This window comes from Hippocampus zosterae, chromosome 1 (assembly GCF_025434085.1).
Source record: "Hippocampus zosterae strain Florida chromosome 1, ASM2543408v3, whole genome shotgun sequence".
Lineage (NCBI taxonomy): Eukaryota > Metazoa > Chordata > Actinopteri > Syngnathiformes > Syngnathidae > Hippocampus > Hippocampus zosterae.
Window position 1 is genome coordinate 20,860,705 of NC_067451.1, and position 244,296 is coordinate 21,105,000.

General features: G+C 43.0%; 11 protein-coding genes, 2 long non-coding RNA genes and 1 pseudogene across 58 annotated transcripts; 2 read left to right on the forward strand and 12 right to left on the reverse strand.

Moving 5' to 3' along the window:
• Positions 1 to 7,521: 7,521 nt before the first annotated feature.
• On the reverse strand, positions 7,522 to 145,565 carry LOC127610195 (protocadherin alpha-C2-like). 39 transcript variants are annotated; one of them, XM_052080125.1, is made up of 7 exons: positions 62,810 to 64,097; positions 57,881 to 58,320; positions 49,573 to 50,174; positions 41,692 to 41,902; positions 15,072 to 15,136; positions 13,063 to 13,148; positions 7,522 to 8,043 (listed from the first exon to the last, which is right to left on the reverse strand). In XM_052080125.1, exons 1-7 carry the CDS (start codon positions 63,948 to 63,950, stop codon positions 7,739 to 7,741), a joined length of 2,850 nt encoding a protein of 949 aa, XP_051936085.1. In that variant the 5' UTR covers positions 63,951 to 64,097; the 3' UTR covers positions 7,522 to 7,738. The 39 variants fall into 39 exon arrangements, with proteins under 39 accessions (XP_051936085.1, XP_051936037.1, XP_051936064.1 ...); XM_052080077.1 differs by lacking the exon at positions 49,573 to 50,174 and adding an exon at positions 53,000 to 53,432 and having other exon boundaries at positions 41,692 to 41,735; positions 57,545 to 58,320; XM_052080104.1 differs by lacking the exons at positions 41,692 to 41,902; positions 49,573 to 50,174 and adding exons at positions 45,581 to 45,624; positions 53,000 to 53,432 and having other exon boundaries at positions 57,545 to 58,320.
• On the forward strand, positions 33,973 to 42,409 carry LOC127611186 (uncharacterized). The gene is made up of 3 exons (XR_007965269.1): positions 33,973 to 34,111; positions 38,329 to 38,418; positions 42,259 to 42,409. It is a non-coding gene; the product is annotated as an uncharacterized LOC127611186 (long non-coding RNA).
• Positions 57,253 to 65,719, forward strand: LOC127611155 (uncharacterized). The gene is made up of 3 exons (XR_007965246.1): positions 57,253 to 57,401; positions 61,888 to 62,030; positions 65,572 to 65,719. It is a non-coding gene; the product is annotated as an uncharacterized LOC127611155 (long non-coding RNA).
• Positions 91,155 to 114,566, reverse strand: LOC127610395 (protocadherin alpha-8-like). The gene is made up of 2 exons (XM_052080543.1): positions 111,538 to 114,566; positions 91,155 to 92,247 (listed from the first exon to the last, which is right to left on the reverse strand). The coding sequence occupies exons 1-2, from the start codon at positions 113,911 to 113,913 to the stop codon at positions 92,167 to 92,169; spliced, it is 2,457 nt and encodes an 818-aa protein (XP_051936503.1). The 5' UTR covers positions 113,914 to 114,566; the 3' UTR covers positions 91,155 to 92,166.
• LOC127610375 (protocadherin alpha-8-like) lies at positions 106,165 to 129,208 on the reverse strand. Of its 3 annotated transcripts, XM_052080498.1 has the most exons (3): positions 127,187 to 129,208; positions 119,265 to 119,960; positions 106,165 to 107,867 (listed from the first exon to the last, which is right to left on the reverse strand). In XM_052080498.1, the coding sequence occupies exons 1-3, from the start codon at positions 128,843 to 128,845 to the stop codon at positions 107,841 to 107,843; spliced, it is 2,382 nt and encodes a 793-aa protein (XP_051936458.1). In that variant the 5' UTR covers positions 128,846 to 129,208; the 3' UTR covers positions 106,165 to 107,840. The 3 variants fall into 3 exon arrangements, with proteins under 3 accessions (XP_051936458.1, XP_051936469.1, XP_051936448.1); XM_052080509.1 differs by lacking the exon at positions 127,187 to 129,208 and having other exon boundaries at positions 106,182 to 107,867; positions 119,265 to 122,459; XM_052080488.1 differs by lacking the exons at positions 106,165 to 107,867; positions 119,265 to 119,960; positions 127,187 to 129,208 and adding exons at positions 114,800 to 116,185; positions 119,961 to 122,462.
• LOC127610364 (protocadherin beta-15-like) lies at positions 122,468 to 125,210 on the reverse strand (annotated as a pseudogene).
• On the reverse strand, positions 130,385 to 132,906 carry LOC127610446 (protocadherin alpha-8-like). The gene has a single exon (XM_052080626.1). The coding sequence runs from the start codon at positions 132,752 to 132,754 to the stop codon at positions 130,400 to 130,402; it is 2,355 nt and encodes a 784-aa protein (XP_051936586.1). The 5' UTR covers positions 132,755 to 132,906; the 3' UTR covers positions 130,385 to 130,399.
• On the reverse strand, positions 133,445 to 149,513 carry LOC127610372 (protocadherin beta-14-like). Its single transcript, XM_052080474.1, has 2 exons — positions 147,737 to 149,513; positions 133,445 to 135,095 (listed from the first exon to the last, which is right to left on the reverse strand). Exons 1-2 carry the CDS (start codon positions 149,393 to 149,395, stop codon positions 134,187 to 134,189), a joined length of 2,568 nt encoding a protein of 855 aa, XP_051936434.1. The 5' UTR covers positions 149,396 to 149,513; the 3' UTR covers positions 133,445 to 134,186.
• Positions 149,514 to 152,614: 3,101 nt separating this feature from the next.
• On the reverse strand, positions 152,615 to 160,109 carry LOC127610451 (protocadherin alpha-C2-like). The gene is made up of 3 exons (XM_052080638.1): positions 157,723 to 160,109; positions 156,738 to 156,774; positions 152,615 to 154,404 (listed from the first exon to the last, which is right to left on the reverse strand). The coding sequence occupies exons 1-2, from the start codon at positions 160,051 to 160,053 to the stop codon at positions 156,763 to 156,765; spliced, it is 2,343 nt and encodes a 780-aa protein (XP_051936598.1). The 5' UTR covers positions 160,054 to 160,109; the 3' UTR covers positions 152,615 to 154,404; positions 156,738 to 156,762.
• LOC127610383 (protocadherin alpha-C2-like) lies at positions 156,781 to 175,105 on the reverse strand. Of its 2 annotated transcripts, XM_052080531.1 has the most exons (3): positions 173,104 to 175,105; positions 162,419 to 162,784; positions 156,781 to 157,722 (listed from the first exon to the last, which is right to left on the reverse strand). In XM_052080531.1, exons 1-3 carry the CDS (start codon positions 175,030 to 175,032, stop codon positions 157,675 to 157,677), a joined length of 2,343 nt encoding a protein of 780 aa, XP_051936491.1. In that variant the 5' UTR covers positions 175,033 to 175,105; the 3' UTR covers positions 156,781 to 157,674. The 2 variants fall into 2 exon arrangements, with proteins under 2 accessions (XP_051936491.1, XP_051936483.1); XM_052080523.1 differs by lacking the exon at positions 173,104 to 175,105 and having other exon boundaries at positions 162,419 to 166,935.
• Positions 167,213 to 173,097, reverse strand: LOC127610404 (protocadherin alpha-C2-like). Its single transcript, XM_052080555.1, has one exon. It carries the CDS (start codon positions 169,640 to 169,642, stop codon positions 167,213 to 167,215), a length of 2,430 nt encoding a protein of 809 aa, XP_051936515.1. The 5' UTR covers positions 169,643 to 173,097.
• Positions 175,106 to 175,583: 478 nt separating the features above from the next.
• Positions 175,584 to 178,962, reverse strand: LOC127610438 (protocadherin alpha-C2-like). Its single transcript, XM_052080613.1, has one exon. It carries the CDS (start codon positions 177,993 to 177,995, stop codon positions 175,584 to 175,586), a length of 2,412 nt encoding a protein of 803 aa, XP_051936573.1. The 5' UTR covers positions 177,996 to 178,962.
• A 631-nt stretch (positions 178,963 to 179,593) lies between these two features.
• On the reverse strand, positions 179,594 to 182,143 carry pcdhb (protocadherin b). The gene has a single exon (XM_052080600.1). It carries the CDS (start codon positions 182,003 to 182,005, stop codon positions 179,594 to 179,596), a length of 2,412 nt encoding a protein of 803 aa, XP_051936560.1. The 5' UTR covers positions 182,006 to 182,143.
• A 6,185-nt stretch (positions 182,144 to 188,328) lies between these two features.
• On the reverse strand, positions 188,329 to 196,263 carry si:ch73-233f7.1 (uncharacterized protein LOC100537710 homolog). 5 transcript variants are annotated; one of them, XM_052080026.1, is made up of 5 exons: positions 193,669 to 196,263; positions 193,477 to 193,578; positions 189,822 to 189,880; positions 189,577 to 189,725; positions 188,329 to 189,162 (listed from the first exon to the last, which is right to left on the reverse strand). In XM_052080026.1, the coding sequence occupies exons 1-5, from the start codon at positions 195,988 to 195,990 to the stop codon at positions 188,846 to 188,848; spliced, it is 2,949 nt and encodes a 982-aa protein (XP_051935986.1). In that variant the 5' UTR covers positions 195,991 to 196,263; the 3' UTR covers positions 188,329 to 188,845. The 5 variants fall into 5 exon arrangements, with proteins under 5 accessions (XP_051935986.1, XP_051935967.1, XP_051935957.1 ...); XM_052080007.1 differs by having other exon boundaries at positions 193,477 to 196,263; XM_052079997.1 differs by having other exon boundaries at positions 189,598 to 189,725; positions 193,450 to 196,263.
• Positions 196,264 to 244,296: the final 48,033 nt, after the last annotated feature.

Sequence of the window (244,296 nt, forward strand, 5' to 3'; positions counted from 1 at the left end):
TCCTTAAGGTGATTCAACGCATGTAAAATGATGTCGTGATTTTGTTTAGAATTTAGTTTTGTTGTCTCATGTGCCTTTTTGTTTTCATTGTTCGATTTTGTTCCCACCTGTTCTTGTCATCCGGGTTCCTTGTGTTCACCAACCAACTCGCTCAACCCTTAGCGTCTCGTCTAGGTGATCCTTTTCGTTTCGTCGGTTTGCTTGTATTTCGTTCCCTGCTGTTCGTCTCGGTCGGATTGCTGTTGCTGTCACGTTGTTTTGTTTTACCGTCATGTTTTTGTTTGTTTGTTTGTTACTTTGGTTAATTGGGGTTTTTCAAGACTTCCAATTTTTTATTTTTAATTAATAAAAATCTAATCTTATCATACATTGACATTCATATGGATAGATAAACAGTAAGTCCTACGATACAAAAAATCCTAATTGTAACTTTTAATTAATTATTAAAAAACAAATCATTAGTCGTACATTTGTATATTATCTGTTTTCGAAACGAAACTAACAGTACACTATTCAGGTTAAAGCATACATTGACATTCACATGATTTGATATCATGGTTAGTGAATTGCAAAGTGTATGGCTCCACTGTAATATTGTATTGAATGGTACAGAAATGTGAATTTGTAATTTTGATGAAGTTCACACAAATTAGTTTTTAAAAGGTATAATTACGACTCATGATGCATTTACCATTCAGGTTTCAAAAGGAACAATTTCGGTACAATGGGACCATGAGATAGGCATTCGAACACAAGAATCTTCTACAAGCTGTCCTTTGATGAACATTTCTCATTATTGATTTTCTTTTTAGGACCAGCATCGTGAATAAAACGTGGACTGTGTCATTCATCTCTCATATCTTGTTTAAACAGAGATATGACCAAAACATGCATGACTTCACTTCGCCATTTGTTCGAGAAAAAAATTACCCAAAACAACCCAATATTTTGGGCCAAATTGGGTCAAAAATGTGTAATTAGTAAGACCTTTCATTTTACTAATACATGTAAAAAATTTAAAAACAACAGTGATTTTTTTGGTTTGCCTTTTTCCCATGGCATGTGTATGCAGTTACTGGATCCATAAAGTCAAATAAAATGTGTAATTTATCAGAATATATTGAAAATAATTTGGGAATTTGTGGTCATAAAAAACAACAACAACCCAAAAAAAACATGTTACTCGGAGTCTTTAATTCGCCGACGCAGTTTTATCTACAGTGCTTATTTCTGGTAACCTTTGGTCATGTTATGTTGCTACAATGACACCTGAGTCTGTCGAACGATTGCCCGGGCTGTGTGAACCAAAAGGCAAGGTCCTCCGTCCATCCGGGCAATACGCCAAGGTTTTCGTGTCTAGTCCAGCAGTCCCTCGCTGTGACTGTTTGAGGCGCTGCTGATTCCACTGAATATGAGTAGCGCACAGTGTGCAGTATTCCAGAGGATAAGCAGGAAGAGGAGGAGTTAGTCCGGCCATGAGTTATTCTCCAACTGTGTGTGTGTGTGTGTTTTAAATAGGACGCTTTTAAATTATTATTTTAATTAAGAAAACCAACACTTTCTCTCTATTTGTGGGGTAATTCAGCTGGACTATTTGTTTTTTCCCCCTTTTCTGCTTCTTGTCCCCATTTACAATCACGTTAATTTGATGTACTGTGATATTTTGCCCAGTAGATGGCGACTTCTACTCACGGCCCCTCCAAATGGGGACCTGTAACTTTCCGTTTACCCTCACCACCTGCCTTGTGCATAAGGAGGTCGATGGTTACAGATAAGCGTTCTGAAATCTATCTTGATCTTTAATTTACTCGGTGTGGTTTAGGACAGTGACGCATGTTTTGTACAATATACCCTGGACGACACCCAGAGCAGCTTTCAAATGACATGCACCTTTGACCTCGACATCATCATGCAGTGTGCAGAGAGTATAGTTGTAGAATTAGGTCACCTATTTCCAGTTAAGTGGTGATTGCCTGAAATCAATTATTACACAATTGTGAGCGTGTGCCTTTTGTATTTAATGACCAGTTCCCTAACGTCTCATTGTGTCACAGCTTATTAAAAGGAAAGGAAATGAAATATTGACTCCATATATTTTATTCATGCATCCCGATAATACTGGTGTGCATATACAGAATAGTTAAATGTGATGAATAAGCCTAGACCTGGCATTTGTGAAGTTAAAAAGGTTATGACAGATTGCAATGATTTTTCATACCACACAATTTTAATGTGACTCGTGTGTTTTGACTGTTTGACGTGAATATGTTCTTTTCTCACAAGCCAGTAATAGGCTACTTCAACGCTGCATCTTCATCCTGGCTGGTCCATACTTTGTCTCCCACAGCAGCAGGATGATGCGTCAATGAGTCATTGCAGATGATGTCAGCCTCACTTTATGTACTATAGATCAAACAGATGCACTTATTTTAAACCACACCTCCCTACCACTACATGCAGTTTATATATTACATTTTTCAAAAAAACTACTTCAAATTAAAATCTGCACTTATTGATGTTACTATGAATTGCATACGTTCTCTGCTTTAGGAGTTATCATGTACTGTACATATATAATGTTTTGGCCGTATACTGTGTGTGTGTGTGTGTGTGTGTGTGTGTGTGTGTGTGTGTGTGTGTGTGTGTGTGTGTGCGCGTGTGTGTGTGTGTACACTTTGTATTGTGATGCGTGGGGAAACAAAGAAGATATTTTCAGCGGTTCTGCCAAAATATGCAATCACATTCATTACAAATTCCAAACACTGTAAGCTAATTATGTGCCAAGAGTTTCACTATTTATGTATTTGTCTGTCGTTCACTGTAATTGGTCAAATTTAGAAAACGTTTTTTTAGGGCTTTTTTTCCCCCCTGATTGCTCAGAGTGGTAAGTTTGTGAGTTTGCATGTTCTCGTCGTGCCTGTGTGGGTTTTCTCTATGTCCTCCCGCATTCCAAAAACATGCAAGGTTAACGGGGCACTCTAAATTATTCCGAGTTGTGAGTGTGAGCGCGAATGGTTGTTTGTCTATGTGTGCCCTGCAATTGCCTGGCAGAAGAAGAACATAAACTCAGTGGCACATGGAAACAGGCATGTATTTAACATTGCTAACAAAAAACAGATACATTACACATTTTCATGATAGCTATTGTTATCTGGATTCAAATGGCTTCACATGATATGCCGCTTATTTATTTGTTACAGCAGGTTACTGTTTTATACGTGAAAGGGTCAAGTACCACAATTCAACAGCACATCATCTACCTTGTTTATGTTTATTATGATTATTTGATATTGTGCTTCTTACATGCCGCCATCAATACCGGCCAATTAACATTCTGTCATTCTCATTGTGTCGTTTATGACATTTTTCAAGAGTCCCCACTACATCTAAGAGCTGTAGGAATTATAATATCATATAATATTAATATATATATATTTATTTTTATAATGTTATTCATGTTACAAAAATCTGCCTGAAAGATTTATCAAAACAAATGTCATTGATGAATAATTACTTTTTTGCTTAATTTTTAAACATTTTTTCCCCCACCCATGACTGATAAGTCTGACTTGAAATGCAAATGCTCTGCCTTCTGAAACAGTCGACACCAGGGGGGCCCAAACATTTTTGACCAAAGATCTACTTTTCGATCAAATATAACATCCCGCGATCGACTCGTTACCGCACACGCTCAAACTTACACACATATGCCCTAATGAGCAACAGCAATGACGGCCGGCAAAATGAAATAAACAACAAATAAAGTAGACACAGAAGCAACTCACGCTTACCTTAGTAGAGACCCGATGCGGAGGCATGGGACGCACTTTCGCAGAGTGTTCACGATCCTATCTCAAGTGTACCGTTTCAAAATGCTTCTCCCAGCATTCCAGATTCCCATTCTTCGCCAGTGGCCTCGGTGAATTGTACATGACACAAACTGTGACTAAGAATAATAATAACAATAATAGATATAGCGCTAATAGATATAGATATAACAGCTGTGATCGCAAGGTGCAATCCAAAACTGCTCACCTCCAACAATTTCCGGTGATGCAGGTCACGCGCCACCGTAGGTAAAATGTGACCTGCTTTTTAATGTAATTTTAAAAATACTTTTTGTGAAAGTTAAACTGATGGGATTCGATGGGTGCGGTGTGCACTAACACAAAAATATGATATGATAATATATAAATGGGCAGCCATGGTCTGCACGATTCACAATTCAGGTGGTATCCTGAATAAGAAGGGAATAACAGGACTGATTGTTTAATTTTGGCCAACATGGCAGATCTTTCCCTTTCATTTTACAGCAGACATATCCTCTGGGATCCAATAAATCTATCGAGCCACTCTGTGTAATCGTTTCTTGTACAACTGGAAGCTTCCATTCACAAGGGACTGTTGGCACCATGTGCAACCGAGACATTTCGACAAAGGACAAATGCAGCAAGCAGGTCAATTATCTTGCACCTCTTACCTCCTCAAGAAATGTGTCTACTGTATGTGGACATCAATTGGTTTTACATTTCGGAGTCCAAACTGATATTGTTTTGAAGCAATCAATAATGTAGCATACATTATTTACTGAGGAAAAAAAACGTTTGGGTATGAATGTGCCAGTCTGTCTGAAATCATATTTTTTTTTCTGGATAAGATATCCTTTAAAATGAATGAATAAAAGTGTTCTTTTAATTTAGCAATGAAAACCATAATCAACTTCAACTCTATTATTTAAATTTGTGAGACAAGTTGACTGGAAGACATTGGCAGAAGCTGCATGAGGCTGGTTGTTTTCCACTTGCATTTTGATCCAGTGCTCAGTGGGCACATGAATTGAGTTTTCAGAGAATTTTGTGCCTCAAATCAAACTATAAAATAATCAGATTTCAAATTTAATTCCTTGAGATCTGAGAAGTGTGATGGGGGGGGGGGGGGGGGGAAATTATAGCACTGTGTGTTCTCTTCTCTCCGCTGCATGCTCAAGTCATCGAGCAATATCGCATCTTCCTAAAGACAATGACTTCAATTTCATTTTTAAGAAAGAAAACTTTATTTGTGAATCATAAACAAAACACATTACCACTGTTTCCATTAAGGTAAAATAAAAGGCAGAATGGGAATGGAAGTAAATGAAATTCACAATTTCACTGTCACATTGATGAGCAGGTGTACCCCTCCAAACAATTAAAAAAAAATGATTTGAAACAGATCTTAGCTGGTCCTTTTTCGGACTATGCATTGCCATCAAAGTTCACCATCATACACAGGGGAAAAAATGACAGCATGAAACTCACTAAATACAAGCATACACTACAGGTACATATATTTATCCCCCATTTTTTGTGCATTTTTTGGTGTATTTTTTTGCAAGAATGAAAGGGAAGTGATAACTCATCATAGGCTCATACATATTTCACTTACAACATTACAGTGTTAGTTAGTGTTAGACCAACATGTCAAAGCTGGACAGTTTTTTTTTTGTTTTTTTTTTTTGCTTGTTTTCAAAAGCACAAATAAAAATTTTGGGGAAAATGCAATAAAAACATATGTAGTCACACTATAAGCATTACAAATATTGAAAGAGGTTTTAGTGGAAGCCATAACACATCTGCAGAGTGCGACAATTGTAATACGTAGATGTGTGGCAGAGACAAGAGAAGTACATACAAATATTTCCTGTGTGAGTAATGATGAGGAAAAAGTAAATAAAGCCCAAAAAAAATAAAATCGTTGCTATCTATTTATATATATATATTTCTCTATATAGTAAGTGTTTCCGTAGAGCAGTACATGCAGCAGCCACTTAATGGAGTGACATCATACTGAGTCGCAAAACTTGGGGGGTGGATCATGAGTTACAGGCAGGGGAGGGGGACCAACAGAAGCATAGACGCATGTTTCAGCCTCATACTCATTACTTCATGAGAGGATTGGTGGGATTTAGCTGTTAACAGGGAAGCCCCGGATGCCATTTTCCCAAAATTTTAAGAGGCTCAATTATTAGTGTCGAGACAATCAATCAAACGCTACATTTACAGCATACATATAAGATAGTATGCGACTCCATGATCAGAAACAATCAATTTACTTGCAAACTTGAAGGGGGGAGGGCCAGCCCAAGGCACCCGCCTCCTCGCTTCCTTTCCGGTCCTTTGCCCCTGCGACTTGTCTCCATCCCACCTCATCCTGTCTCACAACAGCAGCGACAAACAGGAAGTGAACAGCATAGTGTAGTATTAACATGATAAAAGCACTGAACCGTTGTGCACTTTGAGAGACAAGATTTCAAGGTGTACGCCAGCCACCCCGCTTCCCCCTGACGGGCCACATCCGCATTACTCCATGCTGTTGTCAGCACACCACAATGTTCAGAGCAGGCCATTTTCCCAGGATGGGTCCCGAGCAGGGTGTGAGGGGCCATGTCTGAGGGGGCGGACATGCAAGAATCGCAGGAGGATGGGAAGGTGGGTGAGTGGGTGTGGTCTCTACATAAAATGGCAAAAAACATGTACTGTGAATCTCTTTAGAGAATTAAGGAAAGTAGGTTTACTTCATCTTGACGTGAAGAGGCAGTGAGTGGGGTTGGGGAGTTAGTTTGTGGTAGCATGGTTGGTGGTGGGGGGGGGGGGGGAGCACAAGCAGGTGAGAAGTGGAAAAGGTATCAGGTAAGGACTGGTTGCTACCAAACATTCAAAGCAGAATTCAAAGCTTTCGCTGCAGCATGGGGACATAAGAAGGGGTGTTATCAAATTCTCAAGCTTCTATGAATAATATTCTGCTTGTTTGCTTCAGAGTCCACCGATTGATAGGTGGACTCTTCCCCCCGGTGATCTTCAGGAGAGTGTGAGGTGTCTTCCCCATCTCTCCAACTTGGCTGCGCTCGTTGCCTTGGGCTTCCAGCTGGAGCAGCAGCACTCATGGTCCATTAAAAGCAGTAAGCAAATTCTTAGTGATCGCACGAGGATGCTCTTTCCATCCTGAGAGTTGATAGCCCACAGGTGACTGAAAGCTTGCTGTGGCTACTTTTCAGCACATGATTTTTCCCGTCCGTGGTCTTTTTTTTTTGTTCAGCTTTTTCTCAAGCGCTGTCAGTGTCCACACGGCAAAGTGTGTGTTAGCATGATTGTGTGAGCATGCATGCGTGTGGATTCTTTGAGATCACAGGAAAACACTGTTGGCAGGAAGGACTCTGCAGCAGTTTTGTTGTGACTGTTAGCCTTTCTTTCGGTGACTCTCCCCTGTGCTATTTACAAGTTGTTTGTCTATATGTTGCGTGTACGTGTTCTATACTGTATGTGTATGCCCAGCCCCAGATTCCATACATCTGACTTCTTTTTCTTGGCTGGCAGAGAGCTTGTACAAAGTATTTGTCCTCTCTCGCTTAGAATGATTCGTCATCGTTGAGAAAGGGGGTAATACAGAGGTGCCAACATGCCCAATGGATTAAAGGAGGGGAGGGAAAACAATTAGGATGAGGATAAAGACTGGTCCTGTGTTTTTTTTTTTTTTTGGGGGGGCGGGGGCCGGGTCGCACATGGTTATTGACTCGGGGTGTATAGGCACATGGGGGCATGGATGAAAATCAATCTTTTATTTATCAAGGCAAGATCACTAATTTACTTCAGCAGGTGACTGAAGGTAAAGGCCAGGTTAAAAACAAACCCAGTGGACTTTGGTTGGGACCTCTGTTTTAACAACACCCTTTTTTTTCTTTGCCAATTTTCACTTTGCTTCTTTACTCGTCATCATCTTTCCCTTTATCCTTTTTGTCCTTCTTGTCCTTCTTCTTCTTTTTCTTCTTCTTGGCCTCCTCCTTCTTTCCGAAGGTGATAAAGTCACTCTTATCGTCGTCTCCTCCCTGGTTCTGTCTAATAGAAATGATGGCGGGGGAGCCAGGGATGATGAACGCCTCTGGGGGAACCTCGCCGGCCTTCAGGTGCTGCGGGGGTGCACCGGGACCCCCGGGGCCATAGCGAAAGTGCCAGCTGTTGCTGTCAACTCCGGCACCCATTGGGGGCGACACCTCTCCCCCTTCAGCATCTGTAAAGAGAAAAAAAAAGCACAAATGTTACTTCTTTCTGGTGGTGCAAAGAGTTGAACCAAAATTCCAAATCAGGATACGTCCGTTTTTATGCTGCAGTCACAACGAACGCAAGTTGAGCATTTCTGGCGGTAGATTTCCATATGCAGTCAATGCCGTTTGCAAGGTCAGGTGAGAATGCGTGTCGGACAGCATGGACGAAGAGAAAAATGAGCTTCTTTGCCAATTTTGCTGGTATTTGCAAATGTGAATTTGAAGCGGAATTGCGTCGCTCAAAGACCATCGGCATTGAGAATGTACTTGCTTTGCTACGCCACACGCAGCAGCAGCACAGACAAACGCGGATATACGGGTGCTACTCAGCCAGCTTCCAATAAGGAGCCAAAAAGGAGCAGGAGAATGGGGAGCGAGGAACTTTGCGTTCTGTATCTGGTGAGTGTATGGACTTGATTACTAACGCTGCTGAACTGTCAGCCAAGATAGCATTTAGCAGCCAAAGTAACACAACCATCAGTCACCAGATTGACTAGCAATGTTCAAACTTTCTTTTTCTTCCCGTTGGAAGAGAAGGATGAGCCTTTCCTCTTCTCCACCGAAGCAACCCAATGCAGTTAACCCGTGTGATGCGATATTTCGTGTTTGGTCTGAACCCGGCATTACAATTGAGCTCAGCTGCGTTGTCCATGATTACAGATTCGTCTGTCTTCTGTGATGGAGTGCATGATGACTCAAATGTGTTTCTTTCTGCTGTCACATTTGTTCTCTCACATAAATCAGGTCTTCTTACTGGGCAAAGGATTCTAAATCTAAATCCGTTCATCACATGACATGTCCCACCCGGCATACAATCCTAATCTGTAAATGGCACGCAAAGCCACTCAAGTCGAAAAGACAACTGAGGACTCTGAAACACTTGTTTTGCAAGAAGATAAATGACTATTATTTACTTATCATGAAAAGGAAGACAGATACTGACACCAAATATCAAAATGGAAAAAAAAGACACCAAAATGGACTCGTCCCTCAAGGTTATGCTTTGACTGGATTTAGATACCTGACGGATTTTGAGAATTTGTCGAGACATCATGATCATTTTCATCATTGCCTCAGGGAAGAAAATACATCAATCAATCGGAGGTCGACCAGCGTCCCAGGACGGATTATGTCCTGTGCTGTGACATCAGACCTGCTTCATTCAAAACTAATCCTGACACAGCCTTTGCAGCTTTGATAACTGCTGCGGAGCAAAACTCTCTCTTTGCTCCCCTCCAGTCCCTGATAGCCATCCTTTCACACCATGCAGCTGCTCTGACCTTTCATGCAGTCTACCGTGAAAACACAGTCGTTGCTCCCCAGTACCGACAAAAGTCTTAATCTATCTCATCAATGTTGATTGTCAGTGTCATTGGGTGGTGTTAACACTGTTCTTCCATCAGTGATGTGCACATTGCAGATGAGGGTCCGCTGTTCTCTGCGCAAAAAGTGATCACACTGACATTGCTGTCTGCAAATGCCCCTCATTCTTCACATGAATATAGCAGAACTGTGCAGGAGAACATCTCTGCGACATCCACTGCCACCCAAGATTTTTACAATCACTTAGATCAGCCAAGCTCTATTTGGCCAAGTCTGGTTAATAATTTCCCCTTGTCTGACTGCCGGACAGAAAGCACAGCGCTGTGTTACATAAACTGAGGAGGAGGAAGAAGAACGAGGAAGACAAAGCAGAATGTTGATATGCAGATATGAAACATGATGCACGAGAAAAGGAAAGGACCAGATCAGTTTTCATCAATCCATTCTTATTTTGCTGAACTGCAGTGGCTTGTGACTGCGTGACGGAATAATAACGAGTGACCACACCCTTTTTCAAAATGGTGCCTCTGCATAATGTTTATTTATAGATAATTTTATCTGTATTGTTTATGCATAAATTCCTTCATATGAATTCATCCTAAAAATAATAATTGACCATAAAGTTTGAACACGTCCACATGGTTAAGAGTGTGTACCACTATGGGTTTCACTTGTGGTAGGCATCTTGATTGAATTCTTTCACAGTTCATGTCTCTAATCAGAAATACGGCATATGGCCGGTTACAACTTTATTCCATTTTTTTAACCTAATCTTCACCTTTTAATGTACTTCTGCAACTGAAAACAGCCTTTAGGTTGTACAATTTGGAATTTCACAGACACTGTCTGGAACAATAATCCTCTAAAGATGCACAACACATTAGCGTTCGAACCTTAGCGATACACGACGATACATGACGTCAGACAAATATCTCATTTGATTGCAACCCTGATTCCAAAAGAAGGAGCAAGTTGGGCAAGATTGTGGATTGTATCTTTATCATTATTATTTTGTTTTTACATATTAGTATTAATGGTGATTATTTTATGTTTACACATGTACACATGTATTACATAAAACATTGCCAAATGTTTGATGATTGCAACAATTTCCACACGTTTCAATGGGAGAAAGCTTTCCAAATTTGAACAGATTGTGTTCATTTTTATATATATACTGTATATATATTTTTTTTTGGGGGGGGTATGCGTGTGTGAAGGATAATCATGAAAGAATCGAACATGCATCCAGTTTTGCAGAATATCTCCTTCCAAGTGAATGTAGGTCACTATCCTGCTCTCTTCCTCTCTTTGCATTTCATACCTGCAGTTCTTTCTCTCGGCAACGTACCCATTCTTCCTCTTCTTCCTCTAAGTGCATTTCACCTCTCTTTGTCCTTCCATCCTCTTTCAGTATCCTTCAGCCAACACCATATGTTCACACCTCCCTTCATCTGACAGCCCCCACCCCCTTCTCATCGATAACTGGGGCCCAAGAATTGTTGCCGTGGCAACAACATCCTCCAGTAAAACAGTGGGACATCGGTAGGAGTCATGGTGACAGTGGCTGATCGAGAATAATGCTGCAAGCTCTGACTAACCCCCCACTTTCTTTCACCGTCTGTCCTCCACTCGCTCGGCAACAGTCGCCGCATTCAACTTCCTGTTTCCATCAGCCGTCTATTCGTCAATCTCATCTCAGACCTCAAAGTGAATGCCGATTCACCACATTTTGTTTAAATAGATGTTCATTTTCTCGCTGCCTTGCTCCCTTATTCCTTGTTTCTCCTGCGGAGGGTTGCGCAGGTTTTTTTTTTTTTTTTAATCCATGTTGCCCCTAGTTATCAGAAAGAGATAGAGAGTCACCACAACCCTGATTCTATTAATGTGGGTCTGTTAAGATGGGCGTCGGCTGAGCTCCATCTGTCACAGTAGGCGCAGGTCACGACGGAGGCTGCCCAAGCCCCCAGACGCATACAACATACCGGTACTATAAACACAAAACACACACGACAGGGTGGTATCATCAACGGACTAATGAACATCAACAAGTAAATCTTCATGTGATTGATCAGCAAGGAAGATTTAAGGGATTCATGGTTTTCGCATCATCACATACACAGATTCAAGTATACCGCTGGTCTCCACCTGAGGGCTGCCTCTTGCCTGACAAACAAGACAACTTAGTTATAAAAAGCTATGCCTATGACTCATGCTGATGTGGCAGGCCACTTTAAATCAATATATCATTATCTCTCCTACCTGCGATACATTCAAGACTAATCTTTCTTCATACAATATTACAATTATATTTCGATATTTTTTGTCCTCAAACAAGGCTATGCAAGGTCTGCTTTACAAATCTTCTGATATCCCCAGCCTGAACTTTTGTTCATCCAACTGTAAGCATATTTGACCTGACGGTAAAGTGGCTTTCAGGTAAAATTGACGTCACTAATCGGGTTAACTGTGATTTAAAAAGCAAACAAACAAATAAACAAACAAACAAACAAAAAACAGACAGTCTAAAGGAAAATCTAGGTGAATGTATGCACAATGTGTCATTCCAAAATAGTGTAGTAGGAATTACAGTATGCATATATGTGCAAGGGAAGGTCGTGGGCAGCTTCATTTTCCAACATTGCCTCTTCCACAGCACATAAGTACAAGCCCATCACGTAATGACCATCGTAAGTCGATAAGCATTGCATTATCAAAATTGGCAGACATGTTACGCTGGAAACTAAAGGTTGCCCTACAACAACACTATATTTGACCATCATTTCGAAACAGTTAGGATTTTCAAGTGTGGCAGAAAATACCCCGATTTTGCTAATTACCGGTGTCGGTCAAGTTACTCAGAAAATAAAACCAACCAAAAAAGGTAAAATAGAACAATATTACTGTCCTCAAATTACAGTCCATCTGCCTTTCTTTCGCCAAACAATATACAACGCAAAAGTGCCAAGACAACAGATTACAAATATGAAGGACAATTGTCTTGATAAGCCTACTTACATTTTTTAGGCCCTTTGACTTTGTGTTGTCTAGAGCAGGGGTCACTAAGGTAGTACCCGGTACCGGGAGGCACCAGGTAGCCCCCAAGGACCATATGAGAAGCCCGCAGGCCTGTCTAGAAATAGGTTTGCAGAAATGGGACATTGTGGTGTTCTAGGAATGTTGTTGAAGTGACCCGTTGAGAATGTAAACTGTGGCAGAGAGCTATAGAATGTGTAGATGCTATATGAAGTGTCGCATATCGATATGCATATGTCAACTAATTATCGTGAGAAATTATTAACAAGATTAGTCTTCACAAACATGAAAATTTGATTTGGGTTTGTGTTCAGATTTATTTTATCGCAGATTTTATCTAAGGTGTTTTCTCTTTATTTAGATCACGTGTCGATCGCGATACATATTGATCTTGAATTACCGCCAAGCCCTACACTATATTGAACATACAATATTCATCATCACACCACAACGCTTCCAATGTCTCATGTGGCAGGGACAAGTTGATGTGCGTGAGCCTGCTGTCAAAATACATGTATACGGCCTTACAAGGAACATAGGCAGAATGTTCTTACATAGATTAAAAATCTAGACAATCTTTGCTTCTGCTAACGCTGATGAGGGGAGGATGAGTGACAGACTCTTACCAGCAGCGCTTGATGCTGTGGGCCAGTTCTGGACCAGAACTCCTTGGGCTCCCTGCATCACTGAGGACTCCTCCATGTGTACTGAGCTACGACAAACATACAAATAAACATGTTCAATAAGTCATTAGACAAATGATACAACATAGTAAATGAACATTCACGGAACACTTTACCACAAACTGGCCTTTAAAAAAAAATCATTTTAATTAACATTACAAGGGACAAAATTAGGTGGGGAAACGAACCCGTCGCAAATTTAAAACAATGCTCCAGGATTTTATTTTTTTGCTGAGATGACCCATTCATTTGGTGTGCACAGTCGGAATGACAATCAAGCCACCTGAAGCAACTCCTGTTCGTGCACTGCATGACAATATAATGGTGAGAAGGTCAATTAAAAAATCAAACTTGCATAAAAAAGCATACATGAACAACCAAGCCTTGGTAGACTTTTATTTTGAAATTGTTCCCGGCAGCATGTGGCAGCGTGGTCTTAACTCGTCTTCCCAACTGTAGTCGGGATCACTTTATTTTGAGTCACAAACTGTGACTACAATTTTGACACAATATCATTCTGAATCCTTTTTAATCACTATTTAAGGATGCGTTTCAATCACTATTTAAGGATACAAAAAAAACCTCAAATTAATAACACATATTTTACCGATAATCCCTAATCATGAGTTGTAAATTTTGCAAAAGTATACCAGCATCGTACTAATCAGTCACTTCAAAGTCAACTATAAGCTTTGACTCATCAATGATTATCTCACAAGCTTTATAATGACAAAAAAAAGCAAAAACGTATTTTACCAGAGTAGAAAACTATTTCTAATCTAAATTCATTATTTCATATCTAAATAAGCACAGGAAAATGCTTGTTCTTTGTAAATATGCAGGGGATAAAACGCATGGGATTAGATGAAATAGGTCAGTACCATCATGCGGCAATTGAGGTTATCCAAAATCTCAGTGTGACAAAGTCATTAAAATACATCATAGATATGGAATATAGTCATCCGATTTACACAAGCAAATCCTATCTGTAATTATGAGGCGATCTGCTTTATATTAACGACACTTACCGTACGTGAACTTTCTGGTCATAATCTGACCTGATAATTACAGTCCGCTCACAGAAATAAAAAGTGTAAAAACGGGGTTGTGGAGACAACACGGAGCATTTGCAAAAGGCGCTCATTTATGGAAACTGAGTTTCATTTGGTTGAGTCCGTACGGTTTCACAACAACTTCATAGTTTTAATTGGTAATGTGACAGTGGAATCAATCAAGCCATGTCACACCTTTGATTCAGACTATCTATCTCTCATTACAATAAACGTACATTTATATACCCAGATATGTAAATGTTATAACCTATCGTTAAAACATTTCACTGTTTCAACAATGATATAAACATTTTACAACCAGGATGTCGACTATAGAGTGTGCACTCACTTTGCTTGTAGTAACTACAAAACTATTCCAAAGAAGCTCAACTTTAATGCTAAAGTGCGCTATTTGGCGAAAATGAAAGAACTGATAGGGTCAACCTATATACTGTATCACAGACCCCACCGGTGGACTCATCTGCCACCTGAATGTCGAGTTGTCTTTCATTTCTTACTTACTCTTGAAAATATAACAGAGAAATTACTCAAGGTATTCATCAAATAATTGTGCTTGAAAATTTAAAAATGAAACTTGTAGGATGATTGATTACAATGCTGCCGGAATGTTAACTCGTCAAAACGGGAGACGAATGCAGGCAGTTAGCGGGATATTTTGAACAGGGTTATAAATATAAAAATGCAAAATTGTCATGACAAATAAGAATCTGAATAAGTGTGTTGATGGTGAAAGATTCAATTATTTTGTAAGTGGCATGCAAGCCCGGTGGCTACAAAAGAGACCAAGTCTGTTGAAACAAGGTTTCCACAAAAACAATCATTCACGATGATGGAAAAAAAAAAAACCCAACAAAATTAAGGACACCAAATGGTGCTTACCTCTGCATGACACCACCTGCTCTCAGGGAAGCTGAATATCTCCAGTCAGAATGTGGCGCCTTAGGCTGCAAAGAGAGTGAGAGGAATTGAGTCTTAAGTACAGAAGAAACCTAATACCCCCACATTAATAAGTCATGACGGAAGTCAAAACTGCCACTGCACCCCCGTTGTTGGAAAGGAATGAGTGGTGAGCTTTGGAGGGCGCATTCAATTTCGTCTCCTTTATGAACGCCCTTCAAAATTCATTACAAGACAATGGTCACATAAGATGAGCAGAAAGTACAGTGTGTACCGCTTTTTCATTTTCCACTAGCTCAACATATTTACCATCATTACTCTGCATCCAGATGCTAGATGGTGCAACGCTGTAAAATGAGTGTCATGTTTCTGATTATATTGGCCTTCCTTCATAACATTCCATGTTTTTTTCAATTCTCCTTAGTATTTTACCCCTTTGTGTATAACCTTCGCTGTGCAGGTCATCTTTCACAGGAACACAGTCGAGCAAGCTAGGCAATTCACTGCTGTTAAAACAACAATGAAAGCAAAGACAAATGCAACTGTTATCTTCATCCTCTTCTTATTAATAAGATCTGTAGTAATATATACCGGTAAATCATAAACTAAGATAACAGTGTGTTCAGAAGGGTGTAGAAAAAAGTGGCTACACCAAAATGAAATGCCTTTTTGTCTAAAAGAGTCAAAGTCATCCGATTGAGGACACACAGTCCTGACCATGGATTTTGGGCCCATATGAAAATAACTTCTCCTACTTGTCCAGTAGTGCAGAGACAACCCAATTTCAAACATAAAAGATATGCACTTGCTACTCTGGTGCATTTGCCATAACATTGACTCATTTGGATAAAAGTTATTGCATTTACAGTTACAGAAAAAAAAGCCATGAAAAAGAAGAAAACAGCAGTAGTAAATACACGTACACTATCTGAAAAAGACAAACATGAAACGTGATACCAAATTGTTCCCAAAAAAAAGGATGAAACAGTTTTACTAAATGTTTGTCCTGTTGCAGCATGGACATAGCCGACGGGAGGCTGGTCTGCCGAGCTCTGCAGTGTGTTGGGAGTATTTTGTAAGAACACACACACACACACACACACACACACACAAGATATGTGCATTCCTTGAATAACACCACTGATCAAATCTATGAGGGGATGTAAAAGAGTTCCAAGCAGGTTTCGTGTCTCAGCTATTCATTTCCAAATCTGAGTGGAATATTGATTCTTTGTTTGGCATTCAAACCTTATACTGCCCTTTTTCTTTAATCTTCCCTCTCCGGTGAATGAACACTTCTCGCATGGATACAAGGCTCACACCTCTGCCATCAACAGCGCGTCCAATCAAATTCCCCCCCACCGCCTTAGCTGCCTGGAGCCAGCCAATCTGCTTTCAGCACCTATTGCTATCGGTTAATAACAGAGCTAGAGGAAACTTGACCGGCATTTAATGAGGAGCGATTGATAACCCCTATTTATTCTATTTGTCATCCTTTTGTGTTTTAAACAGACCTTACAAGAGGCTTGTTGGCTGGTATGTGGGTGGAACCGTCTCCAAACACACTGCTGCAGGCTGCACTATTCCCCACAACATAGAAATTACCACTGAATTCCCTTTGGAGGAACACATTTGAGCACAGCGGCACACAGCCCAGAGCAAACTGATGATGCTATTTGTGTGGGGTCAAAAGCTCAAATTGCTGCTTGTGCGTCAGTGCGGTGAGAATAAGTAATAAAGTAATTCCAGGTTGAGATCGAAAGGCAAGTATACCCAATGAGATGTATTTCTGCACACAGGCACTCAAACTTATCACACCCTGAAACATCATAAATAATTCAGGCAAAGTCAAAGAAAGTTGTCAACTTGGAATCCGAAATGCAAATTTCTACCCACAGAAATAAGGGCGCACAACTCAGAGACCACATGTCAATTTGCTATTTATTACTCATGCTAATATTATAATGTAGACATGAGGCAAAAAAAAGTTCAGAAATTTTGAAGTTTTTCAGTTTGCCAATGTAATTTGGAAAATAGACAAGAAAGTGCAAAAACCCAGTATGAGCAGAAGACACACTATATTACCAGAAAATTGTGAATTGAAATAACATTGCCTTGCCATGATCTCAAAACGTAAGCGAAGGTCATAAGGTTATAAGTCAGATAAGTCATAAGTGTACTTCTGTTCACATTGTAATACTGGTTGAAAAAAGAAATCATTCATGTTTGGTATATTAAGATATTTTGTGATGTTTTCTTTAATCAATGTATTGCTTCTCAGTGAAAAAACTGCTTTGAGATGATTGCATGACTTGGTGATTTGCTTGCCTAAGCAATTCCAGAGATGGACTCTGGAGCCTGCCTTGACGACTTCATAGTCTGCTTTGTTTGAATTGTCAAAACTTGATTGAGATCAATGCCACTTGATTACACAACAAACATTCTGGCGTAGGGAGGGATGAGAATGGCCTCTCACCTCTCCCGATGCACACACTTTAGAGGATAAAAGGAGGGGAGCGATGCTCCTCAGCAGAGTCCGCTATGGGTTTTCGTACAAACGCCTAGCTCGTATTGAAGCTCACTCTGCTGAGGGTGTTGGCTCTCCACCCTACTGGCACACGGTAAGAGTTCTTTAGCTTCATACAACTTGTTTGAACTGTGTTATCATTTCTGTGTGGGACCAATAAAGTGCCTATTGTTGGTAGCCAGAAGTGTCTTGTCGTTATTTCTGAGTGCCTATCTCCGACGATCCTTTATAAAACTTGATATTCATTCAAATTGAGTATCAGAAGTGTTTCAAAACAATATTCTACAAACAGATGAGTAAAAACATTTTTTTTGCCTTATCTATTCATGACATGTACAACGATATACGGCAAACACAATTTTGTATCCTTTAAAAAATTAAAGTTTCACTTTTGCCTAAGGACGACAATTTCCCGTTACATGCATGGCAGAAAATCCATCCTCATTGCTCCAAATGCTGACTACAACTCTACCGTAAAGTGTATTGAAGCAATTTAGATCTGCACCATGACGTTTCCTGTTTTGCTTTGAGACACAATAAAACACGCAGGTCAGAACAAGCACACACCTGAATGGCAGTCGCATCTGGCATACTGAGACGGCGAACAATTATCTGGCTGTGTCCGCTGTGGCTGGTGACATAGCCCGAGCCCCAGGTGCCACTGTGGGGTCGTCCCGTGTTGTAGAACATAAACGTGTCACTTCCAGAAGTCGCTGTCAGGCACGTTTTATAACAGTATGTTTTGGTGACCGACCCATTGGCCCGCACTTCAATGTAATGCGGTTCGACTTTAAGATCTCGGCGCAGGGCCACATTGGCACTTGGCTGGCTTCCACCTGATGCGGGTCGTCCTGCGACTCCACCGGCAGCTGCGGTGCTGCTAGCCTCAGGCAGTCTCTTCTTGGACACACAGCAAGGGGAGCAGGAGCCAGGCTGGGTGCAGTAGGCATGGCAACGCACGATGGCCAGCACGCAGACAGTGACCAAGAACACAAAGGTGGTGGCACACAGGGCGATGATGAGGTAGATCGTGACATGGGAAAACATCAAGGGGCTTTCGGGCCTGATGATACGCTTTGGGTCAGGGGTCAATTTAGGCATGAGCTCCATCACATGCACGTGGACAGTTGCGGTGGATGAGAGCGGAGGCAGGCCATTATCACGCACCAGAACAGTCAGCGCAAAGGACGTCGAGTTCTCCTCAATGACGCGCCTCGTGGTGCGGATCTCACCAGTATGCTCGTGTACCTTGAAGAGGTCAAACTCCATGTCGGGCGGCTGAAAGGTATACAGCAGCCAAGCGTTCTGCCCTGCGTCCCCATCCCACGCCACCACCTTTGTTACCAATATTCCGGGCTCAGCATTTTTCAGTAATGTCTCTGTGGTATGGCTCCCGTTGGCAGGTGGGTACACTATCCTTGGCTCGTGGTCGTTCTGATCCATAATATAAACATACACCGTGGCCACGCGGCTTAGCGGGGGCATGCCCTTGTCCTGGGCTTTCACCTGAAAGTGAAACTGTCTCAGCTTTTCAAAGTCAAAAGCTCGCAGGGCGTAGGCTTCACCTGTGTGGGTTTTGATGCCGACGTAGCTCGTCACAGGGATGCCGTGATTGTTGTCATTGAGGATGGTATAGGTGATGCGTGCATTTTCTGCTGTGTCTGCATCTGTGGCTTTGACGGTACACAGCGGCGAACCAACCGCATTGTTTTCGCTGATGTAAACAGTATATGAGGTCTGCTCGAATCGAGGAGGGTTGTCGTTTATGTCGGCAACATCGACTTTAAAGGTCAACTGTGACGACAGAGGGGGAGTTCCTCCATCTATGGCACGTATGGTGATGTTGTAGAATGAGACGGTTTCACGATCCAGGAATGCAGAGGTGACGACAGTATGGTGGGCGCGGAAGGATTTGATTTTGAAGGGTGTCCGAGGCATCAGCTCCAGCATGACTTGCTTATTAGGTCCCGAATCTCGGTCGTTAACGCTGATCATAGCAACGACGGTGTCTGCACGGGCGTCCTCACGTAGAGGAATTGAGAGAGATGACAGGACAATTTCAGGGACGTTGTCATTAACGTCTAAAACGTCGACCACTACTTTACAGTGCACTGCCACGGCGGCAGGGCCCTTGTCCATCGCCTGAATGTAGATTTCATATGAGTTCATCTCCTCATAGTCTATATTGCTCTTCACTGTTATCCTCCCTGAGTCTGGATCCATGGAAAACATCTGTCTGACCCGTTCAGGAGTGTAACTGCTGAATGAGTAAAAAACCTCCCCATTGGAGCCCTCGTCGAGGTCTGTGGCATTTAACTGAATCACAAGGGTACCTTTTGGGGAGTTTTCAGACACTTTTACTTTGTACACCGAGCTGTCAAAAGCAGGCACGTTGTCATTTGCGTCAAGAATGCGTACGTTGATTTTGGCTGTGCCGCTTCTCTGCGGGGTGCCTCCATCCACTGCTGTCAGGATGAGCCGATCAGATGGCATCTGTTCCCGGTCAAAGGGCTTTTTCAGAATAAGCTCAATGTGCTTGTCATTAGAGAAGGGCTTAACAGAGTCTAGAGTTAGATGCTGGTTGGGGCTGAGGCGGTACTGCTTGACCGAATTGGAGCCATCATCTGGATCTTGAGCGGCCTCGATGTGGAACTTTGATCCAGTCAGAGCAGATTCTGACACTTCTAGCAGATACTCCAAATGTGGGAAGCTCGGTGCGTTATCGTTAACGTCCAGAATGTCCACCTCGACCTTGTGCACTTCCACAGGGTGGTCCAAAATCACCTCAAGGCTGAGTATACAGGTGCCATCGACTTTACACAGGCTCTCTCGGTCTATACGGTCACTCACCACCAACTTCCCACTTTTGTGATTAACGTTGAAATATCTCCGTCCACTTTCAGGCGTCACACGAATGCGACGGGTGATAAGTTTCCTTAGGTCCACACTCAAATCATGGGCAATATCACCCACCTGTGCGCCGTTCTCCAGTTCCTCCGGAATGGAGTAGTGAATCTGCCCCCTCGTACAGCCACCATATATCAAAATAATTACACATAATCCGTAACGTGCTGTTGCTGCCATCGCAGGGAGGCACTATGTGCATCCAAAAATTTTAAATAAAGAAATCTGTCTTTGTAAAATCAGATGCGTATCTTCCGCCAAGCTGAGAGCAAGAAAATGGTCTGCATGACTACGTGCAGAACGCCACCTGCTACCTCGCTGGTGCCCATTCCGCTTTCTTTTCTCCCTGCGTGTCCATGTTTGCGTTGTTGTGGATGAAAATGTTTGCCCTCCGAGCAAGACTGATTTCTCTCCTCCTCCCGCTCTTCCCTGTGCTGTGGTGTTGATGTGTGGGCAAAGGGAGGGAGGGGGCTCGCTCAAACGATGCAGCTTTCATTTTAGCTCTGATAAAATTATCTAATGAAGAATAAATACACCTAATCGTCGAAAGAGTTCATTTTTACTGACATATCGATCACTCAAGGTCATCCGGGAGCAGCCAATTTCCATCTGCAGCTGATTATTGTGAAATGCATCCGACAAAAATCTTTTCCGTCTCTTTTTTTTTTTTTTTTTTGTCAGCGCCACCGCCCTTTCCAATGCATGCACCGAGAAAAACAATTTATGAGCAAGTCAAGCGACCAGTCTTCTGCTGTTATTCAAGCACACCATAACAATCTTTATTTATAACCGAGAGGAGCACGTTATGAAAACTGGAAAGGTAAGCAAAACAGCAGGCATAAAGGTTAAAAAAATAGAAGGATACATTCTGGGTGATAACGAATTAAACAACTATATGATCTGTTCCTCCAACCCAAATTCCATGCTTTCTATCCTGTATAGTTTTCCTAACTACCAATTTGCTGGCACATGACCGAAATAAGAAAAGTGGACATCATTTCAAATAATTGGGAGATCAGGTTCATATCTGTCAACATCCAGGTGTCCCAAATGAAAATATATTATGTCCAAATTTAACAGAAAGTAACCGACCCCCGCACACTGGCCACAACATCAAGCGCATGCCACACAAGCGATACAGACAGAAAATCTGATAACAATGTGGCTATTTCATGGTTGTAGTTTGCAGAGAGTGCAGTGCATGTTGCTGAACTGCACTGGATAAAACCAAGATGTGTTCCTAATATTTTGAGCCAACCGTTGGGATAGATGATAGAGGTTTCAATCACCTATTTATACAATAGTGGTGTTGTACACTTGTGAAAACTATTTGTACATATTCAGTGGATCATTTGATTTTCGAGTTCTTACTCTGAATATCCACGTGCCTTCGCACTCAGACCACAGGGCATAACCTGTATGTACTGTGCATTCTCCTTTACTGATGTAGTGCCACTTTCTCCCACATACATGCAGACTGCCCACAGCAATAATAACACCCATCACTGGCGGGAATATGTAAGGGAGAAGACAGTGACTCACTCGCAGGCTGCATGTGGACGAGTGGATATAGTCCACAAGAAGGAAGAAGAGGAGGCGGAGGAGTAGGTGGAGGTTGTGGAAATGTGATGCTGCAGAAGCGCTAGAAAATGTTTGGAGAAGGCATGCAAATAACATGCTTAACAAGTGTGTTATGCCGCTTTGACCTAATTAACTGGTTTGTGATATTGCTCATCATTAACACTTGAAAACAACCAAGTATAGATGTTGTAGCTCTAGTTAGGAACACAGGATTCCCGCAAAACTAATAAAACATACACACAAAAAAAAAGAAAAAACACCCACAGATTTGCTCTCTGTATACATGCCACTGTGCATCAGCCGTAAAAGTGTTCAACAGTCTCCGATGGCTTTGCACGGACACTCAGTCACGCCATCAGTGACATTTAGCAGATTTTCCCAGTGGGCCGTGTACAACTGCTTGTTGGCACTGACACATACAAAAATACAGGAAAAAAGGTTTATCTCCCACACAAAGCTGGATTTATGCACATTATTTGCCACCTTTCTTCCCATCCCGTTTCTATCTCGCTTTGGGGTGACTTTTCCATCATCATTCTGAGATGGCGTCCGAGTCGGCAGCCTTCGGCAAGTGCTCTTCAAGAGCCTTGCTTTTTTGTTCTTTTTTGCTGTTTTTGTCTTTTGTTTTGTCACATGTTGTTTGTTGTTTCATTGTGTGGACCTGATATGGACTGTTTTCAGCGCTTTTTGGCCACGACATTCGTCAAAGGAGCAGTATCTGTGCTTGGTGGTTGCGCCTTCTCGGCAGCACGCCTGTACTAGCACAGATTTTGATTGGGAGGAATGTCGGCGCCATTGACTGTCGGTGCTGGACAGACCTGGGGCGCTTGTGTTTTTTGCGCCAGTAATGGGCAGCATTTTTCACAACCCCGATTTGTTCAGTGGCTATGTCAGCGCTGTTGGACAGTTGCCGTTGGTGCGGCTGGATGGATGGCCGCTGAAGTTGAGGATGAGGAGAGAGGAGCGTTGGCGAAGAGCGCCGATGCGTATTTGGAACCGTGAGTCGCCGCTTGGAATTGAAATGGATTTCCATGGGACAGGAGAAGTGAACCAAGTGATCTCTTTTTTCGTCAATGGATGCTACAGCTTCTTGACTTTGAAACTTAGCTTGTAGCCGACGTGTGCACATTTTGAGCATGACGTCTGTGATCCACTGGTTAAAGGACACTTTGATTCTCACCTCTTTCATCTCAAACTGCTTCAAACAACAAAGCGTGTGACGGAAAAGTGGTTAGGACTCCACGACTGTCCATGTTTTATGTTATGTGTTGTGTTTATTATTTTACTTTGTTTTTACTTTTATGTTTAATATTGTATTGTATTGTATCCATTGCACGTAATTATTACATCTGCCCCATCTTTAATTGAACGCCACAGAGCGGCAGTTTGTTTTACATCTGGGTGATGCATATCAAGTTAACATGTTTCTTCAAATGACAGCTGCCTGATACGCATCAACAACCATGGAGCTTGCACAGGCTAATTGTTATCCCTTGTAAAATGTATCTCATCCAAAGCAACCTACAAGAACTCTCCTCTTAAATCACATTCAGTCAAGTAGGAAACACAAGATTCAGCCTTTGCCAAACACACAAAAACATTGATTAAAAACAAAAGCAAAAACAACATTAAGATACAAAGGCCTCAATTTTCATAATTAAAATAGAACGGATCTTTCACTCTGTAATAATGTGAACATCCCCGATTTCCCATTTCATAAATGATGCAAAAAGGTCCATGTATTAAGAACGTTTTCATTCCTCAAGACCCAACTTCATTAATACTGCAAGCGGCCATTATAAAAACCATTCATATCATCTCTTCTGGCATAAGGAGTTCATTCATTTTTAGTGCCCCAATACATTATCTGCACAGAAACAGGTCAGTTTGCAATTAGGACACAAACTTCCTCACATGAAAGCATCATATGTTATACAATATACATACACCAATTGAAAACACTACATTTTGGGGCTCCTGAAAGTTGGGGACTTAAAATCATCATCACTTCTCTGCCCTGCCCATCAATATGCACCCTAATAATGGTGTTGCAATAAAAACCCACCACCCCAATAAACACACAGACACACTTTTATGAACTGGACTTTCCAAAGGTCTGCATATGACTCAGTAACTTTCTACCTATCCTTATTTCAACAAAATTTGGATTAATGGCGGTCTAAGAGTTCAACATGTAATATATTACTTGAAAAAGTTGAAATGCTCGCAAACACAGTATTCCCCCCTCAAATTTCTCTCTTGGTTTTGTGTCAGCAATGTGTCTTTGACAACAATATATAAATGTAAAAGCCAAACACCTGACATGATATCTTTTTGCTGCAACTTTCATTGCTTATACCCCAGGGCACACCTTACCAATCCGATGTGCTCCAATACAAGAGCTGCGGCAACAATTCAGCATTTCAACAAACCAATCTTGTATGATTGTCACATTTCGTCCATTTTCTATACTACTTATTCTACTTGGCACCATGGCGAAGTGGAGCATAATCCAGTTGACTCTGGGTGAATGGCAGACTACACTGGACTGGTCACCGGTCAGTTGTAGGGCACATATAAAAGACATGCGACCATTGTCACTAGATGTATAGGGTTAAAGTATACTATACATACTATACTGTACGTACTTAAAAAGGTATCTGTATCCAGATGATTTTAATTGTGTAAAACCACCTGACAAAATCAAATTGAGTAAATTCAACATCCCCTTTTTTTAAGTGTAGTTGCAGACGTGAGGAACTGCAGCATCATACTGAGAGGTGCTTCTAATATTTTGCCAACATATTTCATTTGAAGAAATTCTGCAGTGGAGTTGAATTTTAATTAGCAAAAATGAAACACTGTGCTTTGCAAAAACTCTACACGACTGGATTTTCACTTTTGTATAGGGAACATGACATGCATCATATGTATTTTTACCTAATGCACAAAATAATATTGGATTCAACATATAAAAGAAACAAAAAAAACAAAAAACAAAAACGAATGTACATCTGGAGAAAGTATATTGTATCACACAAAGCTATAATCCTTTTCCGTTGCCCACGTCATTTTGTGTGGTCAAAGTCTCAGGTTCAGCAAAGGTTCAGAACACAATGAAAGTGGTCCCTCTGTTGGAACAAATTAGTACCACAAGTGATGGACACGTGATTGGCACACCACTCCTAATCCGCTGGGGGTTTTTTTTCCATTAAACCAAAGCTCTCTAAAGCATAATCCCTGCTATGACTCGGAGGGAGTTGGAGCCAGAGAACCAGAACTCACAGAGTACATCAAGGGCAGTGATTTTCAACTGTCAATGCAAGCTGGATGGCATGAAGATGAGGGATATTTGCTGGATAAGCAACAACACAGAATGCCAAAAGTATCTGATCTCAGAGTTCACACAGCCTATCCCACATTACGCTCACACCGGCAAAAACAATAAACTAGTGATGTAAGCAATATGAGTTGTGTCACACAAAGTATAAGTACACGCACTTACATTTTAAGAACGAACTCATGGATACCAGGTATTGTTACTTGATACATCTAGCAATTGTGACCATATATTTTTTTTTTTCATAATCAAATATTTTCAGAAACATGAACTTTTCTTGAACATGGAATATGTTTCAAACACTTTTCAGATTAACCACTTGTCATTACTGACATTTCAACATGCAATTACATTACATTACCTTGCCACACATTTCACTTAAATCTAGTCTGTAACACAAGGCATCTGAGGTATGTGATGTCTCGATCTGAATACTCTGGGTACTATGAGAACCTTGACAGGACACCCAAAATAACGTAGAGGCTGGTGGATATTCAAGTACGATTCCGAATGCTATGTTAACTGTATGTGAACTCCACAATAAGGTGAGCAAAAAGCCATGCACGATGCTTCTTGAAGTAACTACAAGCTATACAGTAAAACTGTGACAGGACAACAGAAGTGAATCTTAAATCAGAGCAATAACTTACTTATCCGTGTTCGCCTTAAAATATCTCCACACAGCAGAATCTTATTCCACCTGCCTGGATGGCACACTGTATGTAAGACTGGTACAGTACTATCAGTGTTTTTGTATCCATCCATTCTCTGAACCGCTTATCCTGACTAGGGTCGCATATGTGTGGAACATTTTTTCCAACTATGGAGTATAAGTACAGACGTACAGTATCGGCACTGATATCAGTACTGGTATCCGTATCAATCCATGACTGAGTTAAGCTCAACATATGCATAGCATTACAGAATTCTTTATGAACGATAAAGTAACGAGCGCCTTGCATCATTTTGCCGTGATTGCAAATTTTAACATTTTCAAATATGAGTCCCATGTTAATCCCTTTACACAGGTGGACACGGTGAGAAAAAACATTTCTCCGGTCGTGTTTGTTTGTCCTCATCCCTTGTGGACATTGCTTTCAAAAATAAAGGGCATGAGAGAGAGAGAGAAATAAAAGGAGCCCAAATTCCTCCTTCTGGTGTTAAACAGCGCCTTCCTTTCGATTCAGCCTTGCATAAATCAAACGGATGATGAACAAAGCTATCAGGAAAAGCAGGCAGGCTTTGGACATTTCCCTCTTTGGATGCCTTGGCTCTTTATCCTCGCCATATGAGACGAGGATGGAAGCTAAGGTTGTGAGCTAATCTAATGACAAAAACAACATGCCGATGACACTCCCAAGAGGGAAGGGAGGAATGTAAGGAGGACAGGCTGGGGGAAATGGTCGAGACAAACAAGTGGTGTGATACATTATTTTCTTTGGCTGTGACCAATTGGAAGATTTTTCAGCTACAAGGCAACTATTTAATGTGTTTTTCCCATTTTGTCCTCAAAAGCGAGTTTTCTTATAACAGAATCAAGCTTTCACTGCTGTTTTTTCCCTATACTAAATACTAAATTTTTCCTTCTGCATTCACATTCTCCATTTCATTGTTCTTGTGTTTTGGCATTTCTGCTCATGATGAAAATACACTCTACTGTATCTTTACAATGTCAGCCTGTTTTAATTTGAGCTCATATCTACTGCACATGCTCAAAAAGGATGCCCGGGTGGCGGTGGGGCCATCCAGGCAGCTCCTAGGAAACTGAGGAGTACATCATTTCATTCAGGCTAAGAGCAGTCGCCATGGTAACCACAGACAGCAGCTTCTGCCTCGCTTGCACAAAGGACACGCCCTTGCGAGGGAAGAACAACAGGAAGTGTTTCACGTAGGAGATGACAGACAAAGGGATCACGAATGGGCACTATTTCATCTTCCAGAACCAGATTACCCCCTCTAAAAGTGACACATATCAAATCAACATCATGCTTTTTGTCCGTGAGTAAAATTACTGCAGGGAGTACAAGTGAAAGAGCCACCGTGAGCCACTTTGAGACTCATGTAGAATAATGTATTTCCCAATAAATAATTCACTACATTCTGCAGCACTGAGAGGGCTTGAGAGCTTCCGTGAGACACACATTGACATCCTCCTCTTTCGGACATCAGCATTTCCATACAACGCCCGCACGTCAACTAACTATTATTTAGATGCATTGGAGGGCCAAGCATGACAAAAACACATCATGTTCGGATGGCTAACATATTCAAAAAAGCCTCTGCTCATTTGCCTCAGCCGCACAAGCCACACACTCGCCCTGCAATGAGTGACATTAGGTGCTGTGTGCCCCGCCCTGCCCAGGCGCGGAGTAGAAGGCTGAGCCGAATTGATAGCATGGTCGGTGCTGAAGCTGCAGTAGCAGCAGCAGGGAGCGGAAAATTACCTCCCCCTCCCCCCGGCCTTCTCCACTCATATTCACAGAGAGCTGGGAGTGCAGAACAGGCACTGAAGCACTTTTATGCAGGGAGAGAGCTTCAGGCATTGTTTATGGAAGCACAGCATAGGGAGGACAGATTGGAAGGGAAAAAGGAACAAAGAAGCCCACTGCAGGCTCATGGAGCAAGCAGCCATCTTTAAATCACAGGATGACCCACTTGTCCACACACACGATGCCTTCGCTGCGTGTAAGCACACAAAGCCTCTGTCAAATCTCCCTCACACTAAAGCAAGGGCGCTTCGACAGTCACATCAAACTACACTTGTTTGTGCTGGACCACTCCCTGAAATGAGGTCACGTCGTCTGAGTGACTCACAGCATCACAGATATGCCATGTCACAGTGCTGAGCTGAAATTTGCTGTCATTATTCTACGACTTCATGACAACGATCATTTTCAGTGCATAGAAATAGAGACAAGAAACATCTTGAATTATGTTGTCTGTGCTTTGTGAATGCACCAGTGCTGCCTATGCAGTGTACACGTTGGGAATGCTAATGAATATATATTAGATCATGTTTGCAACACTCCGGGGCTGATAGCACACATGTCTGCGGCGATGGACATTAATTCCCTGTTAGTTCCCTCAGCTGCTTTCCTCCTCGGAAACTGGCAGTGAAGGAGGAGGGGGGGGGGGGGAAGCGTAGCGTGCACTAGGAGGGGAGCAGAAGAAGCTAGATTTACCGGAATAATATCTGCATGGTGAGAATCAGGAGGAATAGGGACACGACCGGCTGGAGTGAGGAAATAAAGGTCAATTTCATTAATGATATAAACTTCTAGATCTAATTGCACAACCTAATTTTGGTGCAGCTTGCTGTTCAATGCACATGTTTGTGTTAGCCATTGTGGAGTCAAAAACAAGCCACAGAACACAAAAATAAGATCCAGTGTAATGTTCATTCATACTGCATATACTGTCGGTCGGGATGCAGACAAAAACATCAGTGGCAAACGCTATGAGAAAATATGTGCTTGTGCAAGAGCGCACTCACTGTGTATCATTAATGGTAAAGACATTTGACAAATAATATTGTTAGTCATTGGCCAACACAATATCGAAAAACATAACAGCATTATTAAAATATGTATTGGAGAGATGGCCCCAAAAAATATTTGAAAAAAAAAACGTGTGAATAATGACGATGTTGATCGGACTGGGTCGCCCTGAAATAATGATGGAATGGTGATTGACAAACTGACGTGCCCACCACTGCTCTTATGATGTAACACACTCAGTATGACTTGCACAATGTTTCCCAACCAAGGGTACGCGTATCCCTAGGAATGCGTGAGCCCATTACAAGAGGGTACACCGACACACTTGAGAACTTATTTCCAAGGTACAACGCGTTTCCCCGGGGAGACACGATCCAGCGGAACATCCATGCCAAAATCACAACAGCCGATCATTTATGCCGCACCGATGTTGTCTCTCAATTTTCATCCTGCTCATACTTCATAAATAACCTTTTCCACTGAGCTATGACTAGTGATCAGCTCATCAGCAAGCTCTGCACAGGCTTGATAACAGCCCTGATCATTTGAATCAGGTGTGTTGCAGCAGGGCGAGATGGCAAACAAATCGGAAAGCGGCTCTCGCGGACCGGAGTTTGAAATCCCTGGTTTACAGTGTTCAAAAACATACCAACTATACAATTACAAACATTTTTGAATGTAATTTATGTTTTTCCTTTTAACGCAACACCCAAATGTTGTGGCTTTCATGAAGGGCAGCTACTTTTGCAATTTTATTTTAGTTCACACTGGCTAACCATATTTCTCTGGTGGGTAACTTCGTGTAGGGAAGCTACATTTAATGTGGACTGATATGTTTTTTTTTGCTGTTGAATTTACTCCATTTTATTTTGTCAAGTGGTTGCACGAAATAAAATCACCAGTATCCAGATAAATGTTTTGAAGTACCGTACATTGCAAAACATGTTTTGAAATCCAGATGATTTGATTTCGTGCAGCCACTTGATTATGAAAATACAGTAAATTCAATGCACATGTTTTTTCAGTGTAGAAACTTGTTGCTCAATTGATATCCCAACAATGGCAAAACAGAAACATTTTGAACTGCACATCAGCTCGTCCACTAAGGTGTGAGCCTGCTCTTTGTCAGGACCATGGACAGCGCATCTGTTTCCTCTAAACATACACCAATCAAAAACAGGACTCAAGAAGAGTATTACAGATTTCAGGACATGAAAACTCACCTTCTCAGAATTAGGTAGAGTTTGAGTCCTGGTAAAGGTGTCACCTCCATTAATACTGATCAGTTCTGCTTCTACAGGCGGAAAGGGCCCAGGGAAAACCACTACGTCACTCTTGAGTGTGTCTGAGCTGAAGCACACGTCATACTGCTGAGTCGCTTTGGAGTAAGACCAGCTCCCGTCAGGGTGGGTGGTGATCATCGGGGCACTGTATCTATCGAAGTGTCCATCTGTCTGTCTGTGGCATTTGAAGGCGACTAAAGTGATGAGGCTGAGCAGAAAGATGAGCGACACGGCCACAACGGCGATGAGCAGATACAAGTGCAAGGCGGAGAAGCTCTCCTCCTTGCTGGGAGCATGTCTGAACGGAGTGTGGATGTCAGCTGTGCTTTCGAGCACCACCACGTCAATCGACACAGTCGCTGACAGGGAGGCTTCTCCGTGATCACAGACCGACACCACCAAGGGGTGACTCTTCAGGTCATTGTCACTCATTTGCCTCTTGGTCCGAATCTCCCCAGTGCTGGTTCCGATCCGGAAGAGGTTGTTGTTGCCTTTGGGCTCAGACAGGTGATAGGAGAGCAGCGCATTGTAGCCGGAGTCTGCATCCACTGCCCTGATCTTTGCCACAAAGTATCCCGCTTCGGCAGAATAGGGGATGCTCTCACTGTTCACTGAGCCATGCTCGGAATAGGGAGTCAAAATGGCGGGACTATTGTCATTCTCATCCAGGATAAACACATTGACAGTCACGTTACTGCTGAGCGGAGGAACACCAGAGTCTGTGGCCTGAACTTTGAACTGAAACGTTTTTAACTTTTCGTAGTCAAAAGACTGCAAAGCCACTACATCTCCACTCTCTGAGTTGATGTCAATAATTGATCTGACTATGACATCTTTGCGATTATTACCATGAATAACTGAGAAGGATATTTTTGCATTTTCACCCACATCCGGATCATCTGCATTGATGGTATAAATAATTGCACCAGGTGGACTGTTTTCCTTCACAAAAACATGAATTACAGGTTCTCTAAATTGGGGCGCATTGTCATTGATGTCAGAAACATGCAAAATTATTACAGTTGTACCGGACAGCGAAGGAACACCTTCATCAGACGCAATAATTGTAATATTATACTTAGAAACCTGCTCTCTGTCCAGAGCATCTTCTACAACCAAAGAAAAGTGGTTTTTGTATGTGTTTTTGATTTTAAACGGGACGTGCTCAATTATTCGAACATTTACAACGCCATTTTTATCTGTGTCATTGTCTTTTACTGTAAAGAGTCCCACCATTGTGCCGAGTGGCGCATCCTCCCTCACTGCGTCGACTAATGATGTCACTGATATAACGGGTGGGTTATCGTTAATGTCAATGATTTCAACTAGTATTTTACAATATGATGCTCTTGAATTCAAGCCTTTGTCTTTTGCTTGCACTCTCATTTCAACAGCATTGCCCTTTTCATGATCCAAGTCACCTTTTACCGTAATTTCCCCTGTGACTGAATTTATAGCAAATTTGTCAATATCATCACCATCGTGATCTATAAAAGAATACACTATTTCTCCATTAAGGCCTTCATCTAAATCATGAGCGTGCACTGATAGAACACTTGTACCAGGGAGAGCATTTTCAGTCACGGTGGCTTTGTACAACGCGTTGTCGAATATTGGAATATTGTCATTAACATCCTGTACAACAATTGTGACTTGTAACGTCCCCGATTTCGCAGGTTTTCCTCCATCCAGAGCTGTTAATTTGAGCTTGATAACAGACTGTTTCTCGCGATCCAGAGCTTTTTGCAACACTAATTCAGCAGACATGGATTGCTCACCGGCATTCTGTACATCCAAGGAGAAATGCTCATTTTGGCTTAATTTATAGCTTTTTACTGAATTACTGCCTACATCTGCGTCTAATGCTTTTGGTAATGCAAATCGTTCTCCAGCAAAGGCAAACTCAGACACATTGAGAAGTATCTCAGGTAGTCGGAAAGACGGGGCGTTGTCGTTTATGTCCACAATTTTGACCTCAAAACGATAGAGATTCAGAGGCGCGTTTGATATGCTTTCCACTTCCAAAGAGCACTTTACTCGGCGGTAGCACAGCTCCTCTCGGTCTATTCTGTCCTTTACAACTAGTATTCCCGTTTTAGCGATGACTTCTAAATACCTGGCATTTGCTCCTGTTATTTGCAAACCTCCCAATTCCAAATCTTGGTCATCGAGGTGCAAATCCTTTGCTAAATTCCCCACAGTGGTTCCAGGATTTGATTCTTCCGTCACCGTATAAACGATCTGTGCAGATGCCACACTCCATAGGTGAAACCAAGGCAAGGAAAAATATATGCAAAGACGAAAAATGTGGTCCATATTCATTATTTTCCTGGCTTGCTAGACAGCGGCCCCCGAAATATTAAACTGCATCGGTAACATTTCAACATCTCGGAGTCGGGACACGCAATGAGGACTCAAACAACGAACAAAGAATCACTCAATGAAAAGAAATGGGAGGCGCGTTTTTAAAGAGTTTAACATCTTTGGGCCGAGGGGGACATCGTGTGGTCAAATATGATACATTCATTCAAACGAAAATGGCAGGAAGAAATATGTGAATGAAAGGTTAGACATTCATCATTCAATTAGAACTCGAGAAACGTGGTTAATTACCACACCTCTATACTAAGGAAGTTATTCGCATAATTATATTTTAGTTGCTGACCAAGGCCACCGAAGAGCTCTACCTAAGTAACATGTTGATTCCTTCGCTAAACTGTGTATTTTCTTGTCCATGTTTTTCGAGCCAAAGGGTCCATTTTACATTGTAAAAATTTAATCACACACCAAACAACAATGCCACAAAAACGATGACCAATAAAATAATGACCTAGTCTGAGTTTACTCACAATCTGACTAGCTCAGAGTGAAATCTGGGCCTATTTCACCGATCACAAAGCCGATACCGTCAGGAATGACTGACTGTGTAAGTAGCAACAAAGGCTTATTGTACCTTGTCATATAAAGAAAGATCATCTAAAAATGTTCTGCCTGACACTATATGTTGCTGACAGAGATGGATAAACAAGTACAGTGTGTGTGCGATTAGTCAATGGTTCTCTGACAAGTTAAATCAAATTGAGTAATTTTTCATGGGATCTCCTGAGGACCCCTCATGGGAGATTCATGTGCCATGGCGCCCTGGTTGGGAATCACTGTTCTACTCGGAAACACAATTTATTATTTCACCAATGTCTAAAAAAAATAATCCAAGAAAATGTTTGACTTTACACACTTCCAAAGGAAATGGGAATGACATGAACTGGTTTGTTTATGAACAGCTGTTGCGAAAGCGCTATATAAATCAGGATGTATTGTATTGTATACAAACGCTCTAACATTATAGACAACACAAATCTAAATATGATATGATATCTTGGCTAGACCTGTGAGGTTTGTGCCATCTACATTACCTTCTCAGTGTTCGGTAAAGTCTGAGTCCTGGTAAAGGTGTCTCCTCCATTAATACTGATCAGTTCTGCTTCTACAGGCGAAAAGGGCCCAGGGAAAACCACTACGTCACTCTTGAGTGTGTCTGAGCTGAAGCACACGTCGTACTGCTGAGTCGCTTTGGAGTAAGACCAGCTCCCGTCAGGGTGGGTGGTGATCATCGGGGCGCTGTACCTGTCGAAGGGTCCGTCTGTCTGTCTGTTGCATTTGAAGGCGACTAAACTGATGAGGCTGAGCAGAAAGATGAGCGACACGGCCACAACGGCGATGAGCAGATACAAGTGCAAAGCGGAGAAGGTCTCCTCCTTGCTGGGCGCATGTCTGAACGGAGTGTGGATGTCAGCTGTGCTTTCGAGCACCACCACGTCAATCGACACAGTCGCTGACAGGGAGGCTTCTCCATTGTCACAGACCGACACCACCAAGGGGTGACTTTTCAGGTCATTGTCACTCATTCGCCTCTTGGTCCGAATCTCCCCGGTGCTGGTTCCGATCCGGAAGAGGTTGTTGTTGCCTTTGGGCTCAGACAGGTGATAGGAGAGCAGCGCATTGTATCCGGAGTCTGCATCCACTGCCCTGATCTTTGCCACAAAGTATCCCGCTTCGGCAGAATAGGGGATGCTCTCACTGTTCACGGAGCCGTGCTCGGAATAGGGAGCCAAAATGGCGGGACTATTGTCATTCTCATCCAGGATAAAAACGTTTACGGAGACATTGCTGCTGAGCGGAGGAACACCAGAGTCTGTGGCCTGAACTTGAAACTGAAACGTCTTTAACTTCTCATAGTCAAAAGACTGCAAAGCCACTACATCTCCACTGTCGGAGTTAATGTTCATCACTGATGTTATTGGAATATTCGTGGAAACACTGTCAATCAGATGATACCCGACTTTCGCATTCTGCTCTACATCAGGGTCCGAAGCAGTTAAGGTGAACAGAGTTGCCCCTGTTTCACTATTCTCTTTTACGTAAATATTAATCACTGATTGCAGAAATACAGGTGCATTGTCATTCACATCAGAAATTTGAATTGGAATAATTGCAGTGCTTGAGAGAGGCGGCGTGCCCTCATCTGCTGCTACCACAGGGATATTGAATTGAGGAATATATTCTCTGTCAAGAGGTCCTTCAACTGTCAGTGAATAATAATTTTTATAGTTCATCTTGAGTTTGAAAGGCACCACGCCAGCAAGCTTCACACTGGTTTGCCCATTTTTACCACCATCTTTATCACTGACAGTCACCAAAGCAACCACTGTACCTGCCTCAGCATCCTCCTTTACTGGACTCATTAGAGAGGTGACAGTGATTTCAGGAATATTGTCGTTAACATCCACTACCTCCACCAAAACCTTTCCGTGCACACTGCGAGACGGGGAGCCCTTGTCCCGAGCTAGTACTCTTATGTCAAACGCTTTGTTTTCCTCATAGTCTACCTTTCCTGCCACAGTTATTTCACCAGTATCGGGGTTAATAGCAAACAATGTTCTTGGATTGAAATTATCCCGAACAATCAATGAATAGGTAATCTCGCCGTTTAGTCCCTCATCTAAGTCTGTAGCCTGAACTGTCACTACGGAGGTTAAAAACTGGGCGTTTTCAGTCACGCGAGACTTGTACAGAGGCTGATCAAATACAGGAACATTATCATTTGTGTCGATGACGTTTACTGCTATTTCTAAAGTCCCCGAGCGGGGAGGCTTTCCTCCGTCGAGAGCAGTTAAAGTGAGGTGGATGACGGACTGCTTCTCCCTGTCTAAAGCTTTCTGCAACACCAGCTCGGCAGACTCAATGTGTGCGTCCAGTGAAAAATATTCATTGGGGCTCAGCTTGTAGCTCTTCACCGAGTTAGTGCCAGTATCAGCGTCATTTGCCACGGGCAGTAGATATCTCTCACCCGGAAATGACGATTCTGAAATGTTGAAAATCTTCTCCTTTTCGCGAAAAGCCGGTGCGTTGTCGTTGATGTCGCTGATTTGAATTTCAATGCGATGAACACGCATCGGGTGGCTCAATATGGCTTCAATATTTATTGAGCATTTGGCGGTATTGGGACAAAGTTGTTCGCGGTCGATCCTGTCGCAAACGTACAAAGCACCGAATTTTAAATCCACGTCGAAATACTTGTTAGACGTCCCAGACATGACTCTTAAATCCCGTGTTTCCAAATCCTGGACATTAATTTGTAATTCCTTGGCGAGATTCCCCACGACCGATCCTTTGTCAACCTCCTCGGAGACAGAAAATGAGACTTGCGCCACGCCGCCGTCGTACAAACAAAGAAAAAGGACCAGATGTATCCAAATCATACTCGACCGCCCACAATGTCCACTCATTGCAGCGACTAAATAAAATAAATCATTTCGGAGCATGCCCATTGCCCACACTTGCAACGAGGAGACGCCCCGCACAAGATGCTTCGTGGGCTGGTGCGTATTTCCCGACAAAGCACAACGAACGGCTGACGCTTCGCCGGAAGAACAGGAGGGGGTGTCAATAGGGATGGTGGATGGAGCACGGGTGGGGGGGTGGGCGGTTAGGCGGCACAACTTTGGTGTCAAGCGACACCAACTGATGTTACGATGCTATTGCTAAATATGCGCTACACCCGCTGAATGGGCAGTATATATTAGTGATGTGGTTTAAATAACAAAAAGGCACCGACTCAAGCGCAGAGATACACAATTCTGCAAAACCTAAGTCGATTGTAAATCTATCCGACAACACAACAAAACTGCTCGACAGGGGGTAAAGAATCTCAATTAAAGCTACTAAAAATAATAATAATAAAGTGTTGCTTACAGCAAACGAACAACCCATCAAGTGCGCCAAAACACGATTCAGCACAACGGATAGATTCCTCAGAATCACCAAGTTCCGGATTCAACGCAATTCATGGTCCAATAATCTTATTTAAAACACCCATTACAAATATTAAACATACATTGCCAGACCTGGCATACATTAATTCGATGTATATGCCAGCAAGTATTGTCTTAATACAGCAACAATCAATGGCAAAACAACTAAAAATAACAGTTTAATAAGTAATAAGGTAGATACTGTAAATCTCTAAAATCTGCAAGACCCTGAATTAAACTCATATCAATTCCATTATTCTCCATGTAAAAATGTAAATAATATACTGTATATACTAAATTTGATCCTGTAGTATTTATGAGACATAAAGGGCATGTTCTTTCCTCAGCATAATTTTTTCAAGGCACACCGACAACATACAAATTCTAAGATTTTTAGGTGCAACAGTTTGTTCGGATTAGTCACAGTAGGATTATACTGTGTACAAAATAATACAAAGAAAAATAACTGTGACTTCAATCTTAGCATATTTTTTTAAAAATGCATTTTCAGTACTTTCAACACAATGTAGATGACCAAGAACTGCCCAAAAAATATGGCATCAGTTTATATCAACGCGAATCATTCTGATCAGTCACTAAAATGACAGATTGGATTTAAGATGTCTACACTCGCGGCCCGGTAGTCCAGTGGTTAGCACGTCGGCTTCACAGTGCAGAGGTACCGGGTTCAATTCCTGCTCCGGCCTCCCTGTGTGGAGTTTGCATGTTCTCCCCGGGCCTGCGTGGGTTTTCTCCGGGTGCTCCGGTTTCCTCCCACATTCCAAAAATATGCATGGCAGGCTGATTGAACACTCTAAATTGTCCCTAGGTGTGAGTGTGAGCGTGGATGGTTGTTCGTCTATGTGTGCCCTGCGATTGGCTGGCAACCGATTCAGGGTGTCCCCCGCCTACTGCCCGGAGACAGCTGGGATAGGCTCCAGCACCCCCCGCGACCCTAGTGAGGATCAAGCGGTACGGAAGATGAATGAATGAATGTCTACACTCACCTTTTGAAATACATATTTTTGTGAGGTAAAAAAAAATGAGAGCAAAGACAAGTAATTTAAAATATTTTCCAACCATCAATGTGAACTTAAGATGCACAATTCAACTGGAAAAAAAGCATCCTTTTGAGAAGGTAAGTCAAAAAAGGGGTCTGAGCTACAGTGTTTGCACAACTGTACACACCCGCTTCAAATTGAGAGTGTGGTCCATATTTAATGGCAATTGCTGTCACAAAGTTTTTATTTTGATGATATACTGTATGCACAAATTATAAAGATGCATTAAAAATGTGGAATTATAAAAGTTCACCCTACCTTGTCAGTGTTAGGTAAAGTCTGAGTCCTAGAAAAGGTGTCTCCTCCATTAAGACTGATCAGTTCTGCTTCTACAGGCGGAAAAGGCCCAGGGAAAACCACTACGTCACTCTTGAGTGTGTCTGAGCTGAAGCACACGTCGTACTGCTGAGTCGCTTTGGAGTAAGACCAGCTCCCGTCAGGGTGGGTGGTGATCATCGGGGCGCTGTATCTATCGAAGTGTCCATCTGTCTGTCTGTGGCATTTGAAGGCGACTAAAGTGATGAGGCTGAGCAGAAAGATGAGTGACACGGCCACAACGGCGATGAGTAGATACAAGTGCAAGGCGGAGAAGCTCTCCTCCTTGCTGGGAGCATGTCTGAACGGAGTGTGGATGTCAGCTGTGCTTTCGAGCACCACCACGTCAATCGACACAGTCGCTGACAGGGAGGCTTCTCCGTGATCACAGACCGACACCACCAAGGGGTGACTTTTCAGGTCATTGTCGCTCATTCGCCTCTTGGTCCGAATCTCCCCGGTGCTGGTTCCGATCCGGAAGAGGTTGTTGTTGCCTTTGGGCTCAGACAGGTGATAGGAGAGCAGTGCATTGTAGCCGGAGTCTGCATCCACTGCCCTGATCTTTGCTACAAAGTATCCCACTTCGGCAGAATAGGGGATGCTCTCACTGTTCACTGAGCCATGCTCGGAATAGGGAGCCAAAATGGCGGGACTATTGTCATTCTCATCCAGGATAAAAACGTTTACGGAGACATTGCTGCTGAGCGGAGGAACACCAGAGTCTGTGGCCTGAACTTGAAACTGAAACGTCTTTAACTTCTCATAGTCAAAAGACTGCAAAGCCACTACATCTCCACTGTCGGGGTTAATGTTCATCACTGATGCTATTGGAATACCATTTGCATCTCCCAATAATGCATACATCACTCTTGCATTGTCAATCAGATCCGAGTCTATTGCGGTTATTCTGTGAATACTGGCTCCAACAGGATTGTTTTCTTTCACATAAATATTAATAATAGGTTCAGTGAAACGTGGTGCGTTGTCATTAACATCAGCCACCTGAATGGCAATGATGCTAATGCTAGAAAGAGGAGGGCTGCCCTCATCATTTGCGACAACAGTGACACTGTAAAATGAGTATTCCTCCCTGTCAAGTGGAGCATCCACAACTAGAGAGTAATAGTTTTTATAATTAGATTTGAGCATAAAAGGTGCAGAGCCACTTAGTTTACATTGGGTGTTGCCGTTTTTTCCTTCGTCTTTATCAGTCACCGTCACTAAGGCCACCACGCTTCCAATCTCAGCGTCTTCTTTGACGGGGTTGATGAGTGATGTCACCACAATTTCTGGAGCATTGTCATTCACGTCGAGGACTTCTACAAGTAGCTTTGCATTTGCTCTCCGAGGCAACAAACCTTTATCAGTAGCCTGAACATGAATGTCATACGCACCTTGCGCCTCGTGGTCCAAATGGCCTTTTACAACGATCTCGCCCGTGTCTGCATTTATTAAAAATACATCTGCGGGGTCAAAATTCGCACGTTTAACAAAAGAAAATCGTATCCTCCCATTGTCCCCTTCATCCAAATCTGTAGCACTTAACTGAACAACTAAAGACCCAGGTGGCGCATTCTCTTTCACACGAGCCTTGTACAGCGCTTGACTAAAAGAAGGTGTGTTATCATTAACATCCAACACATTTACATGTAACAATAACGTGCCAGTTTTGGGAGGGTTTCCTCCATCTACGGCTGTCAATGTTAATTTGATCGTTGCTTGTTTTTCTCTATCTAAAGCTTTTAAAAGCACCAACTCGGCGGATACACTTTGCTCTCCACCACCCTGCACAGCTAGAGAAAAATATTCATTTGTGCTCAGCTTGTAAGTCTTGATCGTGTTTACTCCAGTATCAGCGTCAAGCGCGAGTGGAAGTAAGAAATGCTCGCCTGTGGGAGATGTCTCAGACACGTTAATTGAATGCGACTCCTCCACAAAGCGAGGTGCGTTGTCGTTTAAATCATCGATCACCACCTCAATTCGATGCAGCGCCATCGGGTTTCTCAGTATGGCCTCTAAGTTGAGAGTGCATTTGATTGCCTTTGGACACAGCTCCTCGCGGTCTACTCTCTCGGCGACATAAAGCTCCCCCGTTCGAAAATTGGCCTTGAAATATTCCTTACTGTCAGCGGATACGACATTTAAATCCCGAGTTTGCAGGTCCTTCGCGTTGACATTTAAATCCTTCGCAAGGTTGCCCACCACGGTTCCTTTGTCCACCTCTTCGGTTATAGAATAGGAAATCTGAGCAGCGCAGCAGTGCCATAAAACGGCACTGAAGAAGCATCGGAGACCTGACTGTTGCCGTCCAATACCCATTGCTATTTCCACTGATTCCCACCTAAAAAATGGCGTGTTTCATCCACAAAACAACGCGCGGTCGTCCATAATTTCACCCGATATCCTCCTCCGCCGAATATGGAAGTCTTTAGGGCGACGCACACAATGCGATCAGTCTGGTGACGTTACACCGACCCGCGGAGACAAGCGGTTCATACAAAGTGGTGGTCTAAGGCGACCTCAAGCGTTCGAAATTGGTATATACATTGCCGTAAAAAGAGGGGATGTACTGTACACGTACTATTGGCGGGTATGAATTTTCCACAGTATGAAATACTAAGTATCCATTTGCATTCATATCCGTTAAACTGTGCCCGAAACAAAACAAGAGTAATGTTACTTGCTATTTAGAGTTAATTCGTTGCAAAGAAAGAAATGTGATGTTGGAACAGTGAAATAAAAACAGGATGCATTTCAAAAGCAAACCTCTAATAGGCCTAGAGCAGTAGTTCTTGAAAATGCAGATTAATCAGCAGTGTAATCATGCAGGCTAATTTATCAAGATAAACTCAGACAAGCTAGTTTAAATCAGACTAACTTACACCCGTATTCTTTTCTGGCAATGGACACATTGACCTGTACAATATATGATGTGTGAGTAAAACTAAAGAGAATTGAGCTCTTCCAATTCATGAATTTCAAGTTAAAATGGTGAAAATAGATAGATAAGGTAAATAAAATGTTGATTTGAGGAAGGCAAATTCAGAACAAAGTTACTGGTATCCAGCTCCTTGAAGTTCATTTTAATGCTGCAAACTCAAAATGTATGTTTATTATAAGATCAAGTCAATTCCTTTTTTAAGCAACTATGCATATTCTTTGAGAGTAAATTCAATATATTATATTTGACAGTGTGCTGGTCCTAATTGTGGCAAAGCTGTGGATCGGGCATTGTTTTGATGTTTAACACAATAAAACAGAAACATTAATTACATCAGTAACTCAGATAAACACTTTTATACACTTTAGAGCATGTGATACAGTACTGATTTGGGGATCAGTGATGTGGTTTTGAGTGGAAATCATGAACCTTCTGCATTGAGCAATGAAACAACGTTCAGCACCAAGGACAGAGCAAATGGACTAATTTCCATGGTACTGTACTTTATCTTGAGGCCTGTAACCTATCCCAACACGAATTTGGTGTAAAAGGCAGATTAAAATGTGTAATCCACCCTTTGACTGGTCACCAGTCAATCGTGGGATGAAAATCGACCCTGAAGCACCTGAATGGACAGCAGCTATTTGAACCACTACAACTATGGCCAAAAACAGGGCCCTTTTGGTCTCTTGAAACCAGGAATCATCCAAACTGCCATAAACAGTTTTCAAACACGAAATGCCGAGGTAGTTTTGGAGTCATTGCTGATTATTAATCATTCATTCAATTTAAACATGACTGAGTGCAGCTATTTTAAAAAATCATACGAACTGTCAGCCTACCTTCTCAGAATTAGGTAGAGTTTGAGTCCTGGTAAAGGTGTCTCCTCCATTAATACTGATCAGTTCTGCTTCGACAGGTGGAAAGGGCCCAGGGAAAACCACTACGTCACTCTTGAGTGTGTCTGAGCTGAAGCACACGTCGTACTGCTGAGTCGCTTTGGAGTACGACCAGCTCCCGTCAGGGTGGGTGGTGATCATCGGGGCGCTGTACCTGTCGAAGGGTCCGTCTGTCTGTCTGTGACATTTGAAGGCGACTAAAGTGATGAGGCTGAGCAGAAAGATGAGCGACACGGCCACAACGGCGATGAGCAGATACAAGTGCAAGGCGGAGAAGCTCTCCTCCTTGCTGGGAGCATGTCTGAACGGAGTGTGGATGTCAGCTGTGCTTTCGAGCACCACCACGTCAATCGACACAGTCGCTGACAGGGAGGCTTCTCCGTGATCACAGACCGACACCACCAAGGGGTGACTCTTCAGGTCATTGTCACTCATTCGCCTCTTGGTCCGAATCTCCCCGGTGCTGGTTCCGATCCGGAAGAGGTTGTTGTTGTCTTTGGGCTCAGACAGGTGATAGGAGAGCAGCGCATTGTAGCCGGAGTCTGCATCCACTGCCCTGATCTTTGCCACAAAGTATCCCGCTTCGGCAGAATAGGGGATGCTCTCACTGTTCACGGAGCCGTGCTCGGAATAGGGAGCCAAAACGGTGGGACTGTTGTCATTCTCATCCAGGATAAAAACATTGACGGTCACGTTGCTGCTAAGCGGAGGAACACCAGAGTCTGTGGCCTGAACTTTGAACTGAAACGTTTTTAACTTTTCGTAGTCAAAAGATTGCAAACTGACAATGTCTCCACTATCTGAGTTGATACTAAAAAATGATGACATTGAAACAGTCCTTGAATAGTTATCTAACAATGTGTATGAAATTTTCGCATTTGTGTCCAAATCAGGATCATTTGCATTGACAGAACAAAGAGAATATCCAGTTGGACTATTTTCTTTGATATACACATTAATAACAGGTTCCATGAAACGAGGTGCATTATCATTCACATCTGAAACATGAACAACAATGATCCTTTTAGTTGACAGAGGCGGACTTCCTTCATCTGTGGCTATAATGGAGACATTGTAAATAGATGTGTTTTCTCTGTCTAGTGCTCCATCAACTACCAATGAATAATCATTTTTGTAGTTAGATTTCAGCTTAAATGGAACAGATCCAACTACCTTACAACTGGTTACACCGTTATTCCCACTATCCTTGTCATTTACTGTAACCAAAGCAACAACTGTCCCCAGTTCTGCGTTTTCTTTTACTGGCGTCATCAATGACGTCACCGTTATTTCAGGGGCGTTGTCATTCACATCAATTATCTCTATGAGCAATTTAGCATGTCCAATCCGAGGAACAGGACCCTGATCCATCGCTTGAATTCTTACTTCATACGCAGGAGTCTCTTCATAATCCAAACTACCTTTCAAGGTGATTTTCCCCGTTTCTGCATTTAGATTAAAAACACTTGACGGATCGTTGTTGCCTCGTTTAATTAATGAATACACAATCTTACTGTTTATTCCTTCGTCCAAATCAGTTGAATTCAATTTAATCACAAGTGAGCCCTGCGCGGCATCTTCGCTCAGACGCACTTTGTAAAGCGACTTGCTAAACGTGGGAACGTTGTCGTTGACATCGAGCACATTTACGCGTATTTGCAACGAGCCAGATTTAGGAGGTTTACCTCCGTCGACAGCGGTGAGCGTGAGTGTGATGAGAGTTTGTTTCTCTCGATCTAAAGACTTTTGTAGCACCAATTCTGCAGATACGCCGTGGTCTCCCCCGCTCTGCACATCCAGTGTAAAATGTTCATTGTTGCTCAATTTGTAGCTCCTCACCGAATTACTGCCAAAGTCTGCGTCCACGGCCACTGGGAGGAAATACCGCTCTCCTGGTGAAGCTGATTCAAAAATGTCCAAAGCGTACACACTTTCTATAAAAGCAGGTGAATTGTCATTCATGTCCAAAATAGTGATATCAACGCGATGCGCCGTCATTGGACTGTTTAACACAGCTTGTATCCGAAGAGAACATTTCGCCGTATTCGGACAAAGCTCCTCCCTGTCTATTCTTTCCTTTACAAATAAGTTACCGCTCTGCAAATTGACGTTGAAATACTCTTTGCTGTAGCTGGAAACCACACGCAGACCTCTGGTGTCCATCTCGTGCAGGTTGAGGTTTAAATCCTTGGCGATGTTGCCCACCACGAAGCCTTTGTTCGCCTCCTCGGTAATGGAGTAGGACAATTGCGAAGCGGACGAGCCGAAAATACAAAGCAGCAAAGCAAAGTAAATCCAGAAATCGTGTCTTTGTTGATGCATCCTCATCGCCAACGAAGGAAAATGTACAATCAGCCGTCGATTATTTATCCACACGGAGATCACTGAATCGAATGCAGCATTACTATTGCGATGTTGCCGTGCATTCTGCGCATGGACTATCGGCGGATGACGATAGCTTTTTCCTCGAGCGGGGCGGAGTAGAATTATTGAGGAGCCGTCGAATCAACATATCCATATTTACGGTCTCCTGCGACCTCGTGTGGCGAATTTAAGGTATAGGTCTATCATGACTGTCACTGCACAAGCAAAAGACCGATCAACAAAAGAACCTTTTTATTTCGGCCTGGCCCCGAATACCGCTGGAAAACGTTGATTCATATCTTCCACTTAAAATGTATGACAACATTTTCAGAAAATATCAATCAATAGTAGTAATACTAATTTCGACCTACACTGTACATTACATAGTTGCTGGCATAACACAAACAAAAGAGGAAACTCGATATCAACTGTATTATTCATAATACTACAATATTTCATAATGACAATTATAATTCAGAATATTAAGTCACCGATGGTGTGAATGTTCACTCATTTGACCTCCAGACAGGTAGTGCGCAGTGATCACTCCCTGATAGTGTAATAAATGTGACTGACTGTGAATGGTTGTCGAATTCTATTTGTACTATGTGATTGACCATCCTTCAGTCTAAGGGGTTGTACAAAGGCTTGGTAAAGCTTTACCACGAAAGCCAGGATAGGTGCCAGCTCAGGCGCCAGCTCCTATCAGCTCTGAACCACACAAGCAGTATACAGAATGGATGGATGGATAATCAATCTGATCATCAATATGAGGCACCCACAAAAGTGCATCGACATCAAGTCCAGCACCACGGAAAGCGGTATTTGGAGTTGCTTTTGTCACCACTACATGTATAATGAGTGGTTATGTGATGTCAAAAGTGGAAGTTCAGCATGCAGACATGACCATCGATAGCCAGTAGGGAACACACAAGACCTTCATCTTAAAAGTGCACAACCTCGACTTCTTGCAGCACTTCACAAAAAAATGGTTCAGATAGATTATTTCAGTAGACTGCATACATCTACTAAAAAAATCTAGCTAAATTGTAGATTACTCACCATCTATGCAATCTTTACATCTACTTTCAGAATGTACTGTACTGTATCTAAATCCAGATTATGCATTCGAGCAACCACTTGACACAATAAAATTGAGTAAATTCATCACACCATCTTTTTCAATGTACAGTGCAGAATAAAGTGCAATCTACATCAGCAAACATAATGATCACTCCATGTATGAGTGATTTTCATTATTTGCACATAGTGTGCTTTCCATTCAAACAATTATTCATTTGTAGTTCTTACAGACATGTTTGAGTTTAACCTGCAAGATTTATTAATGCATGAAGGAAGGTTAACATGAAAAAAATGTATGTGTATATATTTTTTTCGGCTACACATTGCTTTCTATTGAAAGCCCTTCCATGGTCAAACTAAAGAACAAAACAAATTGTCAGCCTACCTTCTCAGAGGTGGGTAAAGTTTGAGTCTTGGTAAAGGTGTCTCCTCCATTAATACTGATCAGTTCTGCTTCTACAGGCGGAAAAGGCCCAGGGAAAACTACTACATCACTCTTGAGTGTGTCTGAACTGAAGCACACGTCATACTGCTGAGTCGCTTTGGAGTACGACCAGCTCCCGTCAGGGTGGGTGGTGATCATCGGGGCGCTGTACCTGTCGAAGGGTCGGTCTGTCTGTCTGTGGCATTTGAAGGCTACTAATGTGATGAGGCTGAGCAGAAAGATGAGCGACACGGCCACAACGGCGATGAGCAGATACAAGTGCAAGGCGGAGAAGCTCTCCTCCTTGCTGGGCGCATGTCTGAACGGAGTGTGGATGTCAGCTGTGCTTTCAAGCACCACCACATCAATCGACACAGTCGCTGACAGGGAGGCTTCTCCGTGATCACAGACCGACACCACCAAGGGGTGACTTTTCAGGTCATTGTCGCTCATTCGCCTCTTGGTCCGAATCTCCCCGGTGCTGGTTCCGATCCGGAAGAGGTTGTTGTTGCCTTTGGGCTCAGACAGGTGATAGGAGAGCAGCGCATTGTAGCCAGAGTCTGCATCCACTGCCCTGATCTTTGCCACAAAGTATCCCGCTTCGGCAGAATAGGGGATGCTCTCACTGTTCACTGAGCCATGCTCGGAATAGGGAGTCAAAACGGTCGGACTATTGTCATTCTCATCCAGGATAAACACATTGACAGTCACGTTACTGCTGAGCGGAGGAACACCAGAGTCTGTGGCCTGAACTTTGAACTGAAACGTTTTTAACTTTTCGTAGTCAAAAGATTGCAAACTGACAATGTCTCCACTCTCTTGGTTGATGTTAATAAGTGATGAAATTAGAATATTCCTTGGATAACTATCTAACAATGTGTATGACACTTTAGCATTCACATCCAAATCAGGATCAACTGCCTTTATGGAATAAATAGAATATCCAGTTGGAGTATTTTCTTTGACATACACATTAATAACAGGTTCTATAAAATGAGGTGCGTTATCATTAACATCGGAAACATGAATAGTAATTATTCTTCTCGTCGACAGAGGCGGACTTCCTTCATCTGTGGCTATAACGGAGACATTGTAAATAGATGTGTTTTCTCTGTCTAGTGCTCCATCAACTACTAATGAATAATCGTTTTTGTAGTTAGACTTGAGCTTAAAGGGAACAGATCCAACTACCTTACAATTGGTTACACCATTATTTCCACCATCCTTGTCACTTATTGTTACGAACGCAACAATTGTCCCCAATTCTGCATTTTCCTTGACTGGTGTCATTAGTGAAGTAACCATTATTTCAGGGGCGTTGTCGTTCACATCAATTACCTCGATGAGCAGTTTTGCATTTGTGCTCCGAGGAGAAAGGCCTTGATCAGTTGCTTGAATCCTTACTTCATAGGCAGGAGTCTCTTCATAATTTAAAGTACTTTTCAATGTGATTTCTCCCGTTTCTACGTTGAGATTAAAATCATTTGATGGATCATTGTTGCCTCGTTTATTTAAAGAATACACAATCTTACCGTTTATTCCTTCGTCCAAATCAGTTGCATTTAATTTGATCACAAATGAGCCCTGCGCGGTGTTTTCACTCACGCGCACTTTATAAAGCGACTTACTAAAAACAGGTGTGTTATCGTTCGCATCCACGACCACTACTTTAATATGTAACATGCCCGATCTGGTAGGTTTTCCTCCATCTAAAGCAGTAAGAGTAAGTTCATGAATCGGCTCTTTCTCTCGATCTAAAGCTTTGTGCAGCACCAGCTCTGCAGACACGCCGTGTTCTCCGCCACTTTGTACATCCAGAGTAAAATGTTCATTTGGACTTAATATATACGTTTTTACTGAATTGCTTCCTGTATCTGAATCGACTGCTTCTGGGAGAAAATATTTTTCTCCCGGTCCCAGGGATTCAGATATTTTTAAGATGTGTAATTCTTCCTCAAATTTCGGTGAATTGTCGTTCATATCCAAAACATTAACGTCAATGCGGTGCACACTCATCGGGTTGCTCAGCACTGCCTGCATTCTCACAAAGCACTGCGCCGCGCTGGGACAAAGCTCCTCCCGGTCTATTCTGTCGTTAACAAAGAGGCTCCCCGTCCGAAGATCTACCGCAATATATTTCTGACTGTAACTGGAAACAATACGTAGGTCTCTGCTGTGCAATTCTTGCAAATTGAGGTTCAAATCCTTGGCGATATTCCCCACCACTGTGCCTTTGTTCATCTCCTCGGAAATGGAGTAAGAGAATTGTGAAGCAGATTCGTCACAAAAGAAAAGCAAGGCAACGATATAAATCCAAAAATGCTCCTCGGCCCCCATCGTTGTACAAAAAAAAACTGCAATCCAGCTAGTAATGGAAATCCCCCTTTTGCATATCCGACACCAACATAAACCTTCGGCGGTACCAACACTTCTCGCCAACACGCAGCCCGAGTGACTGTCAAAACGGCAGCCAGGGACAATTTTACATCGCCGGAGAGAGGGGCGGTTATGTATTATCATATTTGTGGTCTTAGTGCGACATCGTGTGGTCAATAACTGTTAAAACATTAAAACGTGTCACCATTTTCAACGACCAGTAATGTCCTTTTCAAAACATTCTACACCTCAAATACATGTGTATCATGTTGTTTGGGTTCATGGCGAAAGACCCAGATTTGCAAAATATTGCTATTTAGATAGAACAATGCACTGTGACCAATGTTGTACGATTTGGATTTATTAAATTAAAATACCTTGTAATGTTATGAAGATTGTTAAAATTGTAATATTTAATCATGTAAGTTGCTGATAGTGTAAGTGTATACGCCGTGTGCGAGCAGCATGGGATTGGTGCCCACTCAGTGACGGTGTGAATGTGGGTGTGAATGGTCGTTTGTCTTGAGATGTGCCCTGTGACTAACTGGCGATAAGTTCAGGGTGCAGTCCGCTTTCTGGTCGAAATCAGATGAATTAGGTGCCAGAAACTCCCTTCAAGATAAATGGTGTTGAAAATGGATGGATGGATGGATGGATCTATATATCTACATACAGTGGAAAATCTACTGTCTATCTAGTAACCGTCAGTGTTTAGAGATGATCATTTGTAAACACAACGGTGAACATTGTATTCATTGGGACGTTGAAACATATATTTCTCAAGCTTTAGAAAGACGTGTTTGCTCTTCTTGTTCCATAGAAAGTGTCACACCTCCAGCCTTGGAACAAACAATACATCCATCTGCCCATTCACACAAGGCAGCCATGTGAACAACTACAAATAGCTCATACAAAAAAAAATCACCCACTACAACTAACATATAAAAAAATACATAAAAATATAATAACAATACTGATTATCATGGGCAAGAGTTCCCTTCAATTTTGAAAGAATCCGCTGGACTTCATATTTCGAGCAAGTTGGTGAGTGGATGAAAAATTAATGTTTTTCTATTTAAAAAGATGATATTTGTTGTCTGTGGTACTAGTTTGCAATACCATGCCAGATTTACATAATGACAAAAGAAATGTTGAAAGAATCACAAAACTTAAATCGACCTACATGTTCTCTGAGACATGAACAAAATGTGCCGTGTGCCTCTTGAGTATTCAGTAAAATCTGAAAAAGTGTAAAAAAAAAAGGCATTTAAACAGGGGTGTATTGACTTTTTTATACAAACTGCTTAAATACACAGTATGAGTACATTATAATTTTAGAATCTACAGTTTTAAATGTTCATCCTACCTTCTCAGAATTAGGAAGTGTCTGAGTCCTGGTAAAGGTGTCTCCTCCATTAATACTGATCAGTTCTGCTTCTACAGGCGGGAAAGGCCCAGGGAAAACCACTACGTCACTCTTGAGTGTGTCTGAGCTGAAGCACACGTCGTACTGCTGAGTCGCTTTGGAGTAAGACCAGCTCCCGTCAGGGTGGGTGGTGATCATCGGGGCGCTGTACCTGTCGAAGGGTCCGTCTGTCTGTCTGTGGCATTTGAAGGCTACTAAAGTGATGAGGCTGAGCAGAAAGATGAGCGACACGGCCACAACGGCGATGAGCAGATACAAGTGCAGGGCGGAGAAACTCTCCTCCTTGCTGGGCGCATGTCTGAACGGAGTGTGGATGTCAGCTGTGCTTTCGAGCACCACCACGTCAATCGACACAGTCGCTGACAGGGAGGCTTCTCCGTGATCACAGACCGACACCACCAAGGGGTGACTTTTCAGGTCATTGTCGCTCATTCGCCTCTTGGTCCGAATCTCCCCGGTGCTGGTTCCGATCCGGAAGAGGTTGTTGTTGCCTTTGGGCTCAGACAGGTGATAGGAGAGCAGCGCATTGTAGCCAGAGTCTGCATCCACTGCCCTGATCTTTGCCACAAAGTATCCCGCTTCGGCAGAATAGGGGATGCTCTCACTGTTCACGGAGCCGTGCTCGGAATAGGGAGCCAAAATGGCGGGACTGTTGTCATTCTCATCCAGGATAAAAACGTTTACAGTGACGTTGCTGCTGAGCGGAGGAACACCAGAGTCCGTGGCCTGAGCTTTGAACTGAAACGTCTTTAACTTCTCGTAGTCAAAAGACTGCAAACTGACTATATGACCACTTTCTGAGTTAATGTTTATCACTGAAGCTGTGTGTGTTGTTTTAAAATGACTGTCTATCAAGTGATAAGATGCTTTTCCATTTTCAAGTAAATCAGCATCTGTAGTCATCAAAGTGTGAATAGTTGTTCCAACTGGACTATTCTCCTTCACATACACATTAATTACAGGCTCCATGAATTGAGGTGGATTGTCATTGACATCAGAAACTTCAATCGTGATGACGTATGTCATGGACTGAGATGGAGTTCCTTCATCGGTAGCTGTAAGTGTTACAAGATATTGGGAGGTGGCCTCTCTATCAAGTGGCCCGTCAACCAACAATGAGTAGTAATTTTTATAATTGAACTTCAATATGAATGGCACAGATCCAACAATTTTACACTCCGTTTGTCCATTTTTACCCCCGTCCTTATCAGTGACCATCACCATGGCAACGGCAGTGCCGACCTCAGCACCCTCTTTCACGGGACTCATGAGAGATGACACAGTGATCTCCGGTGCATTGTCATTCACGTCAATGACTTCCACTAAAACTTTGCTGTGCGCCAAGCGAGGAGGAACGCCTTTGTCCCGCACTTGAACACGAATCTCATACGCTTGAGTTACCTCATAATCAATATCACCTTTAACGGTGATTTCTCCTGTATTTTCATTCAGTGCAAACACGTCATCAGGGTTAAAACGCCCCGTCTCAGCAAAAGAATACGTGAGCTGCCCATTAACGCCATCGTCTAAATCAGTAGCAGACAGTCTTAACAACGCGGTGCCAATATCTGCATTTTCAACAACTTGGACCTTGTAAAGCGATTTGCTAAACAAGGGCGAATTGTCGTTGACATCAAGGACATTTATTTTTATTTGTGTGGTCCCTGATTTGGTAGGTCTTCCTCCATCGACTGCAATAAGCGTGAGGTCAACGACATCCTGCGTTTCTCTATCTAAAGCTTTCTGTAGTAATAATTCGGCAGAGACGCTGTCCCCGTTGTTTTGCACGTCTAAAACAAAGTATTGATTCGGGTGTAATTTGTAAGTCTTCACTGAGTTTGCGCCTACGTCTGCGTCATGTGCTCGTGGAAGCGGGTGTTTTTCCCCGAGAAAATAATTTTCAGACATGTCTATTGTCATGATGTCTTGATTAAAAACCGGAGCGTTGTCATTAATATCATTAATAACAACCTCAATTTGGTGGAGCCTGCGAGGGTTACTTAACGCAGCTTCTAAATTTAAAGAACATTTCACCACATTCGGACACAGCTCCTCTCTGTCTATTCTCTCGCTAACATACAATATTCCTGATTCCAAATTCACGTCAAAATGCTGCTTTTTCGTCGCGGAGTTTATCCGCAGACCCGTGGACAGGAGTTGTTGCACACTGAGGTTTAAATCCTTTGCGAGATTTCCCACCGCGGTCCCTTTGTCTACCTCCTCCGAGATGGAATAGGATATTTGAGCAGTCGTCCAGCCGCACAGACAAAGCAGAGAGAAAAACAGCCCCCCAATGGTAACCCATTGGTCCCGAGAAGCCATTCCCGCTCAAATTGACATCAATCCCGTTTTGCCTTTGGTATATCCACAGGGAACGGAAAAATATATATAAAAAAAGCACAAATGTATATCCGTGCATGTAGCTTTTGCCGCTCACGTTCCCCGAGTGTGACTCGTTGCAACTGTGTTGATTCGACGATGAACACTCCCCATTTGTGACGTTTTTCTTCCAGCCTTTGTGCGCACCAGGCGCATTTTTAGCACGGTCTTGTGCGTCACCTTGCGACGGTTGTGGTGAAATGCAGCTTAAAGTCAAAAGAAGATTTAAACGTGTTTTTCATTTGCATACGATTTAAGGAATTGGAAGACTAGCTTTGTACTGTAAAATGTCGCATAATATTGGATAGCAGAGTTTTATGTATTGTCTCTATTCTGAAATGCATCTCTCATGGACAGGACTCGAGTATCATGCGCTTCAGTACCACGGAGAGCGACCCAACTTTTTATTTTTTAAAGCGGAGTTTTTTTTCGAGCAAAACATATGCTCAGACATCAGCACTTCGTTCTCGACGATATTATAACCAGTTGATGTGAATTGCAATTTCACAAACGAGTATCACCGAAAATGCATCCTACTGTCATATGTTATATTGTAGGTGTCCAAACGCAAATCGAAGCTTGTTAACAGTGAAACTATAAATAAATGAACCAGTTGAACATATCATTCATGTCATCTTAACCTATACTGGATTCGTACTGGGTACAAGTATTTAACATTTATATAAATACATTTAGAGCTCCCCAAAATGTCACGCATCCTTATATCCGTGAACTCTTGCAGGCCCCTGGTATCCTTCAACCCACACTTCCTGCTCAACAACGAGTAAGAATCTTGATGATCTAAAACGTTTCAACTTCCAAACTCCATCCCACACAAGATCTGGAACATTGCATGTCTGCCTTCAAAACACCTCTTTTTTAAATGAAAAAAAGTCTTTAAAGTACATTACAATATAGCAACTGAACAAACATTGGTCATGGAAATGTTTCCAAGTAATATGCATTATTCTCTTCAGCATTTCTTATGGTACCATATTTCGTATATTTTGATTTTATTTTATTGTTTTTAAAAGGCCCCACTAATTAATTGGTATTGTACTGTACACGTGACAAAACACAGCTACAATATTTGACTTGATTACTGTGTGACTATCCATGTTACAATGACGATTTGATATCATGAAAATTTCTTACCTTGTCAGTGTTAGGTAAAGTTTGAGTCCTGGTAAAGGTGTCACCTCCATTAATACTGATCAGTTCTGCTTCTACAGGCGGAAAGGGCCCAGGGAAAACCACTACGTCACTCTTGAGTGTGTCTGAGCTGAAGCACACGTCGTACTGCTGAGTCGCTTTGGAGTAAGACCAGCTCCCGTCAGGGTGGGTGGTGATCATCGGGGCGCTGTACCTGTCGAAGGGTCCGTCTGTCTGTCTGTGGCATTTGAAGGCGACTAAACTGATGAGGCTGAGCAGAAAGATGAGCGACACGGCCACAACAGCGATGAGCAAATACAAGTGCAAGGCGGAGAAGCTCTCCTCCTTGCTGGGCGGATGTCTGAACGGAGTGTGGTTGTCAGCTGTGCTTTCAAGCACCACCACATCAATCGACACAGTCGCTGACAGGGAGGCTTCTCCGTGATCACAGACCGACACCACCAAGGGGTGACTTTTCAGGTCATTGTCGCTCATTCGCCTCTTGGTCCGAATCTCCCCGGTGCTGGTTCCGATCCGGAAGAGGTTGTTGTTGCCTTTGGGCTCAGACAGGTGATAGGAGAGCAGCGCATTGTAGCCGGAGTCTGCATCCACTGCCCTGATCTTTGCCACAAAGTATCCCGCTTCGGCAGAATAGGGGATGCTCTCACTGTTCACGGAGCCATGCTCGGAATAGGGAGCCAAAATGGCGGGACTGTTGTCATTCTCATCCAGAATAAAAACGTTTACAGTGACGTTGCTGCTGAGCGGAGGAACACCAGAGTCTGTGGCCTGAACTTGAAACTGAAACATTTTTACCCTCTCATAGTCAAAAGACTGAAGAGCAACGATATCTCCGCTTTCCGAGTTAATATTCACTGTAGTGAGTAGCATTGAGTCCATGCTACTTTTCAAAAATGAGTACGTCACATGCCCATTTTGTTCAATGTCATCATCCAGTGCAGTCACTCTATGTATTACTGCTCCTGGTGGACTATTTTCTTTGATATAAACATTAATGAGGGGCTCTGAGAAGTGAGGCGTGTTGTCATTAACATCTGAGATGCGCACATTAACAATACTGGTGCTGGACAGAGGTGGAATGCCTTCATCGGTTGCAATAATGCTGATATTGTAAACAGGTATGGTCTCCCTGTCGAGAGGACCATCAACAACCAAAGAATAATAATTCTTATAATTTGACTCAAGTTTAAAAGGCACATCATTATTAATTTTGCAGTGGACCAAACCATTTTTACCTCCATCTTGGTCCAGCACAGAGACAAGTGCAATGGCAGTGCCCATCGTTGCATCTTCTTTCAGTGTGGTGAATAAAGATGTAAATGAAATTTCAGGGGCATTGTCATTGATGTCTAAAACCTCAATCAATAACTTGGTGTGCGAAGTTCTTGCCCCATCACTAGCTTGTACTCTAACCTCAAAATTGCCCCTCTCTTCAAAATCTAAATTCTGTATGTTGGTAACAGTCCCACTTGTTTTGTCTATAGCAAACAAATCACTCTGCTTCCCTCGACCCACTTCACTGAAAGAATAGAAAACGAGTCCGTTTTCACCTGCATCTAAATCAGTAGCATTTAATGTTATTATTGGGGTGCCAATGCTAATGTTCTCATGGACACTTGCTTTGTACAGACTTTGACTAAAAACAGGAGCATTATCATTAATGTCCAGTACATTCACAACAATAATCATTGTGCCTGATTTCGGTGGTGTTCCTCCATCTACTGCAGTCAATGTGAGTGTGATCACAGCTTGTTTTTCTCGGTCCAAAAGCTTTTTAAGCACCAATTCCGGCGTCACATTTTCTCCTTTGGGTGACTCAAGAGAGAAATGTTCATTTGGACCGAGCTTGTATGAATGTATTGCATTTTTGCCAACGTCTGCGTCATGAGCTGCGCGCAGAGGAAACTTTGTGCGCAGCTCTGTGTTTTCTGTAATATTTAACACTTGTGATTTACTCAAGAATGATGGATAATTGTCGTTTACATCCAAGACAATAATTTCAAAATGGTACAGTTTTAATGGATTGCTAATGACGGCTTCTACACTGAGTGAACATTTTGCTTCACCTTGGCACAGTTCCTCTCGATCAATTCTTTCTTTCACATAGAGGACACCAGTCTTCAGGTTTACCTCAAAGTATTTCCTCTTGCTTCCCGCAACGATCTGAAACATGCGAGACTCCAAATCCCGCAGGTTTAGGTTTAAATCATTCGCAATATTTCCCACAAAGGTCCCAACATTCACCTCCTCCGCCACCGAGTAAGAGAGCTGGCCACACACGGATTCCCAGTAACACTCCAGCAGCAAGAAGAACAAATGCATCCGCACAGAGGTCCACTTGCTCGATGGACACATCTTTCCATGCATGCGAATACGGCATAAAGGTAGAAACTGTGCAAAAAATACTCTCCGCTTGCTATGAAGGAAAATTTTGAACAAACCGATTTAATTCTTCCGTACAACCATCTCCGTCGCATTAGTCTCTTCCACCTACTGAGAGTCTTTGTTCGAATGACGAAAAGCATCACGTACATTTGGGAGGAGCCCCGCGCACGCGGATGACGGGGCTTCAATGTCATGGTCCATTGTGCTCTCTAGTGGACGTTTGTTTGAACTACAACTAAAATCACAACACAGCTCCAAATATATCGCCAAAAGTACGTCTATTGCATAAACTATTAAATGAATAAATAAATAAATAACGTTTTAAAACAGAACCGTTTGACTGCAGAAAATGATGTGATTTTCATAAATGTCACTTTAACAGTTCTATACCTGATAGAATATTGTTAACATGACATCACTGATGTCATGATTTAGAACTGATATATAAATCGCTGAGATAATATCACTTTCTTCAAGATAAACAAACAATAAATGCTAGCATGTTTCCACAAGAATATTCCCTCAAACCACCCTGTCCACCACCATGTATCTGTCGAGTCGGTAACGTTATAAATTATACATTTGAATGGACCTTCTGATTGAATGTATTCATATATGATTCTGACAAAACGCAGATTCAAAAACTCTCATGAAATGTATTCAGAACCACACATACCGCATCTCACAAGAGCAGACTCTCAGAAGCGATTACAGAAGAAAACCTGAGCACTATAATATTACATCGCCTGTATTTAAATAAGTGCGAACTCTGACATGGGACAGTGATAATGGATAAAATCAACCCCCTTTGCTCATGTTCAACACATTTGATTGCCAACATCTCTATATTGTTAAATTTATCTTCTGAGGGAGACACAATATATACGTACAGCATACAGAAAGTAAATCCATTATTGTTCTTTGCTTGAGACGTCAATTTCATTTTAAAACAAGGGACTCTTACGGAAGTGTGGAGCTGCCAATGTGGAGGAAAAATATTGGGACGAGCAAAAATATTCAAACATACTTGCGAGTACGTATACGTTCGAATGTACTCGCAAATATACGTTCATCCATTTTCAGGCAAAATATGACAAACGTAGCGTTTTCCTATAATGCCACAAGGTATTGATGTGAGCATGGTCGAGTAAAAAAACAATTAATTTTACCAGTACATTAAAAAAATAAAAAGTAAATACTGTTTATTCCTATGTCTATGATTTTATTATGTCTGTAGTAAATTATTTACCTTCAGCGTTTTTGTTTTTTTTCCCATCATGCCACGCACTATTGACTTCTGCTTGCGCAAACCCTGTGGCATCATGGGAAAAAAACTCACTTAAAACGTTTCTAATCATATCAATTCCAAAATGGTCGAAAATTAAGCAAGTCAACATTGTTTATTCTTAATTGTATGGTTTTACTATGGCTGCAATGCAGGATATACATTGAGCATTTATCCCATAATGTATGCGCAAGACAATACCCCATAATGGCATTATGGTAAAATGCTATGCTTGTAGCATTAAGCCCACAAGTAAGTTTGAACGTATTTACAAGTGCGTTTGAATGTACTGTACTTGTACGCTAAAGACAAAGAGACCAAAACTTAAAGTGGGTCATATTTCTTGAGCTATTGTCTTCTTAGTGCATAATATAGCGACATCCAACACCGCAGTTCAGAAGTTACAAAGATATGAGAAACCTACCTTCTCAGAGTTAGGAAGGGTCTGAGTCCTGGTAAAGGTGTCGCCTCCATTAATACTGATCAGTTCTGCTTCTACAGGCGGAAAAGGCCCAGGGAAAAACACTACGTCACTCTTGAGTGTGTCTGAGCTGAAGCACACGTCGTACTGCTGAGTCGCTTTGGAGTAAGACCAGCTCCCGTCAGGGTGGGTGGTGATCATCGGGGCGCTGTATCTATCGAAGTGTCCGTCTGTCTGTCTGTGGCATTTGAAGGCGACTAAAGTGATGAGGCTGAGCAGAAAGATGAGCGACACGGCCACAACGGCGATGAGCAGATACAAGTGCAAGGCGGAGAAGGTCTCCTCCTTGCTGGGCGCATGTCTGAACGGAGTGTGGATGTCAGCTGTGCTTTCGAGCACCACCACGTCAATCGACACAGTCGCTGACAGGGAGGCTTCTCCGTGATCACAGACCGACACCACCAAGGGGTGACTCTTGAGGTCATTGTCACTCATTCGCCTCTTGGTCCGAATCTCCCCGGTGCTGGTTCCGATCCGGAAGAGGTTGTTGTTGCCTTTGGGCTCAGACAGGTGATAGGAGAGCAGCGCATTGTAGCCAGAGTCTGCATCCACTGCCCTGATCTTTGCTACAAAGTATCCCGCTTCGGCAGAATAGGGGATGCTCTCACTGTTCACTGAGCCATGCTCGGAATAGGGAGCCAAAATGGCGGGACTATTGTCATTCTCATCCAGGATAAAAACGTTTACGGAGACATTGCTGCTGAGCGGAGGAACACCAGAGTCTGTGGCCTGAACTTGAAACTGAAACATTTTTACCCTCTCATAGTCAAAAGACTGAAGAGCAACGATATCTCCGCTTTCCGAGTTAATATTCACTGTAGTGAGTAGCATTGAGTCCATGCTACTTTTCAAAAATGAGTACGTCACATGCCCATTTTGTTCAATGTCATCATCCAGTGCAGTCACTCTATGTATTACTGCTCCTGGTGGACTATTTTCTTTGATATAAACATTAACGAGGGGCTCTGAGAAGTGAGGCTTGTTGTCATTAACATCTGAGATGCGCACATTAACAATACTGGTGCTGGACAAAGGTGGAATGCCTTCATCGGTTGCAGTGATGCTGATATTGTACATTGGGGTGCTCTCTCTGTCAAGAGGACCACCAACAACCAAAGAATAGGAGTTCTTATAATTCGGTTCAAGTTGGAAAGGCACATTACTATTTATTGTACAGTGCACCAAGCCATTTTTACCTCCGTCTTTGTCCAACACGGAGACAATCGCAATAGCAGTGCCAATGGTTGCATCTTCTTTCACTGTATTCAATAATGCTGTCACTGAAATTTCAGGCTCATTGTCATTGACATCCAAAACTTCAATCAACAATTTGGCATGAGAGGTTAAGGGAGAAGCCCCTCCATCACTGGCTCGTATTCGGAGTTCAAATGCAGTTGCTTTTTCAAAGTCAATGTTTTCCTTATTTGTTACTGTTCCTGTTTTTTCATCAATCGAGAACATATTTGTTTGTTTCTGTCTTCCTCCAGTATTGAAAGAATAGAACACTTGTCCATTTTGTCCCGCATCTAAATCAGTCGCATTTAAGGTTATTATTGATGTGCCAATCTCGATATTCTCATACACGCTCGCTTTATAGAGCGTTTGACTGAACACAGGGGCATTGTCGTTGTTATCTAGCACATTCACAACAATCGTCATTGTGCCCGATTTCGCTGGTGTTCCTCCATCAATAGCAGTCAATGTGAGTGTGATCACAGCCTGTTCTTCTCGGTCTAAAAGCCTCTGAAGCACTAATTCTGGGGTCGCACTTTCACCTCTTTGTACCTCAAGAGAGAAGTGTTCATTTTGGCTGAGCTTGTATGAATTTACAGTGTTTTTACCAACGTCTGCATCATGAGCTGGGTGGAGAGGAAATTTTGATCCTACTGCTGTTGTCTCACTTATGTTCAGTTCCTCTTTATGACTAGAAAATAATGGGTAATTGTCATTGACATCGAGTATTATTATTTCTACCCGGTACAATTTCAATGGATTATTAATGACTGCCTCTACATTGAGTGAACATTTGGCTTCATCTCCACACAGTTCCTCTCGATCTATTCTCTCATTCACATAGAGGACACCAGTCTTCAGGTTTACCTCAAAGTATTTTCTCTTGTTTCCCGCAACGATCTGAAACATGCGGGACTCCAAATCCTGCACGTTTAGGCTCAAATCCTTCGCAATATTTCCCACAACGGTCCCAACATTCACCTCCTCCGCTACCGAATAAGAGAGCTGGCCGCACACGGCTTCCCAGTAACACTCCAGCAGCAGGAAGAGCAAATATATCCGCCCAGGGCTCCATCTGCTCAACGTGCGCATCATTCCATACATTTACATAAAGCAGAAGGTAAAAATGGTGCAAAAACTGTCAGCTTCTCCACCCGATAAGAAGAATAAATGTGAACAAACTGCAAATTCTTTTGGGAAACGATCCCTGTCGCATCGGCCCATATCACTGTCTGAGTTTCTTTGTTCTATTGACGAAATCATCAGGCACATTTGGGAGGAGCCCAGCCCTGTGACGGAGTGAGCTCAAATGCCACGGTCCACGGTGTCCTCTAGTGGACATTTCGGAGAACTACAATCAATGTCACTCAGCATGAAGACCGGTATCAATTAAGTGCAGAACAAATATTTAACATTTCATAAAAACGGAAAGTACACCGTTTTTAAAAAAAATATGATTTTCAATCATGTCCGTTGTATCCAGATACAAACAATGTCATGATCCAGAAACAACCAGATAAGTCGCTGACATGTTCTCTTTAAAACAAACAATAACAATAGCAGTCGTTTTCCACAGTAACCTCCACGCCCACTACATCTGTGATGGAGGTGTAACGCTACAATAATGAAAGCAAACGAAGATATGACATGTGAATGGACACATTCGAGAAGCCGTTAATCATTTCAATCATATTACGTTAAGACAACTCGTTCATTCAGTACGGCCGAAAAAATTGTCCAGGACCACGGACAGCGTCTTAAAAAACACGACATCAGAACTCATTATAAGAAAAATAACAACCCAACAAAAAACTTGACTACGATCCAGGGTATGTAAACACGTGAAGTAAAATTGCAGCTCAAATGCCCCTGCCTCTATTACTGAACATCTCACTATTCTATTTACAATGTCACTGTAACACAACAAACATATATCTTACAGTATATTGAAAGTAAACTACGCCACTCTTTTTCAAAGCATGGGACACCTTTATAAAAAAAAGTATGAAATTCTATGAAACTATCATTAACACGTCATAAGTGGAAGTTCCAGCAAGTTAAGTCCGATGGTTGCATCAAATCAAGCTTCTGAAATTGTTTTTGCACACAAAACAATTAGCATAAAATTAGCAACACTTCATAACAACATTTTCTCCTCTTGAAGTTATTATATGGATGTGTAGTTCAATGGAGACTACAGCTTCGTGTCTGCTTTCAAAACTTAGCTTGTAGCAGACGTGTGCACATTTTCAGCATGACGTCTCTGATCCACTGGTGAAAGGACACTCTGATCCTCTCCTCTTTCATCTATAGATGCTGAACAATAACTGAACAACGTGTATGCAGAAAATTGGTGAAGATTGCACGACTGTCTGTGTCCTATGTGTTGTGTTGTGTTATTTTTGGTATTTTGACTTCAAAATGGCGCAGCGAGAGTGGCAGCCTTTCCAGCAGTTCCTATATTTTATTGTTCTACTTCTTCCTTTCATAACTTTGCTGCTGTGAATTTGGAATTTCTCCATTGCGAGACTAATAAAGGTTTTCTTATCTTATCTTAGAGCTATCTCAACAGTATATTTGAGTGAACGTACTTCTGAAGCTTTAATCTATATATACAGTATATATATATATATATATATATATATATATATATATATATATATATATATATATATATATATATATATATAGGTCTCGCAATGTTGGACAGCAGTGATAGTGATTCGGTAAAAAGGAATAAATAAATAACATCTGGAGATGACTATGTGTGTGACGTTTTACATTTTAACAAGTACAAACATTTTAAGAAAGAGCGACACCCCTTTTGGTTGTTGACAGATTCAAATGTTAAATCCTCATCATTACTCTTCCCATGTCAATGTTACATAACACAAATGTACAACAAAACATAATTAAACCACTTCTTTGTTCTTCCTCACCACAGACAATGTTGCAGAAAGGCCAATGTGTTGTTTTCACTACAAATATGTAGCAGTCACAGGTGCGAGTGATAGTAAACCAGCTTGACTAAAAACAAGTAAATACTTACAAGTTAAGGTGTTTTTACTGCTAATACGTACATTTCGAAACGGCATTTTGTGCTTCATAGTAGTCGTGCTATTGGCTACATTCAAATGCCTAAAACATCAACATCATCTGGTCAGACAAAAAAAAACCCCAAAGAATTTAATCCTACCTTCTCAGTAGTGGGTAAAGTTTGAGTCCTGGTAAAGGTGTCTCCTCCATTAATACTGATCAGTTCTGCTTCTACAGGCGGAAAAGGCCCAGGGAAAACCACTACGTCACTCTTGAGTGTGTCTGAGCTGAAGCACACGTCGTACTGCTGAGTCGCTTTGGAGTAAGACCAGCTCCCGTCAGGGTGGGTGGTGATCATTGGGGCGCTGTATCTATCGAAGGGTCCGTCTGTCTGTCTGTGGCATTTGAAGGCGACTAAAGTGATGAGGCTGAGCAGAAAGATGAGCGACACGGCCACAACAGCGATGAGCAAATACAAGTGCAAGGCGGAGAAGCTCTCCTCCTTGCTGGGCGGATGTCTGAACGGAGTGTGGTTGTCAGCTGTGCTTTCAAGCACCACCACATCAATCGACACAGTCGCTGACAGGGAGGCTTCTCCGTGATCACAGACCGACACCACCAAGGGGTGACTTTTCAGGTCATTGTCGCTCATTCGCCTCTTGGTCCGAATCTCCCCGGTGCTGGTTCCGATCCGGAAGAGGTTGTTGTTGCCTTTGGGCTCAGACAGGTGATAGGAGAGCAGCGCATTGTAGCCGGAGTCTGCATCCACTGCCCTGATCTTTGCCACAAAGTATCCCGCTTCGGCAGAATAGGGGATGCTCTCACTGTTCACTGAGCCGTGCTCGGAATAGGGAGCCAAAACGGTGGGACTGTTGTCATTCTCATCCAGGATAAAAATGTTTACGGTGACGTTGCTGCTGAGCGGAGGAACACCAGAGTCTGTGGCCTGAACTTTGAACTGAAACGTTTTTAACTTCTCATAGTCAAAAGATTGCAAACTCATGATGTCTCCACTCTCTGAGTTGATATTTATCATTGTACTGACTGGCAGTGAGTCTGTACTACTTTGTAAAAAAGAGTACGTCACATGCCCATTTTGTTCAATGTCATCATCCAGTGCAGTCACTCTATGTATTACTGCTCCTGGTGGACTATTTTCTTTGATATAAACATTAACGAGGGGCTCTGAGAAGTGAGGCTTGTTGTCATTAACATCTGAGATGCGCACATTAACAATACTGGTGCTGGACAAAGGTGGAATGCCTTCATCGGTTGCAGTGATGCTGATATTGTACATTGAGATGTTCTCTCTGTCAAGAGGACCACCAACAACCAAAGAATAGGAGTTCTTATAATTCGGTTCAAGTTGGAAAGGCACATTACTATTTATTGTACAGTGCACCAAGCCATTTTTACCTCCGTCTTTGTCCAACACGGAGACAATCGCAATAGCTGTGCCAATGGTTGCATCTTCTTTCACTGTATTCAATAATGCTGTCACTGAAATTTCAGGCTCATTGTCATTGACATCCAAAACTTCAATCAACAATTTGGCATGAGAGGTTAAAGGAGAAACCCCTCCATCACTGGCTCGTATTCGGAGCTCAAATGCATTTGTTTGTTCAAAATCGATAATTTTCCTGTTTGTTACGATTCCAATTTTTTCATCAATGGAGAACACATTTGTTTCTTCCTCTCTACCTCCTGCATTGAAAGAATAGAACACCTTTCCATTTTGTCCTGCATCTAAATCAGTCGCATTTAAGGTTATTATTGATGTGCCAATCTCGATATTCTCATACACGCTCGCTTTATAGAGCGTTTGACTGAACACAGGGGCATTGTCGTTGTTATCTAGTACATTGACAACAATCGTCATTGTACTTGATTTCGGTGGTGTTCCTCCATCAATAGCAGTCAATGTGAGTGTGATCACAGCCTGTTCTTCTCGGTCTAAAAGCCTCTGAAGCACTAATTCTGGAGTCACACTTTCTCCTTGTTGTCGTTCAAGTGAAAAGTGTTCATTTTGGCTGAGCTTGTATGAATTTACAGTGTTTTTACCAACGTCTGCATCATGAGCTGGGTGGAGAGGAAATTTTGATCCTACTGCTGTTGTCTCACTTATGTTCAGTTCCTCTTTGTGGCGAGAAAATAATGGGTAATTGTCATTTACGTCTAATATTGTAATTTCAATTCGGTACAATTTCAATGGATTATTAATCACAGCTTCTACACCGAGTGAACACTTGCCTTGGTTTCTGCAGAGTTCTTCTCGATCTATTCTCTCATTCACATACAAAACGCCACTGTGTAGGTTTACCTCAAAGTATTTCCTTTTGTTTCCCACAACGATCTGAAACATGCGGGACTCCAAATCTTGCACGTTAAGGTTTAAATCCTTCGCAATATTTCCCACAACGGTCCCAACATTCACCTCCTCCGCCACAGAGTAAGAGAGTTGGCCGCACACGGCTTCCCAATAATACTCCAGCAGCATGAAGAGCAAATACGTCCGCACAGAGCTGCATCTGATCGACGCACGCATCATTCCATCCATGCGCTTTCGGCATAAAGGTAGAAATGTGGCAAAAACGTACTTGCTATGAAAGTATAATCGAAAAATTGAATTAATTCTTCCGAGTAACACCCCTGTTGTGACAGTCTCTTTCACCGTCTCAGCTTCTTTGTTCCAATGACGAATAACAGCACATATTTGGGAGGAGCCCGGCGCCGCAGATGAGGATTCATTCGTGTCATGGTCCACTGGGCCCTCTAGTGGAGGGTTGTATAAATTACAACCAGTATCACACAATATTGATGCAAATTTGATCGCTCACAGTCGCCACTAAACCCATGACATAAAACTATAAAATCTTATTTTAAAAATGCAGTTTGACTCCAGGGTGTGGTATGTTATCTTCATACATGTCACCTTAATCTGGAAATATACCTCAACTGAATGGTTGACATATCAATGCCGTAACGATTCAGAACCAACCGGTTCGTTGCTCGTATATTACTTTTTTCAGGATGAACAAAAATTACAGATTTTTTTTCACAAGAATATCCCCACAACCCCCTCCAACTCCACTGTAACTGTGATTCAGTGAATAGTGAAGGTTACAAATTATAAATTCAAATTGAATGGATATATTCCTGAATTACTATTTAATTCTGACAAAATGCTAATTTCATATACAACCATGTGTTCATCACTATGGACAATGCATCTCACAATACTGAGAACAGCTGTTGCAAAACAAACATACACTGTAACATTTTCACCTGTATTTCAGTAAGTGCAAATCTGTGACGTGTTGTTGGATCAAATGAAACCCACTCTAGTGCTCAACAGACTCTCCTTTTCACTTTTCAATGCCTGAACGTCACTATATTGTTACTTTTACTTTAACTTATCACCGATGCACAAATTACAGCATGCTGAAAGTAAACCACCATACACCTTTTTTGAGACATTCTTTCATAACAACTATATGAACTCAAAATATGAAACTTTTCGGACATTACAATTGCTTTTTGTTACAATCCCTCTAGATTTCAATGACTGTATCATTATACTACAGGTGTATTTACTCCTGACAAGATGCTTATGAAAGACCATCATAACTTGATCGTTTCTGCATGAGTGCATAATATAGCAACATACAACCAAGCAGTCTGAAAAGGAATGCATAGCCTACCTTCTCAGAGTTAGGAAGGGTCTGAGTCCTGGTAAAAGTGTCGCCTCCATTAATACTGATCAGTTCTGCTTCCACAGGCGGAAAGGGCCCAGGGAAAACCACCACGTCACTCTTGAGTGTGTCTGAGCTGAAGCACACGTCGTACTGCTGAGTCGCTTTGGAGTAAGACCAGCTCCCGTCAGGGTGGGTGGTGATCATCGGGGCGCTGTACCTGTCGAAGGGTCCGTCTGTCTGTCTGTGGCATTTGAAGGCTACTAAAGTGATGAGGCTGAGCAGAAAGATGAGCGACACGGCCACAACGGCGATGAGCAGATACAAGTGCAAGGCGGAGAAGGTCTCCTCCTTGCTGGGCGCATGTCTGAACGGAGTGTGGATGTCAGCTGTGCTTTCAAGCACCACCACATCAATCGACACAGTCGCTGACAGGGAGGCTTCTCCATTGTCACAGACCGACACCACCAAGGGGTGACTTTTCAGGTCATTGTCACTCATTCGCCTCTTGGTCCGAATCTCCCCGGTGCTGGTTCCGATCCGGAAGAGGTTGTTGTTGCCTTTGGGCTCAGACAGGTGATAGGAGAGCAGTGCATTGTATCCAGAGTCTGCATCCACTGCCCTGATCTTTGCCACAAAGTATCCCGCTTCGGCAGAATAGGGGATGCTCTCACTGTTCACTGAGCCGTGCTCGGAATAGGGAGCCAAAACGGTGGGACTGTTGTCATTCTCATCCAGGATAAAAATGTTTACGGTGACGTTGCTGCTGAGCGGAGGAACACCAGAGTCTGTGGCCTGAACTTGAAACTGAAACGTCTTTAACTTCTCATAGTCAAAAGATTGCAAACTCATGATGTCTCCACTCTCTGAGTTGATATTTATCATCGTAGTTAGCGGCATGGCATAAGTGCTGCTTTGCACAAGTGAGTATGTCACTTTTCTATTTTCATCAGCGTCAAAATCTACTGCAGTCACTCCATGAATTATTGCTCCTGTTTGACTATTTTCCTTGATGTAAACATTAACGAGGGGTTCTGAGAAGTGAGGCGCATTGTCATTTACATCAGAAATGTGAACATAAACTACACTGGTGCTGGAAAGAGGTGGAATTCCCTTATCTTTGGCAACGATGGTAATGTTGTAGAGCGGCACGCTCTCTCTGTCTAGCGGTTCATCAACAAGCAGAGAATAATAGTTTTTGTAATTTTCTTCGAGTTTAAATGGAACTTCATTTTGAATTTGTACAGTCACATGACCGTTTTCACCACCGTCTTTATCAAAAAGCGACACCAGCGCGACTGCAGTGCCCACGGCGGCATCCTCTGGCATGGCATTGTGCAGTGATGTCACCGTGACCTCCGGAGCGTTGTCATTAACATCCAAAACCTCAACCAGCACTTTGCAATGAGCAGACATAGGGGGGGTGCCTTGATCAGTAGCCTCCACCCTTATCTCGTATGCTCTTTTTTCCTCATAATCAATGTGACCTTTCACCTTCACTACACCTGTTTGAGCTTCAATTTCAAAGACATCCAGCACATGATCTTGATCTTTGCTTCTTAACGAATACAAAATCTCGCTGTTCGACCCCTCATCAGCGTCAGTTGCATTCAATGTCATGATTTGCGTGCCTAATGCTGCATTTTCTATCAGTGTTGTCTTGTACAGAGATTCACTAAATGTCGGGATATTGTCATTGATGTCTAAAACGTTTATTACAAGTTGAGAGGTTCCTGATTTTGGTGGGCTCCCCCCATCTACAGCAGTCAGTGTCATGGTGATGAGAGGCTGCTTCTCTCGATCCAAAGCTTTCTTCAGCACCAGCTCAGCAGACACGCCGCCGCCTGCTTTATGCACCGCTATTGAAAAATGCTCATTTGGACTTAATCTATATGTGCTGATGCTGTTTTTACCAACATCTGCATCACTGGCTTCAGACAATGCAAATTTCACGCCAGGCAATGTGCTCTCTGCGATATATAAATTCTGCATCTTCGTGGTGAACAAAGGGGCATTATCATTCACATCTAAAATGTCAACATCTACACGATACAGTTTTAAAGGGTTGGTAATTACAGCCTCCACACTGATGGAGCATTTCACTTCTTCTGAACAGAGCTGCTCTCGGTCTATTCTTTCATTTACATAAAGAGCTCCAGTCTTTAGATTTACCTCAAGGAATTTCTTCTTTGTGGTGGCAACAATCTGAAACAAACGAGATTCTAGGTCGTGCACGTTTAAATGTACATCCTTGGCGATGTTTCCAACGAGAGTGCCGGGGTTTAACTCCTCCGAGATGGAATAAGAAAGCTGTCCAGACGCTGTTTCCCAATAACACTCCAGTAGAACAAGCCCCAAATAGATCCCAAAGCAGCTCCATCTGCAAGGCATGCTTATTTCCAATATGAGCAAAGCATGAATTAAGAATAATTCCTTATTTTAGCCTGAGCTCTGTCTTCGTTCTTCCGTCCGCTGTCTCTTTTTAACAAAGACTGAATAGATCTCCACAGCATCTGAAAACGGGAGGGGCCTCAATGCATGGAAGCGGAGGCTCTTCCTCTCATAGATAAAGAGCGACGCTCAGTGGTCAAAGTGGTTAGGTGCAGGGACGAGTGAATCCTTCATGACGCTCTCAAGCAGCCATTATGAAAAAAAAAAACCACCAAGGATGGGAACATAATATCCTTTCAGTGAATGAGAAACCTTGAGGGATTTTAGCGTTTTTTTTCCCCTGACACCCAAATAATGCACACGATATTCGCTTGTTTCTATAATACACTACTAAAATCTATATTTTTTCCCTCAGAAGACCTTCATTAGTCTTCTGCTCTCTGGTTATTCTTTTTTTTAATTTAATTTATTTTTAACTTGATGGAATGAATTATTTCAACTGATTGAGGATAGGCTCTGATTCTCCCGGTGCTGTAGAGTGTGTTTTGGTACTCCTCCTGCACAATTGTCATCAATTTGTATGAACATCCCTGTTTGCTAATCCCAGGATTAATCCTTCATAAACTCCCGTCCTATTTTCCCCCATGTGGAAAACATGATTTTATTTGGACAAAATATTCATAATCATCACACACTGATCCGCAGTCATCACTGAGCAGCAATATGCATCAATGTCGAACTATGACTGTTATGCGAGAATTTACACATGACAAGAGTCAAAGCATGTTCAAGCGAAGCACCTTTCATGGATATTTTTGACAAAAAGTTTCTTTTCTCATTACTTGATGACTCACATGACTGTCAGGTTTCCCAAAGCCAGCACAGAATCCTGGATTATCTTCCTCATAAAATCTACATCACACATATTAATATTACTCAGTACATAAAAGCCAGAATTTTTAAAAGCGCATAGCTTATCACAGTTTGGCCCTGACCTAATGACCTTTTTTACTGTTGATTCTCGTTCAAATCTGTCCTGCTTTCCAAGAATTTATAAAGCACCCTATAATTGCTTCTCGGCCTAAACTGGATTCATGCGTTTTTTTCAAAAATGTCCGCCCGCAACTGTCATACTGAATCCAACTTGACAGCAAAGTTGTGGCTTTTATTGCAACATGTAGAAAGAAACGCTTCAAACACGTCTTGTGAACTACATTTAGCAGTCCGAGGGAGCCTTCTCCTCTAATCGGAAATAGTTCTAATGCAGAAACTTAAAAAAAAAAATTGCTTTGCTTTTTAAATTTCAATCACCAAGTAATGTCGATATGTTCATCAATGAAGTCACCCTCCCTGAGGAATTAATCATTTACACAAACAAATAAACGTTTTAAAAGCTACACACATTTTCCTCTCCTAAGAGTCATTTCTTTGTATTTAGATGAAGATGAAGTAGTAGGTGTATCTTAGAGGGAGAGCAGAGTTCAAGGTAAGAGGTTGAGGGCAGTGGGAGCGTGGTATATTTTCAGTGTGCTTCTTTAAATTATGAAAGAGTGTGTGCCGCATATAGAAAAGCTGCTGCCCATCGCCTTAGCATGCATGGCGACCCAATATGCGTACGTGCAAGCTTGTGAGTAACCTGTTACAAGGTTGCATACTCTGTGTGAGTGGGGGAGTAGAGGTGCCATCTGAGCATGATTCTAGGAGAGCCAGCACTCCCCCTCCCTCCTTTCTTCACTCCCCTTTATATCTCCATAGTAACATCATCCCCAGCACAGACATGATGCATGTTTGCACACAGATATACATGAGCAAGAGCCCATGGGTATGTTTTATGAAATACACAGGAGTTTTTGACCCACTTCTGAAATATTCATCAACTTACCTTGATGGAGACCGCTTTCGTTGAATGAATCAAACCAAATCAGGCCTCAAGTACACACACACACGTACACCAAAGCAAACAAAGCATCCTCTGGTGTGAACTAGTCTGCCAACAGTCACATCTGGATTGTTCATGCCTCGCTAATAGTGCACTGCTACAACATATTCACGATGACAATTCAGCTGCAGCAGCTTCCTCTCCTTTACGACCCCCCACCACACCCCCACACCACTCAGAAGAAAGCCTGACCTTTTCAATCAGCCCCTGCACACCCCACAGTGCCCTTGCTGGGCCAAGGCTCTGAAGACCACCCCCACTGCCTCCCAGTAAGCTGCACACTTGCACCATGAGATGCAACACTCACAATATATCATGTTCTGCCAAACATCTCATGTACATGTCTTTACCCTCCATCTTATTTTATTTTTTACATTCTTAAAAAAATAACTGAGTTGCTGATGGTGTAGTGGTACATTTGCTTAACTTGCCTGCGGACAGCGTGGGATCGGTTCCCACTCACGTGACGGTGTGGATGTGGCTGTAAATGGTTGTTTGGCTCTTTTTGTGCCCTGTGACTGGCTGGCGACTAGTTCAGGTAGTCTGCCTTCCACTCAAAGTCAACTGGGACTGGCTCCAGTAACCCCCGGCGACCCTCTTCAGGATAAGCGGTGTTGAAAATGGATGGAAGGATGGAATAAGTAGCTGTGAGGTGCCTGAAAATGCTTGAGAATTGTATTGTTTTAACATGAACTGCTCGGGCCACCGCCAATTGCACACATGCATTAATGGCACAAGAAATAAATCGAGAGCAAAGGTGAATACTTACAAATGCATATTCATAATCAGAATCATAGGCATCATTAAGTGTGACATCATTCCAAAGAAAAGTTTAAACATCAATCTGGCTCCTGAAATAGCTTTGGAGCTTTGACAATCATATTTATGAGTGTGTGTGAGTGAGAAAAACAGATGGAGAGAGGCAGGGAGAGATAGAGAGAGAGAGCTAGAGAGATAGAAAGAGAGAGAGAGAGAGAGCACGGTATACAATATTTAACATTCTATTTAGAGGTGGATGTTGAGCAGCAGCACACATTACTCAATGGCTAGCCCCTCTGCATATAAAGAACTACACATGTTAAAATATAAAATATCACAAAGAAGAGGGAAGAAATCAATTTTAAATCATTTATTTCCACATCTGCACTCCCTCCATTGGTTGGAAAAGTAGGACAGGGAAGCATCCAGCAAAAACATGAGCTAGGACAGGGCAATATGGAGCATGCTTCCACCCCACGCATACACACCGCTGAAATAGACACACAACCACATTGTTCATTCATTTGGAAAGCAATGGTGCAATCCCCCCCAAATTACTTAATTAGTTACTCTACTGTAAAACAACAGGCAGGAAGAGCAGAAGGCGATTGTTGATGGTGACGTGTTCTTGGCAGCATGTGTCATGAGAGGAGACTTTTCTTACTCTCACTTTGTAGGCTTCAAATTGTCCTTGCTCCGTGTTAAAGACAAGCATGTATCTGTTGTGACGCTTTGGCAACATTGTAGGTGCTGACACAAAATAAAGATATGAATGTGGCTTGAGTGACACCGTACAAGAGAGAAATGTGATGTACGCATGTGCAGGGGATGTATTCATTTGGTGCCCTTCTTCAACGTTCCAAAGTAGCAAACCATATGCGACAAGTTTTACGCTGATGGATTCACTTTGCAACAACATACACATTCATCACATCTGCCCAAAAAGCCAGACATACAATATAAACAGGAGAGTAAAAGAGAAAAACATCATCCAATTGGCTAGCTTCGGACAGCCTCCCGATTGGTTCATCATTGCACCTAGCGACAAAAGCGGCGTCCGACAGATCTGTTTCCACTGGGAGCAGCCGTAATTGATTCACTAGCTCCTCTCTTGTAACCATGGCAACAGAGATGCAAGCCTCCATCTGTGCCACTCCCTACTTCCTGCCCCTCCTCTGCCCTTTTCTTTGTGAGGAAACGGGCACAGAATATGTTGTCAACTACAAATAATTGCATATTTTTCCAACAGCGTACATAACAACATGTTTTATTTACTGCTGATACATCCATTGAATATCTTCTGCCCACCTTTTATATGCTTCATGCACCCACACAAAGAATGAGAGATGCAGGCAGAACTAAACCATTTTTCTGGGATTAGGAATAAATCTGGCTCTATAGTCAATCATGGATAACCTAGATTTGACAATCAAATGGTTCATCAGAAGAAGAGGGTGTGGACCAACCAGTTATGAGTGGGGGGAAATGGGACGACTATCCACGGATCAATACAGACACATGAACTCAATAGTGAAATCGGTGAATACACCACCACTTTCGGAGTGCAGTGACCAGCTAAATAATTGACTGTATTGACGTACTGAGGACATTATGTTCTGCTTTTTTGCCACAAGAGGGCGCGTACCCCCCTTTCTCTCCTTTCCTCACGCTCAGACTGGGCTATCCGATAGATTTGCATTCTCACACTCAGAGGACGAAGTGTATGTGGCACAGCCACTCCCGCAGCCTTGATAACTGATTCCCATTGACTGTGTTTTCAGGAAATGAAAACGCTGGGAAGGGGACTACATTAAACAAAGCTTGCAAACATTATCCTGTGTAAGAAATCAAAGAAGCGAAGATGGAGCGATGCACTGGAGCATGAGAACAAAATGTCTCATTCATAGAGGATTTCATAAAGGCAAATGCTGCACAGTTAAGGGTTTATTTTTTCAGATTGATGTTTTTATTTATTTCCTGTATTTCTTCCGCATTACACACTTGATGCACAACGTATTTATTTTCTATACTATCACACATGTATAAGCACTGTGTCATGTCTATTTTTATTTCTTATTAGTCATGCGGAACCGAATGTTCGCCCACCAGCACGGCATGCAGGTGAAGCGCAATGGAGGAGCAGACCTGCTGCATGTGCTCAGGCTTGGCCCAGTTCCTTTAAAAAATATATTGAGGGAGTGAGACTTTGAATAATAGAGGAGAGTGCTGGCCTGTCGAGACCCTGATGTTGGAAGTGCAGGCTGGAATGTTGGGGTTTTTTTGGTGAGGTTGCTCCACTTTCCACCAGAAAACGACTACCGTATTGTGATGAGTATTTCATTCATTCTCATGAACTGTCAGGTCAACTAGCACTATAAAGCGTCCTATCTCAATAGCACCAAAACGTAAATAGCTACAAGGACAGCAGATTCCCATGAGTGCATGCAGCACAGTATTTGCATGTGTAATGAAGAATTACTTGCGTCTACAGGGTAATGTACCCAGTTGCCAATTTATTAGCGACAAATAAAAGGAATTACCGATAAAACCATCCACAAGAAGATAGAATTAAACACAATACAACAACCACAAAATTGTCTGAGTGACACATTTGTTTCACTTTCTGCTGTCTTCTTTAAGCTACTCTTTGTGGCATCATTAAGATGATTCCACGTAATCGCATTAGAGGAGTATCAGGAGAATTAATACTTGACACTCTTTACAGAGGGCTTAATCCATGTAGGACAAACTGGAATATTGACATCAGTGGCAGAATAGACAGGAAATTGAAAATTGAAGTTTGATATGAAAAGTTAGGAACACCAGTAATATGTGGGGTTCAGTTGTTTTCTTCCACTATGTGTGAGGGGTCCTGGACATTTTGTTTGTTTGTTTTAAAATGTCAAAGTCTTTTAGATAAACACATATTTCCAAACTACGACCCTTGCATATTGCATTGTACTAGTATCGCATATTCTCCTATAATTGTGAGAGGAAAATGTAAAATGATTAAGACTGTAAAATAACAAAAAGAGCGAGAGAGCACTTATGTTATGCACGCAACTTAAAAACCTTGCATACACGCATACATACTATACAAGCATGCATGCATATACACATACCTCCATACAGTGAATAAAACAGTCTACAAACCCCTGTTCAAATGAATTATGTTTGTGATATGAACAAGTCAGACTAATATAAATTGCCAAACTTTGTTTTTTGGGTTTTTGTTCCAACTTATGACATGTCCAACTCAACTGATGGAAAAAATAAACTTTCGAGAGCAGAAGTAAAAATAGACAATGAAAGATGCTTGCACAAAGTGTGCGCCCGCTTTGACAAGTGGATTTGGCCACGTTCTGAATAAACCAATCATATTCAAGCTCATGTCAAATGGTCGTCACCACACATCTGCTGCCATTTAAAATGCCTCAAATATATTTCAATTGTTCTACTGTGCTTTTCCTGACGTTTTTCTACAGTAGTAGCATTGAATGCTATTTATAAGTCTTTATAATTCCCTCCACCATGTCAAAGGTAAGGTAAAAATAAGAAAAAAAAACAGTCACACAACATGATGTTGCCACCATCATGCTTGTTTGAATGTAGGTATGAACATGTATTCTTTTGTTAATGAGCAGTGCTGTGTTTATGTCAAACACACCTTTCAATATTTAGGCCAAAATATTCAGCCTTGGTTTCTCTGGACCATAACAAGTTCACACGTGTTTGGGAGATTTTGCAATGGTCTGAGGAAACTAAGGTTGAACCTTTCGGCCCAAATTTTAGAAATGTATTTCACGCAAACACAAACACTGCTCGTCACCAAAAGAACACATACTGGTACATATACAACATGCATTGAGTGCCTCCAATCATGAAACACAACCGGCCCAACATGCAGATGACGGCCGGCTTGGTGTGCAACAGACTTTTAGTTACAAGGAGAACCATCAAATACAAATTAAAAATGTTCAGTAGAATGATTTAATTGTGCAGAGACAATTTCCATTGTGACATCATACAGAAATCATGTGATTATCGCGCCAGTTTTCCAAGGTGTCAGTCAGGAAGAATGTAATGAAGCATCCAGCTATGGTCCAGATAACCTTCTGCCTGCATACTAAAACATAATCCCAAACATATTGTTAAATTAACATGGCTCTGAAAATGTCAATGAAAATGAGCAGTATTGTCATTGTAAAGCAGGGTTCTCAAACTCAGTTCCTGGAGGGACGCTGTCCTGCATGTTTTCCAAGTCTCCCTGCTGCAACACACCTCATTCAAATGAACAGGTTCAATGTCAGGTTTCCGCAGAGCTTGCTGATGATCTGTTCATTTGAATCAGGTGTGTTGCAACAGGGAGACTTGGAAAACATGCAGGACAGCGAGCGGCCCTTCAGGAACTGAGTTTGAGACCCCTGTTGTAAAGGCTTGATACAATTATTTATGTTTTGTGCAGGGGTTCCTAATGTTGTGGCAGGTTCAGGAGCTAACGAGAGCAATTTCATAATTTGTCTGCTGCACTCCAGTGGGCTTTAAATTAGACTTGATAACCGCATAATCGTGCCAGTTAACATGACAGTATTTTTGGTCACATACCTCATGCTGCTTACTATTGTTATTTTTACATGATAATAGTTCCACTTAAGAAAAGAAGGGTCTCATCTTGTGGACAGGCATACTGAATATTGCTTAGACAATATGAACAACAGTCCTTCACCAAGAACAAGGGTGATATAACACGGATTGGTCTTTTTCAAAGAAACACTGCAACTATAAATAAGCATAAATTGCTGAAATTAAGTAGTGCACGGTATAAATATCACATTTAGATCACACACACACACACATATCTCTCTCTCTATATCTATATCTATATCGCATCTCGCCCATCTCCACTTTGTTCCAGTAGCCCATTTTTCATCAAGGTGCTCTGGTTCCCCAGCACCTGACGCAGACCTTGTTTGGCCGGGCGACGTCTGAGCCGGCATGTCATTCGTTTTATTGTCTATCATCATTGTATGAGGTAGGCATTAGCGCGAAGGATCTTGCCCAAGGACCCACACTGGATGGTGTTATGTGCTCATTTTTGCCCCAAGCGGGATTCGAACCACCGTCTCCCGTATGCCAAACTGTATGCCAAACCGATGCCTTACCAACTGAGCTATCCAGCCGCCCTTTGGAGAATGGCAGAGCGAAGCTCCTGTGGGACTTCCAGATCCAGACTGACAAGATGGTAATGGCGAACCAACCAGATATCGTGATCATAGATAAAGGGCAGAGGAAAGCCGTTGTAGTGGATGTAGCGGTCCCAAGTGATGGAAACATCAGGAAGAAGGAACACAAGAAACTCGAGAAATACCAAGGGCTCAGAGAGGAGCTGGAGAGAGCCTGGAAGGTAAAGGTGACAGTCGTGCCTGTGGTGGTCGGAGCACTCAGGGCAGTGACCCCCAAACTAGATGAGTGGTTGCAACAGATCCCGGGAACAACATCGGACATCTCAGTCCAGAAATGTGCAGTGCTGGGAACAGCAAGGATACTGCGCAGAACCCTCATTCTTCCTGGCCTCTGGTAGAGGACCCGAGCTGAATGAGGGACGGACGGACACCACCCGAGGGGTGAGATGAGGATTTTTTTTTTATATATATATATCGATCGACAGATAAATAGATACATACATACATATACATCCTAGTAAATAAAAATGATGTCCTTCAATTTATGGTTAGGCAATTTCTGTTGTTTTTGTCTTTTTCTTTTTTTTAAAGAAATAATTAACGTCAGACATATAAAACATATACATTAAAAAATGTCCCCCTCATTGTCAAAGATGTCGAAGAAAGAAAATACGACACAAGTCTAAGCAGTATTTACAGCTGTGCTTCCTCCAAAAGGAGGCCACACTGTACAGACAAGAGGCTGCCACGGACCAGAAATAGCATTCGGGGGCATGATGGATAAAGAAGGCAAATTTGCGAGTGGTCACTTCATTAGAATATTCTCTATTATGAAACGACTGGACGAAGCAACATAAAATAATAAAGACCCGTTTAAACGGGAAAAAAATCATATCAAACGAGCTTGTTGACAGCAACCTTTTTCTTCTGCCTTTCATACAAGCAGCCAGGAGGGGGCATATGTGAAATGTAGGAGGGAAATGACAAGAAAATAATTATATTCTCTGTGTGTTTGGATTAATGGATGGCCAGGGCAACTGGGTAAAATAATCCAGTTTGAGGCGAAGGCAAGATGGACGTCAATCGAGGCTGGGAAAGAGTAGGGTCGAGAACAAAGCCACTGGAAGTGAAACGTGGGAGTGGGAGTCGGAGGAGAGAGTGAGAGGAGAGAGTGCGGTATGAGTGATGCTCCTGCATTCACATTTGCTGTACACACCCTCGTTCATTGTTTTAGTCACACACTGCACCCACAATACAAGATGGCAGTAAACATGCACCTTCTTTAGTAAAATAAAGTATGTAGGTCAAAATCAACATTTAATGCTACTTCACAATCACGAAGCAAAAATAAACATGTTACTGTTTTTATTTTTTTTTAATCAATTTAAAAAAATATAACGGATAGCCCACCTAAAAATAAACAGATTTGGGGGAAAAAAACATCCACGTGTGGCACTAGGATGACTCATCCATCATACACAGCTGCTCACTGCAGGTTTACACTCACAAAGATGGCCACGAATAGCATTCCTCTCATTCTAATCATAATACTTCTTGAACTTGTAACATCTGACGAAAAGCAGACTATACGTCCGAACCGCTGGGAGTTAAGTGGCTCCCTGTACATTCTGGAGACACCGCATATTTTATTGCATTTATTTAAATACCCATTTATTCCTGGCCTCTTTTCCAGTGTGGATTGCTGCTAGCTGAAAACCTTGAGATAACATTTAATCTAAAAAAAATAAAAAATGAAAAATTGGGGTTTTGGTTGATGCGCATGAAAAAATCCTTAAATACAAATATATGATATCTCAAATTTGTAATCAAAAAGCATTTAAGTCAAACATATCAACACAGCATAGCCTTTGCATCACCTTTCACACAGTGATGGTGAAAACATAAAAAATAAAAACATAGCTGTTGCTGGTAAGCCATCTCAACGAGAAACACAAAGAGTTGACAGTTTTAAATTTGTGGCTCAACTTTTACATTTGAGCAATAACCCTTTCTAAATAATATATTCGACCAGCAACACTGTCACAAAAGGAGGAAATGGTTCAAATATCTCCAAGCAGGTACCCACGACGCTGTAAGGACCAATAATTTCAGTCTATGATGTCAGACACAGGACAACACTTGCAGTCAGAGTCCTTCTCACAGACATCTGATCCCATTGATGCGCAGTCAAAAATAAATACAGCATACAGTACTCGTCACGAGTGTGAGGACACTGTGGCCTTATGCCCACCCCTAATACCCTACAGTGAGCAGTGCAAGGATGTGCTAAGAAGGCAGTCCTCTTACAACAGCATCCTCTCCCCAAACAGCTGACCACACATTTCCTTCACTTAAACATTCACTGGAATCAGACATCACAACACTAAAGGGCTCGTGTTGTCTCCCCCCCCCCCCCCCCCGCCCCCTTGAATTGTAAGAATAAGGTAAGAGCCAGTTGTGCTTCCTTTTGCCCAACTCCTTCCACACTATATCTCCCACTGAGCAAGAAAGACGCCTTCTCATTAAGGCCACTCCTATCCTGTCTGGAAGAAATCAAAACCTGGATGGCACAAAATTTCTTGAAATTCAACGAAAAGACAGAGGTGATATTGTTTGGTCCCAGTGGCCCTTGTACATTTCATCCTGTCGACTTGGGCCCCCTGTCTCCTTATCTGAAATCAACGGTCTCAAACTTGGGCCTTAAACTGGACAATGATTTCACACTCGATCGGCAAATTGGTGCCGTTGTTAAATTCAACTTCTTTCACCTTAGACAGCTGGCCAAAATAAAACCTCTCCTCTCACATGAACACTTTGAGACAGTAATTCATGCGTTTGTCACATCCCGGCTCGATTACTGCAATGCCCTGTACTTTGGAGTCAGCCAGTCCTCCATTAAGCGCCTTCAGTTGGTCCAGAATGCCGCTGCTCGCCTCTTGACTGGTACTCGTAAGAGGGAGCATATAACTCCTACTCTGGCATCCCTTCATTGGCTCCCCATTCATTTTAGAGTATTTGTTTTCAAATCTCTGAATAATCTCGCGCCACCTTACCTCTCTGAGCTTATCCGACCCTACACACTTGCCCGGCGCCTCAGGTCTGTGGACCAGTCTTTGTTAGAGGTACCAAGAGCTAAACTGAGGCTCAGAGGGGATCGAGCCTTTTCTGTTGCGGGTCCCTCTCTCTGGAATGACCTCCCACTGAACATTCGGCTAGCCTCCTCGCTGCCCATCTTTAAAGCCCTCCTCAAAACTCACTTGTATTCTTTGGCGTCAGCATGATTTGTCCTTGATTTTACCGCTTGGTGCTTTCCACCGCCTTTATTACCGATTCGTCTTACTGTTTATTGTATACGTTAAATCGCTCCATGTACAGCACTTTGTATGCAGTGATGGCTGTTCGAAAGTGCTCTATAAATTCTGGTGACTTGACTTGACTATATAGCTGAGTTGCAGGGAGCCTTTCGCTAACCCCTCCGTCAGTTCAATCCTCCAGGCCTGCAGCGGTGACCTAAGCACTGCAGCAGATGTTGTGGCCGTATGAACACGGATGCCAAGCAAGAGCAGTGCCCATCTGTTCTAATCTGTTAATTCATAAAAAAAAAAAAAATTAAAAAGGATAGCACGGGAATAGCTGCAGTAGGCAAGGAAATCAAGCACCTGTTATATTTTACTACTACTACTACTACGACCACCACCAGTCCTACTCCTACTACTCTAGGCCTTCTACTGCTAATAATAACGATAGTAAAATGAATAATAATGTTTATATTATGCACTTAGAAATAAAGCAAGCCTATCCCCAAGAGAACGTCCTCCATGTGCGTGAGTGTGCAAAGCAAGTGGCAAGGTCGAAACATATAGCACTCTTCCACAGTCATGAGTCAATGAAGTGCGACACAATGAAACTGAGGGCTTATATAACGGGTAGCGGAGGGGAGAAAGGGTGGTCAGACACATTCATGCAACATTCTGCATGAAAGGCGCAGTTCGGAGACAGAAAGTGATGCATCCTGGGTGGTTAACACAAAATACCATAGATAAATCCTGATAGTGCATAAAGCGTCTTATTGATACCAATGTGGAGGAATCAGGTTTGACCCATATTACTGACAAGTGCAGCGCCAAATTGCATGGAAGCCACACATGGCTATGAATCAGCCATGTCGTGTTCTGGGACAAATGACGGGAGCAAAAGGAGCCGTGCCAGGGAGCCTTGGCCTCGAGCTGTGAGCGCAGCCCACACTTACTCGCTTTGCCCCACTGACTCTCACTTTGCCTTGGTAACACACAGGGACAAGGGTGAAAAAAAACACAAAAAGAACTCATGCAACAGCACTATATATATCCATCTACCACATACCTGTAAACCAAGATATGTAACAACTACAGTACATCACTGCAAGGTGTTCAAGTATTAGATATCAGCTTTCAATTATTACTCTTTTGTAAAGGACTATCTCTTTCACAAACAGATTACAAATTTTATTTGTAAATTACTACCATACCGTTTTTATCCATTTAGCACATTTTGTTTCATCCTGCCATCACCACGAGCTTCCACCTTTTGTAAATAGCTTGAGAGGGAGGGAACACTGCTCATTATTGTGCAAGAGATCATTTATTATTCTCACTTTTATTTGATATTTAGACGTTTGTTTTTTTAGGCCTTAAAAGTATAAATAACAAATGAATAACCAATGTGGATCTTTTAGAGGTAAGTGTAATCAAATATTATGACACATGACCTGTTGCAGCATTCCTCTCCTCTACTCATAAAGAACACATGGGGTCCTATTTCGTTAAACAGGCGCCTGTGCTCTCGGCATAAAAACAGGAACGTGTTAAATTTGGTGCCATAGAAAGGATATTCAATTGTTTTTAGGCGTTACGCCTCACCAGGTCTTACGCCGCACCGAGCTGCATGGCCATGGGTGCAAAGCAGTTTCTAATTGCTCATGTCATAGGTGCGGCCCACTATTGGACATCCCCCGCAAGGGAGATCTTGCAGTTTACCTGTCATGCATGGCATCTCATAGTGAATCTATTTCTGTTTTTGCAATGTCAAACATGCATGCACTCCCACTGGCCCGATTCTAATGCAAATGAAGGAGGTGGCTCTACAATTGGGCAGCAAAAGGTTACGTTCAATTACAAAACGTCACACAGCGGCGCAAACGTCCTCTTAAATGTCCAATTCTACCCGTGCACAGTCCAGCAAAGTACTGAAAGAGAGAAAACTCCACCCATGCGGACAGTTAGATTGCGCTTTGTGGTAGACTTGCGCTGAGAATGAATATAAGGCCCATGAACTCAGAGCATCATGGGCAACATGAACTGTATGTAATTAGTGATTATAAATGTCAGAGGTCAGTATTACACTAATCTTTGTGACTGTCAATTGTCACATCCTGATGTAATTTATTACAGACTTTTCCACTTATTCCACATTATACGATTGATGCCTCTCAATGCATTTGAATATCTTGGACACCTGAATTAATTTCAGTAATTTTAGTGGTTCAACTCAACAGTGAAGCTCATATATAGATTCACTACACACAGAAAGGAATATTAAACATATATATATATATATATATATATATATATATATATATATATATACAGTATATATAATTATGGGTCACAGTTAGACCCAGTTAAAACCAAGATTCATAAAGAAATTAGAGTACTGTGTCACATAGGAATCCAAATGATTTTGAATAGGGAAATGACTGTAGTCCATGTACTTCAAACTTCACAATTTATGTACGATATAAAATTACACTTGAAAAAAGTTTCCTCATTACGAAACCCTGTTTGTAAAAATATAACGAATGAATGATTTCACAGTATCCAGCCACCCATTTTCTGATCCGCTCGATCCTCACGAGGGTCGCAGGGCGTGCCTATCCCAGCCGTCTTTGAGCAGCAGGCGTGGGACACCCTGAACCGGTTTGCCAGCCAATCGCAGGGGTGAAAACTGAAAAAACTCAAACTATATAATAAGCCTTTCACTATTGAAATTGAACCATTTTTCTATGATATGCCAATTAGCTGAGCTTCACCTTCATAACAACACACAAATTCTGCCGTTACATCGATAACATTGCTCAATTTTGACTGATACTGTCGGAGAGGTGTTCATTTTCTATACGTTTATTCACGTCATCGTTGTTTTGCAGCGGTACAAGTTCACTACATCAATATAGTAGAACAAACAGAATGCTCAATCAGATACTTAGGTGCGCAGTCAAATTGTCAGTGACGGGGGAAGCTGATTGACATGAATGACTTTGAATTACTGAGCGGTGAGCAGCAAAACAAAAAGCGAACATTTGTTTCTGTCGAACTCTAGTTCAAAGGCAATGTCAGAGTCTGCCAGTCTAAGTGGCTGCTCTGTATATGTGTGTGTGTGTGTGTGTGTGTGTGTGTGTGTGTGTGTGTGTGTGTGTGTGTGTGTGTGTGTGTGAGTGTGAGAGACAGATTGCGGTGTGGATGTGTGCGTCAAAGACCGAAAGATAGTTGGTGTTTGTGCAATACCCTACTCTGTGTGTAAATTAGATTAACATCACTGTTGTTGCTGACCCCAATGTGAGCGGAGCCGTGCGTCCGTGCTGGAGCCATATTAAAGACAACGTGCCCTAGTGACACACAACAGCACATGCAGCATCACACAGCCGCAGCCCTAAAGGCATGATGCATAGCGGCACGCAAGCATACATGGCTCTCGAGCGTCTGATACAATTTTAAGATACAGGAAAGGGAATGGACATGTTCAGGCAACACAAGATGGCATACAGAGAAAGCGGTTTAGCCAAGGACATACAGATAAAGGCGGGAAAAGGAGGGCATGTGTAGACTGAGGGTTGGGGGAAGGGAATGATACGAACATGGAGGATGAGGAATAAGGAGACAGTGCAGTAGAAGCAGGAAGCTGCAAAATGCATCAAGAGGAATATAAAGTAATATCTTTAAGGAATTGCAATAAACTATGAAAAAAAGCATGTTTTAAAAAACTGGAAAAAGCATCTCTCGATACATCTGTCTGCCACCTGACTGATCCGCTGATCCACTCTCCTTGTGACACCATGAGGCGCTTTTAATGAGGGAGATTCTCTCAACCACTTGTGAAAGACAACAAACAAGTATCGGTGCACTGGAAATAATTCCAGGGCAGACAGTTTGCATGAAAACGCAATTGCGCAGATCTGCCTGCATGGCCAGCCAAGCAGACAAAGCCACTGAGGCTACAGCCACACCCCCCCGGCCCCCCAGACAAAGCAGTACAGATGATGCAAATGGATAATATTGGGAGCATTGTTAGTGTCAAGTATACAGTTAATTACTGACAGTTTTGTGAATCAACATTCTGATCAGAATTTAGAATAACATTTAAAAAAGAAAAGAGAGGGAGAGAGAGAGAGAGAGAGACAGAAGTACAGTGTGTACAGCGGCACAGGAGTCAACAACATGGTGCCTCTGGGCACCAAAGGGGTAGTTTACGGGTCTGTTCTAAGAATAGCTCACCAGTGATGGGACATTGTGATTTTCAAGGAATATTTTTTAAGTGATGAAAAGAGAATGCAGAGCAAGAACACGTGCAGAGATGAATTGTTTTTAAAAAGTTGTCGCATATTTATGTTTATCGTTTTTTCACCTTGAAATTATTGACATGATCAGTGTGTTCACATTGATAAATATGTATGAATATGAAATATTAAATATTGGAAACAACATATGATGAAAAGTATTTTTTAGAAGTGTGTATCACACTGGCAGCCCTGCGCATTAATTCGTACCCACAAGGTCGCTATCTGTTTCAATATGGTTGGTGACGCCCGTAGCATTTAAGGGTCTGAGCATCATCTGCACATCCACAATTTTGCAGTGGTTCAGTCCTCGTCAGCCACATTCCACTAATCGGATGTGTTACATCCCTTTTTTTTGTTGCAAATTTGTCCCTCCACCCACCCAAATGTCATTTGATTGACACACTGAATAACCAGAAATAATAACATTATTCAACCTAAAATTACATGACATCAAATAAAATAAAATGGCATTTTGACTGATGCAAAGCAACTCTAAATCCACAATATAATCACATTGACAATACTGGAATAAGACATGAACATTCTCTGCAGAAAGCACTTGGACTTGGTTGCTAAGGCTGGTCGATGAAATTGTGATTTGTCCCAATCAAATGCAATAGTTGCCTTTTCACAACAAGCGGAAACGACAAATGTGAGCTAGTGACATGACCATGCACTTGCTCGATGCACTCCTTTTTAATCACATCAAATACATCTCATCGGGGCATTTGCTGTTCAGGCACAGCTTAGCACCGCTGCTGCGCTGCCGAACATTTGACGCCTTGCACACGCACACACGTGCAAAATATGCACCTGTGAAAACCTTACACTGGCTCTTGTAATGTCATAATACTGAATTGATCTTCTTCATCTCTTTCTCCAACGCAAACATGCTCAGTGTGACTCCCCTGCTTGTTGAGCCAAATCAGGACAACTTATATCCATATGGGTGAATACTTCAGGCACTTTTTTTTCATTGCACAGGGATGTTGAGGCTGACCTACTTCTGAATTTGAAATGATTAAACCAATACCATGAAAAAAAAAGTTAATTATGAGCTCATACGCCCACGCATTTGCTATTGTTTATTTATCAGCACCATCTGCTGCCTATACATAAGGTGCTTATTTGATATAATTGCGTTCTTTCAAAAAAGCCACTTTCATGAAATATTGTAAGTCGCCTATGGAAGCAACCACCACCCATCCCCCTCCTCCTCCTCATCATACTCCAACAGCATCGGCTGCTCCTCTCTACCCCCTCCCTTGCCTTATTCCTCTGCTGTTGCTAAGACTGTTGAGCGTTTGCTAGTCTACTCCAATAGGTGGATCTCCTTGTGCGTTGCCTATGGCAACGCACAATATTCCAAACAGAATGAGTCCAGAAGCAGAGCATACAGATTTCACACATGTGATAAGACATGACCTATTTATGGGTTTTAAAAAAAACGGCAAACATGACATTTCTAAATGCCATGAAATGTAATGTTTCAAAAATCTAAAGCACTATAACCCACAGAGTAACATAGTGTCAAAGAAATACATTGCAATGAATGAACATCGAAGCTGATGTTCAAAAGGACAATCCCCATGTGTCTCCTCCGGGTGACTTGTGAGTCACAGCACGCCAGCTCAAGGCTCTCTCTTTCTAAAATACATAGAAATCAACTCAACTGCATTAGCACACGCATACTTCCAAACACTCATGTTAAAGTTCATATCACTAATTCAAAAGGTTGACAGCAGTCATTGTGAAGACACTGTTTTAAACACGGTCATTCCATTCAAGACATTTGATGTGTTCAGTTTCAGAACACAAAAGCAGATTAAGTGCACACAGAATTTGACCTTAAACATTAGAATGAAGGTGAAAATGTTTGGGGGTTTTTTGCACCGGTTCCATGCACGCCATAATTATAATTTATTATAACAGTTATCAACAGTTTCCATATACACACACACACACACATATATATATATATATATATATATATGGAAACTGTTGAGTTTTGTCTTACCTCCCCGGAAGTGTGCCTCCTGTCAGGGAGCACCAGAGTGTTGGCGTGGCTGCCCGGGACTACGGTCGAACCGATACTCATTCTGGGCCCGACTAGCATGTAGCGCTTGTCTCCTGATCTGTACTGGATGCTGTGACACAGCGTGCCGTCATAATTGGCGTCTTGCAGATATTTGGAAGTGTACTCTGTGGATTTGGAGCACTGCATGGCGATCAGCACGATGATGCTGACGACAAAAAGGAGCGACACCGAGCCCAAAGTGATGATGAGATAAAAAGTCACATTGTCCTCCTCGTCCACTTTTGCTGCACTTTTCACATCGGAAGCCGCAAAAGCCTCTTTGGGTTCTACGACCTTGACGGTCACGGTGGCCGTTGCCGAGAGCGACACGTTGCCGTTGTCTTTGACCAGGATGAGCAGTCGATGCTCAGCCTGGTCCGTCTCCGTGAAGGAGCGAAGTGTTCGGATCTGGCCCGTGTAGCGGTCCAAAGAAAACAGACTGTGGTCGCTGACTTGCTGCAGCGAAAACAGCAACCAGCCGTTATATCCGATATCGGCGTCATAGGCTCGGACTTTCGTCACCAAGTCTCCTGCTTTCAGGTTGCGGGGAATTTCCTCCACCCCTTCGGCAGAACCGTTGGAGCTGACTGGATACAGGATGACCGGAGCGTTGTCGTTCTGATCCAGAATAAAAACCTTCACTGTCACGTTGCTGCTGAGTGGAGGACTTCCACCATCTGCGGCCACCACTTGGAATTGGAAACTTTTCAGCGTTTCAAAGTCAAAGCTTTTCAGGGCTGAAATGTGTCCATTTTCAGAGTTAATGCTCAGGAAGGATGTCATTATTTTGTGTTCATCCCCATTTCTCCCAATGTCAAATGATATGACAGCATTCCGCCCCTCATCACTATCATGAGCGCTGACTGAAAACAAAAAGCCCCCCGCAATATTGTTTTCGTTGATATAGAAAGTATACAGATTACTTGAAAACTCTGGACTGTTATCATTTACGTCAGACACAGTCACACTTATTGTTTTATGAGATGACAAAGGCGGTTCCCCAGCATCTTTTGCAACTATTGTCACATCATATTTGGCCTGATGCTCTCGGTCCAGATGTGATTTGGTGATAAGAGAGAACATATTATCTTGTAAATAGGGTGTTAGCATGAAAGGTAGGTCACCCCTCACATAGCATGTGATCTTTCCATTGACACCTGAGTCTTTATCATTTACACTTATCAGGGCTACAGTGGTCCCAGGTTTGGAGTTCTCTGCAATAGCACTTGAAAATGATGTTACTTCAATTTCGGGTGTGTTATCATTTAAGTCCACAATAGTTATCATCACGCTTTTCTCCGTTTCTAAGGGAACTAGCCCTTTATCGGATGCTTTGATATCAATTTCATACTTGTCTTTTGCTTCAAAATCTATTGGACCTTTAACTGTAATTTCTCCAGTCACGGCATCAACATCAAAAACCTTGCGTAATTTACTGTTGACATTATTCCCAAAGGAGTACACCACCTCGCCATTGAGACCGTCATCTAAATCCGTCGCGTTTACTTGCAAGATCGTTGTACCAATTGGCGCATTTTCCTTAAGTACTGCGGAATATGTGTCGGAGGTAAAAACCGGCATATTGTCGTTTACATCTAAGACATTAATTAAAATCGCCGTGGTTCCTGACCTCGCAGGCTTCCCTCCGTCGAGTGCTGTCAGCAGCAGTTTATGACTCCTCGCACTTTCTTTGTCCAGCGCCTTGTGCAAATACAAAACGGGGATTTTCCCGTCTGCCCCTCGGTCTTTAACTTCCAACCGAAAATGCTCATTTTCGCTGATTTTGTACGAGTGAACGGAAAACGCGTCGCTGTCTGGGTCGTGGGCGCTCTGCAGCTGAAAGCGCGCACCAGGCTGTGCAGATTCCGAGATCTCCAAACGCGTCTCGTTGTCGGGGAAGGTGGGAGAGTGGTCGTTCACGTCTAAAATCTCAATGGCGACATAATGCACTTCCAATGGGTTCTCCACAACGATCTTAATATTTACAACACAGGGACTGATTCGCTCACAGACTTCCTCTCTGTCTATTTTCCTCATCACCCTTAACACGCCGTTATTCAGTCCAAACAGAGGTTCAGTCGGCCCGGAAACGACGCGGAATCCTCGGGCCTTCAGGCCGCTCAGGTCCAACCCTAAATCTTTTGCAACATCCCCAACAACGGCGTTATCCATCCCTTTTTCGGGAATAGAGTACCGCAGCTGCGCCACGGTGAAATTAAACGTGAGATCCAAACAAAAGATGACCACCAGCAAGCGCGGCGTCCATGACGGGTGTCCTCCTCGAGACATATCCAACTGGTTAGAAGTCCGAATGTGAATCCGTGCGGGGAAACGACTGGAAAATTTTGGGGATAAAAGCAAATAGCTAACTCAAACATCCAATGCTGACAACGCTAACGAATGAGGGGTTGGACAAACGCCCCGATTGAAGAAGTGCACACTGACGCGCAAGCGCAAGAAACCAAACCGCTGACGTATGAAAATGAGATTTTTTTTTTAAATGTCTCACAAGCAGTGACACCAAGCGAACAGAAGTCACAATGCATACCAACATTTCAGAGAAAAGTAGGTAAACTATTAACTAAAATAGGTGTGGTATTTTTAAAACGGCCAAGCCTGCTCTTTGCAGTCAATGTCAAAGTGCTTGTAATTATACTTTAGTTTCAAGAATGGTAGAAAAGCCATTCAAAGTCCATTCAAAATACTGGAAAAACACCCCAAAAAAAGACAGGTCTTCGTCCGACATTGGATCGTCATTCATTCACAGACCTGACAGATATGCTAATTACATCCACTTGCAAACCACGTGACGTGGTTTACCGAAAGTGTCCAAAAATATCCAACAAACCCCAAAACGTGCTCCAGAACTAATCAGATTCGAGGGTGTGGACTGTGAAGAACTTACTTTTTCTGATTTCAAATTAAATATGAGCTTCGTTATTTTGCTAAAATATAGTAAATGTGCTTTCTTGATTTCAAAACGGGATTATGCACGAAATTGGATGTATTAACCGGTTTATTTGGGTATAAAGCCTACTGACTCACAGCTACATTATATGAATATGATTTTTTTTCAGTATGTTAAATAAGCAAACATTATATTATTATTGATGTTGTCAATAGTATTATTATTTTCATCATACGGAATAACATGTAGCAGAAGAAAAAGAAAATAATATCATAATTACCACACTGAAAAAAATGGTACGTTGAATTGACTCAATTTTATTTACACGCTTGGTTGAACACAAAATTATCTGGATCCTCCATATCCAAAGTTTATGTACATGTATAGCCTACCGGTACTTTAAAAAATGTGTCAGGATCCAGATGATTCTATTTCGTAGAAAAACATGAAGAAATAAAATGTAGTAAATTTAACACACCATTTTTTTCTGTGTATATTTTTGCTGGTATAATAAAATAACATGGACGGATGATGGCTAACAACAATTATATTATTATGATTATTATGATCAATGGCTCCACAGAGAGTGAAAATATAGCTGGATAATTTTCTCATCAAAAAATGTTTCATGGAACAATGTACCTCGCAATAACAGCAATAATAATAATAAAGTCAAATCATCTATATTAATTTCATATCATTGCCTGAATCAAACAAAGCTTCCCTCCCTAAAGAGTCAAAAACATCAACAGGTATTCATGACATTTTTAAGGTCAAAGACTTAGAAATTCAGGGGACGCCAGAAATGTAACTAAGTCAGTTTTTGCCTTACCTCCCCGGAAGTGTGTCTCCTGTCAGGGAGCACCAGAGTGTTGGCGTGGCTGCCCGGGACTACGGTCGAACCGATACTCATTCTGGGTCCGACTAGCATGTAGCGCTTGTCTCCTGACCTGTACTGGATGCTGTGACACAGCGTGCCGTCATAATTGGCGTCTTGCAGATATTTGGAAGTGTACTCTGTGGATTTGGAGCACTGCATGGCGATCAGCACGATGATGCTGATGACAAAAAGGAGCGACACCGAGCCCAAAGTGATGATGAGATAAAAAGTCACGTTGTCCTCCTCTTCCACTTTTGCTGCACTTTTCACATCGGAAGCTGCAAAAGCCTCTTTGGGCTCCACAAGCTTGACGAGCACAGTAGCTGTTGCGGAGAGCGACACGTTGCCGTTGTCTTTGACCAGGATGAGCAGTCGATGCTCAGCCTCGTCCGTCTCCGTGAAGGAGCGAAGTGTTCGGATCTGGCCCGTGTAGCGATCCAAAGAAAACAGACTGTGGTCGCTGACTTGCTGCAGCGAGAACAGCAACCAGCCGTTATATCCGATATCGGCGTCATAGGCTCGGACTTTCGTCACCAAGTCTCCTGCTTTGAGATTGCGGGGAATCTCCTCCACCCCTTCGGCAGAACCGTTGGAGCTGACTGGATACAGGATGACCGGAGCGTTGTCGTTCTGATCCAGAATGAACACCTTCACTGTCACGTTGCTGCTCAGTGGAGGACTTCCAGCATCGGTGGCCACCACTTGGAAATGGAAACTTTTCATCGTCTCAAAGTCAAAACTTTTCAGTGCCACGATACTCCCTGTCACAGAGTTAATGTTCAAAAACAAACCAGTCCCGTCACTACTGTTCCTGTAGATGTGATAAGAGATTTGTGCATTTTCACCCTCATCATGATCAGATGCCCTGACTGAAAATACAGGCGCAGACAGCACATTATTCTCTCTGACATAAAAAGTATATGGATTCTGTGAAAATTGAGGTGCGTTATCATTCACGTCCGAAACAACCACACTGATTGTCTTTTCTGATGACAGAGATGGCTCACCACCATCCTTTGCCACTATCGTGATCTCATAAAAAGACTTCTCTTCTCTGTCCAAATGTGATTTTGTCATGACAGCATAGAAATTATCTTGCAAGGATGGAGAAATAACAAAAGGGATGCCTTCATTTGTAAAGCAAGAAATTTTCCCATTTCCGCCCGAATCCAAATCATGGACACTTACTAGGGCTACGGTTGTTCCAATCCTTGAGTCCTCTGGGACTGATTTTGAAAATGATGTCACGTCAATCTCAGGAGCATTATCATTTACGTCGATGATTTTTATTGTCACCGTTTTGTCAGTGGACAAAGGGAATGTCCCTTTATCCGAAGCTTGGATGTCAAGTTCATAACTTTGACATTTTTCAAAATCTATTTGACCTGCCACTTTAATTTCGCCGGTCTTTGGATTAATATTAAACAGCTCTTGCAAACGTGCGTCCCCTTCTTTGCCAAACAAGTAAATGATTTCGCCGTTTTCCCCCTCATCTAAGTCCGTCGCATTGACCTGCATCACGAATGTGCCAGCAGGTGCATTCTCATTTAAAACAGCCGAATAAACATCTTTTGTGAAAACTGGTGCGTTATCATTAAAATCAAGCACAGCAACAACAATGTTGACTGTTCCAGATCTTGCCGGCCGGCCGCCGTCTACAGCGGTGAGCACAAGCCGGTGCTCCTTCCCGGCCTCCCTGTCCAGCTGCTTCTGTAGAATCAAAAAGGGCATCTTACGATCCTCCCCCCTCTCCTTCACCTCCAAACGAAAGTGGTCACTGTTGCTCAGCTTGTATTGTTGGACTGAAAAATGGCCGCCGTCTGCGTCCCTGGCCGGCTGGAGCTGGAACCTCGCCCCTGGCAATGTGGACTCCAGTATCTCCAGTCTTTTTTGTTTCTCTGGAAACACTGGCGCATGGTCATTGACGTCTATCACCTCAATGGCCACATAATGAATTTCCAAAGGGTTCTCCAGCACGGTTTTGAGGTTGATCACACACGCGTTACCTCTCTCACATACCTCTTCCCTGTCCACCTTTCTGCTCACGTACAGGACGCCGTCGTCTGCGTTCACGTGGAAAAGATGTTCCGCCCCACTTCCGACAATACGGTAATCCCGAGCTTTGAGCGCACTCCTGTCGAGTCCCAAATCTTTAGCGACGTTTCCAACAACACTGCCCGCTTTCGCCTCCTCCGAGATGGAGTATCTGATCTGGGCCGAGGCTCTGCACCAAAACGTCACCAAAGCCAGCACGAAAGCTCCACTCCTACAGCGCTTATTCGTCCACACGGGCCGTCCGATTAGTGCCATTGTGTGGAAAACAATTCATCAAATGCAATTAGCGGAACGGGAAAAAAACACGTCAGATGGGCGAGTCACGCTCCTTCGCCGAAACTGCGCGAACAAAGATGCAGTTCCGTGCAACGGCGTCACACGCGCCGACGTCACCGCGTTGGCGACACATTGTGAGAACGATATTTGAAATAATACCGACACCATGCGAGCTAAATCGTTGTTGCAACGTCAACCACAAACGACAATAAAGGTATGGAGCATAATTTATTAAGAAATAAACAACGCGCTGCGTGTCGAGTATGTTCGTCAACTATCCATTTGAATTGGATTTAAAAAAAAAAAGATTTGAGGGCCACTGATCTTATTGAAATACAATAAAACGAAGCCGCTCGTCTTATAATCAAACGTACAAAACACGTTTTAAATTCTATCAATTTTTATGGAAATTTTATTTTTTATCTATTTATTTGTTATGGAAATGAGGAATTAATATTTGACTACTTTAGCCGCTGGGAGGTAATTGATTTCATTCTCTTTTGTCTGCACTTATTCTACGATGATGAATTTTTACTTAATGACTGTTTTGTAAGTTTACATAAAAGACTTGTGATGCAAAATGAAAATGTGATGCAATTTCGTGTGATGGAATGTAACTTGAAGAAAAAAAATGCAGGGATAATTTTATATTTTTTTCGAATGTAATAATGTACGATGCATTTTGCTGATGCTAAGATTTGGAAGTTAATGACTTTGAGCTAGTTTTATTTGAAACTATTCTAATTTTAGAAACTTAATCCTTTCAAAAATGTTCAATGATATTACGATTGTTTTGAAATGTTAATTGTTTTGAATCATTAAACGTCATTTAAATGTCAACAGTTGAAGTCAACAGTTTGTAGTAAAAAAAAAAAAATTTGGTTTGCAATGTGATTCAAAGATACGAAAAGAAACTACTATAAACTACTGGGCCTGGTTGCCTGATAACATTTTGGTCGAAGTGCTGTTAAGTCTCCAAAAATAAACCTTATTTTGAAATAATAAATGTTGGCTCTACCTTAAGTACTCAAGCAAAAATGTTCATTTAAAAAAAGTAACAATTCACAGAAACCCAGAGGTACAAATAGATTGAGTCTTACCTCCCCGGAAGTGTGCCTCCTGTCAGGGAGCACCAGAGTGTTGGCGTGGCTGCCGGGGACTACGGTCGAACCGATACTCATTCTGGGCCCGACTAGCATGTAGCGTTTGTCTCCTGATCTGTACTGGATGCTGTGACACAGCGTGCCGTCATAATTGGCGTCTTGCAGATATTTGGAAGTGTACTCTGTGGATTTGGAGCACTGCATGGCGATCAGCACGATGATGCTAATGACAAAAAGGAGCGACACCGAGCCCAAAGTGATGATGAGATAAAAAGTCACGTTGTCCTCCTCTTCCACTTTTGCTGCACTTTTCACATCGGAAGCCGCAAAAGCCTCTTTGGGTTCTACGAGCTTGACGGTCACGGTGGCCGTTGCCGAGAGCGACTCGTTGCCGTTGTCTTTGACCAGGATGAGCAGTCGATGCTCAGCCTCGTCCGTCTCCGTGAAGGAGCGAAGTGTTCGGATCTGGCCCGTGTAGCGATCCAAAGAAAACAGACTGTGGTCGCTGACTTGCTGCAGCGAAAACAGCAACCAGCCGTTATATCCGATATCGGCGTCATAGGCTCGGACTTTCGACACCAAGTCTCCCGCTTTGAGATTGCGGGGAATTTCCTCCACCCCTTCGGCAGAACCGTTGGAGCTGACTGGATACAGGATGACTGGAGCGTTGTCGTTCTGATCCAGAATGAACACCTTCACTGTCACGTTGCTGCTCAGTGGAGGACTTCCACCGTCGGTGGCCACCACGTGGAATTGGAAACTTTTTAATGTCTCAAAGTCAAAGCTTTTTAAAGCTGATATTTGTCCATTTTCACTATTTATACTTAGAAATGAAGACAGTTTGCTGTCATCTCTGACAATGTGATATGAAATTTTCGCATTCTCATTCTCGTCGCTATCAAAAGCTTTGACAGAAAAGATGGGCCCCCCTGCATTGTTGCCCTCACTAAGATAAAAAGTATAAGGACTGGATGAAAACTCTGGACTGTTATCATTCACATCTGAAACGAGAACACTGATTATCTTTTCAGATGAGAGTGCAGGCTGACCAGAATCTTGTGCAACTACTAATATGTCATATTTGGACTTTTTCTCTCTATCCAAAGGTGATTTAGTCACTAAAGAATATATTTTGTCTTGTGATGATGGCGACAAAGCAAAAGGAACATCCTCACCAATGGAGCAAATCACTTTCCCGTTGAGACCAGAGTCCAAGTCATTCACACTGATGAGAGCAACGGTCGTCCCGGGTCTGGAATCTTCGGGAATTAAACTGGAAAATGATGTCACTTCAATCTCAGGGGCATTGTCATTAACGTCGACTATCTTGATGATGACACTTTTTTCATTTGTTAATGGTAGGGAACCTTTATCTGACGCTTGGATTTCAATATCATATTTGTCTTTTTCCTCAAAGTCAATAATTCCTTTCACTGTTATTGCGCCTGTTCGATGATTAATTTCAAAAAGATCTAATAATCTATGACTGACGCTGTTGCTAAATGCAAAAACAACTTCTCCATTTGGGCCTTCGTCTAAGTCGGTTGCATTTACTTGAATAATGGTTGTGCCCACCGGAGCATTTTCATGAAGTGTCACAGAATATCCATCCAAAGAGAAAACAGGCGAATTGTCATTACTATCTAATACATTTATTAAAATATTAATATCGCCAGTTTTGGGAGGTTTTCCTCCATCAAGTGCAGTTAACACTAATGAATGACTTCCGGCTGCCTCCCTGTCCAAATATTTTTGCACAATCAATATTGGAATTTTTTCATTGTCTCCTTTATCTTTAATTTCCAAACGGAAATGATCATTTGTGCTAAGTTTATATTGCTGGACAGAGAAAGGGCCGCTGTCTGCATCGTGTGCCGCTTTGAGTGGAATTCGCATTCCAGGATGCACGGACTCCGGGATGTCCAAAGTCTTTATTTCTCCCGGGAAATTTGGAGAATGATCATTAACATCTACGACTTCCACTCCAACATAGTGCACCTCAAGCGGGTGTTCGAGCACCGTTTTTAAATTAATTACACACGCAGTGCTCCGTTCGCATACCTCCTCCCGGTCAATCTTCCTGCTTACGTACAGGATGCCATCGTTCTCTCCGAGGCGGAAAAGATTCTCGGTGGCGCTCGAAACAATCCGGTATTTCCGTTCTTTCAACGTGCTCCTGTCTAATCCCAAATCTTTGGCAACATTTCCGACGATAGTTCCTTCCTTGACTTCCTCAGGGATTGAGTATCTCAATTGAGCCGAGGTGCCACGCCACAAAAGCACAGCAACCACGCAGCAGACCCATCGCAAATGCGCGCTCCTCGCCTCGCATCCTCTTTGTTCCATGATGAAACACAACTACGGTCCAGGCGGCGTGCTGTTGACAAACTACTGCATTGTAATGCGACGGGAGCGTGTGCAATTCCTCAAAAATACGAAAATATGTCAAACAATGGTTGAACGCAGACGCAATCGAACGAGTCAGCTCACACAACTGAAACTGCAATGACGAGGGATGACCTGCAGGCAGCAGACAATCCGCTGTACTTTCACAATCACAGCGACACCATGTGTTGACATTACGTCCTACAAGTATCCAATTGTAAAACTAAAAATGGAATAAAACCACTTTATATACTTCATCTGAAATTTTCAAAGACATACCATACTATATCGGCGCGGATTCCATGTGATCAGAAAACAATAATACAATACAATTTTCAGTTCAAAACTGCAAATGCGATCAAAATTGCAGACGGAATCTACGGTGGTGTCTATGCAAATTAAATGGTGTAAATGCATCCCAAAAAACAAGTTGTTCGTCTGTATTTCTCTGAATAGGTGTGCGGCGACAAGAGCAGAAGTTTTCAGCACCCTGGACAGCGGACTTGCAATGCAAGTGGGCAGAACTGCGGGATTCAGCTTCCCTCGCGTGTTCATATGCTGGACCCTTGCAAAGTAAGGAGTCCCACATATGGTCAGTGTACTAAAAGAAAATGAATTATGTAACCAATATTTATTAAACCACATGCTGTAATCTGAAGGTTTGTTGTTTTATTTTCATGTTGATGTTTACAGTCTTGCTCAATTCAGACGTGCCACTGCAAACTACTGGCCAGAATGAGGAACACTTGGATTATTCACATCCACTGTCGATAGTCAAGCGCTTATTCTCTTCCGGGTCACAGGGAGGTGGAACCCATCACAGCTGACTTGGGGCAAATGACAAACTCAATCCTGGACTGGTTGTCAGTCAGTCACAGGACACGAATGGAAAGAGACGATGATTCACACCAACAGTAGCAGGAAGCAAACCCACGCTACTAGCCCGAAGTCAAGTAAGTACACCATCACATCATCAGTGGACTCCACTTGTATAATCTACATAATATTGATTCACACTAAAGGAAGAAAGCACGTATCACAAAAACAAAACCTTGAAAATGATCTCTGCAACGTAAAAAAAAAAAGTCTGTGACATGATGGGCTGGCTCATATTAGACAAGCTACATTGAAATATTATATGGGAAATGAAGACAGAAAAAAATTACAGATGTTCATTAAGTTGCATTGTCTGTAGGAATGTGTGGCAGTCTATTACACTAAGGGTAAAATGCGGAAGTAAACCGGCATAGGTGAGCCTCCATATCGACGAGTGCGACCGAAGTTTGCTGAGAAAAACAAAGTGCTTTCAATATGCTTTTAAACACGAAGTAACTATCAAAACAGTGCACATAATAGCAGCATCGATAAACTTAAACTAAAACTATCCAACAGACAAATGCAGATGTTTTGGTATACTGGTCGTGCAGATAAGCCAGAATTATTTCAAAAACTTTCTTACCTCCCCTGGAGTGTGCCTCCTATCAGGGAGACACAGAGTGTTGGCGTGGCTGCCCGGGACAACGGTCGAACCGATACTCATTCTGGGTCCGACTAGCATGTAGCGCTTGTCTCCTGATCTGTACTGGATGCTGTGACACAGCGTGCCGTCATAATTGGCATCTTGCAGATATTTGGAAGTGTACTCTGTGGATTTGGAGCACTGCATGGCGATCAGCACGATGATGCTGATGACAAAAAGGAGCGACACCGAGCCCAAAGTGATGATGAGATAAAAAGTCACGTTGTCTTCCTCGTCCACTTTTGCTGCACTTTTGACGTCGGAAGCTGCAAAAGCCTCTTTGGGCTCCACGAGTTTGACGGTCACGGTGGCTGTTGCCGACAGCGACACGTTGCCGTTGTCTTTGACCAGGATGAGCAGTCGATGCTCAGCCTCGTCCGTCTCCGTGAAGGAGCGAAGTGTTCGGATCTGGCCCGTGTAGCGGTCCAAAGAAAACAGACTGTGGTCGCTGACTTGCTGCAGCGAAAACAGCAACCAGCCGTTATATCCGATATCGGCGTCATAGGCTCGGACTTTCGTCACCAAGTCTCCCGCTTTGAGATTGCGGGGAATTTCCTCCACCCCTTCGGCAGAACCGTTGGAGCTGACTGGATACAGGATGACTGGAGCGTTGTCGTTCTGATCCAGAATGAACACCTTCACTGTCACGTTGCTGCTCAGTGGAGGACTTCCACCGTCGGTGGCCACCACGTGGAATTGGAAACTTTTTAATGTCTCAAAGTCAAAGCTTTTTAAAGCTGATATTTGTCCATTTTCACTATTTATACTTAGAAATGAAGACAGTTTGCTGTCATCTCTGACAATGTGATATGAAATTTTCGCATTCTCATTCTCGTCGCTATCAAAAGCTTTGACAGAAAAGATGGGCCCCCCTGCATTGTTGCCCTCACTAAGATAAAAAGTATAAGGACTGGATGAAAAATCTGGACTGTTATCATTCACATCTGAAACGAGAACACTTATTGTCTTTTCAGATGAGAGTGCAGGCTGACCAGAATCTTGTGCAACTACTAATATGTCATATTTGGACTTTTTCTCTCTATCCAAAGGTGATTTAGTCACTAAAGAATATATTTTGTCTTGTGATGATGGCGACAAAGCAAAAGGAACATCCTCACCGATGGAGCAAATCACTTTCCCATTGAGACCAGAGTCCAAGTCATTCACACTGATGAGAGCAACGGTTGTCCCGGGTCTGGAATCTTCGGGAATTAAACTGGAAAATGATGTCACTTCAATCTCGGGTGCATTGTCATTGACGTCGACTATCTTGATGATGACACTCTTCTCCGTAGTTAGTGGAGCAAGGCCTTTATCTGATGCTTGGATTTCAATTTCATATGTTTCTCTCTCCTCGTAGTCTATCAGACCGGAGACAACTATCTCCCCGGTTGAGTGGTTGATGTCAAACATTTTAAAGAAAGAATTACTCACACTTTCACCAAATGAGTAAATCACATCTCCGTTTTGACCGTCGTCCAAATCAGTTGCAATTACTTGTACCACTGTTGTGCCCACTGGGGCATTTTCATTCAGTGTCACAGAATACTCATTTGAAGAGAAAACAGGTGCATTATCATTTACATCTAAAACGGCTATTAATATATTCATGTCTCCAGATTTGGGGGGTTTTCCTCCATCTAGAGCAGTCAGCACCAGGGAGTGGCTTTCTGTCGCTTCTCTGTCCAATGATTTCTGCAGAACTAAGACAGGTATTTTACCGTCTTGTCCTTTGTCTTTGACCTCCAAGCGAAAATGATCATTTTGACTCAGTTTATAATTTTGCACGGAAAACGAACCGCTATCAAGATCACGTGACGGTTTCAGCTGAAAGCGAGCTCCGGGCAAAATAGACTCAAAAATGTCAATTTTTTTGTCCTTCTCCTCGAAGCTCGGGGCGTGGTCATTTACATCCAGCACTTCCACTCCCACGTAGTGAACCTCCAATGGGTTTTCCAGCACAGTTTTTAAATGAATCAAACACGTACTGCTCTGTGCACACACCTCCTCTCTGTCGATTAGGCGGCTCACATAGAGGATGCCATCGTTTGGATTCACGTGGAAAAGAGGCTCAGCGTCACTCGAAACGACGCGGTATTTCCGTTCTTTCAGGGTGCCTTTATCCAGTCCAAGATCTTTGGCTACATTTCCGACAAATGTTCCTTCGCTGATCCCCTCATGAATGGAATATCTCAAATTCGCCGAGGCCAAGCTGCACAGAATCGCAGTGGCCACAAAGCGGGCTAAACAGGATCGTCCGTTCGCCGACACGCATCTCCTTTGTCCCATGACTACCCACGTAAATACTCAGAAGAAACCCCCAGGAAGGCGGCTGTAGAACACACAACTTCGATGTACGGCAATGGTCATTATCCTCCTGCAACTTCAGATGTGAATGCAAGTACAATATTTCCAGGATGAGACAGACACACGCTGCCGAGAGATGTGCTCGCGCCCGACAGAACCAGACAACGAGGTTGATAAAAAATGTGATGACGAAACGTCCATGCGTCCTGAATTGTACTGTTAGACTGACACCATGCGATCGAAATGTTCTCTGCACTGATTCGAGAATGTCGATTTGACTTATTTTCTCTTATGTTTGTGCCCATTCATATCAAATGACAATACTCACAAAAAAAGCCCATCGGACGTTAACATCTAAAAGCAACATGACAATATAGAAAGCAGGTCATATTGAACTACTGTGCTGACATTGAAGAAAAGCATCAAAACAAACCAGAGATATTCGGCCAAACAATAACTTCAATAAAATAGTTGACAGCGACCTCATGTGAACCTCCTTTCACATTTCCTCAAACCTAAAAATTGACATTCAACATCGCGCTGCCTCTAAAGTAGCCCCCTTTCATTCTAGGTAAAACAAGAAATATAAACCAACACGATGACGCATGCTGATGACGAGAGATCAAGTGCATCACAAAGATCCAACAAGTCTTCTCAGTTGGTTTCGGTACCCACATTTTCCCATGCTCGTCATTTTCTCTCAAACTAAAATCAATTTTGCTGTTTAAAAACCTTATACATCACGTATGTCGACGACCCATTCAGCCATCTATTTATGTCCGGATTATAACGAATTCTGAATGACGCGTTTCAACAATCGCCATGAGGAATTTGGGAATAAAACATAAGTCAATGTAAAAATTGTGCAAAATAATGCGATATACAGTGCTAAGTATTCACGGAACAAATTCAGGAAAACACAACAGTACATGAGATTTTAAATATGCAAAAACAAACTTTTACTTCTTAGGACACAATACAAGTGCCTTTGTAATCCTCACGATATCCAAAATCCGCGCTTTAAGAACACGCGAGTTGTATTTTGGACTCGCCGTCTTGCTTTTGAACTGCAGTACACACTTTTAAGACTGCTAAATCGCTATGCGTTTCCGGTGAGGGCCTTTCATAATAAAATATCTCCACTCAACAGCCCCAAAGCTGGAAAACAATACATATCTGTTCAATTGCTTGACGAGACTCAACCATAACAATCAAGCACATTCACGGCCATGGTCGTGCAGTCAACTCAATACAACTTTATGTAGCGCTTTTACAGCAAGCAGGCGCAATCATTTGTCAGACTGTGTGAATCCCCAAAAGGCAAGATTCAGCTATACCTATTCCCACCACAATATAAAAATGGAAAAAATACATAATCAAATGACGAAGCGTAGTACATATTTTACTCAGTGCTTCCAAGACTCCAAAATTTGTTTCATAAAACATACACACACAGGCAGGCAGTTACTAAACCATGGAGTTAGTATGTCTTACCTCCCCGGAAGTGTGTCTCCTGTCAGGGAGCACCAGAGTGTTGGCGTGGCTGCCCGGGACTATGGTCGAACCGATACTCATTCTGGGCCCGACTAGCATGTAGCGCTTGTCTCCTGATCTGTACTGGATGCTGTGACACAGCGTGCCGTCATAATTGGCGTCTTGCAGATATTTGGAAGTGTACTCTGTGGATTTGGAGCACTGCATGGCGATCAGCACGATGATGCTGATGACAAAAAGGAGCGACACCGAGCCCAAAGTGATGATGAGATAAAAAGTCACGTTGTCCTCCTCGTCCACTTTTGCTGCACTTTTCACATCGGAAGCTGCAAAAGCCTCTTTGGGCTCCACAAGCTTGACGGTCAGGGTGGCTGTTGCCGAGAGCGACACGTTGCCGTTGTCTTTGACCAGGATGAGCAGTCGATGCTCAGCCTCGTCCGTCTCCGTGAAGGAGCGAAGTGTTCGGATCTGGCCGGTGTAGCGGTCCAAAGAAAACAGACTGTGGTCGCTGACTTGCTGCAGCGAAAACAGCAACCAGCCGTTATATCCGATATCGGCGTCATAGGCTCGGACTTTCGTCACCAAGTCTCCTGTTTTGAGATTGCGGGGAATTTCCTCCACCCCTTCGGCAGAACCGTTGGAGCTGACTGGATACAGGATGACTGGAGCGTTGTCGTTCTGATCCAGAATAAAAACCTTCACTGTCACGTTGCTGCTCAGTGGAGGACTTCCACCGTCGGTGGCCACCACTTGGAAATGGAAACTTTTCAGCGTCTCAAAGTCGAAACTTTTTAAAGCTGATATTCGTCCGTTTTCACTATTTATACTTAGATATGAAGACAGTTTGCTGTCATCTCTGAGAACATGATATGAAATTTTTGCATTGTCGTTTTCATCATGATCAAAAGCTTTGACAAAAAAGATGGGGCCCCCTACATTGTTGCCCTCGGGAACATAAAAAGTATAAGGACTGGACGAAAACTGTGGACTATTGTCATTCACATCTGAAACGAGAACACGGATTGTCTTTTCAGATGAGAGTGCAGGCTGACCAGCGTCTTTTGCAACTACTAATATGTCATATTTTGACTTTTTCTCTCTATCCAAAGGTGATTTGGTCACTAAAGAATATATTTTGTCTTGTGATGATGGCGACAAAGCAAAAGGAACATCCTCACCGATGGAGCAAATCACTTTCCCATTGAGACCAGAGTCCAAGTCATTCACACTGATTAGAGCAACGGTCGTCCCGGGTCTGGAATCTTCGGGAATTAAATTGGAAAATGATGTCACTTCAATCTCAGGGGCATTGTCATTGACATCAACTATCTTGATGATGACACTTTTTTCTGTTGTTAGAGGAACAGCTCCTTTATCTGATGCTTGGATTTCAATTTCAAACATGTCATTCTCCTCATAGTCTATAAGGCCTTTTACAACAATCTCACCAGTATTCATGAAGATGTCAAATAAATGCTTAACATTTTGATTATTCTTGCTGAAAGAATAAACTACATCTCCATTTAGGCCTTCATCTAAATCAGTGGCATTTACTTGTATAACAGTTGTCCCAATCGAAGCATTTTCATCGAGTGTCACAGAATAAACTTCCTTGGAGAAAACTGGTGAATTGTCATTAACATCTAACACATTTATCGAAATATTAATTTCACCTGTTTTGGGAGGTTTACCACCATCCAATGCAGTTAATACTAACAAGAGATGCCCCGTTTTCTCTTTGTCGAGAGATTTTTTAACAACCAAGATGGGAATTTTGCCATCTTTACCTTTATCTTTAACTTCCAGACGAAAATGTTCATTGTCGCTTAGTTTATATTGCTGAACCGAAAACTGACCACTGTCTCCATCCTTCGAAGCCAGGAGCTGAAATCTTGCTCCGGGCAACACCGACTCTGAAATATCCAGTTTTGTTTCTTCCTCAGGAAAACTTGGACTATGATCATTGATATCCAGTACCTCCACTCCAACATAGTGGACCTCCAGTGGGTTTTCAAGCACGGTTTTTAAGTTGATCAAACACGTACTGCTTTGCGGGCACTCCTTTTCCCTGTCGATCTTTCTGCTGACATAAAGGACGCCATCGGTCTGACTCACATGAAAAAGAGGCTCCGCACGACTGGAAACAATCCGATACTTGCGCTCTTTCAGCGTATTTCTATCCAATCCGAGGTCTTTTGCGGCATTGCCAACCACAGTTCCTTCATCGACCTCTTCGGAGATCGAGTATCTTAATTGCGCCGAAGCCACGCTACACAAAAGCACCGCAGCCACGCACCCGAGCAAGCAACGTCTCGCCCTTTGCTGCACGCCTCTTTGTTCCATGGTGATACGGAAAATCATCACTCGTCGATTCTAATAAAATCAGATGCACTTGTGAAAACGAAATACAAATGTGTAGTCCATGAGAATATTCCTCTGCTAAGCCATCAAGTGTGGATATCAGGACAGCGAGACAAGTGTCACCGCAGCGACAGACACGGCGATTATGACAGCGCGAATGTTAAAGTGGCAGTGGATCCGTACAACCGCTCACAATATGCGGTCACGTGAACATTTAATGGGTACGCGTCCTTACACTGACACCTAGAGATCAAAATACACATTACAGAAGAGGCGAGGACGGGATGAGCGTCAATTGGAAGCAGAACAAAGTTCCGAGTCACGCCATATCAGTGCACATTTAAGATTTATTTTTATCGGGCCTGAGCAGCAAAGACGTCATTGATTTTAGTAGCAAACAAAATACCACCCACTCTCACATTACACTTGCACTAATAATTTATAATTACTCAGTTATTTCCTACTGCCATCATAAAGAAAACACTTTGCTGGTAAAACCGCACCCGATACTCATAGTCTGAGATAAGTAATGAAGAAAGTAGCCCAACCATATTCCCAATCACAATTCAAATATGAGGCTGATACTTCTCAGCACAGTTGTAAACCATGATTTTTAACTATTATTTACTATTTGTTTCTTTCATTCAATTTTACTGCCACGTTTCTGATCAGAGCAGAAGTTTTCACGGGAAGCAAGGCACACTGGAGAATGTTTCAGCACCATAGACAGAGGCAGCGGGAATTCTGTGGCTCAACATTCAACAAGAAGAAAGCAAACAAAATACTCCACTGTCGGGTATTTCAAAATCAGGCAAGACTGTTAAACATGGAACAAAAAGCGTACATTTCCCTCGTCCACAAAAAAAGTTGTTATGAGAGGGAGCCGTTGAATGGGCTGTGTAAATATGCAAAAATATGCAAGAAGCAGAGAGGATGATTCTTTTACTTATTCTGTAAATGTCGGGAAAAAAAATTACGGTCTTACCTCCCCGGAAGTGTGTCTCCTGTCAGGGAGCACCATAGTGTTGGCGTGGCTGCCCGGGACTACGGTCGAACCGATACTCATTCTGGGCCCGACTAGCATGTAGCGCTTGTCTCCTGATCTGTACTGGATGCTGTGACACAGCGTGCCGTCATAATTGGCGTCTTGCAGATATTTGGAAGTGTACTCTGTGGATTTGGAGCACTGCATGGCGATCAGCACGATGATGCTGATGACAAAGAGGAGCGACACCGAGCCCAAAGTGATGATGAGATAAAAAGTCACGTTGTCCTCCTCGTCCACTTTTGCTGCACTTTTCACATCGGAAGCTGCAAAAGCCTCTTTGGGCTCAACGAGCTTGACGGTCAGGGTGGCTGTTGCCGAGAGCGAAACGTTGCCGTTGTCTTTGACCAGGATGAGCAGTCGATGCTCAGCCTCGTCCGTCTCCGTGAAGGAGCGAAGTGTTCGGATCTGGCCCGTGTAGCGGTCCAAAGAAAACAGACTGTGGTCGCTGACTTGCTGCAGCGAAAACAGCAACCAGCCGTTATATCCGATATCGGCGTCATAGGCTCGGACCTTCGTCACCAAGTCTCCCACTTTGAAATTCCGGGGAATCTCCTCCACCCCTTCGGCAGAACCGTTGGAGCTGACTGGATACAGGATGACTGGAGCGTTGTCGTTCTGATCCAGAATGAACACCTTCACTGTCACGTTGCTGCTCAGTGGAGGACTTCCACCGTCGGTGGCCACCACGTGGAAATGGAAACTTTTCACGGTCTCAAAGTCAAAACTTTTTAGTGCTGACACTTCTCCTGTTTCACGATTAACATTCAAAAAGGAGGAGAACAAATGATCAGTTCCTCTATTTCTTAATCTGTGATACTCGATCACAGCATTGCTCCCTTCATCATAGTCATGGGCTGTCACCGATAAAATAGAATTGCCAGGAGTGTTATTTTCATTAATGTAAAATATGTATGTGTTCCGGGAGAATTCGGGGCTGTTGTCATTTACATCAGACACAGTAATTTGTATAGTTTTGTCCGAGGATAAAGATGGGTCTCCTGCATCTCTGGCTAAAATTTTGACGCTAAAATGTGCCTGCTGTTCTCTATCCAAAAGTTGCTTTGTAACCAGAGAATACATATTCTTCTGTAAGGATGGGGACAGCATGAAGGGAACATCTGGACTTGTATGACACATAACTTTCCCATTCAGACCAGAATCTAAATCTTTAACACTTATTAATGCGACGGTGGTCCCCGGTTTTGCATCTTCTGGCAACGCGTTGGAAAATGACGTCACATCAATGTCGGGAGCGTTGTCATTAATGTCAACAATATGGATGATGACACTTTTGTCCGTCGACAGTGTCGCCACTGCTTTATCGGAAGCCTGTATGTCTATCTCGTACTTGTTGCACTCTTCAAAATCTATCGGACCCGCCACAGTCACCACCCCTGTCACGTGATTTAAATTAAAACGAGCTCGCGTGCGGGAATCCACGTCATTGCCAAAAGAATAAACCACGTCACCATTCGAGCCTTCGTCTAAATCTGTTGCGTTCACTCGCACCACTATGGTCCCGAGAGGGCAATTCTCATTTACATACGCAATGTATGACTCCTGAGTGAAAACTGGGGGGTTATCATTGACGTCAGACACCTCCACTATTATTGTCATGTTACCGGAGAGCGCAGGTTTTCCCCCATCCGTGGCTGTTAAAAATAACACGTGAGTCTTGACGGATTCTCTGTCCAGGGACTTTTGGAGAACCAAAGTGGGCGTTTTACGATCCTCGCCACGATCTTTGACCTCCAAACGAAAGTGCTCGTTGGGGGTTAGCTTGTAGTGTTGCACGGACAGGGCGCCCGTGTCTCCATCGCGCGCAGCCTGCAGCTGAAACCTCGCCCCCGGGAGCGCAGATTCAAACATCTCCAAAGTCTTTTCCTGCTCCGGGAAGCTTGGTGCGTGGTCGTTTATGTCCGCAACCTCCACCGCCACATAGTGTACCTCGAGCGGGTTTTCTAGGACGGTTTTTAACTCGATCACACAAACCTTGCTGCGGTCACACACTTGCTCTCTGTCAATGTTGCCGTTCACATACAAGATGCCGTCATCCTGATTCACGCGAAAGGGGGGCTCCGCAGTGCCACGCACAATTCGGTAGGCTCGCTCTTTCAGCGTGGCCCTGTCGAGACCCAAGTCCTTTGCGATATTCCCAACAGCAGTACCTTCCTTTACTTCCTCCGAGATAGAGTATCTAATTTGTCCCGACACGCGGCTGAAAATCAGAAGCATCAAGCAGGAAACCCACATTGTCTGATGTCCTCTTTGTTCCATCGTGTCACGAGAAAATGCGTTCCACGAAAATAAACGCATCCAAATATACTGCACATACATACAGCGATTTGAAACTCGTCTCATCAGCAGCCTTGCAAGAATAAAGCTTTCATCTGATCGCCACTGCGTGGTGAAACTGTTACTCCAAAAAGGAAAAAGGTTTGGTCTGTTCTGGTGTGAGTCGACTGGGATGCCTCTTATGATTTTTGTTCGATGACGTCACCACGTTATCATTCGTTTTACAGCTTTTTACTGGCACCATGTGATGCCGAATGGCACCGCATTTATTCCAGACGTATTATAAAGCAAATAATTTCACCCGACTGAAAAATGATATTTCTGCTTCACGGTCCGACACAGTCTGTATCTTGCCGACAGCACATATTGAAATAAGCTAAATATTCGACTGGGAACGTTGATCATTTTAAATCACTGTTCTTACCAAATGACTAAAACTTCACAAACATGAAATCACAATTATACATGGTAACGTGTAGATGTTGTTTGAGCTAATCACAAGATCACAACGGTATTTGCTGATATAAATATTATTTTTTTCAAATTGCCAAATGAAGCTTTGCTTCATTTCAAAATGTTCCACCCGCAACCTTATTCCAAAGTTGTTCTCACTTTAGTGGCTTTTGTTTTTTTTACAAATGAGTTGGAAATATTTGAGCATGCGCGTTTGGTCTTCACTTAATCAATTCAATCCAAATTCCCAAGCACACAAACAAAATCACGGGGGTCCCTCCTCCTCCCGAGATTGAACGATTCTTCGCTAACTACCTGTAAAGTCAAGTCAAGTTTCTCAAGTGGTGCTGCCCGTCATTGCAAGTGGTGGGGTGGGAGGCGTGGTCAGGTCAAAATATGAGCCAAACCACTCAGCGACCGCTGAGGTTGCCACGACATCAGTGGCACGCAGTAACGCCAATAAGAGACATGCACATATTTCGAGACAGAGAGAGAGAGAGAGAGTCAAAAGTTGTCTCCTCAAAGACTTTGAAACGCACTTTTGTTTCACAAAGGTGCATTATGAGCACAAGTATTTGCCTGTGATTCTGGCATTTGGAAAAGATACAATGTGGAACTGCTTTTCACCAACTTCATTGAGGAATAATCATTCAAATACATAGACATAAGAATGATCCCCCATGAATGCCAATGTCCATCTTTCTGCAAACAAGCAATATGCGCTCTCTGCATGCATATGCGGCAGGATGCTGAGATGGACATGAACATGATGCAGCATGCTCGTTGTGAGTCTTCAAACACAAATATTCACTTACTGCTTTCTTTCTTTTTTGCTTTTTCTTCTTCTTCCTTTCTCTTTCTTTCTTTCTTTCTTTCTTTCTTATTGAAATGCTCATATAGGCGTATACAACTAATTTTCTATAAGAGGGCCTCCACTAAGTGTAATATTATGACATAATACAATCCGAATAATATGAATTAACAAAAATGTCAATTGTTTTTGACAAGAGAATCATGTTGTTTTGTTTTGTTTTTTTTTAAGTGTGCTGTGTGCAAGAGCCGCACGATGATCAAGTGGTTAGCCTGGTCCACCTCACAGTGTAGAGGTGCAGGGTTCAATTCCGGCCCCGGTCTTCCTTGTGTGGAATTTGATTATTTGCTCCATGCCTGCATGCGTTTCTCCGGGTACTCCGGTTTCCTCACAATTCCAAAAACATGCAAGGCAGAATAATGGAACACTCAAAATTGTCCTTCAGTGTGACTGTGAGTGTAAATGGTTGTTTGTCGTCTGCCATGCGATTGGCTGGCAACTGGTTCAGGGTGTCCCTTGCCTACTGCCCAAAGACAGCCGTGACAGGTTCCAGCATGCCTGCGATCTCCGTGAGAATAAAAGGATTCGAAAATAGATGGGTGGAAGTTATGTGCAAATCAGGGCAAATGTAGCTACAGGAATAAACCTGCTTGTAAATGTTACTCCACAGGTGTATAGCTCTCAGTTACTTTCACTGCTTCAAGTTCCTCAAAAGATACACCAGCTCATTATAGACAATGGTCTCATGCTTAGAACAAACTAAAGGCTCTGTAATCTGAACACTTGCCTGACCAAAAAGACTGCACAAAATCTGTACCATTTATTATATAACTTCACTCCCATTTTCACTCAAGAGTCCACATACAACAAAGTCGAATTACATGGATGTGAAAATTCATGTGCGCAGTAGAAATCATTTAATAATCTAATAACTCAAAGCTTACCTCCCCGGAAGTGTGCCTCCTGTCAGGGAGCACCAGAGTGTTGGCGTGGCTGCCCGGGACTACGGTCGAACCGATACTCATTCTGGGTCCGACTAGCATGTAGCGCTTGTCTCCTGATCTGTACTGGATGCTGTGACACAGCGTGCCGTCATAATTGGCGTCTTGCAGATATTTGGAAGTGTACGCTGTGGATTTGGAGCACTGCATGGCGATCAGCACGATGATGCTGATGACAAAAAGGAGCGACACCGAGCCCAAAGTGATGATGAGATAAAAAGTCACGTTGTCCTCCTCGTCCACTTTTGCTGCACTTTTCACATCGGAAGCTGCAAAAGCCTCTTTGGGCTCCACGAGTTTGACGATCACGGTGGCTGTTGCCGAGAGCGACACGTTGCCGTTGTCTTTGACCAGGATGAGCAGTCGATGCTCAGCCTCGTCCGTCTCCGTGAAGGAGCGAAGTGTTCGGATGTGGCCCGTGTAGCGGTCCAAAGAAAACAGACTGTGGTCGCTGACTTGCTGCAGCGAAAACAGCAACCAGCCGTTATATCCGATATCGGCGTCATAGGCTCGGACTTTCGTCACCAAGTCTCCCGCTTTGAGATTGCGGGGAATTTCCTCCACCCCTTCGGCAGAACCGTTGGAGCTGAATGGATACAGGATGACCGGAGCGTTGTCATTCTGATCCAGAATGAACACCTTCACTGTCACGTTGCTGCTCAGTGGAGGACTTCCACCGTCGGTGGCCACCACGTGGAAATGGAAACTTTTCAGCGTCTCAAAGTCAAAACTCTTTAGTGCCATTACTTCGCCGGTGTCCGGGTTGATGTTCATAAATGACAACATTTTAAAGTCTGCGGTGGCATCTCTGATAATCTGATAAGAAATTTGAGCATTGTCAGCTTCATCCTTATCAGAAGCTTTTACAGAAAACACAGGGGCTCCAGGTGTGTTGTTTTCAGTGATATAAAAGGTATAAGGGCTTGATGAAAACTCCGGACTGTTATCATTTACATCTGACACGGCAACAGTTATGGTCTTTTCCGTTGAAAACACTGGCTCGTTTGTGTCCTTTGCAATGATGGTGACCTCATACTGAGAAACATGCTCCCTATCCAATCTCGACTTTGTGACTACAGAGTACATGTTGTCTTGTAAAGATGGCGATAAAGTAAACGGGACATTTTGTTTGATGGCACACAGTACTTTACCATTAATTCCGGAGTCTAAGTCACTAACACTCATCAGAGCCACAGTGGTTCCTATTTTTGCATCCTCGTTAATGGAGTTTGAAAATGAAGTCAGCTCTATTTCGGGGGCATTATCATTGACATCAATGACAGTTATCAAGACACTCTTATCAGCTGTCAAAGGAACTGTCCCTTTATCAGACGCATGTATATCAATTTCATAGCTTTTGCTTTCCTCAAAATCAAGGTGGCCAATCACTTTAATTTCACCAGTGTTTGAGTCTATACTGAAAAGTTCTGTTACTTTGACGTCCACCTCCTTGCCGAATGAATAGACTATTTCACCATTGGCGCCCTGGTCCATATCTGTCGCATTCACCCGAATCACAAGCGTGTCCACTGGAACGTTTTCATTCAGGGAGGCAGAGTAAACCTCCTTGTCAAACATGGGAGAGTTATCGTTCACATCGAGCACATCCACGATTATTTCTATGGAGCCTGACTTGGGGGGTTTCCCCCCGTCTACCGCTGTAAGGCGCAGACGGTGTCTCCCAGATGTCTCTCTGTCTAACTGCTTGAGCAGGACTAAAAATGGAACTTTACGGTCCTCGCCTCTGTCCTTTACCTCAACGCGAAAATAGTCATTTTGATTAAGTTTGTATTGCTGAACGGAAAACTGTCCCACATCGGGGTCTCGCGCCAGTTGGAGTTGGAACCGGGCTCCCGGCATAGCCGACTCCCATATTTCAAAGCGTTTTTCTTTTTCGAGAAAAACGGGTGAATGGTCATTAATGTCTAATATTTCCACCGCAACGTAGTGCACCTCCAACGGATGTTCAAGCACTGTTTTCAGGTTGATCACACACGGGCTGACGCGTTCACACGCCTCTTCTCTGTCTATCCTCCTTGCCACATACAACATGCCGTCGTCCTGGTTCACTTCCAGAATGGGCTCAGCCGTGCCGGACACGATTCGGTATCCTCGCCCTTTAAGTGCGCCCTTATCCAACCCCAAATCCTTCGCAATGTTCCCGACCACAGATCCCTCTTGAACCTCCTCTGATATGGAATATCTGAGCTGTGCACATGTTCCATTGCACAAAATGAGCACTAAAGACAACCAGCAGCGTCGCTCCCTCCTACCTCCGCATCGCCTTTGTTCCATGCCGTGGAAATGACTATTATCCTGCCGATGTGCAATGTCCTGCAAAAGACGAGTGTGTGCTGGTGCTGAATGAGCCACGAAAAAATCGAACCAGTCACATCAATGAGCTTTGAGAATAAAATCAGCAATTTGCTAATCACGGCACGACACGCTGCGCATGAAGCACTGAGAAATAACAAAAACCAGGCAGTCAGGTTTGAAAAAAGGACCGTGACGTCAAGTAGTGCTCTACATAGATATATTGGGGTATACTGACCCCTAGTGTCGAAAAACGTAACACATGAATATCGAAAACCTGTCCAGATTAGCACAAGAAGCAAGCAAATGGGGAAGATTCAAATTATTTGTTTTCTCCAGAAGTACACAACTCACGTCCGTTCAAAAATAAGACAATGGAAGCCAATTTCAAAACAAGATACACGCAGACGCGCACACACATAGGCAATTGGTTTCATTCATTCATTGGCAGCATCTGTTTGATGTTCTCTGAAATTAGAAGACAGCAATTGAAAACATATCCATCTTGTCCAAACCAGATGATAGCAACAAGACGCAACTGTGCCCACGCGTGCAATATAATATGTTGGCATGCAAGGACATGCAGCAGTTGAAAGAAGAGAAACATCAACTGTTCTTCAGCGTAAATTAAAAGAAAAATTGCCTTTCAAATTTCTTGCGGAGCAGTTGAATCAAATTGCCATTGAATTTCTGAACAACTTGAAGGAAACCTTGATAACCACTTAGCAGCATTTATCAAAGAAATATTTGTTTTTCACATTCTTGTACCCAAGGATGCAGCCTATTGTGTTTACAACCAAATATAAATGTCGGTAAAGACAGCACTACATGCTGATGGGAAATAAACTTCAAGAACCACATTTGCATTTATGCCACTGCCTAACAATGTTTACAACACACATTCCCAAGTCAGTGAGAAGCATAAATTCACTCTTCATTTCCTAGAGTTCACAGCAACCCAAGAAGCAACAAACCAAGGCCATGAAAAACATCCATGTACTGTATATATTTTCTAATCTATTTTTCCTCACAAGGGTCGCGGGCGTGCTGAAGCTGATCCCAGCTGTCTTATTGGGCAGTAGGCGGGGTACACCCTGAAATGGTTGCCAGCCAATTGAAGGGCACAGGCACACATAGACGAACAACCATCCGCGCTCACCTTCACACCTAGGGGCAATTTGGTGTGTGCCATCAACCTGCCATGCAAATTTTTGGGGATATGGGAAGAAACTGGATCACCAGGAGAAAACCCACGCAGGCACGAGCATTAGAAACACTGCTATTGAAAAAGGTTCCTTACCTCCCCGGAAGTGTGTCTCCTGTCAGGGAGCACCAGAGTGTTGGCGTGGCTGCCCGGGACTACGGTCGAACCGATACTCATTCTGGGTCCGACTAGCATGTAGCGCTTGTCTCCTGATCTGTACTGGATGCTGTGACACAGCGTGCCGTCATAATTGGCGTCTTGCAGATATTTGGAAGTGTACTCTGTGGATTTGGAGCACTGCATGGCGATCAGCACGATGATGCTGATGGCAAAAAGGAGCGACACCGAGCCCAAAGTGATGATGAGATAGAAAGTCATGTGGTCCTCCTCGTCCACTGTTGCTGCATTTTTCACATCGGAAGCTGCGAAAGCCTCTTTGGGCTCCACAAGTTTGATGGTCAGGGTGGCTGTTGCCGACAGCGACACGTTGCCGTTGTCTTTGACCAGGATGAGCAGTCGATGCTCAGCCTCGTCAGTCTCCGTGAAGGAGCGAAGTGTTCGGATCTGGCCCGTGTAGCGGTCCAAAGAAAACAGACTGTGGTCGCTGACTTGCTGCAGCGAAAACAGCAACCAGCCGTTATATCCGATATCGGCGTCATAGGCTCGGACTTTCGTCACCAAGTCTCCCACTTTGAAATTCCGGGGAATCTCCTCCACCCCTTCGGCAGAACCGTTGGAGCTGACTGGATACAGGATGACTGGAGCGTTGTCGTTCTGATCCAGAATGAACACCTTCACTGTCACGTTGCTGCTCAGTGGAGGACTTCCACCGTCGGTGGCCACCACGTGGAATTGGAAACTTTTCAGCGTTTCAAAGTCAAAGCTTTTTAATGCCAGAATGTCTCCCGTTTCAGAATTAATATTCAGAAATGATGCGTGCCCATTTTCTTTTGCTGTGTTCCTCAAAATGTGATAAGAAATTAGTGCGTTTTCACCTTCGTCGCGATCAAATGCCTTTACGCAAAATATAGAATCCCCCGGTTTATTATTTTCACCAATGTAGAACGTGTAAGGATTCTGTAAAAATTCCGGCCTGTTGTCATTTGTATCGGATAAAAAAACACTGATCGTCTGTTTGGAGGTAAGAACTGGTTCACCCGAGTCTTGAGCAATTATCGTTATATCGTATGCCCGTTTCTGCTCCCTGTCAAGCTGGGACTTAGTTACAACAGCAAACATGTTATCCTGCATAGATGCAGTTAACATAAAAGGGGACTCTTCGGAAACATTAATTATTATTTTGCCGTTAAGGTCAGAGTCTAAATCCTGAACACTGATGAGAGCTACTGTTGTCCCGGGTCTCGAGTCTTCGGAAACTGCGCGAGACAAAGACGTGACTTCTATCTCCGGACGATTATCATTCATATCAATAATTTTAATAATTACACTTTTATCTGTTTTAAATGGAATATTTCCTTTATCCGATGCCTGGATGTCAATGTCATAACCGTCTTGCTCCTCATAATCAACGTTGCCCTTCACAATAATTTCCCCAGTGACAGAATCTATGTCAAATAATTGTCTAATTTTTTCTTTGACGTCACTTCCAAACGAATAGACAATTTCCCCGTTGGAGCCGAAATCCGAATCCGTTGCATTAACTTGAATGACAGTCGTGCCCACCGGGGCGTTCTCTTGCAGCGTTACCGAATAAGACTCTTTCGTGAACACCGGCATGTTGTCGTTCACGTCTAGAACCTCGATGAGGATTTCAACCGAGCCCGTTTTTGGGGGTGTACCCCCATCTATGGCTGTCAGCACCAGTTTGTGGTTGCGTTTGTTCTCTCTGTCAAGCTGCCTCTGCAACTGCAAAATTGGCGTTTTGCCGTCTCGACCTCGGTCTTTCACCTCCAAGCGGAAGTAGTCGTTTTGACTGATTTTGTACTGTTGCACCGAATTTAGACCGCCGTCCGGGTCATATGCATTCTGCAGCTGATATTTAGCACCCGGCAAAGCGGACTCGACTATTTCCAGTCTTTTTGTCTTCTCCGGGAACGTGGGGGTGTGGTCGTTTATATCTATTATTTCCACGGTGATATAATGCACCTCCAGTGGGTTGTCGAGTACGGTTTTAAGATTAATCAGGCACGCATTACTCTCCTTACAAACCTCCTCTCGGTCAATTTTACGGTTTGCATAAAGGGCGCCGTCGTTCTCATTTACCTTAAAGAGTTGCTCACTCGAGCTGGACATAATGCGGAAGCCCCTCTGCTTTATTGAAGCCAGGTCTATTCCTAAATCCTTCGCAACATTCCCAACAAAAGTCTCCTCATTGAGCTCCTCAGATATGGAATATCTGTGCTGTGGGGAAGCAGAACGGACGCATAAAAACAAAGCCAAGACTCCGAGCAAAGGCCGGCGCTCCCGTCCTCTTTGTTCCATGTCGAGCGACCAAAATAGAGATCCAAACATGTCCAAAATGTCCCCGTCTTTCTAGTATATTTTCGTCATTGCAGACTGCAAAATAACAGCACCCACAACTCCCTTTTTCGCTGTTCAACTAAAAAAGCGCGAAAGTACGAACGAACATGAAAGGATCAACGTGGGTTCGTCCAAATGTGTCAGCTGAATGCTGTATAATCACCAGCCTCAAGATTGAATGGGCGGGCTCGGCATGTGCGCTTCAACGTTAAATGCCTTACGTGGTAGCATACTGCCACCCCGTGATTGTGTGGAAGACAGGAATCACATTTAATTTTCACCTCGGAAGACAACAATTCCTGCAAATGCTGACACACGCTTGCAGACGTGTTGAGCTCCACACATTCAAATAAAAATAGACTCTTCTATCAAATCTCTCGAACTCAACATCGCGTGTTCAATTGCAATGTGATAAAATATCAAGACAGTGATAGACAGTGATAGGGCGTATTTTGGCGAAGGAAACATAATTTTCTCTGTGGATCTTAATCACGTTTTCAAAAAGAGCGGCCTGTTCACTAAGTGCTCATTGAAACTTCCTTTGAGGGTATGCGATCAGTTACCCACAATGAACCCACAATCATGCAGTTGATGCAGCAGCTAGTCAGAAAACAACCCATGGCACTTTTATCCATCGCAGGAACACCAGACATTCCTAATGATCACATAAAAGCAAGTTTTAGAATTCGTCATACATTCAACTAGCATGTCAACCAAACATTCTGATCCACACGAATAATCATCCTTGCCATCACGCAAACATAAACTCTGCATCAATTTAAGTGAAAATATAAGAAACCAGAAGCACAAAAAGCCTGATGGAATTTACTACACTGAATCGTCGTGCTGAAAAGGCGTGGCTTAAATGAGGTGTTTTCCGCGACGTTTCGGGACAGACGTGTGGAAACAAAAACAAGCGTTTCCAGCACCATGGACAGCAACGTTGCAGTCCAAGTGAGCGTAATTTACAGACAGAAACCACACCATTTTCCCTTGTCTTGGTATCATCTGCACATTTGTTAGGTATGAAGACCCATTAATATTAATTCTACTTTATTCGAGATGGTGCACATCCAGTCTGGCCTCCTACCGTTCCTTTAGAGTGAAGAGATGTAGTCATAGGTGGTGTCATTCAGCAGTATGAGAAGTGTATTTCAGATCACAACAATTCCATAACTGGCTAATCGTTTTGAGTACTACAATTACCTGAAAGTTAAGACTAGCGTGTGAGAAATTGCGTTGGTAGCTTTTACCTACGGCCAGTAAAGTACAAATAATAGAGTGGTCAATGAGGACACGCATCATTCATGTTGTTGTTTTCTTGTTTTCAATGCTAAAGTGAAAACATTGATAAACTTTAGTTGAAATAACTACGTAAAAAATGATCAATATTTTAAAAAACCCCAAAGGTAATGGATCACATCTTCCAAGCGACACATTTTAAAATGAAACCCCATGTGCAATACGTAATAACTGCATGTGTTGAACAAATCTTAAGACTATTCAACAACAGATAAATTGAAACACTAAAGGTTGCAGGCAGGCTATCATTCTGAAGCTTCCTTACCTCCCCGGAAGTGTGTCTCCTGTCAGGGAGCACCAGAGTGTTGGCGTGGCTGCCCGGGACTACGGTCGAACCGATACTCATTCTGGGCCCGACTAGCATGTAGCGCTTGTCTCCTGATCTGTACTGGATGCTGTGACACAGTGTGCCGTCAAAATTGGCGTCTTGCAGATATTTGGAAGTGTACTCTGTGGATTTGGAGCACTGCATGGCGATCAGCACGATGATGCTGATGACAAAAAGGAGCGACACCGAGCCCAAAGTGACGATGAGATAAAAAGTCACGTTGTCCTCCTCGTCCACTTTTGCTGCACTTTTCACATCGGAAGCTGCAAAAGCCTCTTTGGGTTCTACGAGTTTGACGGTCAGGGTGGCCGTTGCCGAGAGCGAAACGTTGCCGTTGTCTTTGACCAGGATGAGCAGTCGATGCTCAGCCTCGTCCGTCTCCGTGAAGGAGCGAAGTGTTCGGATCTGGCCCGTGTAGCGGTCCAAAGAAAACAGACTGTGGTCGCTGACTTGCTGCAGCGAAAACAGCAACCAGCCGTTATATCCGATATCGGCGTCATAGGCTCGGACTTTCGTCACCAAGTCTCCTGCTTTGAGATTGCGGGGAATTTCCTCCACCCCTTCGGCAGAACCGTTGGAGCTGACTGGATACAGGATGACCGGAGCGTTGTCGTTCTGATCCAGAATGAACACCTTCACTGTCACGTTGCTGCTCAGTGGAGGACTTCCACCGTCGGTGGCCACCACTTGGAAATGGAAACTTTTCAGCGTCTCAAAGTCAAAACTTTTTAATGCCGATATTTGTCCATTTTCTGAATTGATATTTAAACTGTGCAAATAAATGTGTTCCTTCTCTCTCCCATCTCTTAAAATGTGATATGTAATGTGGGCATTTTCACCTTCATCGTGGTCAAATGCGCTCACCGAAAAGGCGGACTGGCCTGAAGGGTTGTTCTCAGTCACGTAAAATGTGTAAGGGCTCGAGGAAAACTCTGGACTGTTGTCATTAACATCTGAGACAGCAAAAGTTATGCTTTTTTCAGACGACAAAGAGGGCACGCCTGCATCTCTCGCAACTACTCTAACCTCATATGTGGATTGCTGTTCTCTATCCAATGGTGATTTTGTGACGATAGAATACATGTTATCTTGTGTTGAAGGTGTTAATATAAAGGGGACATTTTCACTGATTGAGCAAATTACTTTTCCATTCAGACCAGAGTCTTCATCAAGTACACTGATTAATGCTACAGTGGTTCCCGGTCTAGCATCTTCTTTTATTGCGCTGGAAAATGACGTCACTTCGATCTCTGGAGTGTTGTCATTCATATCAATTATTTTTACGAGGACACTCTTTTCTGTCTGGAAAGGAGCAGATCCTTTATCAGAAGCCTGTATGTCAATTTCATAGCTTTCCTCTAATTCCGAATCAATCAGAGCTTGTACAGTTATTACACCTGTTTGAGGATTTATGCGGAACAGCTCACGTATTTTGCTATTTACATTATTTCCTAATGTATAGATAATTTCACTATTGGTGCCCTCATCTGAATCAGTGGCATTCACTTGTATAACAGTCGTGCCAATTGGCGCATTTTCACGCAGAAGCGCCGAATAATTATCTTCTATGAAAACAGGCACATTATCATTAACATCTAAAACACGCACCCATATTTCAGCAGTTCCGGATTTACTCGGTTTTCCTCCGTCAATAGCTGACAAGAGCAATTTGTGATTGCTCTTTGCTTCTCTGTCGAGCGACTTGAACAGCACTAAAATTGGTATTTTACCATCCTTTCCTCGTTCTTTCACTTCCAAACGAAAATGGTCATTTGCACTGAGTTTATAGTCCTGGATGGAAAATGGCCCGACGTCGGGGTCGTGTGCAGCTTGCAGCTGGAGGCGCAAACCCGGCAAAGCAGATTCTGAAATCTCCAGACGTGATGCGTTCACGGAGAAGCTTGGAGAGTGGTCGTTAATGTCGAGCACATCCACGCTGACATAGTGAATTTCCAGCGGGTTTTCCAACAACGTTTTGAGCTGAATTACACACACGCTACTGCGCTCGCACACCTTCTCCCTGTCGATGACTCGGTCCACATAAAGCAGACCGTCACTGTGGTTGACGCTAAAGAACGTCTCTGATGAGCCCTCGACGATGCGGTACCCTCGCCCTTTCAGCGTGGCCTTGTCGAGTCCCAAATCCTTCGCTATGTTCCCCACAACAGTTCCTTCTTTCACTTCTTCTGCGATGGAATATCTGATCTGCGCGCAAACTCCGCTCCACGACAAAATAAGCACAGCAATCAAAGCAAACAATCGCCTTTGACCAACAGGCGAGTCACGTCCTCCGCGATTCATAATGATGGCGCAGCAATATCCACAGTGGAAAAAATACCTTCACCAAATGGCAATATATTCTAAAACTGTATGGTTGATTAAACCCAACCACAGCGCTGACTATAGTCACCGTGTGCGCCCAGAATGCACCAAGCGCTATTGTGTAAAAATCCACCCGACAAATGGGAGGATCTTTTTTTATTGACAAAGAGATTCTCTCCGAGCACATTCGTGCACATACTGACACCAAGTGATCGCCTCCAATATGTCGGATACGGAGACTTTCATTATTATATCACAAATACACACAGGTACCCGTCAATGAAAGACATGAACGATTTCGATTTAAAAAAACGGAAGAAGAATTAAGAATCGTTGCGCAATATTACAACGAGAAGGCAAACACCATTCCTACCGATTCAGCATCACACTGCACTCCTAAATTATTAATGTTTAGTTCCAAAATTCGCCACGAACATTTGGACGACCAAATCATATCCAACAAAAAATTTAAAGGCTTTATAGTTTGAAACCGTGGTACTGGTGTATGACACAACATTTATTCTTTGGAATATTTGTTTCATGTCGTTTGTTCCAGATTAGTAATAAAACAGGTCGCTTGGGATCTTGAAGTGAGTCCCGGCCCGCTTTTGGCATGAAAAAAAAAAAACAAATATTTAACGAAGACTTTTATTTTGAAGGACAAGCATCAGAAAAGTGCAGCGGTCTCACAATAGCCGTGAACACATGACGTGACTAACACGACTCAAATGCGTGGAGTTTGGATGCCAGCTACAGAAGGGTAAATATTTCATGTTTATTGTGGATTTTTGCACATATAAAAACACGAAACAGTGTGCTCTTTTGATATTGTGTGCACTGATAATAGAGCTAAGTCACATCCACCTCCGTTTGAGCACACTGCTAAACTGTAAAATGTCAAATATCGGGGCATATTTGTTGTTGTTTTATTAATGTTTTGAATGTTCCTGATATATGTACCTGTGTGTAAAAAATGTATATACTGTAGGGGGCACTATTTTTTTACTGTTGTGCGAATAACTGCGATTTTGATCTTTGATACCTGTACTCAATTTTTACTGCAGTGCTGTTAAGCAAACCACAGTGAAATGCAAAACTGATCTGAATAAAGATTATTGCTCGATGAAACCAGACCCCATCATAAGCCTGACCCCTGATGGGAATTATGACTGCCGGAAACTCAAAGAGAAGCAATGCTCATGTGTTATTTCAAGTGTAATATACCTACAAATAAATCACAGCCAGCTGAAACAACAGCAGGATGATGCCAAGTGCATTTACAATATGCATAACCCAAATAAGTTGAGAATCAACATTTTAAAACAATCAGAAGTGTTCAGGGCACAAATCGCTTATTGTGAACAAGCACTGCATTGGGGGATTCGCTTACCTCCCCCGACGTGTGTCTCCTGTCAGGAAGCACCAGAGTGTTGGCGTGGCTGCCAGGGACCATGGTCGAACCGATACTCATTCTGGGTCCGACTAGCATGTAGCGCTTGTCTCCTGATCTGTACTGGATGCTGTGACACAGCGTGCCGTCATAATTGGCGTCTTGCAGATATTTGGAAGTGTACTCTGTGGATTTGGAGCACTGCATGGCGATCAGCACGATGATGCTGATGACAAAAAGGAGCGACACCGAGCCCAAAGTGATGATGAGATAAAAAGTCACGTTGTCCTCCTCCTCCACTTTTGCTGCACTTTTCACATCGGAAGCTGCAAAAGCCTCTTTGGGTTCTACGAGCTTGACGGTCAGGGTGGCTGTTGCCGAGAGCGACACGTTGCCGTTGTCTTTGACCAGGATGAGCAGTCGATGCTCAGCCTCGTCCGTCTCCGTGAAGGAGCGAAGTGTTCGGATCTGGCCGGTGTAGCGGTCCAAAGAAAACAGGCTGTGGTCGCTGACTTGCTGCAGCGAAAACAGCAACCAGCCGTTATATCCGATATCGGCGTCATAGGCTCGGACTTTCGTCACCAAGTCTCCTGCTTTGAGATTGCGGGGAATCTCCTCCACCCCTTCGGCAGAACCGTTGGAGCTGACTGGATACAGGATGACTGGAGCGTTGTCGTTCTGATCCAGAATGAACACCTTCACTGTCACGTTGCTGCTCAGTGGAGGACTTCCAGCATCGGTGGCCACTACTTGGAATTGGAAACTTTTCACCGTCTCAAAATCAAAACTTTTTAATGCTGCTACGTCTCCATTTTCAGAATGTATATTCATAAAAGATGTTACTGTGTTATCCTTCTCAGTTCGAGCTATTTTGTATTGAATAACTGCATTTTCATTCACATCATTATCAATTGCCTTTAAGGAGAATACTGATGCTCCTGCGATGTTGTTTTCTACCAGGTAAAAATTAAACGGGCTTTGTTCAAAACGTGGATTGTTGTCATTCACATCAGACAACTCGATGTCAAATGCCCTAGAACTAGACAAAGGAGGATCTCCGCAATCTGTAGCTTCAATTGTTATTTCATAATGAGAAACTTCTTCACGATCCAAGAATCCCTTTGTAACAACTGAATATGTGTTCTCCTTATAGGAAGGTTTTAATTCAAAAGGGACATTGTTGGTGATATGCAAAATGACTTTACCATTCACACCAGAGTCTTTATCCTTAACACTAATGAGGGAAATAACCGTACCAGGCTTTGAGTCCTCTAACACATTATTTGACAGTGACATCACCTCGATGACGGGCGGATTATCATTGACATCTTTTATTCTCACAACCACACGACACCTGCTTGTCAGTGGTGGTATTCCTTTGTCAGAGGCCTCAATTTCTATTTTGTAAATATCCGATTCTTCGTAGTTCACCGCCCCTTTCAACTTAATTTGGCCACTCAAGCTATCGATTTCAAAAATATCAGACACTTTGCTTGCCAAAGTCTTGCTCAGGCTGTATTCTATTTCACCATTCATACCTTCGTCTGGATCTGTTGCGTTCACTCGTGCAACAATTGTACCATCTGCCAGATTTTCATATATTTCAACATTATAAGTGTCCTGACTAAAAATTGGTCGATTATCGTTGCTGTCAAGCACAATAACGGATACATTAAGCGTACCTGACTTTTGAGGTTTCCCTCCATCGATTGCAGTAACAAATAGGAAGTGCTTATTTTTATGTTCTCTGTCTAATGACCTCTTCAGAACCAAAAACGGTATTTTTTCATCGTCACTTTGAACAATATCGAGTTCAAAGTGTTCATTAGGCGATAGCGTGTACGTGCGCACCGAGTTCATTCCAGCATCTGGATCGCTGGCTGCGTGCAGCTGGAATCGTGTTCCTGGTGATGAATGTTCAGCTATTTCAAAAATCTGTTTCTTTTGGGAAAAAACAGGACTGTGGTCGTTCACATCTGTGATTTCCACCACTACATAATGCACCTCAAGGGGATTCTCAACCAGGATCTTGAGCTCCAGCAAGCAGGCGGCGCTCCCCTGACAAAGCTCCTCCCGGTCAATTTTGCGTCGGACCTGCAGGGCGCCATTGTCTGCGTTTACCTCGAAATATGCGTCCACGGCTCCCGACACCACCCTGAAACGCCTGTCACTGAGTGCGCTTCTGTCCAGTCCGAGGTCTTTTGCAACATTGCCCACAACAGATGCAGTCGCCATTTCCTCGGGAATAGAGTAGCGAAGCTCGGCCAAAGCACGCTCCCCGAAAAACAACAGAGAAGAATGCAGAAGAAAGCACAAAAAGCTCCTTGTTTTCCGTCCTCGTTCTCCTTTCATTGTTATTTCGACAAGACAAGCGCTGCACACACACACTCAAAAATAATAATGATAAACCTGTCCAGTCCCAGCGATGGTGGCAATGTCATCAGAAATCAAACCGCACAATTCGGAGTCCCGGAACAAATGAACGCTCTCTTCGGATTGCAGACAAAAAGCGACAGCAGGACCCGCTTGTTAATGGCCTTTTTGGTGTTACAGCGACACCTGCAGGATATTATAAATAGTTTCATTATCAATTATCAAATACATGCACTATACCATGTGACTTTATTCATTAAGAAACTGAAAGAACAAATATCATATGTAATAAATAAATAAATAATCAGGAAGGAATTGCTAAGGTAGAAAGATTTAGTCTTCAATAGTGGTGGCTGTTTTTTTCTGTTAAAATAAGAAAAATTACTTAAAAATATCTGTACTCGTGAAAAATAGACTAGTCACGAGGTTAAGCAATTACACAGTTCCCCCTTTTCCTCGAGCGAAAGAATACAGTAGAAATTTCAGCACCTTGGAGAGCAGCATGATCCAATCCTCACTTCCCTCATCCAACCAAAAAATTATTTTAAAACATACTTTCTTCATAGTTAGGCAACACTTTTTGGGACCCAGAGAGCAGTACACACAGTTAACTCTTGGCAAGGAGATGATGATTTACAACACTGGACCTCGGCAGTCCGACCAAAAGTAATGACAGACTGAAATTTAATTTGTTACAGGAAAGCAGGAACTGTTTTGCACGGTAGTGAAAAGATTATTATTTCAACGATACATCCCTCTACACGCATGTCGGACAGGGGATTAACCTGTCAATCAACAATGCAGTGCACAGCCTTTGAAGGTTATTGTTGTCAGATTCTTACCTCCCCCGAAGTGTGTCTCCTGTCAGGGAGCACCAGAGTGTTGGCGTGGCTGCCCGGGACTACGGTCGAACCGATACTCATTCTGGGCCCGACTAGCATGTAGCGCTTGTCTCCTGATCTGTACTGGATGCTGTGACACAGCGTGCCGTCATAATTGACGTCTTGCAGATATTTGGAAGTGTACTCTGTGGATTTGGAGCACTGCATGGCGATCAGCACGATGATGCTGATGACAAAAAGGAGCGACACCGAGCCCAAAGTGACGATGAGAAAAAAAGTCACGTTGTCCTCCTCTTCCACTTTTGCTGCACTTTTGACGTCGGAAGCTGCAAAAGCCTCTTTGGGTTCTACGAGTTTGACGGTCAGGGTGGCCGTTGCCGAGAGCGACACGTTGCCGTTGTCTTTGACCAGGATGAGCAGTCGATGCTCAGCCTCGTCCGTCTCCGTGAAGGAGCGAAGTGTTCGGATCTGGCCCGTGTAGCGGTCCAAAGAAAACAGACTGTGGTCGCTGACTTGCTGCAGCGAAAACAGCAACCAGCCGTTATATCCGATATCGGCGTCATAGGCTCGGACTTTCGTCACCAAGTCTCCCGCTTTGAGATTGCGGGGAATTTCCTCCACCCCTTCGGCAGAACCGTTGGAGCTGACTGGATACAGGATGACTGGAGCGTTGTCGTTCTGATCCAGAATGAACACCTTCACTGTCACGTTGCTGCTCAGTGGAGGGCTTCCACCATCGGTGGCCACCACGTGGAAATGGAAACTTTTCACGGTCTCAAAGTCAAAACTCTTTAGTGCAGTGATCTGTCCATTCTCTGAATTTATATGTAGAAAAGATGTGACATCATTTTCAATCCCTGCTCTTATAATATTGTAAGAAATAGCAGCATTTACATTCACATCCTTATCTGTTGCGCTAACAGAAAACACTGACTGTCCAGCAATATTATTTTCCGAAAGGTAAAAGTTAAGTGGGTACTGGTCGAAATGTGGTTTATTATCATTTACATCTGATACTTGAATGCTTAACGTTTGAAGAGTGGACAAGGGGGGTTCACCACAGTCTGTGGCCATGATGGTTATTTTGTACTGTGACACTTCCTCTCTATCTAAATGTTCCTTGGTGACGACTGAGTAAATGTTTTCTTTGTAGGACGGTTTTAATTCAAATGGCACATCATTGGCAATCTGTGAAATAATTTTACCATTCACAGCAGAGTCTTTATCCGTTACACTAATGAGGGAAATCACTGTCTCAGGTTTGGAGTCTTCAGACACTTTGCTTGACAGGGATGTGACTTCTATTTCAGGAGGGTTATCATTGACATCTTTAATTTTTACAATAATTCGACACCTCCCAGTTAAAGGAGGCTGCCCTTTATCAGATGCATGAATATCAAGTCTATAAATCTCCGATTCCTCAAAATCAACAGGCCCTTTCAACTTAATGAGCCCACTTAACTTGTCTAATTCAAAAATGTCTTTCGCATTTTGCAATGTTTTGCCCAGGCTATATTCTATTTCGCCATTTGTTCCTTCATCGGGATCTGTTGCATTTACCCTTGCAATACTTACGCCAATTGGCACATTTTCTTTTATTTCCACGGTGTAAGTGTCTTGACTAAACGCCGGGCGGTTATCATTAACATCAAGAACAATAATTGTCACATTTAGTGTGCTTGATTGTTGTGGCTTTCCTCCGTCAACTGCAGTAACTAATAGCAAATGCTGACTATTCTGTTCTCGGTCTAAAGGCCTTTTAAGGACCAAAAAGGGTATTTTCTCCTCGTCATTGGGGCTTATATCCAGTTCAAAATGGTCATTCGCCGTTAAAGTGTATGTGCGCACCGAGTTCGTTCCAGCATCTGGATCACGAGCTGCGAGCAGCTGAAAACGCGTCCCAGGAGACGAAAGCTCCACTATTTCAAATACCTGTTCTTCGTCTGAAAAGGTCGGGGAATGATCGTTCACGTCAGTAATTTCCACCACGACGTGATGCATTTCCAGCGGGTTTTCAACGAGGATTTTCAGCTCCATGGCACACGCTGCGCTGCCTTCACAAAGCGCCTCTCTGTCGATTTTCCTACGGACCTCCAATGCACCACTGTCCGGCTTGACGTGGAAAAACGTCTCTTTCGTCCCAGAAACCACGCGAAACTGTCGATCCACCAGAGAATACTTATCCAGGCCAAGATCCTTGGCAACATTTCCAACCACAGTTCCCTCTTTCACCTCCTCCGGAACGGAGTAACGAAGTTCAGCCCAAGCTCGTTCTCCCAAATAAAAATACAGAGACAAAACAAAAGCCAGCCAGCGGCCGCAACCTTTTCCACTCCCCATCGTTCCAACAGACATGAAAGACACGTTATCCTCTCTTTCTTTCTGAACAATATACTGTCCCTTTCACAGCGATGAAAATATGTCTCCGTGTGAAGTACATGCAAATCCTCCTGGTCCGCGTATCTGTTTTGAATGGCGAGCTGTGGCAAACAAAGGATGTTCCAAGAATCCAAGGGTGGGACTGCGTCCGTTTTGCGCTTGCTGATATTACAGTGACACCAAGGGGAAGGAATATTACTGCCGTAATTCATATCACGGCACAAGCCGTAAGGAATATTAATTTAGAGCCGCAAATCAAATCCCCTATGGAAGTGCATACATTTTAGTGCAACAGCCAGCATTCTACACAACCTCAGAGTGCAACATCCACGACGTTTTAAATCGTGACACAAATTGCTGCTTTTGTTTTTCTGCCTTCCCCGTTTTTAATGTGCAGTTTAGAATTGGGGCGGCCCGGTAGTCCAGTGGTTAGCACGTGGGCTTCACAGTGCAGAGGTACCGGGTTCGATTCCAGCTCCGGCCTCCCTGTGTGGAGTTTGCATGTTCTCCCCGGGCCTGCGTGGGTTTTCTCCGGGTGCTCCGGTTTCCTCCCACATTCCAAAAAAAAACATGCGTGGCAGGCTGATTGAACACTCCAAATTGTCCCTAGGTGTGAGTGTGAGTGCGAATGGTTGTTCGTCTCTGTGTGCCCTGCGATTGGCTGGCAACCGATTTAGGGTGTCCCCCACCTACTGCCCGAAGACGGCTGGGATAGGCTCCAGCACCCCCCGCGACCCTAGTGAGGATTAAGCGGTCCAGAAAATGGATGGATGGATGGAGTTTAGAATTGCCTGATTAAATTGCACACATTTCGACAATGGCGTCGGGGATCAACGTTATCGACATTTTATTTTGCATTTTACTTTGCTTTCCAATGATAAACGATGGAAAAAAATGTTTTCGCGACTTTTATTGCATAGAGTGTTTTAAAGTAGGACATTGTGCAAATAAATTGGAATCTAAAGTGTTGAAAACGAATCAATTGTTATTAATATGAATGAGAAGAACTGATTTAAGTCAAACACTAAATATATTTAGCGACACCCTTTTTCTCCCATTGCTGAGAGTAAATTTTGTACAACCAGCAGCGAGGCTGTAAACCTCTTAAATTAAAATGTAAGCTGAATGTATTTCTACTTTTTTAAATGAAAACTGTGTCATTCATTTGCTCCATTAGTGCATAGTAAGCCATTAAAAGCTTCATTCAGAAGGTTACAATACAACACGATTAAGATCTCCAGTCCATGTTGACAAACAACTGAATATGAAGAGGGGAAGTCTTGAATGTAACCCATTTCAGGCACGTGGGATTCAGTCCATGACAAGGAAATCCAAAATAGCTTGTGGTTCTGGTTGTCCGAAGGTAGCCACGACACAGCCAAAAAGTACAATTTGACGTAAGGGATATAATATGACATATTTAAACAGTGAAAGTTTTAAATTATGAAATCAGACAACTAAAGATATTTGCCATTGGAAAAATGTGTTCTAGCTAAAATAGAAAAAGGAAGCAAGGCGGACACAAACCTGATGTGTAATTGTTTGTGAAGAATGCCAGAAACCCTTTATCACTTGTCTCCAAAATCACATATGAAGATTTTGAAAAAGAAACAATCTAATGAAAGTTCTTACCTCCCCGGAAGTGTGTCTCCTGTCAGGGAGCACCAGAGTGTTGGCGTGGCTGCCCGGGACTACGGTCGAACCGATACTCATTCTGGGTCCGACTAGCATGTAGCGCTTGTCTCCTGATCTGTACTGGATGCTGTGACACAGCGTGCCGTCATAATTGACGTCTTGCAGATATTTGGAAGTGTACTCTGTGGATTTGGAGCACTGCATGGCGATCAGCACGATGATGCTGATGACCAAGAGGAGCGACACCGAGCCCAAAGTGATGATGAGATAAAAAGTCACATTGTCCTCCTCGTCCACTTTTGCTGCACTTTTCACATCGGAAGCCGCAAAAGCCTCTTTGGGTTCTACGAGCTTGACGGTCAGGGTGGCCGTTGCCGAGAGCGACACGTTGCCGTTGTCTTTGACCAGGATGAGCAGTCGATGCTCAGCCTCGTCCGTCTCCGTGAAGGAGCGAAGTGTTCGGATCTGGCCGGTGTAGCGGTCCAAAGAAAACAGACTGTGGTCGCTGACTTGCTGCAGCGAAAACAGCAACCAGCCGTTATATCCGATATCGGCGTCATAGGCTCGGACTTTCGTCACCAAGTCTCCTGCTTTGAGATTGCGGGGAATTTCCTCCACCCCTTCGGCAGAACCGTTGGAGCTGACTGGATACAGGATGACCGGAGCGTTGTCGTTCTGATCCAGAATGAACACCTTCACTGTCACGTTGCTGCTCAGTGGAGGACTTCCACCGTCGGTAGCCACCACTTGGAAATGGAAACTTTTCATCGTCTCAAAGTCAAAACTTTTCAGGGCTGTAATTTGTCCATTGTCAGAATTAATGTTGAGGAAAGATGCAATGTCACTTGTCTTCCCATCTCTAAATATTTGGTATGAAATGGCCGCATTTTCATCTACGTCTTTTTCTGTTGCACTCACGGAAAATACATATGTTCCTGCAATATTGTTTTCAAAAAGATAGAATTCTAACAGAGTTTGTTCAAAATGTGGACTGTTATCATTTACGTCAGCGACTTGGATGCTCAGAGTTTTAATTGCCGATAGAGGAGACTGACCACAATCTATAGCTTTTATTATTAATTCATATTGTGGCGCATCCTCTCTATCCAGAAATGTTTTGGTGACAACTGAGTACATGTTCTCCTTGTAAGACGGTTTTAATTCAAATGGAACGTTATTTGTAATCTGTGAAATAACTTTAGCATTCACACCGGAGTCTTTATCTGTGACACTAATAAGGGAAATAACTGTACCGGGTTTAGAATCTTCAGACACTTTTTTGGACAGTGATGTCACTTCTATTTGTGGAGCATTATCATTGACATCTTTGATTTTTATTATAATTCTACACTCTCCTGTCAGAGGAGGTGTTCCTTTATCTGATGCATCAATTTCCAGCTCATACACATCTTTTTCTTCAAAATCAATTTTTCCCTTTACATAAATCTCTCCAGTTCCTTTATCCATTTCAAAAATGTCATAAATATCTCTACTTAACGTTTTTGAAAAGATGTAGTCAATTTCTCCATTACTTCCTTCATCTGGATCTATTGCGTTCACTCTGAATATGGACGTGCCCGTTTCAATATTTTCTGCAATCGTAATTTCATAAATCTCCTGGCTAAAAATGGGTCTATTGTCATTGCTGTCAAGAACAACAATGGACACATTTAGAGTGCCTGAAAGTGGAGGTTTACCTCCATCGACCGCTGTGACCAGCAGCGAATGTTTGTCCTTGTGTTCCCGGTCCAAAGATTTCTTCAGCACCAGAAATGGGACCTTCCCCACGTCGCTTTGACGGATATTGACCTCAAAATGATCATTTTGCGTCAAGGCGTATGTACGGATGGAGTTGGCCCCCGCGTCTGGATCCCGGGCTGTGTGCAGTTGAAATCTCCTCCCTGGCAAAGTGTGCTCGGCGATTTCAAATATCTGCTCGCCTTCGGGGAAGCTCGGAGCGTGGTCGTTCACGTCTGCGATTTCGACCAGCACGTAGTGGATTTCAAGAGGGTTTTCCACAATGATTTTGAGCTCCAGGAGACATGCAGCACCGCCCTGGCACAGCTCTTCTCTGTCAATATGTTTGTGCACATACAGAGCCCCATTGTTCGTATTTACCTCAAAAATAGACTCCTTGGATCCAGACACGACGCGGAACCGTCGATCGGTCAAGCTGCTGATGTCGAGTCCAAGATCCTTGGCGATGTTTCCCACCACAGTCCCGTCTTTTACCTCCTCAGGAACAGAGTACCTTATCTGAGCCCGAGCATGCTCTCCAAACACAATCAACAGAGCCAGATAAAAGCCAAAGCAGAGGCGTCCCTTTTCACAGGCTGTAGTACCGTTTCCCATGGTTATCAAACACAGGACCGAACCCAGTTCCGGTACCAGACACGGTTAGAAGAGCGGAATGACCGAACGCACTGCAGTATTTGGTCCGCGCGGCTTCCTTTGCTCCATTCAGACAAAAGACGAGTGAGAGGAGTGCCAAGCAATTTGTGGTCTCCTGATGTCATAGTGACACCAAGAGGTAGCAAGCATGAACTGCTTTTAGGACGTCATCACGTTAGTCACAAATATTACCTTGTCACGCTGCAACGTTTTCTGTCATGGACAGAACCAAAATTATCCGCATTCTTTCTAAACAATCAAAGCTACAACCATTCGTTTCATTAAATGAGGCAAAGTATCTCATCAACATAAATGATTCAACGATTCAGAAAGACGGCCAACCCCCCCGCCCCCCCCCCCAAACAAACAAAAAATAAATAAAACACGTTTTTGCTAATCTGCACAATGAGTGACCTTTTTTTGCACAACGTGCACATAGAAATATTGCCACATCATTATCCTTCAAATTCTATAAACACACCCTGATTTTTGTATTGCATTGTCAAAAAAAACGTTTGAAAATCATCTGCAGAACACCACTCACTATTCAGGTAAAAGAAAATAAAACGCAATCACGAACGTTACACCATTAAACTACTATAGGCCACAGATTAGGTAGGACACGAAGTACAGTATATGCATGAAACGTATAAACTCGGTAGACACATTTTGCAAACTAAATTGACAAGCAGGTAAGATAGGTAGTTTTTGATATCAGTAATTAAAAAAACAAAAACAAACAGAAAGTAGAACTGAACCGTCAAAGACACAAATCCACTCCTCCAAGCATTTCTAACGAAATGAACCCTGAACCAGGTTCAAGCCAATCGCAGGGCACGCAGAGACAAACAACCATCCGGGCTCAGACTCACACCTGGGGACAATTTTGAGTGTTCCATCAGCCTGTCATTCATGTTTCCGCAATGTGGAAGAAAACCGGAATACCCAGAGAGAACCCACGCAGGAATGGACAGAATATGCAAATTCCACAAAAGAGACCAGAGCCGTAATCGAACCCACGACCTCTGCACTGCGAGGCTGACATGCTAACCAGTCGACCACTGGGCCGCCCTATTTGCACACAATAATTGTTATATTCCAAGGGCAATAGATTTATGATATTTGAAGTATATGCACTATACCTCTCATTGACGAATGTTTGTTACAAAATATATACATTAACGTAAACTTTTTGTATTGCAATATACTGAAAGGCCTTTAATGCACTGATCCAGTGAAAAAGTTCAACTCTTGCAAGGTACATATAGCATTTCACTCCAACTGACTTGTAGATATAGGAAGATTCCCGTGGGTGCGCTTTGGAATATGTGTATGTTTAGAAGAATCAAAACAATATGTCGGAGCAATAATTCAACCGAGAGCAAATGGTTTGAGGAAAGTTGAGGTCAAATGTCAGACTAGTAGGATATTGAAAGTGATAGCATTACTGCAAAAGACAAAGTCAACAAAAGCAAGATATCGATGTAATTGTTGAAAGCACATATAAAACATGAGTCACAGAAATGTTTTTTGTATTTTTCTTACCTCCCCGGAAGTGTGTCTCCGGTCAGGGAGCACCAGAGTGTTGGCGTGGCTGCCCGGGACTACGGTCGAACCGATACTCATTCTGGGTCCGACTAGCATGTAGCGCTTGTCTCCTGATCTGTACTGGATGCTGTGACACAGCGTGCCGTCATAATTGGCGTCTTGCAGATATTTGGAAGTGTACTCTGTGGATTTGGAGCACTGCATGGCGATCAGCACGATGATGCTGACGACAAAAAGGAGCGACACCGAGCCCAAAGTGACGATGAGATAAAAAGTCACGTTGTCCTCCTCTTCCACTTTTGCTGCACTTTTCACATCGGAAGCTGCAAAAGCCTCTTTGGGCTCAACGAGTTTGACGGTCAGGGTGGCTGTTGCCGACAGCGACACGTTGCCGTTGTCTTTGACCAGGATGAGCAGTCGATGCTCGGCCTCGTCCGTCTCCGTGAAGGAGCGAAGTGTTCGGATCTGGCCGGTGTAGCGGTCCAAAGAAAACAGACTGTGGTCGCTGACTTGCTGCAGTGAAAACAGCAACCAGCCGTTATATCCGATATCGGCGTCATAGGCTCGGACTTTAGTCACCAAGTCTCCTGCTTTGAGATTGCGGGGAATCTCCTCCACCCCTTCGGCAGAACCGTTGGAGCTGACTGGATACAGGATGACTGGAGCGTTGTCGTTCTGATCCAGAATGAACACCTTCACTGTCACGTTGCTGCTCAGTGGAGGACTTCCAGCATCGGTGGCCACCACGTGGAAATGGAAACTTTTCAGTGTCTCAAAGTCAAAGCTTTTCAGTGACGATATTTGGCCATTTTCTGAATTGACATTCAGGAAAGATGTCATATCAGTATGACCCCCCTGTCTGACAATATAATAAGATATCGCAGCATTGTCATCTAAGTCTTTATCAAAGGCACTCACCGAAAAGACGGAAGCACCGGCTTCATTGTTTTCTGTCAGATATAACTCTAAAGGATTTTGTGGGAATTCTGGGATATTATCATTTACATCTTTTACGTGGATGCTTACAGTTTTGAATGCAGAAAGGGCAGGTTCACCACAGTCAGTTGCTGTTATTGATATGTCATAACTTGATTTCGTTTCTCTATCTAAAGTGTCTTTTGTCACTAAGGAATACATATTTTCCTTGAATGATGGCTTTAATTCAAGCGGTACATTTTCTGTTAGCCTGCAGATAACTTTACCGTTAAGGCCTGAATCTTTGTCGGTGATACTAATGAGTGCAATCACAGTCCCATGTTTTGCATCTTCTGGCACCATGCTAGCAATTGATGTCACTTCGATGTCGGGTTTATTGTCATTCACATCCTGAATCTTTATGATGACTCTGCAGTCTGTTGTCATGGGAGGCTGACCTTTGTCAGAAGCCTGCACATCTAACTTGAAAACATTGTATGCCTCAAAGTCAATTAGCCCATCAACTCGAATTACTCCCAATATTTTGTCCAGACTGAAAAGACGCCGCACCTCTGCATTCATGTCCCCCCCAAATTCATACTCCACCTCCCCATTCGCTCCCTCATCCAGGTCAGTGGCTTGCACTTTGATTACAGAGGTGCCTAATGCTGCATTTTCTTGCAGGACAACAGAATATCCTTCATTGGAAAAAATAGGTCGATTATCATTGACATCAAGAACACGTATGGTCACATTAAGATTTGCAGATTTGGATGGTGTCCCTCCATCTATAGCAGACAAAATTAAGCTATGGTTCACTTTCTCTTCCCTGTCTAGCTGTTTTTGCAACACTAAAAATGGAATTTTATCATCATCTCTTTCTCGAATTTCAAGTTGAAAATGATCATTGTGACTCAGTTTATAACGCTGGATTAAATTCATTCCAACATCAGGGTCTCTTGCAACTGGTAATTGAAACCGTGCACCAGATAAAGTGTTTTCTGCTATTTCTATTTTTTTCCCCTTTTCTGCAAAGGTCGGGGCATGGTCGTTGGCATCTGTCACTTCCACGGAGACATAGTGGATCTCCAGTGGGTTCTCAACAACAATTTTGAGATCCATCGCGCAGACAGCGTTTTTCTCGCACAGCTGCTCGCGATCGAGGCGTTTAAGCACTGACAGAAGCCCATTGTTCGGGTTTACCTCAAACAGCGCGTCCTGTGCGCCAGATACAAGGCGAAACATCCTGCTCGTCAAAGTGCCGATGTCGAGGCCCAAATCTTTTGCAACATTCCCAACAATAGATCCAACCTTAACCTCCTCTGGGGTGGAATATTTCAGCTGGGCTGAAACCAGCTGTCCGTAACAAATCACGAGGGAAAAAAGCACAGGGCGCGTCCAAAACATTTTTTCTCCGCCTTCTTCCTTTTTCCTCGTTTGAGTAACTCTTTAAAACAGCAGAAATGAATAGCAATAAATATTTTCCGCACGTATCCCGTGGTTAAAAATAAAGAAACACGCTCAGACAAAGAAAGCTCGCCATGCGAGCCCAAGCGATTTTGTTCTTTGTGGTCCAGCAATGACACTCTTTTAAAAGAGCATATTTGGATGTACCATCCACGTTGTAACACTGACACCCAGTGGACAATTATCCCCGGTATTGTGGCACTGTGACGCTGTGGTGAAAAAAAAAAGATGGAGAACTCGTTGGATTGGGAGCGCTCTGAAGTCGCTGGTAGGTGGGCTGAAGACTGGCTATGTGTGTGAGAGCGAGTTTTCTGTCCCAGCCTAGTTGCTCCCTCAAAATGTATTTTTGCTTGCAACTCAAGTCAAGTCAACAGTATTTATAGAGCACTTTCAAGCAGCCATCGCTGCATACAAAGTGCTGTACGTGGAGCAATTTAACATGCACAATAAACAGTAAGACAAATCGGTAATAAAGGCGGTAGAAAGCACCAAACAGTAAAACCAAGAACAAAACTAAGTCATGCTGAGTCGAATGCCAAAGAATACAAAATGCACAAAATACAAAAATGCACACAAAGAACTACAGGACCGTTGCTGTTCTGTAATTCCTCATAAAAAACATTCAAGCAGCATGACTGCAGAGTGGAAGTTGCTTGCCAAGTGTGGATGGACAGAATGAATGGGTCTGTCATCGAAATGTCTGTATTTCGAGGGGAATAGTCAGCAGCAACATATTAAGAGGCGGGAACTATATTACTGAGTTAATAATTAAATTTACATGTGTGAAGTGAACTTTGAACAAGTTCGCGCAGGAAATGAATTTTCCCAACACTGCTTTTCAGTCATGTGGATTCAATGACATTCGTTCAGCACCACAGACAGCGCCAGACCTGAAAATGACGGACTGAGTAAAACAGCATTCTCACAACTGGCCTGACGAACAATGGAACATCTTGTTTGAGTCCATCACAACAGAAGAAGATGCTAACTAATTTGGCAGGGTTAAAACATGTTTGGACACCTTTGTGCTCTTTATTCATTAACTAATATCCATTCAGTCATGACAAAAACAAAAACAGAAACAAAAATATTAAGTGGGATTTAAAGGTCATTTTCAAATAACTTTTTTTCTAAATTACTGATTCTCTACTGGTGGATCCGAACCCAAAAGTGGGTCGTACAGCAATTTTGTGGGTTGAGGAAAGCTAATAATCATCTTTTTTTTTTAAATAGTAAGTGACGGGAAATGTTAATCGTGCTCCAGTCAGGCACAAGTTTACTCACGAAACAAAATGCAGTTCAACTTTTCAACCTTTTGTCTTGTGGGTATCATAGCTAGCAATTTGCTTTTGTTGATACAGTACACTCAAGTTCATTTGATACAGTGTATGTATGTATTTTCAGAGGCTACTTTAAAAAATATGCCTGATTGTTCTTCACTTCCATGTGAGTTTTGACCTTGCCACAACAGGAAGATGTGGGCCCAAAGGTGACAATAGTTGAGAAACAATGTTCTTAATGTTACCAAACGTTGTGTTTTGTGTGGGCTTTCAGTAATAATAATTTTAAAAAATGCCTGTCTTACCTCCCCGGAAGTGTGTCTCCTGTCAGGGAGCACCAGAGTGTTGGCGTGGCTGCCCGGGCCTACGGTCGAACCGATACTCATTCTGGGCCCGACTAGCATGTAGCGCTTGTCTCCTGATCTGTACTGGATGCTGTGACACAGCGTGCCGTCATAATTGGCGTCTTGCAGATATTTGGAAGTGTACTCTGTGGATTTGGAGCACTGCATGGCGATCAGCACGATGATGCTGATGACAAAGAGGAGCGACACCGAGCCCAAAGTGACGATGAGATAAAAAGTCACGTTGTCCTCCTCTTCCACTTTTGCTGCACTTTTCACATCGGAAGCTGCAAAAGCCTCTTTGGGCTCCACGAGTTTGACGGTCACGGTGGCTGTTGCCGACAGCGACACGTTGCCGTTGTCTTTGACCAGGATGAGCAGTCGATGCTCAGCCTCGTCCGTCTCCGTGAAGGAGCGAAGTGTTCGGATCTGGCCCGTGTAGCGGTCCAAAGAAAACAGACTGTGGTCGCTGACTTGCTGCAGCGAAAACAGCAACCAGCCGTTATATCCGATATCGGCGTCATAGGCTCGGACTTTCGTCACCAAGTCTCCTGCTTTGAGATTGCGGGGAATCTCCTCCACCCCTTCGGCAGAACCGTTGGAGCTGACTGGATACAGGATGACTGGAGCGTTGTCGTTCTGATCCAGAATGAACACCTTCACTGTCACGTTGCTGCTCAATGGAGGACTTCCACTATCCGTGGCCACCACTTGGAAATGGAAACTTTTCACTGTCTCAAAGTCCAAACTTTTTAGCGCCGATATTTGTCCATTTTCAGCATTTATATTCAGGAAAGACATGATGTCATTCAGGCGTCCCTCTCTCACAATATGATATGAAATAGCTGCATTACCATTTATATCTTTGTCTGTTGCACTGACATAGAAAACTGAATTCCCAGCCACATTGTTTTCTGCTAAATAAAATTCAAGGGGATTGTGTTCAAAGTGTGGACAGTTGTCATTCACATCTGATATCTGAATATTGAGAGATATTACAGCCGATAAAGGAGGCTCACCACAGTCAGTGGCTTTTATTGTGATTTCATAATGAGACACTTCCTCTCTGTCCAAATAGCCTTTAGTCACCACTGAAAATATGTTTTCTTTGTAGGATGGCTTTAATTCAAAAGGGACAGCATTTATTATGGTGGCTATAACTTTTCCATTAACACCCGAGTCTTTATCCTTCACACTAATGAGGGAAATAACTGAACCGGGTTTTGAATCTTCAGCCACTGAATTTGACAGTGACGTCACATCTACTTGTGGAGCATTATCATTAATGTCTCTGATCTTAATAATGACTCTGCATTCACCTGTCAAAGGTGGCGTTCCCCTGTCCGATGCCTCAATGTCGAGTTTATAAACGTCATTTTCTTCATAGTCAACTTTTCCTTTTACTCGTATCACCCCCGTCGACTTTTCCACTTCAAAAACACCGTACACGTTTTTTTTCAATGTTTTTGCAAGACTATATTCAATTTCCCCATTAATACCTTCATCTGGGTCTGTACCGTTCATTTTAAAAACTGAACTACCAATCTGAACATTTTCTGTTATTGTAATTTCGTAAATGTCCTGAGTGAACATAGGACGATTGTCATTAATATCAAGAATGATAATGGACACGTTCAGGCTGCCCGACCGCGGAGGTTTCCCTCCATCCACCGCGGTGAGTATCAGCGAGTGTTTTGCTTTTTGTTCCCGGTCTAGCGATGTCTTCAGCACCAAAAATGGAATTTTATCCTCGTCGCTCTGGCGGACATCGACTTCAAAATGTCCATTTGACGTCAACGTGTATGCGCGGATGGAGTTCGTCCCTGCGTCAGGATCCTGCGCTGCTTGCAGCTGGAATCGTTTACCAGGCAACGTGTGCTCGGCGATTTCAAACGTTTGCTCTTTTTCAGTGAAAACGGGGGAGTGGTCGTTCACATCGGTGATTTCTATCACGACATAATGTATTTCCAGGGGGGTTTCCACGATAACTTTGAGCTCAAAGAGGCAAGCGCCGCTGCCCTGACACGAGTCATCTCTGTCTATTCTCTTGTTCACGTACAACATCCCATTGTGCTGGTTTACCTCAAAAAAGGCCTCCTTCGATTCGGAAACCACTCGGAACCGCCGATCAAGCAAAGAGCTCATATCAAGGCCCAGATCCTTTGCAATATTCCCCACGATAGTTCCATCTTTAACCTCCTCGGGAATGGAGTAGCGGATTTCTGTCAAAGCCCGATTTACCAGCAGCAGAAGCAAAGCAAAATGAAAAACAGCACGGGCTTCCATCTCCCGACAGCAAAACGCAGCTGCATAAAATGGTGAGATACGTTTACATCCGAGTCATTTTTCCCCCAAACATGACACTGCGGCAACACAATGCACGTATCGCTGACCAGCGCAGGCTATAAATGCCGCCCGAGATTTTGTCAGGCTCAACAAAAGATTTCCAGGGGAGGGACGTTATGTCGACGATTTTTAATCGAGCACTGACACCAAGAGGAGAAGCTGCTGATTGGAGCCGCCAACAATTTATTCATTATAATAAAAATCAACAATAAATAACAAATCTACAAAGACTACAAAATGAAGAACACAAATAAAGGTCACAATTCACAGATCCGCCCAGGAAGTGATTGATTATATTCAAAGGGTATTGAAAAAAAACATGATCAATGTAACACGGGATGTATGACGTCACGTTATAAATACTGTGACGGTAAAACTACATGTCCCACGATGCACCTTTATGAACTACACTTAGACGACATCCGGCCACTTGCGAGAGAAGTTTCAAACCTCTTACTTGATAAAAGCAATAGTGTGAACCAAATGTGCAGATGCCTGTTTTGGGCATTCAGAGAAGTATGTTTTGATAAAGGAAAACTGCTTTTTTTGACAAAAAAAGTCGATTATGCTTACCTGAAACCACCAAAGAAAAGCAACATGAAGAAAAACTCAAATGCAATTGCAATACGAGGGAAATATGTTTTAAAATACGGTTATATTTCAGAGTAAGAATAAATATCATGATGTTACATTTATGTTGTCACTCACACGCACACACGGGCACACGCACACACACACACGCGTACACACAGGCACACACGTTTTTTTTTTATTAACTTCCAGTTGTTATTAAAAATACTCAGAGGAAAGGATAATGCGATTTTTCAATATAAATCCGCCTGAAGTAAACAGGATGTGGCCAGGGATGAAAAAAAATGCACACATGTGATTTGCAAAAAAACATGAATTCATCACCCATTAAATACATGCAGGGCGGCTAGGTAGTCCAGTGGTTAGCACGTTGGCTTCACAGTGCAGAGGTACCGGGTTCGATTCCAGCTGCGGCCTCCCTGTGTGGAGTTTGCATGTTCTCCCCGGTCCTGCGTGGATTTTCCCCGGGTGCTCCGGTTTCCTCCCACATTCCAAAAACATGCGTGGCAGGCTGATTGAACACTCTAAATTGTCCCTAGGTGTGAGTGTGAGTGTGAATGGTTGTTCGTCTCTGTGTGCCCTGCGATTGGCTGGCAACCGATTCAGGGTGTCCCCCGCCTACTGCCCGAAGGCAGCTGGGATAGGCTGCAGCACCCCCCGCGACGCTAGTGAGGATTGAGCGGCTCGGAAGATGAATGAATGAATGAATAAATACATACAATATGTATGAAAGAAAGAGTACCCTCCATTGGATTAACACATATTTATATATACTTTGCCTGCGTTAAATCCATCCCCACATTTGAGAATCTTATACTCAATCGAGTTTGTAAACAAGTTTGAAACTTGGCCATGAAGCAACTTAACAGTTTGAGCGTGGAACATGTTAACAAGCAAAATTGAGCAACACGAGCTTCAAATATGTTTTACTCACCATAAGCAATGAAACGCTTAAAAAATTATAATAATTAAAAAAAAAGAGGAAACAAGTTCTTCTTACCTCCCCGGAAGTGTGTCTCCTGTCAGGGAGCACCAGAGTGTTGGCGTGGCTGCCCGGGACTACGGTCGAACCGATACTCATTCTGGGCCCGACTAGCATGTAGCGCTTGTCTCCTGATCTGTACTGGATGCTGTGACACAGCGTGCCGTCATAATTGGCGTCTTGCAGATATTTGGAAGTGTACTCTGTGGATTTGGAGCACTGCATGGCGATCAGCACGATGATGCTGATGACAAAGAGGAGCGACACCGAGCCCAAAGTGATGATGAGATAAAAAGTCACATTGTCCTCCTCGTCCACTTTTGCTGCACTTTTCACATCGGAAGCCGCAAAAGCCTCTTTGGGCTCCATGAGTTTGACGATCACGGTGGCTGTTGCCGAGAGCGACACGTTGCCGTTGTCTTTGACCAGGATGAGCAGTCGATGATCAGCCTCGTCCGTCTCCGTGAAGGAGCGAAGTGTTCGGATCTGGCCCGTGTAGCGGTCCAAAGAAAACAGACTGTGGTCGCTGACTTGCTGCAGCGAAAACAGCAACCAGCCGTTATATCCGATATCGGCGTCATAGGCTCGGACTTTCGTCACCAAGTCTCCTGCTTTGAGATTGCGGGGAATCTCCTCCACCCCTTTGGCAGAACCGTTGGAGCTGACTGGATACAGGATGACCGGAGCGTTGTCGTTCTGATCCAGAATGAACACCTTCACTGTCACGTTGCTGCTCAGTGGAGGACTTCCACCGTCGGTGGCCACCACTTGGAAATGGAAACTTTTCAGCGTCTCAAAGTCAAAGCTTTTTAGTGCGGATATTTCACCATTCTCAGGGTTGATGTTCAAAAATGTTGACATTTTACCTTGCTGCCCTTCTCTGTTAATTTGATATGTCAGCGCCGCATTTTCATTCAAGTCCTTGTCGAATGCGGTGACCGAAAATATGGACTTCCCTGGCATGTTATTTTCCAGTAAATAAAGTTGAATTGGACTTTGCGTAAAGGTTGGAATATTGTCATTAACGTCTGACACGTCGACATGCAGAATTTTAAATGTGGACAGAGGAGGCTGACCGCAGTCTGTCGCTGTGATTGTGATGTCATAATCTGCCACTAATTCTCGATCCAGTCTGTCTTTCAGGGCCAGCGAGTACATATTATCTTGAAAGGAAGGTTTTAATTCGAACGGGGCATTTTTTGACAGACTAGATATAACTTTGCCATTCAGCCCGACGTCTTTGTCTGTGATGCTTATAAGAGCAATGACAGTCCCGGGTTTTGAATCCTCTGCAACCGTTTTTGACAGAGAAGTTACGTCTATTTCAGGTTGGTTGTCATTTTCGTCCACTATTTTAATGATCACTTGGCAGTCAGTACTCATTGGCGGTTGTCCTTTGTCTGTGGCGCGGATGTCTAATTTGTAAACATCTGCCTTCTCAAAGTCTATTTGGCCCTTCACACTTATTTCACCAGTGTTTTTATCCAAACTGAACATTTCCTCGATCTTGGAATCAAGTTGTCCTCCAAAGTAATATTCAATTTCTCCATTTAGTCCGTCGTCTAGATCAGTTGCTTCCACCTGGATGATGCTTTTGTCGGGGTTTACGTTTTCGGATAAAGTTACAGAATAGACGTCTTGCGTGAACGTTGGGTGGTTATCATTTGAATCAAGCACTTTAAGTGTGATGTTAAGACTTCCAGATTTTGGTGGATTCCCACCGTCAACAGCACTAAGAATGAGCCTATGCTCGGGGTATTTTTCTCGGTCCAAAGACTTTTGTAAAACTAAGAATGGCACCTTGTCTTCAGCTCTCTCCCTAATTTCTGTACTAAAATATTCATTTGTATTTAATTTATACACTCGCACTGTATTTGTGACAACATCTGGGTCGTGTGCAATCGGTAACTGAAAGCGTCTACCCGGAAGAGTGGACTCAGGAATTTCAAAGATAAATTCTTCCTCTTGAAAAGTCGGTGAATTGTCATTTATATCTAAGATTTCTACAACAACATGATGTATTTCCATGGGGTTTTCAGCAACAAATTTCAGATTAACTAAACACGGAGAGACGCGCTCGCATAACTCCTCTCTGTTGACGGTTTTACGCACAAAGAGGACGCCATTGTTCACATTTACCTCAAACTGAGCCTCCTCTGTGCCTGAAACAATGTGAAACCGTCTCTCAGCCAACATGCTGATGTCCAGTCCCAAATCCCTGGCGATATTCCCCACCACGGTTCCCACTTTGACTTCCTCTGTGATGGAGTATTTGATCTGTGCCACAACCTGCTCCAAACAAACCAATATGATGCAGAGAAAGAGACCTCGCCTTTGTCCTGCTGCCCCCATCCTCCCCGTTTAGATTACAGCATTGAAATCCAAATTCCACCCAAAAAAATGAAGCCTCCAAAATGGCAAATTACATTTCCTTATTGGATAAAGTACAAGGAAATCATAGTAACGACAGCAACCTCCATCTCCGTTGAAGGTCTTGTCTCCTCTGATGACTTGTACAAAACGATTCCAAAATGGGCAGGACTGCCGAATGCTCATCACTATACAGTATATTGGTATGATACTCCCACCTACTGGTCATAACGCATTATGAGCATGGAATAGATTAACACAGTGGTTCTTAACCTTGTTAGAGGTATTGTACCCAACCAGCTCATATGCAGATACACCGAACTCTGAGTGAAAATTCAAAATATGATTCGAGAAGCGTTCTTTCAGTTTTGCCGGTGCGAGACAAGAGTTGCTCAACTTGGCATGATAAATCATGCGCGGGTAGGATGCCGAGTCCAATGACGTTTCGTGATGCATCTGAATCCATGTTGTACATACAATATTTGACCAACCACCTTCTTTTTTGTTCAACATAGCATGTGTTTAAAACATTAAAAACAAAACAAAACAAACACAAATCACACCATGTACTATCACTACAGTCATTATCGCTGACGACTGATCGAACTAAATTTCTCACGGCACTGATTGGACAAGCAATGTCATGTGATCATCTGCAGCCAGTGATGGCCTAGGGGGCGTGTCATAACGAATTGACATGTTGAGTCGGGTTTATCTTAACCTCCATGGCAGAGGCTCCGTCGAACCCCGAACCTGAGACCAATTCATCGAACCCTTGGGGTTCGATCGAACACAGGTTAAGGACCACTGTTTTAACATCAGTGAGTTGGATGGATGGAATGATGGATAGATAGATAGATAGATAGATACATAGATAGATAGATAGATAGATAGATAGATAGATAGATAGATAGATAGATAGATAGATAGATAGATAGATAGATAGATAGATAGATAGACAGACAGACAGACAGACAGACAGACAGACAGACAGACAGACAGACAGACAGACAGACAGACAGACAGACAGACAGACAGACAGACAGACAGACAGACAGATAGACAGATAGACAGATAGACAGATAGATAGATTTTTCCTTTTATGTGCATGACATCACTCACTGAGGAATTTCTCTCTTGGTTAATTTAAAAGATACATTATTTGCCCTGCAATAAATACTGTATATCCCCACACCCCCCAAACAGACTATTTTTAATTAAAAAAGACACAAATTAAATATGTATCTTCGTCCAATCTGAATTTAAATAATTCAATATGCCCGTCAGAGCAATAGATACAAAGTACAATTGAATCCAAACACCGTAGTCCAGTGAGTAATACAAGCAATGTTTCAATATTATGCATCTAACACGGACGGACCAGCCTTTGGACCCTCAATTATAATTTCCACCAAGTCTGCCTCGTCATCACAATGTTTCAGAACCATGAACAGCTGTGACCTTTTTATAGTCTGAGGGATATGTCAAGAAAGTCGGCTTGTTGGTATTGTTTGGGTGCCATATTGATCATGAAGAAAGTTCACAAGTGCAGCAACTTTTGTATACAAAGGAAGTAAAAGATGATGATGATAAGCAGTTGAAAAACTAGAAATGTCCCAATTGTTTCAATGTTGCAAGTGTTCTGTGTTCTTGCTATCTCTGATTTCTGTTGCTAAGTGAGCCTTGCCCCGATCCTCTGGGGTTTGGCCGAAAGTGATTTCCCCACACTGGGTTTTGTGTCTCGCTATTTTCCAGGTGTGATGGCTTTTCATGTCACATTTGTTTGTTCTTGTCAATTTTGTTGTGGGTACCTTGAGTTGTACTTTTGTACTCTGGTTACTGCCATTTTGTTCATAGTTATCGACTTTGTTTGTATCCAAAAATATGCATTTTAAAGATAACACAGACTAGTGGAATTCCACTGCCACAAAACCACATTGACATAATCACAGCTACAAAATATTACAATGCAGCGATGCATAACCTGTACCTGAACAAAAAATAATCCTGTTTACCTCTAGACATGACATAGTTGCCATGAACAATTTTACAAAGCTCAGTGTTTGGAATTTCCAATCATCAAGGTGAAGTTTAACAACAAGCAAACAAGGCAGCAAAAAGCAACAGAACTGGAAGCAATGTTTTTCTTGATAACAAAGTCTAAAACATTGCTGTCATTTGAAGAAAATGTTTAAAAATGCTTCGGTCAGTGTTAACATGACTGCTAGTGGGAGAAAAAAGCAGTTTTAAAATAATGTGGATCAAATTGCACCGATAGTACACACTGAAGTCATAGGGGAGCATAGTAGGTCTATTGTAATCAAAGTAAAAATTGTCTGTCTTACCTCCCCTGAAGTGTGTCTCCTGTCAGGGAGTACCAGAGTGTTGGCGTGGCTGCCCGGGACTACGGTCGAACCGATACTCATTCTGGGTCCGACTAGCATGTAGCGCTTGTCTCCTGATCTGTACTGGATGCTGTGACACAGCGTGCCGTCATAATTGGCGTCTTGCAGATATTTGGAAGTGTACTCTGTGGATTTGGAGCACTGCATGGCGATCAGCACGATGATGCTGATGACAAAGAGGAGCGACACCGAGCCCAAAGTGACGATGAGATAAAAAGTCACGTTGTCCTCCTCGTCCACTTTTGCTGCACTTTTCACATCGGAAGCTGCAAAAGCCTCTTTGGGCTCAACGAGTTTGACGGTCAGGGTGGCCGTTGCCGAGAGCGACACGTTGCCGTTGTCTTTGACCAGGATGAGCAGTCGATGCTCGGCCTCGTCCGTCTCCGTGAAGGAGCGAAGTGTTCGGATCTGGCCCGTGTAGCGGTCCAAAGAAAACAGACTGTGGTCGCTGACTTGCTGCAGCGAAAACAGCAACCAGCCGTTATATCCGATATCGGCGTCATAGGCTCGGACTTTCGTCACCAAGTCTCCTGCTTTGAGATTGCGGGGAATCTCCTCCACCCCTTTGGCAGAACCGTTGGAGCTGACTGGATACAGGATGACCGGAGCGTTGTCGTTCTGATCCAGAATGAACACCTTCACTGTCACGTTGCTGCTCAGTGGAGGACTTCCACCGTCGGTGGCCACCACTTGGAAATGGAAACTTTTCAGCGTCTCAAAGTCAAAGCTTTTTAGTGCGGATATTTCACCATTCTCAGGGTTGATGTTCAAAAATGTTGACATTTTACCTTGCTGCCCTTCTCTGTTAATTTGATATGTCAGCGCCGCATTTTCATTCAAGTCCTTGTCGAATGCGGTGACCGAAAATATGGACTTCCCTGGCATGTTATTTTCCAGTAAATAAAGTTGAATTGGACTTTGCGTAAAGGTTGGAATATTGTCATTAACGTCTGACACGTCGACATGCAGAATTTTAAATGTGGACAGAGGAGGCTGACCGCAGTCTGTCGCTGTGATTGTGATGTCATAATCTGCCACTAATTCTCGATCCAGTCTGTCTTTCAGGGCCAGCGAGTACATATTATCTTGAAAGGAAGGTTTTAATTCGAACGGGGCATTTTTTGACAGACTACATACAACTTTGCCATTCAGCCCGACGTCTTTGTCTGTGATGCTTATAAGAGCAATGACAGTCCCGGGTTTTGAATCCTCTGCAACCGTTTTTGACAGAGAAGTTACGTCTATTTCAGGTTGGTTGTCATTTTTGTCCACTATTTTAATGATCACTCGGCAATCAGTACTCATTGGCGGTTGTCCTTTGTCCGTGGCGTGGACGTCTAATTTATAAACATCTGCCTTCTCAAAATCTATTTGGCCTTTCACACTTATTTCACCGGTGTTTTTATCTAAACTAAACATTTCGTAGATTTCTGAGTCAAGTTCTCCACCAAAATAATACTCAACTTCTCCATTTATTCCTTCGTCCAGGTCAGTTGCTTCAACCTTGATAACACCTGTTCCCAATTTCACATTTTCTGATAAATTGACTGAATATACTTCTTGCAGAAATGCGGGAGTATTGTCATTAGAGTCGAGAACTATAACTGTGACGTTAAGACTTCCAGATCTTACTGGATTTCCACCATCAAATGAAGTCAGAACCAATTTATGCTCACTGTGCTTTTCTCTGTCCAGAGATTTTTGAAGACTTAAAAAGGGTATCTTATCATCTCCTCGCTCACGAATTTGTATATTAAAATAATCATTTGGGGTCAATTTGTATGAACGCACTGTATTAAACACAACATCTGGATCATGTGCACTTGGTAACTGGAAGCGTTTTCCTGGATGTGTAGACTCATATATTTCAAAAATTTTCTCTTCCTCTTGAAACGTGGGTGAATTGTCATTTATATCTAAGATTTCTACATCAACATGATGTATTTCCATTGGGTTTTCAGCAACTAATTTTAGATTAACTAAGCATGGAGCGATGCTCTCACATAGCTCTTCTCTGTTGATGGTTTTACCCACAAAGAGGACGCCATTGTTCACATTTACCTCAAACTGAGCCTCCTCTGCTCCTGAAACAATGCGAAACCGTTTCTCCACCAACGTGCTGACGTCCAGTCCCAAATCCCCGGCGACATTCCCCACCACGGTTCCCACTTTGACTTCCTCTGCGATGGAATATTTGATCTGTGCTGCAACCTGCTCCAAACAAACCAATATGATGCCGACAAAAAGACATCGCCTTTGTCCTGCTGCTCCCATCCTCCCAGCTTGGTTTACAGCATTGAAATCCAAATTCCACCCAAAAAAATGAAGCCTCCAAAAGAAAAAATATTTCTCTTAAATGTGTCCCAAAATGAGAGGCAATAAAAGACCTGAAACGACAGTAACACCCGTCGCTATTGATGCTCCCGTCTCCTCTGATGACTTGAACAAAACGGTTCCAGAAGGGGCAGGACGCCGCATGCTTATCACTCTGTATAACACTGCCACTTAGTGGTTTTAATTCGTAATGAACATGGAGACTCTGATTGTTACTGTAAAATGTGATTCGGTGTGATCGTGAGTGGCTGTGACCTGCAGTCGTTCTTGTCCCACAAAATGTACTTACATCACTCACCAAGGCTCGTAGATTGTGCTTTTTTTAATAGATATCTTGGTTGTCTACCAATAGTACTGTACAAACCTCTATGACCACCCTATTTTTTTTAAATTGAAGTAGGGACCTATTAAATATTTATCGCTCTCAAATCACAATTTCAATCAGTATGTTGCAGACCTTAGAACAATGCATACAATTCTATACACAAACCAATGTCCTTTGAGTGAAATGCTCAGCGCATATTAGTACTCTACAAACAAAACATCCACTGCCCCCAAAAAGTCAACAGCATCATCACAATGTTGTCTCGAATCTCTCAGGACCGTGGACAGAGATGAAATTGTTTCAGTCAGCGAATATGTGAAGAACGCTGATTGGTAGGTTGGTTTGAAAAGGTACTTAATTGACCATGAGGGAAGCTCACGTGCACATCCTCTCTGATACACAAGGGAAGTAAAAGATGACAATGGAAAACTGTTGAAACTTTGCAAATGTCCCATTTTTTTCCTTGTTAGTGTCTCTTTTGTTCTTTCCATATCTGCTTTCAGTTGACCAGCCTGAGGATTCAGCTTTGTGTTTTCTCTACATCTGGCGATGTGTCACGTTATTTTATAGCTGAGATGTTTTTTTTTTTAATATTGAATTTTATTGTTGATATCTTGAGTAGCACTTTTGTAGCCCACTTACTGTCCTTTTGTTCTTCCTGGAGTTATTGTCTTCATTTCATCATCAAACAGTCAACACTTGCAAACACAACACACAGCAGTCCAATCACGCGACCATGCAACACCATTGAGAGATTCTCAGCAACACCATAAAACGTTTTTATAGTGTGCCTATAGGCATACACCATAGCTCTTTATCAACATGTAAAATGTGTCATTTACCTCCACAGATGTGGAATGGCTTCCACGGACTATTGTAGAATGCTCAACGCTTGGAAATTGCTCTCATCAAATGAACGTCAACAACACTCAAACATCAGTGTAGCAGAAAGCCTGGTTCATCCAGGTAGTGGTGGATCTTAAATGTCACAAAGATAACTGTCAGAAGTCAGCACCACCGAGAGAACTGGAAAGACTGTGTTTTCCCCCTCAACCACAACATCTACAACAAATTGTCATCAGTCAAAGACAATAAAAAAAATCTGTCACTGCTAACACAACTACATGGTTACTGTTAACAGACACAACAGTTTTAAAGCGGATGGAATTGCACCTTCACATCAGATTTTTGGGGCCGCACATCATGTCTATTGAAAGCATTTATATTCATTAAAAAATGTCTGTCTTACCTCCCCCGAAGTGTGTCCCCTGTCAGGGAGCACCAGAGTGTTGGTGTGGCTGCCCGGGACTACGGTCGAACCGATACTCATTCTGGGTCCGACTAGCATGTAGCGCTTGTCTCCTGATCTGTACTGGATGCTGTGACACAGCGTGCCGTCATAATTGGCGTCTTGCAGATATTTGGAAGTGTACTCTGTGGATTTGGAGCACTGCATGGCGATCAGCACGATGATGCTGATGACAAAAAGGAGCGACACCGAGCCCAAAGTGATGATGAGATAAAAAGTCACGTTGTCCTCCTCGTCCACTTTTGCTGCATTTTTCACATCGGAAGCTGCGAAAGCCTCTTTGGGCTCCACAAGTTTGATGGTCAGGGTGGCTGTTGCCGACAGCGACACGTTGCCGTTGTCTTTGACCAGGATGAGCAGTCGATGCTCGGCCTCGTCCGTCTCCGTGAAGGAGCGAAGTGTTCGGATCTGGCCCGTGTAGCGGTCCAAAGAAAACAGACTGTGGTCGCTGACTTGCTGCAGCGAAAACAGCAACCAGCCGTTATATCCGATATCGGCGTCATAGGCTCGGACTTTCGTCACCAAGTCTCCTGCTTTGAGATTGCGGGGAATCTCCTCCACCCCTTTGGCAGAACCGTTGGAGCTGACTGGATACAGGATGACTGGAGCGTTGTCATTCTGATCCAGAATGAACACCTTCACTGTCACGTTGCTGCTCAGTGGAGGACTTCCACCGTCGGTGGCCACCACTTGGAATTGGAAACTTTTCAGCGTCTCAAAGTCAAAACTTTTCAAGGCTGTAATTGTGCCAGTGATCTCATTAATATTCAAAAATGATGTCACACTTTCACTTTTCCGTTGGAGTGAGTATGTCACAGCTGCATTTTCTTCGCCATCGGCATCTGTGGCCCTCACAGAAAACAAAGACACTCCTGCTTTGTTGTTTTCCAGCACATAAAATGTAAAAGGACTTTGACTGAATAAAGGCCTATTGTCATTCACATCCAGTATATCTACGTGTACGATCTTAGTCGAGGACTTAGGGGGCGTCCCTAAATCTTTTGCTGTTATTAAGATATCATACGCATGCTCCCTCTCTTTATCTAAATAGTCGTTGGTTACAAGAGAGTATGACTGTCCATCTGGTGCCGATTTGAGAGCAAAGGGCAAGCGTTCCGGCAGGCTGCAAACCACCTGTCCATTCGCATCCGAGTCCAAATCATTCACGCCCACTAGCGCCACCACTGTACCGAGAGCGGCGTCCTCTGCGATGCGACTCAACAATGAGGTGATGTCAATTTTGGGTCGGTTGTCGTTCACATCCTCCACACGGATTAGCACGCTGCACTGTGTGGATAGCGACACCGCGCCTTTGTCCGCAGCCAGCACCTTCATCTCATAGACTTGTCTCTCTTCAAAATCGAGATCTCTTTTTATTGTTAGTTCCCCACTTTTCTTATTCAAATCAAATGGCATGCTGGTGTGTCCTCTTAATTTGCTCCTGAGAGAATATTCAATCTCACCATTGTGTCCCTCATCTGAGTCTGATGCCTTCACTGTTAGTAGATATGTCCCCAGAGGAGCATTCTCCTTCACGCTAATGGAGTATTTCTGACGGTCACACACTGGTGCGTTATCATTTACATCAGATACAATAATGGTGATGTTAATAGTACCTGTTTTAGGTGGTTTGCCCCCATCTGAGGCTGTTAATATTAACTGGTGCTGTGCTGCGTTTTCTCGATCCAAAGGCCGCTGTAACACAAGAAAAGGCACCCTCCCTTCCTCACCAAAGTCTTCGGTTTCTAGGAGAAAAAACGGGTTGTGGTTCAGCTTGTACATTTGGACAGAATTCAATCCCACGTCCAAGTCTTGGGCGCCCTCCACTTGGAGTTTGGATCCAATTACAGCAGATTCCAGCACCTCCAAGGTGCAATTGTCATCAAGGAATCTTGGCAAGTTATCGTTCACGTCCAGTACCTCAACAAGGACTTGATGCATCTCCAGAGGGTTTTCCACAACCACCTTGAGATTCGTAATGCACGGCATGGTGTTACCGCACAGGTCCTCCCGGTCCAATCTCTGGTGGACAGAGAGAACACCATCATTCTGATTTACCTTGAATTGCTCCCGCTTTGTTCCTGACACCACACGGAGATTTCTCTGCTGCAGCCTGCCGACTTCCAGTCCGAGGTCCTTGGCAACATTTCCAACCACTGTTCCCGGTTTTACTTCCTCCTGAATTGAATATCTTATTTGAGCAGAGATGCCCTCTGGATGAACAACAATCAGCAGCGGCAAACACAAAGAAATCCATGTCGCCGGCCACTGTCCTCCCATGCAGCATCTTGCCATTATTAATCAGTGACGATTCCTAACCGCAGCTATTATATATACATTGGTTCAATATTTCATAACGAATCATTAACAAATATTCCGGAGAGTAATCATTTTTCGTGGAACAACGATCGCTGTTTCTCTTATGCCTGTCGGTTGACGGTGAATCTCGAAATGAGGGGGGAAAAAAACAACCTCTCCTCACACCACTGCCATTATATAGTCTAACAGCGCGGCCTACTGTCAATAACATGATACTGCAGCCTGCAAAAATGTGTACTGTACTCAAATTATTTTGTTGCTTTACACACCACATACTTCAGGCCTGGTTTTAAGTGTATATAAAATAAAGCCATAGCAGTAAAAATTCCATTGTTCATATTCACCCACTTTCACCCATTCCTTTCAATAGGTTTGTATTCACAATTCAGATTTTTTTTGTCTATTTTTAGATGCTGTGATGACAATGAATGTTTTTGACATCTAACTGGGACCGTTTATACAGTATGAGGCACAATAGGAAAGCTAATGTTGACAAATCTTGACTTTTCGGTGCAAGAACATTCTGTCAGATAGATGACATGTTTAAGCTTCACGAACTGACTAACAGAGTGGAAGGTGACACTGGGACCACACAATATCCATCCATCCATTTTCCGATCGACCTTATCCTCAACAGGGTGCTCAGCCTATCCCAGCTGTCTTCGGGCAGTAGGCGGGGGACACCCTGAACTGATTGCCAGCCAATCGCAGGGCACACAGAGACGAACAACCATCCACGTTCACATTGAGTGTTCAATCAGCTTGCCGTGCATGTTTTTGGAATGTGGGAGAAAAACCGGAGTACCCACACAGGCACCCACACAGACACGGGGGAGAACACTCAAACTCCACACAGGAAGGCCGCAGCCGGGATCAAACCCGCAACCTCTGCACTGTGAAGTCAACGCGCTAACCACTGGACCACCATCCCACAATAAATTACAATAAATTAACATTACTGTTGCTGTGGTTAAAATATATTAAAGGTGCACCTCTATTAATTTACATTTTATTTGTGACTATTTTTCTTTGAAAATGTAGGAAATAATTCCAAAAGACATCAGCAGTAACAAAAAAAAAAAACCCAAAAAGTGTCCGCGTACTGGGACCACAATTCATATGATAAACACTTTCATAATGGGCGTCTTACTTTGAGTAAACAAGTCAAAGTCGTTAGCCATCGTAGCGAGGAATGAACTTTGCATGCCTTGATGAGGACAAGCAATAGAGCGGATGAATGGGTGCATGGATTTCCTCCTCCTCCGAGGTGATTGTCCTCTCATAGGCTACACCAAGGAACAAAATTGGACAACATCTATTCACGTGGAAGTTATTTACCATTGTAAATTACATTACAACTCATTTGCATATTCTAATTTATTTTATCACATACTGGTAGAGCAAAATGTGTTTGTCTGTATTTAACCAACCTTGAGGAGCAATGGGCAGCACCTGTGAGATGACAGAAAAAAACAAAACAAAACTGAAAAGCACACTGACAATTTGTATCAAAACCAGGCCATTCGAGTCAGCATAAAAATGTTGTCATTTAAAATTCCACACAGAGATACATCATATTATACAAAAATCCCACTGGCAGTGCGATAACACTGTCAGTGAAAATGTTTTTTAAAAATGTTTTTGCACATTTGTGTGCAAAAGATCGAAGAAGAAAAACTGCTGTCTCTGGCCCCATGATCTTGTAACTCTAATTTGATTAAAAAAAATATATATATATATATATATCCACCGCACCAGAGGAAAGCAATAAGCAACAGAAGGTGCCAATCAATTGTCATGCTCTTGCAGGCAAACTCATGATGGACACACCCTACCTTAATAAATACCCCGTTTGGTCGTTGGAACTCCAGTCTGACCATTCTTGTTTTTACAAATCTAACATTTGTTATTTATTTATTTATTTGCAAGACCCACAGTGCAAAATTATTATTTTTTCTATATGGGCTCCATCTTGTACACATCAACATTGTCACCAAATCTGACAGTTTTTTTCTTTTTTTCCACAGATCATACAATGCTATTTTTTCAGTTTTAACAGATCATGAGGTTTTGTTTTTTTCTTTGTTTTATGCATTATTATGTCCTGTGCGATCCACCCAGTACCCTCCCATCATCGCCCTGATGCAGAGTGGATAACACTGACCTCTCGTGGTGAATATCTGCAAATGCCACTATTATACCTTGATTCACGTATGTGTTTGTGTTCTCCAAAAGCTAGGCATCCACAATATTTGTTACATCGGGCGTTGAACGTTGTATTATTATCGATAAATCAATGCTGTATGTGTACATTTATTTATTCTAAAAAATCCTATCTGCACACCCCTCGCCACGATTGCGTCATACGTCTGAATGTAGGCCAAATCAAGGTGCGCATGCCCAAGCGCTGCCGCATTTTGCAACGTGAAGCCCCTCCCTCACTCCCTCCACACTGCACCAATTCGAACAGGCTGGATCATTGCTGCTGACTTCCATTCGCACCCAAATTGGTGCGCGTCCGTGTGCATTGTGTGTATGCTGGAATATTAGATGACGGGTTGCGTCAGAGCACCAGCCAAACGCCCTTCGGGTAGCAGACAGCCGGTAGCCATGGCAACGCAGCTCTTTTTCGCAGGTCACTGCTGAAGGAAGAAAGATGGGGGAGGGATGCTGTGAATGCTGCAACCAAAGCACCGATTCCATTGAATGTCTACGCTGGTTTCACATCAAATCTTACATGATTACTGTGTATAACTATCAACAGCAATTTTAGATGAAACAATGGCCAGTGAGATCCCTGTTCAGGGAGATTCCAGCAAGTACAATAATTTGACATTGAGAGAGTGTATGTGTCCCTGTTTGCTTTGTTCTGCACAGTATAGGTCACTGGGGAAGAAGGACAGGAGTTTTTGACAAGCACTATACACCTGAATTGACCTACCTGGCAACATCACTGAGCCTTTCTGCTTAAATATATCAATAGGCCTTCTCATATAAGATCATCTTCCTGGAGACCTTGCAGGAGGCAACACTGAAGCAGGCAGTCATGACATTTGGACTGATTAGCTGCTTGGTCAGGACTAATAATGAAGTAATGCAAGTCATTCTCAGAAATGTGTCTTTTGATCCAATGCATCATGGTACCAACACAATGAATCTTGAAAGAGTGATATTATACTTACAACATACCAAACATTTAATTAGTTTCCATGTTTTTATTTTGTCTGCCATAAGATATGATCACATTACAAACACACAACTATTGTATCTCACAGTCAAAGCACCACTGTACAAATGCACTTACTTGATGTATTTGCCTGTAAAACATTACACCTTTATACATGTAAGCTGTGCTAGTGTTTGACTGCACAATATCAATTTAATATTTACTGTAGTTGATGTGATTAGCACTGCAATGATGAGGACGACAGCATTATTGAAATTGCATTTCTAATAATTGTTTGCACTCCTGATTTGATGCGGTTATCTTCAGTCCAGAAGTGGGAAAAGGCCTTTTAATAATAAAATAATAAAAATAAATGTGGTACCTATGGTTCTCTGTAAAGACTTTCCGTATTGTATCGCAGGTCGAGTTGTCAGTAATACACTCGAGCACAGCTTTCATTTGTGTGACAAATACACAATTGCAGTACTGTAAATATTTTGTATATATTGTATCGTGTTACACTACGTCAAACAGTGCTGATGGTCGGCGACATCCACAATTTGTCTTCTTAAATGACAAAAGTAAACAATATGACATACAGTGTATCTACAAGGAGAGTCTTATCGTCTATGGTTGAGTAATTCATATTCAGAACCGTGATCAAAAGGAAAACACTGTACACAACTGTCCTGTTCCTCTTCTTTTTGCCCCACTTCTATTTTGTTCTGAGAGCACAATTGTTGATGACACAGAAAATGAGTTGTACACGCCCTAAAAATCTATGACCGATATTCCATGCAACACAAAAAAAAGTGAAAGCAGGTGAACACTGACAAAAGGCATCACTCTCCCGCATTTGTTAACCTAACAAGTCAAGTGCGTTACAGGAGATCGTTTTGCAGTAAGAGTTGATACCACATTACAGTTACAGTGGCCAATTTTTAACCCTTAGAATGTACAAGGGCAGAAGACACTTCAATCCGCTATAAGTTGCCATCATTTCCAACCAGTTTTGACGATAAGCAAGAAGGGGGTCAGTTTAACCACGAATATCTTGAGCACCGCTAATTGTAATCAATGTGCTAGTGCATTAGTTCTTGCCCAGAGTATCCTTAAATCCTCACGACAATAGGTTGATTAAGTCACCTGAATCATTCTGCACACTCATTCATCAGTCGCCTTTGCTCACAACATCATTTACAAAACCTGAAATTACTATTTATAAAATTCAGATTTAATTCCTACAAACCGCATGGTTTTTTTTGTGTTAAACATTGGATATACTGTGCCGTTTCCATTGCCATTAATACAGAAAATGCAAAAGACAAAATGGAGAAAAATTTTAAATACTGTACACATGATGGGCGATCATTTCGACAAAGCAAGAGTCTCCTTTTGGCATTTCCACTTTTCATTGCACACTCATATTGTCCCTTTTTTTGGGGCTTTTTGGACTATTCACACATTTCTTGGCAAATCACATTTCTTGTGACATATTTTTAGAGATGAAGCGTATTTGAAGCCACGCGGTCATACCGTACACATTGAAGAGTTTATCAAAAAGGCTTAAATTGGCTTTTCATGTGCTTAAAGAGTACAGATGGAGGGGATTACAAGGAGTGGGAGTTGTTTCCTCATTGACGCGGCAGCATTCAGTGGGTGTCAAGTATGAGGATCCGGGCTGAGCATGACGGGTATGAGCGTGATGTCAATTCAGGGTTCTCTCTTTTCCTCTTAGGTACTCCCATCTCGATTTGTCGGATATGCAGGTGGGGAGTTCTGGCCTTCATGTGGATCGAGTGCTCCTGGTTGTGGATGCCTGTCAATGAGACACAAAGATATAGTATTTAAAAAACTAGAGATAGCCACGTGACGCGTCAGGCTGACATGCATTCTAAGATTAAGATGGAGAGGCAGCAGGCCGAAGAAAGGGTTGGACAGATCCTTGAACGTACACGCTATCACTGAACACACCATGCTTGCGAAATATCACGAGGAGTGTGGTTGCTAGGAAACTGGGTGACGGGACTCATTTTCACATCCCCTGCACAAAATAATAGGTCAGACATTAAAAGTGTCAAACATTTGAGTCTGTTTACAGTTGTAACTAATGCAGTCTGACAGACATTTCATTATAGGAATATTATTTTAGAATGATTTGGAAAAAAAAACATAATCCTAACATGCATTTGTAACAATTTAAAGATGTTTTTAATGCGCAGTAAAGTCAGCAAGTACACTGAAAAAAATACAACCGCAACTCTGTTGTTTCTGCTCACATTTTCTACAAGCCAAACGTTGACAAAAACGGTGCATTGAATTTACTCAGTTTTATTTTGTCACGTCGTTGCACAAAATAAAATCATCTGGACCTGGTTTGAAGTCGAGCATACATCTACTTAAAAACGATCTGAAAACCCCCAACAATTGAGTAAACAAAAGGCCTGTTTTGCTCATATGTTCAAAAATCTGTCTCAATCTGTCCGGGTGAACATTTCTTCTTTGCTGAGAGGTGCTGATTAGACAGCAAACTTATTGCACAGGTGTGCCTTCGGATGCCCAAAATAATAAACCACTCTAAAATTTGCAGTTTTACTCAATTGTGAGCGGGGAGGGAGACTGGGGGTGGGCAGGCAGAAAATCAATCAGTGTCTGGCGTGACCACCGTTGCACAGGTGAGCCTTAGGCGACCCACAATTAAAGGTAATTCGAAAACAGATGAGCACCTAAGTGTTGCGTCGATAGTTGTGTTTGGTTTCTTATAATAGGTCAACAGGTGCATTTAAGGACTGGCTGCAGGTGAGACACCACTTTGTCCACATACTGCAGACTTTGAAGAATACTTCACATGTGGAGTAAATCCTCAAACTGAAAACAACGTGTCAGATAAGCCGGCACTACCTATCGTTATTGTGGCCAAGATAACGTCAAGTCCAGTCAACAGTATTTATAGAGCACTTTCAAACAGCCATCGCTGCATACAAAGTGCTGTACATGGAGCGATTTAACATACACAATAAACAGTAAGACGAAATGGTAATAAAGGCGGTAGAAAGCACCAAGCAGTAAAATCAAGAGCAAATGTAAGTCATGCTGAGTCGAACGCCAAAGAATACAAGTGGGTTTTGAGGAGGGCTTTAAAGATGGGCAGCGAGGAGGCTTGCCAAATGTTCAGTGGGAGGTCAATCCAGAGAGAGGGTCCAGCAACAGAAAAGGCTCGATCCCCTCTGAGCCTCAGTTTAGTTCTTGGTACCTCTAACAAAGACTGGTCCACAGACCTGAGGCGCCGGGCAGGTGTGTAGGGGCGGATGAGCTCAGAGAGGTAAGGTGGCGCGACATTATTTAGAGATTTGAAAACAAAGAGGAGGATCTTGAAAATAACTCTCAAATGAATGGGGAGCCAATGAAGGGATGCCAGAGTAGGAGTTATATGCTCCCTCTTACGAGTACAAGTCAAGAGGCGAGCAGCGGCATTCTGGACCAGCTGAAGGCGCTTAATGGAGGACTGGCTGACTCCAAAGTACAGGGCATTGCAGTAATCGAGCCGGGATGTGACAAAGGCATGGATTACTGTCTCAAAGTGTTCATGTGAGAGGAGAGGTTTTATTTTGGCCAGCTGTCTGAGGTGAAAGAAGCTGGATTTAACAACGGCACCAATTTGCCGATCGAGTGTGAAATCACTGTCCATTTTAAGGCCCAAGTTTGAGACCGTTGATTTCAAATAAGGAGACAGGGGGCCCTAGTCTACAGGATGGAATGTACAAGGGCCACTGGGACCAAACAATATCACCTCTGTCTTCTTTTCGTTGAATTTCAAGAAATTCAAAGAAAGAAAGGGGTCATTATTTAAGTGCACTTTATGGACGAAGAGCAAGACAAAAACGGTATTGTTCTTGCTTGTGTTTTTAGTTTTATGTTTTTTTTGTTTTTTTCTAGCATACACTTGGTTTGCTTTAAGTATGGTATTGATGTGATCACCCGCAGACAAAATGTGGACCTGAAGACGTGAGCATTGTGACTTTGGGGTATAAGAGGAATACAACAGAATTTTGAAACACCAACTGAGAAGAGTAACAACATAAAGGGAAACAAGACAGTTCAACCAGGAAACATTTTCAAAGCGCATCAGCTGAGAGTGAAACTCCTGCATACCTCCAAGTTGCAGGGTGGCCTTCCCTCATTTAGGGTACTTTAGAGTGGGAAGAAAAAGAAAGGGTGAGATGAGGTTATTACAGGGCTGATAAAAAGAAGTTGTTGTGAAAGTAGCCTGTGATGAGTGCTTCCATGCAGAGACAAGCTGAACAAAGTTGCCAGATTCAGCAACTGTGGCCCTGATTAATATAGACACGTGTACCATTAAAACACAAGTTTAACATGTTAAAATATGTTTGTAGAACATCTTACACTTACCTGGATAGAAAAAGGCAGAAAACAGTGTCATACATGAGAAGAAAACCTCCAAAACAGTTGTAATACATTTCATTTTGTGTAGTTTGTTTTATTTTTGTCTACTCTTGTTTAGTTTGGCGGGTGCTGCTTTATAAAACTCAGAGAAAACATTATTCATGAAATGAAGCCTCGTGGAAAACACATTTACGACAATCAAGGAATCTTTAACCCCACGATAATTTGTGGTGGTATTACAAAGAAAGACATCTGTGCAAGGTTTTGTTGATGTTGATCTTATATTTGTATTTTCACTCCTACACTTTTAGATGGGATACCTCTATTCGTACTTACCAGTTTTAACGTTAACAGTTGCTGAGAGTATTTGATATAGTGTTTGTTTAGGCATATTACAAGGCATGGAGAAAAACAAACACACTTTATCCATTCACACTTAGGGACCACATGCATGCACTTAGTCGCAAAAATATCTTCAAGGATAAAATAGTTTGCATGGATCAATGCGATGATGTACAGTATAAGCGAAATATACATAGGCCACAAATTGGGTGCTATAAGTAAAACTTTATTGATTATTCTACCGTGCAGCCTGCACTTAACATATTTAAAATTGGGATTTAACTGCGACACTTAAAAACATTGGGAAAATGCTGCACTGTGACTGCAGAATTGGATACTGCTCTTAAGTCTTCATCATTGCATTGCTATTGAAGTAGCAAATATGTTTTACCTGCAAGGTGGAAGGGGCCGAGCCACTAGTTTCAGACATGCCTGTGCTCCTGGGAATACTGGACACAATGTACCTTGAGCCCTTCGGCATGGGCTGCCTGACCACCAGTTTTCCTTTCCTGGTCTCTGCTAGGAACAGACTGTACCAGTAGGCGTCGTTGGACACCAGAGTGGAATCTGCGATGGTGGAGTTCCTCTCGCTGATCACGCTGTTCCTGCAGGGAGGAGCCGCTTTGCTGGGCTTGACCTTCTGGCACTTGAGCACGATGGTGACCAGGATGGTGATGAGCAGCAGGAAGGACACCGAGCCTAGACCGATGACCAAATACAGGTTGAGGTCCGAGAAGATGTCGTATTCCAGCGGTACCTCGGTCATGTCCGAGTAAGCCTTCACGGCCGTTTCCACCGTGGACAGCTTGATGGTGACCGTAGCGGAGAGAGCGGGCTCCCCGTTGTCCTTGGCAACAACCACCAGTCTCTGGTGACGAGAATCTTTGTAGCTGAACATCCTCATGGTGCGGATCTCCCCGTTGTACTGGTCCAGACTGAACAAAGAGGCGTCGGTCACCTGCAGGAACTGGTAGGTGACGCGAGAGTTGTGCACGGAATCCACGTCCAAGGCTATCACCTTGGCCACCAGGGAGCCTTTATCTGTGGATCTGGGGATCTTCTCCTCCACTACGGAGCCGTGCGCTCGCCACGGAGAGACGATAACCGGGGTGTTGTCATTCTGATCCACGATGATGATGTGGACGGTCACGTTGCTGCTGAGCGGAGGAGAACCAGAGTCTCTGGCCTCGATGTGGAAGAGGAAGTCCTTCTCCATCTCATAGTCAAAAGTCTTGAGTGCGTAAAGGTTGCCGTTCTCTGGATTGATGGAGAAGAGCATGGACATGGAGGTGTTGGCTATCTCCTTCTCCAAGATGAAGTACACTAGGTACTGGTTCTCATGGAGGTCGGGGTCAAAGGCACTGAGGGAGCTGAGCAAGGCGCCAGGGGCGTTATTCTCCATCACACGTATGGTATAAAAGGACTGAGGGAAGTGTGGCGCATTATCATTTACATCCAGCAGATGCAAAGTCATGGTTTCATTGTCACTTAAAGGAGGGGAGCCCCTGTCGGTGACGGTGAAGGTGATGTCATATTCTGGAACCTTCTCACGGTCTAATGGCTCCGAAACAACTAATTTATATAAGCTATCGGGCGACTCCCTCAATTTAAATGGCATGTTATTTGGAATGTGAAGATCCACCACTCCATTATTGCCGGAGTCCTTATCACTCACACTCACAACTGCTATCACAGTGTCTACAGGTATGTTTTCTTTAATCGGGCTTTGAAAGGACTTGATGGAAATTTCTGGGTGGTTGTCATTCATATCTGTCACCTGTATCGTCACCTTACATTGGCCAGATAACGGGTTGAGCCCCTTATCGCTTGCGATAACTTCCATTTCATAATATTTCAAATCTTCATAATTAATCATCTCCTTCACTCTGATTTCTCCATTTTCTTGATTTAAAGTAAACACATGCTGTGTTCTTTCTGACGTGTATAAACTATAAGAATAGAGCACATCCGAATTGGAGCCTTCATCTAAATCAGTGGCATTTAATTGAATCACCAGACTGCCAATAGGGGAGTTCTCCATCACTTCTACAAAGTATTTGTCTTTGTCAAATAAAGGGACGTTGTCATTGACGTCCAGGACTCGAACAATGATGCTGGCCGTGCCCGTGCGTGTGGGAACGCCACCATCCACTGCAGTGAGGATAAGATGATGAACAGCCTGCTGCTCTCTGTCCAGCACCTTTGTAAGAATTAAATCTGCAAATTTGGTGCCGTCTCTCCCAGTCTGAATTTCGATATTAAAATGTTGGCTCGAGCTCAGGTGGTAATTTTGCACAGAATTGGCCCCAACATCGGGGTCCACTGCATTATTCAGGGAGAACCTCTCTCCAACCGGGCTGGATTCGGAAATGTCCAAATGCATGGTCCCTCTTCGAAAATGAGGAGCGTTATCATTAATATCCGTGACTTCCACTTCAATGTTAAACATGCGAATGGGATTTTCAATCGTTGCGTCCAATTTCAGAGAGCAATACGCAGTTGTTTTGAAGGTGCACAGCAATTCTCTGTCTATTCTCTCCAAAATAAAGAGCTCTCCCGTGTCTTTGTTGATGTCTAGATATTTTTTATTTGCTGCACCATCGATGCGCATTTTCCTCTTGTTGAGCGTCTGCACTTCTAAACCCAAATCGGCCGCCAAATTAGCAACGACTGAACCTTCCTCCATCTCTTCAGGAATCGAGTAGTGAGTGACAGACGACATCGGGTCGACCAACGTGCATAAAAAGAGAAGAATGACAAGTGGCCGCGTCTCGACTAACTTACTGCCGCCGTGCGTCATATTGATGTTGAGTCCTTTAAGCGCAACAAAATGTATGAAGAGTCGCTCCCCTACTCAACGAAGAAGCACATCGAGACCGTTAATACTGTACCACCGTTTCCCTTCCTCGTGAGCATGGTGACGTCAGTGTTAAAACGTCCGTCTCCTTGTTCTCCTCCAATTAGAATTTGCGATACCGGTGACATCACCGGTGTGAGAGAGTTGTTGGACAGCAGCGACGAAACTCGTTTTCAAGAGTCCTGACAGCACCTTAAAACAACGGCCACGAGTCCTGATTGCATTGCATAACGAAATCACGTCAAATGTTTTCAGAGCCACCCCGTTACATATCTTAATTAATGAATAAACTTCAGCACAGTCAGTGTTTACATCGGAAAGAATAACATAAGGTACCGATAACTATTTGCAAAACGTTTGAAAAATTATGCTTGTTCTAATTAAATCATCAAACTTTGTTTTATCGTCAACTTCAAACTATACTTGAGCTGTTTGTTGTGTTGGGGTAATAATTCCAATGCACAAAACTAACGTGAGATATGTCATATACGTAAAATGTAATTTTTAAAAAGCAAGACTTATTCAGAAAAAAAACCCCTTCACACTTTTCAGTGTATACAGACAACTTTAGGGTATATTACAAGTGGGCCTAGTGGTTGTAAATAATATGGACACAGCTACTGTGGGGTATTTTCATTCCACTGACTAAATTCCCGTAACATCTCTTGAGAAGTTATTTTCTCTCTCTGGCTGTGAATCATCCATCTCTCCGGCACACTTTTATTTGTAAATCAACTCTCTAGGAAAAGACCATCTGAGTTAGATTTCCGCCTGTGTACTAATAGTTCCCATATTAGGCCATATCCGAAAGATGAAATGCACTATAAACTTGAATATGCAAGTGTATGAAATGTGTTATATTTAAAGAATTCAGGCGTGCTAGGCCAAGCATGCTAATGTGTTTGAATCAAATGGTAATCCTCATTTAAGTGAAAGACTCCAACGTGCCATCAAAAGAGTGAGAATACTGTAAAGTTTTGGCAAGCCGAGAGCAGAAGTAGACATTATTCCATTGTTCATGGAATTGTTTGAAGGGGAATTGGTTGTAAATCTCACCTCAATGTGAAAACAACAGCACAAGCATTGTGAATTATTTGCAATTTAAAAAAAATGAGTGCACAAAGAGTACAATTAATAAAGCTCCAGTTGTGTGAGTGACAAAGTGGTCAGGGTGCCAAACCCACACAACATTCTACTTAATGATACTGGAATTCCGTTTGTTGTTTGCTTTGTTTTGCAACAATGCAAACATGCAACATCAGGATAATGCTGATAGTTTGTAAAAAATATGCTTTGTGTTTTTCCTCATGTTTTATAACCACTACTAATCTGTTAGTCAAGCAATCAGTGTTTATACAGCAGAATAGTGAATCTCAACCAAGGTGCCTTGTGGTAATGATCCAATATTTTACTTAATTTGTCCCAAAACTATTATGTGTTAATTATAGACATAGCTTTTGGGTTTTTTTAACGAAGCCGGGGACGAGAGTAACGGGTAGAATAATAGGTAAATGCTCCTCCATGGGACTGAGAAGTTACAAAACCTGTTGATCCACCTGCTGCCATTCACAAAACAAAACAAGACGCGGTTTCCCTGCAGGCATGTCAGTTTTGAGATGGCCAAATTTCATACTAAATCCATGGTCTTTTGCTTAAATTCTTTTTTTTCCGTTTCCCATACTTTTTACGTTTTTGTAAGGAGGTGTGACGTGATTTTTCGAATGGATGTCTTGTCGCAAGAAAAGGTTGGGAAGCACTGCTGTACAAGTTTGATTATTTTAAATCTTGAAGATGTAGATAAAATCGCTATTTCAACTATTGTCACTTTTCAAGCTTTTTTTTTTTAATTCACTTTCACAATAACTTTCCCACTCATTTATATTTCCAATTTACATTTGTTTTCATTTCCATGTAATTAATAAACAAAATAAAACTCTACTTTAGTCCTTTTCCATAACACTTTCAAAACTTTAGATTGAGGCAGGATCTTGACAGAAAGAAATAAGGACATTTATCAGTGCCAGAGGATTGTGTGATTTACCCTGAAATGTATTTAAATTGATGGGTACTGTATTTAGCTCAGTATTAAATGACATTAAGAATACATTTTAAAAAGTTATCATTTGAAAGGAAGACACTACTGTCTTGGTTACGTACTGGAAGTGCACTTCATATATAATCACTGGGGTTTTTAGATCATTGCAAATGTTGGACAAACGTGTCATGATACCTGCAAGGTGGAAGGAGCCGAGCCGCTAGTTTCAGACATGCCTGTGCTCCTGGGAATACTGGACACAATGTACCTTGAGCCCTTCGGCATGGGCTGCCTGACCACCAGTTTTCCTTTCCTGGTCTCTGCTAGGAACAGACTGTACCAGTAGGCATCGTTGGACACCAGAGTGGAATCTGCGATGGTGGAGTTCCTCTCGCTGATCACGCTGTTCCTGCAGGGAGGAGCCGCTTTGCTGGGCTTGACCTTCTGACACTTGAGCACGATGGTGACCAGGATGGTGATGAGCAGCAGGAAGGACACCGAGCCTAGACCGATGACCAAATACAGGTTGAGGTCCGAGAAGATGTCGTATTCCAGAGGCACCTCGGTCATGTCCGAGTAGGCCTTCACGGCCGTTTCCACCGTGGACAGCTTGATGGTGACCGTAGCGGAGAGAGCGGGCTCCCCGTTGTCCTTGGCAACAACCACCAGTCTCTGGTGACGAGAATCTTTGTAGCTGAACATCCTCATGGTGCGGATCTCCCCGTTGTACTGGTCCAGACTGAACAAAGAGGCGTCGGTCACCTGCAGGAACTGGTAGGTGACGCGAGAGTTGTGCACGGAATCCACGTCCAAGGCTATCACCTTGGCCACCAGGGAGCCTTTATCCGTGGATCTGGGGATCTTCTCCTCCACCACGGAGCCGTGCGCTCGCCACGGAGAGACGATAACCGGGGTGTTGTCATTCTGATCCACGATGATGATGTGGACGGTCACGTTGCTGCTGAGCGGAGGAGAACCAGAGTCTCTGGCCTCGATGTGGAAGAGGAAGTCCTTCTCCATCTCATAGTCAAAAGTCTTTAGTGCGTAAAGATTGCCGTTCTCTGGATTGATGGAGAAGAGCATGGACATGGAGGTGTTGGCTATCTCCTTCTCCAGGATGAAGTACACTAGGTACTGGTTCTCATGGAGGTCGGGGTCAAAGGCACTGAGGGAGCTCAGCAAGGCGCCAGGGGCGTTATTCTCCATCACACGTATGGTATAAAAGGACTGAGGGAAGTGTGGCGCATTATCATTTACATCCAGCAGATGCAAAGTCATGGTTTCGTTGTCACTTAAAGGAGGGGAGCCTCTGTCTGTGACGGTGAAGGTGATGTCGTATTCTGGAACCTTCTCACGGTCTAATGGCTCCGAAACAACTAATTTATATAAGCTATCGGGCGACTCCCTCAATTTAAAAGGCATGTTGTTTGGAATGCGAAGATCCACCACTCCATTATTGCCGGAGTCCTTATCACTCACACTCACAACTGCTATCACGGTGTCGACATCAATGTTTTCGCTGACTGGACTTTGAAAAGATTTAATGGATATTTCTGGGTGGTTGTCATTCATGTCCTCAATTTGAATTTTGATCGTACATTGGCCTGACAAACTATTGACGCCTCTGTCTGCTGCTATCACTTCCATATCATAAATCTTAAAATCTTCATAGTTAAGCATTCCTTTCACAGTGATCTCACCAGTAGATGGATTTAAATAAAATGTTTCTCGTGCTTTCTCTGGTGTATATAAACTATATGAGTATGTTAAATCAGAATTTGAGCCCTCATCTAAATCAGTCGCATTTAAATCAATAACAAGGCTTCCAATAGGGGAATTTTCCATGATTTTAACACTGTAAATAGTATTATCAAAGAGAGGGGCGTTGTCATTATTGTCTAAAACATGAACAATAATTCTCGCTGTGCCAGAACGCGGAGGTGCGCCGCCATCTACTGCCGTTAATATTAAATTGTGCACAGACTGCTCCTCTCGGTCCAAAACCTTCTTCAATATCAAATCTGCGAGTTTTGTTCCCTCCCTCCCCGTCTGAACCTCAATGTTAAAATGTTCACTTTCACTCAGATGATATGTTTTCACTGTGTTGCTGCCTACATCCGGATCGACTGCATTGCTAAGAGAGAATCTCTCCCCTTTTGGTGTCGATTCAGATACATCCAAATGAAAGGCGTCTCTCCGAAATTGAGGGGCGTTGTCGTTCATATCCATTATTTCGACCTCAATGTTAAAAATTCTTAACGGGTTCTCCATGATCACCTCAAGTCTCAGATAACATGAGTCTGGCGACTTTGTTGGGCAGATGTGTTCCCTGTCGATCTTCTCAACGATATACAGCTCTCCGGTGTCTTTGTTGACGTCCAGATATTTTTTGTTTGAAATAATGTCCAAACGCATCTTCCGCCGATTTAGTATTTTGACATCCAATCCCAGGTCGGTGGCAAGGTTAGCAACAACTGATCCCTCCTTCATTTCCTCGGGTATGGAATAATGGGTCACGGAGTTGGATATTTGAGTAACGAAAGAGAGAAGAATAACAATGACGAACAGCGCGTACCTTTGCCGTGGCTGCACTACGACGCACATCATTGTTCTCTCGTGCGCTCACTGCACTTTGTCCCAGTGTTTGTTTGTCCAGGTCCGATTTCGCCGTAAAATAGTCCAGAATACGTTGTAGCAAATATATTCCAGATGATAATCGTCAGAAAAAAAATGACCGCATTGAGGAGAGTTGATTTCAGCACTGCCAAGTGGTCCAGTTTATTAAGAACCGCCCAATGACGAAATGACGAGAGTCATTGGGCGACGACGTGACGACGTGAACGTTTGGGCTCTCGTTGAAATACTAAAAACAGCGCCACCATAACCTACTGTTTTTTTTAATGTATTCTATATCACGACCCACGCTGAAATATTTTACGTTTTTAACTGTATAAAGTGACTATGTGAATCACCTATTTGTGTTTTTTTAATGTTGTTTCATTTTTCCCCATAATTCATTGTCAAATTGTACGTTCGATTTTATTTAGATAAAGCACTTGGACTTGCCACCACTTATAAGGTCCTCCAGGAACACAAATGAGATGAGCTGAGAGTAACTGAGTCGTATAAAAAGAGACTTTTTGAAACCAAATTAGGACAGATGTGAACGTGATAAAGATGAGGTTTATCACCAAAAGACACAAATTAGCACAAAGAGATGAGTAAAAGGCTGAAACTCAATGTTGTGCCCTTGGGCTGCAAGGCAAAAGACCCCCCCCCCCTAATATTCTCCTCAAGCCAGAAAATACTATTGCATTGGTGTCATTTATATTCTGCGTCCTATTTTCACATATTTGATCCAGTAGTTTCACGTGGAAGTCAATGATCAAGTATGAGTCCCAAAAACATGTTTTTACTCGCCACTTGAGTAAGACAGTATGTTGAAGTGCCACAATAAACCGCATAATCCTTATAAAGTGTCAGTAAAATGCCACTGACCAAACATATGCGCTTGAAGAAATTATGTTTGTTTACCAATGTCAACATTTGCAGGGGACAAAAGTTAAAGATGAAGGCACTTCATTGACCTGTCTCAGAAATGAATCTGCTGCTCCATGTTCGAATTAAGACACTCCAAACTCATCCACTTTGATGCTTTGTATTTCAAGTGGAATTACATTAAACTATCACTTTACGCTATACAACTGTTTGCATGTTACTGTTATGAGTAGAGCTGATTGTTAACAGGCTTGCATAGGCTTAATCCCCGAGTTCCCCTTCAACCCTCACTTACAGTACATCTTTATGATTTTTGGAATGATTTGTGTCTGCTGTTGATGTACTGCTGTGCATCATGTCACGAGTAAAGTGAAAAGAATTCAATTTCAAGCATTGACAAACTGAATTTTTTTTCTGAAATTGGGGCATTATTAAAATGAACACAAACAGCTGTTTTTATTAAAAGTCCCATTTTGTGCAATGTAAAAACTGTACACGATCATCAAAACTTTGAGGGTCATTTTGAATTTGTTGATATTCGTACATGCATTTGAGAAGATTAGCTTACATCCTGTTACAGATTTTCGTTGCGTAGTAACCATGGAGTCATTTCAGAGTTACTGCCCAAATTAAATGGAGAGTCCACAAAATCTGCATAATTTAGACCAAGATGGTCAATAAACTACAAAAACATAGAATTAACTATTAATTTGTGGAATGCTGCTTTGCTGCAATCCAGCGAGCATACGTCCATATATGTCTCTGTCGTGAGGCTGAAAGGCTTCCGCAAAAGAAACAATAGAGCAGGGATCACCAACTCATGTCCTCGAGAGACCTTATCCTGCATGTTTTAGAAGTTTCCCTCCTCCAACACACCTGATTCAAATGGTCAAGATTATCATCAAGCTCTGCAGAAACCCGATCACAATCATGATCATTTCAATCAAGTGTGCTGAAGGAGAGAAATTTTGAAAACATGTAGGTTAAAAGCCCGCGAGGACTGGAGTGCCTGACCTCCGCATTGGAGGTTCCTCAATTATAGCTCCACAGTGGAGGTTCCTCAAGACCTAATCCACACTCCTTCATGCTCATTTCAAAGAATAGATATGCTCCTTAATATGGCAGCACAAGAACAAGTTTTACGGTGCTGTCACAGTATCGAGGAGCAGGGAGCAAGAAATGATGCAATTCAGAGACATGAGATCCACTCGAAGTCTCTGCTGCACACAGAAGCAAAGTTTTCAAAGTGACCATGGAATATTTAATGTCTTGGAAATTATTTGTACCCTTCTCTGAACTGCTATGTTTGAACAATGAAATTGGACACTGAAAGCTCTCTGCGAACCATGGATTATGCTCTAAGATATGGCTATAAATGTCAGAAAAAGCCAACAAGAACATCTGAACTAAAAATGAGAGCAGGTATGGACTGACTCGTATTTTATGTACGTGAAGCTCTACAAATCCTCTGACAAATCATATGCACTTGACTCATACCTGCAAGGTGGAAGGAGCCGAGCCGCTAGTTTCAGACATGCCTGTGCTCCTGGGAATACTGGACACAATGTACCTTGAGCCCTTCGGCATGGGCTGCCTGACCACCAGTTTTCCTTTCCTGGTCTCTGCTAGGAACAGACTGTACCAGTAGGCATCGTTGGACACCAGAGTGGAATCTGCGATGGTGGAGTTCCTCTCGCTGATCACGCTGTTCCTGCAGGGAGGAGCCGCTTTGCTGGGCTTGACCTTCTGGCACTTGAGCACGATGGTGACCAGGATGGTGATGAGCAGCAGGAAGGACACCGAGCCTAGACCGATGACCAAATACAGGTTGAGGTCCGAGAAGATGTCGTATTCCAGCGGTACCTCGGTCATGTCCGAGTAAGCCTTCACGGCCGTTTCCACCGTGGACAGCTTGATGGTGACCGTAGCGGAGAGAGCGGGCTCCCCGTTGTCCTTGGCAACAACCACCAGTCTCTGGTGACGAGAATCTTTGTAGCTGAACATCCTCATGGTGCGGATCTCCCCGTTGTACTGGTCCAGACTGAACAAAGAGGCGTCGGTCACCTGCAGGAACTGGTAGGTGACGCGAGAGTTGTGCACGGAATCCACGTCCAAGGCTATCACCTTGGCCACCAGGGAGCCTTTATCTGTGGATCTGGGGATCTTCTCCTCCACTACGGAGCCGTGCGCTCGCCAAGGAGAGACGATAACCGGGGTGTTGTCATTCTGATCCACGATGATGATGTGGACGGTCACGTTGCTGCTGAGCGGAGGAGAACCAGAGTCTCTGGCCTCGATGTGGAAGAGGAAGTCCTTCTCCATCTCATAGTCAAAAGTCTTTAGTGCGTAAAGATTGCCGTTCTCTGGATTGATGGAGAAGAGCATGGACATGGAGGTGTTGGCTATCTCCTTCTCCAGGATGAAGTACACTAGGTACTGGTTCTCATGGAGGTCGGGGTCAAAGGCACTGAGGGAGCTCAGCAAGGCGCCAGGGGCGTTATTCTCCATCACACGTATGGTATAAAAGGACTGAGGGAAGTGTGGCGCATTATCATTTACATCCAGTAGATGCAAAGTCATGGTTTCGTTGTCACTTAAAGGAGGGGCGCCTCTGTCTGTGACGGTGAAGGTGATGTCGTATTCTGGAATCTTCTCACGGTCTAATGGCTCCGAAACAACTAATTTATATAAGCTATCGGGCGACTCCCTCAATTTAAAAGGCATGTTGTTTGGAATGCGAAGATCCACCACTCCATTATTGCCGGAGTCCTTATCACTCACACTCAAAACTGCTATCACGGTGTCGACATCAATGTTTTCGCTGACTGGACTTTGAAAAGATTTAATGGATATTTCTGGGTGGTTGTCATTCATGTCCTCAATTTGAATTTTGATCGTACATTGTCCGGATAAACTATTGATGCCTCTGTCTGCTGCTATAACTTCCATATCATAAATCCTGAAATCTTCATAATTCAACATTCCTTTAACAGTGATCTCACCTGTCGAAGGATTCAAATTAAATGTTTCTCGTGTTTTCTCGGGTGTATACAAACTATATGAGTATGTTAAATCAGAATTTGAACCCTCATCCAAATCAGTCGCATTTAAATCAATAACAAGGCTTCCAATAGGGGAATTTTCCATGATTTTAACACTGTAAATAGTATTATCAAAGAGAGGGGCGTTGTCATTATTGTCTAAAACATGAACAATAATACTCGCTGTGCCAGAACGCGGAGGTGCGCCGCCATCTACTGCCGTTAATATTAAATTGTGCACAGCCTGCTCCTCTCGGTCTAAAACTTTATTCAAAATCAAATCCGCAATTTTCCTTCCTTCCCTCCCCGTCTGAACCTCAATTTTAAAATGTTCACTTTCACTGAGATGATATGTTTTCACTGTGTTGCTGCCTACATCCGGATCGACTGCATTGCTAAGAGAGAATCTCTCCCCTTTTGGTGTCGATTCAGATACATCCAAATGAAAGGCGTCTCTCCTAAATTGAGGGGCGTTGTCATTCATGTCCATTATTTCAACTTCGATGTTAAAAATTCTCAACGGGTTTTCCAGGATCATTTCTAGTCCGAGATAACAAGAACCTGGAGATTTTGTTGAGCAGATGTGTTCCCTGTCAATCTTCTCAACGATATACAGCTCCCCGGTGTCTTTGTTCACGTCCAGATATTTTTTGTTTGAAATAATGTCCAAACGCATCTTCCTTTTGTTCAGTGTTTCAACGTCCAGTCCGAGATCGCTGGCAAGGTTGGCAACCACGGATCCCTCCTTCATTTCCTCGGGTATGGAATAATGGGTCACGGAGGTGGATATTTGATTCACAGACCGGAGAAGAATAACAACAACGAACAGCACGTACCTTTGCTGTGACTGCGTAACTGTAGCGGAGCTCATTGTTCTCATGTGCGCTCACTGCACCCCAGTCTAGCTCCAAATGCGTGTTTTTTTCCAGTCCAACTTCGGCGCACAATATTGCCCAAAACGCGAATTTGCAAATTTACTCCAGATAATAATCGACAGAATAAATGACCGCATCGGCGGAGTATCGTTTCATCAATGCAAAGTGGCCCAGTTTGTTCAAGAACCACCCTATGACGAGATTCGATGATCACGACAGGAATGCGGTCTCATTTGAATATTATCACAAACAGCGCCACCATACGATTGTTTCGATCGTATCGCGACGCGCGCTGAATTATTTAAATGTATTGTTTCTGTATAAATTGATTAAATTAACGCTCCCGTCAAAATACATTTCCACCACGAGGGTCAGCTATACTACTCTCACATTCCTACCACGGTGGTAGTGTGGCAAGCAATACGATCAATTACCAAAAAACACTGAAAGACACGTAGGAATGTGGAAATGACTAAAATTAAGTGGGATGGCCTTGAGCGTGACACTAAACTCCCCTACACTTTTCTCAGACCAGAATATAGGCTACAAATTGATTTGGGGTTCCATACAAATTACTAAAAAACAAAAAACAAAAGAGGCTGTCGAATTGACATTGACATTGAAAAAGCACGGACATTGGGTGCACGCGTAAAAATCATGTTTCACGACAATAATATTGTTTTATTTTCGCCAACATTTATTATTTTAATGCGTGCAACCAGTGTCGCAATGCTTCGCCTCCCCATTGTAAATACAACAGACTCTTTCATTTACTGAGTTCTGTGATATGATTACAGGAGTTGAATTAGATCAATAATCAGGTTTGCATGCAGAAAAATCTAAAACTAGGTTCAGAATCAACGGTAAATTCATTTGAAAAAGTAAGAATGTATGATCATTTTCTTGGAGTGGTAATGGATACAAAATGACGCTGGAAGCCAAATAATGATTAAGGCATTATGTTAAGCCATCCCTGATAAAACTAAGCTGCTCCTGCCATTTATGAATTAGTGTCCGGCGATGTGGGGTAACAATTACAGAAAAAAAATCATCCACATTTTTTGTGACAAATTATTTAATTGAACTACAAAGAACCAACAATGCACAGTCTATCAATTTCAAGACTGTCAAATTGCGTGACTTAGTTGGATTTAAAATAGCACAGAGAGTGTACAACGTACAGAATGATTTACTTTGCCACAGTGCAAAGGCACTGTTTGAAATCAGAGAGAGTTGTTATGTTCTGCAACAGATATAAAAAAAAAATCAAGCACAAATCTAAAATAAAGATGTGTCTATGTTGGTCACTGTGAGAGTTCTTGATTTCTGAATATTGATGAAATCGGTTGCTAAATATGTGGTCATTTGCTTTGTTCAAAAATATATTGAAAAGTTTTCAGGAAAAAAAGTGCGTCAATCAGGTAGAATGCATTTTGAAAATGATGAAACATCTGCCTGAGTGATCTCGGTTGCTGTAATGAAATTGTGTCATGTTTTTCCATCCAACCATTATGCAAGTCGCTTACCCTCATGAGAGTTGCGGGCATGTTGGAGCCTTTCCCAGCCATCTTTGGACAGGAGGCGGTGTACACTGTGAACTTGTTGCTAGCCAATCGCAGGGCAAAGTTTGATTTAACAAAAACTTAACACTCACAATCACGCTTTTGGACAATTTAGAGTGCCCAATTAACCTTTCGTGCATGTTTTTGGAATGTGGGAGGAAACCAGAGTACCCAGAGAAAACCGACGCAGGCATGGGGGGAGAACGTGCAAACTCTACACAGGAAGCCCGGAGCGTGTAATCGAACGCTGCGTCTGTGCACTGTGAAACGGACATGCTAACCAGTTGATCGCTGGGCTGCCTTGTTTTGAGTGTTTTTTGAAATTTTGTTTGTTTTGGTGTTAGAAGAATCTATGAGCAAAATTGTATCATGTTTAAAGTTTCGGTTAATTTGGGCATGTCCGGACACGCTCAGCGCAGAGGTGTCGGCCGTTTGGGCGGAGGGCCTTTTTCTTGAGTAATCACGTCAAAGCAAGGGGGGCGAAGGCTAGATTCAATCACAGAGTGGGAATAAACAAATTGGGAACAAAGAGTTGTTGAATACCAAAAGACAGTTTGGGAACAGCTGTCGCGCCCAGGTGGACATTAGTCATCAGCAAAGTCTGTGACTTGTGTATTCGGGTAGATCAGATCACTACCGAAGGGCCGGACCGTTGGGCGCGGTATGCTAATCTCTAGGGGAGGGTCTTTCTTGTATTTTGCAATAAAAGTTCGAACCGGCGGAGAGGGAGCCGAGAGTGTGATCGCGGAGCAACAACCGTCGTTCGCTCTCAGAGGTCCGCTCCCGCCGATATTGAAGACAATTTTCCTGTGTGCCGAGTCGTTTCTTTAACTTTGTCCGAGAAAATCTCTGACATTTGGAGACCTGAAGGTTGTTTGAGTCGCGAAAGTGCTGTTTTTGTTTCTTTATAAATATTAACATATTTACAAGGTATACAAAGGTTTATATATACACATATACAGTACATATACGGGGTATGTATAATCGATCTCTCTCTCTCTCTCTCTCTCTCTCTCTCTCTCTCTCTCTCTCTCTCTCTCTCTCTCTCTCTCTCTCTCTCTCTACATATATGTTGAGCTTAATAACAAGATTAATGTACACATTTATATGTGGGCCTGTAATTCGGGTACATTTACATAGGCATATATAAACCTATTATTGTATTGTATCAATATATTCAATGTCATAATTATGTGGAGCAAAAGAAGCAAGAAGAGGTATGTTGGTTTTTATTAGATCATCCTCATTCTTTTTCAACACGTGCACTGTGAAGAAGGATGAAACATTTGATTGTTTTCTTTAGTTTTTTTTTTTAACTATTTTCTTTCTTCTTTTCTGTCCTTCTGATGGCTGTTCTTTCTGTTGATGTTTGTATGGTCAGATAAAGCAGTCATTCCATTTATCAATCTTGTAAATTATATGAGAACGATAATCTTGAAAAGGCTTGTTACTAAGACAGTATTGTGAGACTCTAAAATCAACCGAGAAATTCTGATTACATTTGAGTAAGTATGCCACTGAACAAACTTGAGTCGTACCTGCAAGGTAGAAGGAGCCGAGCCGCTAGTTTCAGACATGCCTGTGCTCCTGGGAATACTGGACACAATGTACCTTGAGCCCTTCGGCATGGGCTGCCTGACCACCAGTTTTCCTTTCCTGGTCTCTGCTAGGAACAGACTGTACCAGTAGGCATCGTTGGACACCAGAGTGGAATCTGCGATGGTGGAGTTCCTCTCGCTGATCACGCTGTTCCTGCAGGGAGGAGCCGCTTTGCTGGGCTTGACCTTCTGACACTTGAGCACGATGGTGACCAGGATGGTGATGAGCAGCAGGAAGGACACCGAGCCCAGACCGATGACCAAATACAGGTTGAGGTCCGAGAAGATGTCGTATTCCAGCGGTACCTCGGTCATGTCCGAGTAGGCCTTCACGGCCGTTTCCACCGTGGACAGCTTGATGGTGACCGTAGCGGAGAGAGCGGGCTCCCCGTTGTCCTTGGCAACAACAACCAGTCTCTGGTGACGAGAATCTTTGTAGCTGAACATCCTCATGGTGCGGATCTCCCCGTTGTACTGGTCCAGACTGAACAAAGAGGCGTCGGTCACCTGCAGGAACTGGTAGGTGACGCGCGAGTTGTGCACGGAATCCACGTCCAAGGCTATCACCTTGGCCACCAGGGAGCCTTTATCCGTGGATCTGGGGATCTTCTCCTCCACCACGGAGCCGTGCGCTCGCCACGGAGAGACGATAACCGGGGCGTTGTCATTCTGATCCACGATGATGATGTGGACGGTCACGTTGCTGCTGAGCGGAGGAGAACCAGAGTCTCTGGCCTCGATGTGGAAGAGGAAGTCCTTCTCCATCTCATAGTCAAAAGTCTTGAGTGCGTAAAGGTTGCCGTTCTCTGGATTGATGGAGAAGAGCATGGACATGGAGGTGTTGGCTATCTCCTTCTCCAGGATGAAGTACACTAGGTACTGGTTCTCATGGAGGTCGGGGTCAAAGGCACTGAGGGAGCTGAGCAAGGCGCCAGGGGCGTTATTCTCCATCACACGTATGGTATAAAAGGACTGAGGGAAGTGTGGCGCATTATCATTTACATCCAGCAGATGCAAAGTCATGGTTTCGTTGTCACTTAAAGGAGGGGAGCCTCTGTCTGTGACGGTGAAGGTGATGTCGTATTCTGGAACCTTCTCACGGTCTAATGGCTCAGAAACAACTAATTTATATAAGCTATCGGGCGACTGCCTCAATTTAAAAGGCATGTTGTTTGGAATGCGAAGATCCACCACTCCATTATTGCCGGAGTCCTTATCACTCACACTCAAAACTGCTATCACGGTGTCGACATCAATGTTTTCGCTGACTGGACTTTGAAAAGATTTAATGGATATTTCTGGGTGGTTGTCATTCATGTCCTCAATTTGAATTTTGATCGTACATTGGCCTGACAAACTATTGACGCCTCTGTCTGCTGCTATAACCTCCATATCATAAATCCTGAAATCTTCATAATTCAACATTCCTTTAACAGTGATCTCACCTGTAGAAGGATTCAAATTAAATGTTTGTTGTGTTTTCTCTGGTGTATACAAACTATATGAATATGATAGATCCGAATTTGAACCCTCATCCAAGTCAGTCGCATTTAAATCAATAACAAGGCTTCCAATGGGGGCATTTTCCATTATTTTCACACTGTAAATCGACTTGTCAAACAGAGGAGAATTATCATTCGTGTCTAATACTTGAACAATAATTTTGGCAGTCCCAGAACGTGCAGGTTTACCGCCATCGATTGCGTTTAGCATTAAATTGTGCACAGCATGTTCCTCTCGGTTTAATGTCTCTTTCAATATTAATTCAGCAAATTTGGACCCATCTCTTCCAGTCTGAACTTCTATGCCAAAATGCTGACTTTCACTCAGATGATATGTTTTTACTGTGTTACTTCCAACATCCGGATCGACTGCATTGCTGAGAGAGAATCTCTCTCCTTTGGGAGTTGATTCAGATATGTCCAGATGGATTACATTTCTCCTAAACTGAGGGGCGTTGTCGTTAATGTCCATGATTTCCACCTCGATGTTAAATATGCGCACAGGATTTTCCAAAATCACTTCCAATTTCAAATAACAGGAAGCAGATGATTTAGTTGGACAAAGGATTTCCCGGTCAATTTTCTCCACAATATAAAGCTCACCAGTCTCTTTTTTCACGTCCAGATATCGCTTATTTGCAATAATATCGAGCCGCATCTTCCTCTTGTTTAGCGTTTTTACATCCAAGCTCAGATCGTTGGCAATGTTGGCAACTACTGATCCTTCCTTCATTTCTTCAGGAATGGAATAATGTGTGACTGAAGCCGGTGCCCGGTGAACAAAGGAAAAAAACACAAAGAGCAGCACGTACCTCTTCAAAGAACACGCTTGTAAAACGGACCCCCTTGTTGTTTGCCGGTCCATTCTATTTTGGCTCGGACACAACTACTTGGAACCCAAATGATGATTTCACCTCGAACGATCTTGAGCTCCAATACTTTAATACGAGTTTCACCCTTCTAAACTGCGTGAAGAGAATTTGTTGGGCGTGATATCAGTGAACGACTGTGCGGTATTTTCCAATCTGCCCTGACAGCAACGCGTCACTGTCATGACGTCTGGGTGTTTTTTTTTTGGTCAAACAGCGCCTCCCTCTGTTTTCCCACCACTCAACATAGAGGAAGAGTCAGATAGGTTGGATAAAACTGTGTTTAGAATTCTCATTGTGAAAATACCCTGATAAAATTCCATATATATTTTAAAAAAATATTTGTTACTTTATTGACAACTGTGGCTGTAAATACATATCAGTTCATAAATTTGAACGCTTTTAAGTCAATGACTCATACCTGCAGAGTGGAAGGAGCGGAGCCGCTGGTCTCAGACATGCCTGTGCTCCTGGGAATACTGGACACAATGTACCTTGGGCCCTTCGGCATGGGCTGCCTGACCACCAGTTTTCCTTTCCTGGTCTCTGCTAGGAACAGACTGTACCAGTAGGCATCGTTGGACACCAGAGTGGAATCTGCGATGGTGGAGTTCCTCTCGCTGATCACGCTGTTCCTGCAGGGAGGAGCCGCTTTGCTGGGCTTGACCTTCTGACACTTGAGCACGATGGTGACCAGGATGGTGATGAGCAGCAGGAAGGACACCGAGCCCAGACCGATGACCAGATACAGGTTGAGGTCCGAGAAGATGTCGTATTCCAGCGGTACCTCGGTCATGTCCGAGTAGGCCTTCACGGCCGTTTCCACCGTGGACAGCTTGATGGTGACCGTAGCGGAGAGAGCGGGCTCCCCGTTGTCCTTGGCAACAACAACCAGTCTCTGGTGACGAGAATCTTTGTAGCTGAACATCCTCATGGTGCGGATCTCCCCGTTGTACTGGTCCAGACTGAACAAAGAGGCGTCGGTCACCTGCAGGAACTGGTAGGTGACGCGAGAGTTGTGCACGGAATCCACGTCCAAGGCTATCACCTTGGCCACCAGGGAGCCTTTATCTGTGGATCTGGGGATCTTCTCCTCCACTACGGAGCCGTGCGCTCGCCACGGAGAGACGATAACCGGGGTGTTGTCATTCTGATCCACGATGATGATGTGGACGGTCACGTTGCTGCTGAGCGGAGGAGAACCAGAGTCTCTGGCCTCGATGTGGAAGAGGAAGTCCTTCTCCATCTCATAGTCAAAAGTCTTGAGTGCGTAAAGGTTGCCGTTCTCTGGATTGATGGAGAAGAGCATGGACATAGAGGTGTTGGCTATCTCCTTCTCCAGGATGAAGTACACTAGGTACTGGTTCTCATGGAGGTCGGGGTCAAAGGCACTGAGGGAGCTGAGCAAGGCGCCAGGGGCGTTATTCTCCATCACACGTATGGTATAAAAGGACTGGGGGAAGTGTGGCGCATTATCATTTACATCCAGCAGATGCAAAGTCATGGTTTCGTTGTCACTTAAAGGAGGGGAGCCTCTGTCTGTGACGGTGAAGGTGATGTCGTATTCTGGAACCTTCTCACGGTCTAATGGCTCAGAAACAACTAATTTATATAAGCTATCGGGCGACTGCCTCAATTTAAAAGGCATGTTGTTTGGAATGCGAAGATCCACCACTCCATTATTGCCGGAGTCCTTATCACTCACACTCAAAACTGCTATCACGGTGTCGACATCAATGTTTTCGCTGACTGGACTTTGAAAAGATTTAATGGATATTTCTGGGTGGTTGTCATTCATGTCCTCAATTTGAATTTTGATCGTACATTGGCCTGACAAACTATTGACGCCTCTGTCTGCTGCTATAACCTCCATATCATAAATCTTAAAATCTTCATAGTTCAGCATTCCTTTCACAGTGATCTCACCAGTAGATGGGTTTAAATAAAATGTTTCTCGTGCTTTCTCTGGTGTATATAAACTATATGAGTATGTTAAATCAGAATTTGAGCCCTCATCCAAATCAGTTGCATTTAAATCAATAACAAGGCTTCCAATAGGAGAATTTTCCGTTATTTTGACACTGTATATAGATTTATCAAACAAAGGCGCATTGTCGTTGGTGTCTAAAACATGAACAATAATACTGACAGTGCCAGAACGCGGCGGTTTACCGCCATCTACTGCCGTTAGTATTAAAATGTGCATTGCCTGCTGCTCCCTGTCTAATGTCTTCTTCAATATTAAATCTGCAAATTTGGATCCATCTCGACCCGTCTGAACCTCAATATTAAAATGCTCGCTTTCACTCAAATGATACGTACTCACCGAATTGATCCCTACATCAGGATCGACTGCATTACTTAAAGAGAATCTCTCCCCTGCCGAAGTGGACTCGGATAAATCCAAATGAATGGCGTTTCGTCTGAACTGCGGGGCGTTGTCATTCATGTCTAGTATTTCTAACTCTATGTTAAAAATCCGCAGCGGGTTTTCCAGCGTCACCTCCAGTTTGAGATAGCACGATGATGTCCATTTAGTGGTGCAAATGTGTTCTCTGTCAATCTTCTCCGCAATATACAGTTCTCCCGTCTCTTTGTTCACATCCAAATATTTTTTGTTTGCGATGATGTCGACACGCAATTTTCTTCTAATCAGACTGGTGACGTCCACCCCGAGATCGTTCGCCAGGTTGGCAACAACGGATCCTTCTTTAAGCTCCTCGGGGATGGAATAATGTGTCACAGAAGCCAAAACGTGAGCCGTGGAAAGCAACACAATGAGATGCACGTACCTTTTGTGTGGTCTCATTGTCTCATACAAGTCCATTATTTCCAATTCACTGCACGCTGTACTGAAAGTGATCAAAATGGGCTTACTTTTACCGCAACATGTGAATCCAAACACAGTAAGAACTGGTTTAATCCGACAGAGTCAATAACGCGTGGCCGTTTCCCGTTTGGCTTTCAGCACTACGGAGCTGTCCCGTTTCTTCCCCTTCCCTCCTCTGGATGAAAGAGCGAGTTGCCCGCCGTTGTTGCATTTGGGACATTTGTCGGATGGCTCACAACAAATCGGACCGACAGCGCCACCAATTGTCTTTATTTATAATGTTTAACACGAAGCAGTTGTTAAATTAATCATTTTTACTGCATTAAAAATGTTCCATAAATTAATTAGGTTACAATTTCAGCGGGTCATTACTATTTTTTCTTTTCTTTTCTTTTCTTTTCTTTTCTCTCAGTCTTTTTTTTGAAAGAATCAACAGTTCCATGCTTACTCTTAAAATAAATTTTATATGCTGTGATTTATTGTTGCAACAATTGCATCACACTTGCATTTTTGGAGACGATGGATATTTTATATACTGTAATGATAACACTCATCCGAATAATACTACTACTATACTCATTCATTCATTCATTCATTCATTCATCTTCCGTACCGCTTGATCCTCACTAGGGTCACGGGGGGTGCTGGAGCCCATCCCAGCCGTCTCCGGGCAGTAGGTGGGGGACACCCTGAATCGGTTGCCAGCCAATCGCAGGGCACACAGAAACGAACAACCATCCACGCTCACACTCACACCTAGGGACAATTTAGAGTGTTCAATCAGCCTGCCACGCATGTTTTTTTTGGAATGTGGGAGGAAACCGGAGCACCCGGAGAAAACCCACGCAGGCCCGGGGAGAACATGCAAACTCCACACAGGGAGGCCGGAGCTGGAATCGAACCCGGTACCTCTGCACTGTGAAGCCGACGTGCTAACCACTGGACGACCGGGCCGCCTACTACTATACTAATCATGCTTATTATTATTCTTACTATTATTTGTTACAGCTGCCGCTGTTGTGAAAGCGCTATATAAATCAGAATGTATTGTATTGTATTGTATTATTATTATTATTATTATTATTATTATTATTATTATTATTATTATTAATATTATTATTATTATTATTATTAATAGAAGTAGTAGTAGTAGTCGTATTGTATTGCAATCATTCTTATTATTGATAATAATATTCATTCTTTTTCTGTACCACTTGTCAGGGTTAGAGGGGAGCTGGAGCCTATTCCATATGGTGAAAGGCAGACTACGCTGTGGATTAGGCACCAGTCCACATGCAGGGTATCGGGACAACCATTTGCACTCTCATTCACACCATCACTGAGTGAGAAATGATCCTGTGCCTGTACGGAAGTCAGGAAAAACTTACGCTCCGCATTGAGCATCTACCACAACTACTAGTCATAGCCACCAGGAGTAGAAGAAGAAATAGAAGGAGTACTAAGGTTATTTTTGCTGCTGGTATGAGTGCTTGTGTCATTTTCAAGTAGAAATTCTGTTTCTGGATCCAAACAAAACATGTTTATCTACCCAATAAGATTGTTGATAAGGTTAAACAATACTTACGAAGATTAAATTAACCTACCTGCAGAGTGGAAGGAGCCGAGCCGCTAGTTTCAGACATGCCTGTGCTCCTGGGAATACTGGACACAATGTACCTTGAGCCCTTCGGCATGGGCTGCCTGACCACCAGTTTTCCTTTCCTGGTCTCTGCTAGGAACAGACTGTACCAGTAGGCATCGTTGGACACCAGAGTGGAATCTGCGATGGTGGAGTTCCTCTCGCTGATCACGCTGTTCCTGCAGGGAGGAGCCGCTTTGCTGGGCTTGACCTTCTGACACTTGAGCACGATGGTGACCAGGATGGTGATGAGCAGCAGGAAGGACACCGAGCCCAGACCGATGACCAGATACAGGTTGAGGTCAGAGAAGATGTCGTATTCCAGCGGTACCTCGGTCATGTCCGAGTAGGCCTTCACGGCCGTTTCCACCGTGGACAGCTTGATGGTGACCGTAGCGGAGAGAGCGGGCTCCCCGTTGTCCTTGGCAACAACAACCAGTCTCTGGTGACGAGAATCTTTGTAGCTGAACATCCTCATGGTGCGGATCTCCCCGTTGTACTGGTCCAGACTGAACAAAGAGGCGTCGGTCACCTGCAGGAACTGGTAGGTGACGCGAGAGTTGTGCACGGAATCCACGTCCAAGGCTATCACCTTGGCCACCAGGGAGCCTTTATCTGTGGATCTGGGGATCTTCTCCTCCACCACGGAGCCGTGCGCTCGCCACGGAGAGACGATAACCGGGGCGTTGTCATTCTGATCCACGATGATGATGTGGACGGTCACGTTGCTGCTGAGCGGAGGAGAACCAGAGTCTCTGGCCTCGATGTGGAAGAGGAAGTCCTTCTCCATCTCATAGTCAAAAGTCTTGAGTGCGTAAAGGTTGCCGTTCTCTGGATTGATGGAGAAGAGCATGGACATGGAGGTGTTGGCTATCTCCTTCTCCAGGATGAAGTACACTAGGTACTGGTTCTCATGGAGGTCGGGGTCAAACGCACTGAGGGAGCTGAGCAAGGCGCCAGGGGCGTTATTCTCCATCACCCGTATGGTATAAAAGGACTGGGGGAAGTGTGGTGCATTATCATTTACATCCAGCAGATGCACGGTAATTGTTTCATTATCATATAATGGTGGTCTTCCTGAATCTCTCGCGATTAGTGTGATTTCATAATCAGGCACTGATTCACGATCCAAAGGTTTGGACACAAGTAGCTTGTAATGCATTGGTCTGTCCGATGACTTGTTTAAAACAAAGGGGATTGAGTCATTAATGAATAAATACACTTTGCCATTCTCACCTGTGTCTCTGTCACTAATGGCCACCAGGGCAATGACAGTTCCAACAGGCACTCCCTCGTTTACCGTGTTTTTAACGGCCTGGAGGGTGATTTCTGGGTAATTGTCATTCATATCCGTGACATGGACGACCACTTTACACTGGCCAAGGAGTGGGTACGTGCCTTTGTCCCTCGCCTCAATGTGCATCTCATAAAATTTCATATCTTCATAGTCAATGGTCCCCTTTACAGTTATTTCCCCTGTGCTGGGGTTCATCGCAAACACGTCTTGGGTTTTTTCTGAAGTGTAAAGTGTGAATGAGTACACAAGCTCTGAATTTGGCCCTTCGTCGAGATCAATAGCGTTCAGCTTTATCACTGCAGTTCCGATTGGGGAATTCTCTGTCATGTTTACTGTATAAATCGGTTTGTCAAAACGAGGTGGGTTGTCGTTGGTATCCTGCACTTTCACAATAATATTCGCAGTGCCGGAGCGCACTGGATTACCACCGTCTACCGCCGTTAATATTAAATTATGGACAGAATTCTCCTCCCGGTCCAAAGATCTGGTCAAAACTAAATCTACATATTGTGTTCCATCAGTACCCGTCTGAATTTCAATGGTAAAATGTTGACTGGTGCTGAGTTTGTATGTTTTAACCGTATTAATCCCCACATCTGGATCCACCGCATTGGGGAGGGAGAATCTCTCCCCCGGTGTCGCAGACTCAGACACATCCAGTTCTACTCTGTCTCGTCTAAAATGTGGCGCGTTGTCATTGATATCGGTTATTCCAAGCTCAATGTTAAATATTCGCAATGGGCTTTCTATTATTACATCGAGCTTAAGTAGACAAGAGGCTGGTTTGGAGGGGCAAAGATATTCTCTGTCCATTGTCTCCATGATGAGCAGTTCCCCCGTCTTCTTATTGACATCCAGATATTTTTTGTTGTGAAAAATATCAAGTTTTACCTCTCTCTGTGCCAAGCCTCCAGGCTCCAGTCCGAGATCAGCTGCAAGGTTGGCCACCACGGAGCCCCCCTCCATCTCCTCGGGGATGGAGTAACGTGTCACGGACAAAGCAGCCGGCCATGCTGCAACCAACACAAAGACCGCCGCCCAAAAATCCATCCTTTGTCCCACATGATACATGACTGGAGTTTCGGGAAGAAGCAAATCGTGGTTGATTTCCTTAAAAATATATCTTGCAAAAAAAAATACTCAAGGCATGTCTCAGAGCAGCCCAAGCGTTTCAAATTCAAACATCTGTGATACGAAAGAAAATCTCCACCCTTGACAACGGGCGTGTCGAGATTTAAATGCGGCTCGACATATCGACAGAAAAGGGTAATAGCGACATCGTGGGGTCAAAACGGCACACTGTAGCCTTTCAAACTACTGGGCGGGCGAACATTCCCATTAATTTTCACAGCCATTAATCTTTTTAGTGCCAAAATTAAACATATTTGCTTCTCCATTTGACAAAATCCAATTTCGCTTCTGAGTTTCAAAACAACATTTATGTAAAAGTGGTCATTAATTAATCATGGTGCTTTATCTGTGCCTATGAAAACACTTACTAAATTAAATTGTAGAGACATATTTTCATAGATTGCAATTACCCCTTTAATATGAATGCGAAGTAACGCTTGTAATTTTTTTAGTAATTAACTTGTCTTGGAGGAGCGCCCAGATACTCCTTGAAATGATGTCCCAAGAGACATATTTGCAATTTAAATCGAAATAAAATGAAATGGTATTTCAAAAGGGTTCAGATAAAATGAAATGGTATTTCAAAAGGGTTCAGATTTAATTAAAGTATTACTAAATATAAATTGATATCAATGAAAGCAAAGCAATGTTTTGTCATTTGTGGAAGCAATAGCCACTAATATAGACAACAAAGAATTTACTGTTGGGGTTTTCCTAGATCTAAAAAAAGCTTTTGACACAATAGATCACAGTATATTATTGAAAAAAATAGAAAGATATGGCATTAGAGGTGTAGCTTATAAATGGATAAAAAGTTATTTAGAAAACAGATATCAGTACGTGCAACTCAACAATAAAAAAACGAATCAACTGAAAATCACTCACGGAGTACCTCAGGGGTCAGTGCTTGGTCCAAAACTATTCATCTTATATATAAATGATATCTGCAAGGTCTCAAAACTATTTAAATGTGTCCTATTTGCTGATGATACAACTTTCTACTGTTCTGGAATAAATCTGAAACAGCTCCTGACAACCGTAGAAAACGAATTAAACAAATTAAAAAACTGGTTCGACAGAAATAAATTGTCACTTAACCTGAAAAAATCAAAGTCAATTGTTTTTGGCACAAGACCAATCAAACACCAAGCTAAAATTATGGTAAACTCAATTGAAATAGAAAGAGCGTATGAAACCAAGTTTCTCGGATTAGTAATAGACTCAAAACTATGTTGGAAACCACATATCGATAACGTAAAAAGAAAAATAGCCAAGACCGTAGGGATCCTCTACAAAACCAAGGAAGTGCTAAATAAGAGATCTTTGTACACATTATACACTTCATTATTATTACCATACATGACCTACTGTGTGGAAATATGGGGAAATGCCTGCAAAACAAACACACTCCCTATTCTCAAACTACAAAAAAAAGCAATTCGAATTATTAATAGATCAAAATATACGGAACCCACAAATCCACTATTTATCAAATTAAATACGATGAAATTTTATGACCTGGTTGACTTTAAAATCGCCCAATTAATGTACAAAGCACACAATAACCTGCTCTGCCAAAACATTCAGAAGTTTTTTGAAATTCGAGAAAGCAACTAATTTATTCAAAAAACTCAAAACAAGAACAAACATCAAGAAAAGAAGTGTATCTAGCAAAGGTGTTAATCTGTGGAATAATCTCGAAACGGACCTAAAAATGAGTAAATCGCTTGCTGAGTTCAAAAACAAATTCAAAAAAATAGTACAAACAACCTACACCAATCAGAGTTAAAATGATAAATTCTAAACATTAAATATAATGATAAATCAGAACTAAGTTGATAAATAGAGAAAGGTATTGCAATATCCATTATGAATACAAGAGAAAATTGACACAAGAGTGCCAGGGTGAGGATGTATATAATCCCGATACAAACCAAAAGTTGTGAAAATATCACGGTTAAGGGTAAAGTATGAGCCTTAATGGAGACTTCTTCTTACTTTTTGTTTTCTGATTGATATAAAAATGATTTAGTCGATATAAACACATAACGGGGTAGGACTAGATAAGTTTTTTTACTTCATCCTACTCCCTTGAACATAATAACTGTGTTGAATGAAGACTGATTTCTTTCTTTTACTTCTTTATGTACCTTATTTTCTGTCAAATTATTACTGTATATGTTTTATGTTCAATAAACAAACAAACAATCAAATAATCAAACAATTTATTACATAAAGACTTTTTTGAATTTAGCCTTTTTGGAGAGAACGTAGCACAGCAAAGTGAGATGAGTGTAAACTTTTGCATTTTATTTTTATTTTTTCTGTAAGTTTGGGGATTTTAACCTGAAGATCATACTCTAAAATTGCACCTTGTCAGGGAAAGGTATGTTTCAAGTTTAAAAAAATAAATAAATAAAATCACAGACTTGTTGATGTATATGCAAAGGTGAAGTTGTTTATGAACAGAAAGCAGCTAAATGTGGGTGATTTCCAAAGCTGTAGCTCAGTAGATTTTTAAAAAAGAAAAATATCCACTCCTATTAGCCATACTATTTGTTATGTTTTTGTTCTATCTATCTATCTATCTATCTATCTATCTATCTATCTATCTATCTATCTATCTATCTATCTATCTATCTATCTATCTATCTATCTATCTATCTATCTATCTATCTATCTATCTATCTATCTATCTATCTATCTATCTATCTATCTATCTATCTATCTATCTATCTATCTATCTATCTATCTATCGATCCATCTATCGATCCATTTTCTCATACGCTTTATCCTTGCAAGGGTCGAGGGGCATTGTGCAGCCTGTCCCAGCTGTCTTCGGGCAGTAGGCCGGGGACATCTTTAACCGGTTGCCAGCCAATCTCCGGGCACACAGACAAACAACCATCCGCGCTCACACTCCCACCTAGGGTCAATTTAGAGTGCTCCTTTTAACCTGCCATTGATGTTTTTGGAAAGTGGGAGGAAACTGGAGTAGCCGAAGAAAACCCACGCAGGCATGGGGAGAACATGCAAACTCCACACAAGAAGGCCAGAGCTGGAATTGAACCATGCACCTCTGCACTGTGAAATGGACGTACTAACTAGTACGAACCAGTGTTGCCTTTATTTTTAGTTCCTAGCTCCAGAATAGTACAGTGCACTCCGCTTAATAGAACACCGGTTAATAGAGTAATCCGCTTAATAGAGCAAAAGGCTCTGGAACGGATTTGCCTAATGCAATTTCCTATAAAGATACTCCGCTTAGTAGAACAGATCTCCGCTTAATAGAACAGGCCGTAAGCAATGAACATTGTAAACTAGTGGTTTTCGAAGTGTAGCTATCGCGATACTGTACCACTATCGCGAGAAAATGCGGTAGTTCTAGCCGTATACAGTAACAGGTAGCACGCGTCACTCCACACATAGACACACGCACGTCACAATGGCTTCAACTTCATTCAAGAGACGAGAGAGAGACGAAGTGTAGCTATCGCGATACTGTACCACTATCGCGAGAAAACGCGGTAGTTCTAGCCGTATACAGTAACAGGTAGCACGCGTCACTCCACACATAGACACACGCACGTCACAATGGCTTCAACTTCATTCAAGAGACGAGGGCTATCACCTGCGGATAAGAAGGACATACTCAGACGATACGATGCATTGCCGGATTCTCAGAAGGTACGCCCGCGGTTTCCAGGACTTCCCTCTTATCCAGCGCATTGAGAGGGAAGTCAACCGCAAAATTTCGGACTCCTGTTTCCAGACAAAAGTAACGAAATTTTTCTCGTGATTTGAGATGTTTGACTGAAGTTGATTAAAGTTGTTGTTTTGTTGTTTGATTAAAGATATGGACGTCCACAGTCGAAATATCTCTTCTAACTCGTCAGCAGGGGTTTTTCTGCGTGCATAACTTGGTCGTCGACGTGTCTGAAGGTGTACCTAATAAAGTGTCTCCGGTTAATAGAAACTCCGCTTAGTAGAACAGAAGCGCTTCGGCCCAATGGTGTTCTATTAAGCGGAGTGCACTGTACAACAATATTTTAATTGCAGTGTTCGGGTTATAGATCACATTAATGGTTGAGAACGTTTTGGTGTGCAGTAAGTAAGATTTTTCTTTCTTATTTGTTTTTTAAGACATCCTTTATTTGTCCCACACTGGGGAAATGTACAATTTAACATCAGAAAAAGCCTGGAATTTGAACTGAGGTGTGTCGACTTTTTTTATATCCATTCAACACAAATGTCCATGTTCTTCCATGGCCTTTCTTTTCATTTTAAGATAGAAGCTTCTTGGGGATACATTTTATTTCCAAGCAGTTTTGTCACTGGCTTTTTCATTTTTTTTCAATACTGTGCAATCAGTCAAATTTTAAACTAATTACAGACAAGCGGCCCGGTGGTCCGGTGGTTAGCGCGTCAACCTCACAGTGTCGACGGCCCAAAGACGGCTGGGATAGGCTCCGGCACCCCCTGTGACCCTTGTACCGATGAAGCGGATCAGAAAATGGAGGGATGGATGGATTACAGACAACAATGCTGACTGTTTGTTGTTCATTCACAGGTGATTTTGTTATAGCTCACCCCCTTTTAGTCTAAATTATGTCAATAAGGTTTTCCTCGTTTTTGTGGGTGTATTAATGTGTTTTACAAATGTTGAATGTGCATAACAAAATCATGATTGAAAACTATGCCTTGATTTGGTGATAAACTTCTACTTTCGATAAAATATGTAGCATTTTTCAGAACCGTGTCAATGGAAAAACAATACAGTACATACACATGTATAAAAATTCCCCCAGTGACCTTTGTCTTACACTCACCATTTATATTAACTGAGACAAGTGCAACTAATCACGATCGCCGTTTCTCTGAGAAGGGTGAGACTGTTTGACAGTAATTCAAGAATTTAACTCATTGGCGCCATCTGCTGTACGTATTTATGTTGTTTCCGTGTTTTTGTGTCCATACAGTATCTTATGCATTTATCAACGTGAAAATTCGTGGAATTCAACGTTGTACTTGCACCGTTGTACTGTAAAACTGTCTGTACTCCTCAATATTGGAGTTTCATATCTCACATATGTTGTACCAGACTGAATCGATAGTGAGTTGGATGACACGAGAGAACGCCGTCAGTTAAATGTACTGCTTCCGTAGATTCTATTTCTTTCCTTTACAAACAAGTATTACTGCTGATATTGTTTCCTTTTTCTCTCGATGCGTGTGTGTGACAGACGGAGCCGCTCGTCAATTCCCCTCACTCGCCCCATATTGAACGTGGATCACATTTGCCCTCTGGTGGATGGATGAAGGCACAGCGTGTGACAAGAAGAAAACGACCACTAGTCAAAAGTTGAGCACCACAGCAACGAACAGCTTCCTTGATCGTCGGGATAATGACAAAAATAGATTTTTGAATTTTAAATCACATTACAATTACATCAATGTAATTGTTTGATTGTTTTCATGACTCGTGTATTTACGCCATTAAAGAGAAGATGTTGATATGTTTACCCCACAAGTAGAATGAAAAATTGCAAAGTAAAAGTTGTTCCTTCAACAGAAACTCAATTCGAGCCCCATTTATTTAATTTCAATTCATCCTATTTGACCTATAAAGGATTCCCCTTCTGAATCACCTTACCCCAGAGAAGCCGTCCTGCCCTTCTGCTGTTCTCTATGGATCACCTTTTCGTTATTAACGAGATTATTCTCAGTCTGAGCCAAACGATGACCTAATTAAACCTGCTTTGTTCCTGGCCGATCGCCATCTGTAATCTCTTGAACAATTTCCCAGAGAAACAATAAGTAAAAGGGCACGGAGAAAGAAAAGAAAGAAGTTCTGGGCCCCCGAGCTTCCATGCAGGTGTGACATTTGGAGGAGTCGACCCACTCCCCCGACACTCGTACGTTTGTGTGGTCGAGTTCTTAATTAAAGTGATATTTTCGAGAGATGAGTTTTTGTTTGTTCAGTCAATGAGCCCCCATCGTCCTCTGCGGTCAAATGGAAATGCAAGCGCCTCAATTAGCATATGTTAGCATTTTACTATGTTTATTCATCTAGGTGGGAAACGGCTTACCAAAGTGAAAAGATTGTAGCTGTACCCTTTTCACCCTGAAAATAATTGACTCAAGGAAATTAAACCTCGATGAACAAAACTTGCATCTGTGTGCATATGGCATACTGATTTGCCAACTGAAGTTTGCGTGAAGACCATGCGCCCTTTTCATTGTGTATACATTTGAGAAAGAAATGTAATGCAAAAAATACTTTATTTCCATTAATGTATTTCCAATACATGTGTGAGGAGTGTTCCCCATCTTTTTGTGCCTCCTGTTGTGACCTGCGTGTACAGTACAGCATGATGTTTTTCACATGTTAGCAGAAGAGCGTACCAAAAAACATTTTCTATATTCTTACAACTCAACAATCTGATTTCATACATAAAGATGTGAAAAAGAATTACCTACTGATGCTTATCATATGTTTTGGAAGTCACAGCCACACCTCCTGTTTGATTGTCTAAAAATGAATAGCAATAATAATAACTGGAATAAAAAAAAACACATTGATGACATTTTGTCACATAAATAACCACAAACATCTGCTTCCCACCAGCGTCATTCTTTCACCTTGTCCTGACCTCTCATTCAGCTCACATATTAAGCCACTCACAAGCCGACTGTTTATTAATTTATGAAACAAATGATCCTCATCTCATCTCAGGTGATCAATCACTCAAATTGTCCACTCAGTCAGTCAGTGGGATGTCAGTCATTGTACAGGTCGTTATTGATCATGGCAGCCTCCCCCTGAGGGGACATCTGGAGGCGTCGCTTCTTGCCAAAGGTGGAGAAGGAGTTATGGGCGTCCAAGTCGCTGCGCTGTGCCACAGGCCTCAGGGTGCAGAAGCCTGATGGCGTTCCGGGAATGTACACATTGTGATGGTAGTCTGGTGGCGGGTGCGGGTGTGGGTGAGGGTGATGGTGTGGGGGGTTAGAAGGTTGCTGCTGCTGGGGTGGAGGAGTGCAGCGAGGAGTCCAGGGCCGGGAGGTAACGCCACTGGGCGATGTAGACATTTTATAGTCTGCAGTAGAAAATATGTGGGAAGAAATTACAGAGCGATTCTTCAATTTGGTGTTAATTTGCATCATGGAGGATGCACTAAAAGATGTGTAGTTTCTCTCTCTTTCTCTCTCTCTCTCTCTCTCTCTCTCTCTCTCTCTCTCTCTCTCTCTCTCTCTCTCTCTCTCTCTCTCTCACGCACACACACACACACACACACACACACGCACGCACAGTATAATCAGACACAATGCAAGAGTTGTACCAACGAGTTACATCGTTAATAATGCTTGATTCAGCTCCAGCAATTCATTCAACTTCCCTTAGTTAGCAATATAAGAGTGCATGGCAAAATATTACATCCAGCTCTCAGGTTAGATGCTGTTAGTGGTACCTAATATTGTGAAGGTGTTCCATAATGAATTTTTGTCCTCACATTCAGTTTGGCTTGTCATACCCTTAGTGCCTCTCATGTGAGTGCCCCACGTCCAGTACTGTCCAGGTGCCATGGAGGTGACGAAGTTTTCCGGGTCCGCATGCATGGCCTTACGCATCAGTGTTCCATCCATGTTGATGGAATTATAACTGGAGAAAAGATGGAAATCATGTCACTGTTCATTTACTGATATCTCACTTGGCCAGACACATGACCAGATGAAGTTTATTCGTCAGGAATGTTACCTTTTGATGGAAGAATTCTGATTCTTAGTGAGAGTCCAATCTGTGTTTGGCTGCTTCAGCTACAAAAACAAAGAAGATACTGCTGTAAAGTAATGTCCATTTACATACAATTTTTTTACACATATAGAATAACTGCATCTGAGCGGCATCATACGGGTGTTTGTACAAAATTTGTTCGATTTCACTAGTCAACAGCGGATGTGTCCCCAAACTGATTTTTTGACACTGATTTAAATCATGTTTTCTTCTGTTCTTGCATAGCAGGTTTTTGAGATATTTTCATTTCCTTGTTTTTAAGTTTGCTGAACTTCCATCTATCCATCCATTGTCTGATCCGCTTATCCTCACGAGGCATGCTGGCGTCTAGCCCAGCCGTCTTCAGGCAGGAGGCGGGGGACACCCTATACTGGTTGCCACCTAATCGCAGGGCACACATAGACGGACAACCATCTGCGCTCACATTCACACCGATGGACAATTTAGAGTGCTCCATTAACATGCCACGCATGTTTTTGGAATGTGGGAGGAAACGGAAGGACCCAAGAAAAACCCACGCAGGCGGGTAGAGCATGCAAACTCTACCCAGGAAGGCCAGAGTGCTCCATTGCAAACTGTCCAACCACAATAACAAATATTTATACATGTTTGGTTCATTTAAGACTGCAGATGCCTATATTATAAGGAAGGCAGTTTGAACAGGTTGTGTTTATATGCCCTGTGATTGGCTGGCAACCCGTCCTCAGTGCATCACAGAAAAAATATGTTTTCTATTTATCGATACACATTTAGAGTACACTTCGAGTAACAGATAAGGTAATGGGTTCCCTTGCTTGGCTTCTGTACAGGCAGTGTCTCTCCAGATCCCCTCGGTGATGTTGTGAATGGGAGCGCAAGTGAATGTTTGTCTGCCTCGACATATGTGCCCTTTGATTGACTGGTGACCAGTCCAGTGAGTAGTCTCCTTCCAGGGAAAGGGTCCAGAAAGCTGAATAGGATAAGCGGTATACAAAATGGATCAGTATTGACCTCTTGTGGATGTGTGGGAGAAATTCATTTTTCAGAGCCGAGGTGGCATTATTTTGCTTTGAGCTGTCTGCCTGACTTTGACTTTTGCTTCTATCCTATGAACGTTGAGGGAGGAGTGAAAAGGGACACCCGAGTGATATTTATTATTTATGAGTCTCTCATTATACAGTGCCTTTCAAAAGTCCACGCACCTCTGTTCAAATGCCAGGTTTGGTGATGTAAACAAATGAAATTGTGTGAAACCATTAACAAACTCTTTCCACCATATTTATGACCAATGACCTGTAAAATCAGGGGATTTTGGCTATGTTCAAAATCATCCACAAAATCAAAATCAACCACCTACATTTAGACTTATGTTAAATGAAACTTATCACCCAAATAAATTCAAATAAAATAAATTTAGCGGAATTTTCAGACTTTTTAAAAAAAGTTTTTTTGTTAACACTGACTGCTATTTAGAACGGTTCCAATTTTTCGCCGCCTTGATTAAGGCCCCAGTTCCATCTGAAGAAAAACAGCCATGTTCATGATCTTGCCATCACCATACTCCCCTCTTGCTGGAATGTTCTTTTGGTGATGACCTATGTTGTCTTTGTACCAAACATATCGTGGGGAATTATGGCCCAAATGTTTCATCTTGATTTAGTTTGATGATAAAAGAACTTCCGACGTGTCTGAGAGATTTCAAGTGTGTTCATGCAAAATGTAGCTCGGTTTCTGCATGTGAATAGTAAATTCTGAACATGGCCACACCCCCAGACAGAAGAGGGTGTGCACACTTGTGCGGCCACATTAATATGTTATTTTAATTCCTCCTCTTGAAATATTTTTTACAGGCTACAGGTCACATTAACAGTGGAAAATGTTTTGAAATGATTTGTCTCTGTCTCATTTGTTTTCGATCACAAAAAGCTACCAATTGAACAGCGGTGTGTGGAGATTATTATTGGCACTGTAGCTGTTCCTAGTTATTCACCTAAAGACGCAATAACACAGAATATGTGACACAAAAGCATACTAATACAAAAATAATTAGTTGTAGTATCTGTGCACTCTAAGTGTGGCCCTTGCCAAGCAGGCTAGAAAACCAATTAGAAGCTCAGCGGGATGAAACGGAGCACGATGAAAATCATCAAAGGGAAACCTCGCCAGGGAGAAAATGAAGAAAATGATCATTGTTTTTCTTCTTTCTTTCTGCATATATTTTACATGAATATTTGACTGTCTAAGCAAGGTTTGTCATTAAGAAGAGCCTTGAACAGTCACTTGAGGTCGTTGAGACCAAGCTCGTGTTTGCAACACGCTTGACCGCGCGCCTCGCCGTGTCAGTTGGGTTTGTCATTGGATGATGCATGTGTCCTATTCCGACCTCTCTCTCTCTCTCTATCTCTCTCTCTCTCTCTCTCGCTCTCTTTCTCTTTCTAGGCGTGCCAGCAGCGTCTATAGAAACGTTCGCGAGGGTGCGTGCCTCGATGAGTAAATTAGGGAGCTAATTAACGATTAAAGAGGGACACACTCTCCTCAAGGACCTGCATAGCAACCCCACTGTGACTTCATCGACCCAGCACCCGCCCCCTCCCGTGTCCAAAAGTAGTGTGCCCCTGACCGAAATGACATTTGTCAGCCTGCTTGGTGGAGTCTGGTGTCGCGGGTGGTGATAAAGGCGCACGCGCACGCGCACACGCACACCCACGTACGCAGTGCTTGAATTAGAAAACACAGTCCTGCCTCCTTCAATTCCCTCTCTTTTTGCACCCCCGCCCTCCTCTCCATCCCTCGAACCATAGCCCCCCCCTCCCCCCCAAGCCCCCCTTGATAAATATGACTTCATATCTTAGTCTCCCATTGCACCCAGAGGACATCATAGGGACCCATCTACAGGCGGGCCACGTCTCAGTCCAGTCATGTCCTTGCGCACCCCCCTTCCTCCCTGGCTCACCCTCCCCGTGTCCTCTCCAAAATCCAGAACATTGGCCATTTTTCATCAATAATGGACAGCCCTCCCATCGCGCACACGCCACATTGTGTTGAGGATAATGGTTCTGTCCATGGTGCCCTTGAGGGATGGCTAGAGGGGAGATTTGTCCTATATAAATTGTTAGACGTTGACGCCTTGCTTGCACCAAAATGGACAGAACCATGGGCAAATAAATCTCAATTGTCATTCACCTTGTCCATTACCCTTGACTTGTTGTTCAGACTCTCTTGTGCAGGGAGCAATTTAGTCTGCCCCTCCTTCCTCCCTTATCCGGAGCTGTGGCGCCGGTGGAGGAGGCATTAACAATGATTTCAATTTTTTCATCAGATTAATCATGATTTCCTGGCTTCCCTGAGGCATTGTGTCTACGTTCTTCCACATTTCACTTCATTCTCAGACGATAAACTCACACGCAGCAAAATGATGTTCCGTGGAGCATTAACATCGATTGACAGCTAATCGGGCGTCTTCTTCGTCTCATTTCATTTCCGCGTGCAAAATATTACAAATGTGCGCTATGATTCGTAAAACGTGTCGCAATGATTAGATTCGCGGCTCTTGTGAATCGTCTAACAATGCAATGCGTGACAAAAGTGCCGATGGAGAGCTTCGTGGTTTCACCTCTACTGTGCGTCTGCATACATCTACCTCGTTGGGGGTAGTCGCTCCGTAGTTCACAGACGCGCTCCACGAGTGCTGCTCCGCGCTCTTTGCTTCGTTGTTCCGCGGCGTGCCGGCGGAGCTGCACGGCTTCAAAAACATGAAGTCACTTTTGGACGACTCCGGGGTCAAACACACTTTATAGCAATAAGGCTGAGTCAGGCTGCTGCTTCCGTTCACCTCCGTGCAGTTGGTGGGCACCTTGTTAGCCGCGGAGGAAATCTGCAGGTTGAGGTTGGATTTCTTGAATATCTCCGGGGGAGGCTCGGGCTGGAAGCCGCCGCAGCAGCAGCACGCGAAGGGGGGCAGATTGTAGCCACTCGGGGTCTCCCGGTCCTTGTAGCACTTGACCGCGGCCAAGACGATGATGGCCACGAGGAAGATGAAAGATATGGTGCTGAGTGACACGATTAAGTAGAGCGCGAGGTTAGAGGGGGGCTGCCGGCTGAGCGTGAGGTCGCCGTAGTCGGATAAGGACTCGGGCACGCTGTCCACCACCGTGAGGACAACGGAGACGGTGGCGGAGAGAGGAGGCTGCCCGTTGTCCTTCACCAGGATAACCAGTCTGTGTCTGGACGCGTCTTTCTCCAGCAGTCGGCGAATGCTCCTAATTTCACCCGTGTACAGCGCCACGCTGAACAGCCCGGGATCGGTCGCCTGCATCACCTGATAAGACAGCCGCGAATTTTGCCCCGCGTCCGCGTCCAGCGCCGTCACTTTGGCCACAAGATAACCGGCATCCACAGAGCGGGGCACCACCTCCGTGGCGACGGTGCCGTTCTTCGGCAGCGGGGACACGATGATCGGAGCATTGTCGTTTTGGTCCAAAACAAACACGTTCACTGTCACGTTGTTGGCCAGCGGTGGGAAACCCGCGTCCTGAGCTTGCACGAGAATCTGAAAGTTTCTAAGCTGCTCGTAATCAAAGGAGCGCAGTGCGTAAACGTTGCCGTTGTCCGAGTTAATGGACACGTACGTGGACACGGGCATGCCCTGAATTTGACCCTCGAGAATAGAATAAGACAGATAGGCGTTCTGGTTAGAATCCGGGTCGAAGGCAGTCACGGTGCAAATGGAAGCGCCCGGGGCGTTATTCTCGGTTACGTAGACAGTATATGACGGCTGTGAAAAGCGCGGGGGGTTGTCGTTGATGTCAGACACTTGCACCGCGATGGTTTTCCGGGTGGAAAGCGGCGGGGAGCCCAAATCGCGCGCCGTCACTGTGACGTTGTACTCGGACACGGCCTCTCTGTCCAAAAGCTCACTCGTCACCAGCGTGTAGTAGTTTTTAAAAGAGGAGTGCAGCTGAAAGGGCACGTTGTTGGGGATTTGACAGTCCACGTTGCCGTTCTCACCCGAGTCCCGGTCCATGACGCTGATAACGGCGAGAACGGTCCCCGGCGACGCGTCTTCCTGGACTGGCGTGGACACGGACGTGAGAATGACTTCGGGGCTGTTGTCGTTCACGTCCACGATGTCGACCAGCAATTTGCCGTGCACGGCCACGGCCGAGGGTCCCCTGTCCCTCGCTTGCACGTACAGCTCGTACACGTTGGCTTTCTCGTAGTCCACGACGCCTTTTACGCGGACCTCGCCCGTGTACGGATCCACGCTGAACAACTCGCGCACTCTGAGAGGCGCGTGTCCGCTGAAGGCGTAGGTCACCTCCCCGTTGGAGCCCTCGTCCAAGTCGGTGGCGTTCAGCTTGAGCACCAGCGTCCCCCTGGGCGCGTTTTCCACCAGTCTGGCCCGGTACACAGATCGATCGAACACGGGCACGTTGTCGTTCGCGTCCAGCACCGTGATGGTGATTAAAGCGGTTCCGGAGCGTTCCGGCGACCCCCCGTCAAAGGCCGTCAAAATCATCGCGTGCTTTTTCTGCCGCTCCCGGTCTAAAGGCTTGTCCAGCACCAGCTCCGCAAACTTGCTCCCGTCGTTGCGCGTCTGGATGTTGAGAATGAAGTGTTCGTTTGCGCCCAGCTGGTAGGAGCGCAAAGAATGAGTGCCCACGTCCAAGTCTTGCGCGCTCTCTAACGGGAAGCAGGAGCCGGGCGCAGCCGACTCCGTAACGTCGATGTTAAATTCGCTCCAAGGGAAAGCGGGGGAGTTGTCATTCACGTCTAAAATCTCGACTTCGACTCTGTACAGCTCTAAAGGGTTTTCGATGACAACTTGGAGATGTAAGAAACAGCCAGGGCTGCGCTCGCAAAGCTCCTCTCTGTCTATTTTTTCGTTAACAAACAAAATGCCATTCTCTAAATTCACTTCTAAATATTGCTTCTTGGCTCCGGACACGATTCGAAATCGACGTGCGGACAACTTGGATACATCCAAGCCCAGGTCCTCCGCGATGTTGCCCACGAAAGCCCCGTGCTCCAGCTCCTCGGGGATGGAGTAGCGAATTTGAGCCAGCACCAAGTCCACCACGCATGCACAGAGAAGGAGACAGATTACGAGCCCGGTCACCGGCACCCAGCTACGTCTGGAGAGCCTCTGATCCATTGTTTAGCCTTGCGTAAAAGTCACCTCAGCCAGATGTAATCGAAAGTACGCATTATTCTCTGTTAAAAAATACAATCCAGCATGGTCGTGATATGCAACTTTTAGGCATATTTAAAAGTGACCAACTAAATAGACTGTATGAGGAGAGATAGACCACCTGTCTCTCATTCCACTGTGCTCCGCGCACCACACAGGGCGTGTGTGCACTGGGAAGGCTCGTACTTTGATTTTCCGCTGTATTGGACACCCGGAGTAGCCGGCTGGGAGGTGTGTGAGAGCGTGTGTGTGCGCGCGCGAAAGAGAAAGAAGGGGGGAGAGAGAGAGAGAGAGAGAGAGCGGGTTGGGTAGCGGGTGCTTTGAGCTCCTCAGTGCTCCGCATTGGACGACGTATACGGCTCTAATTACTGTCGACGTTTAACCATTTCCCACCCTCGTGTCACTTTCACTGGCCTATTAAAGAGACGAGAAGGCGTAAATTTGACACCAGACGTCAGAGCCAGATTTGGATTAAGGAGGGCAAATTGGTTGGGTCATGTCGTGGTGCGTTTTTTTTTCCGGCTCTGAAAGGAGAGCATTGTCCAAGGATCTTATGTCACTCAATGCATGTATTGAATGGGCTAATCCAATTCGTGATTTCCCATAATTCCTTTTACACTCCCTTTCATTACCCCCCCCCCCCCACCCCCAAACATATCAACCGATTATTAAAGATATTGTCCTTTAATCACAATGATGTCTACATGTCTGAGCTTCTTTTTGGATGTAATGAAAGTGACAGCGAGGAGGCATTCACCATGCCGTAAATGCGCATTACACGACTTTAATTCACATAAGCAGGCCTGCACATGTATCAACATAATCATCATAAAAGCTGCACTGTGACGATTTAATCAGACAGTATTTGTCCCTAATCACATATTACAGTTTGTATGAGATCATTCATAGGGGACGTGTTTACAGTTGTGACGTTAATGTTGTTCAGAAAAACAAAAACTTTTATGGGTAAACATTTGTAGGGATCCTTTTCTTGTATAATGCTGGTCAGTTGGAGAAGCACCGAAGCACAGAGACCAAGTGAGGGGCAAAGCAAAAGGACGCCTTTGTGGATCAACACAGACACGAGTGGCATCCTAATGCAAAAGTGTGCTCGGCTTAAAATCTCTCGAAGTCTCTTCTCGGGACTGACGACACAGGCCTGGGTCCCGCAGGCAGCTCTTAGCTCGTTACCAACTAAAAAGGAGACGAGGGGGATGGTAGATAAAGGGCAGGAAATAAACAATCATTTGTTATTGGGTCGATGCAATAGTGTCTCGACATAAGGTGCTAAATGGAATGACTTGAGTTGCTTTCAGACAAATGACAACAGAAGATATCCTCGAATGATCTCTTTCCAGCCCCCACACCATCTATTTTACGAAAATCTCCAATCCCCAGGTTTAAATAAGCAGAAAACACAATCTTCTTGCAGACTTAACCTCAAGCAGATGGTTAAGCTTCTCCAGAAATGATTACATTTCTGGAAAAAGGAGAGGGAGAGAGTGGGTAAAGCGCCAGTTCCATTGCTTTGCCTTCTTTTTTAATTAACGGAGTGAAGGATTAGTGTGTAGCTATCCGGGATCAACGGTCCTCCGACGGAAGAATACAAATGTTTTGTGATAAATAATCCCAAAACGCTGAGAGGGGCGCACCCCTGGTGCTACGTATTTTAACATGCATGACACAGAGCATTAAGACGGTTTCAGCCGCCCCTTTCGCCTGGCAAAGCACTCCATTATGTGACAGAAAGACAAGTATTACTTTCTCCAGTCCGTGCAGCTACCTGACCAACAACCTGAACGCTACGCTGGAAGCAGTGCCATGCCATTGTAAAGTGGCCAAATATGTGAGTGTGTCATACCCCCAAACATTTCACAGTGAATGACATAGATCTGAATATGAGTTTTATTTTTTTTGTTTGTTTTTTATCTTGACATGGTTACATCTACTGATCTCACAGTTCATTTGTCTGACAAGTGGGCGAGGACGAGTTCTTTTCCCAGGGCTCTCTCCAGTGGCACATATTCTAAATTCCATGCACATGAAGACCGTGGACTGCATGCATTTTGTTGCTACTCGACCGATAACTTGAAAACAAATATGGAATGCATTGAGTGTTGTACTTGCGAACCAAAATGACAATATAGTATCATCGTTGTCGTGACTGGTACTCGTCAGAGGGAGCACATAACTCCTACTCTGGCATCCCTTCACTGGCCCCCAATACGGGATCGAGCCTTTTCTTTTTGCTGGTCTCTCTCTCTCTGGAATAACCTCCGACTGAACGTTCGGCAAGCCTCCTCGCTGCCCATCTTCAAAACGCACCTCAAAACTCACTTGTATTCTTTGGCATTCGACGCAGCATGACTTAGATTTGTTCTTGGTTTTGCTGGTCGGTGCTTTCTACCGTCTTTATTACCGATTCGTCTTACTGTTTATTGTGTATGTTAAATCGCTCCATGTACAGCATTTTGTATGCAGCGATGGCTGTTTGAAAGTGCTCCATAAATACAATTGAGTTGAGTTGAGTCATTCTTTGTACAAACTGTACAAATATTATTGCAGCTTAGACTACTGAATATTAATAAGCCATTACTTAACACCTTCCAAAAATGCAACATCTTGACCTTCATTATTTTCCCCTTTCTCCTCAGATTGCATGTACATTTCTTTTACCGGTAATTGCTCACCGATGCTGCTTTTGTGTTTGGTTTAACTTTGTTCATTGTTCCTATATTTTAAACAGTGGGTTTGTAATCTATCTATCTATCTATCTATCTATCTATCTATCTATCTATCTATCTATCTATCTATCTATCTATCTATCTATCTATCTATCTATCTATCTATCTATCTATCTATCTATCTATCTATCTATCTATCTATCTATCTATCTATCTATCTATCTATCTATCTATCTATCTATCTATCTATCTATCTATCTATCTATCTATCTATCTATCTATCTATCTATCTATCTATCTATCCGCCCATCCATTCTTGCATCTAAAACAAAAGCGACTGCACCAACAAATGATTTTTTTAAAAGTAAACAAAGAGTAGACCAACTTGATTTGGGGTTTGATCACACCTCTCAAACGATATTTTGGAGTCAATAAATTCTCCGTCCTTTAATGGACAAAGAACGATGTTGTTTTCATCTATGAGCTAAGATGGACATCTACTGGCCAAAAAGGTGTATAACAGCGTCTTACTCGATGACGTCATGCCATGAGTCGCAAATATCCTCGAAAGTATTCATCTCATGTGATCTATGGCTGTTTTGTTCTCTTGTCAAACAACCTGCCCCGTCATCCAAGAGTTTGCACACACACACACACACGTGTGTATGTAGAAAGAAGACAGAAGAAAAAAAAACAACAAACACCGTTCAATTAAGTGCAATATGAACACTAAATGGATAAATCGCAGTGCTATTTACAATTGTCTTTCAAATCATTATTATTATTATTATTATTATTATTGTTGTTATTTTTGCCCCTAGGTATGAGTGTGAGCGTGGATGGTTGTTCGTCTCTGTGTGCCCTGTGATTGGCTGGCAACCGATTCAGGTTGTCCCTCGCCTACTGCCTGGAGACAGCTGGGATATATATATATATATATATATTCAGGTTATATATATATATATATATATATATATATATATATATATATATATATATATATATATATATATATATATATATATATATATATACTGTATATATATATATATATATATATATATATATATATATATATATATATATATATATATATATATATATATATATATATATATATATATATATATATATATATATATATATATTGTCACTGCAACAAATGTGGTTGAAGCTTGAGTGGGATTGACCTGTTTGTTGTCTCAGAAACAATGATGAAAGAGCTTTCTTTTCAATAGATACTTCATGTATTGTGAAGTCTAACAAAGCTGACATCTTTAAATTCATCATTACTCCTTTTAACCTCTCATAAAAAATGACATACTGTATTCTAATCGAAATGTTTGATTAATTAACCTTTGTCCCTCCGCTTCATTTTTTGTTTTTTTTGCGGTGACATTACGAATGCGCTAGAGGGAGCTAAACACCAAGGGAAGAACGTCTGAGACAGCCATTCTTCACATTGGCAATTCTTCACATATGGTTAACAGACATGCTATCTTGTCAGTGTTTTTGCATAGTATACAAAAGGCTGTGGGTGTCACTCATAGACTATTTTGATAATTTTGGCCAACATGATTGTATGAGAAAGACTGAATGACTTGCAAATCATTCCTCCCGGCAGTTTCTTAATAAACATCTGACATCTGTCTTAATAGAAATAGAAAAGAACAGTCCCATGCATGGAGGAGAGAATCATGAAGTCTGCTAAATGGTTGGGGAAAGAAGACACGCAGAAAACGAGAGGGAACAGAACGTTGTGAAGGAGCCAGTAGCAGGGCAAGTAGCGGAGTGATAGGAAAATGAAGCACGAGCACAGGGTAAGAGGAGAGGGAGAGAAAGAGGCAAAATGGGGAGAATGGAGACTTTGGTCCACATGCACCTCAGCTGTGTAAACTGAAGGTCTCCGCCGCTTCTCGGATTCCCCCGAAGAAGGGGGGATATTAATAGGAGGCTGGCAGTGGCAGTGAATGGACCCTTGCTCTGTCACACCCACTAATATTATTATTATACTTTATACGTACAAAAATGGAAAATGTCAGCAACTTGAGAGGCCTATAGAGACAGTGCGTGCATGCAGTGTGTATCACTGCTTCTCAGTATGTCTGCCATATGTTTGAGGGCGCTCATGAGAAACCGTCTGTCGCTGAGCTGGCATAACATTTCTGGGCAAAAGAAAAGAGGCGCAAGATGGAATTGGGGAAAGAGGAGACAAACAGGAAGAAGTTGGCATGTTCGGAGGGGCGTAAGAACTGCCGCACACACTGGATCTGTCAGAGAGTGAGAACAGAACGAGGGGGAGGAGGAGGTGGAGCAGCGAGACAGACACAGACATGAGCACATATTCCAGCTCCAGATTATAAAATTCCCGCAAGTTGCAGACGTGTTGAAACAGACTGCACACCCATAAGCGCATACACACACAGAAATATACACAGGTTTTTCCTCCACGGGTAACAGATGCAAAAGTCGGGCACACATGCAGAAACCTAAACAGTGTGATAGACATAACACTCGTGCACGCGCATGCACACGCATGCGCACACACACACTCACACACACACACACACACACACACACACACACACACAATACACACACACGCACACACACTCTGGCGAGAAGGGGCACATTCCTGAGGAAACAGGTGGGAGTGGTGATGGCAATCTATCAGAATGACTTTGATCCTCCTCATTGGCTCCGTCATAACCAGATCATGATGTTCCCTACTTAATCACAATCTGCACATACAAAGATGTAATAGCAACCGCACAACACATTCAAACGTAGGTCAGTAAAATAAAAAAAGAAAGACAAAAAAGAAAAAACGTTTTTGGGTGAACCTTGAACATGCGTTCCTGAGTTATGCAATGATTACTGTTGACCCCTGGTGTTCATTCCAAAGCAGGGATGGAAGGCGTCTTGTGTGGTTTTTGGAGAAAATGACCTAATGGATGCAATATTGGGAGAATGTCTAGAAAAACTGAGTTCAGGGTTCAGATACACCTGAAATATGAGGAGTAGTAATGTCAGCCATCTATCCAAACATTTTCTACCTCTTATGTTATGCAGAGTTAAAAGTAAGAAGGAGCCTATCCCAGGTGACTCAGGGTGAGAGGCCAAGCACGCACATTTAGGGCTGTATTTTAATGCCCAGTGCAAATCTAGCACAAGGAGCAATCTAACTGCGCACATAGGTAGAGTTTTCTTTTATTTTGGCATTTTTCAAGACAGGCACAGTTAGAAATGAGGGTTTGCGCCACTGTGCGAGTGAACACAGTAAACTGCTCCTCTTATTCCCTTGGAATTTACCGCAGGTGAGACGCTACATACTGGAAGGATAATTTACTTGCTCTCAGTAGTCCATACAAGAGATTGGCACATGCTCAGTAAAAGTTCATCAGGAATCGCAAGACCTTGTGGATGATTTCAAATTTGCTGCTGTAGAAAGGAGTTGGAGACCGTGCGTGTATGTGTGTGACCATACACACACTCACACACACACACACACACACACACACACGCACACACACACACACACACGCACGCACGCACACACACACGCACACGCACGTGCACACGCACGTACACACACGTATACACACTCACACACACACACACATGCCGCGGTGAGAGGTGTGCTTTTAAAATATATTAGAGATGATATTACTACAACTAATATTACTACAGCAAATAATAATAATAATAATAATAATAATAATAATGGTGGCACGGTGATTGACTTGTTAGAACATCCGCCTCACAGTATAGAGGTTTGGGATTTTATTTCAGGCTATTTTGCTGTGTGGAGTTTGTATGTTCTCCTCATGCCTATGTAGATTTCTATGGGAACTTTAGGTTTAATCCCACGTTCCAAAAACATGAATGATGGGTTAAATGACCACTCTGAATTGTCCCTAGGTGTGAATGTAAATGCGGATGGTTGTTTGTCTACGTGTGCCCTGTGATTGGCTGGTAACCAGTTTAGGGTGTATGGGGCCTTCTGCCCAAAGCCATCTGGGACAGGCTCCGGAATGCCCGCAACCCTTGTGAGGATAAGCAAATTAGAAAATGGATGGATGGATACTCCTCCTCCTACTACTACTACTACTACAATGAATCCTAATCATCATCATCATTGTCATCATAATCCAAACACATTCAATTAATACATTTCTACAATGATTCATAATGTTCATGCATGCACTTGTTATTTCAAATGAAATACAATGGCATCCACCCCACATATAGCGGGGTGTATAGCAGCATGATCAAATTCAACAATTGCATTACACTATGACCAAAATAAAAAAAAAAAAAAAAAAAGAAAAACGAGACAGAGGTTCTAATCCTAAAACGTGCCTTTAAGATTATTAAAATCAAAGAAGTTTGAACATTCACAGAACACTTAAATACAGTAAATATTCTCTATTACAGACTCATAAGGGCACTGTCCAATCTGTCCTTATAAGAGAATTTCCTTATTTGGGAATTGAGCATGGTACATCCTTTATGAAACTGCAAGTATGTTGACAAAATGCACGTAAAACAACACAAGCAATAAAATGCAAAAATATACTGTCCAAAAACTGATTATATAACAAAAACTGCAGTACAGTATACGGTACAGGTGTACAGTATTAAAAAAAAACAACACAACACAGGACAGTACGTACAGTATTTTAATATAGATTTTTTTCCGTCTTGGGAAAAAAAATGAGTGTATTTGGGGTTGTTTTGTTTTGTTGGGTTGTTCTTCTTCGTTTCGATGCCATGATCTACAGGACGTAAGTTAATAAAGTTAAAATCTTTCACAATTCCAGTAAAACGCACGGCAATAAAAAGTCACATACACGTCGCCGGTAAAATGTAACATCGTAGTCAAAATGTTAATGCATAGGTTTTTTTATTCCGGGTGAAGGAAATTCCTTTTCATAGAAGATGGGAATATTTGCTGTATAGTAAAATACAACAGAACTGTATTTGGGCAGTGATTCTTTTGCATGCCACTAGAGGGAGCCCTCATACCAGTGGTGGTACTCATGCCACACTTTGATATAAATTAATTGAGGTTAGGGCAAAAGACATACTGCTGATGTATTTTAAACTTAGATGACTTAAAAATAAACACCCATCCATTCCCGATACAGCTTATCCTTACTGGTGGATTTCTAAAGAATTCCAATTTTAAAATGTGCTTTCCATCTGAAGTATTATAAAGTCAATGTCTTTATTGCACATGTTTGTGTTCTCAGGTTGACCCAAACTTTTGGGGAAATGAGATGGAATCATTCACTACAATGTTTCATCAGAAGCAGGAAAGAAAATAACACAGTGTCATTAACATGAGCCAAACGTTGTGTGTGTTTGGTGTGAGTGGCAAGGTGGAGAACCCCTGCCTTGGGGGCCACAACTCGCTTGAGTGACACATTACACGAACATGAATGTGCCTGCAATGCATGTGTAACCCCCTCTCATCAAGTCCTCCTCCTCCTCCTCGCTCGTCCCGGCCTTCTTTTACCACTTTACCTGCCCCCAACCAATTCCCTGCAACTTTTGGGTCTTTATTCATGTCTCTCCACCTAATTGTCTTTTTGTAAAGCCCCAAAAGTCATGAATAGGGTTGTGCCAATGAACAAGTTTTCAAATAAACACATTGGTCAGCTCACAGAATGTGGACTGAGGCCAAAACATGAGCAAGAAAAGAGGGGGGGGGGGAGTAAATTGTGACGGAAACCATCAAATTATTCATTTCCCTCCTTTTTTATGTTTTCCTTGTGCTGACTGTACACCCCTCCCTATACCTAGTCCCCCTCTTTCTCTCACTCTTTCCCTCTCACACATTCCACTCAGTTTTACATATCTGTGACCCCCCCAACACTATACCTCACCACTTAAAAAAAAAGGAAAAAAATGGCACTCATTTTCCCTTTTTCTCCCCACCTCATTGCCACCCCTCACTACCTGACATTGTGGCTCCATGCCCAATGAGTCACACCTCTGCTAAAATCATCAGAGATGGCGAAAGGAGGGCGGAGGGAGCAAAAAGAAAGAAAGCGTCAGGAGAGAGAAAAAGCAGGAGGGTATGACAGAGAGAAAAATATAGAAAATAAAAAGAGGGAAAGAGGGGAAACATCGAGAGAGAGAATGAGAACGAGTGGGAGAGCCCCTCGGGGAATGAAAGGAGCATAGAGTACGTTTAACTTTTTGACTTCGGTAGTCAGCGTATGCTTGTCAGCAATAGTTAGCCTGTTGACAACAACATTTTCCACCCATGGCTTGGGCGCGCTCACACACACTCACGCACACACACACACACACACACATGCACACACACACACGCACACTTACACGCGCACACACTCACACACACGCGCACACACACACGCACGTACACACACACGCACACACGCACAGCAATCGGGCATGCGAACATAGTAGAGTAGAACGTGTGGCCCCTCACCTCCACATCAGCTTCCCCCACCCTCGCTTGTCGTTGCCCTTGGATACCATAAAAACACTCCCTGGTGGGCAAGCCCGGGAGTCGAGAGAGGACTTAGGTGGGTCACATTCAACACCTCTCTCGACGCAAGTGAGTGCACACATGAATGCAAGTGCAGGTTGCCATCCGTGAGTGATAGTTGTGTTTTGTTTTTGCAAAACTGCAGGGGAACAAGAACACATAAGATGATAGAATGACTCTCCGAATGAAGTAGGCAGGGTAACAAAGTGTGGCAGAACTTCAATGGTCTGATCAATTTCCCAGTAGAGAAGAGTGAAAATAGAAATGATTGTTTCCATGCAGGGTCAACTGTAAGCATCGTAAAAACTTTATTTGTTGCACAGGCACAGGTATTCTTATTTTATTACGATTATTATTTTTCTTAACTTCTTATGTCATAAGAATAAGCAGCAGCTGTTAATATTAAAGGAGACATTCCGTATTATGTGCCAGTGGTACCTTGACGTCTAAGTTTAATTCATTCCATGGCCAAGCTTGAAACTACATTTACTTTTACTGTTTATCAAATCAATTTTCCCTCATACTCCAACTCCCGTTGGCCATTTACCACACAGTTGAGTCTTTGCATCATTTCCATGCTTCTTGCGAGTGTTTTCATTTTTTGTATCTGATTGCACCTTGTGATTAGTAAGAGGTTTAAAGTGCATCGATGACTCTTGCTAGTGTCTGAAGCTCGCTTTTGATAAACATTTTGCCTCAAACTGATGCAGAAAAATGGGACTCGTAAGGTTGGACACTTCTACATCAAGGTACCGCTGTATCTCACAATTTAATAAAACTATTCCTGCTTTTTTCTCATTTTCCTCCCTCAGCACATTCTTCATCCCTCAAAACCACTTCTTTTTGGAATGAGCAAAAAAATGCAAAGGAAAACAAAATAAGCTTGCACTGAGTTAATCCCTCGATGTTTGCTGGACTGAGGTTGTACTGTATGTGATATGTTGACATCTTGGTTGACGTCATTGGTGGAAGTGGTCCATCTTTTTGAATCATTGCGACAGAAAATAACAAGAAAAGCACCTCACCCCACGATCCTAAAAAGTACAGAGAGAAGACAAATTGGTAGATGGAAGTTTGATGACTGAGAAGACAGGTCCTGTGTTTCCCTTTCTTGCAACGACACCTTATCCTTGAACTTTGACCTCATCTTGGTCGTTTCGGGATCAGACTTTGACCAGGATTTGCGATTTATGACCCTTTAAGGGTGCCACATGCTGTTCCAACAATGATGTCTGTTTGCCAGACCAGCGGTGACTTCCTTGTGTGCGCCCCTACGTCATTATCGTTCATCAGGTGTTGTTTTTGTTTTTTATAAAGAGCCTCAGGTTGAAAAGGAAGGTATTGGTTTCGTTATCTTAGATTTTGCATGGAAGGATTTGTTGCGATTTTAGGTAAACCGAAGGTCTACAGCCGAAGTCTGTTTAGTATAGCGCACAGCTTTGATGGGGTCAATCCTTGTAGGCTTAGGCTTAGGGAGCGCAACAGCCACACCGGTCAGGTTTTTAAAGCCATACCAGCTAGCCACAAAGCTCCTTTTTGCCCTTTGTACAGACCTCACCAGACAAAACCTTGGAAGGCATCCACAGCAGAGCACATTCCAAAAGTGTTTCTTTTTTTCTTTTTTAAACAAGTGTGGGATGGGGTCGAACAACAATTACGGTAAAATGTGACTAATATGTCACAGACACGCTGCTTGGTGTTTTTTTCTGACCTCCTCTGTTTTATCCCCTCCTTTTTCCATCCATCATCTTCTCTCCTCTTGAAAATTCTTCACTTCAAACCCCTGTAATTGCAAACAAAAGCTCTGAGTCCTCTCCAGCTGAAAGAATGATAATAATGGAGAGTAGCGAGTGTGCACGCGTGTTAGTGTGCACGTCTTCATCAAAGTGGCGATGACGTTGAAGGGTGTAGAGAAAATGCGCGAAGGACACTGAAGAGGAACACAATCCAGGCATTAAACCCCACAATGAATTGGGACTGTGTGTGCGTGCATGTGTGTGTGTGTGTGTGCGTGTGCGTGTGTGTGTTTGTACACACATTGCTTCTGCTCTTGACTGCAACACTGCAACACACAGCTGCCGTACCTAATGGCCAGATTCAGAAGTTCTTCCTGCAACTAAGAGCATGCAGCCAGCACGAGTTGAGTCCCACTCGAGACTGTGTGTTGCTGCAGTATCCAGGCTACATATATGCATGGTTGCGAGGTAGAGAGAGTGTACGGCCTGGTTGTGTTTGGAGCGTACCCAGGCCAGAGGAGCTCAAAGCACTGAATGTCATCATCAGAGCTGTCGGGGAGCCAAGCAGTAATCACACCCAGATCACCTACACGCTCACGCCAACTTACAGCACCAGTCACCCCAGAGCGTGTGTGCGCGTGCGTGTGTGTGTGCGTGTGTGTGTGAAACAGAGTGATTGAGAAAGAAAATGAAAGAAAAGAAATATATGTGCATGCAGCAACTATACAACTTGTGTGTGTGTGTGTGTGTATGTGTGTATGTGTGTGTATGTGTGTGTGTGTGTGTGTGTGTGTGTGTGTGTGTGTGTGTGTGCGTGTGTGTGTGTGTGTGTGTGTGTGTGTGCGTGCGTGCGCACACGCACATACGTGCGTGGTGTGTGTGCGCATGTCGACCTTACATGCGGTCATAGTGTGAGTAGCGAGTGAGTGAAATGTGTGCAATGGAGAAGAGGGTTTATTTTTTTCTCTCCTCCTCCCCTTGCTCCTTGTCATATCCCACCCCTCTATTTTCCATTTTTACATGCAGCTCCAGATGTGAAGGCAGCAAAATATTAAATTACAGAAATGGGCTTGTTTCTGCGCTTTTGCCATATCAAAAACAAGCCAGCAGCCTATGCTCTTCCCTCAAGTGACACACACTGCTTTAACATTTGATACCATATGTGGACATAACAGTCCCGGTGATTGCCTCTTTATGGGCAACTCATGCACTCGCTGTCCTGTCGCAAGGTTATCATAGCGAACAAATGCTAATGAGAAAAAATAAAACAAAAATTGAAAAAACATTTTTGTAAAAAGAAAACAAAAATAAAATAGAAACTTGAGCGCATTTCAAAATATGAGAGACAACAACAATACACTGAAAGTGCATTTTGTGTTTCTAAAACTAGCTAGAACTAACTTTAATTAAAAGAAGAAAGGCCGAATTGTAGTGTGGGGATTGCATTTATTTATTTATTTACTTATTTGACTTTATTCACCACTACTTATGGTGTCCTTTTTATTATCTTGTGCTCGACAAATACTCCATATATTGAAAACAAACTAAAACTCATACTAAAACTAAGACAAACAGAATAAAAAATCTGCTTTTTCAAAACAATAAAATCCCCCAAAATCCTAATGAACCTAATTAAAACAAAGTACCGGTAAATGTAAAAACCAAAAGTAAAAAAGAAATAAAAAATAATGAAAAATCCCAAACTATTTTCCTGTCCTGTTTGGCTCCATCCATCCATCAAATACCAGAGCTGCTTTATCCTCACGAGGATCGCTGGTGTGCAGGAGCCTACCCCAGCTGACTTCGAGCAGTGGACAGAGTAGATCCTGAACTGGTTGCCAGAAGGCACACAACAACAATTCACACCAACAATTACACCTATGGACCATTTAGAGCACAGGTGACAAACTCAAGGCCCGAAGGCCAAACCTGGCCCACCAAGTCATATATGGCCCGCGAAAGCAAACCGTGTGTGCCAACTTCCATGATCCTGGCTAAAATCTGTACCGAAATGTCTAATTTTCATGTGTAATATACCCCACCCACCCATTTTCTGATCCGCTTATCCTCTGAAGGCTCGCAGGGCGTGTTGAAGCCCATTCCAGCTGTGTTCGGGCAGTAGGCGGATTTCCAGCCAATCACGTATGTGTGATGTATAAGGTTGATATTTTGCAATCATTTAGTTACCCTGTTTATATTCACTTGAACAATTATTGAACAAACATCAAACAAACAGAAGACTGATTTCAAAACTAGTAATCCATCCATTTTTTTTTTGTCTAGGAGTAATAATACGATGATTAAACATTTATTCAGGTTCACTGTAATAACGGCCCTTCGAGGGAAGACCTAAATACAAAGTGGTCCGCGACAAAAATGAGTTTGGCACCCTCAATTTAAAGTGATCAATTAACCCATCATGCATGTTTTTGCAAAGTGGGAGGAAAGCCCATGCAGGCACAGGGAGAACATGAACATTCCAGGCCCCAGCCTTCCTCTGTGGAGTCTACAGAGGAAGGCTGGGGCCTGGAATTTAACCCATGAGCTCTGCACTGTGAGACAGGTGTGCTAACCAGTCAACTACTGTGCCAGCTCGTTGTTTTTATATATAAAGCAACATTTGTTTTGAAACTGGTACTCTGTCCAGCTAGGATCAAGCCGCTGTTGCGTAAGTGCTGTCAGGCCACTCTTGGCTCGGATCGGGCAATCTATTGTAACAGAGCCAAGATAAACTAACAACAGATTCTAACTGAACATTAAAATGAATCTCATTTCAGTTAGTGTGTTATTGGTTTCCATTGTATTACGTAAAAATCAAACTCCAAAATACACTATCAAAGAGTTTAGAGTTTAATAATGTTGTAAAATCAAATTGCCTTGTGGGTGTTGTTGCGGTACATGCTGAACATGTACCACAACGTCATGTTTCTCTTTTACTACCTCCACCAAATGTGAAAGAGCAGAGGCAAGAGGTATTGCTGTGATTGCTGTTTGTTAGTTTCCAGGATTACACAAAATGTACACGAATGCCAACATCAATTGTGGAGTAGTAGCTCATGAATCAAGGGAGAAAAAAAACAAAAAAACATAACATTTTTGTGAGAAGACAGGGCACAGATTCTCAAACTTTTGCTCACCATTTGCTGTCATTGTGAGATGTTGCTCCCATTCTCAGATTAACTCATTACACTGCAATAACCAAGAGAAGGGCATGGAAAATCCTACTGGACCCCTCGCACCCTGTCCATCACCTTCTCCAGCTACTTCCCTCAGGCCGGCGCTACCAATCCATGTGCACCCAAATCTAGCAGACACTTAAACAGCTTCTAGCCATTAACTCCCTAAACAGTAACCCAAATGTACCTGTATAGTGGCTCTTTGCAATTTTGCACAACCCTGTGCAACAGCATTACCGTTACAATCATTGTAGCTCCAGCTCTGTACTCACTTGAACCACTGTCACTGATCTATATTCCACAGCACCAGGCACTTTAAAGCGCTGAAGGACATCTGCATAATTGCACACTTGTTGTACTACAAATACTGCTAGTGGTCACTTTAAAATGGTTCAATGACTTTCGGCACCAACTGTACAAATGTTATAGTATGGTATTCTACCACTTACCACTTTAGGTCTGCGTGATACCTTGCACATTGTCTCACAGTTGTCATTGGGTGGTACCACCGCACAACGGTTCACTTACATCCAGAATGTCCTTCCATACATATTTGTCATGTCCTTGTTTATGATGATACTGGTGCAGCGTGTAGTACCAGAGACAAATTCCTTGTGTGTTCTACATACTTGGGCAATAAAGATGATTCTGATTCTGATGAGTATATGCCTACAAGTCAGTGAATGAAATTAAAGATATTGTCCTATCAACACTTTCAGTACTTCCTGCTATTATCACACAGTAAACTGGTCACAAAAAGAAGGTTCAGAAGCAATTCGAAGTCTTACGTCAGTTGACTGACGAGCAATCAAACACAATGTTTTTTCCGCTTTCGTTAACTGTAAATAACGTGCTTTACCACTTGACTTCATGTTTATATGTCTTAAAATTGTGGTGTTGTAAACGATGCTGCTCAATAACATAACAACCAATGTTGTAATGTGAAACATTTGTAGTTGCTTGGCACCTAAAAAGGATATTTATGTTTAGGGGATAATTAAAACTTCCACAGTGTTTTACTAATGTTGGAAACCTTCTGGAATCCAAGTGCAGCATGAAACAGGTTTCGCCCCTTTTCATGTTGTTGTTGTTAACATGTTAATGTCAGTTTTACATGTAAGTACAAGTGAAGGGCATATGGACTAATTTGGTTGTCTGATTACCTCAGCAGAGCACTCTGAGTTGCAGAGATGAGACAACTTTAGGGCAGCCTGACAAACTTCTGCCACAACCATATATACATCCTAATTTAAAAATACTGCACTCTGGAAGCAAATGCTTACTTCAGTGCCATTGGCACACACCAGATTTCACTGCGTAGAGAAAATAAAGGCTACAACAACAAAAATAATGAAACTAATAATAAATGTCACTTAATACGGAACAGACATCTGCTAAGGCCCATTTATTAACAAATTGTGGCAGACTTTATTTTGACTTTGACTTTCCATCTTTGTTGATTAGTTATATCATAGTTAATAGAGAATGATGTCATTTGATGACATTCATGAATGATGATTGATGCCTAATCGATTTTGAGGTGCATCGCTCCTCTGATACATTTCTGGATCCACACCATTATCCGCATCACACCAAAATGGAACGCTGTAACATTGTGATTTACATATTCTTCCTAATTGACAAAACATCCACACAACCTTCAGCCTCATTCTTCGCAGAGGCAACATTATTAGTAAATCACATTGTATGATTTGCACCTTTTGGGAGGGAGTATTACCTGTTAAATGTAGGAGCTGCATTATTGAGATATGTCTCATAAATGATGGACAAGGAGAGATCATCATGGGAAATCCCCTCGCAGCCTAGGTCTACTGCAACATAATTAGGGATAATCCAGTACAAGCCCAAGCCAGCCCCAGCCATTGAAGGTAGTTTATCAAAAAGGATGTCTTCGCACATTCCCATGCTCAACATTAGAACCATGGTTCAATTTGAGTGTTTGCTCCCAGGGGTGTGGTGGCACTTGGGAAATTCGGGACAGAGCCCACATGGACAGTCCTGACTTTTTAAATAGGTCCAATTTTCTATGAAATCCAATAAATTTCCCCAGTGTGGGATGAATAAAGGATATCTTATTATTACATCCAGCCACTGTTTAAAATAACATAATTACAGAATACTCTTCATCAAATACAGAACGACTAATAGAGTAGCCAGCATGCACAACAGGTAACTCCCGACCACACATTCTGGTGGGCACGGTTAGAACGTCACTATCTTCTTGAAACACAGGGGACTCAGACGATCAAGCCTCTGTGGGCAAGCAATACTGGATCATGTCCAATCACTCAATCTTCAAAGAGCAAATGGAGGACCATTTCTGTTGTATACCCTGTAGGCATGAATCAGAGTATCAGCTCCTGTTGGTAGCATCGTGTATGGTGATTTTCTTTTTGTTCAAGGTTTTGAGGGTACAGGGCAAGAAATGACTAAATTAAAGACTCATGCTTCTTCTGTGCCTTAAACCTGGAGGCTGCAGTATGATACGTTGCACTTTGGTTTGGAATCATATGAATCATCTTGCTGTGACCAATAGTCACATTTTGCAAAATGATTTCAAGAGTGGCTTCATCTCCTCCACTGTTGTTTCCAAGAATGCCGGACAAATCGAAAGCTCAGATAACCAGCTTGGGTAAGACAGCAGGGAAGGTAATTCTGGAGAAAACTGTCACCTCTCAGCTCCACTCCCACCTCACCGACAATAGTCTTTATGAACAATTCCAGTCCGGCTTCCGTCCCCGTCACAGTACTGAAACAGCCCTCATAAAAATCACAAACGATCTTCTCATGGCAGCAGACTCTGGAATTATCTCCATCCTCATCCTCCTTGACCTGAGTGAAGCCTTCGACACAATCTCTCACCCCATCCTCCTCAATAGACTCTCTACCATAGGCATCACCAACACCCCTCTACGTTGGTTCCACTCATATCTCACTGGCCGCTCTCAGTTCATTCAACTTGATTCTTTTACTTCACAATCCCTCCCCGTTTCTTCTGGTGTTCCCCAGGGTCCTGTGGTCTCGGTCCGCTCCTCTTCATTGTCTACCTCCTTCCGCTCGGAAACATTTTCTGCAAATTTGGCTTACACTTTCACTGCTTTGCGGATGACACCCAGCTCTATCTCTCCAGCAAACCCGACGCTTCTCTCCCACCCTCATGCCTCTCTCACTATCTCTCAGAAATCAAATCTTGGTTCACCCACAATTTCCTCAAGCTAAACAGCAATAAAACTGAACTCCTACTCGTCTGTACCAAATCCACTCTAAACAAAGCCGACAGTTTCTCCCTCACAATTGATAATGCCACGATATCTCCTTCCCCCCAGGTGAAGAGTCTGGGTGTCATCCTTGACAGTTCACTATCCTTTCACTCCCACATCAATAACATTACCCGGTCCGCTCATTTCCACCTTCGCAATATAAACCACCTCCGTCCCTCACTCACTGCGCACACCACCGCTATCCTCGTTCACAGTCTCGTCACTTCTCGTATTAACTACTGCAACTCATTCCTCTTCGGTGTCCATCAGAAATTCCTCCATAAACTTCAACTTGTTCAGAATTCAGCAGCCCGGATCATCACGAGAACCCCCTCCTTCCATCATATCACCCCCATCCTCCGACAGCTCCACTGGCTTCCTGTCAAACTTAGAATCAACTTCAAATTACTTCTCTATACATTCAAAGCTATCCACAACCTTGCGCCCCCCTATCTGTCAGATCTTCTTCAAATCTCCATTCCCTCGCTCACTCAGGCCCTCATCCTCCCTCCACCTTTTTCTACCCTCTGCCCGTCTCAGTACAATGGGGTGCAGAGCCTTCAGTCGCTCTGCCCCCAAACTCTGGAACTCACTTCCTCCCAACATTCGTAATATTGACTCTCTTTCCTTATTCAAAACCCAGCTCAAAACCCACCTATTCAGACTTGCCTACCCGGCTTAAATCTTTCTTTCTTTATTTATTATTTTATCTGTGTTTTACCATTGGTCTTGGCTGTACAGTGTCCTTGAGTGTTGTGAAAGGCGCTTACAAATGTGATGTATTATTATTATTATTATTATTATTAATCGGGCATCCCCCACCCACTGCTCCCCAGGATATATATGTGCAGTCCGTTGTTCAACAGGCCAACAACATTCTAGACAATCCTCACTTGTTGCACTTCCAATTTGAGCTCCTACACTCAGGAAGGAGGTACAGGACCCTTCTCTACAAATTAAACCGATACAAAAACTCATTCATACCGCAGGCTATCAGCCTAATTAACAAACAACTAGAGGAAGACAGACAGACAAGGGAGGACATGAGGGCACTGTGGGGTGTGCATATGATTGTAATGTACTGTCCATTGTGTGTAGAGTATATATTGTCCGGTACTGTATGTATTGTCCAATGTATGTTCTGTAGCATATGTGTATGTATTGTTCAATGCATGTAGCAGCACGGAGGGCCTGTCCTCCAATACAAGTTTCTCCTACGAGAGACCAAATAAAAAGTCAGATCAAAGTCAAATCAAATAAAATCAGGTGCAATTTAATTGAATTTTACCAATGTGGAGACCTTTTCCTTTGGTTAGATCAAGTCTTGTTGGACAGACAATCAATTTTGTTTGACTGGTTTTCAATTCAGAGGGTTTGCTTTTGGATGAACCTTGGGGGGAAAAACACTTACAACATGCTAGCTGCAGTTAAAAGAAAATCTTCACTCTTTTGACAGCTAAATGTGTGTATGTCAACACATCAATGAACATCAAGGTAGCTTTTTTGTGCTTCTTCCTTTAACATCAGCAAGCATTAGCATGTTATATCAGCCATGGGTGTAGTACTCAAGTCCGGACTTGACACGTTTTCTTTGCTGTTTCGGACTTGATTCGGACTCCTTGGCATTTGACTCTGACTTATGTTGGACTCTGCCATTGGACTCGCAAAATATTTTTACTGATTCAACTTTGAGTCCAATCATGTTTTCACTCCTGCAACTTATTGTCGTCCTTCAAAAGAAACTTGAAATAATGTTTTTCAGATGATCAAAATATCCATCTGGTTGGTTAACCTGACCACGAGCGCCAAAGCAGGCATACTTTTTCTTCCAGTCATGTCAGCCATCAGTGGGATAACAAAACTTGGTTTTACCAATCTTCGACAACTAGCGTGTGCCACATCATCTTCTAAAACAAGCTGACATGATGCAACCTGCACATTTTGTATGATGACAATTTCAGAAACATACAGCACCACATTGAACTTTGTTCGACCATTGCAGAGGCACCAAAAAATAGGTAATTGTTTTGGTTGTTTATCGAAACATATGGTCATTAAAGTTAATAATTCCATGCCAACCAAGAAGAGTGTGAAGTGTTATTAAAGTTCTCAAATTTTGTGATCGTGAAAATTTTATTTTTCTGTTTTAAGGGTTATTATTTATCTCATCCGGACTTGGACTTAGACTCGGACCTGTTGGATTCGGACACGACTTGTAATCCAACCTTGTGAGTCAAACTTTACTTGGACTCCACAAAGATGGACTTGACTACAGCCCTGATAGCATCCCTCAAATCTATCTGTGCATCCCACTAGGCTGTACATTGTGTTCCAGGAGTCACTGCACACCTTAGAAAAAAAGAAACGCTGAGGGATACACATGACTCACTGACCGAGTGTCGACAAGCTGTTAGCAGTTTAGGATTACAGCAGAGTTAACACACTGTCAAATGCCCGGCAATGAGCACTTCAATGGGGAACGGATGGATGAGTGTCACATGCACTGTGTGATGGTATGTCTGCACACTCTGTATGAGAGAAAGAGAGAGTGCAAGAGAGAGAGTGAGTGAGAGAGAGAGAGAGAGAGAGAGAGAGAGAGAGAGAGAGAGAGAGAGAGAGAGAGGGCTTCCCTGCTCAGGGCATTGACTGAATTGTTTCCACATGTGTCTTATTACAGCAGAGTTCTGGGCGGGTTTGAAGGACAAGAAGAGAGGAGCGGGGGCTGCCATAGTTGATGCTGAAGGCAAATGAGGGTGGTGGTGGTGGTGGGGGGTGGGGGGGAGGTCGGGTTTCATAGCACCGTGTTGCACATCTGTTCCCGCAACTGAAAACACACAGCACACACGATTGCCCACACATTGATAAACCACAACGTGTCTACAAACTGTTGCAAACATGGTTCACACGGGACTTTTTTGGGGGATTGAATCTACGCGGGGGCCACAAATTGTATTCTGCTTTTTGATTTGGTTCTGTTTAATCATTCTAAACACAGATACTCACATACCCTTCTCTGGCACAGCTATCCTGAATGTTGCGGGCGCACGGGCGTGTCATTGGCGCAACATGTGGAAAGAAAATCTGAACGTGTTCTCATTAATCATTCCCGTTTCTCTCAGAGGGCAAGAAGATGACAAAAATGATGACCTCCAGCGGGTGTTGAAGGGTGAGCACAGCAGGGGGTAATGTGAGCATCAAAGCTTAAAGGGTGGAGGAGAACGGCTAAAGGCAGGTGAGAGGAGAACAGTCATGAGAGAATGTGTGGGAGGGAATGAGAAAGAGACTTGTGAGTGTGATAGGATAAACAGGGGCATACCGGCACCATATATGTTAAATTTCCAGCAGGTTTATTCATTCTGAGAATGAGCGAGGTAGAGCACTCCAAATGTGTCTTGAAATCTAATTTTCACAACAAACTGAGGCGAGAAATGAGAAGACAAAACAAAAGAGAAGAAAGAGCAGAATAAAAAGGGATAATTGGCTACAGTTGGGCATGTCTGGCCAGAGAAGAAAGAGGAAGAAGAGAGGACATAGAATTAAGTAGAGGGGCAAGAGATGAGAAACAACTCCTCCCTGGGGTGGATGGATGGCAACACTTTGTGCACCGCACAATGCTGCAAACTTCACTATTATGGAGGTTTTTGTTTGCCAAGTTGAAAGAGGAAAAAACAAAACGATGTGCTGAGATTTGCTCCGAATGGCGAAACTACAGTTGAAAGGCACACTTACCCATCCATCCATCCATCCATTTTCTCATCCGCTTATCCTCATGAGGGTCGCGGGCGTGCTGTAGCCTATCCCAGCTGTCTTTGGGCAGTAGGCGGGGGACGCCGATCGCAGCCTCGTTCAGCCTCGAAGGCAAGCATGTTGCCACTGTATCTGTTTTCTAGAAAACAAAACTTAAAACAAAGCTAAATACACATTGTTGAATCAAGCACCATTTAGATTCAGATTCAGAAAACTTTATTTATCCCCATGGGGCAATTAGAGACAATAAAAGAATACTCACATATTCTGTATCTTCTACTGTACCAAAAAAACGAAAATATTCAAATAACTGGACTTTAATTGGCAGAGTTGTTTGTATGCCGATTTGTGAAGTCCCTACCATGTGTTAGCTCCCATAAATCGAATCCACCTTAGACTTGAACATAACAGTTAGTTCCCGACTCTTTCCAGGGCCCTCTTTGGCTTTCCCCCTTGTTCTTTCTATCAACTCAGGATTGTGCACAAGTATTTTTGTCTGTCTGCAATTTAGTGCCACTTGAGCCTTGTGACTAAGTTGTGGAAAGTTAAGACTTTTACGTCTTGAATAAAAGTTGCTCTATTCCACCTTGTCATAACTCTCTCTGCAATATATTACCATTTTTTTCAACTCTAAAAAGGAAAACCTTGTAACATAAATCATGTGATGTGAGAGTACGTGACCATCGTATTGGATGAGAGAAGCTGGCCTGTGCGTTCCAGTCGAATTTACACTGAAGCACTATTTCTCCTTCTGTCGACTTTGAAATGAGTCAGATTGGACTTTCCCAGCTGTGCTGAGGTTTGGCATTGTTTGCTCTGCTGGTGCACTTACAGTATATTGGAATTTTTATCTCTTGAGAGTCTGTCTTTTATTGAAATAACACGTAACTGTAACAAATGCCCAATGGGCTCACAAGTCTGCTTAAGCACTGTTTCCACGATGCACTGTACTTTGGTATGCCATGCATTTTTTTCCCCAGACTTTTTACATTGACCATGATGATGTGAAGACAACCAAAATTATTGAGTGATAAACTACTTTTTGGCACTCCTGTTTGTATGGCACCCAATGGGTGGAGATGGTGACACACTATGTCTTTCATTGAACGGGTTAACAAAGAATTGTCATTTGAATTCGCTGCCTTTGTCGTGTTTTGTACCTCCTTATCATCTACACTGTCAAGGTCACAACCAGTGATGCCGTGAGTTAGTAGTACACTGGAAAGGTTGCCAATTAACAGCAAAGGTGATTGTGATATGAAAGGGGCACTCACAGGGAAGGCCAACCCACAGCCAGTTGTGCCAAAGTCAACTATCTGAACCACTACAACAGTAATCCCCTCTGTGAGTCGTCACCTTACCGTGGTGGAGGGGTTTGTGTGACCCAATGATCCTAGGAGATAAGTTGTCTGGGGCTTTATGCCCCTGGCAGGGTCACCCATGGCAAACAGGTTCTAGGTGAGGGGCCAGACAAAGCATGGCTCAAAGACCCCTGATGATGAGAAAAATATATGGACCAAGGTTTCCCTTGCCCGGACGCGGGTCACCTTGGCACACCTCTGGAGACAGGCCTGGAGGTGGGGCTCGTTGGCAGGCGCCTGGTGGCCGGGCCTACACTCATGGGGCACAGCCCGAAGAGGCAACTTGGGTCCCCCTTCTCATGGGCTCACCACCCATGAGAGGGGCCAAAGGGGTCGGGTGCAATGTGAGCTGGGCGGCAGCCAAAGGCGGGGACCCTGGCGGTCCGATCCTCGGCTTCAGAAGCCAGCTCTTGGGACATGGAATATCACCTCTCTGGCAGGGAAGGAGCCCGAGCTGGTGTGTGAGGCAGAAAATTTCCGACTGGATATAGTCGGACTTACCTCCACACAAAGCCTGGGTTCTGGTACCAGTTCTCTCGAGAGGGGTTGGACTCTCTTCCACTCTGGAGTTGCTCACGGTGAGAGGCACAGAGCAGGTGTGGGCATACTCATTGCCCCCTGCCTCAGTGCCTGTACATGGGGGTTCACACCGGTAGATAAGAGGGTTGCCTCCCTCCGCCTTCGGGTGGGTGGATGGGTCCTGACTGTTGTATGTGCATGTGCACCAAACAGCAGCTCAGCATGTCTCACTGGAGCATTTCGCAGCCGAGTGTGAAGCGGTTGGGATGAAGATAAGCACCTCCAAATCTGAAACCATGGTCCTCAGTCGGAAAAGGGTGGAGTGCCCCCTCCGGGTCGGGGAGGAGATCTTGCCCCAAGTGGAGGAGTTAAAGTATCTTGGGGTCTTGTTCACGAGTGGGGGCAGGAGGGAGCGGGAGATCGACAGGGGGATCGGTGCAGCATCTGCTGTGATGCGGACGTTGTATCGGTCTGTCGTGGTGAAAAAGGAGCTGAGCCAAAGGGCGAAGCTCTCAATTTACCGGTCGACCTACATTCCAAACCTCATCTATGGTCACGAGCTATGGGTCGTGACCGAAACAACCAGATCCCGGTTACAAGCGGCCGAAATGAGTTTTCTCCGCAGGGTGTCCGGGCTCTCCCTTAGAGATAAGATGAGAAGCTCGGTCATCCGGGAGGGGCTCAAAGTCGAGCAGCTTCTCCTCCACATCGAGAGGAGCCTGATGAGGTGGCTTTGGCATCTAATTCGGATGCCTCCTGAGCGCCTCCCTGGTAAGGTGTTCCGGGCATGTCCCACCGGGAGGAGACCCCGAGGAAGACCCAGGACACGCTGGAGAGACTATGTCACCCAGCTGGCCTGGGAACGTCTCGGGATCCCCGGGGAGAGCTGGAAGAAGTAGCTAGGGAGAGGGAAGTCTGGCCTTCCCAGCTAAAGCTGTTGCCCCCGCGACCCGGGCCCGGATAAGCGGTAGATGATGGATGGATGGATGGATGGATGGATGGATACAACAGCAATGACACCTGTTTTACATGGTTTTCCTATTTCAAGCCATATCATGGTAAACAGAGCTATAGACACTGTTCACTTGGTAGCGTGGTTTCTGTCTATTATGACAAATTTGTATGTGTGTGTGCACCTCTTTGTCAAGGAAACGGGCTAGAAATTAACCTTCCATGTTTTTGTTTTGGTTTTTTTTTTAATTTGAGGGGGATCCAGAGCAAACTGAGAATACCCACGCAGGCATTGGGAGAACATGCAAACTCCACGCCTCAATGGCATTCAGTCAAACTGGGAAAGCTTTGCTGTGGAGGAGCCAAACCTTAAAATCCCTGAAAAGTGAAAATAAATATCTTTTTTTTTTACATTTGACACACAACAGTGAGGAGTGTTGTTGTGAATGCTGCAAAACTTGGATGATTAATGAAATCACTGTATGAATGAAATGAAATGTGTAAAATGGGCCTTTCAAATGGTGAAAAATCAATCATTGAAGTTTTGCAGCATTCACAACATACATAACAGCATATAACAACTGGGTCGTCACAGGGGCTTTTCTACTCCAAGACAATGAGGTGCTCTAAAGCTATTATCAAGCTACTATTTAGAAAATGAATCTATGCATTCACAAGGTAAAAGGTGTCCTACAACCTGGACAAGTCACCACCAGTCACTCAAAGTGTCTGTCATTCACCATTATGAATTGTTGATAATCAATACCACACTAGCTGCGCACACATTAACGACATGAGCTACTACAGACCCGCCGGCTCTTTCTCAGGCATCCCTTTCATTTGCCTTTCTTCATTTTGTGTCATGCCTGCAGTTGAAATGCCGCTATGAAAACTTGATACTGACTCAGTAGGATAAAGAAAGGTCAGTGTTTTTTGGCTTGGAGCAGCCTTTGGCACTGGCCAGATGAGGACATGTGCAAGAGCAGCAAGCACAAAGTAGAGATGGGACATTCTTTAAAAGTCTCTCCCCCTGTCTTTCCTTGTGTAAGTCAGAGCTACAGTATGTCTCCAGGCTCATGTAGCATCTGTGCTTTGTTAGACATATTGCTGTTGCACAAGAATGTGGGGCAAGGGACAACAACACTTGCTAAATAGCGTGCTTATTGAAGTTAAAACTGTAGTAAATTGTGCTGCTTGAGAGCTCGTCGCCGGTTCGTTGTGGAAACAAAGCAACATTGGAAAGAAAAATAAACCCAAACAGGCCACCGGTAGATTGAGTGGCTTTGGTGCTTACCTGACTGCTTACCTGATTGGGTTTGACCAGAATATAGTCCGGAAAGCGGGTCAGCGGGTGCTGTTCTGAGGAAGATCTCTTTAGAGTCTTCCGTGTGTGTGTTTTGGGGTTTAGAATCGTTAAGTCAGTCTCTGATTTACAAACATTTAAGGCCCCGTGCTGTTTCATTTTTCATTTAATCACAGCCCAAGGCCATATCCGGGATCGCACTGCCTCGCTCGCCTCGTCGCTCCCCTCCTTTGCGTCTCGTCTGGTCTGGTCTGGTCTGGGGAGATGAGGACCTGCTGGTGACCCCGCAGCCTGCAAAAAACACACACACATTCTTGTAACTTTCTATATGCACTCTCTCACACACACACACACACACACACACACACACGCATACACACACGCACACACACACGCACACACACACACACATGCCAAGAAAACACAGACAGACAGGCAGACAGAACCCACACATGCAGACAGCATGCGTAACAATCCATCTAATTCCATTAATACAAAAAAAAATCTCCACAGACAGACAGGTATGATACAGCAGCCACAACAAACACAGGGTACGTCACACGCTCAGCAGGGCACGATCACGTGTTTCCGAGCATACAACACACATAGGGTGTGATAAGCATTCCCACACGTGTGCCACGGTCCCTATAAAATGAGGCACACCAAAACAGAAATGTGCCCAGAGGAGGCACACGCAAACACACACCTGTGGTTTGGGGCCGCAAAACAGAGAGGTCTTTGGTCTTTGAGCTGTCTGTCCCACTTAAAGTGATCTCAGCTTGTGAAGAGGAGCCGACACAAAACACACACACGCACACACGCACGCACACACACACATTCACATACACACACTGTGATGAGTACACTGCTGGAAGAGAAGACCTGACTAAGCTGAATTCCCCCTGATCCCCTTTCCTATTTTCCATCTGCATCAGCGTAGGAGAACCTGCAGCGGGGAGAACTAAGAAGAAGTATTGCCCGCCATGGAGCTTACACTTTCACAGCTCAAACTGTGACACACAGTTTAAAAACATGCTAACACACTCACTTAAGCACTACATTTTCACTTCACTCAGGTTTATATTTTTTTGCATTTTTACCGCCTTCTGCTTCCACTTCTACAGCCAAGCCTTATCTCCCCTTTTCAACACACACCCCTCCCTCTGTCTGCCCGCCCCTTCATCCTTTTGTCATGTCTGTGGTGCCGTGTGGTTGACCAACAGCCAGTTGGAGACAAGTGCAGCGAGTGTGCGGCCAGACTTGCCTGCCTCGCCACCTAAATTACATGGGACAGTCCCAATTACACTGTGGCCAACCAAAGCATTTCCTGGGTTATAGTGCTATAGTGACGCCCCCCCCCCCCCCCCCATCCCCCGCACCTCCAACACACATTCCCTTTTCCTTCTTTTGCTGTGGTTACAGGGGGTGTCATTAGACACTTGTTTTACTGTAACCCCAAGAACGTAGCCGCCGGCCGCATCCACGCCACAGGAAGTGCCACTGTAACGTTCCAATAACTCGGATGCATGACAAATGGGAGCGCTAGGGCTAACAGGCTCGTAGTAAATTCCAGCCGGGTCCGGAGGGAGATGCGAAGGCAGTGTTGCGTGGAAAAGGAGCAATTCTAGACAAGCTGCTGTGACTTCTGGGAGAAAGATAAGCATTAGCTACAACATATTATTGGGTTTTAAGCGTGAGGAGAACGTTTTGGACGAAGCAAGGTGTAAAATACAGATGTGGATAAAATAGCTGATTTATGGAGACAAGACGAATTTGAACTGTTGGGAATATTAGCATACTGTCAAAGTTTCACACACGACAATTCAAAATCTAAGAAATATTTGGAAGATAAAATAGAGTTGACAAAAATATTTTTGGTTCATCTATGAGCTGACCAAAGCACTGCATTGACTGCATTGACTGCAGTTCTTCCAAGATTTTCATTTATTAAGCCCCTAAACGTCGAACCTTCTTACATTGTATTCTGCTTTATGTGACAGCTGTGCAAACGTCTGACCTTGGGGCTTTTGCAAATATGCAATAATTTGGATGATAATGTCACAGCGGGGTGTCTACTGCATTGAAGAGTTCCACCAGTAAAAGATCCTTCCGTCAGCACTACTTGTGACACTCGGCAGACACTAGGCAGACACTCTGTTATGGACCCAATTTCCATCTTCTTTTTAACCGAAAGGGGTGAGGAGAGAAAAATAGATAACTGGGAAGGGAACAAGGGAGTAATGGACTAACAATCCCGCTTGCCCGCCGTCGGGAGAAGTGAAGCCATCCGCTAAGCCAGCACAACTTGAATACCGGTACATTGATTTTATAGATGTAAATAGGGTACATCTCTGAGTGTCAGAACTCTCACCAATAAAATGAAAGCAAAGCCCATCGGGACAAAATTTGCTGTGAGATGTTCCCTAACCTCTGTCAGCCACAAGTGAGAAAATATACTCCGATTGTTCAATGCAAACAGTGAAGTTGGTTCTTTCAGAGGCACTCATTACTCCACACAGGGATCCTAGCTTAAAAACACACACTCATAACAGTATTTTCAGCGAAAAAAGACCCAACAGACGTTGTCAGTAACAGGGGCAATGTATGAGGGTTGGCATCAGGCCTCAACCACAATGGGGCTATTGATAATCCATTCATATATGAATCTGTGGGAGTAACTAACGAAGCGGTAGGAGTCTGACGTGAGGTTGAGTGAGGTAGAATGAATGAGAGCAGATTAGTTGTGGATGACGAGATGCACTCTAGTGTCACCTGTCGTCACTCTCTCTGTGCCCACCCATCGCTTGGGAGCGCCATGTGTGCAGAGTGTGTGACCTGAACAAGTGCCCAGGCGTGCAATGAATTTGATTGCACAATTTCAAAGTGTGATTATGCGCACACGTAGGTTGTACAAATGAATGTTTCCCTCCATCAGCAGTGATGTGCGCCACATACTTGTGGGCTCTTACACTAAATTGGTGCTTCTTGTAACTCTCTCCAAACATACTTAAATGTACTGTATATCTTTTTTAAAACTCTAAATCTGATCATACATACTGAACTACTCAAAAAGAAAATGCATTGGCCTGTCTTGTTTTTAGCAGAGTACTAGCAAATGCATGAAATATAGCCACATAGAATGTGGACAGTCAGCGCATTGCAGTGACTTATGACTCAACTAATTCTTTAATACCATATAAATTAACAAACATAATTTCCATAACACGACTGAGATTAGATTTTAACTTCCCCTCAACCATTTTTGCAATTGAATATACTGAAAAATAAATGAATGAACTTACCGATGGCCTTCCTACGGCCTGCAGAGGATGCAGAATAGAACCACTTCCTGTGCACCGTGACATGTGGAATATTCCAAATTCTTGGTGTTAAACTAAGTGCTAAGATGAGTAAAACCCCAGTAACATGTCAGAAGCGTGAATTACAAGATTTGTAAAGCATTTCAAATATTCTCTGGTAAAGTTTAGTATTTGGGAGAAGGTAGAGGCAACAAATACAATTTTCAAGGAACTTAAATTCATCTTTTGAATTGTATTGATGAAAAATGTTGTTCGTCCAATGAACTGGACACTGCTAAATTAAAAAATATTTTCAAGTACATTTGATAGTAAAGCGATGCTTTTTAATTTCCTGTGGATGCAAATGGCACTGATTCGGTTGAATGGCACTTGTGCGTTTTCCCGCAATGTGCTTTGCACATCCGCAGGCAGCTCTTGCTCGCCGCTTGCTCATCTGCTGCTGCCGCTTGCCATTGTAGCTTGACTGGTGCTCTCATAGCTGCAACAAGCTCAGCCACACATGCACACAAGAGTGTACGCACCGGTGCATGAATATACTGGTACACAAACACAAACCCTTACTCACATGCCCCTCTCGCTGTTTTACTTCATTCATTGGAAAATGAAAAATTAATATTTATTTACATTGAGCTCTCGAGCCTGCAGCCTCCTAACACTGAAGAGGAAAACAAAAGGAGTGCGAGTGCAAGAGTAGAAACGCAAAAGGTAGAGGATCATCAAGATGACGACGAGAGAGTCAGAGAGCGGCTGCTTGAGAGGTAGTGAGAGTTTGTCAAGTACCAAGTTGTGGTTTGGTCCACTGCTGCATTTGGTTTTGGTTTATGTGGCTTGGGAAGAAATGAGCAAGGAAACAAACCTGGTGAGGAGGGAAAAAGTAGATGGGTTCACCTCGAACACTCGAAATCATGTTCGAGTGCTTAATAAACTTATCTTCCAAGGGATTTTGTCAATTTTGAGGTTGTGTAAGCATCTCATGAGATGAATTAAGGTTCACCGCAAGTATTTGAAATATTCCGAGCCATATTTATGTTTGTCCATGTCTGCTTGACGGAGCGCTCTGCCCTACCCGGCCTGATTCTGGCCCAGGCCGCCGGGGCTTGGTTCAGTAGCAGAGTGTCTTTCCAGCCAGTGGCACCACTCTGGGTCCAGTTCCAACAAACTTATTTACATTTAGGGGAAAATGTGCTTTTTCAAATATGCCCTGCAAGACCCTTTTAGCCAATGAAATATTTCTACGCATGTAAACAGGACAAATTGTCAAGCTAACTTTGACGTGATTCCTCTGGATGTGGTGGATTACACTCTGATTCGAGTCCAGGTTGTTCCAGTTTATCCAACAAAACAGGGCTCTTTTCAACAAGATGTTTATTTGAACCCGCTTGGGAAAAGCCAGGTGTTGCCAGTGTACACAAGACTAATGTGGTTTGAGGGAGTTTACCTGAGATTGCAGGTGCTTGTAGGAGTGTGCCGCAGTGTTCACAAGATAAGGCCTCGCAATGGACAAATGTGTATGCAATGACCTTTTGACCTGTGCTGCATTGCCTGGCTCCAAAGTGACTGGGCTGACTTTCTACCTTTTTTTGCAAGGGATTCATTTTATAAAATTAGTTCAGCATGCAGCTTTATTGAATGTTTTCCTTTTTTTATTTTAAATTCAAACATTTTTTTCGTATCACTGTTCCAACACAACATGCATCCACATGTTATTTCATGTATGGCTGAATGGCACGCATGGCTCAGTGTTTTCATGCTAAATCCAAATATCTTGTTTTTGGTGAGGACAAATCTTCTGTAACTGGAGTGTCAAATTTATTTATGTTACGGGCCACATCGTATTTGTGGTGTCCCTCAGAGGGCCGTTATTACTCTGAACCCATACAAACATATGCTTGCCTTATATTATCACATACTGTACCATGATTTGCCTTCATGGGCCGGATAGCCGGATAGCAGATGCTAACAAATGATATGCCTTTACCCTTATATAATATATTCTCTGTTAATTTTAACCTTGCATGATGTTTTGTTTGAGTGCAAGGAAAACAAAGTAGGCCTTGTTTCTCTCTCCCTCTCTCCCTGTCTCTCTCCCTCCCTCTCTCTCTCTCTCTCTCTCTCTCACTCACTCTCTCTCTCTCTCTCTCTCTCTCTCTCTCTCTCTCTCTCTCTCTCTCTCTCTCTCTCTCTCCTGTCTATCTCTCACACTCGCTGATATTGTAAAATCACTTTGACATGAGATAAAGCAAAATGTCTGTGGTTGGGGGGCAGTTGTATAAGGCAGGTGATAACTGCATGTGCATGTATACTGTATATGACCAGATCTAAGAAGAAATCATGAGAGTTGCTGATGAAGTCATGATACACTCACCTGACTTGTGTGCATGCAGCGTGCGATCGATTCCCACTCAGTGACGGTGTGGGTGTGTATGATTGTTTGTCTCAAAATGTGCCCCGCGACTGGCTGACGAACGGTCAGCTGGGATAGGCTGCAGCAACTCCCTTCGACTCTCTTAGAAACACTTCTTAGAAAGCGACCGTCACAGAAAAGGGTGGACATTTTTCACTTGACAGAGGAATACAATAAAATGAAAGCCAATCAATGCATTAGATTATCAGTGTTGTAATTTAGAAAATATGAGCACCTCGAGGATAAGCGGTTTGGATAATGGATGGATAGATGGGTGGATGTTAAGTAAAGATACGCCTTTCAGAGCAACATGAGCGTAATGAGCTTTGTACAGGAGGGAATGGTCATAGTCCTCCTGAACAACATGTGTGATGCCAGAAGTCAGAAGACGAAATAAGCCGTTGTGCACAATGCACGCTGGCTATTCATGGCCACATATGAAGAGGCGTGTGGAGGACAAGCTAAAACTCCAAAAGCAAATTAACGAGGCAATGGGCAGCCAGGTCAAGACATCACACAGCAAGGCTAAAGTAGGAAAGAAATGACAAAAGATTTGGGCTACAAATTCATGCTAACTTCCGGTGGCTGCCTAACGTATCGTAATTGCATCAATCTAAAATATACTTGCATTCTACTGAAATGATGTCAAGTTTCCATAAATGACGACTCACCTTATTATTTGCTCCAGTTATCCAAGTGTCGATGAAGCAATGGCAGCAGTATATCATTTAATGAACCATTTGCTGTATCTACATGTGTGAGCAGAGACTTGCATGGCTTATTGTGACTCGCTCAACCTAACGTTGCACAGAGAGCACAAAAATAATCACACCATTGAATACCAAGTCTTCACATTCTATGCTGCAGATGCAACAAATTTGAGCTTATGGAAACATAAAAATAACCAATAATAAAATAAGAAGACAGTAATGACATGATAAATGTTCCCACAAAGCTTCGTGACGGAGGGGCTGACATCGCCCGCCGGGTACCTCGCATGGACAGCGGCGGGATTGGAGCTTCATGACTTGCTGGGGAGCCGAGCAAGGAAAAACAAAGGGAAAGCCGGCAGACTGTCCTCATTGATTCAATGCAGCAAAGGTTGAATTGTTCAAAATGTATAAACTTTATATTACTCTTTGAAGTACCGGCAAACGTGTTCATTTCAAAAGCTGAGCATCGTGGCCGGCATGCGACAGAGTTGGCTGGAAGAGCACCAACTCCGAAGTATAGAATATACTTATTCCAAAAACTCATGTGAACACAATTTTATAGAATGACGATATTTTTGCTCCTGATGGCGTCCCGGTTGCTTGGAATAAACAGAAACCGGAGGTTCGCACACCTCCGAATTTTTCACCCGTCATTCGTCATGAGCTGCCATGCACAGAGGCCATTACCAACAGTGAATCCAAAACACATCCCCCAAGGATTTAGCCAGTCACAAAAATACAGTAAAACCCAAAGCCTTTAATGTCTAAAATGTTGACAACAAAACTGAGTACAACACCAAAGTGAAAATGTCCAAATTGTACTTTTCAATGGAGTAAATTGTCATTAAAAAATGTATTTCAAAAGAATCAGAATCAGAAACATCTTTATTTGCCAAGTATGTAGAACACACAAGGATTTTGTCTCCGGTAGTACAGGCTACACGAGTATCGTCAGAAACAAGGACATAACAAATAAGTATGGAAGGACATTCCGTAATTTAAGCGCACCGTTGTGCGGTGGTACCACCCATTGACAGTTGTGAGACAATGTGCAAGGTATCAAGCAGACCTAAAGTGATCACAGTTGTGCAGTTAGTGCAGAAAATCATTGCACCATTTTAAAGGGACCAGTAGCAGTATTTGTGGTACAACAAGTGTGCAATTGTGCAGATGTCCTTGAGCGCTTCAAGGTTTCTGGTGCTGTGGAATATAGATCAGTGACAGTGGTTCAAGTGAGTACAGAGCTGGAGCCACAATGATTATAACAGGGTTGTGGAAAATTGCAAAGAGCAACTATACAGATAGATTTGGGTTACTGTTTAGGGAGAACAATAACAATTTACTAATAAGTAAACCCATGTTGTGGATTTGAAGTTTTGTGCATATATTATGTATCAAAGGGTAAAATAGAGTACATTTTAGAACCGAGAACCAGACTGACTGATTGGATGAGATAAAAGGATACCACAGTTACATGCTCTCCATTCATCTCTTGTTCCAACTTCATCTCCATCTCCATCATCTCCATGATAATCTAATCCAGAACATCGTGATCACTTAAAAAAGAAACAAGTGCACATATTTTTCTGTTAACTCTATTTGAAACACACACACACACACACACACACGCACACACACACACACACGCGCACACACACAGGGGTATGAGGTAGTAGGAGAAGCCGAAGGGAGGGGTGAAAAAATGAAAAACTGTTTATTCTTTTTTTGTGGTGGGGACCTGCATTTTATTAGGAGCCTGAAAAGCCTTCAAAGGCTGGAAAGACAGGAGACATGCCTGCAGACAAGTGTATACAAGGCAGCCGATGGAGAGAGGAGGGCTGGGGTGCTGTGGAGTGGGATGGATGGGGGGGGAGAGACATCCGGAAATGGGGCAGGGTGAAAACGATTTCAAAACAGGTGGTAATGGTGGTTTTAAGAAAGAGGTAAAAAGTAAGTCATGGGAATGAATGGTCTCTGGGGTGCAATGAGGACCTCATAGTTTTGTCTCTCTTGGCAGTGAGAGTGTAATGTGAAGGTCTTCAAGAGGTGAAAAGTGGACAAATTTAATCCTAGAGTATGTTTTCTTTATGTCAAAATTATATTTCTGAAAAGTTCCAAATGAACACAACTCTGTTTAAAACCGTTTACACAGACCTTTAAAAAAACCAGAAATTTTCTGAGAATCAGCATGCCAATTCAGGGGTTGGTGTACTGTACTTCCCTTTGACACCAATCTTTAAAAACTATTGAAAATGCTATCATTTGCAAGAACGCTTGAGCAGTTGGTGATGTCAGACTCACAGAGCCGTATTTTCGTGCCGTGCGTAATTCCATTGAATCGAATGTAACGGTATGTATCGGTGGAGTTTTCTTCCTTTTGGCAATCGTGTAGAGGGGCACAACTATAAACGGACATTTGCACCATTGTGGGAGTGAACACAGCTGGCTTCTTTCCCAGCCCCCTCATTCCCTTTAGATTCAGCAAAGGAGAGGTGTGCAGTCTACATGCGGAAACGAATTTCTGGATACCACACAAGAGATCGGTGCACTCAAAGTACATTTAAAAGGAACTGCAAGAAGATTGCCATTTGTAGATATTAAAAGTTGGCCACTGTGAAGTGGGCTCATAGAGACCGCGTTCCACCACCGATTGTGCATCCATGTGTGATAACCACACCTCCAAGCCCCCCCCCCTCCCCACACCCATAGTTTCTTATATTGTTTCTGAAAAAAAATGCCATTATGATAATGGCACACGTGCAGAATGCAAAAGACATGCAATACATTCATGTGAAATTGTACATTTTCATCTAACTTTGACCAGTGAGATGCAACCTTAAATATGCATCGCCATCCAACAGGAGAAGAGCTTCGAGGCGAGCGAAGAGACTCACAAGTCTTCAGGAGAAGGAATCCACCCGGCCAGGGCGATTTCTAATGTGAATGTAACATATCCATGATGTGACATGCATATGCTCAAAGCACGACGTCAAATGACGCACACCAAAAAATGACGTCACGTAGGGCACTGTTTAAGTAAACATGGTCCTGCGCGTAGCGGTTCATTGTAGCGAGGCGGGAGGAGGTAGAAATACTCAAGACAGAACGAGGCGAGGCTTTTCGATCTCATTTCATGGAGACGTGAACTGAAGATGACGTTACAGCATTGCCCTACATAATAAATGAATCGGTGTGCGTGGCTAAATTTCTACTATCACCACAAATGTCCACATTATGCTTCATGTTTCAAGTGGGATTAAATGAACATCAAATATAAAGACAACACTGTGACTTAAAACGGCTTTAAAGTTTCACGGATGACTGTCAACAGTATCTACTCCCAAGCACCCCTCCCTGTCCACGCATTCAATTTTTTTTATGATGCATAAGGTCGGATGTGTATGGATGAGTGTTCATACTGCAGGTGCATTGCATACAAATCTGGTTTAGATCTACATTTGAAAGAGGCCAAAGTCAGATTTGAAAACATCAAATTTGTGTTGTTCACAAGGCATGAAAAATCTGATACGTGTCGCTTATGGGCAATAAATAAATAAAATGGTAATTGATCTGCTGCGCATGGATGGAGTTGGGCTTGTTTAGATATTTTCGTAAAAGGGTGCAGGTACAAGTAGGCATTTGCACGCTGTTGTATGTATGAGCTCAGCTAGCTTTTTTCATGTCCAATGGAAGCAGCTCGCCTTATTCCACTTAAATTCAGTGATGAGAGGCGCACACCGTCCCTGACATTGCAGAAGCAAAAATTGACTCACTGGGGTCCGTACAAGATATCCCTTGATAATGAAAAGAAAGTTGGCTGCGCAAGTGTAGAGGGCAATTGGAAACAGCCTTGTCCCTCACTCATATATCTGTATGTTTTCCACACACACACACACACACACACATTCACATGGCGTCGCGTGGCTAGGGAGATGCTATTAAAAATATTCTTAAAATCATGATAATAATTCATTGAATGAATTGATTCATACAATGATTAAGAGGGATTGTGTCTTGTGTCAGTCATATTTATCAAAACACGACATCCATCAGATACGTCACACGAGCTGAATCCATATGCCTTCGCTTCAACCAAATCCACCAAAATCGTGTTACATCAATTGCACCAGTACTCAGTTCTGCTTTTTTGGGCATGTCTATACTATAGACTACTTTTGTCACCAAATTGCCGCCAGATGTGCCGGGGTGTGCCATAGAATATGCCAGAACACTTATCAAATTCATAAACATGCTAAACTAGACTCCAGCATGAAAATGAAGATATGCCAGATTTTGCCCCGAGTGCACAAGTACCCAACTACAAAAATCGAACCCCAACTGCAATTTGTTCACCACTGTGCAGCTAAGCCCCATGTGTGACAGGCCTCAAGAGTGTGTATCAGTTTTTATAAAGCGCTTTTCTGGACACTAAATAATGGTTCACAGTGGTCTGCATCAAAAATTAAACGAGTTTTTCGCACGAAAGATAGTGGTTCACTTTGCCCCATATGCTCCAGTTTTTCACTTACATGTGCTATTGTTTCTCTTTTTAGGGTAGGGGCGTTTTGTATGGCTACTAGGTAGCGCACTGGCCCAGTCACATAGCTTAAACGGAACACCGTGCATGACATACTTTTAAACTAGGTTCCAAGAACCATACCTGAACTTCCAAGGGATTCATAGAAGATTCTGTATTCTATGAGATGTCACCTGACTTTACTGCAAGGATGACAGGAGCATATAGAGAATAGTTAATGAAATATTTGGATTCACCATCCGAATCTGAAATTATTGTTGGCTACTTTGTTTACGCATTTTTTAATGTGTTTTTTATGCTGACCGGCGTTATTCATGCACTCACACGGTTGGTGGTAAACTATGTTCTGTAGCCACAGCTGCCCTCGGGCAGACTGACGGATGTTCTGACCACCACCAAACATTGAGCCGCACAACTGTGTGAGTGACACCGGAGGCAAGATGGGTTAAGTGTCTTTCCCAAGGACACAAGGGCACGCGACTCGGACAGAGCGGAATTCAGCCAAGCTTTCACTTACTGGATGACCCGCTCGACCTCCCGAGCCACGGCTGCACCACGAGTGAGTGTGCGTGTGTTTGTGCAGTGTGCATGGTGCTCAGTGTTGGCCTCTTGAAGATTTAGTTGGGGTTCGCTTGGAGAGCCAAAGGAGACATTTCTTTGCCTATCTTTGTCACTCTTATTGCTCTCTCAAGCAAAGTGTCAGTGCTGCGTTCCCATCACTTTCTGTCAGCTCTTGCTCGTATTCAATATGTTTGCCTCCTTGAGTGGCTTTATGCTCCAGCCTTAAAGCAGGGCTGCACATACAGTATGTCTCATGAATTCAATCCTTTCTCGAGTTGCGTGTATGTGTGTGGGTGTGTGTTTGTCTGTGTGTGTATGTATATACGTATGAGCACACTTGCGCACGCTGACTCACTCTGGAAGGCAAATCAAAGTGCTCTGCTTTCAATAAGAGTCACAATCAGCAAAGTGGCAGCAAGAAATGACATCACCGCAGCTGGGTCCCCAGCTGGAACACAGAAAGGACTTTGGCACGTGTATGCGTGCGTGCACGTAGATATATTTGTGTTATAGTGTCAAAGACCAGCGAATGCACAGTTTATTTGTAATAGGCATATTTTATTTAATTCGTAAACCACGCGGCAGAGCAATATGCGAGCAGGTTCACTCCAAATGCACAACCTTTCTTTGCAGCATCTGGAGGTGTGTGTTAGCGTGCATGGGTGTGTGTGTATTGTGGCTGAGAGCACAAGTGAGATTTCCAACCTCAGTCATCCCGTCAGTCTCGTTGCACATTCTGTGCCTTGTTTCTATTGGAGCAGACAGTGCTGCGGTGAGAAAAACAACAAGAATTTCATCTGTCACTGATTAAGTCCATTAATGTGTTGGTGTCTGATGTCTTTCGCACTCCTTCCATACACACCGACGCACAGCTGCACTCACAAACAGACACGACATACACTCATGCTCCCACCACACCGCACCGCGCTGCTACCACGACTACGACACTCTGTGGAATCTCATCTGCCGTTCTGTGTGCGCGCGTGCGTTTGATTTGGGTGTGAATGGATTTTCACACGCTAAGTCATGCAAGCCGGAAAATACTGATCATAAACTGCCGACCAACACCAGCAACCGACGGGGCTACGACAAGCCAACACAAACACACAGACAAACATACACCGTGCCGCTGCATACACAAACTGACGATGCGGTTTATTCACAAACACACTCACGCACACACAAGCACACACACACACGCACGCACACACGCACGCACACACACACACACACATGCAAACACACGCACACGCACACACGTGCAAACCATCACTTTCGAATGCACGCATGCATCACTCAGCCGCTGAAAACACACACTGCTACCGAGCAAACCACGCAACCAGACACAAACGTCTGATGTTGTCACTGTGGTATGTAACATTCCACCATTGTAACTGTAGGAGCCAACCTCACTGCTTTGAAAACTGTATGTGCAAGTGTTGGGATTGGTGCTTAAGCGCACATACTGTCTTGTTGTTGCTGGTTGAAAATAGATCAGGTGCTGCATTTCTAAACTTTGCACACTGTAAACATTCTGGAAATTCTGTCAACGTGGAAGCCATCTTCCTTTTATTTTCTGCAGATTGCTCTTTTATTCACCGGTGACCTCGATGCGCAACCTTAGTCACATGTTAACAAGTGGCCTTTTTCTTTTAAATCAATGCAGCTGTCCTTCCCCTGTAATTCATTTCCATCCTCAGATTAAATATAATGGGACTGTATAATTGCATGTTTTTCTTGCTCATGTTTTCTCCAGCTTTCTTTGCTCCTTTTTGTTGTTGCTTTCATGTTTTTCCATCCACTCATCCTTCCTCAGCATCCCCTTCAAAAGATGATGATGTCAATGATGACGGCCACTGAAGCGGACCCCCCCCTCCCCCACTCTTTTATTTGAAGTAGTGCAATACAACGTGGAAAACATTCCCAAATAAATGTAGTGGTTTCTGGAAACTTTCTATTGAAAAACTGGTGGAGGAATGTTCAAAATATGTGAAAATGTTTCAGAAAATAATGGCAAAGAATGAAATAGAAGTTAATGGTAAATTATACAAACTGTCATGTCAAAAAATGAGTACCGATTTGTTTTGTCATAATCACATACATCCAAGCAAACATTTTCTGGGAAATGTGAAAGTTTCCAACATTTTCAGATGGCTCAGCAGCAAGACAAGACGAATGTTTGAAAAATTACATTTGCTTACTGCACTTCCAATTGGATCAATTCATTTTAAACTAAATGCTCCACTTTTAAGAAGAAGAAAGGCATTGTTTTGATGTTTAAAATGCTGAGCACTATATTACGTGAAATAAGGTTGCTCATAACTGTAACTCTTAAAAGGACTACTTCCAGCTCATAAAACACCTGCAGTCATGCCCAATCATGTCACACTCGTAAGGAACATTTTTATATCTGCATTTCATGCTTTTAAAAGTAACGAGCAAGCTGGTCCTAGCTGATTCAGGGTGATAGCCACTTTATAATTTGTAATAACCGCTCCCTCTCTGTGTCAGGTCAAGCCAGGCTGTTGTTGATGCAGCATTTGAGGTGAGAGAAGAGAGACCACATCTACTGTACATATTAGGGATGTGAATCTCAGCACTGAGGACGATTCGATACACATCTCGATGCACTACCAGCGATGCGATACTTAAACGATACATGGAATTTTCTGGCGACACGATGCGATACGTTTCACCATCTTCACGATGTGATACGACGCGATACACATTTAGTTCAAATCAATGCGATCTGATACGATACAGTGCAATTTGTTGTGATATTGTGCAATTAAACATGATGCAAATACGCAAAGAAAAAAAGTTTTAAAAAAGATGGAATTCAGTATGGTATTGCAAAAGGTAGACCACTTTATTCCTTATAAACAGTAGAACGCGTAAAACAACTTATTTAAGCCCTTTCACAATTGGGTTTTGTGCAAAGAAAATGTAAACAATTTGGCACCTGAGACTCACAGGTGTTGCTGTAGTGTAAACACAGACTACTCACTGTGTGTCTTATATGAAATATCCATCTCCATAGGACAGAAAAAAAATACAATTGAAACAATGTGGCAGTCACAGCCTCAAAGCTGCTGTGTGTATTGTAGCGTACACAGACCACTCTCACTGAGTGTCAAAATGAAATGTCCAAAAGAGTCATCCATATATAGTTTTTCCTTGCGCGGTCACAGTGAGCTGCAAGGGGACCCCCAAAATAAGAGGCAATTTTTTTCTGATCCTGACCTGGTTTGCCAAGAGTTTCTCCGGTGTCCGATGAGGAACTGGGCGGGGAAGCGGGGGAGCGGGAGGGAAACTTGTCGGTGATGTGGTGCCATCGTTTTAAGTGGTCTGCATATTTGTGGTGCTGCCGTTGTATGGCTTCGTAGTGCGACTTTCTTTGCAAATTACGGAGCTTTTATCAATCTTTCCGTCTTTCTTTTCGAAGCCGTAGTATTTGCAAACATAAGATCTGAATGTTGCGGAAACATTAAATACAGTAGTTTCCTCGCTGCTGCTTGCGCGAACTTCCATAGTGTTTCGCTAGTTGTGTACTGGACTGTATGTGACGCACGGCTACCGTCCGTATTCAACACAAAACGCAAAACAATGATGGTGCATTCATTGCGCCTAGGAAAGGGCAGATAGGTGACCTTTAACATGAATAAAACGGCGCTTGAATCGGATTTTACCAATACCCACCAATGCATCGTGATGAATCTCGATTTCACCCGTCAATCGCGTCGTACCCAGTGAATGAGCCGATGCACTCGCATCACGCACGTGCACATCGATGTATCGATTAATATCGATTATTTTCCACACCCTTAGTACATATATACAATTTATATATATTAAAAAAAAATCGTCGTCTCACCCCTCGGGTGGTGTCTGTCCCTCATTCAGCTCGGGTCCTCTACCAGAGGCCAGGAAGCTTGAGGGTTCTGCGCAGTATCCTTGCTGTTCCCAGCACTGCACATTTCTGGACTGAGATGTCCGATGTTGTTCCCGGGATCTGTTGCAACCACTCATCTAGTTTGGGGGTCACTGCCCCGAGTGCTCCGACCACCACAGGCACGATTGTCACCTTTACCTTCCAGGCTCTCTCTAGCTCCTCTCTGAGCCCTTGGTATTTCTCGAGTTTCTCGTGTTCCTTCTTTCTGATGTTTCCATCACTTGGGACCGTTACATCCACTACAACGGCTGTTCTCTGCCCTTTATCTATGATCACGATATCTGTTTGGTTCGCATTGAGAGGAAAGAGGTCGATGTGTGGCATGAAAGAGCATTTCATGAATTTGACAATATTACCAAAGGAAAAAAAACAATTAATTTTGTCTTCCAAGACATCACCTCAATAACCCCAAACCTCAAGAGTTCAATATCATACTTCACAATCAATTTTTGTCAATATGAAAACCTTAAATAATTAAATAACATCATACTCACCAGAGATGCTAATGCGAAAGCTCCTAACGATTTGTGCAGGCTAACTTATCCAGTGATACATTCATCCATTCATTCATCTTCCGAGCCACTTGATCCTCACTAGGGTCGCTGGAGCCTATCCCAGCTGTCTTCGGGCAGTAGGCGGGGGACACCCTGAATTGGTTGCCAGCCAATCGCAGGGAACACAGAAACGAACAACCATTCACACTCACACTCACACCTAAGGACCATTCAGAGTGTTCAATCAGCCTGCCACGCATGTTTTTGGAATGTGGGAGGAAACCGGAGCACCCGGAGAAAACCCACGCAGGCCCGGGGAGAACATGCAAACTCCACACAGGGAGGCCGGAGCTGGAATCGAACCCGGTACCTCTGCACTGTGAAGCCGACGTGCTAACTGGACTACCGGGCCGCCCTCCAGTGATACACAACTACATAATTCCACACCTTGCACCAAATAAATAAATAAATAAATCTGTCTGGAAAACAAGGCACTCGGCAAAGCAGTGTTGGTTGAAATAGGCTCATTAAAGTCCAGTTTTTCTTGAAAGGTATGATTTGAAAGTTAATTTTCAACCAAGGTCCGACATCTCCATCATAAATCAAGCTGCGGCCGCCCATTGTGCTGAAACAATCCAAAGCAAGAGTAGCTGAACCAAACGGAGGACAGAGAGACTCACTCGTCATGGGGCCTGCGGGATGGCTTTCTGCACGTGAATCTACAATTTGATAGAACCAGCGATTTCAGTGGTGTGAGTGAGGTCTACGCATTCACTTGGTGTCTTTAGACGAAATAATATGTGCATGGCAACACATTGAATCTGAAATCTGAGCATACCAAAAGAAATAACCCACATAGGAATGGCAGCCACACGGCCATATGAAAGACATGACAAATGATGATGAAAGATTGTTGGAAATAAAATATTTCCACTTCATTGAAGTTGTAAATGTAGGTCTGTGTTTCTAACAGTGCCTTGAAGGCCTCGACAGAACGACACTATCCATCCATCCATCTATCTATCTATCTATCTATCTATCTATCTATCTATCTAATTGTATTATTATTATTTTATTATTATTATCTATCTATCTATCTATCTATCTATCTATCTATCTATCTATCTATCTATCTATCTATCTATCTATCTATCTATCTATCTATCTATCTATCTATCTATCTATCTATCTATCTATCTATCTATCTATCTATCTATCTATCGATCGATCTATCTATCTCTCTCTGTGTGAGATATATATATATATACACACACACACACACACACACACACACACACACACACACACACACACACACACACACACACACACACACACACATACAGTGAAATCTTTTTCAGATGAAATCCCTGTGAGGAAAGATTCCATAGTAACGTGAACATGGCAAGTGCAAGCTATAAATGCGTTGTGTTCCAACCAAACATACTGGTGTTATGTAATGCAACTGACATCTTGACTCATTTACATGTATTTTGGTGATCACTTGCATGTGTGTGCTGTATTTGTGATCGTGGCTTCAGTCTAATTTTGAAATTCTGCAACTCTCAAAAAGCTGTCGAATCTAGTCTATGACAATCAAGTCTTTCCAAGCTCTTTCTATTTTCAAGAGGAATTGAAAACACTCGAGAAGGTCAAGTGAGAACTGCCAAGTCATAAATTCATCTGAAATGAATATGTTGCATTTGTGTCATAATAGTATATATTGGGGTCTGAATGACTCAAGATTTCTTGTGGTAAAAAGTTAAGTTGAAGTCGATTAATTGATCATATCTTTTTTTTCAGCACAGTGCAGCGGCCTCCAACCTCTTTCGTGTCATGGTCCGATTTCACATAAAGACATATTTTGACGGACCGGCATAGAATCAAATAAAAACAAATGATCATATGAAATTAGTTAGAGACCTGTGCATGTTTTTCTCCTGAAAACAAAGTCTCATGTTGTCTTCCATAGCATAGTATGTTGTCAACAAGTGTCAAGATGGTGGCCTATGTTATGATGAATAAAGTTATCGTGACCACATTGTTGTTGCCAGCGCATTATTGGACACAGTATTTTGGCGACATGACACTGCCCTCGTCCCTCTCTGCCACATCCTTGGTCCCACTGTTACACCCAAGTGTGTCACTGGGTGCCGCTTTAGACTGCAAAACTACAAGGTAAATTAGTTAAAAACATGTTCATGCTATCTCCACCATTCAGTATGACATAGTTCTCCGAGTTTGAATATTTTCAGCCATGATCTTGAAACGTGTTTAAAAATGTGTGTAAAAATGTGTTTCGAAACAAAAAACTAAATTTACTTTACAGAGTCAGTAAAATACTATAAAGTGGAAGGCTAATGTCACTGAACAGATGTTCGACTTTGGAGGTTCCAATTGTCTTCCTAACTCTCCTTTCTCATTGCCTATTTCTAAATGAAAGTGGTGACATGTCACAGTGTGCAAGGATCAACATAAGCAAGCTATGGATGAGCATTAACAGCATCGAGAGTTTTAATCCATGGCTAACGACCCATTGGCCATACAGCAGCCTCCACTTTGGAAGAATCAGCGCTCTCCAAGTATGACGGAGGTACGTCAGCTCAAGGGTGAGATCGCTCAAACTTTTTTTCCTTTTTTGTAAGCATTATTTATTCAGGAAGGAATCTATGTTCCTACAAAGGCACCTCAGTGGTGGCATGAAGGAAAGTGGGACTGAACCCATGACCTCCCGTCACTGGCTTGTTTATGCCCAAATTTATGCCTCACTTTTCTTCAAATTCATAATTCATGGGGATGTGTGCTGTTGAATCATAGATATTTACATAGACAAACAGAATTGAATCACAGCTGGGGGAGGAATGCTAACAGCAGAGACCTGAGGGCGCAGAGCGGCAATGAGGGATGGCTACCAGCACTCTACAATTCACATTGTGATGTGCGCTGCGAATCGTATATATCACACAGCATGGCCCATAAAAAGTCCACATGCTTACAAAGACGCAGAAGTCCAGAGAGGTACACACAGACGTTGCTCACATGTAGGAATTCCTTGTTTGTAGTCCTTGCGGAGGAATCCGAAGTTCACTCACGGAATTGGTTTCTCTCCTGACTTTCTTCCTGTTCTGTCATATTTCTCTGATCCGTCACATGCCTTATTTTCACCACATGAAACGTACTTAGGGCTTTGCCATTCTCCTACATGTGTGACACCCTATACACCACAACAATCTGAATCCAAAATCCTGTCATGTGCTATACACTAATGCGGCGCTTTCCAGAACACTTTGCTTTCCTTCCAACTGTCACGTCTTGTATATTACTGTCAATCATTTCATCTGCAGCAGACATGTAGGTGAGCGTGCCAAGGTGTCATCCATAATACGAGCCAAACGATTCTGGTAGGCCTCATCTGGACATGAATGACATCAAGCTAGGAGCCCAGTGATGGTCTTGGGTGAACAGCGTGAGTCTGCCCCAAGGTATAATAGTTTTGTCATTTTTATCATGGTTAATTTGCATTTTGTTTGCTGTTTATTTTCAGTTAGTTTTAATTAATTTTGGGAGCAGGTTTGTCAGCTTTGTGATCTGTTTTTGTTTTGTTTTGATTTTTACAAACATGCTTCAGATGAGTTTAGTTTAGTTTTAGTGTTTTTGTTTTTTAGTTTTTCTTGTGCAAGATAAAAATAAAAGGCCCCAACAAAAAGTTTTGTGTAAGGTGAACTACAGTTTTCAAATGACTTTTTGAACTTTCTTCTTCTGTAAGGACGTTCGGCAATACCGAAATAAATACATTTAAAAGGAACCCCGAATGCTAGTGCATGACATTAATTAACAAATACAAAAACAAAGCACATTTTTGCTGTAATTGGAATTCGTTTTAGTCAGTTTTCTAAACGGAAGATGTTGTGTTTCATTTATATTTGACTTTGTATTTCGTGACCCAAAATGTTTTTTCAAGTCAAGTCAAGTCAAGTCAACAGTATTTATAGAGCACTTTCAAACAGCCATCGCTGCATACAAAGTGCTGTACATGGAGCGATTTAACATACACAATAAACAGTAAGACGAAATGGTAATAAAGGCGTAGAAAGCACCAAGCAGTAAAATCATGCTGAGTCGAACGCCAAAGAATACAAGTTTAGTTTTAGTCATTTTAGTTTTCGTGACTTGTGACAGCCTTATCCATACCTTCCCAACTATATTAGATCTTGGACGCCCTTTGTTCACATCAATGGTTGTTCACTGCAACTGTGTTTTTTTTTTTTTTTTAGTTGGTATTGCTAGGCCTGTTTCCAAAACTACTGCAGTTGCTTGGAAGGCTCTACCTACAACCTGAAAATGCATTATCTATGGATGCCAAAATTTATAGTCCAGCGTGCTGTTGTTATTTCAATTCTCAAGTGAAGAGGTGACATTACAAACAAGGCCTCTGCCTGTCCGCCAGCCAAGAGGAACCCCAGAAGCTGTTAGCTCACAAGCTAGATGTTGACTAACACCTCTTGTCCTGATGTAGAAAATGGAATTTAGTTCGCCCACCGGAGGCTCTAAAGGGGAGATCAACCCCAAATTTTTCTTTATATAATATCATGTATGAATCCCTACTTACTAGTATAAACCCAGCATTCTGATCAATATTTCATTTGTGGATTGAGCATCAAAAGCCACCCATTTTATTGGGGTGGCGGGGGTCCATTTTGCCATTTGCTCTGGATTTAAAATGACATCACAGTTGCTCGGGGCTCAGGCCAATCACGGCTCAACTTGACCAACCTCAGAAAACAGGTGAGCCATGATTGGTCGTTACTTGAGTCTTGAGCAACTGTGATGTCATTTTCTGTTGACAGCAAACGACAAAAATGGCTGCTCCATGAGATGGATAAAAATGGGTGGATTTTACTATTACTATTTAATCCATATTCCATATTCCATATTCCACAATTGCAACACTAATCCAAAAACAGTGTTTAGACTAGTGTAGATATACTTTCACAGCTTAAACATATAGGGATGTGTAGGCAAAAAAAAAAGTTGCTAGACCAAGTCGCATCCACTTTTCTGCACGGCATGGTTTCACACAACCATTGGACACACCCACAGCGTTTAAGAAGGGAGACAATAGCTTGATTTCTCCACGATTTGGAAGCTTTATTGCATATACTTGCCGATTTTTTTTAATGGCCCAAATTTGGCAGGGTTGTTATCAACACTTTTCTCTGTGGTGGGTCAAATTTTGAGGACCAGGACTTCTTTTTTTTCTTCTCTCAAACAGAATAAAAGGTTTAATCATGATGGGAGAAGGCATCATATGTTTTGTGAACAGGCCAAACTAAAAATGACATAATGGTGAGGTCTTATGTATTTCTTTTTTTTCATTCATTTATGTAAATTGGGGGCTTTGGCCTTTCTGAAATGTAAGGCTGGGGCAAACTGCGGTAATCACATCGAGCTGGGCTAGGCTGAGGCTGCATGGGTAGCAGGGGGCTACCCTGCAGGCCTCTCCATATGGAAAGTGTTAGACTAGCAATTCCTAATGAAATGCAGGCTGACGTCAGACAGGCACGCACCCATTGTTTTTCTGCTTAATTTGTTATAATATTTGTCTTACAAATGAGGATTCGGCCAGGGCAGAGGAAGAAAGGGACTGCAGCAATGACCTGTACTGTAAAAGGTCCAAATGACAATCGCACAGCCCTTGTATGATTTCTTACAAGGGTACAAGGAGGGCTTGTGAAAGGTTCTCAGCATTCTAAGTGGGTGCACTTGGGTAAGGACTTGGTGTTAATTGCTCATGGAAGTTTATTTTGCACCTCTTTGAGAAATGCACCACTGAGCCTGCTGTTGACTGAGTGTTTTATGTTTCCTTCTTTACTCATGCAAAAGTGGTATTTTCCAACTACTTTCTCTCCGACTTCCTCTCTTCTTTCAAGTATGCTCTTGTATTTTCCAGAAAAGTACATAGAGGTTAAAAATGTCCTCGGAGCGCTTTTAACCGAGAGGTTGTGCAGTAAATGACCACAACCTCGCCATCTGGGAGAAGTCACACAGCAAGCCAGGGAGAAGGAGATGCTTAGGAAGGATCCGTGGATGGAAAGAATGAAAGAGGCAGCATAAGATGAGTGATGGTCCACAGTGAAAACATGAGACGAGCGATTAATGGCAGGGGGTATGCAGCTTCTTGCTCTCACACTCTGACATGTCAACTCAAAGGTGCTTAATTGGCATGAGTAATGATGGAAATTGCTGCCAAGGTAATTACATAGGACATTACAGTTTTTTTTCTTTTTTTAATAAACATTAAACTTTCTCTTTTGCCCAGTGGCATGGCGAAAGGGCAGGGCAGAGGGAGAATAAATAAATATTCATGGCAGTGTATTTAAGATAAAGAGAAGATGGGGAAAAAGACTTGGAATTTTATTTCATTGCCATACATTGCCAATGATATTGGTAGATTTTAGATGAAAAAAAAACATACCGTATGCAGTATATTTCAAAACATTTTCAGCTCAAGGAAAACTTACGGCGGCCCGGTAGTCCAGTGGCTAGCACGTGGGCTTCACAGTGCAGAAGGTACCGGGTTCGATCCCAGCTCCGGCCTCCCTGTGTGGAGTTTGCATGTTCTCCCCGGGCCTGCGTGGGTTTTCTCCGGGTGCTCCGGTTTCCGCCCACATTCCAAAAACATGCATGGTAGGCTGATTGAACACTCTAAATTGTCCCTAGGTGTGAATGTGAGCGTGGATGGTTGCTTGTCTCTGTGTGCCCTGCGATTGGCTGGCAACTGATCCAGGGTGTCCCCCGCGTACTGCCCGAAGACGGCTGGGATAGGCTCCAGCACCCCCCGCGACCCTAGTGAGGATCAAGCGGTTCGGAGAATGGATGGATGGATGGATGGAAAACTTACATAAAAAAGTGAAGATAAGATGTCCCCGCAACCCTGTTCAAATGCTAGGTTTCTGTAAAAATGAGGCCAAAAAAATAATTTCAAAATTGTGATCATCACTAAATGTG

Coding starts and splice junctions, on each gene's coding strand:
- LOC127610438 (XM_052080613.1), bottom strand. CDS start 177,995: ATGGACTTGTATGAGACAATGAGACCACACAAAAGGTACGTGCATCTC.
- LOC127610446 (XM_052080626.1), bottom strand. CDS start 132,754: ATGTTTTGGACGCGCCCTGTGCTTTTTTCCCTCGTGATTTGTTACGGA.
- LOC127610395 (XM_052080543.1), bottom strand. CDS start 113,913: ATGTTTGGATCTCTATTTTGGTCGCTCGACATGGAACAAAGAGGACGG. Junction 92,248..111,537: donor GGAGACACACTTCCGGGGAG/GTAAGGAACCTT, acceptor ACTTCCGGGGAG/GTAAGACTCAATCTATTTGT.
- LOC127610195 (XM_052080039.1), bottom strand. CDS start 48,139: ATGATAATACATAACCGCCCCTCTCTCCGGCGATGTAAAATTGTCCCT. Junction 43,069..46,957: donor ATGCAAAACTGCTCATCGAG/GTAATTGATGTG, acceptor TTGCTCATAGAG/ATAATTGATGTGAATGACAA. Junction 15,137..30,161: donor CTCTACCTAATTCTGAGAAG/GTGAGTTTTCAT, acceptor CTCTCTTTGCAG/CCTAAGGCGCCACATTCTGA.
- LOC127610451 (XM_052080638.1), bottom strand. CDS start 160,053: ATGTCGTCTGTCACTCACTACTCGATTCCTGAAGAGATGGAGGAAGGT.
- LOC127610375 (XM_052080488.1), bottom strand. CDS start 121,616: ATGAAAGGAGAACGAGGACGGAAAACAAGGAGCTTTTTGTGCTTTCTT. Junction 116,186..119,960: donor GCAGCAACGTGACAGTGAAG/GTGTTCATTCTG, acceptor GTGACAGTGAAG/GTGTTCATTCTGGATCAGAA.
- pcdhb (XM_052080600.1), bottom strand. CDS start 182,005: ATGTATCATGTGGGACAAAGGATGGATTTTTGGGCGGCGGTCTTTGTG.
- LOC127610383 (XM_052080523.1), bottom strand. CDS start 164,830: ATGATGTGCGTCGTAGTGCAGCCACGGCAAAGGTACGCGCTGTTCGTC. Junction 157,723..162,418: donor CGGCTCCTTCCACCTTGCAG/GTATCATGACAC, acceptor TCCACCTTGCAG/GTAAAACATATTTGCTACTT.
- si:ch73-233f7.1 (XM_052079987.1), bottom strand. CDS start 195,990: ATGGATCAGAGGCTCTCCAGACGTAGCTGGGTGCCGGTGACCGGGCTC. Junction 189,881..193,449: donor TATGCAGACGCACAGTAGAG/GTGAAACCACGA, acceptor TTGTTTTTGTAG/CTGAAGCAGCCAAACACAGA. Junction 189,163..189,576: donor TATGACAAGCCAAACTGAAT/GTGAGGACAAAA, acceptor TTTCTACTGCAG/ACTATAAAATGTCTACATCG.
- LOC127610372 (XM_052080474.1), bottom strand. CDS start 149,395: ATGGCAAGATGCTGCATGGGAGGACAGTGGCCGGCGACATGGATTTCT. Junction 135,096..147,736: donor GCAGCAACGTGACAGTGAAG/GTGTTCATTCTG, acceptor GTGACAGTGAAG/GTGTTCATTCTGGATCAGAA.
- LOC127610404 (XM_052080555.1), bottom strand. CDS start 169,642: ATGAGAACAATGAGCTCCGCTACAGTTACGCAGTCACAGCAAAGGTAC.